At 36.1% G+C, this 276714-nt stretch overlaps 1 long non-coding RNA gene across 1 annotated transcript; it reads left to right on the top strand.

Moving 5' to 3' along the window:
• Nucleotides 1–45852: 45852 nt before the first annotated feature.
• On the top strand, nt 45853–237712 carry LOC136794443 (uncharacterized). Its single transcript, XR_010841205.1, has 3 exons — nt 45853–45921; nt 152094–152233; nt 237664–237712. It is a non-coding gene; the product is annotated as an uncharacterized lncRNA (long non-coding RNA).
• Nucleotides 237713–276714: the final 39002 nt, after the last annotated feature.

The following is a 276714-nucleotide window of genomic DNA, read 5'->3' as shown; positions in this document are numbered from 1 at the left end:
ACATCCTCTGCCTCATAATGTACCAAAATTCTGGACCCCCAAAGGGAGAGTATGTATGTAGAATAAACCATATGCTTGTCCAAAGAGTTTAAGCATGATAAGCTACATTTATCAGTTCTGGGAATGGTAAGAAATCTAAATTCCTGGATGCCGGGCAAAGGCCAACCCTGCAAGGAAGCCTTTCTAGGGACAGCAATATTGGGCCTGCTCAGTTACTTTCTGCATAACAATGAAAAAACGAATATTGACAGTGAAGACACAAGTGCATATAACAGCAAAGCCACAATGAAGGTAGAAATGTTTGCCATGGGAGTAGTGATATATGACATGTAATATTTACATTTATAATAAAGTTATACCCCCCAAACTTCTATTCCACTGCCAGGTGGTAACCTCCACATTGGGGAATTAACACTCAGGCCAAACATTACTGCTCTCAGTTTTGAGAATTTTAAAACCCCGTAGCAACAGTTATATCATGGATGTTGGCAGTTGCATCTTTCCTACCTTTTTCTTTTTTCTTTTTGGCCTCTGGGACTGACAGTTTCAGTCTAGGAATCATCAATAGAGATGGCAAATTGGTACAAATGTAGTGGTGCCTTTGATAAGTATTTACTCTGACAAAGTCACAACTGGACAGAATAAGAAAGAAGGAAAATTATGGGGACTATTGAACAGGCAAGAATTGATTGGGGATTAACATGAACCAACTCACTGGCAACTCTAGGACTAGGTGAGAGATGCCTAAGGAGAACTGGAGTTCCTGCAGAACTGAGAAACTAATTTTTTGCATATTCCCTTTTCCCTGGCTTTGTGCATTATTCAACAAAATTATATTGAGCATGTTTGTCAGGAAAACACATGTTGAAAATAAAGCAGTGAAGCAGACAGCAGAACTCCCTGCCTTCATGGAGTTTACATGCTGGTAAATACAGACCTTAAACACAGCCTGAATTTGCTAAATAGATCTTTTACACCTACATTCAAATCATATAAAATTCTCAAGGGAACAAAGCTAAGGATTATGACTAAATTCTTTCCCTAGAAAACTCTTGCCTACTTATGATTAAAGGATTGTCAAATCACCTTCAAATAAAATGAAGATAATACTCTGCTTTCATTTCACCATGTTAACTTCATGATAAAATATTTACTTTCTGTATCCAAACAAGGCACTAGAGTTTGGCAAGACTTGCTCTTAAATGATCCATTCAGTCCTTCAGTGAACACTAAAGCCATTCAATCTGAGTCTATTCAATTATTAGATATTTCTCAGGTACCTAATTAGAGGCATTCCATATTCTAAGCATCCAAATACAGCATTTATTTAATCACCTACTCTAGGTAGTGCCAAAAATCTGTATTTTCTGATATGAATTATGTTCTTCCCTTTAAAAATTTGGGACAGTTTCTCACCTTTATAGCTCTTGACACTTCTTTCTTTTAAAATTTCTCAATATGCAATGACAGCTGCTCAGATATCACATTGGCAGTTTCCTTCAGCATCCAGAGATATGACTCCTGACTGCTGTATAAATTAATGTGTAAATGAAGACTTCCTATAAATGTGGCATTCAGAACCATCACACATAATGACACTCCCATCATTGGCTACCAACATAGTTAATCAGCAATATCTCCATGATAACTTTGATTCATCCAAGAGTGATCTATCACTCATGATAGATCCTCTTAAGTCTTTAATTCACCATCATGGCCATGTAGTTTGTTTTGGCTTAATATCTGTTGCTGGGGAGGGAGGACCAGGCAAGAAAAGTATAATTCACATTGTTGACAAGCTGAAACAGGTTGTCAACAGATTTTTACAAGGACACTGTCAAACATAATTGGAAGCAATGTGGCAGAGCTGTTGATTCTTGGCAATTGACATCTGCAAAGAGTCTAGTTGTCAATCTCAAGGTATGTGGCTCTGCTAGAGAAGAAAAGACAAAACTTCCTATGAGGGAAAAAAAAACTGCTTTGGGGGGAAGAGGGCTGGGAAGCCATAATTATTTTGAGGTGACTCGCTGTAGGTGCACACAAAAAAGATCTTAATGTCACATAGCTGTTATATCTATACACACATTGATGTTACCATAACTGCCATCATTGCCATTTATGAATGGGTAAGATGCATATTTAGCAACTGACCTTCAAATGACATACAACAATGCACACACACACACACACACACACACGCATGCACACACACACATACATTTTTGGTGTATGATTTTGGACTATAGTTGGAAATACCCTAAACTATACAAAAAATTCCTGAACAGAAGACCTGAGTGTTTTTACTGCCTTTTCTACTTACAGTGGGATCATGTATAAGTTGATTCACCTCTTTGCATCTCCATTTCTTCACCTGTAAAATGACAAAATTGAACACAATACATAGTTTTCCCCAACATTTTTTTCTAGCCCAAATATTTATTTAGTAGATACTTCTAGGCTAAATGTATAGACAAATACAGATTTATAGGTAGACATAGATATCTGAATTATGAGATGTCACATAAGACTTACCCGTGTTTATAGTACATTTTCAAATAAGACATAATCATGAAAGCTTGTGTGATTCAAAAATAAAAAGACAGAAATGAACAAACAAAAGAGAGGGAATAATGGAACAGGCAAAAACAAACAAACAAACAAAAAGAAGTGAAAGTTTGAAAATTATTACTATGAAATTACCTTGTTCCCAGTAAGAACTTTATAAATATTTAATACATATTTGCTGATTTTAGATGATCTTGAGACTAATAGGGAGTGTTAAATGTTAGAATAAAACTACATGCTTAAAAGTTCATGAACATGGGTTGTGTTAAAAACAGACTATAACTTGCTTTAGTGGAGGATTTATTATTACTGTTGAAAGAATTTTGAGGCTCCTATAAGTACAATTAGGAAATAATGCCATCAAACCCATGGAACTCTCAGTGAATGAATTATCATTAATGACATGATAATGGGAAGACTGAACCCATTTCTTGACCTCACTTCTCAACAAAAAGCAGTCAAAATTTAAGCATGTAATGGCATTTTTCAATTTTTAATAATAATAGTAATAACATAGGAATACCTTGTTATATTTTGCTTCACGTGTTGTGTTTCACAGATATGCCATTTTTTACACATTGAAAATTTGTGACAACCCTGCACTGAGTAAGCCTGTCAGCACCATTTTTCCATCAGCATTTGCTCACTTCATGTCTCTGTGTCACATTTTAATAATTCTCCCAATATTTCAAAATTTTTTACTATTGTTGTGAGTGTTATGGTGATCTTTGATGTTACAATTGTGATTGTTTGGGGGGACCATGAATCATGTCCACGTAAGACAGAAAACTTAATAAATGTTGTGTGTGTTCTGACTACTTTACCAATCAGACATCCTTCCATGTTTTTCCCTAGCCTAAGGCCTCCCTATTCCCTGAGATACAACATATTGAAGTTAGGCCAATTAATAACCTGACAATGACCTCTAAGTGTTCAATTGAAAGGAAGAGTCACATATCTCTCACTTTAAATCAAAAGCTAGAAATGGTTAAGCTTAGTGAAGAAGGTGTGTTGAAAGAAATACAGGTCAAAAGCTAGACCTCTTTCACCAAACAGTTAGCCAAGTTTTGAATGCAAAGGAAAAGTTATTGAAGGAAATTAGAAGTGCTACTGCAGTAACACAAAAATGATAAAAAGCAAGACAGCTTTATTGCTGATATGGAGAAAGTTTTATTGGTCTGGACAGAAGATGAGACCAGCCAGAGCATCCCCTTAAGCCAAAGCCTAATACACAGCAAGGTGCTAACTCTCTTCAATTCCATGAAAGCTGAGACAAGTGAGGAGGCTGCAGAAGAAAAGTTTGAAGCTGGCAGAGCTTGGTTCATGAGGTGTAAGGAGAGAAGCCATTTACATTACATGAAAGTGCAAGGTGAAGCAGCACGTGCTAATGTAGGAGCTGCAGCAAGTAAATCAGAATATCTATCTAATACGTGAAAGTGACTACATTAAACGACAGATTTTCAATGTAGACAAAACAGCCTCATATTGGAAGAAGATTCCATCCAGGACTTTAATACCTACAGAGGAGAGGTCAATGGCGGGTTTCAAAGCTTCAAAGGACAGACAGACTGTCTTGTTAGGGGCTAATGCAACTGGTGATATTAAGCTGAAGCCAATGCTCATTCACTGTAGTGAAAATCCTAGGGCCCTTAAAAATTATGTTAATTCTTCTCTGCCTGTGCTCTATAAATGGAACAACAAGGCATGGGTGGCAACAATCTGTCCACAACATGGCTTACTGAATATTTTAAGCCCACTATTGAGACCTACTACTCAGAAGGAAAAGAAGAGAAGAGAAAGGAAAAAGAAAAGAAAAGAAAAGGGGAAATATTATTTTCAAAGTATTATTGCTCATGGATAATTTACCTGGTCACCCAAGAACTCTGATGGAGATGTACAATGAGATTAATGTTTTCATGAGTGCTAACACAACATCCGTTCTGCAGCCCATGGATCGAGAAGTAATTTTTACTTTCAATTCTGATTATTTAAGAATATATTTTGTGAAGCTATAGCCACCATAGATAGAGATTCTTCTCATGGAGCTGGGCAAAATAAAATGAAAACTTTGTGGGAAGAGTTCCCTTTGTAGATGGCATTAAGATCATTCTTGATTCATAAGAAGACTTCAAAATATCAACAATAACAGGAGTTTAGAAGTTAATTCCAATCCTTATGGATGACTTTGAAGGGTGCAAAACATCAGTGGAAGAAGTTATTGCATATGTGGTAGAAATAGAAACAGAACTAGAATTAGAAGTGGAACTTGAAGATGTGACTGAATTGCTACAATCTCAGGATAAAACTTTAACGTATGAGGAGTTGCTTCTTACAGACAAAAAAAGAAAATATATTTTTTTGAGATGGAATCTACTCCTGGTGAAGATGCTGTGAAGATTGTTGAAATAACACAATGTAATTTAATTTTATCTGTTTTATATATTTCAAAACACACACACAAATCTATGGTTTCTTGGTTATTGCCCTTTAGTGGACATCTGTCAATTTATACAATGTCCATCTTTTTAATAAATGGCTATTAGATTTGTCAATTGCCCAATTTGTAAAGGGCACCTGAAAACATTCTTTCTGGTGTGTGAATCAACAGAAAGTGCAGGCTCACATACTCCAAGCAGCTTCCTAATCAGTTTTTGGAAAGGCTATTTGCCCTAAATGCTATCTTTTAGAGGAACAGAATTATTGATTTATAAAGTTATTGATTTCAAACTTGAGTGCATCCTTCAAGTCTAAACAGGCACACAAGAAGCATGCTATTCATTCCTTGAAGAAAGAAACATACATCACCAGACATTTCAGGAAACCTCAGCATAAAAGTTTGAATCCAAATGAAAAATACATTAAAACAAAAAGAAATGAATAATTTATGGGCAAAACGAAAATTGAGACACGTACCCATTATTTTTCTTAGAAATGAAACCATGATATGCCTGGTTTGCAACTTTTTGTTTGTTTGCTTTTACTTAACACTTATGAATGAAGAGCTAGAGCATGCTGCAGGCTCCAAGAATTGACTACTAAGTTTATTTTTGTTTTTGTTGTTTTTAATGTGGTATAAAGTTATAGATATTCCATCTTTTTCTTTCTCAGCTATTAATTTAAATTTCATGTTTCTCTGGACAGCCTAGATATTGAATGCTTTGAATTCATGTGGCCAACTCTGATTCACCAATGGTCATCTCTTGATTAAGAATCAGAATTAGACTGCTTCCTTCACTAGAGGTCTGGATATACATCATAAAGAGAAAGAGATCAGTATTTTTGCTTATAAGATAATATATTATATTTTCTGTTTGAAAATATTCATTTATTTGAATAATTTTTTAAATTCTTGATTTTTAAATTTGTTTTCTTGTCCTCTTTCCATCATCATCATGCCCAGGTAACCAATATTAAACAGCCTGTGTCTATCATTCTATGTGTTTTCTTAGACTTATGTAATAATAGACAAACACACACATGCACACATTCACTGAGGTTTTTTGTTAGCAGTTTTGCAAAAATATTTTATTATGTATAAGCAACTGATACTAACAAATATATATAATGTAAGGGAAATGGCCCTGCATTGTTGAAAATATTGTAAATTACTACAGTCTTTTGAGAAAGTAATTTGGAGACATTTATCAAATCTTTGAAAATGGATATATCCATCAAGGTAGCAATTCTAAGTCTAGGTATGTGTTCTAAAAAAATATATCCATGGGCCTAAAGAGGAGAGAGTACAATCATGACCATTGCAGCATCATCTCAATAGTGAAAATTGTTTGCACTGTAGAAGCATCTTAGAATTTCTTCAATTGAAAAATGGTTAAATAAATTGTGAATATTCATAATGTGAGACTGTGTTCCAGCCAGAACCAAGTTCTTCACTAGGCTCAGTAGACAAAGTGACCAGGGCCCATACAAATACTTTAATTTTAATTTCTTTTAAAATCAGATAAAATGAATATAATAGTAATATAATTATCATTCTATCCTAGATTATATTAATTTTTATACCAAAATAGTCATAAAAGATCACTTATGATATTACTTTTTTAATATAATAGAAGGGGCCCATTAGGGCAAATTTTGGTAGAACCCATGAACATTATACTTCAGTTCTGCTTTCAGCTGTTAAAAGTAATGATGTATATTTATATATGATGCAATGTTAATATTTCCAAGATAACTTAAAAAGCTCAACCAGCAATATTTTGGACAATATGAATATTATTCCACAAAATATTTTAAAAGACAGCATAATTTTATATATAAAGTATATAAATACAAAAGCCAATTGGAAGAATGCTCAATTTAGCTTAAAAATAAGAGATACAATGCAAGTGGCTTGAGGGTATGTGTATGAAGGGACTTTTTAATTTTGTCTTTATATTCTTAGAAATTTCTTGAATTATTTTACAACAAGATTGTGGATTTGAGTTATAATAAGTCTCTAAAATATCCTGTTCTAGTTACTTTTTTGCATAGCAAATTGAATCAAAACTTACTGCTTAAAGCAATATTTCTTATTTTGTTCTCAAATTCTGAATGTCAGCAATTTGGACAGAGTACAGCAGAGATATCTTGTCTCTGCTCCATCACGTCTGGGGCCTCAGCTAGAGCAGATTAAAGACTGGCTATAATATAATGGCTGGAGGCTGCAATTATCTGACATGTCTGGTGCCTGTGCTGGGATGAATTGAAGACTAGTTCTGTTGACTGTAGTGCATGCATGCAATCTCAACATGTCACTTGGCTTTCTCACAGAAGGCAACCTTGGGGCAGCTGGACTGTCTAAATAACAGCTGGGGCTTCAAGCATGAATATTCCAATGGATAAAGCAAAACCTCCAACATCTTTTAGAATCAAGCATTGGAAATTGTAATGTCACTTCTGCCATATTCAAAGCAGTTGTAAACTTCTGCCTCCATCACCAAATCTGTATGTTCACACTATAAAAGAGCATGTGTGATGATATCATGGCCATCTTTTGTAGATACAACTAGCCACAGTCTGCCCTCTTATCATGAAAATGTACATCCCTCCAACATAAAAAATATACTCATGCCCTCTGCTAAGACTCCTAAAATTGTGCCCCATTATGGGAGAAAATACTTGCAAATGATGTATCTGATGAGTGATTTATTTCCAAAATATATAAGAAACTTCTACAATTTAGTCACAAAATACAAATAATTCAATTAAAAATGGATAAAGAACTTAAATAGCATTTCTCCAAAGAAAACATACAAATGGGCAATAAGCATATGTAAAGATGTTAATATTGTTCATCATCAGGGAAATGCAAGTCAAAACCACAAGGAAATATCACTTCATGTCTGTTAGGATGTCTGTTATCAAAAAAAATAAAAATAAAAAAAGAGATGGTAAGTTTTGGTGAGAAGAAAGTGGAACACATGTGCACAGTTGGTGGGAATGTAAAATGGTGCCACCATTACGAATAATATATAAAGGTTCCTTTAAAAATTAAATATAAAACTACCATATAACAATCACACTCTTAGGTATATATCCAAAAGAATTGAAAATAGGGGAGACCTTCAAGATGGCGGAGGAGTAAGACATGGAGATCACCTTCTTCCCCACAAATACATCAGAAATACATCTACATGTGGAACAACTCCTACAGAACACCTACTGAACTATGGCAGAAGACCACAGACTTCCCGAAGGGCAAGAAACTCCCCATGTACCTGGGTAGGACAAAAGAAAAAAGAAAAAAGAGAGACAAAAGAATAGGGACGGGACCTGTACCTTTGGGAGGGAGCTGTGAAGGAGGGAAACTTTCCACACACTAGGAAACCCCTTCACTGAGGAGACAAGGTGGCGGGGGGGGAAGATTCGGAGCCATGGAAGAGACCACAGCAACAGGGGTGCAGAGGGCAAAGAGGAGATTCCCACACAGAGGATCGGTGCCAACCAGCACTCACCAGACTAAGGGGCTTGTCTGCTCACCCTCCAGGGCAAGTGGGGGCTGAGAGCTGAGACTTGGGCTTCAGAGTTCAGATCCCAGGGAGACTGGGAGTGGCTGCGTGACCACAGCCTGAAGGGAGCTAGTGCACCACAGCTAGCCAGGAGGGAGTCCAAGAAAAAGTCTGGACCTTCCAAAGAGGCAAAAGACCATTGTTTCGAGGTGCGCGAGGAGAGGGGATCCAGAGCACCACCTAAACAAGCTCCAGAGATAAGCATGAGCCACGGCTATCAGTGTGTACACCAGAGACAGGCATGAAACGCTAAGGCTGCTGCTGCAGCCACCAAGAAGCCTGCATGCAAGCACAGGTCACTATCCACACCTCCCCTCCCAGGAGCCTGTGCAGCCCACCACTTCCAGGGTCCTGTAATCCAGGGACAACTTCCCTGGAGAACACAGGGCACACCTCAGGCTGTTGCAACATCTTGCTGGCCTCTGCTGCTGCAGTTTTGCCCCTCATTCCGTACCCCTCTCTCCTCCTGGCTGGAGTAGGCCAGAGACCCCTAATCAGCTGCTACTTTAAACTCGTACTGTCTGAGCTATGATCACATGCCCTCAGGCAACCTACACACAGAGGCAGGGCCAAATCCAAAACTGAACACCAGAAGCTGTGCGAACAAAGAAAAGAAAGAGAAATCTCTCCCAGCAGCCTCAAGAGCAGTGGCTTAAATCTCCACAATCAACTTGATGTACCCTGCATCTCTGGAATACCTGAATAGACAATGAATCATCCCAAAACTGAGGTGGTGGAATTTGGGAGCAACAATATACATATTTTTTTCCATTTTCTCTTTTTGTGAGTGTATATGTGTTTGCTTCTTTGTGTGATTTTGTCTGTGTAGCTTTGCTTTTTCCATTTGTCCTAGGGTTCTGTCTGTACTTTTGTTGTTGTTGTTTAGTATAGATTTTAGAGCTTGTAATCATTGGTGGATTTGTTTTTTGGTTTGGTTGCTTTCTTCTTTTTAAAAATTATTATTTTTAAAAAATTATTAAAAAATTTTTTTACTCTTAATCATTTATTTTATTTTATTTTTCTCTTTCTTCCTTATTTTTGCTCCTTTTTCTTCTGAGCCTGACAGAGTCTGAAAGGGTGTGGCTGACAGGGTCTGGTTGATCCAGCCAGATGTCAGGCCTGTGCCTCTGAGGTGGGAGAACTGAGTTCAAGATATTGGTCAACAGAGACCTCCTGGCTCCACGTAGTATTAAACAGTGAAAGCTCTCCTAGAGATCTCTGTCTCAATGCTAGGACCCAGCTCCACTCAACAACCAGCAAGCTACAGTGCTGGACACCCTACACCAAACAACTAGCAAGACAGGAACACAACCCCACACATTAGCAGAGAGACTGCCTAAAATCATAATAAGGTCACAGACACCCCAAAGCACATGACTGGACACGGACCTGTGCACCAGAAGGACAAGATACAGCCTCATTGACCAGAACACAGGCACTAGTCCCTCCACCAGGAAGCCTACACAACACACTGAACCAGCCTTAGCCACCAGGGGCAGACACCACAAACAACGGGAACTACAAACCAGAAGCCTGTGAAAAGGAGACCACAAACACAGTAAGTTAAGCAAAATGAGAAGACAGAGAAACACACAGCAGATGAAGGAGCCAGGTTAAAACCTATCAGAACAAACAAATGAAGAGGAAATAGGTAGTCTACCTGAAAAAGAATTCAGAGTAGTGATAGTAAAGATGATTCAAAATCTTGGAAATAGAATGTAGAAAATAAAAGAAACATTTGACAAGGACCTAGAAGAACTAAAGAGCAAATAAACAATGATGAACAACACAATAAACTACATTAAAAATTCTCTAGAAGGAATCAATAAGAGAATAACTGAGACAGAAAAATGCATAAGTGCCCTGGAAGGTAAAATAATAGAAATAACTACTGCAGAACAGAATAAAGAACAAAGAATGAAAAGAATTGAGGGAAGTCTCAGAGACGTCTGGGACAACATTAAGCACACCAACATTCGAATTATAGGGGTCCCAGAGGATGAAGAGAAAAAGAAAGGGACTAAGAAAATGTTTGAACAGGTTATAGTTGAAAAATTCTCTAATATGGGAAAGGAAAAGTCACTCAAGTACAGGAAGTACAAAGAGTCCAATACAGGATAAATCCAAAGAGTAATATGCCAAGACACATATTAATCAAACTATCAAAAATTAAATACAAAGAAAAAATATTAAAAGCAGCAAGGGAAAAACAACAAATAACATACAAGGGAATCCACATAAGGTTAATGGCTGATCTTTCAGCAGAAACTCTGAAGGCCATAAAGGAGTGGCAGGACATATTTAAAGTGATGAAAGGGAAAAAACTACACTCAAGATTACTCTACCCAGCAAGGGTCTCATTCAGATTAGACAGAGAAATTAATTCCTTTACAGAGAAGCAAAATTTAAGAGAATTCAGCACCATGACACCAGCATTACAACAAATGCTGAAGGAACTTCTCTAGTCAGGAAACACAAGAGAAGGAAAAGACCTACAATAACAAACCCAAAACAATCAAGAAAATGGTAATAGCAATATACATATCAATAATTATTTTAAATGTACATGGATTAAATTCTCCAATCAGAAGACATAGAATGGCTGAATGGATACAAAAACAAGACCAGTATATATGCTGTCTACAAGAGGCCCACTTCAGACCTAGGGACACATACAGACTGAAGTGAAGCGATGGAAAAAGATATTCCATGCAAATGGAAATCAAAAGAAAGCTGGAGTAGCAAGTCTCATATCAGAAAAAATAGATTTTAAACTAAAGACTATTCCAAGAGACAAAGAAGGACACTACATAATGATCAAGGGATCAATCCAAGAAGAAGATATAACAATTGTTAAAATATTTATACACCCAACATAGGAGCACCTCAATACATAAGGCAAATGCTAAGAGCCATAAAAGGGGAAATCAGCAGTAACACAATCATAGTAGGGGACTTTAGCACCCCACTTTCACCAATGGACAGATCATCCAAAATGAAAATAAATAAGAAAACAAAAGCTTTAAATGATACATTAAGCAAGATCGACTTAATTGATATTTATAGGGCATTCCATCCAAAAACAACAGAATACGCTTTCTTCTCAAGTGCTCATGGTACATTCTCCAGGATAGATCATATCTTGGGTCACAAATCAAGCCTTGGTAAATTTAAGAAAATTGAAATTGTATCAAATATCTTTTTTGACCACAACGCTATGAGACTAGATATCAATTAGAGGCAAAATCTATAAAAATACAAACAGATGGAGGCTAAACAATACAATACTTAATAACCAAGAGATTGCTGAAGAAATCAAACAGGAAATCAAAAAACAAATGACATTTAAAACATGATGACCAAAAACCTATGGGATGCAGCAAAAGCAATTCTAAGAGGAAAGTTTATAGCACTAAAATTCTACTTCAAGAAACAAGAACAACTCAAATAAACAATTTAACCTTACACCTAAAGTAATTAGAGAAAGAAGAACAACAACAAAAAAAACCAAAGTTAGCAGACAGAAGAAATTATAAAGATCAGATCAGAAATAAATGAAAAGAAATGAAGAAAACAATAACAAAGATCAATAAAACTAAAAGCTGGTGCTTTGAGAAAATAAACAAAATTGATAAACCATTAACCAGACACATCAAGAAAAAAAGGGAGAAGATCAATCAATAGAATTAGAAATGAAAAAGGAGAAGTAACAATTGACAATGCAGAAATACAAAGGGTCATGAGAGATTACTATAAGCAACTATATGCCTATAAAATGGGCAAACTAGAAGAAATGGACAAACCCTTAGAAAAGCACAAGCTTCTGAGACTGAACCAGGAAGAAATAGAAAATATGAACAGACCAAACAAAAGCACTGAAATTGAGACTGTGTTTAACAATCTTCTAACAAACAAAAGCCGAGGACCAGATGGCTTCACAGGTTAATTCTATCAAACATTTAGAGAAGAGCTAACACCTATACCTCTCAAACTCTTCCAAAATATAGCAGAGGGAGGAACACTCCCAAACTCATTCTACATGGCCACCTTCACCTTAATACCAAAACCAGGCAAAGATGTCACAAAGTAATAAAACCACAGGCCTATAACACTGATGAACATAGATGGACAAAACCTCAACAAAACACTAGTAAACAGAATCCAACAGCATATTAAAAGGGTCATACACCATGATCAATTTGGGTTTATTTCAGGAATGCAAGGATTCTTCAATATATAGAAGTCAATCAATGTGATACACCATATAAACAAATTGAAGGACAAAAACCATGTGATAATTTCAACAGATGCAGAAAAAGCTTTCAACAAATTTCAGGATCCATTTATGATAAAACCCCTCCAGAAAGTAGGCATAAAGGGAACTTTCCAAAACATAATAAAGGCCACATATGACAAACCCACAATCAACATCATTCTCAATGGTGAAAAACTGAAACCATTTCCACTAAGATCAGGAAAAAGACAAGCTTGCCCACTCTCACCACTATTATTCAACATAGTTTTGGAAGTTTTAGCCACAGAAATCAGAGAAGAAAAAGAAGTAAAAGAAATCCAAATCAGATAAGAAGAAGTAAAGCTGTCACTGTTTGCAAATGACATGATACAATACGTAGAGAATCCTAACAATGCTACCAGAAAAGTACTAGAGTTAATCAGTGAATTTGGTAAAGTAGCAGGATACAAAATTAATGCACAGAAATCTCTTGCATTCCTATACACTAATGATGAAATATCTGAAAGAGAAATTAAGGAAACACTCCCATTTACCATCGCAATGAAAAGAATAAAAAACCTAAGTATAAACCTACCTAAGGAGAGAAAAGACCTATATGCAGAAAACTTTAAGACACTGGTGAAAGAAATTAAAGATGATACAAACAGATGGAGAGATATACCATGTTCTTGGATTGAAAGAATTAACATTGTGAAAATGACTCTACTACCCAAAGCAATCTACAGATTCAATGGAATCCCTGTCAAAATACCAATGGCACTTTTCACAGAACTAGAACAAAAAATTTCACAATTTGTATGGAAACACAAAAGACCCCGAATAACCAAAGTAATCCTGAGAAAGAAAAATGGATTTGGAGGAATCAAGCTCCCTGACTTCAGACTATACTACAAGGCTACAATAATCATGACAGTATGGTACTGGCACAAAAACAGAAATATAGATCAATGGAACAGGATAGAAAGCCCAGAGATAAACCCACACACATATGGTCACCTTATCTTTGGTAAAAGAGGCAAGAATATACAATGGAGAAAAGACAGCCTCTTCAATAAGTGGTGCTGGGAAAACTGGACAGCTACATGTAAAAGAATGAAATTAGAACACTCCCTAACACAATACACAAAAATAAACTCAAAATGGTTTAAAGACCTAAATGTAAGGCCAGACACTATCAAACTCTTAGAGGAAAACATAGGCAGAACACTCTATGACATAAATCGCATCTAGATCCTTTTTGACCAACTTCCTTGAGAAATGGAAATAAAATGAAAAATAAACAAATGGGACCTAAGGAAACTTAAAAGCTTTTGCACAGAAAAGGAAAACATAAACAAGATGAAAAAACAACCCTCAGAATGGGAGAAAATATTTGCAAATGAAGCAACTGAGAAAGGATTAATCTCCAAAATTTGCAAGCAGCTCATGTAGCTCAATATCAAAAAAAAAAAAAACAAAAAACAACCCAATCCAAAAATGGGAAGAAGACCTAAATAGACATTTCTCCTAAGAAGATATACAGATTGCCAACAAGCACATGAAAGAATGCTCAACATCACGGATCATTAGAAAAATGCAAATCAAAAGTACAATGAGGTATCACCTCATGTCAGTCAGAATGGCCATCATCAAAAAATCTATAAACAGGGCTTCACTGGTGGCGCAGTGGTTGAGAATCCGCCTGCCGATGCAGGGGACGTGGGTTCGTACCCGGTCCGGGAAGATCCCACATGAGGTGGAGCGGCTGGGCCCGTGAGCCATGGCCGCTGAGCCTGCACGTCCGGAGCCTGTGCTCCACAACGGGAGAGGCCACAACAGTGAGAGGCCCACGTACCGCAAAAAAAAAAAAAAAAAAAAAAAAAAAAAAAAATCTACAAACAATAAATGCTGGAGAGCGTGTGGAGCAAAGGGAACCCTCTTACACTGTTGGTGGTAATGTAAATTGATATAGGCACTATGGAGAACAGTACAGAGGTTGCTTAAATAGCTAAAAATAGAACTACTATATGACCCAGCAATCCCAGTACCCTGAAAAAGCCATAATTCAGAAAGAGTCGTGTACCACAATATTCATTGCAGCCCTATTTACAATAGCCAGGCATGGAAGCAACCTAAGTGTCCATCAACAGATGAATGGATAAAGAAGATATGCCAAATATATGCAATGGAATATTACTCAGCCATAAAAAGAAATGAAATTGAGTTATTTGTAGTGAGGTGGATGGACCCATAGTCTGTCATACAGAGTGAAGTAAGTCAGAAAGATAAAAACAAATACTTTATGCTAACACATATGTACGGAATCTCAAAATAAAAAAATGGTTCTGATGAACCTAGGGGCAGGACGAGAATATAAACATAACAAAAGGACTCGAGGACATGGGGAGGGTGAAGGGTAAGCTGGGACAAAGTGAGAGTGGTATGGATTTATATATACTACCAAATGTAAAATAGATAGCTAGTGGGAAGCAACTGCACAGCACAGGGAGATCAGCTCAGTGCTTTTTGTCCACCTAGAGGGGTGGGATAGGCAGGGTGGGAAGGAGACATGAGAGGGACGAGATATGGGGATATATGTAAATGTATAGCTGATTCACTATGTTATAAAGCAGAAACTAACAAACCATTTTAAAGCAATTATACTCCAATAAAGATGTTAAAAATAATAAAGAATTGAAAATAAGATTTAGAAGTAATATCTGAGCTCCATGTTTATTGAAGCATTATTCACAATTGCCAAGATAGCTAAACAATCCAAATAACCATCAACAGATGAATAGGTAAATAATATACATATCTATGCAATGCAATATTATTCCACCTTTAAAAAAAGGAAATTCTACTATTTGCATTTGTGAATTTGAAGAAATTACCTTAAGTGAAAAAATCACCCACAGAAGGACAAGTACTACATAGTCCCATTATGTGACATATCTAAGATAGACTTATAAAGCAGAAAGTGATTTTGACAGCAGTCAGGGATTGGGGAAGGGGGAAAATGGGGAGTTGCTAATTAATGGGTATAAAGTTACAATTATATGAGATGACTAAGTTTAGAGATCTGTCCAAAATATAGTCTGTAGTTAATTTGGACTTATGAAATTAACAACAGGGTAGATCTCCTGTTAAGTGTTCTAAACACACAGACACACACACACATACAGAGCAAAGGAACACAGGGAAGCTTTTAGAGTTGATAGACATATCTATTACCTTGATGGTATTATGGTTTGTATGTATATGTCCAAATTCATTATATTGTCTATATCAAACATATGCAGTTTTTGTACATCAATTATACCTCAATAAGGCTGTAAAAATTAATCAGCCTAACTGCTGAAATGCAAAAAAAAAAAAAAAAAAAAAAAGAAATTCTGTAAACTAGACTGTTATCTGCAACACACACAGATATACATAATTCAGTGGTGGGATAAGCAGCAGATAACTTGCCAAATCTTGACTAAGATCTGTGTTGCTCCTTGTTGTTATCTTTGATTCTTAGCTCTATTCTCTGGGGTTTTGGTTCAGTCTTCTTACTCAATTTTCCAATTCTTTAAGATACTACTCATTTTTGTAACTGAGTCTCCTGTTTAGTGTACTTTCTGCCTATAAAAATTGGGGTTTTCAATGGACTCTTTTGTCTTTATATGGTCTGGCCCTTTCAATCCCATTGTCAAAGAAATTTTTTGGATTGTCTGTGTAACCATTTATAATTAACTCTATTAGAAAAAAAGGGAAAAAAAACACATCTACAAATCTCTTTGACATGAGCCCTTCATTTCTTTTGAGGTTGCTGGGGAATATTTTAAGATTCTTAGAAGCCCTATAGTTTAACAGAGACCATCTGTGAGGCACACAATTCAGATCCTCAGGAGGCCTTTGTTTATTGTTATAAAGGGTCTAGGACGCTCCCCATCTTACATATTTCTGATGTCTTAAAATCTTTTCTTTACAATAACAGTTTTGGCTTCATAGTTATCCTGAGAGTAGCCTGCATTTTATTTTTGCCCAGTGGTCCTTTATCACATGATTTTTTGTTTTGATTTGTTTTGTTTTGCCTTGTTGTTTTTGTTTATTTAGAGCCCAGCAAATTTTGGTGCCTTTAGAATTCCTATATATTTTGCTTGAAAACTGAGCATTTTCTTGTTATTGCATTTCTATCTAAATGTCAGCCAGCATGGATCAGATAAGTTAGCTCTTTCCATATTCTTCCTGGAAGTTACCTAATCAAATCTGTCAGTTAATTAAAGAATGTTTCTATTCCCACATCACCACAGGGACAGTGTTACCAAATTTTATGTTACTACACAGTAAGAATTATATTGTTTTCAGCCTCCCATAATAAATCCCTCCCTGAATCCCAGCTTCTCTAACATTCTCCTCAAGGCCTGTCCAGATTCTGCCCACACTCTGGTCCATAGTAAGACCATGCATTTTAGGTTTCTGTTATGGCAGCAACCCACTTTAAGTAGCAAATTCTATTTTGATCTTTGCTCCATAAGAAAATTGACCCAGAACTTAACAGCTTACAGCAACCATTTAGTTATGTGGGGTCCAGAATTCAGAGAGCATACAGGGCAGGGTGGTGGCGTTTGTCCACACTAAAGTATATGATGTTGAGACCACAGCTGAAAGACTGAAATGGTTGGAAGGGATGACAAGAGGCAGAAGTTTTGTTCATTCACCTGTTTGGTGCTTGGCTCCAGGGAGATGCGAGACCAACACTGCTGCCCAGAGCACCTATGCTTGCCCTTAGTGTGGCTCGGCCTCCTCTTAGCATGATACCTCCAGGATAGGTGGGCTGCTTCCACTCCACGCACAATTATCCAATGAGCAAGGCAAAGCTGAATCACCTTTCATGGTCTAGTCTCAGAATTTAATTAAACATCATCACTTCTGGCATCCTCTATCTGTTGAAGCACTGGTAAGCTCACCCTGATTTAAGGGAAGGGGCAAAGACCCCATCCTTGGATGAAAGGAGTGGCAAAGCCACTTTGCAGAAGAGCATTCAAGATGAGATGCACTGTTGTGACAGTCTTTGGAAAGAACTCCGTGCCACACTTATCATAGTAGAAGTATCAAAACTGACCTATAAAAGACTGAAAGTTTCAGAAAATACATAAAAATCCTTGTAGAAGTCAACCTTTAATTTATTCTTAAAAAATCACCAATTATATCAAAGCACAATTGAATCTCCCATCATCTTATGTGTGTAGAATTTAATTGGTTATAATATAATGGCTCATAGAATGGATTATGTATTTTTTTAAAAAGTATTCTATTGAATTGGCTGTGTCCTGCCCATACTCATCAATTCAGTTCTACTGTCATCACTAGGAACCTTTTTCTGGTTCCCTCTGCATTCACTGCTCACCCCAGCAGGGTTTGGCTCCCTTCATTTTACTCCCAGAGCACACCACACTGGTATATATTATAATATATGTCATTTGGAATTTGTGGTCATAAACTACCCTGTCTCTTCTTCACTCTGTTGCTAACTTCCTGATTCCTAAGGACTGGATTATACTTATTTCTTATTGAATTCCCAAGGTTTACCAAGTTCTAAGAAGACAACACAGTCTTACGTTCACACATTCTCGGAATTTATATACACTTTATCTAATTTGATACTTATACATTAAGGATTGATATCCTCTCTTCACAGATGAGTAAACTGAAGTCTGGATAAGTTTGTAACTTGTCCAATATTACTAGACACAATGGTAGCTGAGGAGGAAATGAAATGCAGGATTCCTCAATTTTAGCCTAGCTATCTTCCAATCCCCTCTTTCTTCTACTATGAATGATTTAGAAATTATGATTTGTCATGAATCTACCAAACAGACTCTGATATAATTTTGATTGTGCTGTATTATGATTTGGACAAAGCAATATTGATATATTTACTTTGAAGGAACTGCATATAGAATGTCAAGGTAAAAGGACAGCAACTTTAATTCCTTCCAATTTACAGTAGCTGGATCCTATATGAAAATAAGGATACTGCCTTAAGATTCCATAAAAATTGGACCTGTATTCAAAAGGCTCCAATATTATAAAATTGAAAATTAGATTAAGTATACATTCCAAATGACTATACTTATTCTTATGCCATTCTTCAAATATCGTAAAGTTTCATATTAAACTATGCATGGGGAAAATACTCACTGATACATAAAGTATCCAAATATTTTATCCAAATATGTGTCTACTTATTTCTAAGTTCAGTTGCTTATGCAATTTCATAAGAAATCAAATGAATGCTTTCTCAGTATTTCACTATGAATATGAAAATTCAGAAATTAGAGGAACAACATTATGGATTTATGTTTTATTTTTCCTTCCCATTTCTAGGTTCATCCTCCCTAAATGTTAATCAATGAAGCAAAGGGTACCTTAGAGAGAAGGAGAAACTGTATATTGCTTTCCCTGATTCAATCTCTCTCTCTTTTTTCAGCTGTTTCAATATGATAGATTTTTCATCTTTCAGAACTTTCATTTTCTCTTCTGGAAAATAGGCTAAGATGACCTACCATTTAAATTTTGCATGAATGAGTATTATGAGTTGAATTTTGACCCCCCCATCCCACACACAAAAAATCACATGTTGATTACTAGTCCCTCAGTACCTTGGGATGTGACATTATTTAGAGATAGGGTATATAAAGAGGGGATTAAGGTTAAATGAAGTCACTAGGGTGGACCCTTATCCAAGATGACTGGCACCCTTATTAGAAGAGGAGATTAGGTTAAAGAAGCACTCAGAGAAAAGACCATGTGAGGACACAGGGAGGAGACAGACATCAACAAGCCAAGGAGAGAGACCTCAGAAGGAACCAACCATGCAGACACTTTGATCTCAAGACTTCTAGCCTCCAGGACTGTGAAATAATAAATTTCTGTTGTTTAATCCTCCTAGTCTGTGGTATTTTATCAGGAAGCTTTAGCAAACTAATACAAGAAGGTATGACTTCTCCTAAATTTAGGTTTAGATAGATAATGGCACATCTGGTGATGTGGAAGGGAAGTTTTCTTCCATTCTTTCTCATCTTGGAATCCCATGAACAGAAAAGCCATAGACATTTTGTTTAGATTTGCAATGCCAAGTTTTCTTCATATTTTCAAAATCATAACTGGTTTTTTAAAAATTATTTTCTTATAATGTTTCTTAAATTAAAACCTATCAATTTTAGGTCCCACTAGGGTCTTTTCAGGCTAACAATGTTCACGGTTGCCTGTGTGAGATTGCCAATGAAATTGATACATGCTTCCTACTCTAATAGGCATATTTACCTCTTGGTGAGTGTGTATTTATCCTCTAAATGTTAATGGGCCTTATGCATCTCACTTTCTGTGGAGACTATAATCTCACACACTGTAAACAGATGCACAAGGAAGGAAAACCACCTTTCATGCTGGTCACTGCACTTAATTTTCTCATTTCTAGTGCATCTGAACAGGCATTTCCAAAAGCCAGGTGGCTTGTGCTGCCTCACAACAGAAGTGATTGCCTTCCCACTGTCTCACTTGAGTAATGTGCTAATAGAAAACCAAGTTATGGATCTCCAGATCCAGGACAATAATAAAATCATAATGATACTGTTAGTAATCTGGCCCCAGTGTTGGTTCCTTCTCCCAGAGAAACACTGTCACGGAAATAGAAAAACTCATCAATCACAAAAATCACACAGGAGGCAAGCCAACCAGCTTAAATTCACAAGCAGCATTGCAGAGGAGACTGAATTTCACTGCTGGGGAGCAGCTTCTCTCAGAAAAATCCAATTAGCACACTAATTGATGTGTCTGCCCCTTTCTGAGCAGGTCCTGGGAAGGATGAACTTAGGTGATTCTACAAGGTCACACAGATGATAAGAAGTAGGACCAGGATCAGAGCTGAGTTTTAACATCAAGCCCATATTGCCTCTCTGGGGTTTATATCCCAGGCTTCAGTGTTCAGTGCAGGGCTCAATCCAAGGTTTTGCACCTCAGAAACTGTAAACAAACAAGAAAAACAAATAAATAAAGTGCATATATAGAGCAGTAAAATAACCCAGTTAGCCAGCTAAAATTAACTGGCAAGTCCTCGAGTCTTAAACATCATCTCATCATTTAAAACTATGAAATCGATCCCTATAGACAACAATGATTTTGCAGTTTGAAGAACAAGAGAAAGCCAGAACTGCAAGTTTCCAAATAATAGGTGCTACCTACCATACTAACTTTCTATGGGGCATGCACTTTCAGAAGATGCAAACCCTATCTCTAATAATGGTATTATTGTTGTTTTTCCAAACCCTTATATACACTCCCTTAGATTAGTAGCTTAGAATTCCTTAGACAGGAGACTCATAACTGAACCACATCCAAAATGAATAAGTCAAGTGGAACCTCTTTTAACATGACTACCAATAAAAACAAATCATTCTGAGAGTGTTTGGCTGTCTCAAAACAAGGCCAATTTTAGAAAACAAATACTGATACACTTGTAGTATGTAATTTTTAAAAACAATTTATAGCTCATGCTATAAATGCTTTCAAATATGAAAATTTTAGTCAACAGATATTTGTTGAATGCCTGCTCCATGCCAGACCATGTTATACCTGCTGAGGACACAGCTATGAGCAAAAATCCTATGTTCTTATGGTCTACTAGAAAAAGTTAGACAATAATAAAAAAGAGAAAAAATGTAGCATGTTGTAGTTAAAAATGAGTCAGAGTAGGGGAATAGGGACAGCCATGCTGTTGGTAAAGGGACCTTGTTCTTGCTCCTTTAATTAGGTGGACAGGGAAAACCTAACCACTAAAGTGATATTTGGGCAGAGACCTGAAAAAGTAAGAAATCAAGCTATACTGATATCTGAGCCAAGAGTGTTCCAGATAAAGGACACATCAAGTGCTAAAGCCTTGAAGTGATGTGCTTTTTGTGCTCAAGAAATTAAAAGGAAGTTGATGGGGTTGGAGGGTAGAGAAAAGGAGAGAATAAGAGAAGATGAATTGGAGTTGGACAGGGGATGTTATGAGGTTATTTAAGTCCTTGTAAGCTGATTGTTAGGATTCTGAATGTCACGTTGGGCAGAAAAGTAACACGATTTACTTGTTAAAATGATCACTCTGCTTCTGTGTTAAAAATAGACTACATGAGAAAAAATTGGCAGGAAGGAGACAGTTAAAACAACACTGTCACCCAGGCAAGGGGTGTTGGTGGCTTAAGGAAGGACAACAGTGATGTTGGCAAGAAGTGGTTGGCTTTTGAATATATTCTGAAGGCAGGAGCAACAAGCTTTCTTGACAGATTGAATATGAGGTATAAAACAAAGAGAGGAGATAAGAATGATGCCAAGTATGTGATCAGCTAGAAGAATGAAGTTGCCATTTATTGAGAAGAGAAAGACTGGGAGAGGTGAATATATTGAGGGGGGAGAGAGATAAGGAAATACATGTTTTCGCAAAGTATTTTGAGTCAATGGGTCTAGGTTTGGGAACAGTTTGGGTGAAAATAAGAGGAGATTAGTTTTAAAAAAAGTTTACTTGGCATATGTTGAAGTTCTGAAAGAAGCTTCTTGGAATAAATTATGCTTAAGCTAAGGTATAAAGGATCAGTAGGAATTATGGAAGTGAAGAGGAAGGCAGGGTGAGGGACATATAGAGAAGCCTAACAGGTACATGCTCAGAGCAGGATGAACCACAGCACATCAAACACAGCCTGCTATAGCCCTTGCTTTGAAAAGCTGAATTTGTTCCAATGCAATTGATATATCAGGGGACAGTTTGAGCATGAGTGAGTGAATTTTGCATTTGCTTAAGTGCGATTTCTACTTGAGAAACACTGGTGATTGCAGAAAACCCACACCTCACTACACTGAGCTATGTAGGTATACACGACATGCATCGCCTCAAACATCTACCAGCTACATAGGTCCAACCTGAGTGCTCGGGGCCACAGTCACCCTTCCATATCCTGTGTGACAACTTTCCTTTCAATTCTAGGTAACTCTCCTTCCTCCATTTTGCTATTGTTCACAATCTGCACCCTTCTGACCCTCACGTCCATAAACATACTTCAGATCACTTTTAAGGTTAAGTTCACTTTTTTGGTACTTTTATGCATTTCTTAACCATTTGGTAGGTTCCCACTTTTACTAGGTTTCTGTCTTCTTTTTATGTGTGTCCCAAATGAAATGTTCGAGTTTGCTCTGCCCCAGGCCTTGTCAACCTTGTGGTTTTTATTGTGTCATTTTGCATAGTGCTGTGATGTTTAGGAATGCACATATCAATGTTATAGCTGAAGTGACTGTAACTGAAGGCAAGGCAGGTGATTTGGGAACATGGGATGATGCAGAGGAAGGATGGGAAGTAGGGGAAGAGGAAGAGTTGGAGGATGAGGTGGAGAGGTGGAATTGTCCAGGTCATCAGAGGTCTTGTAAGACAGCATACATTGTTTAAACTTTGCCATAAGGTCAATTATAAACCATGAAGGACAGCATGCTTATAATTTAGAAGATCACATGCAGTGGGGAGATTAGCCAGGAGAGTGAGATTGTAGTCAAGAAGCTCAGTGAGGAGTTTGTTTCTTGAAAACAGACTGGATGAGATGGTGGCTGGGTCAGTGATGGCACAGATGGACAGAAGTGGACGCAACTGAATCATCTACTTATTTCTACACTTGTAGACTGTGTGTCTGGAGTCTATTCACAACAGGGTATCCCAGAACAAGCAAAACAGTCAAATCGAAGAGTAAGAGCCCTAATAGTATCCACTTACATCTATACATTTAACTCTCTCCCCTTTGTCCCATCCTAGTTTTGCACTTAATGCTGCTGAGAAATAATGTGATTATTAATGGGAAAAATAATCATAATAATAACATACTCACACTGTCTAAGTTTACAGTTTTCAAACCTAAACATTTTGGTGCCAATTAATTCATCCACATAATAGGGATGATAATAATACTCAGGTATTTGTTTGTTATGTGCTAAAACACCTTTAAATGCTTATATAAGACTGTCATGTGGTAAATATTATTAGGGGTATACTTACTATTTCCAACTGTTTCATATTCATTATATCATTCTATCCTCATAATAACCTCTGAACGGGGGTACTATAATTTCAGTTCTTTGTATGAGGAAGTGGAGGGTCAAGGAGGTTAATCCTTTTGCTCAAAGCCATTACCAAGTAGCAATCTAGGTCCTCAAACTGAGCGTTCAGCCTTCGGTTGCACCCACAACTCTACTCTATGCCCCAGGTATAGAGGGATTAACACCTGAGACTTTTTGGGAAGGCAAAGAACATCCCTCATGTGGCTCTGACAACGGCTCTGCTTCTCGCCTTAAATCCTTCCCAGGCTTCCATTTCCCTGAGCAACCCTACTGCAAGCATCCGATGAGATCCATGGCTCCCATTATACCATTTTTAGGTTTTATAAAATTAGATTTTGTGAAGTTCTTTCAGGAAAGTTCCTTAATCCTTCAGTCAGCATCACTCTGCCATGTTAATTAGCACAGAGTGGATTTAGCCATGGAATTAAGATGCCTGAATGGTTTGATTTCAGCCCATACTTTGTAAAACCCAAATCACATTCCCTGCAATCTAACCCCACCTATTTCAGAGAATCAAAGATAATCTTTTTAGTTTTCTTTCACATTCAAGGCAGGAATAAATGGGAAACACTGACAATCCCATCACCTTTTTAGGCTCTGATTCAAACGTGTCCCTAAATCTTAGAGAAAGGCCTGAAAGCAGCTATTTAGTATTCAGTGCTTCAATACTAATGGTCTCATTCCAGAAGAAATTACTTTTTGGGAATCTCTTAAGTGCCCTTGCTTGTATCATATTCCAAACAGTTTGCTCTCCCTTCATCCTAGAGTGCAACAAAATATTTTGATTCTGTAGACCTGTTCCATAGCAAGTCTGCGCGTAGAAAGTAGTTTTATAGGAGCCCAGAGATTGAACTCTGGAAAAAATCACTCCAAGCAGAAAAGCCACTTGATGGCTGAAGGTAAGGTGGGTTCTCTAGAGAGAGGGCTCCGCCTTGAACATATTCTCTTATTCTCTCAGTAATTCTAGGGAAGGCTTAGAGACTAATTTCTTCTACGACTGCATTTTATTATTTGTTGATTATGGTCAGGTAAGTTAATTTCTAGTAAGAAGATAATGAAGAATTTGAAGCTCACAGTTAAATGGAGAGGAGAAGTTCAAGCATAATGGGGATTTTAAGGGTTTTCAATTTCCTTCCATTTTTGAAGACGGCGAAGAACCATCTCCTTCCCCTCCACATAATGCCGTTAAAATCAGGAATTAATGCAAAGAAAACTCATCAGGCTAAAATCTGCTTTTTGCCAGCGTGCCAAAGGACACTTTTTGTAATGGTTCAGGAATGAAGCTCAGCAAAGTTTTCTTTCTTTGATGTGTTGGCTTGATGTATTACTGAAGCTTATGATACTTGGCCTAAGGGGATTTAAGCAGAACTTAACATATACAAATAACAATCTTTCTAGCCAGATAAATCCTAAAATCATAGAAAAATAAGTCTGCTGTACCCTGCATGACAATTGGATGACAGATGATCAGGAAAATGAGGGCTGACACTTCGTGGCATTCAAGTCTAGTTCAGGGAATGGCATTCAGACCCAAGTCTGTCCAGTGGGATCAGGAGAGGGGACAAGAGGATCTCGGAAGTGTCCTGTGTTTCTGGAGCTTAAAAAGTAAAGAGAGTAGGTGACATGCACTGGGGAGAGAGAGTGGGGCTGGGACACAGCACCCTGTGAACCTCACTGCAGGGTGACATGGAGTTATGAGGGTATTTTAAGACATGGGGAGGAGGAGAGGAGGAAGTGGTTATATTTAGTACTTTAGAGATCACTTTGGCTCTTATAAAGATAAATGTTTGAAGAGAGAAGTGAGTCAATAAGGGGAAACCAGTTTAAAAGAGTAGTCTAGAAAGATAAACTTATAAAGTGTGTTTTTAGTAGTCTAGAAAGATAAACTTATAAAGTGTAAATTTCCTAGGGCTGTGGTAACAAAGTACCATAAGCTGCTTGGCTTAAACAACAGAAATTTATAGTCTCACAGTTACAGAGTCTAGAAGTCTGAGTTCAAGGTGTCAGCAGGGCCCTGCTCTCTGAAGGTGTTGGGGAAGGGTCTGTTCCAGGCCTCTTTCCTGGTTTCTGGTGGTTGCTGGCAATCTTGGACGTTCTTTAGCTTATAGATGCATCACCCTGATCTCTGCCTTCATGCTGTCTCCTGTGTGTGAGTGTATGTGTGTCCATCCAAATTTCCCCCTTATATAAGGACCCCAGCCTTATTAGATAAAGGGTCCAACCTCCTCCATTAAGATGAGGTCCAACCTCATCTTAACTAATTACATTTGTAATGACCCTATTTCCAAATAAGCCTGCATTCTAAGTCCTGGGGGTTGGAACTTCAAAATTCACATTTTTGTTCAGGTACACAATTCAGCCCATAACATAATGTGTTCCATAAAAAAAGCAACAAGACTATTAGCCAGTGAAAAAGGAAATTGCAGAGACAAATTGATCTTTTAGAGAAAGAAAAAGAAATGAAGGAGCAGAGGAAGAAAGGAAGTAAGGGAGGGAGGGAGGAAGAGAGGAAAGAAGGGAGAGAGAGAGGGAGGGAGGGAGGGAGAGAGGAAAAAATGAGAGGAAATGAAGAATGTAAGATAGCTCTGTTTTTGTGGTTGTTGTTTTACTTTGAACATTTTGGTAATTGAGAAACTCAGCATAAGGGTGTATATGATGGATCACAAACATTGTGTGATGAATCACAACCACCTGTGAGATATAAAGAGAGGAAGTAAAGTAAAATGTTCAGTGTTGGTCCACATCACATCTCCTTATTACATCAACACCATTGTTAGGCATCTAAGACCAAGGATGTGCCAAGCTAGAGTGATGTAAACATACAAAACTATGAAATATATGCATTTAAGAGGGATTAATTAGAAGAAAATTCTGGTTACATCCTCATTGGAGTAGGAAGGGAAGAGAAAGCGACTAGGAAATGACATTAATTAAAGGGTTTACTGAGACACAGCCACTTTACAGACACAGTCCTTATACTTTTCTCTATTTCAACCCCTCCAACTCCTACCCTCCCACTCCTACTTTCTTTCTTTTATTAAGTGGTTATCTTCCTTTGCCAGGCCCTATCCTGGAGGTAAACAGTACAAAGCCTTGTCCTCATGAACTTGACAAGTGGAGTATTTACTTACCTCATTTCAGTGGAGAGAAACAGAGGGTCAGAAAATGCCTCCAAATTCTTAGCTTTACAAGATGTGGAATTTCACTACATTGTTGTTCTCCTAAAGACTCTACTCATTTCACTACAAATACACAGATAGATACTTCCTCAGTGCCTCTCCTGGGAGAGAGAACAGAGATTAAAGCAGGAAGTTTGGTAGAGAAAGGGAATGGGGTATCGTTTTAGGTTGGCAGGCCAGAGACAAAGATCCCTTTAAATAGCTCTTTCTATTTTCTATTTTCCTTTCAATTACAGAAGAAAAATCTTTGATTCTAGGTATGTCAGGAGATTGGAGTGCTTTTCTGAGGGGAAGAATGTGAAGCTGGGTGTCTAGGGTTGGTTCTACCACATATAAGAAAGAATAAATTCGTGGTTTTTTTTTTTCCCCTTCCTGGTAATCAGTCCAATTTACCCTTGTATCAAAGAAGCAGGAATTCACAGATTTAACTCTCCAAAGGACTGGAAAGATATACTGAAAACTTTGGGGAGACTGGGAATGGGAATGGGGGGTAATCCAGGGTAATTTGCAATTTTTAATCTATATACATTTATAAAATTTTATAAAGAACATGGTAAGTAGATGTAAAATAATAAGGAATTCCTATAAATTTGCCACTATTTTTGTACAACAAAGACTGTCCTGTAAACTGAAATGGTGAATAAAGATGGGATCTAGAACCAAGGACTGTAACCACAGGAAATATTATATATAATATGTGTACATATATGTGTATATACTCTTGTGTATATGTATGCATATGCATATATAGGTGTGTATGTTTGTGTTTATATACAATTCTGTCACTGATGATCCTGAGGGAACCTGGTTTCATAGCAAATTTCTATTGGACAGTTCTGGATCGGTTTCTTCTTTTTTATTTCAGCTACCTGTGTAATATTCACTCTTCCTTAGAAAATAGAAAGTGGCAAATTCTAATGAGCATCTTTAGAAAGTGCACCTGCTATTGTCCACAAGGTCACAGCACCTCTTATGAGTGTGAACATTGATATTGAGCCAACTATTAAGGGTACTGCTGTCTGTACCCAGGATATGTCCTCAACATGCTTCAGGCAGGACACAGGCTAAGGGCTCCTGTGGATCTGGAAGGCTGACCACCTATGCTGTTGAGTCTCCAAAGTCTTTGCTTCTTTAGAATTTATCTTTTATTGCATTTTAGCTCTCACCACCCCCTGTCCCAACTCCCAAAGTGAGATGTAGGAGCAGAGGATGGTAATCAGCAAGAGGACTATGTGAGTAGAATGTTCTCAAGGTCATCTCATCCCTCTGATTCTGCTTCATTGTATTTGAACTATATTCCAGCCTCTGGTCTCTCCCTTAAGATGAGTTCTTCCTGAGGAAGGTTTTTCGATTCTCATATGAATACAGCCCAAGTTATCTCAGTGGCTCTCCGGGATGGTTCTAGACTATTGAAAACTAAATTTAGATTCAAACTGAAGAAGAAAAGAGAGAAAGAAGGAACACTGTATAATTTGAGGAAGGAGCAGGTGTTTTAAAGTCAGACTAACATGGGATTGCATCCTGGTCCATCTGCTTTTTCACTGCGAGCCTGTTTTAAAATGGAGAAAATATCAAACAGGGCATTTGTGCAATAAAAAGTGCAATAATCTATATTAGGTACAAGGAATATGGCTTGGTCAATCAATAAATTTGAATACAATGTTTTTTTTTAAAATTATTTAGCCAAATGAATTAGCTTAATGTTTCATTCTTGAAGTTAACACATTTTGGCATTTGCTAGTGCTGGTTTATAATTTACCTCCATCTGGCAGGGAGAGGTCAAGGAGGAGGAGTGAGTGTGATAGTAACTGCAGTACAAATGGTATCCTCAAGAAATCTATTTCCCTCTAATGCACATAGTGACGTTGGTTCTCAATTAATATGCCAATTTTAATACAAAAGGGCCTATGCCTATAAAGAAATTTAGTTCCAAATTTTACTAAAATAAAGAAATAAATTTGCACTTAGTAAGTAAAGTAACATTATTAAGGTTAAAAAATGCCTTCACTCAATAACATGGTATGTGTTACAAACCTATAGTTTGTGGATAACATTTTACATGAATGAACACTTTTATGCTCTGTAAATGCCTTTTAAGGCAGGTACATGTATCATGTATATAGCTATACTGTATAGAAGTCTGTAAAAGACGATTGAGAAAGATAAAACTCATAAAACTTAAAGAATTGGACCAAAGTCATCCAGGGGGTAAATTAAGGAAAAACCATGTCTTTCTGGTTCATTCTCCTGTATTTTTAGAACTACATTAGTAAACCTGATTGGTGTGATATTGAAATGTTAAATCAATTACTCTGGACAATTTAACATTTCCAGAGTATGAAGGTATGGACTGTACCTGGTTTGCCCACTATTTTGTCCTTAGCTCTAAGCACAATACCAAGTATATAAGAGCTTAATAACTATTTCTTGAATTGATGAAACAATGAGGTTGTTAGTAGGTCAGCTTGTCAGGGACACAGCCTACACTTCAGAAATTATCAAAATTGCCTGTAAGTGATGAGCACATTTAGAAAACTGATTTTCAGGTGGCAACAGTTTGAGGGTAGGTCATTTTGAATTTGTGGGGGAAATGTGTATGTACATGTCTGTGCACACGTGTGTGGAGGCTGTGTGTGCACGCATGCGTGTGTGTGCCCATGCAAAATGAAGGGGTAGTAGTATGGAGGAACTAGGATAAGGGTCTAGTGATCATAGAAAACATCACAAAAGACAACTTTAATGTAAATAAAACATCATTACTCTAATCTCATTTTTAAATTATGTGGGGAATTGTGCTCCAACAGATATCTTATATGTGTTTGGGATCAGGTAAAATTAGAGCAGACATGCAGGACATTTAGAGATCATTTAGTCAAGGGCCCATGAATTACACTGGTCTACCAGCTGTTTTGTACCTAAAGTTTTATTGGAACACAGCAGTGTTCATTAACTTAAATATTGTCTATGACTGTTTTCACACTAAAATGCTGAACTGAGTAGTTGCAACAGAGAATATATGGCCCATGAAGCCTAAAATATTTATATTAAAATATGTTTGCTGACACCTGATTTAATCCACACCCCTCATTTAGCAGATCTAGAGCCTGAGCACCTGATGGATAGCAGGACCGGCTCAAGGTGACAGTCTTAGAGGCAGATGGGAACCGGAACCCAAGTCTCTTCACTGCCATCCCTTAGCACCTTCCTTTGCCACAATGCATCCCATCATCCTAAAGAGTCTGACTGATTCACAAACAATTAATTTAACTTTGTTATAAAATACAGTAAAATCCACTTATTTTATTTCATATATATGTGGTTTTTATTGTCTATGCAAATCCCTTCATCTTCCAGCTGTTTTGGAACATCTGCCACACAAGAGCACCTGGGACTAGTAAACCCCCAGGGGATGTTGCAGCGTCATTAACTGGGCTTATAAAAGCCGAGTTGAAAACTGTCACAAAACCATACAAAATTTCGTAGAAAATCGATCTAAAAAAGATGAGGTTTCAGCAGTAACTCAAAGGCCAATTGTATTAAGATGCCAACTGGAAAATTTCCTTTGGTGGATCTTCTATAAACATGAATAATAGATATATATTGCTCAGTGGTATACTTTAGAGAGTGACAAGGGAATGGGTTTGGATCACCCACCATAATAGAAGATACAGTGGAGATTTCAGTAGTAATAAGGACACCAGTATGGTACAGGAGACGTCTGAGTCATCCTCCCCTTATGGGGTGGAGAGTGTAAATCGCCAGAGGCAATAAATCCAAATGAAGCCAAAATGACAGGCCACTTACTGAACCTCTGTGTGAAACGCACAAATCACAGAAGTATGCAGAATTGCAAACAAATTATGAAAGATCCCAAAAAGCCAAAGAAGGAAGTAGGTCCCCTAAAAGTGGAAGAGAATCAAGGAAAGCAATTAAATATTGATAAAAAGGAACTAGTATTCAAGAGCCAAGGTTGGGAGATAAAGGGGAGAGAGGAATTAAATGAGTGTGGTCCTGGTTATTGGGGCAGTTTCAGGCACCTGCCACAGCAATATTTGCACTGGTTAGCTGCACCTAAAGGGCCAGAGGAGGGCCAGCCAAGAAGATGAAAGTACAGAAATGCTACTTTCACCAGAGGATTTCCAGAGAGTTTCTCATTAATTAACAAATCAACGAATCACTTCATAACTGAATACTTCTGGTATATTGTGTCAGATTTATGTGGGTATCTGAGACTTCTTGACAGTCCAGCATTGCTTTCATTGGAGAATTGACCATTTCCCAATCCATGTCAATGCACTATGGATATCAAACTGAACCTCCACTTCTGATCAGCAGGGTGAACACCAATCCAGGTTAGCTCTAACAGTCAGAGGAGTTAATTGCAAACATCTGAATCAACTCTTTCTAATGTAGCCAAAAAAAATGAATTTCTTATTATTAGGTGGCACAAAGAATATCTGAGAGTGTCACAGGGTCATTCATTTTTAAGGATGAATGGCCAGAAATGAACCCTAAGACACTGGCTAAACAACTCTAAATCCTATGATGGCAACAGCTATCCATGTTACGGATACATTCCAAATGGCACCTCCCATTGTTCTAGTCTGAATTAATTTCATGTGGATGAATCTGACAGGTTGAATGTAGTACTCAGCCTCATCCCTGGATGCAAAAGAGGCTAGAAAAGGGCATTCCAGGGTACTATCTTGGAGAGGCTGGATTCATAATATAGGGAACTCTCTAAACAAAGAAAGACTCCTCAAACAAATGGAATATCTGTAAGACATGGTAATCATTCACCACCCTGTCCAATGAGAGGGCCCCATCACTCCAGATCAAATATTAGATGAAGAAGGAAATATATGGGTTAGACAGGATAAATGACACTTGAGCATTTAGTACAGATGTTGAAAGATAATGGTTCACTCTTCTTACATGAGGAACTATAAGTACCATATACGGTTGGACGTGCTGACTGCATCAATTTGACACGTGGCAGGAATATCAAAGAATGGGGCTCATAGAGAGGAAAGTAGAGATAAAAGATACAGTAAAAGACAAGAATTGATTGTATCACAAACACCTGGATCTACTTATTCCTGAAGCCACACAATCCCTGGATTTTACAATTTCCTGAACTGGCCCTCTCATGTTCTTACTTGAGCGAGTTGTTTGTAAAAAGCTTAATATAATGTCCATTCTCTAAATTGGTGAGATTACAGATACGCTTACTGAGTAAAATCCTAGGGTAAGTGGTACCTAGATAAGAAGTGTATATTCTTTTAAGGAATTGAAAGCATAACGTTTCAAGGAGAAGATAATCGAGATACATAAGAGTCTCACTTGTGCCCTTTCTAACAGGCTTTACATCACCTTCTCCTTGCCAATAATTCAGGAGTTTTAAAGTAGATGGGTCAGCACCCTTTGATTGGGACATTTTCTAGCGAGTGTGGTTATTAAACAAACATACACCACCCCCCACTTCCAGCATATGATGGTTTTCTTCCTCTGTGTACTTAAGACACATTGGACCTAATAAGACAGGGTCTCATGTAGGCCAAAATGCAGTATATGTATGCCAGCTGTTTTGATCTCTCTCAACCTTTGATCTATTCTACCCTCTGGTACTTTCATATCCTCCATTCCACTGTCTTATAACTAATTAATCTAATGCTACTGTTTGTGCCTATGGAGGGAGGGAGATAGAGAGAGAGCGAGCTGCAACTTAAGGCACGTCCTCCAGCTTAATTAATCAGAGAACTCTACTCTGGAATTTTAGGCAAAAGCTCTGCTAAATATAAAGTGCAATTTGCTTTGGTTTTCCTCTTCTCCCTTTGTGAATGTTGTCAAAGTAAACCAGATCCAGATGGCAGTTAAAGTGGTGAAGGCAAATTTTATTTAGGGCTGTTGCAAAGGGAAAAAGAACTGGGCTCCCTTCTGAACAAGACAGAGACAGTGGGAATTTGCAGCAATGAATGGAAAATTACTAAGAAATTCTGGCTAAACTAACCTAACAGGAGTCCTGATGAAGACAGGCCAGGGTGAGCAGATACCAAGGAGAAGGGATTCTTGATAAACTGGCTTAAGGTTCTTGCCAAAACTGGATTTTACAAGGAAGGGCATCGATAGGCCTAGGAGAAGGTTCAGGAGCCTGACTAAAGTTTGATCAAGCAAAGAATCTTTGCCGGTGTCTTTCTCAGAAACTAGCAGAATAGTAACGCCCATGTTGACTAAGCAGAGTTTGGGGAATCCTCACTCTTCTTTTTATAAGGGAATGTTCATAACCTCAAAAATTCAGTAATAACTCGTAACCATGCTCTAGACACTGTAAGACATTATTACCTAATTTAATTCTCATGAAAGCTCTGTTAGGTAGATTGTTATTATTTCAAATCTACAACAGAGGAAATAAGTAAATCAGAAAGATTCTAACTTACTTACAGATTATATACGGAAAGTATGTAAGTCAGAGAGATTCTACACCTTAATGCCAAAGAATATACAAATGGGAGCACCTGTGTTTTGAAATCAGGTTTGTCTAAATCAAAGTCTGCATTTGGTGCCTTATGCCTCATGCCTGGGCTGTGACTCAGATGCAAAGTGAATCAATTTTAGCCAAAGAAGCAAAAGGTTAAAAGTTCTCTGTTTAGTCTGGAAGCAGATAAATGTATTTGAGGATCAAAACTGACAAAAATAAGTATATTTGAGTATATATATATATAAGTATAATTAAGTTGAGTGGAAGAAAGATTAAACTGGATCTGTGTCCCTCTAGGAGTTGGGAAGATGCTCATTCCCCTCTTCTCATGCTTCCATATTTCCCCTTATCTGGGAGAAAAACATGGGAAAACCACCACTGGCCTATTTCTCCATCCCATTCCCTGATTGGTGAGGGAGGTAGAAAGATTCATCAAGCTGTGAGATGATGAGTTTGAAAGAAAAAAAAAAACAACAGAAAATGTACAGTAACATTCCCTTCTAGGGCTCCTGTAATATTCAGTGTTCTCCAGAGAAAGGGAACCAATGGGATGTGGTTATACAGAGAAGAGATTTTTTTTTTTTAAGGAATTGGTTCATGTACTTGTGGAGGCTTGGTGAGTCCAAAATCTGATGGGGGAGACTGACATGCTGGAGACTCATGGAAAAGTTGCAGTATTAGTTCAAAAACAGTTTGCTGGCTAACTGGGAAGAGCCCATGTTGCAGATGAAGTCTGAAGGCAGTCTGCTGGCAAAATAAGTCCTGTTTGCTCAGAGGAAGTGAACCTTTTTGTTCTATGAAAGTCTTCAACTGATTGGATGAGGTCCATTCACATTATGGAGAATAATCTGTTTTACTCAAACCCATTAATTTTGTTGGAAGTCTCATCCAAAAATACCCTCACAGAAACATCAGAATAATGTTGGACCAAATATCTGGGCACTGTGACCCAGCCAAGGACACACATAGAATTAGAGCCAAGAACACAGGCTCTTTTTAAAGGCAGTCTCTGAAGCATGTAAGGTTCTGAATTTTCCAGCACTCCCAGGGACTGGGTGGGTGAGTTTAAGTAACAGATAGAGGGAGAATTCAAAGTCTGTTGGCAGTAGATCTAAGACTGTGTTCCTGTCAGCTTATTAGCAATAAGGATTACACGCTAGTTCTCTTTCTGATTCCTCACAAATGGGTCCTACTTTGAGTAGAAGAACATAGGATGCTATTATAAAAGGGTGCAAAGACTCAGAATCTTAGAAATTAGGGACAGAATTACATACATAAACTTCAGACAGACTGAGGTTTTTGGCTTAGCCAGGATGAGATGCTTTCAAATCTAAGCTTTAGTAAGTTCAGATCACTAAAGTCTTTTTGAATGTGGATCACAGCTCCCCTTAGTTTCTGTTATTTACAGACATGAAGCTATGTTTTAAAAGATGAGGGCCTGATTGATGCCCCCTGGGCTCTTAATAAGCACATCCAGGGGCCTTATCATAAAGGTCATGGTAGCGAACATTGATCTGACTTACATAGTAGGGTTTGAGTCAGGGAGCAGGTAACAGGGGAAAGATTTGGGCCCAATTAAGACTCATCAATGAATGTTTTGGGCTTTAGTAAATGAGATGATTTTTGCTTCCAGCCTGAGTTTTTTTTCAAGAGCCTCGGGCAGTGACTTAACATTACCATTGCAGTTAAGTTCAACATAAGCTCAAGAGCCTTTACAATCATAGAAAGTCAGGACGCATACTCTGAGTAATGGCTTTAGATAAAGACACAGCTGCCTGAACCAAAGGGCAGTAGATTTTACTAATGAATATATAAAAAGGGATGGGTCTTTATAGGTAAAGGTAGAGAGGAACTCCATGAAACAAATGACTTCTCAGAAATTAAGAAAAAACAAAACAAAATGAAACAAGGCCTGTTTCTATAACATTCACTCCATTTCTAGGAATTGAATTTTCTCAGAAATGAATTGGCTTAAACATTATGTTCCTGTCTTTCTATCACAATGGGAGCAGTGGAGAATGACAGACGCTTTAGAGAAAGCAACATGCTTGGGCCGGAAGAGGGGCAGTTTCGTGGGTAAAATTTGGATCATAGAGTCCAGACTGGACAAATGTGAAAAGGGAAAGAGGATTCACTTGGACTGAATGCCCTTGAAGGGAGTTGAGGAAAGAGACAGGCATCTTTGTAGATACTAGATCAGAGAGGATGATGTTTCCGCCCCCCCAATCATACATAACAAAAAGGTTTCATTCCAGAGAGCAGAGTGCAGACACCCCCAGAGGGAAACCAGATATAGGACATATCTAAGGCCTTTAAGAGCTGTGTCACCATAAAAGAGAAAACATCCATAATAGATCAGAACAGCTGTATGAAGTGATGACAGACAATTTGTACTGATTTGAGAAGGAAAGATCAAGAAGGATACTGGCTACACAAAGCCATTTGGAGCATTTTATAAGCCGCTCAGATGTTGTAGTTAGGTATACAGATATTGCATTGCCTTGAGTGAGCAGGAAAGGGATGGACACTATAAGGAAGGCAGGATCAAGCACCACCCCAAGAAGTACTTTCTCTCACTACTTGGAAGATGTTTGAAAAGGAGGGAGCTGCTTCAAAGGGCACTGAGATTCCATATACCTAGAAGCTAAGTTGCTACCTATCCAGACATTGGTGAGTGAATCTTTTCCCTAAGAAAACATTTGACTTATTATAAGATTAATAACTCTTCCTACACTGGTATAGAACTTTAGAGTTTACAAAGGGTTTTAAGATGCATCATTTCCCTTAATATGAAATCATTATGTACTTATATTTATATTTATATATTTGATTCATTTGAGATGATGTATTATTATAAGTTAGATTTTCAAATGACTCATCTTCAAAGTAGACCCTTGAGAGTTTACTTGATTTTGTGAAGCAAAAACATTTTAAACACTGTAAATTAAAAGTAGACATTAGTTATTATTATCCACAGCAGTAACAGTACAAGGTTAAATAGGCTATCATTACTCAAAACTTTGTAGTATCCTCATAGGGTGTACAGCATGCTTTGAAATATTTCTTACAATGAGAAATTGTTAACTTTGGGGGACTTATTCTATTTTAATTTTAATTTTAATTTCAGAACTTCACCAAAAGTAATCTCTGGACAAATTTTATAAATCAGGTGAGGGGTCAAAGACGTTACTATGATTTCTAGTGCACCAAGAAGTGTAATGTTTTTATTTGCCTGATTTTGTTATTTTGGGGGACCAGTACTCTGTCTCACCTGGCTTTGTGAGAAGTATGGTAAAATAAATTTGAACCATGAAAACTGTTTTGTAATGCATAATAGTGATAAAAAGCAAGACCTACTTTGAATATTGGCTTCACCATTTATTATTTCTAGACCATTGCAAGTGGCTTAAGCTGCCTCTAGGCCTTAGATTCCATATCGGTAAAAATGAGTCTAATAATATCTAGTATCTAGATTCTGCAGTAAGAATTGCATGAAATCAAGTATGGAAAGTACTTGGAACAGAGTAGGTGCTCAATAAATGCCACAAATTAATTGTACAGCCTAACCAAGCACTCTGCCTCGTAGGGGATTTCATAACAGAGCACATCTTATTTTGATGAATATATTGTAGTCTCTTGATTATAGTATCAAAATCATTAAAACAGTATCACACCATAATATGGAAACAAATAACTTACAGTCAGGTAGGTGGTTTAGAGTACTACCTCCTTAAAACTAAGTGGAGAACTACCTTGGTGATAAGTATCTAAATTTTCAAAAGAGTCTGAGCTCTAGCATGGTAATGTAGATCAAATTTCCCCAGAGCTATACTTTGTGCTTAATGCTTGCAGCCCTTTCCTTTCGGATTCTGATTTAGTTTGCCTCCCAGCTTGAATTTAATACTGGCCAGACTCCAGACAGGAGGCTAATAGCCCCTGGAACTTTGCCAAGGCCCTTCTCACTGGAGGATGTTGATTATCCCTTACCTTGGGCTTCACTGCTATTCCTTCAGGAATGACAGCTCAGAGATGGGGTTTCCTTTGTAGTACAAGTTTCTACATATGGTACTAGGAGATATCGAGAGGAATATAGTACTTTGGTCTTTGACCTTACTGTCCTAGAGTCTTTAGCAGCACTAAATGTCTAACTGTACCTCACCATTTAGAACTGATGCCAATATTTGAGAATGCTTCTAAGAAGAAAATATCAAAGAAAGGGGGATAGAACAGATGAATGGTTAGCGAAATATTGATTATCATAGCCCTGAAGTAGAAGGCCCCCAGTGAGACAGATAATTTCTGCATCCAAGAACCCAGGGCTAAAAAGGACTATTCCAATGAGTAGGATAGTCATAGTAATCATCACAAGAGGGAGCAAGTCTATTACATTTTTACACAATAATAAATCAAAAAACAATCACCTAAATATTACATCTTTCTTTAAAACTTCCTTCCAAGAGGACATGCATGTTTTGTCACATCCTGGTACAAATCTGTTAATGGAAGAGAATTATTGATAACGTAAGTGATAAGTTCCTTACTGACTTTTTGTTGAACTGAAATATTTATGTGATTATTATTATTATTATTTTAATGTGATTACTAATTACAAGGGAAACATTTCATTGCTAATAACAGTAGTAGTAATACTGGTCTGCATTCCATCCTGAATATTCTAGTAATTTCCTGGAAACAGCTTAATAGCAAACTATAAAATAATTTCTAATTTTTCAGTTTTCTATGTTAGGCTATGGGTTATTTAAGGACAATTACCCATAGAGAAAATGCGTTTAACAATATTGTTTGGATGGTTAGTCTATATGTTGTGTAGATGAATGGATGAGTAGTTGGACAGATGAAAGGCAGAAGAATATGGTGTAGGTGTCAGAAGAAGAATGCCTTTATTGTTAGATAAATCAGGGTTAGCATCCTGACTGATCCATTTCTTAGCTTCTCTGGATTTCAGTGTTCTCTTCTGTAAAATGTAGGTAAAAATTGACTTACCAATAGCAATGTTGTGAATATAAGATAATACATATAAAAATTTATTATAGTCTGTCACATAATAATAATTCAAGGAATATGATGGAGCTATCTATCTATCTGTCTATCATCATCATCATCCTCTTTCAGGTGCTCTTTCAGAATTAGCAATAATATAGTAAAAAATAATTATAATGGATCTGAGCTGTAGTGCTAATTTGCTACATGACTGCAGTCAGGTCAACTATTTTGGACATTAGTATTTTTGTCTTTGTCCATTCAGGATGCTATGATAAAAATACCATAAACTAAGTGGCTTAAACAATAAAGATGTATTTCTCACAGTTCTAGATTCTAGGAAGTCCAAGATTGAGACACTGGCAAATTTGGTGTCTGGTGAGGACTTACTTCATGGTTCATAGATGGCTATTTTCTTGCTGTAGTCTCACATGGCAGAAAGGCTGAGGAAGCTCTCTCTTTTTTTTGAATTTTATTTTATTTATTTTTTATACAGTAGGTTCTTATTAGTTATCTATTTTATACATATTAGTGTATATATGTCAATCCAAATCTCCCAATTCATCCCACCACCACCAACCCCCCCCCACCACTTCCCTCCCTGATGTCCATATGTTTGTTCTCTACATCTGTGTCTCTACTTCTGCACTGCAAACCAGTTCATCTGTACCATTTTTCTAGGTTCCACATATATGCGTTAACATACGATACTTGTTTTTCTCTTTCTGACTTACTTCACTCTGTATGACAGTCTCTAGATCCATCCACATCTCTACAAATGACCCAATTTTGTTCCTTTGTATGGCTGAGTAATATTCCATTGTACCACATCTTCTTTATCCACTCATCTGTCGATGGGCATTTAGGTTGCTTCCATGACCTAGCTATTGTAAATAGTGCTGAATGAATATTGGGGTGCATGTGTCTTTTTGAATTATGGTTTTCTCTGGGTATATGCCCATAAGTGGGATTGCTGGGTCATATGGTAATTCTATTTTAGTTTTTTAAGGAACATCTATACTGTTCTCCATAGTGGCTGCATCAATTTACATTCCCACCAACAGTGCAAGAGGGTTCCCTTTTCTCCACACCCATTACAGCATTTGTTGTTTGTAAATTTTCTGATGATGCCCATTCTAACTGGTGTGAGGTGGTACCTCATTGTAGGTCTGAATTGCATTTCTCTAATAATTAGTGATGTGGAGCAGCTTTTCATGTGCTTCTTGGCCATCTGTATGTCTTCTTTGGAGAAATGTCTATTTAGGACTTCTGCCCATTTTTTGATTCGGTTGTTTGCTTTTTTAATATTGAGCTGCATGAGCTGTTTATATATTTTGGAGATAAATCCTTTGTCTGTTGATTCATTTGCAAATATTGGTGTCTCTTTTATAAGGACACTAATCCCATTCATGAGGATCTACCTTCATGAGCTAATCATCTCCTGAAGGCAGGCACATCTTGAAAAGCCATCACATAGAAGATTAGGTTTCGACTCACAAATTTTGTAAGGGACACAAACTTCATTCCATTTTAGTCCTCATTTGAAATAACAGGACTAATGATAATGGTTTACACTTCACATACTTTTCTTAAACCACTCTTTGGCAGAATTGGTAACTAAATGCAGATGAAGTCTACTAATTCATCTACAACTTTGATTTTCTCTTTGAGATTTAGACTTTTCTAAATATAACTCTCTCTTTAATAGAACTATTTAAATGACTCTCTAATAACTCAAATTTAACATATTTAAAATGGCTTATACTCTCCCTAAATCATGCCCCATCCCCACGTTGTTTCCTTTATTCCCTACTTTAGGTAATAGTATCCGCGTTTACCAAGGAGATTAAGACAAAACTCCTCCAGATAGTGTATATCTCTCCATCTCCTTCATACTCCACACCCTATCAGTCATGAAATTATGCTGATACTACTTTTGGATTTTCTGCATTTATACTATCAGTGCCCAAGACTCTAGTTTAGAATTTAACTTGTTATGATTATTTAAATAACATAATATCTCTTTTTTCTAAGACAAGCTTTGGCATACAAGTGCCAGAAAAATGAACTGTCACCACCACCATAACTCTAGGTAAATAAATCATATACTCTGGCCATGTCATTCCATGATGAGACTCTAATTCCAGGAAGATTAAACTTCTGTCTGTGTTATTCACCATTCATCTCTACTGCCAACCTCAGTGCTCAGAAATATAGACTATACCTTGATTAGGAAATGAGCAAAACTGGTATATTAAGTAGACAGACCAAAATCTGGGAAATACAACAGGTACAAATAATTTCAAGCCAACAGAGGAAACCATAGACCTGAAGAAATCTCAGGACCTGACGAAATTTCATGATCTGAAGATGTTTGCTGCAGAATCTTTCCTGTGATCCTTGACACATACACCTTAGTGAAGAAGAAGCCATAAAAGTCATTTATCCGTCTAAATACAATAGATTGTGTGTTTCTTAGGGCAAAGGACTGTTTGGCAAAGGACTCTTCTTCCTCATTGTCTCCCACAGAAAACGAAGTGTTGGGTGCAGGGTAAATACTCAGCAAATTCATTGAACTGAACAGAAATTATAAGTTACTTTATAAACAGAAAGCACACTGTAACTATAATTTATCTGAAACACCGTGATTAAATTTCTTAAGGCATTCAACACTTCAAACTGGTAATTTATTTGTCATGCAAATCAGTGAATTTATATTGTTTCAGCAATACACTTTAAAAAGTCAAATCACCAAGGTAACTTGAATGAATATGATTATCTGCAGAGACTTGGTACATGATTTCTTTTAGCACTTTCAGAAAAGTCATGGACTAGAATCTATCATATCAGATGAGAAGATAATACATATAAACAGGCACACACACACACACACACACACACACACACACACAGAACAAGTCCTTGTGTATTTAGGCAAAGTAAAAGAAAATAAAATGTAAAAATGTATTCTTAGAGTTGGCATTCTCCATTGGAGTAAATTCTTCATATAACAAGCGAATTCATTGTACATTTAAAATACAGTAACTCCCTTACATATGAACATTCAAATTGTGAACTTTCAAAGATGCAAACGTGTGTTCACATGTCCAATCACGTAAGTTAGTTCACACGTCTGGTGTACATTGTCACTTGGGTGTATCCTCTACAAATGGTTGTACTTTTGTGTACTTTACTGTACAATACTGTATAGAAAACAGTTGTACAGTGTCTTTATTTCAAGCGCAGGATGTCCAGAAGCAAGTGTAAAAGCAGTGGTGATGTACCTGGTACTACTGTACTTTTCAAGGTACTGTACTGTAAGATTAAAAATGTTCATTTTTTGTGTTTGTTTTTTATGTATTATTTGTGTGAAAAGTATTATAAACCTATTACAGTACAGTACTATATAGCCGACTGTATTAGTTGGGTACCTAGGCTAACTTTGTTAGACTTATGAATAAATTGGACTTATGACATGCTCTCAGAACAGAACTCGTATGTAGCAAACTTACTGTATATGTGTTTGGTTATGGAAAAAGTTAAACAAAAGAGAACGAAGTTTGGAATCTCTTCATTTTAATTTATTATTTTTATGATGAGCTAAAAGAACCAAAGTTACTCACAAAAAGCAACATCGTTGTAGAGACTGAGAAATGACATTCTTCATTGTTCCTGAGTGTGCTGGGACTTGGATTGTCCCATTCCATTGTGCTACCTAAGACTTGGAACAGTGGAAGGTAGAGCCTCAGGTTAAAAGCCTGAGAAAAAAGGAAGAGCAGATATATAAATTGAAAACTCTTTCCTGAAACTAAATTAACAGACCAGGTAAGCAAAACCCTCCTGAATGACTGAAAGCATGAAACGGCACCCCTCTTATTTTCAGTCTGGAAATTCATTCATGGAGACACTAAGTAGAAAGTCTAAAGCTTCTTTCAACACAGCTTTTCATTTATTGGAAGGACACTGAATTGTATGAGAAACTCCCAGTAGGGTTGGACACTTCTATGAGCTGTAGTATGTATAGGAATGATGCAGAAGACAGAATATATGTTCCTGTAAAAAGACTAAGATGAACAGAAATCCACAAGTAGACTCATGACCTCGTGTGTTGACATTGTCTTGACAGCAACAATGATGATAAATTGAAATAGACTCTACTGAGAGAAGTCCAGCTCCCTGCTGGACCTGACCATTGCGTGGTCTCCCTCTCATGTCCTGCCAGATCATGGAAGGTCTAAGTTAAGAAAAGATTCACCCTGCAAATTCCCTTAGATCTAAAACAAGATTCATAGGCCATCCAGATAAACATGAAGGGAACCCAAATAAAAATACTCACATTATATTTTCATAACTGTTCAAAGTAAACATGACTTCATTAAAGTGTAGATGGAAAATAAGGTACAAACTGGACCACACTAAAAACAACATGAAAAGTTAAAGGAGATGAATGAGAAATGGATTCATTAATTGATTTATTCAACAACTGGCAAATATTTATTACATTTCTACTATGCAGCTGGTACTTTTCTAGATCCTGAGGATACAGTGATGACCCAAATAGGCAAATATCTCTCTCCTAGTAGGGTGCCTGGTCTACTGGAGAGAGACCAACAAATTAATCATATATATGACTTGCCAGTAGGTGATGAGTGATGGGAATGGAAATAAATCAGAGGAGAGGAAAGTGGAGTGTTGGCAAAGTTATTTGCCCCACTCACCAATAAGCCATCAGACGCTTGGGTTAAGGGAATATCAGGGCATCTTGGGCTGTTTTTGGAGATTGACTTGATCTGGAAAAGAGCAAAAAGAGATAAGCCAAGGTGATTCCAAGTTAGAAAGTGGAGGTGAGGCTTCAATGCGTGGTAGTCTTGTCAGGAGGATGTAAACTTGAAGGACCATATCTTTCCTCATAGTTATGATGTGGAAGTGAGAAAAAGAATGCTTTTTTGTTTTGTTTTTCCTATAGCATGTGGAGGGCTGAACTACTCTCTTGATCTCTGGGCAAGCCAAACCCTGATATTATTCCTGACTCTTTTAATGAAGACCTGGAAAGTGGGTGAAGGGTGGTCAGAACAGAAGAACCAGAAATACCTGTTCTGCCTTTTGTCTGCATGAGGTAGAGGCAGAGAGACCAGTAGAGGGAGAGGTTCTTCCTCCTGCAACTATCTTCAAATAGATTCAAATAAATTTATTTTAATCTTAGTATAGAAAACAGATATAACATTGGAAAAAATAAACTTTGTGCTTTTAAGGAAATCAAAGAATGAATTTATTTATAAGTCAAAACAATGACTATTTAAGAGGGACACAGATAGACATAAAGGACAGGTGTCAGAGAAAAAGTTTTCAAAATACAAGGATTTGGTGAAACAAAGCTATAGAAGATTTAAAATGACATTGCAAGTAGTTATATTATCCTGGAAATTATTTTAGGAAAAAGAAAAGTAGAGTAAAGTAGTATAAATGTACAGGCAAAATTATAATTTACTATCTTATAGATGTTATGATTCTTACCTAGGAAAACAGATAATTAACTTTCAAAAAATTAAGAATAACAAGTGTTCACTCAGATGTTCAGGTGAAAGAATCATGGCATATAAATATTTGCTTTCTTATATGCTGACAATAAAAATAGAGAACAAAATGAAAAATACCTTATCGAAACATCATAAACATATTAATATACTTAGAATAAAACTTTAGAAAGGCTGTACAGTACTTATGTGAATAAAATGACAAAAAATTACCATTATGTGAGAGCAGTTGAATACATAGACATCCCTGGATGTAAAAATCTCAATTTTATATACATATAAAATTGAATTAAGCAGAAAAATTTTATATATATAAATATAAACATAAGTAATTAAATATTATGTATAATATAAAATTAAACTGATTAAATATATGTAATACTGTGTGACATATTACATATTTATATATCATATACAATATACTATATATAATACATAAAATAATACTACAATATGTTTATATATAATATATTCATATTATATATTTATATAGGAGGTTTATTGTATTTAAGAAACTTACCAAATATTGTACAGTGTCCATGTAAGGATTCAAACTTAGGTGGTCTGACTTCAGGGTCTTCATTCTCAACAGTCATGTTATAGAGAGAAGAAGGTAAAAAATACCTAAAGAACATGAAAAATTACACTTCTGAAAGCAAAACACAAATGTCTTTCAAAGATAATATTCCAACTTAATAATCATCAAAGACATGAAAATTAATCAAAAATAACAGTGAGACATCATGATTTGCCTATTGGATTGGAAATCACATAATTACTGGACAAGAGTAAAGAGGAGGCATTCACTAAAATTGCTTTTTGGAGCATAAATTGATACAACTGTTTATGAAGCTGATTTGCTAGTATATCAAAAGTCTTGCTTAGTTCTCAGGACTGTATGTAAATTCTTCAGTCTTTCCTCTCTTTCCAGACACCTGAAAGACTTGTTCTCTCCTGCACTTTTTGAAGTTAGAAGTAGCCATATGACCTGCTTCTGCCAAACTTGAGTAGAAATGCATCATTAGAAGGTAAGATTGCTTATGCTTTTATTACTATGAATATTATCATGATTATTATTTAATTAAAATAAACTAAAATGCCAATTACAAAGGAAAAAGATGGCTTGAATCTTACCAATAATCATCAAAAAGATCTGAAATAGAAAATACAGAATGCATAGCATGTGTGCAAATTAGAAATCGCACATATGTTGTGTAAAGACCATAGTTTTGTTAACACTGAGACAGAGACTTGCTTTTTATTCATACTACTCATATACTATTTGATCTTGAGCACATTGTTCAGCCTTTCTTTTTCTCTATAGTTTTACTCTATATAATGGCAGAATTAATATATACATCACTGTGTTATTGTAAGAATGAATATTATGAAGATTAAAATAAAAATATATAAATATATATAATATATAGTTATACACTCTATAACTATGTATTTTATATAAGTATGTATATCTTATTGCTCTGCCTAAAACAAACCTTAGCTCAGTAAATACATAGTAGCTTTTGATACTTAGGATTTACTTTATCTCCATATAAGAGAATGGAACACTGAAATAGCAGTATCTTCTGAAGACACCCTTTCTCTTCCATAAAATAAATCTGAGAGATGGTAGGCTTAAGGCTTGTATGGTAGCTTTTATCCTTTTCTTTTCTTTATCCTCAGGTTTCCACACTCAAAGTTGCTTCACAGTACAAAATTCATGTTAGAACCCCTGCTACCATGTCTCCATTTCATGTAGCAAGAGGTAGAGGGAAAGAAAAAAGGGACCTCTTCTCAGGTAAATCATCTTCCTGTTAACATAGCTTTAATGCGAATTCCACACAATGTATTTGCATACATATGATTGGCCAGAAATGAGTCCCATCTATAACTCTTTTCTCCCCATCCACATGCCTTTCTTCTCAGCCTTTCCCAGTGGGAGAAGACTCTAAGTAGCCAAAGTATGCAGGTACCTTAGAGAGAAGCATCCATAGTGTGTATTACAAAGGAAGCTATCTCTCATCCCCTGTCCTCCTTCAATTAAACGTTCTACTTCCCCTTAAGGTAGCCTATTTGTGTTCTTAACCCATACCCAAACTTTTCCTACTGTGACACACCTTCTCCAGCTGTCATCGAGACTAATACTTCCTGAGAATGCTTTCCATAAATGAATCCATCCTGTTTTCCCTGAATGTAGCCCCAACACCTTTCCTGGGACTTCACCTGTGAAATACTTCCCTCCAGAACTGACTTTCCCAAGTCACGCAGTGGAACCAGTACCCCTCATACAAATGCTATCTCAAACTTCACAACTATCTACATTCCTCAGTCCGCTTCTTAGAACTACCATTTTCTTTCCTTGTGACCTCAAAGAACTTAGTTTGCATTTATCTTGTGGACTCCTTCAGAAATGAAATCATTTTATATTTAATCAGGTCCACGTTTGAGTCCCACTCTTGACATTGAGTCGTTGAGGACAGGGAGGCTCTCTCTAACATGTCTGCTTTCCCTACATATTTAGCAGAGTGCCTGGTACATTCCTTGTTTGTTCATAGCATGATATATAAATATGGGTTAACTAAAAGTCATTGGCTTCCAAAATTTCCAAAATGACTTCCTCCAAAACTATGCTTATTTTTATTTCATTATAAAAATCAATTCAGAGTCATGAAATATAATTTGTAAAACAGAAATATATGGGAAGGGGAAGAACTCTCCCAGAACCTAAATTCTGCAATGGAAATATATTTATTTAGAGTCATTTTTATGAACAATTTAAACATGATTATAATTAAACTTTATATACAGTCTTTATCCAGCTGTTTCCCTTAATAAGGGAATGACATAATTATAATTTATGACATCCTCTTCGTGAGCATTCAGTTTAAATCTTGTATAAAATTCCATTGAGTATATATACTATATTTATATTATATATATATATATATATATATACTATAATTTGTTTAAGCATTCCAATTTTGTTGGTCATTTAATTGTTTCAAGTTGATTGGTATTATAAATAACTATGTTAATTTTTTTAACATAATGATATTTTTATATTTAGGATCATTTCTTTAGATAGAGTTTCAGAAATATAGTTGCTGGGTCTAAATGTACTAAGCTTTTATTATTCTATTAATATATACCATCAAAAGGCTTTTCATAAAAGTTGTACCAATTTTCTTACCCCGTTTATTTTACATCACCCTTGCCAGCATCAGGGATAATGATGGTAAAGATGATGATGATGATAATGCATTTTGTTTTATTAATCTTTTAGTGATTTCTGCACCAAATGTAAGATTGTTAGCACCAAAATATGAGACAGAATTGACACAGAACATTTCTTTCATTTTCCAATGTTTGGTCTATTTTAGCACTAGTAAGATAAAGTTGATTTATGAGAGAAAAGAAGTAGGAGGAAGAGGAGAAATAAAAGTAACAGATGAAAGGGAAGAGTAAATAAAAATGAGCATGTCTTTCCTTCTTTCATCTTTTAGAATTTTGATTATTGTAAGCATCATTATGTTTACATTTTATCTATTATTTTTATTGAGAAATAATTGCTACTAAGCAATCTCTTATATATTTTATTATGACCATGACATTCAGAAAGTTATTATAATATAATCCATTACCTTTCCAGAGAATAAAAGGAATTCTTTAATGATAACTTTTGTCTTTAAGATGCCATTAAATAGAGCTTAAGAAAGCAATTTCATTGTTAAATAACACCTCTCATTCTCAAAGTATCTAAATTATTTGCTTAACAATTAGTTGGATTATAGCAGTTTGATAATCAGAAGATAAATGAAATAAATGTTACAGACTCTATTTCCTTTAATATCCAAGTCTAGCTACTAAAACTCTTCTAATCTGGGGACATACAAAATCTTGCACCCATACTCCTTTACATCTCAGCTCAGAGACTCAGTGAATATTACACATCAGAGGAGCTCCTGTAAATCATCTGATTATGCCGTTCACCATTTCCTGCCCTGGCCCTGAGCAGTAAAATAACTTGTCCAAATTTGAGTATTCTTGCTTTCCACGCTGTACTTCTTTCATTTATACTCTATTGTCTTTGAAAATTAGTATTTTCTTATCTTTGTTTTGATCTTACTAATCTCCCTTTCTCCTCTTTAATTTAAATGATAAATATCCTAGTGAGGTTCTAACTATCCTTTGAAAAGTTCCAAGAAATGCCCAACAAAAGATTTGAGAAGTGCAGAAAAAGGAGAAATGGAGTGGGAAATATTAAAAATGAGTCATAATGTATATGACTTTGAATGCCTGGCAAGTTTGGCCCTGAGTAACACTGGCCAAAAGGGAACTGGAAAATAAATACCAGGTCTAGGGAAACAGACATGAATGGAGGCTGAAATTTGGAGGAGATTATCCAAAAGGTGGATTGTGGATACTGGGAGGTGGAATGCAAGCTTTTTTGCTTTGGCTGGTTACTGATTTGATTGTACAGCAGTGATCAAGCTTTCGTTTGTAACAGGGCTCCAGTCTGTGGCTGGAGGTTATAAAAGCATGGTCTTAGGTGAGAGAATTGGCAAGACTTATGCAGAATTAAGTCATCTCCTCAAGTTGTCAGAAACTCAGGGTAGAATTATAATTCCAGAAGGCAGCTTGTTTACTAACAAAACTGTGAGATAGGGTTGGTTAGGAAGTGGGTGACATGGCTTATTAAAATCTTATATTAGGATGGGTGAGTTTTAGAATCTACAACAAAGACAATACGTGGATACTTTCTGTGTAGGCATATGGCATGAGGAGAAAGATTAATTTTGACACCAAAGCCTTGAAAATAGGGTATGAAGAGGAGAAGTATTGGAATAATATAAAGTTGTCTTTTTTAATGTGTTCTAAGGATTAAAAACCTGGGTATTTTGGGGGTGGTGAGCAGGAGAGTTCATGGGACTAAAGTTTATAGTTTTGCTTTGTTTTGTTCTGTTTTTATTTTTTAAACATCTTTCTTGGAGTATAACTGCTTTACAATGTTGTATTAGATTCTGCTGTATAACAGTGAATCAGCTATATGCATACATAGATCCCCGAATGCCCTCCCTCTTGCACCTCCCTGCCACCCTCCCTATCCCACCCCTCTAGGTGGTCACAAAGCAGCGAGCTGATCTCCCTGTGCTATATGGCTGCTTCCCACTTGCTATCTATTTTACATTTGGTAGTGTATATGTCAATACTACCCTCTCACTTAGTACCAGCTTACCTTTCCCCATTCCTGTGTCCTCAAGTCCATTCTCTATGTCTGCATCCTTATTCCTGTCCTACCTCTAGGTTCGTCAGAACCATTTTTTTTTTTTTTTTTTTTTAGATTTCACACATAAATGTTAACATACTGTATTTGTTTTTCTCTTTCTGACTTCCTTCATTCTGTATGACAGACACTAGGTCCATTCACGTCATTACAAATAGTTCAATATTGTTTCTTTTAATGGCTGAGTAATATTCCATTGCATATATGTGCCACATCTTCTTTATCCATTCGTCTGTCAGTGGACACTTAGGTTGCTTCCATGTCCTGGCTATTGTAAATAGTGATGCAACGAACATTGTGGTGCATGACTCTTTGAATTATGGTTTTCTCAGGATATATGCCCAGATGTGGGATTGCTGGGTCATATGGTAGTTCTATTTTTAGTTTTTTAAGGAATTTCCATACTGTTCTCCACAGTGGCTGTATCAATTTACATTCCAACCAACAGTTCAAGAGCGTTCCCTTTAGTCCACACCCTTGCCAAGATTTATTGTTTGTAGATATTATGATGATGGCCATTCTGACTGGTGTGAGGTAATACCTCATTGTGGTTTTGATTTGCATTTCTCTAATGATAAGTGATGTTGAGCATCCTTTGATGTGTTTATGGCAATCTGTATATCTTCTTAAGAGAAATGTCTATTTAGGTATTCTGCCCATTTTTGCATTGGGTTGTTTGTTTTTCTGATATTGAGCTGCATGAGCTGCTTGTATTTTTTGGAGATTAATCCTTTGTCATTTGCTTCATTTGCAACTATTTCTCCCATTCTCAGGGTTGTCTTTTGTCTGGTTTTTGGTTTCCTTTGTTGTGCAAAACCTTTTAAGTTTCATTAGGTCCTATTTGTTTATTTTTGTTTTCATTTTTATTTTTCTAGGAGGTGGGTGAAAAAGGATCTTGCTGTGATTTAAGTTACAGAGTGTTCTGCCTATGTTTACCTAAAGAGTTTTATAGTGACTGGCCTTACATTTAGGTCTTTAATCCATTTTGAGTTTATTTTTGTGTATGGTGTTAGGAAGTGTTCTAATTTCATTTTTACATGTAGCTGTACACTTTTCCTAGCACCACTTATTGAAGAGGATCTCTTTTCTCCATTGCATACTCTTGCCACCTTTATCAAAGATAAGGTGACCATATGTGTATGGATTTATCTCTGGGCTTTCTACCCTGTTCCATTGATCTATATTTCTGTTTTTGTGCCAGTGCCATACTGTCTTGATTATTGTAGCTTTGTAGTATAATCTGAAATCAGGGTCCTTATAGCTCCAGCTCCGTTTTTCTTTCTCAAGATGACTTTGAGTATTCAGTGTCTTTTGTGTTTCCATAAAAATTGGGAATTTTTTTGTTCTAGTTCTGTGAAAAGTGCCATAGGTAGTTTGATAGGGATTGCATTGAATCTGTAGATTGCTCTGGGTAGTATAGTCATTTTCACAATGTTGATTCTTCAAATCCAAGAACATGGTATATCTCTCCATCTGTTTGTATCATCTTTAATTTCCTTCATCAGTGTCTTATAGCTTTCTGCATAGAGGTCTTTTGTCTCCTTAGGTAGGTTTATTCCTAGATATTTTATAATTATTGTTGCAGTATTAAATGGGAGTGTTTCCTTAATTTCTCTTTAAGACTTTTCATCATTAGTGTATAGGAATGCAAGAGATTTCTGTGCATTAATTTTGTATCCTGCTACTTTACCAAATTCATTGATTAGCTCTAGTAGTTTTCTGGTAGCATCTTTAGGATTCCCTATGTATAGTATCCTGTCATCTGCAAACAGTGACAGATATAATTCTCTTCTGATTTGGATTCCTTTCATTTTTTTTTCTTCTCTGATTGCTGTGGCTAAAACTTCTAAAACTACATTGAATAATAGTGGTGAAAGTGGACATCCTTGTCTTGTTCCTGATCTTAGAGGAAATGGTTTCAGTTTTTCACCACTGAGAATGATGTTGGCTATGGGTTTGTCATATATGACCTTTGTTATGTTGTGGTAGGTTCCCTCTGTGCCCATTTTCTGGAGAGTTTTTTTTTTTTTTTTATCGTAAATGTGTGTTGAATTTGATTGAAAGCTTTTTCTGTATCTATTGAGATTATCATATGGTTTTTATCCTCAATTTTGGAATATGGTGTATCACATTGATTGATTGATTTGCATTCTTGATATTGAAGAATCCTTTCATTCCTGGGATAAAGCCCACTTGTTTATGGTGTATGATAATTGTAATGTCCTGCTGGATTCTGTTTGCTAGTATTTTGTTAAGGATTTTTACACCTATGTTCATCAGTGATACTGGCCTTGTAGTTTTCTTTTTTTGTGACATCTTTGTCTGATTTAGGTATCAGGGTGATGGTGGCCTTGTAGAATGAGTTTGGGAGAGTTCCTCCCTCTGCTATATTTTGGAAGAGTTTGAGAAGGATAGGTGTTAACTCTTCTCTAAATGTTTGATAGAATTCACCTGTGAAGCCATCTGGTCCTGAGCTTTTGTTTGTTGGAATATTTTTAATCACAGTTTCAATTTCATTACTTGTGATTCGTCTGTTCATATTTTCTATTTCTTCCTTGTTCAGTCTTGGAAAGTTATACCTTTCTAAGAATTTGTCCATTTCTTCCAGGTTACCCATTTTATTAGTATGTAGCTGCTTGTAGTAATCTCTCATGATCCTTTAATTTCTGCAGTGTCTGTTTTTACTTCTCCATTTTCATTTCTAATTCTGTTGATTTGTGTCTTCTCCTTTTATTTTCTTGATGACTCTGGCTAATGATTTATCAATTTTGTTTATCTTCTCAAAGAACCAGCATTTAGTTTTATTGATCTTTGCTATTGTTTCCTTCATTTCTTTTTCATTTATTTCTGGTAGGATCTTTATAATTTCTTTCCTTCTGCTAATTTTGTTTTTTTTTTTTTTGTTGTTGTTCTTCTTCTTTCTCTAATTTCTTTAGTTTTAAGGTTAGGTTATTTTATTTGAGATTTTTCTTGTTTCTTGAGGTAGGATTGTATTGCTATAAACTTCCCTCTGAGAACTGCTTTTGCTGCATCCCATAGGTTTTGGGTCATCGTGTTTTCATTGTCATTTGTTTCTAAGTATTTTTTGATTTCCTCTTTGATTTCTTCTATGATCTCTTGGTTATTTAGTAACATATTGTTTAGCCTCCATATGTTTGTATCTTTTACATTTTTTTCCCTGTAATTGATATCTAGTCTCATAGCATTGTGGTCCGAAAAGATACTTGAAATGATTTCCATTTTCTTAAATTTACCAAAGCTTCATTTGTGACCCAAGATATGATCTATCCTGGAGAATGCTCCATGACCACTTGAGAAGAAAGTGTATTCTGTTGTTTTTGAATGGAATGTCCTATAAATATCAATAATGTCCATCTGCCCTAAAGTTTCATTTAAAGCTTGTGTTTCCTTATTTATTTTCATTTTGGATGATCTGTCCATTGGTGAAAGTGGGTTGTTGAAGTCCCCTACTATTATTGTGTTAATGTCAATTTCACCTTTTATGGCTGTTAACACTTGCCTTCTATATTGAGTTGCTCCCAAGTTGGATGCATAAATATTTACAATTGTTATATCTTCTGCTTGGATTGATCCCTTGATCATTATGTAGTGTTCTTTTTGTCTCTTGTAATAGTCTTTATTTTAAAGTATATTTTGTCTGATATGAGAATTGCTTCTTCAGGTTTCTTTTGATTTCCATTTGCATGGTATACATTTTTCATCCCCTCACTTTCAGTCTGTCTGTGTCCCTAGGTCTGAAGTGGGTCTCTTGTTCACAGCATATATATGGGCCTTGTTTTTGTATCCATTCAGCCAGTCTATGTCTTTTGGTTAGAGCATTCAGTCCATTTACATTTAAGGTAATTATCGATATGTATGTTCCCATTACCATTTTCTTAATTGTTTTCGGTTTGTTATTATAGGTCTTTTCCTTCTCTTGTGTTTCCTCCTTAAAGTAGTTCTTTTAGCATTTGTTGTAAAACTGGTTTTGTGTTGTGCAATTCTCTTAACTTTTGTTTGTCTGTAAAGCTTTTAATTTCTTTGTTGAATCTAAACAAGATCCTTGCTGGGTAGAGTAATCTTGGTTGTAGGCTTTTCCCTTTCATCACTTTAAGTATGTCCTTACACTCCCTTCTGGCTTGCAAAGTTTCTGCTGAAATATCAGCTGTTAACCTTATGGGGATTCCCTTGTATATTATTTGTTGCTTTTCCCTTGCTCCTTTTAATGTTTTATCTCTGTATTTAATTTTTGATAGTTTGATTAATATGTGTCTTGGCATGTTTCTCCTTGGATTTATCCTGTACTGGACTCTCTGCACTTCCTGGACTTGACTGATTCTTTCCTTTCCTATGTTAGTGAAGCTTTTGAGTATAATCTCTTCAAATATTTTCTCAGACCCTTTCTTCTCCTCTTCTCCTTCTGGGACCCCTATAATGCAAATGTTTTTGCATTTAATGTTGTCCCAGAGGTCTCTGAGACTATCCTTTTCATTCTTTTTTGTTTATTCTGCTCTGTGGCATTTATTTCCACTATTTTATCTTCCAGGCCACTTATCCATTATTCTGCCTCAATTATTCTGCTATTGATTCCTACTAGAGTATTTTTAATTTCATTTATTGTGCTGTTCCTCGTTGTTGGTTTCCTCCTTAGTTCTTCTAAGTTCTTATGAAATGTTTCTTGTATTTTCTCCATTCATTTTCTGAGATTTTGGATTATCTTTAGTATCATTATTCTGAATTCTTTTTCAGGTAGACAGGGTATTTCCTCTTCATTTGTTTGGTCTTGTTGGTTTTTACCTTGTTCCTTCATCTGCTGCATATTTCTTTGTCTTCTCATTTTGTTTAACTTACTGTATTTGGGGTCCTTTGCACAGGCTGCAGGTTTGTAGTTCCCATTTTTTTTTTTGGTGTCTGCCCCCAGTGGGTGATGTTGGTTCAGTTGCTTGTGTAGGCTTCCTGGTGGAGGGAACTGGTGTATGCATTCTGGTGGACAGGGCTACATCCGGTGGTGTGTTTTGTGGTGTCTCTGAACTTAGTATGACTTTATGCAGCCTTCTGCTAATTGGTGGGGTTTTGTTCCTGTTTTGTTATTTGTTTGGCATGGGATATCCAGAACTGTATCTTGCTGGCCGTTGGATGGAGTTGGGTCTTAGTGTTGAGATGGAGATCTCTCAGAGAGTTCTTGCCAATTGATATTACGTGGGACCAGGAGGTCTCTGGTGGTTCAATGTCCTGGACTTGGCTCTCCCACCTCAGAGGTTCAGGCCTGACACCCAGCTGGAGCACCAAAACCCTGCTATACCACCCGGCTCAGAAAAAATGGAAGAAAAAAAAATACAAACAGAGAGAACCTCAAACCAAATGGTGAAAGAAAAGCTAAACAGACTACATCATACAAAGAAACAAGCACATACACTCCTAAAGAGAAAACAAAGAAACAAACAAAACAACCAAACAAAAACGGACAGACAGAACCCTAGGAGAAATTGTAAAAGCAAACCTAAACGGACAAATTCACACAAAGAAACATACACATACACACTCATAAAAACAGAAAAAAGAAAAAAATGTAATAAAAAATTTTCAAAATGAAGAGAGCATCCAAATGAATAAACAAATCCACCAATGATAACAAGCACTAAAAACTAAACTAAGATAGACATAAAAGCTAAAACAAATCATATGCAGAAAGCAAACGTCAAGTCTACAGGTGCTCCCAAAGTCCACTGCCTCAATTTTGGGAACATTCATTGTTTTATTAGGTATTCCATAGATGCAGGTTTATCAAGTTGTTTGTGTAGCTTCTGAGGTTGCCCAGAGAAATTTCCCTTTCTCTTGTTTGTTTGCACAACTCCTGGGGTTCAGTTTTCGCTTTGGCCCTTCCTCTGTGTGTAGGCTGCCCTCAGGAGTCTCTTCTCCTTCCAGACAGAGGGGGTTAAAAAACAAATGATTAGGGCTTTCTTGTTCTTTCAGGCCAGGGAGAGGGAGGGGTGTGGTAGTCATAATTAGAATGCAGGGCAAGACTACTGAGGCAGAGGCCAGTGTGACATTGCAACAGCCTGAGGCATGCTGTGTGTTCTCCCAGGGAAGTTGTCCCTGGATCATGGGACCCTGGCAGTGGTGTGTTGTTCTGGCTCCCCAGGGGGTGTGGGTAGTTACCCGCACTTGCACACAGGATTCTTGGTGGCAGCAGTGGCAGCGTTAGCGTTTCACACCCATCTCTGAGGTCTGAGCTGATAACCGTGGCTCATGCCCATCCCTGGAGCTTGCTTAGGCAGTGCTCTGCCTTCTGTGAGCACACAGAGCAGGAATCCCCTCTCCTCACACACCCCAAAATGATGGTCTCTTGCCTCTCTGGGCAGGTGCAGACTTTTTGGGGGCTCCCTCCTGGCTAGCTGTGATTCACTAGCCCCCTTCAGGCTGTCTTCATGCAGCCAACCCCAGTCCTCTCCCTGGGATCTGATCCCTGAAGCCTGAGCCTCAGCTCTCAGCCCCCACCCACCCTGGCAGATGAGTAGACAAGCGTCTCAGGCTGATGAGTGCTGGTCGGCACCAATCCTCTGTGGGAATCTCTCCCCTTTGTCCTCTGCACACCTGTTACTACACTCTCCTCCATGGCTCTATAGCTTCCTTCTACATTATGCTCATATAAGGAGCAATATATCAATATGGATGAATCAAAAAGACAGGAAGATAAAATCACATTGGAAAGTGATCAATGTAATAGTCCAGCTGTTCCATTAAAAATCAGTTTTCTTTCTAAGGGACATTTTAATTCAGTTTGTTGTTGTTGTTTTTCTGATAGTTAAAAGGCCCAGTTATTTTTGCCAGAATCTTCAGAAGGTCAAATTTATTTCTTGCTATCTACTAATAAGGTTTGTCAGTTACACCTGCAGCTTCAGATAAAAGTTAAAATGTAAGTCAAGTATTTCATGCAATTCCCAAAAGGTGAAAAATCAAGGGCTGATGTGGTCTATATCAGAAAAATGAAGCTTCCACATCCCTCAGTACTGTTTGGATAGAAATTCATAAACCCCAAAGATTGAACCTGATCATAGTGCTTCACTTATTCAAATAGCTTTCCTTCTTATATTTCCAATAACCTAATGAGGTTATTGGGCATATATAATTTTCCCATTTTGAAAATGAGAAAATTGAATCTCAGATAATTTAAAATACTTATCGCTCACTATAGTATAATTGATGATGGAAGATGTATATCCATCCTTGCTTTATTCTTTGTCATTAAATTTGCTTTCATTCATCATTGGTGTCTTGTGTTCTTGGGGAGATCTGTGCACTCTAGAATCCTGAAGGTAGCAGGGTTTCCTATGTCTAGGAATAGTGGTACATTTCCTAGAACTAAGGCAATAGAGTAGATGTTGGTAAGGGAAAAAAAAAAAATTGTAAGCTATGGGAAGATCTGAATTTTAATCCAGGCTCCACTTCCATGTGACTTTATCTAAAATGCAGGAAACTATGGCTTTGGTAACCTGAATAATGGCTTCCAAAATATCTGAGTCTTAATCTTGGGAAGCTGTGAATATTATATGGCAAAAGAAAATTTGCAGATGTGATTAAGTGAAGAATCTTGAGAAGGGGAAGTTATCATCCAGAAGCTTTGATTCTAATTGCAATTTTCTTTACAAGAAGGAAATAGAAGATTCTGTTATGGAATTGGTCTACTAGACCTGTGCTGGGGTCCTAGTCCAGTCTGAGATCCCTTGTCTCTGCCAGGAAGCTTCCTTTTCCAATTGGATTTGAATATCCAATAAAGAAACCAATGCTGAGACTGGAACAGCACAAGCTTAATTCAGTGGTCAAAGAATTGAGGAACAGTAAAGTAGTTTGCAAATCTACTTCTCAAACCAATTTGGGTGGAGACACCAAATGTACATGTGGGTCAAAGTAAAAGGGAGGGATTTGGAAAGTGTGGTAGGAATATTTATGTGTTTTCTGAGAACAGGTGTGGTTTGGACTTGGAACTGATGAAACTTTCCTTTTTAGTTCTTATACTGGCTTTTCCTATTGTCTTGGCAATCGTCAACTGTCATGGCATAGGTGGTTTTGTCATTTAGCATGTTAATGCATTACAATGAGTATACACTGAGGTTCAAGGTCTACTGGAAGTCAAATCTTCCCCATCTTGGGCCTAGTTGTTTCTAAACAGGTCTTGTTATTTTTCTTTCTCTTTACCACATCCTCCTAAAATTTAGATAAGAGTAATTGATTTATACTTGAGGGAGGGGCAGGGGCATGATTATGGGGCAACAGCCTTGGTTACAATTCTATTACAAGAGAAGAAAAAGGCATTGTGATCACTGAAGCAAGATGGAGGAATGGCCCAAGAACCAAGGAATACAAAACATGCAGTTCTAGAATCTGGAAAAGACAAAGAAACACATTACCTCTTAAAGCCTTGGGAGGGAGAATGACCCTACTAATATCTTCATTTCAACCAGAGAAACTGATTTGAGACTTCTGATCTCTGTTAGGGAATGATTAACCAAAACTGCCTGCCTTAGCCAGGCATGCAGATAACCACTTGCATGAGGTGTCTCCCAACAAGAAGTCCCAATAAGGAGCATGGTGCTGCCACTGAACCAGGAGAATTTGGGATGGGCCAAAAGGAGGGAGGAAACCCACCACCCCATAAAATGTCCTGCCAACCTCCCAGGATCCTTCACACTGGAATCCATTTTGGTTGAGAGATGCATGTGCCACTAGAAAGGACCTTGAGTCAGACCAAATATGGGCACAAGCAAGATGATTGGCCAGAGACAACCTGGAAACTAACCCCATTATCATGAAACCTGAGACTGCGAGACACATGTCAGAGCAGTTCTCCTGGGTCCCCTTACCCTGTTGCTTTCTGCCTGTGGATGCCTTCCCAATAAAGTCTTTTGCTTTGTCAGTACATGTGTTGTACAATATATCCTATAGCTTATACATAACAGTTTGTCCCTCTTAATCCCTTACTCCCATATTGTGGGGAGGGGCAAGAAACACTCTTTGAGACTCAGAAAAATACTGTGAAGTTCAATTAACCTGAATTGGACATTTTATATTCCTAAATTATGTCCTTCTCACACTTATGAAACTGAATCTTAATCTCATAACCTCAAAAATGTCCTTTGATGAATGGACACGTTTCTTGGCATTCCCATCCTAATGCATGCCAATCTTCGAACATAACTTGTCAACCACACTAACCCTGCTACTGGAACCCACCAAATAGAATGAGCCATGCTATTAAGAGTCTTTGCCAACTAAATTATGTGTGATCTTGACAGGCTCTTTGGATACTGTGCATTGAACAACTGCCTTCCCTTGTCAGAATTAATCTCCCCAGTGAGACCAAGTTTCTTAGCTCCTTTCTTCTTGCCATAAGCTTCCTCTACTTTCTATTTAACTGGAACCACCTCATAATATACCTGCTTCAATTTACCAATTCAAGTTCAGATCTTCTGTCCTAATTTGAAATTCAAAATTTCTTTAACAAAACTTGCCTTCTCATGGGATTTGAGGGAAAATTGATTTAAACTTCAGTCTCTCTACTTTCTAGTTGTGCAATACTGAGTATATCCTCTAATATCACAAAATCAAAATTTACCCTTAGTATAATATAAATAATAATGGCAGTACCAATTTTTTTGGTGGATATTGTTAGAAACTTATAGGCCATTGTTCATGCTAGTGTTTTGAAAAGTCTTACAAACTTTAATGAGTAAGAACATTTTTTTCCCTCTATTGACAGAGAAATCCTAATAGGAAGTTCTTCCCCTGTTGGATATTATTTCTAGAATAACAACATTGTATGACACAGTCAAGTACACCTCCTCTGTGTTTTCCTTTGCCTTACAAAGTCTCATATTTCTCAAGTGTTACCTATTATTAATCATCACTACAACTTGAAGATGATTCATCTTATGAGCAGGGTTGGGAATCTCACAATGGCAAGTCTTAATGATGATGAGTTTCGTATGATAGTATTAAAAAAAAGTGACCCCAAAACTCTTTGACATTCTTCTCATTGAGGTGTATGTTTTATGCCCCCTTCCTTTGAGTCTGGTCTCTCTGACTTGATCAATAGATAATTGGCAATGGAAATGGCCGGTTTCCAGGCCCAGGCCTTAAGAAACGGCTAGCTACCATATCCTGTCTTTTGGGAAAATGACTCATAGAACACAGCTGCCATGCTGTGAAGAAACCACATGCAGAGATGTTCTGTCCAACAGTTCCATTTTAACTGCTGCATCAACCACTAGACATGGGGCTGAATGGGTCTTTATATGATTGCAGCCTCCAGCCTTGTGAGTAGTCCTTAGCCTTGAACTGTCCAAGCTGATGGTGCAAGGAACAGAGGTGAACTGTTGTTTCCAATCCCTTCCTAAATTGCAAATACATGAGAAAAATGAGCAATTGTAATTACTATGTCATTGCATTTGGGATATTTCTTTACATAGCAATAAAAATTTGGTGGAAAAGATCTTATGAGAGAAGACCTCTGGTAACATACCTAAGGAAGGAAAAGTTTTCTGTTATCATAATGCCTTTTGGGGCTCTGGGAGTCAGTGTAGTCACTAACAATTTTGTGTATCTATGTGTATAGATAGGGGAAGTAACCACTTCATGTTAAAAAATATAGTTTTGAGGTCAAAGATTAGGAAGGAAAAACTTAAGAAGAGATACAGAGTCAAGATTCAGAGACAAGGGGTTAGCAAGTCAAAGAAAACCAGAAGACAAAGGCTAAAATAGGCTGGTTGAAGTGTCACTTGAGCAAATAATCAGAAACTTTTTTTCTTTTTACCCATAGTTTCTCTTTTACATGTTCCTAATGCCTAATACTTCATGTTGGCAAGGCAGGTTAGATTCATAACAATATCTTACCAAGATAATTTTATTGTTCAATGTATGCTATAGCATGCATAACCTGAGAATATCCATCATACTGGGCCCAAATTTGTGACTTTGCAGGAAACAATTGCTCTTTACAATCCAACCTACATTTCTCAATAACGCAGCAAGGATCCTGACCTATAAAAGTGTGCCCCTGAGCAAAATAGATTTACATTAAAAGGACAAGATGTTGCCCTCAGCAAAACAATAGTTACAGTTCCCATAGTTATGGGCTGGACTGAAGTGCCAGATCAGTCAACAGACTATGGTGATAAAAATGAACTTACAAAAAAAAATTCATTGAGTGCATGAGGGATCTGCAGGCAGAATTTAAAATGTTTTCAATGACTTGATTTACATGTTAAAAATGCAGGTTCCTGGGACCCATTCTGAGGGGTTCCAGTTCTAGATTTATGGTGTGCATATATATTTTCGCCAAACACCCAGGGTGATGTTGACAGATAATGATATATGAGAATCAGTAATCTCAATTCTGAATTTTTATGGGTTTCAGGATTGAGTTCTATGTGTTAATATTGACATTTAACACATATCTAAAGTTAATAGAAATCTCTTCCCTTCCTCTCCCCTTATCCTGTCTGTGGCAGATGCAGAAATGTATCTCTCACACTCTTCAAGACAGAACTTGTTGACAGGCTATGTTGATTATGGTTTTCTGGAACTTGCCAGTTATAACTCCTTCAGTTGTGCCATAGAGTTTGAGTTTAGGCCACACTTTTCATGATGGAGCAAGCTCGTCATAGATGGGTCAAGACCAATGCAGTATTCATTTGAAGGGCAATCTTTGCTCCAGAGCTCTCCACTGGTCTGCAGAGGTTCTGATATATATATATATATATATATATATATATATATATATATATATATACCTCGTAATTTCACATTTGCCCCATCTGACTTTACCTGCCAGATGGGCTGGGAACAAGTCTGCTTCTGTCCTACTCAGGTGCTACTCCACAATAAATCCTTTACACTCCTAACTTAATTTCAGCATGTGCTTTCCAAAGGACTCAACTGATAGACCTTTCCCTTCAACTTCCTAAACAATTTAGTCCTAAAACAATTAGGTAAGGTCAAGCATGGTAGTCATCCACCTGAAATAACCACTTTGTATGGGGTGTCCAAACTCAAGCTGAAGGCGGTATCTATATGAGATGGGCTGTCATGGGAAATCAAGCCAATTGAGTGAGGAAGGCAGTCATATCTGTGTGTGGCTCAGTTTAGGGTTTCAGAACCCAAGCAGGGTAATGTGACATTACCTCCACTTAGGTAATGTCTATGTGGAGGAGTGCCATCGTTGGACATTGGGGTATAAGTAGGATAAGGAGAGTGTCCATGTTGGGTGAGAAGGTGGGGAGTTAAAAGCTTGGTATGGACAGTCAGAGCCCAACAGAGTGAGAAGGGCACCTACCTGTATGGACACACCAACTCAGGAGTAAGAGCCCAAGGAGAGAGAACAAAACTGTAGCCAAGGAAGGTGGTATGGGAATCCAGAGCTTGAGGGTGCCAACGGCATGCAGATTAATGAGGTAAGGAGTTTATCTGCAAACGGGAAGCCTTGAGGGAGGGGAAGAAGCTAGCAGGTTAAATCAAGAGTCCCTGCAGGCAATTCAGTAGCAATGGCAATAAGAGATTAGTTGCCTAGAGGAAAATTGATTAAATAAATTAGTATATTAGGGAAAGGGGGAGCTTTACAGTAAGAGAAAGGAGTTACAAATATGGAAAGAAAAATTAGAATGAACCCTGTGATGCTGGATAGGAAGCATCAGATTGGAAATATTAGTGTTAACTCATGAATTCAAGGATTTCAATAATAGAGATAATAGATATCAATGTATTTGTAAATCTCTCCCTCTTCACACATCTATGTATTTGTGTCTATGTATATGTGCAGGCATCTCAAAGATCTATATAGGCATCTATCATACAGGTATATTTCAAATATATATATATATATATATATATATATATATATATATATATACACTCATATATAAATCTCATTTGTGTCATGTCCACACAAATATTTATCTATGTATATAAATAGGGAAATAGCAATAGAGATAGATACATACACACATACAACTTAGCTCTGTCCACTGAAAGGGTCACAGTGATACTTCTAGTTCTACATGTTCTTCTAGAATGATAGCATTCTCTCCCTTCAAAAACTGAAGTCTGTTTTTCCTTCCTTTGAAATTATGCATGGATTTATGTTTGTCTCAGCAGATAGAATATCTGAGTTTAAAGGCTAGAGCATGAATGGGAGAATAGCTTGTCCTTAGTACTCTTTTTCTTGAGACATTCACCCTTAGAACCCAGCTACCATGTTGTGAGGAAGCTCAGTCTTCATGGAGAAGTCACTTATAGGTGTTTTGCCTGACAGCTAAAGCGAATGTCTCAGTTCACATCCATCAACCACTCCACATGTGAGTGAGTAAATGTCAGAGGACTTTGTGCCCGCTCAGCTGATACCCAGTGGAGTAGAGACAAGCTGAACCTGGCAAACCCTGTCCAAGTGTGTATTTGTGAGCAAAATAAATGTTGTGATTGTTTTAAGCCATTGACTTTTGATATGGTTTATTATGGAGAATTAAATGATTGGAATATTTGTCAAGAGTCCTGTTTTGGCCATCTTTTTCTTTGAGATGCCAATGAAAGGACACAGGAGAATGGCTTCTGGTAAGGTTAGAAAGTTAAGAAAGGATTTGGGGGGAGAACATATTAAATATTCCTTGATTCATTCATTGATTCATTTGTCAATGAAATGATTGGAATGCCATTTTCAGAAGAGAATTGGAGGAGTCAGAAAAGCAGAAATGGGCAGCCTCATTAGAAAGCTAGTGAAGTGGGCTCAACAAGGGATAGCTGTGCCTTGAACCAGAGTGCTGAAAATACATAACAAGAGTTCTGAAAGAATCTAAGGGCTATTTATGAGATATGATAACCAGGATCATAATTAAACTCCTTATTCTTACTTATCTTTCACATACAGATATGTGCTGCTCATCTATTGACCCATGGACAAAAATTCACCTTTGATATATGATTATAATAGACTTTAAAATGGCATGATTATCAGTACAGAGATCATAGCTATTAATTGGTACTAATCACCTTTGGCCTAGTAGAAAGACCAATAGAATAAATGTCCTGAAAACTGAATTATACTGTTTTGGCCACTTAATTCTCTGAATTCTAACTTCTGCATCTATAAAATAGAAACAATAGTATTTGTGTTTCAGGTAAAGATGAAATAAACTATCTAGACAGCCAAAGATTGTACATGAAATAGAGTTGATACTCAATATATGTTAACTGGATCTGAATTTTAGGAGCTATGACTATGCTTCAGAATATATGATTGACAGGTACAGACCTTGGCTTCATATGTTTATCTAATATAATTACCACCCCTCTCTGCTAACCTTCCTTTCGATAACCTATTAGGAACTCAGTAGGACTGCAGTAAGCTAATTGACCAGATGTCACTGGGAAGTTGGAGGCCATCCAGGGATAACAATGGAACTAGAACTCTTGTTAACAGAAGAAACACAGACCCTGTTTTCTTAATCCTTTGTCCAGGCACAAAATGATTTTATTTCAACACTGAGACTTGGACTGCTTATTTAGTGTGTCTCTCTCACACATTCTGGACCATCAGACAATCAGTTAAAGGTTAATCCACCACCATATTGGCTGCCTCCAGCAAAGATCCTCCTGAAGACCCTTGTCTGGTTGCTTGGCTGATATGTGAACACACACAGAGATAAACTGCAGTATCTCCAAAATAAATAAATAAATATAGAGACTAGCTCATTGAAGGACAAACAAGACTGTATACAACCCATGTATCCTTTTCAACCCTATAATACGCTATTTTGAAACTCTGGGAAAGAGGCAGTTACTTCTCTACCTTACTATGCTGAAAATTTTACCATACATCACAACACCCAAAATATACTTCAGAACTTACCTGGAAGATGAATGATGCTAAATTGGCCTTTTCATCTGGGGCAAGTGAAAGGCTGAATAATTTTATCTCGAGAAATTGAAACAAGTGTCCAAGCCATAACTCTATTGCAAAGGTTGGCAAAAGCATCTGAAGTATTGTTTGCTGGATTACTTCCAGCTTAAGTTATTAATTTATGTAGTCATTCACTTATTAACTACTTTTCAGGCTTTTTACTAGAGATGGAAGATGTAAAATAGAATTCACTGCATTTCCTGAGGTAGTTTTCTAGTTGGAGATGAGGGAGAGGTATGCAGATAAATATGTCTACTAATAATTTTTGTACCATGGGATAAATGTTAAAATATTTCAAAGCACTCTGAGTAGAAGAGCATAGATAGATAGGTAGTTAGATAGATGACATATATAGAGATGTTCACAATTATGCTTTATGGTCTTGGGAAGGCATTTGATTGTGCAGTCAATCTGGCCAATTAGTATGACCAGGATAATCTCCCCGCCCCCGCCGCCCCTGCCCAACACCTGAAGAGATATGTATGGTTTCTTTCTCACATGGATAATGTTTCTGTCCGTTCAAGGGGCAGGCTTCCTAGGTTAAAATCCTGGTTCTGCTGCTATCTATCAATGATGCCTTGGGCAAACTCCCTGCTCCTTAGCCTCAGTTTCCCAGCAATAATTAGCACGGCTAAAGCTTTGTGTGAGGACAGGAAAAATAAGTATTTCTCTTGTTCTCACACCTTCACAACAACTCTCAGATGGGACATGTTTCTGTGAAGGGGTAGAATCTTCTTTCACATCATCTCTGCAGCTTTTTCTCACCACCCTGACCCATATTTGAACCTCTTAAAAACAACCACAGAAAAGGAATCATTTGTCTTTCTTAAAATTCTCCCAGAGGTAAGAACGCAAAAAACATTTCACTTGTCAATACTGTTTAATACTTGGTAGAGTAAATGTAAATCTGATGTTTTCCTAGGCAGTTGCTGATGGCTTTTCTTGGACAATGACATATCCCCGGACTCTTTGACATTTCATTTTATACTCTTGAGGCTGCCAGCTCTTTTCTGTAACTGCATGTCAGAATAACAAAATCTTGCCTGCTTATTTAGAACAACCTGCTTAATAACTGACAGCCTAAACCTGCCACAACCTATGAGTCACACAAGTTGTTTTTTGCAGTGAGATTGGAATATTTTGTCCCTAAAACGTAAGGTACACACTGAAAATACCCTGAAAAGTGGCGACCCAGAATGATAACTCTAAAGGTGAGGATTCTTTGTGAAATCATGACACTGGGATTCTTGGAGTCCCAGAGATATAAAGAATGAGCTGTATACCTTTAAGAATCATTACCATCCACAGTGAGAGTAGAACACACAGAAGAAACATTTGGTGGGCAAAATAAACTTCTGTCTAATTCATTCAACTAAAAAACATTGCTGAATAATAAAGGTACATAGTGTTTTGTCACAGAATTTTCTCTTGGAAGGCAGCTGGGGCTAGCAATTGTGGTAAAGGTATCACATAGATTGAACCATTTCTCTAGCATTCATTTAGCCGTGTTTTCTTGGGACAGTTAGCTAATATTTCTGAGCCTTGGTTTCTCTTGTGTAAAATGGAGATGATTTTCATTACACCATTTTTTTTAAGAATGGCAAATGAGAACAATGTATATCAAATATTAGCAAAATGCTGGCACATATCAGGTGTATATACATTGATCTTGTTTCTTTTTGGTAGCGTTATCATCGTTATCAACATCATCATCATCAAGATCGCTGTCATCAATATCATCATGACTGTCATTTCTTTCCTCTCCCAAACCATTATTCAGGTCTACAAAGCCTTCTGTCATTTGGTCCCTGCCTGGATCTCAGACCTTAAATCCTGCCATTCCACCTGTATCATTATATTCTAGGAATATTTTCTTTCTTCCTGTCCAAGCACATTCTTGCCTAAAGTCTTCTGTAGTAGCTGTTCCCAATGCATGAGATTCTCTTCCTCTATGCTTTTGTTGAGCTGGTTTATTTCATTATTCAGGTCTTAACTTACAGATCACTTTCTCCTCTGACTACTTAATCTCTCTTTATCATGTTCCCTTTATCTATCTATCTATCTATCTATCTATCTATCTATCTATCTATCTATCTATCTATCTATCTATAATTTTCCTATCTATCTATATATTTATTTTCTCAGAGTTTTCACCATAATTAATTTGCTTCCTGGTTGTTTACCCAGCCCCACATAAACGCTATCTCTATGAAAGCATTGATTTTTTCCTGATATTTTACTGTTGTTAAAATTAACCCATGGTTGATTGGGATTGACATATATACACTAATATGTATAAAATGGATAACTAATAAGAACCTGCTGTATAAAAAATAAATAAAATAAAATTCATGTCAGCCTCAACAGAGAAAAAAAGTTAACCTATGGTAGAAACTAAGAAAAATACTTATTGAGTAGATGATATAATTTATTAATCAATTAATTGATCTATTAATTAATAAAAGGTTATACTTCAGTGAAATACTATCGACTTTGGAGTCAGACATATCTCAATCCAAATCTGGTTACACCTTAATAAGTTTGGACTAATGTTTCAATCACTAAAGCTTTGGTTTGTCCATTTATAACATCATAGGTTTCATAAACCCTCACAGAATTGTATGAGGATTTAGATGAAAACATGCTGATAATACTACTTAAGAATCATCCTGGAACATAGATAGCAACCAATATTCATTACTGTGAAGACCAAATGCCAGCTAACACCACATTTAGCCCAATATCAGCATTTTACCCATGATGCAGGCAGGATATCTGCATCTTTGCATATTTTGTGTACATGCTTTCCAAAAACTTAGATTTTGGAGATGAGTTATTCAGCATTGTAAGCTCCAAGCATTTTAAAAATTCAAATATGTTTTACTTTTTAAAAGTTGTAATATTCATCCTTTTAAGTGTACAATTCACTGGATTTTATTATATTCACAAAGTTTTTCAACCATTACCACTATATGATTACAGATCATTTTTATAACCTCAAAAGACACCCCACATCATCAGCAGTCAGGCTCAAATCCTCTCTCCCTACACCTTGTGTTGACCACTAATGTACGATCGGTATCTATAGATTTGTCTATTCTGGACACTTCCTGTGAATGGAATCACAATATGTGGCTTTATGTGTTTGGCTTCTCTAATTTACTGTTTTCAAGGTTCATCCATGTTGTACCATGAATCAACATTTCATTCCTTTCTATGGCCAAATAATATTCAATTGTGTAGATATGTTATGTGTTGCTTACCTGTTAAAAAGTTGATAAGCATTTCGAGTTCATCAAATAACTGGAGTTTCCACATTTTATCTATCATGAGTAATGCTGCTATGAACATTAATGTGTGTTTGTGTGTAGATATACATTTTCATTCCTCTTGGGTACATACCTAGGAGTGGAGATGGCAAGTCATGTTGCAATTTTATATTTAACATTTTGAAGAACTGTGAAACTGTTTTCCAAGTTGCTGCACTATTTCATATTCTAATCCACAGTGTATGAAGGTTCCAATTTATCCACATCTCCACCAAGACTTGTTATTGTCTAACTTTTTGATTATAGCCATCCGAATGGGTATGAAATGGTATCTCTTTGTGGTTTTGATTTGCATTTTTTAGTGACTAATGGTGACTAGCATATCTTCTTGTACTTCTTGGCCTTTTGCATATGTACTTCTTGGCCTTTTGCATATCTTCTTTGAGAAATGTCTACCCAAATCCATCATTTAATTGAATAGTTTATTATCGGACTGTAAGAATATTAAAAAAATGTTCTGGATATAAATTCCTTTTCAGGTGTATGATTTCCAAATATTTTCTCCCATTCTGTGGGTTTCATTTTTCAAACAAAAGTTTTCTTGCTTTGGTGAAGTTCAATTTATACAATTTTTTCTTTTGTCACTTTGTTTTAGGTTTTATACATTTAGAAATTTCCTAATCCAAGATCACAAGATTTACCCCTATATTTTCTTCCAAATATATATATTTTTAATTTGAGCTCTTACATTCTTAACATTTAGATCTTTGATTCATTTGAGTTGTTTTTTGTATATGATGTGTTGTAGAGGTAGAATTATATTATTTTGCATATGAATATTTGCTGAAAATACTATTCTTTCCACATTGCATTTTCTTGGTACCCTGAAAAAGAATGACCTGACCATAGATATTTGGGTTTATTTACAGACTCTTAATTCAAGTCCATTGATCTCTATCTTTATCCTCATGCCAGTACCACATGGTCTTAATTACTGTACCTTTGTAGTAAGTTTTGAAATCAAGAAGTGTGAGTTCTCCAACTTTGCTCTTCTTTAAACATGTTTTGAGTATTCTGGTCCCTTGCATTTCACATCAGTTTTATGATCAGCTTGTCAACTTCTGCAAATAAAATGCATATGGGATTTTAATAGGGGTTTTGTTGAATTTATAGATCTATTTGGTGAATATTACTATCTTAACAATACTGAGTCTTCCAATCCAAGAGTATGGAATGTCTCTCCATTTATTTAGGTCTTTAATTTTTCTCAAATTTTTTTTGTGATTTTCAGTGTCCAAATCTTATTAAATTTCTTTCTAAATATTTTATTATTTTTTTAACATCTTTATTGGAGTATAATTGCTTTACAATGGTGTGTTAGTTTCTGCTTTATAACAAAGTGAATCAGTTATACATATACATATGTTTCCATATCTCTTCCCTCTGGCGTCTCCCTCCCCCCCATCCTCCCTATCCCACCCCTCTAGGTGGTCACAAAGCACCTAGCTGATCTCCCTGTGTTATGCGGCTGCTTCCCACTAGCTATCTATTTTACGTTCGGTAGTGTATATATGTCCATGCCACTCTCTCATTTTGTCACAGCTTACCCATCCCCCTCCCCATATCCTCAAGTCCATTCTCTAGCAAGACTGTGTCTTTATTCCCATCTTGCCCCTAGGTTCTTCATGACCTTTTTTTTTTTTTTTTTTCCTTAGTTTCCATATATATGTGTTAGCATATGGTATTTCTTTTTCTGATTCACTTCACTCTGTATGACAGACGCTAGGTCCATCCACCTCACTACAAATAACTCAATTTCATTTCTTTTTACGGTAGAGTAATATTCCATTGTGTATATGTGCCACATCTTCTTTATTCATTCATCTGTTGATGGACACTTAGGTTGCTTCCATGTCCTGGCTATTAAATATTTTATTATTTTTGATGCTATTTTAAATAGCATCTGAATTCATTCCCATGCTACTCATTGTTAGTGTAGAGAAATACAATTGATTTTTATGTATTGTCCTTGAATTCTGCAAACTTGCTGAACTTGTGGACTTGAGCACTAGTGGAGTTTTTGGTGTATTCTTCAGTAGTTTCTATTTATAAGCTAATGACATCTTCAAATAGAGATAGTTTTGCTTCTTCTCTTGCAATCTGGATGTCTTTTATTTATTTTTCTTGCATATGAACTAAAGCTAGATTGTCCAATACAGTGCTGAATAAAAGTGCTGAGACTAGCCAACCTTGTCTTGTTCATGATCATACAGTATTACAATCATGTTCATAATACAGTATTGGAAACATTGTTACATTAAAAAAAATTACCTGTAATGTAGGCTGATAGGATGATATGCAGTTTCTCCAATTATGAGAGAGAGCAAAATACTATTCAATAATGTAATTCTTTGAAAGTAAAGTTATAAGACAGTAAGACAACTAACACATTAATTTTAAATTAAATATCATTCACCTTATGCCAATGAAAGGATAGACTATCCACTTCAGTACAATTCTTCACACAATGTCCTACACAATGAATACTTAGGCAATGATAATTATGATAACAAAAAATGACTCAGTTTTGTTGTACAGTTATTAGATTTTCACATGAAGACACACACATACACAACAGATATGTTTCTTTACTGTACATCATAATGATTACTTACTATTCATTAAGTGGAAGTTGATCACCATCATTCATCCTTGTCTTCATGTTGAGTAGACTAAAGAGGTGGAGGAAGATGAGTAGTTAGACTTGTTCCTTCAGGAGTGGCAGAGGCAGAAGAAATGGAGGAGGTGGAAGGGGATGCAGGAGAGGCAGCACACTTGGTGAAATTTTATGGACATACAGTATAATTTCTGTCTGACATTTTTTGGTTTTTGCATTTTCATTTATCTGAAAATGTTTCTATATAGTACAAATTCTTCTTCCACCATTTGATTTAGTTTCAGTGCCTGTATCATAGAAGGGGTCAGGTAGTAAAAGAAGTCAAATGCTATCTTGAATAATCAGAAACTGTCTGCCAGATTGTCTAATGTTAATTTGTTTTCTAGCACTGCTTCTTCTACATCTTCTTCCTCATCATCTGGCACTGGTCCAGAAGCACTCATCTCCCTCAAGTCATCTTCTGTTAATTCCTCTGGTGTGGTGTCTATTAGCTCTTGAATTTCTTCAAAATCTATATCTTGAAATCTTTTACCCACAACCTTCTTTACCATATTTACAATCTCTTTCATGTTTTCCTTGATTGGCTTGGTCACAAATCCTGTGAAGTCATGCACAACATCTGGACATAGTTTTCTCTAGCAGGGATTTGTTTCCAGCCTAATAGCTTTCATGGCTTTTTCTATAACAACAATGATATCTTCAATGATGTAATCCTTCTAGATTTTCATGATGTTCTCTCTATCAGGGTTCTCTTCCATAGCATCGACAATTCTTTCCATAGAGTACTGTGTATAATAAAACTTAAATGTTCTTATGATCCCCTGATCTGGAGGCTGAATTAGAGATGTTGTGTTTAGGGGCAAGAAGACCACTTTGACAGCTTCACTGTTGAACTCATGAGGCTGTGGGTAACCAAGGACATGGTCCAATGTTAAAAGAACTTTAAAAGGTAGTCACTTATTGGCAAGGTACTTCTTGACTTCAGGGACAAAGTATCAATGGAACCTATCCAGAGAACAAGTTTTCCTTGTCTAGCTCTTCCTGTTGTACAAACAAAAGACTGGCAGCTGGTGTTTATTTCTTCCTTCAAGGCTGAGTGTTATCAGCTTTATGGATAAGGGAAGTACTGATCATAAACCCAAATTCATCTGCACAAAACAATAGAGTAAGCCTATCCCTGCCTGCCTTAAATCCTGGTGCTCACCTCTCTTCCTTACTAATAAATTTCCTTGGTGGCATTTTTTTCCCAAACTAATACACTTTCATCTGCATTTAAAAGCTGTTTGGGCAGATATCTTTTCTCCTCAATAATTCCTTAATGGCATCTGGGAATTTGCTGCCTCTCCGTAGGCAGAATCTGCTTCTCCTCTTATTGAGACATTTTTAAAGCCAAACCTCTTTCTAAAATTATCAAACCATCCTTTGCTGGCATTCAATTCTCCAACTTTAGATCCTACATCTTCCTTTTGCTTTAGGTTGTTATATAATGACTTTGCTTTTTGTCAAACCATATTAGAGTCTATAGATTTGTCTTCTTATAGCAATCCTGCACCCACATAAAAGTTGTGTTTCCAATAAGAGATAAAAAGGTATTTCACAAAAAGTGCAAGGTTCTCATGCCTGCTGATGTAGCTGCAACGACAACTTCACAAATTTTCCTTTCTTTTTTCCAATGGTCTCTATGTTGGATTCATTTAACTTTAAATGGCGGGCAACAGCAGCTGCAGACCTCAATCTACTGATCAAGCAATTCAATTGTTTTCTTGTAATGTCATGAGTTTTCTCTGCTTCTGGGAAAAATTCCAACATAAATAGCAGCACTTCATATGGGGCCCATGGTGTTATTCGAAGTTTACCATATATTACACGAAACACAAAATGTATGTGAGAACAACGAGAGATCACTTTTTACTGTGATACGCAATTTACTGGAGAGACAAACTGCTCATACAGAGATGATTAGCATCATACAGCATTTTAAGTGGATACTTGCAGCTCTTCAGCTCACTGCAATAACAACAGAAATCGGCTATAGAATTATTACAGTAGTACAGTATGTACTACTGTTAATTTTATGCAGTTATAATTTACTACAGCATCTTTACATTTGTTTACATTTCTCTCAACTGCAAATGGTGTCAAGTAGGGTCTATAGTGTTTGAGTGTGTAAATTTTTATAAAATTTAACTTTTTATAATAGATTTGTATATATTTGATGGTAGTAAATTATTAAGTAGACTAGTACCTAAATATATTTTATGTGCTTATGACTGACTTAACTTTATCTTATTTTAAAAATATTTCTAGGCTGCATGGTTCATCTGTGAGGTTTTTTTTTTTTCAAATTGTAACAAATCTTCAAAAATGTTTCCAATGCATTTATTGAAAAAAAAAATTTGTGTATAAGTGGACTCTCACTCTTCAAACTCGTGTTGTTCAAGGGTCAATTGTATCATTCTCTGTCTTTAGTAATAATTTTTGGCTTAAAGTATATTTTATCTGATATTAGTACAGCCACCTAAATTCTCTTTATTGTTTAGTTGATTTATCATTTTTTTTCACATTTTTATTTCAACCTATTTGTATCATTGAATGTAAAGTATAGCTTTTGTAGATAGTGTATAGTTTTATATATTTTTTCTATTCTTGCAATTTATAACTTTTAACTAGATAATTGGAGTATTTACTTAATTTTCATTTAATGTAATTCCTATATGTTAGGATGTCTGCCATTTTTCCATTTGTTTCCAACGTGCTATATGATTTTGTTTCTCTTACTCCAGTTTGTTTCTTCATTATTGTCTTATGTTGAATAGATATTTTATATTATCACATTTTAATTGTCTTGTATTTTTATTTCATATATATATGAAATGAAAATATATATACACATATATTTTTATTTTCTCAGTGGTTTCCCTGGGTGTTATCATTTATTATCTTAATTTATAACACTATTTTGGATTAATTACAACTTAATTATAATAATGTATAAAAATTTGTCCTTGTCTATCTGTAGCCTTCCTTTTTAAAAAAATTTTATTGGAGTACAGTTGCTTTACAATGTTGTGTTAGTTTCTACTGTACAGCAAAGTGAATCAGCTATATGTATACATATATCTCCTCTTTTTTGGATATCCTTCCCATTTAGGTCACCACAGAGCATTGAGTAGAGTTCCCTGTGCTATACAGTAGGTTCTCATTAGTTGTCTATTTTACAAATAGTATCAATAGTGTATATATGTTAATCCCAATCTTCCAATTCATCCCATTCCCCATTTCCCCCTTGGTATCCATACATTTGTTCTCTATGTCTGTGGCTCTATTTCTGCTTTGTATTCATTGCAGCACTATTTACAATAGCCAGGATATAGAAACAACCTAAATGTCCATCAACAGAGAAATGGTTAAAGAAGATGTGGTACATATATACAATGAAATATTCCTCAGTAATAAAAAAGGAACAAAATTGGGGCATTTGTAGAGACGTGGATGAACCTAGAGACTCATGAAGGGTGAAGTAAGTCAGAAAGAGAAACACAAATATCGTATATTAACGCATACATCCTTCCTTTTTTATACTATTATTGTCATACAAATTATGCCTTTTTTCATTGTGTGCCCATCAACACACATTTATAACTGTTGCCTTATGCATATATCTTTAAATACAGACAGGGAAAAAAGAGACATGAAAAAAAATTTACATTACATTTAACATTTATCTATATAGTTAAGATTAATGGCATCTTTTATTTCTTCTCATGAATTGAAGTTACTCTCTAGTATTATTTCATTTCAGCCTGCAGGACTCACTTCGTATTTCTTGTAGGGCAGCAGTCTACTAGTGATAAATTCTTTCAGTTTTTGTTTATCTGGAATGTCTTGATTTCCTCTTAATTTTTAAAGGATAGTTTTGTTACAGTGCAAATTATTGGTTGATAGTCTATTTTATATTTCAGCAGTTTGAATGTGTCCTCCCATACCTTCTGGCCCCCATGTCTTGTTATATAAAGTCAGTCTTAACATTATAAAGGATTTCTTCATGCCTCGTCTTTCTCTCTCTCTCTCATATGTTGCCTTTGGCTTTTTTACTGATTATGATGTGCTCAGGTGTGAATCTCTTTGAGCTTATCCAACTTGGGGTTTGTTATGTTTCTTGGATGTGTAAACTGATTTCCTTCATATTAGGACATTTTTTGGACATTTTCTTTTCAAATATTCTTACTGACCCTTTCATTCTCTATTTTCTTTCTTGGACTGCCATTACGCTGAGAATTCATATGCAAGTGTATATTGATACTCTTAAATATGTCCAACAAGTATCTGAAGCTCTGTTCATTTCTTTCTTTCTTTATTATTTTCTTTCTCTTCCTCAGACTGTATAATCTCAATTAACCTTTTTTCAGGAATGTTCATCTTTTTCTGCTTGCTCAAATATGTTGAATCTCTCCAGTGAATTTTTATTTTCTTTTCAATTAATGTACTTTTCAGCTACAGAATTTCTATGTAGTTCTTTTTAAAATTGTGTACCTTTTTTTGCTATTCTTCATTTTGTAAGACATCATTTTTATACTTTTCTTTAGTTCTATAGACATAGTTTTCCTTAGTTTTTTGACCATATTTAAAATATCTGGAAGTATTTTTCTAGTAAGTCTAATATTAGAGGTTTCCAAGATATGGTTTCTGTTGACATGTCCCCTTTGTGTATGGTCCTTCCCTCTAAGATTGGGACCAAGACAAGGTTATCTATTGTCACTACTTTTATTCAACATAGTTCTGGAAGTCCTAGCCACAATAATAAGGGAAGAAAAAGAAATAAAAGCAATCCAAATTGTAAAAGAAATAAAGCCGTCACTGTTTGCAGATGACATGATACTATACATAGGAAATCCTAAAGATGCTACCAGAAAACTACTAGAGCTTATCAACAGATTCAGCAAAGTTGCAGGATACAAAATTAATACACATAAATCTCCTGCATTTCTATACAGTAACAACAAAAGATCAGAAAGATAAATTAAGTAAACAATTCCATTTACCATTGCATCAAAAAGAATAAAATACCTGCTCCATACACTCTTGTTTCTTTCTATGCCTCATAGTTTCTGTGTTGAAATCTTAGCATTTTAAATAATATAATCTGGAAATTCTGGAAATCAGATGATCCACTCTTCTAGGATTTTCCATTATTGTTGTTTGTAGTTGTTTTTAGTTTGTTTAGTGACTTTTCTGAAATATTTCTATAAAGTATGTATTCTTTTTTGTTTGTGACCACTGAAGTATCTACCCATTTAGTTTAATGGTCAGCTTATGATATGATGGAGATTGCCTTAAATGTCTGGAACCAATACATTTCCCAGTCTTTCAAAATGAGTTCAGTATGCATGTTAGGGCAAGAATTTAACACTAAGTCATAGATTTAATAATTCCACCTTAGCTTTAACTTTCTGTTGCACAGCCTCAAAATTAGGCAAAACTGAGAACTTATTGTTTACTTTCGTCTTTCCTGAGCACGAATAAAACCTCATACCCATATTCCTATACACACAAGTGCCCTTTTCGAGTCTCAGGAATGTAACAGAGCTTTTCAAAGCCCTCTATAAATTTCTCATTTCCACGACATTCCTCTTAAACTTCTTGATTAACCTATCAGTCCCAATTGTTGTCTATTGTGCAGGCAGCTATGATGTTCAACAATTGCCTCTGATTATTTTAGACAAATGCCCCTTTGGAAAAGGTTGTTTGCATTTGGTAAACTCTCAGTAATGTCAAATAAAGACAGCCTTGCAAGTGGGGCCTTCCAGGGAACTACCAGATCAGTTTAATAATGTCAGTTCTATGGGAATGGGACTTTGAAGGAGCTCTAACCATTTTTCCCCCTTTTTTGGCTTCACACTGGTGGTTTTCACAGTGATTGCAGTCTCTTGATTTTTAAAACTATCCTGGAGCTGGGAAAGGAGGAAAGGGACTGGGAAAATTAAGGTGTCACAAGCTCACTGTTTTTACTGAGATTCAGCTGTTTGTCTTGAATACATATTTCCTGAATAACTGCAAGTCTTTAGTTAATTTCCTGTGTTCTGAGAAGATGTTTCTTATAACTTTAGGCCTGTGTTCTCTCTCATTTTACAGAGAAGACAATTTTTGGAGGTCCTTACACCACCATTTTTATTCACGTTCTGCTCCACATAATTTTACACAGTACATATATATATATATATATATATATATATATATATATATATAAATCTCTAATAAACATCTTTTAGAAAACAAATATAAATTGAATACATATAACATAGAAATATTTGACATAAAAGGACAATCATTTCCATCATTTTGTGGATTTCTATATATGATGGTCAAGACATTTGGCATGCAAATCTAGAAGTATCTGTGATAGCTATTTCATTTGAAGAACACCTCATTAGTCTATCACCAGCTAATTTATCCCAACAGGAAGTGAAGTAAAAAAAATAGTAATGGAGAACACATCTTTGAATCTCGCTGCTTTTGCCAATTCATTTGTTCACTTATTCATCCCATGGACATTAACTATGCTTGGCACTGGGGATAAAATTCCCAAGAATATGTTGACCCACATATATCTTATATTCTGTTGAAGAAGACATGTGCATAAAGTGCAATTGTAGTATTTTACTACAAATAGAGACATGTACAAATTGCTTTGAGAATGAAGAGAGCTTGACTGAATCTATCTTGGTTGGGAAGAATATTTCCATGTTGGTAATGGCATTTTAGGTGAAAATGTTAAGATTAAATAGGTCTCTGCCAGAAGAAGCTATGAGCTTAAGAGAGGACAACATTAAACATTTTATTGTAAGTTAAGAAGATTCATTTAAAATACATTTTTGAAAAATATTAGTTAAATCAGTCAAATCAAAGATCTGGTTTCTAGATAAGGAAATGGAGAGCTTGCAAAGACTATATATATTATCAGTTTTTCTTTGTTCCCACCCCCTCTTCTCTTGTACTAGTCCTTCTAAGCATCACACGTTTCACATTATAAAAGTAACAATCTGCTTTCTTGTGTATTATGTATGTGTACATCTCTGTTCTCTATTATATTACAACTCCAACCTCTACATCCCCACAGAATGAGTACTGTGTCATGCATGTTGTTTGTACACACCAAGCATTTGATAATAGAAAAGAAAACCATGGGACAACTCTATAAAATCCCACAGCAGATTCTGGAGTATATTATAAAATTATTGAGTCTGGAATGGGTTTCTCATGCGACCCTTTCAGCAGCCTCAATTCTAATCACAGACAAGAATGTTTTGAAAATGATGGTCTGCAAAATCATCTTCAGGAGTGAAGGTCAATCAAAGTAACCTCTATCCCTGAAATAAGTCATTTACAGATTTTGTTTGTCTAATCTTTCTCCACAATTTACAATAAGCATAGTCCATACATCTTAAATTGAAACCCTACATGAAAAATTAGTTTGATCTGAAAAATGTAACCATCATTTCTTTTTATCCAAACATTTACATAGTCCTTCAAATAATGTTCCATGTAATGAGTCATTGGATATTTGTATTAAACAGCAAAATTTGAGAGTCAAATGAAAACTTTGATGTGTCCCATAATTATTCATAATGGAAGTCACAATCTAATTACAAAACAGGTGTTTAGTTTTACAAGAACAAAGTTAAAATGATTAATTTTCCAACCCTCACAAATTTGAGATCATATGTAAGAATCGGGCCTACTATCTTACTTTAAAAGTTCAGGTTACCTGTGAAGTGGCAGCAGTCTCCTGGAGCCAACATTCATTTTCTCCCTTCCAATCCCAGTCACAATCCCCACTGTTCTCCTTTGTATTTCAAACACCGAGCACTATGTCAGTTGCAATTCATCATTATACTACTTCTGTTTTTAAAGAACATTCAAGAGGAAAATGAAATACTTTTTTACCTGTATCCTTATCTAAAGAGGGAACATTACAATAGGACGAATAAAAACTCATGTTTCAAGAAAAATATGGAAAAATACATTTATCCTCTGCAAGTGAAAATAATTTCTACATACTTAATATGCAAAAAAAAGTCTCTATGTCAGCGTATACAAATCAAAGTGTCGAACTTATAAGAAAAACATACTAAGTACTATGACTGGTACATGCAGTAGTTGCATCAAAACCAATTTTAAAACATAAACGAAATAGGCTTTCCTGCGGGCTTCCCTGGTGGCGCAGTGGTTGAGAGTCTGCCTGCCGATGCAGGGGACACGGGTTCGTGCCCAGGTCCGGGAAGATCCCACATGCCACGGAGCGGCTGGGCCCGTGAGCCGTGGCCGCTGAGCCTGCGTGAGAGGCCCCCCCAAAAAAGTAAAAGACTAAAACTTTAGCCAGTCTTATTTTTGAATGACAACAGATTAAACAATGCTGCTGTGAAATGTGTTAGGTGAAAAAATGACCTGAGTTTTAAAATTATTTACCAAAGGTAAGCTTATAAAATTTCTTCTGAGTACAGCAGAAATTAAATGTCCTAGACTGAAACAAGCATTTGTAAATTTAAAAAAGCATTCAGAAATGCAATTTTTCAGCATGCTGAAGAAAAAGGAAAATCCATAGAGCATTAGCTATTTTATTAAGATCAATGTATATATGACCAAGAAATGTATATATGATGCCCACGATAAGTACATATCCTAAAAATGTCTTCTTGGGTGTTGCAAACTTGAAGACAGACAAGTCTGAATTGGTTTGGAATCTGAAGATTGATGATACCTTTGTACTAAACAAACAAACCAATTTTGACAAATTTGAAAAGAGCCCCTATTTAAATCTAACCATTGCATCATTTACCAATAATCACCTGTGGTGAAGAGTTTTATATGGTCCCTGTCAGGTACACAACAATGAATACTGTGAACTAGAAAAGTCTCCATGGTTTTAGCCCTTGATGGTTAAAGTTTTGCTTGATGAATAGGATATGTATTTCATCTGTCATACACCTTATAGCTGAGCAACTAAGTAAGGGAAGGTGCTGGGGCAAGTTTTGATCTATTGAAAGAAATTCATCTGCTCATATCAAGCCTGAAAAAGTTCTAACTTTGGCTCGCCAATGAAAATCAAATCACCAATCAAGCATTTTTTGTTTGACATTATAACCATACAAACTTTTTGAAAAGGGAATTTGGAAATAATTAAATAAGTGCACTTTTTATTCTTTTCTAGTGAAAAATGAGTTCTTTATAAACTCACCAGAGAAAATATCTCCTGACACAATTTTGTGTGCTTAAATCATTTCAAAATGTCAAAGTAGTAGCCTGAGTATATACTCAAAATTGTGAAGCTGAACATTGATTTCCAAAAATGTTCTCTGAATTTCAGTTTCATGACAATGAACTAATATTACCATTTGCTTTTCTTGGGTAGTGATGTTCAAAGAATCAGTTCTAAAAAAACTGGTAAACTGCAGTGTAAGATGGTTAGAAACAAAAATTATGACTACTTGGGGTACCAAAAACCTTAAATATATCTGAAAGTGTTACCCCAACTAGTAAATAAACTATTGATCAAATATCACCTTACACAGTCTCTATATTCAGAAACACCTATATTATACGTGAACAGCATTTTTCCATTACACAAATAAGTAGATATATGTCATTTCCAGATAAATAATTCAAGGCTAAATTTTGTACTGAACATCTCAACAAAACATACAAGAACTGACGATGACATCTTGATGCAAAAGAAAACATGTCACACATTTAGTTCCAAATCAAAGGAGGAATAAACTATTTAGGAAAAAAATACAAAGTAAGTATTTCTACTTGTATTTTTCTAAAGTCAAAATTTAACAATAATCTAAAATGTTATACTTGTTTATATTATGTTAGATATCTATGTCATAATTAGGCAAAGTAAGGACAGTTTAGTTATATTTTTGAGACTTAATTTTACTGATTTTTGACCAATTGTTATGTATACAGTTTTTTTTGTCACTAAATGTGAAAACTATCTAGGCTTTCAAACAATTGCTAGAATAGTAAACCTAGAATTAAGACTTATTAAATATGTTAATAGACAAAAAACTCTAGAAGATTTTGAAGATTTTTAAAGGAAGGATTTGTGGTAAGATTGGGGTGCCATCAGAAAGGACTAAATGACAGAAATCCTAAGAAGACACTGAAATTAGTCATTTGCTGAAGTATAAGGTCAAGTCCCTGTTTTTAAAATATTTTCAGTTGCTTATTAACAGAATAATGATAAGTGTTAACTGTTTAGGTTATATCACATAATTAATCTCATTAAGATTATTTAATTAAATTTAAATTAAATTAATTAAAATAAAATAAGCCAATATAGAAAATTCTGAAAAAAGTAATATGTTAATGGTGAACAGCTAAGTGTCAGATCAGTGGAAGGTTCACAGACTACAAGGAAGAAAGGAGCACCCACAGAGGTGCCCCAGGACTGAAAAGGGAATACAAATGAAACCAAGAAGATTGAAGACTTCATCACCTCTACTTACAATTTTCTAGAAGAAACAATTTGCTCTCACCCATATGCTGCTGCAGGAGGTATTCCAGGGCAAAGACCAACAATTTTAGAAACTATTGTTGAGAATAAGTGAGATGGACATAAGCCTGGTAAATAATAGGTACCAGGGACAACATTCCTGCCTTCTAAAATGCTTCCTGTGCCCAGAATTAGCATGTTCTTTGTCCTCAGGCAAAATAAAAACTCCTGAGTTATTATAAAACAGATGCACTAAGTGTAGCTCGGTAATCCAATAATATTTGATATTGAATTATACTGCTTTATCCTCCTCTAATGATAATAAAATGACTAAGAATAATTACATAGGCAATTATCTTCTAACATGTCAATTACAGCATTATGAGATTTGCTTAACTGTCTTCACTGGGGGTAACAAATGTCAAACTTGCAAGTGGAAGCCCACCACTTTTAAAGTGAATCTACCATTAGCCATTCAATCTCAGGTCAGTGCGTACAAGTAAGAAGACTAAAAATGTGGTGCTTCCAGGTGACATTCAATTTTAAAGTAAACCAGGGCTTTAGAAGCACATTTGTTATAGATCTATGGAAGGGAGCAAACAGGGGCCAGAGGGTAGCTTAGCCTCTTGAGTATTCTCCGTGGGAAACCTTAGAGCTCCTGGATTTATATAGTTGAGAATAAATGAGCTACATGAACATTTGAGCTTCTTTATTTTTTAAAAAAATTGTTTTTACTTTTAGAATAAAATTTTGGTAAACATAATGGCAACTGCCCTTTGAAAAGCACCTATTTTCCCCTTAACCCAGTACTTAAGGCTATCTTTAAGAAAACCTATCCCTTAGATCTCTCACACCATGTGAAAAGTTTGTGAAGTCGCAAGTAATTCTCAAAACACTCTTAGAATTAGAAGGTCACTAACATACCCAGAGTTTAGCATATGGTACAAACCTTGCAATCCATATGGAGCCCCTCTTAGTTGGGTGTTCAGAATCTCTTCTCTCTTACCTCTTATACTATTCTCCTCCCCAGATACTCTTCATTCCTTGTATCTGCTCTATTCTGGTGAGGAAGACTCTAGTCTGTAGTTTTCATGTTTTAATGGGAAAGACTCTAGATCCTACCATGTCTTCATTGAAACATCAACAAGAAAGGATTTTTCTCTTTTATGTTAATACTATTTTAATATATATGCATATATATTCTTTATCTATATTTATATTGTATTCATATATATTATATATATTTCTTTCCTCATGTCCCATAATTGTCTCCTACCAAGACAAGACCTCTGGAAACATGGGGATTATTAAAAGATAAAGTGATACTGCACTTGTTGAAATTATACTCACACATTTTCTATATTCTACCACAAACTTTAACCTACAAAATATTCAGATAATTAAGATTTTTTCATGATATTTATCAGGACCCTATAAGTATTTAAATAACCTGAGTTAGTAAGTGAGAGTAGGTTTTCATGAGTTTATGCAAGGACATTTAAAAAATTATAAAAAGGAAATATAGGAAACAAGAAATATACTTCACAATTATTGATTACTTCTATGTACCAGGTTCCAGATGGAAAATTATAAAATTTATTTAATTTAAATTAAAGTTTACTATTAAACAGTAAGAGGAGAAGTAGAAGAATGGTCGTCTATATTTGAGCAATGTTTTATGAGAAATCACACAGCACAAAAGTGTGAAAAAGAAGAGGGTCCAGAGTCTGACAGCCAAGGTGATAGCTAACTTCAATACTTACAAGCTGTGCAAACTTGAGTCAGATACTTAACTTCTCTGTGCATCAACTTCTTCAGAAATGAGAATAATATTATCTGATTCCTGAGGTTATTTTAAGGAATAAATATGAGTCAATATATGTAAAGGATTTGAATCAATGTCTGGCCCAGTGCAGACTCTTTATAAAAATGTTAATTAAATAAGTTAAATTAATAATTCCAACCCCAACTAGCTTTATTGCTGGACACAAAGTATACAACAATATGTGAAGGCACTGGGAGGTCTTTGTGATCTGTCTTTTTTTTTTTTTTTTTTTTTTTTGGCTTTTTTGTCTCATTTGGATTTTGGTTTGCCAGGTTTTTCTTTTGTTCATTTTGTTGTTGAATTCTCAGCATATGGGGAAACTGAAACTCAGAATAAGTAAAACCAATCAAAACCAAGTTTCTTAATGCTTTGGTGATTCCAAATTAAGAGTATGGTGAAGAGGCAGAAGATGTCAATAACTATTATATATCATATCTACCTTTTACTCTTGGAAATATGTAATTATTTATGTTTCCAAAGGGAACAAAAAGCCCTTGACAATGTTTGAAAATATTTCAAAGTGCACTTATGAGTGAGGCTCTGTCTTCATTTTCTAGAGTATTTTTAATTCTAAATGTTAGAAGTCTATAAAATATTTATAAATTGACTAATATTTTTCTTTTACATTTTCTCTCATTATATATGTATATTTCTTTAATTGTTTAGAATTTGTTTTTCATTTGAAAAGGAGCAGCTGAGTTTATCCCATAGATTTGCTGTTTACCTCCTCAACTCTCCTAAATGCCAGAATTCTTATGTCTAATTTGACTATGATTTTCAGCTTTTGAGGGATCTGAATAAGTTCTTGAGATTCTTGAGGTGTCAAGTGCATTTGTGGAATATCCAACGATGCTAACAGATTTAACCAACCTAAGCTTTCCACCAAACCTCATGTTTATACGTAAGGAAGAAATAGAATTGCACATTTCCTCCTCACCCTCACTCAATCAGATAATGGGTAGGTCAAAATGATGATATCAGCTTGGATGAGATACTATTCCACCTTTCTAAGATCGAGGTAATCATAAAAGCAACCATTCTTTTTCTCTGTCATTTCCTTCTTCTTCCCAAACAAAATTAAATGGAGTCAACAAGAGCTGTCCAACACACAGTTAACAAGTAGAGTAGTTATGGGCTAGATTAGACATAGGTTGACAAATTAGATTTAAACAACACAACCTACATTTAAGTTTCTCTTTAAGAAAAGGGAGATAAACACTGACTTAAAAGGAAAATCGATAATATAATTAAACAGGATCTCATTATCTTGCTTTGTTAACTAGTCTAATGCTTCTCAATTATTCTCTGATTTAGCTTCCTGTTCCCCTATTTTGACATTTGTAGAAAACATGATTTGGTACAATTCATTTATGTACACTGATAAATCATATTCAATGCTTTTTATTATCGAATATATCTGCTCCCATTACAGGACCTTAAACACATTCAGTCATTGAGAAAGTAGTGATTTTCAGTAGTGTGACTTCCTCTCAATGACATTTTGTTTAAATAAGAAAATCTGTGTGAAGTGGCTTTGTGCCTATGGGTAATTTGTTTGAAGTTTAAAATATCAAATATTGGCAAAAACTATGGTAATTCTGTAAGTTGGGAAAGTAAAGTAAAATAGGTGTTGACTTTTCATTTCCCAGGGAGGATCTAATGTTATTTAGTAATCCCCAATCCCCTGTTCCCATTTCTTAAATGACACATATGCCAGCTGGTTGTGTAAATCACAAAGAATGTGACTATCACAGCACAGGAGGTCTTTTCATCATAGTCAAGACTAAAAATAGAAGTCCTATCTATTTTCTCATCTAGTCCTTTATTTAAAGAAAAACCTCGAAGAAAACACAGAATTCATCCATTCCTCTGAAACAACAAGGAAGCAATATTCTGTTTCATTTGGTGCACCTTCAAGTGACTGATCAAATGGCTGGATGTTGTTACAGAAATATGGTAATTAGAAGTAGCTAAAAGTTGGAGATATGAATTTTAGTGGTAAACTAGCGTATGCTCATGTGAGGAAGACATTTTAGAAGGATTCTGTGAAACATGACAACTGTGAAATATTAAAATTATTTATGTTTAGTCTGGAGACAAGAAGTCTCAGGTAGGGTAAGTTGGTTGTCCTCAATTGCCTGAGGGGGATGGGACATTATTTTAAAATAATAATAATAAAAAATAATTTTTGATGTTGCACCAGAAGGCCAATCTGGGATAGGTATATAGAAATTATAATGAAGATAATTTATAATAATTAGAATAGGCTAACAGTGAAATTGTCTGCCTTATGAAACGCAGGTTCTTTATTCCCTGGAGACATTCATGACAAGGCTAGAGGGCCAACCTGGTCCCTTTTCATTAAATTCCCTTTAACTAGGGCTGTTCTCTCCTGGAGCACAGGGAAGATATGATGTATGATAACTGCCTTTTTATTCATTTTTATGCCCTCTACCTATATGCAAAATAAAGTTAACCTAAATATCTGAAATGGTAGTTCTATTTGTAGTTTTTTAAGGAACCTCCATACTGTTCTCCATAGTGGCTGTATCAGTTCACATTCCCACTAACAGTGCAAGAGTGTTCCTTTTTCTCCACACGCTCTCCAGCATTTATTGTTTCTAGATTGTTTGATGACGGCCATTCTGACTGGTGTGAGATGATATCTCATTGTAGTTTTGATTTGCATTTCTCTAATGATTAATGATGTTGAGAATTCTTTCATGTGTTTGTTGGCGATCTGTATATCTTCTTTGGAGAAATGTCTATTTAGGTCTTCTGCCCATCACTACTGGTCATATACCCTGAGAAAACCATAATTCAAAAAGAGTCATGTACCACAATGTTCATTGCAGCTCTATTTGCAATAGCCAGGACATGGAAGCAACCTAAGTGTCCATCAATAGATGAAAGGATAAAGAAGATGTGGCACATATATACAATGGAATATTACTCAGCCATAAAAAGAAATGAAATTGAGCTATTTGTAGTGAGGTGGATGGACCTAGAGTCTGTCATACAGAGTGAAGTGAATCAGAAATAGAAAAACAAATACCATATGCTAACACATATATATGGAATCTAAGAAAAAAAAAAGTCATGAAGTACCTAGGGGTAAGATGGGAATAAAGACACAGACCTACTAGAGCATGGACTTGAGGATATGGGGAGGAGGAAGGGTAAGCTCTGACAAAATGAGAGAGTGACATGGATATATACACTACCAAATGTAAAATAGATAGCTAGTGGGAAGCAGCCTCATAGCACAGGGAGATCAGCTAGGTGGTTTGTGACCACCTAGAGGGGTGGGATAGGGTGAGTAGGAGGGAGGGAGATGCAAGAGGGAAAAGATATGGGAACATATGTATATGTATAACTGATTCACTTTGTTATAAAGCAGAAACTAACACACCTTTGTAAAGCAATTATACTCCAATAAAGATGTTAAAAATAAATAAATAAACATCTGAAATGAAAATCAAAAGTCAAGTGAAATACAAATGTAATAAATCTCTCCCATGTTAGAGAATCACTATAGAAAGGGATCCTAAACTGGGTCAGAGGCTAAACTAGATTTGTGTTCCCTCAAGCTTGTTCCAAGTAAAACTATAAATATGTGAAAGGTTGCTAGATACAGTACAAGACAGAGAAACAAAAAACATCCTATGGTCAACCCAGATTTGGGAAATAGGTGAAGATAAACATAAAGGATTTCTTGATTGCAGAATTTTTGAGATCCTTTAACATGTAAAAATATGTGAATCTTTAAAAGGGGGTTTAGAAAGGCAATTTTACTAAAAGACTTTTTTTTTTGCGGTATGCGGGCCTCTCACTGTTGTGGCCTCTCCCGTTGCGGAGCACAGGCTCCGGACGCGCAGGCCTAGCGGCCATGGCTCACGGGCTTAGTTGCTCCGCGGCATGTGGGATCTTCCCGCCAGGGCACGAACCCGTGTCTCCTGCATCGGCAGGCGGATTCTCAACCACTGCGCCACCAGGGAAGCCTTAAAAGACTTTTTAAAAGTCTTTTTTTCTTTGTGAAACATATTTAACAAATAAAATTGCTTTTCTAAACCCCATTTTAAAGATAGGCAGGAATAGAGAAGCAGATGCAGAGAACAGAGGAGGTGTGGACGTGGTGGGGGAGGGGAGGGTGGGATGAACTGGGAGATTAGGTTTGACATATATATGCTACTACGTGTAAAATAGATAGCTAGTGGGACTCTGTTGTATAGCACAGGAAGCTCAGCTCGGTGCTCTGTGATGACCTAGACAGGTGGGATGTGGGGTGGAGGGAGGTCCAAGAGTGAGGGGATATATGTATACATATAGCTGATTCACTTCATTGTACAGCAGAAACTAACACAACATTGTAAAGCAATTATTCCAAAAAAAAAAAAAAGTGACCAGATTCTAGTTCCATACAACAAAATTTTGGGAGTGATGAATGAGTTCAAAAGAGTAAAGTTTATCTGATGTATGAGGATATACACAGTCAAATGGTGACTGAATTCATCTCTAACTGGGTATAGGTGTTGAACTTGTAATTTCAAGTGGAAACAAAGTGAACAGAGCTCACCTATAACTACATAAGTTATTTGTCTCTGGAAAGGTGTACACAACCAGAAATCAAGTACAGCATGCAAGATTCAAATGCTAAGAACACTGGAAATGGTGCCATATATGACAGAGGTCAGAGATGGAGATTCAACTAATGGAATGAAGCCATGACACCAGACTCAAAGATAAGGAACAGAGACACATTGCCAAAAATAATTGAAAAGAACAGTGTTTTGTTGTCATGGATCAGTGATGCCACCTAACAAGGCTGAAGGTATTGAAAGGTCGTGGTGTAATAGGCAATGGTCAGAATCAGAGGGCCCTAATCACAGTCAGTGTAACCCCAACCAAGTCTAGGAATTATTGAAATATTTTAGTGTCAGATCACTTTAATGCAAGAAACAAAGCAGGTCTCCATTCTCCAAAACCTGGGTGTTTTCAGTCAAGTTCTTCAGGAAACATACTCTGACTTAGAGATCTGTGTGCAGGGATTTTACTGAGGAGTATTCTCTGGATTCAGGTCTGTGGGGGAATGAAAGGCATAGTATTGAGAAGAGGGAAAAGTTGTACCCTAGACCCTATTCCTTCTCAGAGATAAGCAGAGGCCTCAGCTAATTCTAGAACCCACCAAGAACTCAAGAGTTGGTATATCACTTCAGAGTTTCCCCATCTTCAGACACAGGGTTAATCTTTTATACCCTTTCACTGACCAGTTTTTGGAGTGGGCTGCCTGCAGGAAGAGGTGTGACATCAGGTAAAGTGGATCTTTTGGCTGAGGATAATTTTTGGAAATCAGTTCAACTATAGCTGTGAGCCACAACACACCTAGAAGCTGGTTAAATGAGTGTCTCCTTTTTTTCTTTTCTTTTTTTTTTGTGGTACGTGGGTCTCTCACTGCTGTGGCCTCTCCCGTTGCGGAGCACAGGCTCCGGACGTGCAGGCTCAGTGGCCATGGCTCACGGGCCTAGCCGCTTTGCGGCATGTGGGATCTTCCTGGACCGGGACATGAACCCGTGTTCCCCGCATTAGCAGGCGAACTCTCAACCACTGCGCCACCAGGGAAGCCCGAGTGTATCATTCTTGAAGGAAGTTTCTGTGTGGTGCATCAGTGTACTCACTAGACTTGGTCAATGTGCCCATTATGGAAGCTGAGTTTCAGGGAGGAGACTATGCTTTTAGCTATTTTATGGCATGTAGGTAATCAGCAAATACAGAGAAATCATCACGTTAAAGCCATTCCAAGAACAAAGAAAAACATTCCTATTCTAGGGAAGAAACTCAAGTTTTCTGTGCTCAGTTGTCTTCCCTTCCTTGTTCTAATAAAAATAAAAAGATTTTTCTCCCACCTAGTTTATATAATATGCATACAATTTTTCAAAATAAAAAAAAAAACGAGTGTTGATGTCAGAAAATTATTAATACATTTTCATAAAAGTACTACCTTTAGCTATAACTATAATTATATATACCTTAGGCTATAACTATAAAGTTATTAACTGAATATAGCAATGACATTTGATGTATAAGAAACTAAAAATTAATCATATAGTTATAATGTAAAACTGAATTGGTAATAGTAAGATAAAATTATAAATTAATTATAAACATTTCCAGTGAAATATAATGAAGGAGTGAATATCGAGAAAAGCAATGGATTAAAAGTCAAAAGTTGTAGGTTCCAGGATGTTTTGATGTGTCATTTTGGACAAACCAATCTAATTTTGTAAGGTTCAGTTTTTCTTCTGAAATCAGACCGATAACACTTCCACAACAAGGATCATTGTTGTAGGTTTTGTAAAAAAGTGGCTAATAAAGTATCATAAATATTAATATTAATAAGAAATTTATTGAACATACCATGTCCCAGGGTTTATTATGTTTATCCTCATTAAATACCATTTTAACATTGAGGAAATAGAGATTACAGATTAAATCTAGCATAATTGTTAAGAGTGTGAGGCTTAAAGTTAGACTGTCAGGTTCAAATCCTGGCTCTGCTCTCTAGTTTTATGATCTTGAGTAAGTGATGTAGACTCCCTGCGTTTAAGTTTCCACTTCTGCAGAATAAAAATCATAATGCCATCTACCAGGATAGTTATGCGTATTAAAGGGGGTAATGTGAGCAAAGGCCTGGAACAGTGGCTGCTAACTATGGGATGAACAAATACTAGCTAACTCTCAGTTAAAGAAAATGGACTTGTCTAATGTTAGAGGCCATATAGCTAAAAGTTTAAGAGGCTGGAAGCCAAATTACAGAATCTGCATGCCTAAAACATTCTAAACATCTTGTGACTATGCATTATTATTAAATGTGAAGGGCTTGTAAAGGAGGCTAAAGCAAGGAAAGTCTACCTATAACATTGCAAGCAGGCTCCTGACCTCTCAGGAAATGTGTTGGTTATGACCATGGATTCTCCAGTTTACCCCTTCTGAGACCTTAATATATGATCTCAGTTTGTGAATCCATAATTCACAATAACAATTATAAGACCTATCACATACTTAAGAATTAATTAAATGAAATACTGCATGCAAGGTTTTCTCCACAGTTATTGATTAATAAGAGCAATCACACTTATCATTATGAGATGCTTTCTTATTCTTGGCAAGGAATTGTTGCCAGGGCAGCATCTGGAAGGCTTTGAGGATTGATTATCTAAGAGGAAAGGGAAATGATTGTTGTACCTCTTTGTGAGGTTGTGGGGGAGTGTGTTTTGTTTTGTTTTGTTTTGTTTTGTTTTCTTTTGTTCATTGATAATCACAGCAACGCTGTGAACTATTTGCCATTTTGGTTGGTCAAAAATGGTCAAACAGTTTCATAGGGTCCAAACTAATCTATAACTCCACTGCAGGTAAGGCAATAGTCTGAAGGGATTTAAATAGCCTGTGTACACTCACTTTAGTAGAGAGTGTCAGAGTCATGAGTAACTCAGTTTTGCCTGCTCCAAAATGCATATTCTTTATATTTTTTTTCTCAAAAGCACAAGTAATACCGTCACTTCTGGAAGCATAACTGTCATGAGCTTTCTTTGTTCCAGATACATCTGATAGAAAAATGCTAATCCTCAACAAAGAATAATTACTGAAAAACAGTTTTTCTTCCAGTTTAAATGTAATAGCCTACAATTATTCCATTCCTGTTTTTCTAGCCTCAATGCCCTTGAGATTGGCACTTTACACTCTCGAGTTTAACTATCGTTTGACAGCCTATTGAACATTCAGAGAAAGGCTGAGGCAAAGTCTGAACTTTGCCTTCCCACACACCTCTCAGTGCAGTAAGAAATGGAAGCTTTGTTATTTGTTTCTGCTACATCACAAAATTGCCATCCTTGAGTTCAGTTGGAATTCCTAAGCCTAAATTGTGCAAGCTACTGTACTGAGCATAATATTTTTTGTGGGAAAATCTCTCACCTTTATGATTTTCATTTCTTCCTAATCGTCTAAGACAAGAATAGCATGCTGTGCCTAAGGGAGAAATTTTCCATTGCTACTGAAATGATAAATGGTAGGAAGCAAAATGAACCAGGCTCATTACAACCTTCAAAAAAATAACCACCAAAAAATGGCAAATTGGTCTTCAGAAATATGAGCATTGACAGTTTTAATACTTTCTCATTCAATCATGGCATTTTATATCAAGGTTTTTATAACGTGCAATACAAACACTTACAGATGTTTGAAATAATGTATGATGCCTAATATTTTTAGCTACGTCTCCCCTGGAATCTGTACCCTTCAAGAAAGACAGCTATTTTTTTTACCAATGATGATTAAAAGTGAACAGAATGATCATATTTAAAAAAGCATCAATCTGTATAATAATGGTCCTAATGTCACTTGATAAACTGTGAAAATGCCCCATTTTCTAAGAATTGGTAAAGGCAGGCAGCTTATGTGATGCTTTAAATAGCTGACAAGCTGCTAGATGACAGGGCTGAAGGGAAGATTGATTTTTTTCAGAACCAAATACAGTCTACAATAATAAGCCAATTTCTTTCTAGTGACTCATTTAGAGAAGCGATTTCTAAACATATTTTCATTAGCCGCAGTGAGCATTCTCAAGGTTTCACATCTTTGGCATCAACCTGATGGTCTGCTAATTCACTAATTGAGATGGGTATTTTATGAGTGGCAAAGCACGGTAGTTACAGATCATCAAGTGTGAGTTCTACATAGATAAAATCTACTATTCACAGGAGGCCTATGCAATTAAAGTATGCATTTGCAGGAGAGGCTGAGCTTAAAATGGAGCAGAGAAAAAGAATCCACATCTAAGTCTCTAATTTCATAAAGAATGCACATAGGCTGTTAGCTCAGGGCATGACCTAACTGTGATGGTTATATGCACCGAGGTTGACCCAGATATTGAGGGGCACTCACCTTCTCTTTTGAGAGTTCAGCAAAGTAATAAAATGTACTGAAGCCACTAGGAGCTAATGGTAGGTTTCATATCACTCAAAGATATCTTGAGAACTCGTTTATTAATATAAAGATAGATAAATAAATATATGTATTAATGCATATATTGTAGAAAATCTCACTTTAAAAGACTGGGCAGAATCTGAGACTCTAAAAGATGGGCAAAACTATAAAGATAAGTTAGTCTTAATAGTTTTTGTTAATGCATTCAGAAAAATGAGTTGAACACTCTGTCCACCTCCTACTGTCACCTTTCTTCATTTGCAAAGGCAACAGAGAATGGATACTCTAAGAAAATGTACACTTACAATAGCAAAGTCTTTTGGCTCTAATTCCAACCTGGGCCATCATCCTGGTGATTGGGCCTGGAAAAGAGTTGGCACCAATGTTTCTGTAAAATCCCTGATCCTTTATATTTCATGTGGCCAAGAGAAAAAGAGAGATCTCTCAAGCAAGTGGTAGTATGTACATAGTGAAAAAGAAGAGGAAATCAAAAGGAAATATTTGAAACCCCTTAGGAAGTCACCCTCACTGTGTCCTTGATCTCAGTATTGATGCTTCACTGAAGTCTAGTGATAGGGAGTTCATTACCTCACAAGACAGTCCATTCCAACTTTTGGTAGCTCTTTAATTTCAAACTCTCTCTCAGTAACAATCATCTATTGGTCATAGATCTTCTCTATAGAGACTCTATCAAAAAAGTCAAATACTTCTTGTTAGGATGACTTTCTGAAGCCAGTTTTCTTGTCCAGGTTTAAATATCTCCAGTTCTCTCAACTATTTGTCACACAACTTTCTGATGATTTATGCCTCTTTTGTCTCTATTTCTTCCATATTTTCAAAGTTCAATTCTGATTTTATAGGACTTTGTTTGCCAAATATTCCATTGTTGATCATAAAGGCTTGTCTTTAGGATACAAAATTCATAGCCAAGATCTACTGACCCTATGCTGCAAAGCTACTGCAGTAATACAGAGAAGATGTGTGTTCTCAAAGAACTTTACACAGCTCTGATCTGTAGTTTGAAAAGGTAGTATATGGTAATAATAATAATACCAACAAAAATAATAGTATAAACAATAATGTTTATTGCGCATTTATTTTGAGTCTGCACTAGGCAGATTGGAGTCAGAGTTAAGTAATTTAACTTGCATTATAATTATCCTTTTCCCCATTTTAGGAATGAAGAGACTAGGGTTTAGAAAGGTTAAATATCTTTCAAAAGGTCACCAAATTGTAACTGTCAGAGCTGAGATCAGAACACAAGTCTACCTGAATCTCAAATTACTCAAATGTTTGTCCACTACACACACACTCACTATACACACATACACACTCCTCCCCAGACACAAACACATATTTATCCCCAAACCAAACATACCTTTCTTGACCATTTTAACCCTTGTGAAGGCAGCCTGGCTTCATGAGCACTGCTTCTGTCATTGGATAGAGTTGCAATGCCTCCAGGTTAGCTGTGCTGTTAGCAGTTTCCACATGGTACACAACAAAAGTGAGAGCCGTGTTCCTGTCTTTGCAACTCTGTGATTCTAGATACAGTATGAACTGGATTTGCCAAATTGGAGATTTTGAATCCTAACTCTGCAGCCTACTAACTGTGTGCTTTTAGGTAAGTTACTTAAAATCCACTGAGCCTCAGTGGCTTTGACTTTAAACTAGGTTATCACAGGTTCATTGACAGACAAAAAATAAGAGAACACTGATACAGGGTCAAAATGAGAATTGGTCAGGTAATAACCCTGAACTCTGATCCATGTTGCTGGTAGACTCTCTCACTTGGCATATTAGAAAAAAGTGTGCTTCTTTTCTTATTTGTCTACATAACTCAGTGTTGAGGAATCCAATGTTTCCCTTTCTCTGGCCTTCTACATCTCCTTGCAGAGCCTACCAAGGTTCCACAGGTTGTAGAACCTCACCTCATCTTTCTCCTGGCCACACCAGCTGTCCCAGCTTCATTCAACATGAGCTCAGCTTCTCACCAGCAAGGCTTGTGGTATCTAAACCACTACCAAGCAGTTAATGTATTATTAAGCTAATTTCAATATCTGTCACCCAAATATAGTCAGAGTCCATCCTGACATGGAAGAAAGAGAGTAATCTAGATTGGCTGAAGGGAATAAATGAGGAAATAATGGAGATGAATATAGGTGGGCTGAGAAAGTTGGGAGAAGTACATGAGACATTCTGGAAAGTATGAGAAAAAAAATAGGGACACCTACACTGTGATTTTATTAAAGCGATAGTAAGTGTTAGTCAAATAGATTAAAATAATAAAGTGTATTTTTGTCTGTTCAACATCTCAAGGTCACTAAATTTGAATAAGGGCAGCTTTACAAAGTGTCAGAGATAAAAGAAGAGGCCAAATACACACTTTTATTTTTTTTCCCTCATTGTCTCGCTGTCCTTATCAAACACAATCAACACTGTGGCACCAGCTCAGTCTTTTATCCAGCCTCCAGATGGTAGCTGACCCTTTCTTAAGTTATCATGGACTGCTTGAACGTTCTTGAGGAAATCTAGGTCATTTAGATGTGTGGCCTTCTTTTTATGAAAAAAAAAATAACAATTTTATAATTTTAAAGATTACAAAATGACTGCTTATACTCTCAACAAACTCCCAGAACATGGGTCTTTTGAAGTAAAACACAAACAGAAGACTAAGGAAGATATTGCTTCATTTTATCTCAGCCATTGGTCATGTGTATTCAGTATTTACTATTTTTCAGGAATTGGGGTAAGTATCCTAATAAGACCTAGGTGATTGCAAGTATTTCAGGGAGAGAAAGAAAATTGTGTCGTGATCAGTTCTATGATTTTGGTGTTCTCAGGCTGGTTTGAAGGAAAGAAGATCACTAAAAATTCTGGAAACGAGCAAACGGGGAAGGTTCATAGACAACTGGCTATGTGAACTAGAATACAAAACTAAGAATAAATTTGACTTACAGGGTATGGTAGGTAGGTTGGATAATTGTCCCCACACCCCAAGTATGTCCATGTCTTAATCCTTGGAACCTGGGAATGTTACCTTATATGGAAAGGGACTTTGTAGATGAGGAGATCATCCTGGGTGATCTGAGTTGATGTGATAAAATCATAACTGTCTTTAAAAGAGCGACCGAGGAAGAGTTAGCATCAGAAGAGAAGGTAAGGTGATGATGGAAGCAGAGAAGAAAGTGATGCCTTTTGAAGATGGAGGAAAGAACCACAAGCCAAGACATGCTTGCAGCCACTATAAGGTGAAAAAGGCATGTAAACAAGTCCTCCCCTCAGAATCCAGCCTTGATGACACTTTGCCTTTATATAGGTAAAACTGATTTCAGACTTCTGACTTCCAGAATCATAAAAGAATAAAGTTTTGTTGTTTTAAGTCACTAAATGTGTGGCACTTTGTTACAGCGGCAAGAAAAAACTCATATAGAGTGGGAAATGACAACTCATTCTAATGAGATGCTTTCAAGTAGTTAAATACAGATTATAATGGAACAGTTTTGGAGCTAGCATTATTTCTTGTAATCATTGATAAAATGTCTATTTTCCTATTAGTGTATTTAAATTGCATACCAAGTTGTTTAAAGATATCTAAGCTTAACAATTCCCTTCTTATCAATACAAAATTTTCCATCCAAAAGGCCACTGAAAATATAAACAGTTTGCATTTATCACACCATTTCATTTCTTTAAGGCAAAAAATTATTGTAAGCTTGGGAAGATGACAGTAGACAGAGTGTATAAGAAATTTCCATATATTTTTTTCTATTGCTTCAACTCTACTTCTCAAGTATTAATTAACTCCACCTTTCCAGGGAAGAATTTAAGACTTAAAGGATGACTTAAATTTAAACTTTCCCAGCAGTGCAAAAATCACATAAACAGAGTGTTATTTCTGATCAACGCTAAAAAACAATAAGTTGTCATCTCACTCTACAAACCATGTCTATTCATGAGTCTCTCATACAAATCCAAAAGCATATTCTGCCATCATGTTAAATTCAACTCTTAAAAAGGAATGTGTTGAACAGCTAAGGGGAAAGTCAGCTGCTTTCAAAACGGACAGTGCATAGTGTTCTACTTTACGTTACAAGATGGATTTCAAAAGTGTAGACTCCAGTTGGAACACCCTTTTTTTTTTAATTGAGGTCCCTGAAGGTCCACATCTGCATTTAGAAATTATGTTGATCTCTCCTGTTTACATGTTCTTTTATTATCATGTGTGATCTCTCACTGTACCAAAGCTAAAATATGAATTCCTTAGCTTGTTAAATAAAGCCTTTGTAGTCTTGACTATACCCATCACACCAGCTTCATCTCATCTTGCTCTCTCCATCATTCCCAAAGCTTGGGACACCTGGGCAGGGTCCTAGGATATGTCAAACTGTCTTTCACCTAATGAAAGAGAGTCACCTAGTGACTTGTGTGTATTATTTCATATGCTTGAAATGCTCTTCCTTTGGACCTCACATAGTTGATGCTCATCTTTATTTCTTCATGTTAATTTCACATCCTCTGAAAAAACCTTCCCTTAAGCTTTCTGAAGTAGGACCTGGCTCTTTTCTCTGTCATATCACCCTGGTTCATCATAGCAATAACATTTGAGATGATGATTCCACATGATTATTGGGGTAAAACAAATATCTCCATGACAATTAACTCCATCCACTATTCCATTCACCTGATTTTGAAATTGTAGTTTCTTTAAACATCCTTGTTAGGAACATAATGTACACTTTTGGTTATAGAGTTGTAGAAGAAAGTCTACAAGTCCTTATTATTTTGTCCTGGATGTTTTGGTTTTGATTTTCCTGTCAATATGAAATAACAACATCATTCTCCTTTTGTCTCTTACTTACAGTGTACTTATTGGGTCATTGCCTTTATCCTTAACTCGAGCTCACAAAAAGGAAAGCAAATCATGAAAAACTAACCATCAGTAGGTGATTCACTTTCTCAGCATTTCTTAGGGAGATATTTATGAAAACACCAAAAAGAAAAAAAAAAAAGCACTACTGTTTCTGCTATTGGATTTAAAAATATACCAGTGGCATACTGATAACTTTATGGGAAAATATAAATTTCTTTGTAAATATGTAGTGAAAACCCTGAAGAGGACAAAGTTTTGGAAAAAAATAATCAGGTATCGATATTCAAACAGTTCTTCTCAAAAAGATTCTGACTATAGGTAGTTAAATAGGTTAGCTGTTACACATTTTCTAGAAATATATAATGAGATATGTGTAGGTTCAGGCTATATAAATTGTTTTAGAGCACAGAAAGTCATTTTCCAATTCATTTTACTAAATTAGGATATCCCTGATATCAAAAGTTAGTAAAGAGATCACGAATACACAGCTACAAGCCAGCCTCAAAGATAAGTAGATGTAGAAACACAATCATATAAGGTCACCTGAAAGCCAGCAGTATGTTGGATAATTATCTTTTATGGGTTTGTTTCTTCATCTGTAAACTCCATATTATATTAATTACCTCTAAGAAGTAGCTATGAAGAAAAAAATACCAGCAATAAAATCGGTACTCAATAATTGAAAAGAATTTAACCTGCATTAACCTATGACCTATGCTTAGTGTTGTGTGTGTAGCAATGTCCACTCCTTCTAGAAGGTCAGGGTTACCTTCAAACAAAGCAGCTGACCTCTTCCATCAAACCACAGCCTATCCAGATGGGTTGAGAGTGAGAGTTACTTGACATGAATTTTTATTCTGTTGTTCCTGTGCTTAAAGAATAAAGGAAGGTAAATACCTTTGGTGCATGAAAGTGCATCTGTCAGGAAGGGGAGGACATTAGATTTGCACCAGGACTTATCTTTTTCTAGTTTTGCACCTAAAAGTTCTTTGCCCACAAATGTGCTTTTGCTGGCACTATCCATAGCATGGCATTCAAAATTATGTTCTTCTTAACCTGACTTAGTAGTTCATTTCTAAATCAAGCCCAAGCTCATTTTGAAAGGAAAAACAGCCAAGGTGAAAGGTTCTGAAAACAAATGTGAAGGTTTTCTCTTTTTGTTTTCTAGCCTTTCCTAAAGTGGACATGGTAGTTTCAGGGGTTTTATTATACCACTCATCATCAGGAAGTTCTGGATGCTAAATTATTTTATGAAAGCCCCTGGGTCATACTCCTATGTAATATGTCATTTAATAGCCTTTCCTAGCTTTTACCAAAGTAGTTTTTAGCATTTGCCTCTTCATTTATCTATTTTTGTGGGAGGGAAGGGAGTGGGTGTAGATTGCATAATAGATGATACATGAAAATTATCAAGTACAATTTAAAGCCAAAGAAAGGTATCTTTTACAAAGAAAACAATACATGCACATGTTTACCGAGAATATTTCTGGAATAGAAATGAATGCTACAAATTCCCCTCAACATTCTGTTATTTTCTTTTGTGTACAGCTGGGAGAACAGAGGGTAAAAGACAGTGTTATAATGTATCAACCATGTTACATACCAATCAGCTCTCTAGCATTTTAAAGATGTGATTTGTATTTAAGCCTTTCAAAAACTCTGTGAAGTCTGTTGTATCATTATCTTTAAATACAGATTTCTGTATTGTGTCTAAGAAAGAATAAACAATGCACCCGCTTTTTGGAGGAGGTCGTTGAGGGGATGTGATGGCTGTCACCCGAAAGCTGGACTTGGGCAATAAAAGGATCCTCACCTCCTCCTCATCCTTGGAATGGATATCCCACTCACAGCTCCCATTGCCAGAGACTTTTCAAGGATGCAATCTTGGAAGAGGGATGAGTAAGGTGTTGGTGAGACTATCTGGATTGAATATGTGATTGAAACCAGTTAAGGCCTGTATATAAATTTTACGATTCTCTCGGGCCATGCGGAGATCTACTCGTCTTCCTGCCACCTAAGACAAGCCTCGTATATAAGTTCCCTTCTTTGTTAAAATTGCCACCGATCAGACTGGAGCAGTCTGCCTCATTCTTCAGTTTCTCCTTGCCCTCTGTGTATGGGCCCAGTTTCAAATTTTACTCAGGGAATTCCTGAGGTTGCAAGAGCCACTCCAAGATCTGTACAGTCTTATAATATACTAAGTCTCCTTGCCTGGGGACAAGGTTCTGAGGTTCCATCCCACCCAGAATCCCTAAGACAATTCTGACAGTTTACAGAATCCACATGGACTTGTCTTTCCAATTATCTTCCCTTACTGGTACCCAGGAAGAAAGCTTCATTATTGAAATTCCATGGGACCCACATATTTCTAGATGGAGACCACAAGAGACACCAAAACCAGTATGATGAGCATTGACAAAAGCTCAACTGGAATCCAAAGTTAAAAAAATCCAACAAGGGGATCAAGGGTCACTCTCAAACCAGTGTTTCTAGAAGCAGATTTTAAATCTAAGATCAGAAGTAAAATAAATAAATAAATAACCAAAGAAAAGTGAATAAAAGAAAGTAAGAGTGATTGCATAAACCCCTTGGACTATAATTTGGATCTTACTTTTGTCCTTCATTAAGAGGATGCAGCCCTCTCAGTTTTTAAGGCTTAAAAACTGGAAAAGGTCATTTAGCCTTGACAAATATGGTAAATATGGGGGCACCAGCTTGCCCACAGGACTCCAGATTATTCCTTACTCTTGCAGCGTTACTCCAGCCCTGATTACTATAATGATGCCTCGGTTTTCTGATTCATACTTAGATTCCTGAATGGCACAGTTGCCCTTCTCTGAGGCTATACCCTCTACATTAGGATCCTGCCAAAATTTTATCTCAGAGTTGCAAAGCAGAAGCTTATAAGCGACATTCTATTTTCAGATTCATGTTAATTGGCCCAGCCAGGTTTTAAAATTTTATTTAGTTCCAACATTTAAATATCTGAAATTGATATAAATTTAAATAAATAGCCCCAAAATATCTTTAAAAATGTCTGAGATTTTGCCATATTGGCCCACTTCCCACAAAGGCACAATTGGCTGAGGCTGAGTTCTAGCTGACCCCATCACAAAGGGTATGCATGTTCCTTCCACGTCATCACTGTCCTTCCCACTCCCTTTGTATCAACTTCCTTGCATCACGCATCCGCCCTATCTGCCTAGTCTACGTGGGCATTAATTTATTGATCCCTCTTTCAAGAGCATACCTTGCCTTTAGCTTTCACACACAGACCACCTGGAACCATACTGCTGCCGCTCTCTGAATTTGAGTACTATTTGCAGTATGCACATATCTGCTGCTGTATTCCACCTAGTGGATTGGGAATTACTTTGATAAAATATGATCTTCAATATGCCAGGTTCACTGCACCAACTAAGCTTCCTGACACCCTTTAGGATGCTCACTGTGTTTCTCATCCAGGTCATTAACTCCTCTGAATGCTTTTCTTGTCCTTGATCACCCTCTTTTATTAACACCCTCACTGGCTAGTGTAAAGTCTCACTACATTCTGAGGGTCCTCCTCTAACCTCTTCTTAACCACACTATCAGGAGATTAATCTGCTGTCTACTTTACAGAAAAAAATGTCTCACTAATACACAGACAAATTTATAAAGGTGAACCAGGCATTGCAATTACCACTTCACTCATTCCAGGTTTTATTAAATTATTTGACTGGCAGACAGGTAATCCCTTACTCTGATTATCTCCCCTAAGTATATCCCTTTTAAAATCTGGACCTTCAAAGAGGCAGATCCTCAAATGCAGAAAAAGCATTCATTTGTCAAAGGTATTGGGATAGCTGTTCTTCCCTGTTAATATTCTAAATATAAACTGGACAATTCAACAAACATTAACTAGCATAAACAAAGTACTATTTAAGCCAAATTCATAGTGATATCCTATCCAACCCTCAAAAAAGCTCACATTAATACTTTCTGACATCTTTCCTAGCACTTTTTTCAGAAAATGACATTTTCTCTAGCTTCCCACTTAATGATGAACTCAGATATCACAGAGTAGGTCCTCAGTAAATACTTGTCCAGTAAGTTAATGACTGTCAACAGTATTACCATGTAATCATGCTATATTCAATATCAAGGAGGCTGAATCAATAACCACTTGAGGATTCTGTGTCTTTTCTTCAGATCTGACACATCTATTTCCCAGTTCCTGGAAGCATTGGCTGCCAATAACTCACAGATGCATTTCTGACTACTCCTATTACATATGCCGCCACCTCAAAGTTCCTGGACAAATACAGTTGCGGTTCGACTTCTTACATGTGTAGTTGAGGTGCTGGGTTGGAGATGGGTTATCATTCATGAAGCTAGAACATACACCCTAAATCAATAATTATATGTTTCTTTTATAGGAAGAATATGTGTTCTGCTCAGTAACTAAAAGTGGAAGTAGAAGTGACCTCACTCACCATCACTCACTATCACCTAATCAGATAATGTACACTCCCCATAATAACAGATTTAGGGTCTGTGGATTTTAGAGATCTTGGTTCTTATAGGGGAAATGTTTACACCTGGTAACACTGTAGAAGCCCCATTGAACTTTAAGCTATAACCGTCACTTGATTACTTCAGACTTCTCAGGCCAAGAGACTAATATGCAATGAAAGGTGTCATCTTACTACCAGGACCCCAATTATGAAGATGTTGACTTTCTCTTACATCATGAGAAAGGAAAGAATATGTTTGGCACTCAAGTAATAAACTGGAGTGTCTGGTGATGTTCTCATGTTCAGTTTTAGTGATAAATGGACAAATATATCAGCCAAGCTATGGGATAGGTATGATAGCCAAGAGTTCAGCCCCCTCAAGGATGAAGGTCTGGGTTGCCCCACCAGGCAAGTCACCTAGAGCAACAGAGGTTCTCATTGAGTTGGCAGAATATGTGGCAGAGGAAATAAAGGGTGGCATATCAGTTACAGCCTTGAAATCAACATCAGCATCAAGAGCTGTGGTTTGTCCTGCTACCCCACTCTTATAATTTCCCAGGAAAGAATAGCAATCAGAATCCTGGAGAAGCTATTTACATACGAGGTGAATTTACTATAAGAAGCAAATGAATATGAGTGCTACAATGCCTATGTATGCCTAGTTTCTAGAAAAACAAACAAACAAACATTTTTGAGGGGTTGGGGACTGAGGGCTGAAATCATCGTGGTAATATCCGAGTTTTGTTTAACATTGTGTAGAAAACAAAGGAGCAGCATAATAATCCTCTTACAGGTCTCCAGGTTTCTTGGTGTCCTGAAATTCCAAATTGAGCTCTTATTGAAAAAGAAATAAATGATGAGTCTTGCCTAGCCTACAAAATTGGCATGAATCTTGGCATTTGCCAAATGAGCTCTTCCTTAATTTCCTCATCAATAAAATGATAAACTGGATTTAGAAAATCTCTAAGAATCTTACCAGTGCTAGATTTCTTTAATTCTAATAAAATCACCAAGAGCTGGAAGTTGCTCTAAGATGTGAAGGAAAAAAAAATAGATTATGCATGTCTCTGTATGCCTCATCAAAACCCTTAAGACCTGCAGTTATTGCAGGTAGGTTATTTTTTATAGTCTTACCACCTTTCCCTCAGCCACTGTCATTTGTAAATCAGTCACTGTCTATTTTTCTCAATTGTATTTTTGGATAAATTAAAGTTGTAAACAATCAATCTTATATTATGAGTGAAGAATGTCAACACATTTTCTTCCTGTGGATCTCTAACATCTGTGACACGGAGTGTGATGAATTTTGCCATCAAAATAACAGATAGTTGGCAATGAATGACATTACTATCATGTCATTTAAAGAAGAAATGGTCCATTTTGTAAAATTGGAAGAAGATGATGGTGACCCCTTGATGCTCACTACATGGGTATCATTTTCTGTTCAAACTGCCATTTATTTCAGACCTTTGTTCCCAAAGGAGCAAAGGTCTGAAATATGAGAGTTCCAGGAAGTCAAGAACATGAAAAAAGTTAAAATTGAGCATAATCCCCCACATAGTAGGAATACACTGGATTGGGTAGGGAGAAACCTGACTTCAGATGTCTCTCCTGCTCTGGTAGAATCTACCCAGGTACTGTGGAAATATCATCCAATAGAAAGTTGGGCATCCCAACCCTGCCAAGACAAAGGCTCCAAATTTAGGTTTTACCTCCTTATAACACCAATTGTTGTCTGCAGTTTTTCGGTCTCTGAATATTTTTGACCTCACATGTTTGGCTTCATCTACACTAGCACAATGTACTTGGTGGCAGAATTGCCATTTCTACTTCCAACCATGACCTTCTTCTCAGGCATGCTTTTAAGCTCCAATACCTCTGGGCCATTGCCACCTCCTAAATGTTCTTACTTCCTTGCTCAGTCTCCATCTCCAGTTATTTTGAAGGTTGTACCTCAGGACTATACCCTTAGCTGCACTATCTATATGGAGTTATGTATGAAGCACACTGTCATTTCCTTTCATTTGCTGAAGACCTTGACTGCTGTCTCCATAATATTTCTCCCCACCACTAATCTTTTCATAATTCAGCCTTGTCAATATACAAATAGGTAACTCATACATCACCAGGCTCCTCAATTTCTTTACCTCTAACAAAAACATTTTTCTTCATGCTTCTTCAGCCTCCCACTTCTACCATCTCACACGGATCCATCTCATATCTGGATCTACTCTAGCACCATAATTTACAGCTCCCACTCTACCACCCCAGTTCACCTGTATCAGAATGCCCATCATAGCAATTTTTCACCTCTTCGAATACATAAACTCTAATCCTTTCTTTTCTGTGAATCAATTCCTCCTCTTTTCACTTCCCTCTGTAACCAGTATACATTCTATCGTAATTAACCCTTTACAAATATTCTCTATTTCTTTTCCCTCTCCTTCTTTTATAAATTAAAGGAGCTAATTTCCTCATCCAAGACTTCTTGCCAGATCAAACTTTACTCTTCTTTAGATTATCTTTAGATGGTACATTTTTAAGGCTTTTTGCTAAGTGTGATCATGGATACATTTTTTAACCTATATGAGCTTGAGTTCCTTGCATTGATAAACTGGCAATCCTACAATTCTTCAACATTTCTATGAACATTAAAGAAATTCAGTGAGAAAGAAATGGCATGCAAATAGACATGTTAGTTCCTGACAAATTTTAAGTATAAAAAGTGTTAATTAGGATAATTAAAGTATTAGGTTTCTATGTTTGTGTGACTGTGTTTCCAGACTTTGTTTTTCTTTCCTTTTGTTTTGGCTTCTCATTCTTTTTCTTTAGCTCTGAAATAATGTCTTGAGTCATATTGCAGAGTGTGATGTTTAATTATGTTTGTCAACTTGGCTAGGCTATGGTGCCCAGTTTTTTGGTCAAGCAGCAGTCTAAATGTTGCTATGAAGATTCTTTTTCAAATGAGTCTAACATTTAATTCAATAGACTTTGAGTAAAGCAGATTATCCTTCAAAATTTGGGTGGGCCTCTTCTAATCAATTAAAGGCCTTAAAAAAAAAGACTGAGACTTCCTAAAGAAGAATTTCTGTCTCAGTAAAACTGAAATTTAGACACCCTACTTGAGTTTTTAATCTTCTGGCCTGCCCTATGAATTGGGATTTGCCTACCACACAATTAAATGAGTCAATATATTAAAATCTCTCTCTCTCTTTCTATCTCTATCCTAATTTCTAGCTTTACATTCTATGTTCTGTGGAGAAACTGGACTAATTCACAAAGGCAAAAATTACAACAAGACCTGAAGTCAGTGAGAGCTGAGCCTGTCTTGTCTGGTTACTAGCCCTGGTACAAGAAGAATAGAATATTCCAAGTTTGTTCTGATGGGGGAGCAGAGGTTTCTGATAATCCTAGAATGGCAGTGAGACAGAATACATTAAGTGAACTGAACTATGAAAATCTTCAAAACACATGGATAAGAAAAAGGAAGAATGGACTAACAAAGAAGTGAGTACTAAGATGCATTTATTGCATCTTATAATTTATAATTTGCATTTATAATTCAGCAAAAAAATTAAAAGATATGATGATTACAAAATTTTATAGTAGTGGAGATGTCTAGAATTATTGACAAAAATATCCCTGGACAGGTGAGACTTGATGTGACCATATTTGTATATTCCATCAGGCTTTCAATCAGTCTTTATTTAAGACCACACCAAACTTTCCAAAAGTCTAATTAGTTTCAAAGTTAATGACAGTGCCATAAATTATATTTTGCAATTGTCACATCTAGTTTATTGGTTTCCTATAATAGCTCATTAAAAATTGCATTACACTACTTGATCTGTTAATTTCAGGGTCAAGTTTATATGTATATTTTATCTAAGAAAATTTTATTTCTGTTGCAGCAAGAAAATAATAAAAATTTAATTAAAGTCTCAAGAGGTTTTAGATAAGTGTTAGACATGATATTATACTATTTTAAGCAATAACAAGGCAAATGATTTCAGGTTCTAAATTTAGGGAACTTCAAAGACAAGTAATAACATACACACACACACACACACACACATACACACACACACACACACACACAAAGTAAAAGAAGATAATTTTCTCAGAGGGAAAGCTGCGCAATATTTAAAATGAAGAAACATTTTCAACTGTCCTTGAATTAAGATATTTTTCTATGGATGATACAGCCAAGTTTGGAAATAATAAATGTTGTTTATAGGAAATAGCAAAACAAAATGTTAAAATATTAAATATACATAAATACTGCAGAATTTTACTTCTGAATGCATTTACATATTATCATATTGTAGCTGAACATTTATATTGAAATTTTTTCTCTCAAACTTCATTAACAAAAATTGCTGCTCTGCCTACTTTATAGAACTGTTGTGAGGATAAAATGAGATTATAGATGTGAAGTCATTATGTATGCTGTAAAATTTGGATGATGGCAGTGAAACAAAAGAGGGAAAATAAAATATTGACAGGTAAATGGATCCCAATAAACATTTTAAAGAAGACATTAGCTGTAAATTTACAGTATAAAAGTGGCAAAATGCACTTGAACACATCCAGTGTGGGAGAGTATACATGGAACGTGTTACTCATATTCACTGCTGACCAGTCTAAATTTGTACAACCAGGCTAGAGTACACATGATAACAGCAAATCTTTTATCTTGATCCAGCAACTCTAACTCTTAGTACCTATCTAAGGATACAGTTACATCTCTGCAGAAGATGTCATATGCAAAGGTATTCATTTTGGTATGTTGAAATGTAAAAACTGGAAACAGTGTATGATTCTGTCATTGAAGAAACAGCTAAATAAACTCTCTTCTATCAAGAGTATATATATATGGAATAAAGCAACACTTAAAATGATGAGGTAGGTATACATACACAGACATGAATAAATCTCTAAAAATACTTTCTAGAAAAAAAATGATAAAGGTGCCCAGTGATAAATACAGAACATATAATTTATGTAAAAATTATAATAACAATCCTTTTTCAATCAGTTCTGGCTGCTGTAACAAATTATCATAAACCAGATGGCTTAAACAACAAATACTTATTTCTCACAATTATGGAGGCTGGAAGTCCAGGATTAAGATTTGCATCTGATTCTTCCTGGTTCATAGACAGCAGTCTTCTCATGGTGTCCTCACATGGCAGAAGGGGCGAGAGAGCTCTTTGGGGTCTCTTTTATACAGGCACTAATCCTATTAGGTCATGAGGGCCCCACTCTCAGGACCTAATCACCTCTTAATGCCATCACGTCACGGAGTTAAGATTTCAACATATGAATTTTAAGGGGAGAGAATACACAAACATTTAGTCCATAACAAATACCATGTACTTCAGGTGTGTGTGTATGCATATGTGTTTGCCTGCAATAACAATGTACTGTGATTACTAACAGTGGTTACCTCTAGGGTTAGGGATTGCATTTTGTATGTGCATCCTTGTGCCTGTGAAGGAAGTCAAGATCAAGGTGATTGTGTCAGGTTGGGTCCTTTGGAAGTAGACTCTGAAATTGAATTTGGGTTCCAAAGTATATAGGAAGCCTCAACCAACACAGCAAGGTGCTCTGTAATGAGGTCGGCACCTCTGAATGGTCCTGTGTTGGGACATATGCCTGGGGTCATGCTTAGTCACTAGACATGGGTGATAGAAAGTGTGGGACCTCAGCTGAGGCAGCTCTTAATACAGAATTTAGCCTTAATGTTTGTATTTTTTAAAGGGGAATATTTTCTTGTGGTTTAAGCAATAAACAAATACAATAACATTCTCAAATCCAACATATGGAGAATGATATGTATAACCTTATAAAAATTTCAAGCCATTTTGATAGCAATAGCTATCTTTTCATTGTATACTTTAGTGCTTTTAAAACAATATTCAACATATATGCATTAATATTATTAACAGGAAAACAATGTTTTCTGGATTCCTTGTCTGATTGTATGAAAAACATCTGGACAAAGTGAGCAGCAATCTTAGATGAAGTATAATGGGTACAGTGTGGAGGTCCTGGTGAGTGGGAAGCCTCTGAAAAAGTTCCGTCTGGAGAGGCCTTAGCAAGCAGGTGGTCAATACAAAGTGGGTGTGTGGCAGCCACCAAGTCTCAGAATGGTACTTAGGGACAGGACTCAATATTGAAAGGGAAAGCATGTATCTAATTAGAGCCAGGGATTTCCTAGTCCCATGGTCACTGTGATAAAGTGAAGTAGACAAAGAGTTTGGTCCTAGGAACAAAGCAGAAGGAAAAGCTGATGCTCACCTAACTGTAGGGAGGATCAATGCTTTATTCCATTGCCCTCTCATCCTTCACTCTGTGCCACCCAAAGGACGAACTTGTAAAGTTAAAGATCAGATAGACTCTGGCATAACAGATTAAAAGAAAACATTTCTACATGGAAGAAAAACAATATTTTTATATTTTGGGAGGCCCACATTTTCATTGACCTTATCTTTAAATGGCTCAGTCTACTCTTTCCTTTTGACCTAGAACTTCAAAACCCTGGTAACTAAAATCTGTGCAAAACAGTGCTGAGCCAAATGAAGACTGCCTGTACTCAATTCATGAATTGGAATATAGTATTTTAAGATGTATTTTTCAAAATTGATTCATAGATTCTATGAAATCCCTATCAAAACTAAATCAGCCTCTTTTGAAGGAATAGACAAGCTAATTCTCAAATTTACATGGAAGTGCAAAGGGCTGAGCATAGCCAAAACAATCTCAAAAAAGAATAAAAAATGTTGGTGGACTTTTACTTCCTGATTTTAACACTTACTATGAAACCTTACTAAGACAATGTGGTATCACCTTAAGGACAACTAATAGATCAATGAAATAACACAGGGAGTTCTGGTCAACCCACACATATGCAGTCCACTGATTTTGACCAACCTACCAAGTTATTTCAATGAGAAAGAGAAAACTATTGTTAAGCAAATGGTTCTGGAACAAGAGCATATCTGCATAGAAAAACAATAACAGAAAACCCAAATCCTACCTAATATGATTCAGAAATTAATAATTCAAAATGGATTATTAGCCTGACCTAAAACCATAGTCAAAAACTTCTAGAAGAAAATATCTTTATGATATTGCAATGGGCAAAGATTTGGGGACAGATCACAAAGAGTACTAAATGTAAAAGTAACAAAAATAATGCTGTGCTAAACTTCATCAAAATTATAAATTTCTTTTTTTGAAATTTAAAAAATGATAGACAAACTAGACTTGGAAAATGTTCACATTACATATATCTTCCCTAAAATCATCATTAAAAATGTAAATAATTATAACAAAAAGTCTGACCACCTTTTTGATGTTTGACTGCTGAAAGTTTTAAAGCCTCTTCCACTCTCTTCCTTGGCTGCTACTCTGCTACTAGACATGCTGATGAGAAAGCCCAGGTACTGCTGCCTTGGTACTTGCAGGTAGTTAATATTGTGAAAGGAAACCATCACTTCAGTCCTACCCTCCCACCGCCATTAAAAACCCCAAGCCGGCCTCCCTGTCTTGCCCTCTCAAGCCATTTTGGACCCTTCCCTGTCCTTGCTAGAGAGCCTCCTTTTGTCATAAACCTTTTCATACCCTCCTAGTGCATGTGTAGCATCATTGGTCTGAAAATCCAAACCAAATATGGTGTCTGGGGACCCATCCTCAACTATACTGTATGACTACAATAAACTGATGGGAAAAAAGGCAAAATATTTGAAACAGGCACTTCTCAAAAGAGTAACACATGTGAAGGTTTTAAATATCTTGAGTCATCAGGGAAATATCAATTTAAAGCTACTATAAAAGAACTCTACATACTCACCTGAATGGCTGAAATTTAAAAAGATCAATAATAGCAAATGTTAATAAGGAGGTAAAAAACTGGAATACTAATGCATTGCTTGTCAGAGTTAAAATGTTACAACCACTTTGGGAATCTGTTTGGCAATTTCTTAGAAAATTTTCCAAATGTCTGTCCTATCACCCAGAAATATAATATTAGGTATTTACACGAAAGAATATAAAACCTAAGATCAAAAAATATATTTATACAAGAGTATTTTACAGCTGCCTTATTTATAACAGTCCCAATTTGAAAACAACCCAATTGTTCATCTATAGAAAAATAAACAAATTTTTGTTTATTCATACAATTAAATATTATTCACCAATAGATAGGAACAACTCTTGATACATGCAACAACATAGAAGAATCTCAAAAACATTGCATTAGGAAACTAAGTTAGACAAAAGTAAGATATACTGTGGAATTTATGGTAAGTCTCTGTGGGAGAATTACAATGGAGATTCCTACATTTCTGGAGCAAAACTATGCTCTATGCTTTGAAGAAAGGCAAACCTTTTGATAAACAGTCCCTGGCATGCTAGTGGGTCCTGGTAGAGATGGAAAATATGATTATAGAATACTAAGTGATCATGCATTCAGAACTGCCCATCAGTTTTGTCCTATCACACCCACCAAGTCAAAATGTGATGTGGCTCAGCAGCCATCAATAATAGGATGGAAATGATATATAAGGTTGGAGCTCAAAAATGGCCAGAGGACACAAGCAAGCTTCATCTACATGCTCTCTCGTTCAGTAGATCCCCCTACTACCCAACATGGTTTTACCAGCATCCTTTTCTCTACTCACAGCTGTAGAGGGTTACATAGGAGAGCTGATAAAGGAGAAGAAGTCCAAGATGGGTCAGTTCATTAAGTACGTGCCTGCAGTGGACAGAATTCTATTACCTGCTTACCTAGAGTTGGACTTTTAAAAGGGTGGGGAGAGGAAAATCAAGTATTCCATTCAACTAGAAGCTATAGCTGCCAATGTATACTTTGGATTCCTTGTGTTCAGGGTCCAAAAGGTAAGAATAGGGGCTATCATCTGTGAATGGACATGTGCAGTAAGCCTGGACTAAGATGAGTATTATAATGAAGTACTTAGTCACCTTCAGGAATGACAGTTTGTATGACACTACTGAATAATCACTGGGATTATCAAAGCAGAGAAGTTAAGGCAAGCAGAATTTATAATGGCAGTGGAAGAAATTGACGAATATCACTTGAAGCCCAAAATCAACTGAAGAAAATGTAAAGGTCTATAATGTGTCCGGCCAACCTTCCGAGTCTAAGTCTCTTCTCAGAAAGCAAGACCAACAGGAAACACTGAAGGAACTTCTCCCCAAATGTTTATAAAGCTGTGGTGGATACACACAGCACAAGGAGTGGGCTGTGACAGACTTGGTGCAGGCTGTACCTGTAAGCTTGTACAGCCTTCAGGGAATTGCAATTTAAAACTGCAATAACATATCACTGGGTATCCACTGGAAGGGCTAAAATTAAAAATACAAAAACACAGTAAATGTGATGAGGATGCAGAGTAACTGGAACATACATTGCTGATAGGAGTTAAAATGGCATAACCATTTTGGGAGATGGTTTGGTAGTTTCTGATTACATCTGGTCTCTAATCCATCATTTTCATCCCAAGCTACTTATGCCCCTACCCCCCCCCCCAAAAAATGCAAACATATAACCTAGAAAAGACTTAAAAAAGGATGTTCATGGAAGCATTATGCATAAGTGGCCCAAACTGAAAACAACACAAATGTATATCAACAAGAGAATGCGTAAATAAATTATAATATATTCATATAATTATGTCTTACTTAGCAATTATAGAATAAAATGTTGATAAAAGCAACAAAACTAATTACCTGAAAAACATTGTATTTAGTTTTAAAAAGCCAGGCACAAAAGAATATATACTACATGATTACATTTGTATGTAATTCAAGAGTAGGCTAAACCTATTTATGGTGATAGACATCAAGACCATAATTGCTTTGGGGCACAGGATCATCTGAAAAGGAATGTGAGGGAACTTTCTTGGGGTGATAAATATATCTTAACCTTAATTGAGGTGGTTGTTACATGGACATACACAGTTGTCAGCATTCATCAAGCTCAGATACTGCCTCCAAATTAAAGTAGAAGCTAGAGAATTACATTCTGCAATTAAATTAATAGAAGAAAGAAAATGGAAAGAAAAAGAAATAGTAATGATTTAAGATAAAGGAGAAAAAAAAAGAAAACCAAGAGTCTGATGGAAAGCCAGGGAAAATATGGAGTAAGAATGACATTATAATGAATTTGAAAAGGATATTAGAAAAGAGGAATGGAAAAGCGAAGTTAGGATGGCAAAAGATAAATGAAAGTTTCAACACAAAGGGCTGGAAAAATGTTGATTTTATTTACTCTCCAGAGAGGACCATGAATGTTTAGAGAAAATTAGTGCCCTGTAGATGACCATTTTATCCCATCTATCGATCACAGCATGTATATTATTTTTTTGCTCCATTTTATCCCATCTATCGATCACAGCATGTATATTATTTTTTGCTCCTGGGACTTTAAAAAACCTTTTGCCTTCTATTTCTTATATATTCTGACTCCTCGAGCACAAATACAAATGCTTTATCGTGTCATTTAAACCAAGGTCTATAAAACATCAATACAGATAGAAAAAAATTCCAGCCTTTAACCCTCACATAGATCTTAAATTTATTAAACAGAGGCAGACGATATCTTAAGAAGACCCGTGGAATAAAAAGGCATTGGTGTTTACAGAAATTTGTGCTGTTAAAAAAAAAAAAAAAAAAAACCAAACATAATCTACACTAGGCAATTTATATGAGATGTTTATAGAAGTGTCTTGGTAGGAAAACCCTCCTTACCAGACACTCAGTGTGGGTAGGAATCTGCTTCTACTGGATCATAAGGACAGATTACAGAACATTCAGGAAGTTTGTGGGCAACTTGGTAGCTTGAAAATAGCCATGGTGGGAGTATATATACCACATGCTACAGCAGACATTATAAGTTGTATTTTTCTGTCCATAGAGCCAGTTTACCAGCACAGCACTGCTTGTTCTTGTTTTTTGCAACAATACAATTTTACTTAATTATTACATATCATCTTCATTATTCTCTCCATGAAAGCTACAACCTTTATTTTACTTTATTTTTTTTAAATCTTTTTTTGGACTCCAGGGCCCAACAGTGAAGTCACATGAGTTAGAATAGTAAACTTTCCATTTTAACGATGTTGAAGTGGGTTACATAATTTAACAAAGTTTGTACTGCGAGTAAGTGATAGGGCCATGAGACAAGTTTATCTTACTCCAAAACTCTACTCTGCCCACTGATTACACTGTTCCTCCAAATAGTCAACAAATAATTTAAACAAATAAACAAAAGTATCAAGCACACCTTTTAATAAAGGCATTTGGAGCAAATAATATACTATGTGTGTGATTACAAATCAATCCAGATGATATGGTATTATTTTTGTCATGGAGATATGAAATTACCATTTTACATATCAACCCATAAAGGACTCTCAGATATATTATCAAACGATATTGAGATTTTATTTTCTAAAATACCATAATGGCTAAAAAGTTGGATTATGCTCATCCTGGACTCAAATTTCATCTCTGACAACTTCCTGGTTTACTAGCTGTCTAACCTTGAAAAAAGTATTCACTTCTCTAAGCTTCAGTTTTAAATCTCTAAAAACTAAAGAAGAAAATTCCATATAATACCTAACGTGGAACGGAGTAAGTCGAGTATATAATTGGAGGAATAATAAAAATAGTAAACACATTTTTGTTATGAATGCTTATTTGCTTAAAAGTGGTATGTCTCCATAATTTGAACTAAAATTAGCTTTTACTTCCTAAATTAATGATAATGTGAATCATCTATGTAGAATTAATTCACAAGATTGCTGAAGCAGAGATGACTTTGGAGAACACATCGTTTTAATTAGCCTAACACAAAAACAGAAAGGCATTTTCTGAGGAAATGATCTGAATGAAAGAGGAAAGCGTAGAGATTATAAAAGCCAGAGGCAGAGAACAGGAATGTGCATACATGTCTTTAGTACATTGTTTTAGATCGAATTGGCTAGACCCAAACATCCTGCAATCTGAGAGGGGTGTGGTTGCAACAGTTCATCAGGATGAACTATCCCTGGAGACCATCACTAATTCTGTAATCAATAAGCTGCCCTCTGATTATTTATGTGGCTTCCAGGACATACCACAGTGGAGAACCCTAGATAATAGCTATCTCTGAAAGGCCAACATTTATTATAAATTTAAGTTTTTTCATGTCTGTTTATTCATCAGTCTCTTCTGAACATGAGTAGTTCCTGACTGAGCAGCAAATGTTTAGACCTGCAAAGCAGGAGAGCATATTTTCAGAATGTGGATTTGCTCTAGGAAGTGGTCATTTGATGAGCCCTTGCCCCAGGGACCAGACAGTCTCCCTCCTAGAAATTTCTGTGTAGCTTTCTCTAAATGCACAAAGACTAAAAATGTGAAAGCTTTAGGCATGAATAAATGATGACCAGGCTTATCTCTTTTGGTTTCTGCATTAAAAATATTAGGGAAAGAGGAGAATAAAGGCTTAATACTCCAAATTATACTTGAAGAAACTGGAGGCCATAAAAATGCAACAAATTAGTCAAGGTAACACATCCAATGGGAGTCAAATCCTTGACAATAAGTTCTTTTCTCTCCTGAGTCAAACTTAAGCCCACAGCACACTTTGCCTGTACTGTTATTAATAAGGAGTGAAATAAAATAATGAGTCTTTAATTCCTGATGATGTTTTCTGAAATGAGTCTTAGAAGTATAAGTGAGTTAATGACTGCTTTCCCAATAGAGTGTGATATACCCAATAGGGAAAAAGGCAAACATTCATTTTCCCCTCTTTCTTAGCATATCATTTTTGTTTCACTTTTAACTTGCATCATATATTTGCAAAATACTTAACTATCATTAAATAGTTAATCATTATCTACGTGGTTATTTACTACTTCAAGTGCATTTGCTTTTTTATATTGTATCACTTAATTAATATGATTAATTGATCCTAAAGTGAGCCTTCCTAGACTAGAAAAATAAATAAAAAAGGATATTTTTTAAAGCTTACACCCTAAACAGAGTACATTAAAATAATATTTTCAGACTAAATTAGATGATGCTGGTGTTCATTTATTGACTTATTTTTAAATCACGGATGGTTGTATTCTCTAGTACATAAAAAAGTATTTAAACAGAAGCATATGAGAACAATAAACTAGAAGTCCCCAACATTTATTTACTGCCAAATGCAGTGTTTTTATTGAATCCATTTCTTTCACAATAACTTAAATATTTATAGTCACTGATGGTATTAAAAACAATTTAAAATTAATTATCTCTGTACATCTACTAAATCTTCATATTTTTAATAAAAATTATTTTGGCTAATACTTTGAATAGTCTTTGAAAAGTGAATTTGACTCCACTCTAAGAGCACCAAAGAAGAAATGGCCCAGCCAGTAAAATCGTGATGGCTATACAGTAAATATTAATGCTGATCAGTGCCTGATGGATTTTGACTTGACATCAGGGCAGCCAACATGCCTCCACAGGCCTTTCTTTATGCAGTTGATTTTGTATAAACAAAATGACCTTAAGATAATTGCATAATTTTAAGAGATGTAGAAACATATTTAAAAATTTTGGTATAAGCATTTTTTGATTATTTTAATTAAACGTACACACACACATGTGTACACCTACAGAAATGGATACAGAATCATTAAACTCTAGAATTTTAGCAAATTTAAACTGCAAGTGAGCTTATCATTTTACTAATAAAATGAAGATAGAAATGGAAACACATGTCAGAGCATTTTAGGATGATTAAAGGGAACTGCAGAGACACCATGCTTAGCACTGTGCCTAGCACAGTCATTCGTTTGTACATAATCCACAGTGCTAATGTCAGGGGGACACCAAAGAGTAAATCTAAATCTAACCCCCATTTTCAAAGAACATGCAATAGTGTTTACTCTTTCCCTGCACTATTCCTCTTTTCTCTCTCCAAAAACTTTTGTTAACTCTGATGGCTCACATATTATGACTATGCTAATGTTTCCCAAATCTACACTCCAGCTCAGACATTGTTTTGAGCTCCAAAGTCATCATTTCTGCCTTTTTATGGCTTACACCCATACCTTCCTCTACATGTACTTCAAATTCTACAAAGACCCAGAAATACTCACTTTTAAACTTTTAAACAAACCCTTTTCTCATCTGTCTTCACCTTCTCAGTCTTACCAGAGGTGTGGCATGGTCACATATGAATGGTCAAAAACCATTCAGTTTTTAAGCAAGATGTTTCTGTTTTTCTAAACATCCTGATAGTCTTTATGTTAAACAGAGCACTAGTTCCCCCCAAAATGCCTCAAATTTGTCCTTTTGGCATTATAATTTTTATTGCCATAATTATAGCTTCCTGGTTTCTTACCAGGATTATTTACATAACCAGCTAATGTTCCCAGTTTTTCCCACTGCAGTCTAGTAGACAGGATCCAAATATACTCAAGGATAAAAGGGATTTACCCATTCATTTAACTGTGATGTCTAGGTGAGAAAAATGTTCCAGGAATGACTAGATCCAGAATTATGCCTCAGAATTCTGTCTCTGCAGGCTTCTTTCAGACAACTTGGGATCCAACCATGGTACTTTTATCTTCTTGTAGTCCCAACTTAGAGCTCCAGTGAAAAGAGGGCTTCATCATGTTGGTAGCTATGTAATATATAAGAAAAGGACATGAATTTCTGCCCATGTGATGAGAGGGCCAAGTGGGTTGGTATACTACAAACATCTCAATCTGAATCCATTATTCGTCCCTCTGGACAAAGTAAGGGTAGGTTTGATGATCAATAGTTCCATCAGAACCATTTAACTGTGGAGCAAGGCTTTCCCTCAAAGTAAGGATGCTGAACTAACAAAAATAACTTATTTACTCTAGGAGTCAAAATTGTGTTCCTCACAGATAACTCTAAAACACTACTCTGGTTGATAAGCCTTCAATTTCCCTATTGTGCTTACAGATTAAAGTGCAAACTCATTTGTGTGATAACAAATAAAATTATAAAATCTGATCTAATTTTTCATTCATGTCTTTTCAAGGAACTGCCTTGCTGCTCCTATACTTTATATGCTGCAGTTAATGAGTCATTCTCCAGGGAAAAGACGCGCGTGCGCGCGCTCGCACACACACACACTCCTTAATTCAAAGCACTTCTTCCCATGGTGGCTTTGCTCATTACATTTCTACTGATTTCTCTGTCTAGAATGCTTGCCACTTCTCCCTTGCATTTCTGTCACTCTGAGGAACTCGTTAGTATTTGTCAGTTCCAAGGAAAATATTACCCCTTTTGTATTAGTTTAGGGAAAGAAATTAATGTTAAATTCCCTCTTTAGCCTGCAAATGCTTTGTATATACCTTGATTAAAGTACTAATACTATTTGTGGAGTTTATATGAAGTGTATATATATATCTATCTATATAATATATATAAAAGCATAGTCTAAAATGTAGATCATATCCCCATTACATGTGACACTGAGCAGGTTTGGTCTTAAATTTTCTTTTTTTCTATCTATATTTTCTCATACTTTCTCACTATAAGAATTTACTTGATCTCATATATTTAAAGACCACTATATAACGTTAGATTCCAATTTCTATCACTACCATGAACTTTTCACTAAGCTCCAGATTTGTGTATCTAAGAGGATTTTAGGTACACATGTCAAACTTACCAAATGCAAAACAAAACTCTTGTTCCCTATACCACTCCACTCACTTTTCTACCACAAATCACAGCAACACCTCTGCAGTTGCTCAAGACAAAAACACAGGATTCATTCTTGGCGGCTCTCTTCTCTTTACCTTGAACCCATTAGCAAGCTCTATAGGCTAAACATCCATATGGATCTCACACCAACACATTCTCACCGTCTCCAACATCATTAATATGTCCAAGCTCTCATCGTTTTTCCAGGATAACTTCTAAAACCAAACTGTAACTCTTTTTCATAGTTCTCCCTGAATCTTTCCTCCTACATAACCATTAGATTGAATTTATACAACCTAAACTGTTTTCATCACTCTCTTGATTAAAACCTAATAGCCTCCCATTACATTTTGAATAGCATCCAATTGCTTGCCATGAATGAGCAGCTGTCTCTTTTCCTACCTCTTTGTGCAGCCAAACACTCAAGCTAAATTTCTATGTGTCTAAAGAAACAACAGCAAAAGACAGTGTTTGAAAAACAATCTGCCTAGATTTGATCCCAGCTCTGCCACATACTGATTCTGTAACTTATTTAATACATTTCTGACTCAATTTCCTCAAATGTAAATTGAGAATGAAAATAAGAGTGTCTTCTGCAAAAGGTAGTTTATATGATTAAATGAGTCAACGTGCATTAAATGTCTAGATCAGTCCCCGGCACATGGCAAGCACCACAAAAATGTGTGCTAATATTATTTATCAGTTCATCAAGTCATTGTCTTTCACACTAGAATGTGAACTCCATGAAATTGGGGATGTTTTCTTGTTTGGTGCTATTTTCTCAGTATCACGAATGCATTTGTATAAGTCTATCATATAGAAAAGTTTCAATAAATCTTTGTTGGATAGATTAGTAAATGATCAATGCATGCAATATACATGAAATGTGGTCCATATCAGAAAGTTTACCAATTTTTGAAAATTTCAATTATTTTCACCAGTGTGATCTTATTGCAGCCAAGAGAGAGGAAGTGGGCTACCTTATAGAGCACATATATCATGATCCAGGATCTGTGATGAGCACTTTTTCTGGATTTTCCTACTTAATTCTCATAATAGCCACATGAGACAAATTGTCCATTTTCACAGATTAAGAAGTTTATATTGAATAAATGTATCAGACATTTCTAAGGTCACAGAATTAGTACAACCAAGACTTTAGAACTTCAAACTTATTATCCCCTTTCCTCACTATGCTAAAATGTCTTATTCATCTTTCTGAAGCGCAACACATACTATTGGCTACACTCACAATAAATGCTTATGGAGTGACTTCCATGTAGATGACCATGAACAGAAAGATATGTTGAAAGAACATTCCAAAATTAAACTAGCAAAGGTAGTTTTCTACACAAAATAAAATAATTTCACAAGACTGATTATTATTTTGATCTATGCAAGTGTTAAAACTTCTACTGGACATTCAAAGATAAATACCAGACATATTTTCACACTATAAAGATATAAACTCATCAAAATTATTCTAATACTGCATTGCCTTGCTTCTACTTTCATGGTTCAATTTTAGAAATTATTATTGTAAATTCAAGACAATTCCAGTTTAACTGATCAGGGAATTTGTGGGCTTCTTTTATAATATCAAAATGCCTAAATCTTAGTCATTGGAATTCATTCTCTCTGGACAAATGCATTCAATTGCCTAATGTGATTAAAGCATAGTCAAAGGTAATTCATTTCTGATACACTTTTCCTCTGATTATACTTATCTTTGCAGATCTTCTATTATAAGGATTTAAGTATCAAAGATTTCTTTTTACTTACCAGAAAGAGTTTGCAAAAAGAATAATGAAACTGATATGAATCCCACAAATTAGACCTTATTTTTAAAATTTACATTTTTTTTTGGAAAATCCTCCTTTAGTATTCATTCTCTGCAGTGTTTTTCTAATCTAAGAAATCAAAATAACCATTTAATAGGCAATTTGACAAATAGTGGAATAACTACTACCTAAATTGGAAAATATCTTAATTGTCTTTTCTTCCAGAAATTTCAGACAATATGATGACTCTTTTAATGCATGTACTGTAATTGCTGCTATATAAGGCATAATTGCAGTGTTACAATAAAAGCACTGTTAATATTTCTGGTGATGGGAATTTTCATGCATAGTTGAAAAAAGACAATTTATATCTAAGACTTCAAACTGAAAAGCAAAGATAACTTAAACATCAAAATTGAGCAATGAGGAAGTAGAAGGACATGAGTTTGGGAACAAATGCACTTCTTAATTTAGTGCTAAGAAAGAAAACTTCTCTCCCAGCTCTGATTTAGAGTATCTTTCAACTTTTGTCTCAGAATATCTCTGGGTCTCAGTTTCTACATGTGGAAACAATTCCTAACACACTGAGGTGCTTGTGAGGATTTAATGAGGACCCTTCTCCATCTTAAATGCATTCCTTGATTATTTTCCTCTTTCAAATTTATTTCTCCATTCTAACTACAAAGGTTGTTTTTTCTATATTTTAAAAATTTTAGTAAAACATATATAACATAAAATTTTCCATTTTAATCATTTTTAAGTGTACAATTCAGTGTCTTTGATTGCATTCATGATGTTAGGCAACCATCACTACTATGTATTTCCAAAACTTCTTCAAAACATAAATCAGGACATTTCATACTATGCTTGATCCTCTTCAATATATGTCAGGAGTCAATGATGTCATTGGTTGGGATCCCAGGTGGGACAGAGCAGGGCAGTGCTAGATTTCATCATGCTACTCAGAACAGCCTGCTGTTTAAAACTTATGAATTGTTTATTTCTGGAATTTTCCAAGTAATAGCTTCTGACAGCAGCTGACTGCAAGTAAGTAAAACCATAGAAAGTGAAACTGTGGTTAAGGGGAACTACTATACTTACCAGTAACACCTCAAATACTTTCCTCACCTCAGTACCATCACATCAATAGACATAAATACCACATAGAAAGTCAAGAATTATAAACACTGTTGACCTGCAATTTGACTCTGGGTTCCCAGAGGCAAAAACAATGTTTTATGTGTTTTGTTGTTTCATCTGTATTGTTGTTTAATTTGTACTGCTTTCCTTGCTTTTAGTTAGTTTTGTATTTTTTATTTGAATTGAAATGCCTTTAGGGAAGGTTTGCCCTCTGAGGTCACTTCTGGTTTACACCACTCCTTACAATTTTTAAGTGTAATTTTTTTAGATTTGTTTGTTAGCTGCTTGACCTCTGAAGATATTTGAGTAAGTTTATTGGGGACAGTGATTAATCAAAACCAGATAAAGACATCACAAAAAATAGAACTACAACCCAATATTATGTATTAATATTGGTGGAAAATTCTCAGTGGTATATTAGGTAACCCAAATCCATAAACATATAAAACAAATTGTATACATAGCCAAATGAGATTTATCCCAGAAATGCAAGGTTGCTTTAACACTCTAAAATCACTTCACGTAATAACAACATTTTCATAAAGGACATGATCGTCTCAATAGTCCTGAAAAAATATTTGACAATATCCAAATTCTTTTTTTATAAAAACACTTAAAATACTAGAAAAAACCTTTCTGAACTTGATAAAAGACATCTATGAAAAATCTACAGTAACATCATAATTAATGGTGAAAGACTAATGTATAGATATATGTTATATGCTATATAAAGACTATATGTCCTTAAAGATCCAGAACAAGCATCTTTCTTATACAGGTTCTCTGATCACTAAAAATTGTTAATCATTTCCTCTTCTCTGCCAGTACTAAAGCTCAAACTCAAACTTTTTTAAAGGCTCTTCACTTCCCCTTCACTTACTAGCTGTGTGAGCTTAGGTAAATGACTTGACCTCATAAAGTTCAGTTTCATTACCTATAAACTAATAAGAATGACAATGTGTTATGATGGTGTACTGATATGATGCAGTTAAATTTCTTAGCACTCACTGTGCCAAGAACATGAAGAACTGAATAAATGTGGATGTTATTATCATTACTACTATTATCACTGTTCTACTCCCATATCCTCCCCGCACTCCCAGAAGATCTTAATACTAGGTCAGGGGAAAAAAAATCTAAGTAGGCAGCTGCTAGTTTCTTCTGATCATCTCTTGCACAGATAACTGAGAGACTAAGCTTTTGCAGTTGTTCAGTCCCAGGATATTTCCAGATCACTTTGCCATCAAACAGCACAGGCAAAACAGTGAGCTTGACAGTGGTGTTACTTAATACTGACATGGACTTTAATCAAAATCAATAGAAGGTACAATCAATCTATGCAGGGATATTTAGACTCACTTTTACCATTTTATTCTAAGCTCAAATTATGTTCCTTAAGACTTCTTCTTTTCTGTGACACAAACATTTTTTGATGCCTTCCTCCAATGTGGAGCCCTTGAGATCACTTGATGTTCCTCCTCTAATTACTATTTATTTTATTTCCATGCATTTCTTTTCTTCTTAATAAAATTTTTACTATAAAGTGGCATTCTCATACTAAGACATTGGGGCAGTACATGTGCAGTTCAGCCTTTACCTAAAACCTCACTTGATGTAGTGAAATCCCCATGATATCCTTGGCTCATCTCTCTTTTGTGGCCACAAGAAAGGACATTGTTTCACAACCTTGGAACATTTTTATTCCAGTCTAGTTTTGTTTTCCATTGCATAAGGTTTCATAACAATTGACATTTGAAATAATAATGCTGCATAAGAAAAAGCCACAATGCATCTGTAGCATAACAAAAAATAAGTGCTTATTTGCTCAAGCATCTGGATGGTCAGACAGGTAATGTCTCTGATCTTAGCTCAGCTGTTCACATGTCTGAGAGTTGTTGCCTGTTGGTAAAGCCATATGGCAAAGAGTATGACTATAGACAAAAGCGAAGAAATTGAGCCACTAATGAGATTAATCTATCATGGGGCTCATTTACATGTAAAATTTTTTTTAATTTAACACTTTAACCATTTAGTTACAACTGAGTCATGTTGATATCTTTTTTCTTTGTGCTATAGATTCTCCATATGAATAAACAAACACTATGATTAATATTACATATCCATATCATCATATCTGTTCTAGTTGTCCAGTATCCCTGCCTGAAAGGAAGTTCCAAAAATCAGAAACCTGGTCTAGGAAATTGTAAATGTTATCTCTCCTGATGTCCCATGTAATGGTTCATGCTACTCTAGAACAGTATTTGGCAAGATTTGGCCCACGGACCAAATGATTACTGCTGCCAGTAATTAGATGGCCTATGAACTAAAAATATTTTTGTAATTTTTAAGGGTCTAGATAGGATCAAAACAAGAATAACATTTAGAAACACATGAAAATAATATGACATTATTCACATTCAAATTTTAATGTCCATAAATCAAATTTTACTGGAACACACTACACACATTTATGTATTATCTATGGCTATTTTCCCATTACTTCAGAGCTGAGTAATTTACACAGATCATATTACTCACAAAGCCTTAAATATTTACTATGTGACTCTTTACAGAAAAAATAAAACCAAAAACCAACCCCTGCTCTAGGCATTTTGCTGCTTGGATTTCTCTTTTTGCCTTTATCAACACCTTTCTCTGTTTGTTCCATCTAGACAGGGACTTCATAACTGAAAAGCACAGTAATAGAGCTGGTTTCAGGTGCTCAACTAATAACATGAGGGTTTTGTCTTGCTTCTTCCATCCTTGGCTTTTCATTCTTCTATGAAGTTTCAATTCTCATGGGGACAACATGTCTGCCAGAAGTGCCAGGTTTACAGTCAGTCTTCACTGCAATCCCCTCACCATGAGTAAATTTTACTTTCTTAGCATTTCAACAAAAGAATTACACAGAATTGGTTCTTATCTACTCTAGATGGATCACATGTTGATTCTTAAATCAATCATAGGAAGGAGTATGATATGATCTTATTGGACATACTTGGGTTACATATAACCCCTGAACATGGGGAAGATTTCAATTCCATAGAAACTAAAAAGACTAGTAAGAGAAATGTATACTTATCCAGTGTTTATTTCTACCTGAAAGAAACAGAATGTATGCTGCTTTGGAATAAAAAACAATTGTCACTAGATCATCTGAAAGTAGAATCTTAAAAAATTATGGGGCTTCCCTGGTGGCACGGTGGTTGAGAGTCTGTCTGCTGATGGGGGGGACGTGGGTTCGTGCCCCGGTCCGGGAGGATCCCACGTGCCACGGAGCAGCTGGGCTCATGAGCCGTGGCCACTGGGCCTGTGCGTCCGGAGCCTGTGCTCCGCAATGGGAGAGGCCACGGCAGTGAGAGGCCCGCGTACCGCAAAAAAAAAAAAAAAAAAAAAAAAAAAAACCACAAAAAACCACCACCACCACAACAAAATTATGCCATCCATTTGAAAGAAAAATGCAATTAAATTAATATTGTAAAATAAATCTGTGCTGGAAAACAAATAGAACCCTAGGTTTTCTTGGTATTTAAAACATAGAATGAGTTTTATAGTAAGAATGAATTTCTACAGCTTTTTTATAGAAAATAGACAGAGATTTATAAAAAGTTACTTCACATCTAAATTTAAGAATCTCTATTATTGACTTTTATCACTAAAATGTACTTATTTTGATTTGTATTGAATTCAATATATAATTCACTGGCCACCTAAAAATATCAGATATTATTTAATCTCTTCGATATTCATAAGAGGACTATGACTTGGACTCTGCTTTAAAGATGATTACTCATAAGAGAGAAAATTAAAATACAAAATGACAAAAATATGTAAAAGTTACAATTATAGAATCAAGAAGAATAAACCTCATTTGTTCTTTGGGAAAGAGTACATTTGTTACACAAGAGGTGACATTTACCTGTGTTAAATGCCTAGAGGATTTTTCCAATCAGATCCCTCACTAATCAGTGAAGAACCAATCTGTGAAAATTCACTAGTCATCAAAGAAATTGATGTGTTTGGAAAACTGTTTTATACTGTTGTTCACTGTGACTTTAGTTTAGGCTGTGTGCAAGGAATATTTGAGGACTGAAATTATGAATTAGAGTGGCAAACGATGAGGCCATAAAATGAGTCAGAACTTACAGAGTCTTTTATGTCAAGCCAATAAGTCTGTATTTTGTGTGTCAGAAAGACTATAAAGTTTTTTAGAAAGTAGATAAGTAATTTCAATGAACATCTTGGGAAAATACAACTTTAACATTAAATTTAATTTAACAGAGACTGTGGACCTATTAGAGGTAAGAGATTGTCCAAAAACAATTATACACATTTCTTCATAAATCATTTTTATGACCGCTCAAATAACTTCTAATATTTCAAAGGATTCTTTCAAGAATTAAGTAAAACAATGTGTCTAGAGCAAAAGTATAGCTATATTATGTTCTCATTTATGTAAAAAATGAGCATAAGAAAATATACATGTATCTGCACATTTGTGTGAAAAGAAACGCTGGAAGAATAAATCAGAAATCACAAAGATTACTTACCTACAGAGGTGAATTAAAACAGAGTGAGATGTATGGGAGGATGGAACTGGGGTAGAAGGGTTGGGTGTGGAGAGTGACACTTCTCTGAATACAGTGTTTTTTGTATAATTCGAACTTTTAATATTTTTACAATTAAACATGTCTAAAATTAGCAATAATGAAGAGGAAGCCCAAAATAAAATGTCACAGGAAGAAAATAGACATAATTGTATTACAAATAAATAGCATAAAATACTAAATGAGAAAAGGGAAATAATTAAGGTAACTTTGGAACTTTTAAAATTATATACTCAAAGACTAAAGATCAAGAAAACTATACACAAATATTTTATGTTGATTAGTAGGTGTGTGTTCACAGTGATATGTGTTAGAATTGCTAAAACTATTTTATTTCTACTTGATGATGGACCTAATAAATAAATATATTGTAAATAATAAAATCCACCTTTCTCACTGTCTGGCAGAAAATGACAAATAAGGAAAGAGGAAAGGGTAGAATCTTTTGGTGTTGTGTTGAAATTAGAGGTATGTGTATTAATTGTCTGTTTTAAGATAGATAGATAGATAGATGATACATAGTAGATTTAGAAATATAAATGTGTTTATGCATATCTTAATTCTTTGTACTGAAAGAAACTAGAAGCAATGATACCCAATACCATTGAGCACATACACTGCTAAATCTTGGTTTTTAAATACCATTCTCAAATGAAAAACTAGAACTCCTTGGAGAAATGGCTGATTCCAGGGTCAGGGCAGAGAAAGTACAAGATTAGCCTGTAATATCTCATAGTACCAGAAAGGAAGGAAGTCCCCAAACTTTGTGAAGGCATTTCAAAAATGCATACAAGGCAACTTAAAAGGGCTCTCAATGGCCAAATATGGTACACATTGAGAAAAAATAGCAGTAATAACAATAATGATAATAATAATGGTGATGATGGTGATGAGAAGAAGAAGGAGGAGGAGGAGGAGAAGAAGAAAAAGGAGAAGAAGCAAATATAACCTTAGGAAAAAAATAGAATGTTTTGGGTTTATGTTGAAATCAATGAATAATTGAATAAACAAATACATAGAAGATGACAGAAAGCTCTTTTTTACAAGAGAATTCCAACTGATAACTATTTTTTTAAAATTGATGGAAATGGAAAACAGCATTGCTCAAACTCTAAAGTAACCAATTTTTGTTTTTCAGTCAAGAATCTTTAATGACTACTACAATGAATGGATAAATGTATGATGAAATATATTTACATAATCTAAAAGTAACTTTCACAGGATGCTTAATTACAAAGGGAAAAAATAGTAGCATTACAGTGAAGAAACCTGCAGACACCATCTTAGTCAAGTGATAAAAGTTAACATCCTCACTAATGGAAAAACCAATATTGTCTGCCTCTTTCTATGATTCACTAAGATGGACACATCCTTTCTGTGGTATTTCTATCAAAAATGCATAAACTTAATTTTAAAAATATATTCTACAAAATTAAGATAAATTTCATCAAATCTCTGGCCAATGGTTTTCAAAAGTGTCAGGTCATGAAGAAAATATATTATATATAATTTATATATATATGATTATATTATATAATCTGTGTACTGTGACTATATAAGAAGTTAGCATTTGAGGAATGTGGATGAAGGACAAATGGTAGTGTTTCCCAAGCTCAGAACTGTTGATATTTGGGGCTGAATAACACTTCATTATGGCGTGCTGCCCTGTGCATTCTAGGATGTTTAGCAGCATCCGTGGCATCTACCCACTAGATGTCAGTAGTAACACCCTCTTAGTTGTGATAACCAAAAATTTATCCAGACATTACCAAACATCCTCAGAGAAGAAGGTATAAAGTCTCTGCCAATTGACAACCAGTGGTGTATGGGAATTTTTTGTACTGTTTTCACAACTCTTTCATAAGACTGAAATTATCTTAAAATTGAAAGTTTAAAAAATGTGTGAAAATGCCTAGCAGAGAAAAAAGGAGAAGTAACATATGGAGTTATGTTGTAATTGCCAGTAACTGAAGTAAATGCCAGTAACATATGGAGCACTAAACAGGTAATACTTCTTCATAGAGGGGACCTTCAAGATGGTGGAGGAGTAAGATGTGGAGATCAGCTTCCTCTCCACAAATACATCAAATATACATCTACATGTGGAAGAACTCCTACAGAACACCTACTGAACACTGGCAGAAGACCTCAGACTTTCCAAAAGGCAAGAAAATCCCCATGTACTTGAGTAGGGCAAAAGAAAAAACAAAACAAAACAAAACAAAAAAACAGAGACAAAAGAATAGGGACGAGACCTACACCACTGGGAGGGAGCTGTGAAGGAGGAAAAGTTTCCACAAACTAGAAAGCCCCTTCACTGACGGAGACAGGGGGTGGGTGGATGGGAAACTTTGGAGCCAAGGAGGAGAATGCAGAGGGGTGCAGAGGGCAAAGTGGAGAGATTCCTGCACAAAGGGTTGGTGCTAATCAGCACTCACCAGACTGAGATGCTTGTCTGCTACCCACCGGGGTGGGTAGAGTCTGGGAGCTGAGGTTCAGGCTTTAAAGGTCAGATCCCAGGGAGAGGACTGGGGTCGGCTGTGTGAACACAGCCTGAAGGGCACTAGTTCATCACAGCTAGCTGGTAGGGAGTCCAGGAAAATGTCTGCACCTGCCTAAGAGGCAAAAGCCCATTGTTTTGTGGTGTGTGATTCCTTCCCTGTCTGTCCAAAGAAGGCAGAGCACCACTTGAATGAGCTCCAGAGACAGATGCAAGCCTTGGCTACCAGGTCGGACACCAGAGGCAGACATGAAACGCTAATGTTGCTGCTGCAGCCACCAAGAACACTGTGTGCAAGCACAGGTCACTATCCACAACCCCACCTCCCCAGAAACCTCTGCAGCCCACCACTGCCAGAGTCCCATGAGCCAGGGACAACTGTGCCTCAGGCTGTTGCAACATCACCCCAGCTTCTGCTGCTGCAGGTTGCCCCACATTCCATTTATAACCACCATACCCCTCCCTCCCCTGGAATGAATGAGCAAGAGCCCCTTAATCAGCTGCTGTTTTAATCCCCTTCTGTCTGGGTGAGGAACAGATGCCTGAGGGTGACATACATGCAGAGGTGGGGAAAAACCAAAGCTGAACACCAGGGCCTGTGTGAACAGAGAAGAAAAAGGGAAATTTCTCCATGCAGGCTCCGGAGCAGTGGATTAAATCCCCAAAATCAACTTGATGTACCCTGCATCTGTGGAATACCTGAATTGAGGTATCCCAGATTTGAGGTGGTGGAATTTGGGAGCAAATGTAGACTTGGGATTTGCTGTCTGTGACTGATTTCTTTCTGTTTTTTAAATTTATCTGAGTATAGTTTTTAGTGCTAGTTATCATTGGTGGATTTGTTTATTGGTTCAGTTTCTCTCTTCTTTTTTTTTATTAACAATTCTTTTAAAATATTTTTATTATTTTTTTACTTTAATAATTTATTTTAAAATTTTATTTATTATTTTTTTCTTTCTTTTTTCTCCCATTTGCTCTGAGCTCTGGGTCTGAGAGGGTCTTGGTGTTCTGGCCTGGTGTCAGGACTGAGCCTCTGAGGTGGGAGAGCCAAGTTCAGGACATTGGACCACCAGAGACTTCCTGGTCCCAGGTAATATCAATCGGTGAGAGCTCTCCCAAAGATCTCCATCTCAATGCTAAGACCCAGATCTACCCAACAGCCAACAAGCTCCAGTGCTTGACATCCCTTGCCAAACAACTAGTAGGAAAGAAACACAACACCCCCCGTTATCAGAGAGGCTGCCTAAAATCATACAGAGTTCATAAACACCCTAAAGCACACCACCAGACGCAGCCCTGCCCACCAGAGAGAAAAGATACAGCCCCACCCACCACAACAAAGACACAAGTCTCCTCCACCAGTAACCTACAAAAGCCAGTGAATCAACCACACCCGTCAGGGGCAGACACCAAAAACAATGGGAACTACAAATGAGAAAACAGAGAATATGCAGCAGGTGAAGGAGCAAGGTAAAAACGCACCAGACCAAACAAATGAAGAAGAAATAGGCAGTCTACCTGAAAAAAGAATTCAGAGTCATGTGAATAAAGATGATACAGAATCTTGGAAATAGAATGGAGAAAATACAAGAAACATTTAATAAAGATCTAGAAAAACTAAAGAGCAAGCAAACAATGATGAACAGCACAATAAATGGAATTAAAAATTCTCTAGGAGGAAACAATAGCAGAATAACTGAGGCAGAAGAATGGAAAAATGACCAGGAGATAAAATAGTGGAAATAACTATTGCAGAGCAGAATAAAGAGAAAAGAATGAAAAGAATTGAGGACAGTCTCAGAGACCTGTGGGACAACATTAAATGCACCAACATTCAAATTATAGGTGCCCCAGTAAAAGAAGAGAAAAATAAACGGTCTGAGAAAATATTTGAAGAGATTATAGTTGAAAACTTCCCTACCATGGGAAAAGAAATAGTCAATCAAGTCCAGGAAGTGCAGAGAGTCCCATACAGGATAAATCCAAGGAGAAACACGCCAAGACACACATTAATCAGACTATAAAAAATTAAATACAAAGAAAAAATATTAAATTCAGTAAGGAAAAAGCAAGAAATAACATACAGGGGAATCCCCATAAGGTTAACAGCTGATCTTTCAGCAGAAATTCTGCAAGCCAGAAGGGAGTATGAGGACATATTTAAAGTGAGAAAGGGAAAAACCTAAACGAAGATTACTCTATCCAGCAAGGATCTTGTTTAGATTTGAGGAAGAAATTAAAATCTTTATGGACAAACAAAAGTTAAGAGAATTGCGCACCAAAAACCAGCTTTACAACAAATGCTAAAGGAACTTCTCTAGTCAGGAAGCACAAGAGAAGGAAAATACCTACAATAAAAAACACAAAACAGTTAAGAAAATGGTAACAGGAACATACATTTACCTTAATTGTAAATGGTAATTGATTATTACCTTAAATGTAAATGGATTAAATGCTCCAACCAAAAGACATAGACTGACTGAATGGATACAAAAACAAGGCCCATCTATATGCTGTCTACAAGAGAAACACTTCAGACCTAGGGACACAGACAGAGTGAAAATGAGGGATGGAAAAAGATATTCCATGCACATGGAAATCAAAAGAAACATAGAATAGCAATTCTCATAACAGACAAAATAGACTTTAAAATAAAAACTATTACAAGAGACAAAGAAGGATACTACATAATGATCAAGGGATCAATCCAAGAAGAAGATATAACAATTGTAAATATTTATGCATCAAACACAGGAGCACCTCAGTACAGAAGGCAAATGTTAACAGCCATAAAAGGAGAAATTGACAGTAACACAATAATATTAGGGGACTTTAACACTCCACTTTCACCAATGTACAGATCATCCAAAATGAAAATAAGTAAGGAAACACAAGCTTTAAATAACACTTTAGAGCAGATGGACTTAATTGATATTTATAGGACATTCCATTCAAAAACAACAGAATATGCTTTCTTCTCAAGTGATCATGGAACATTCTCCAGGATAGATCATACCTTGCATCACAAATCAAGCCTTGATAAATTTACAAAAACTGAAATTGTATAAAGTATCTTTTCTGACCACAATGCTATGAGACTAGATATAAATTACAGGAAAAAACACTGTAAAAAATACAAACAGAAAGAGCCTACACAATATGCTACTAAATAACCAAGAGATCACTGAAGAAATCAAAGAGGAAATCAAAAAACACCTAGAAACAAATGACAATGAAAACACGATGGGCCAAAACCTATAGGATGCAGCAAAACAGTTCTAAGAGGGAAGTTTATAGCAATACAATCCTACCTCAAGAAACAAGAAACAAATCAAACAAAAAACATAACCTTACACCTAAAGCAATTAGAGAAAGAAGAACAAAAAACACCCAAAGTTAGCAGAAGGAAAGAAATCATAAAGTTCAGATCAGAAATAACTGAAAAAGAAATGAAAGAAACAATAGCAAAGATCAATAAATCTAAAGACTGCTTTCTTGAGAAGATAAACAAAATTGATAAAACGTTAGCCAGAGTCATCACGAAAAAAAGGAGAAGACTCAAATCAACAGAATTAGAAATGAAAAAGGAGAAGTAACAACTGACACTGCAGAAATACAAAGGATTATGAGAGTTTACTACAAGCAACTATATGCCAATAAAATGGACAACCTGGAAGACATGGACACAGTCTTAGAAAAGCACAAGCTTCCAAGACTGAACCTAGAAGAAATAGAAAATATAAACAGAACAATCACAAGCACTGAAATTGAAACTGGACTTAAAAATCTTCCAGCAAACAAAAGCCAAGGACCAGATGGCTTCTAACCATATAGAGAAGAGCTAAAACCTCTCCTTCTCAAACTCTTCCAAAATATAACAGAGTGGGGAACACTCCCAAACTCATTCTACAAGGCCACCATCACTCTGATACCAAAACCAGACAAAGACGTCAAAAAAATGAAAACTACAGACCAACATCACTGATTAACATAGATGCAGAAATCGTCAACAAAACAGGCAAACAGAATCCAACAGCACACTAAAAGGATCATATACCATGAACAAGTGGGGTTTATCCAGGAATGCAAGGTTTTCAGTATGTGCAAATCAATCAATGTGATGATACACCATATTAACAAATTAAAGGATAAAAACCATACCATAATCTCAATACATGCAGAAAAAGCTTTTGACAAAATTCTACACCGATTTACGATAAAAAGTCTCCAGAAAGTAGGCATAGAGGGAAACTAATTCAACATAATAAAGGCCATATGTGACAAACTCAGAGCCAACATCGTTCTCAGTGGTGAAAAATTGAAACCATTTCCTCTAAGATCAGGAACAAGACAAAGTTGCCCACTCTCAACAGTATTATTCAACATAGTTTAGGAAGTTTTAGCCACAGCAATCCAGGAAGAAAATGAAATAAAAAGAATCAAAATCAGAGAAGAAGAAATAAACCTGTCACTGTTTGCAGATGACATGATACTATACATAGAGAATCCTTAAGATGCTACCAGAAAACTGCTATAGCTAATCAATGAATTTGGTAAAGTTGTAGGATACAAAATCAATGCACAGAAATCTCTTACATTCCCATACACTAATAATAAAAAATGTGAATGAGAAATTAAGGAAACACTTCCATTTAACATTGCAACAAAGAGAATAAAAAGCTAAGAATAAACCTGCCTAAGGATACAAAAGACCTGTATGCAGAAAACAATATGACACTGATGAAAGAAATTAAATATGTTACAAGCACATGGAGGGATACACCATGTTCCTGGATTGGAAGAATAAACATTTTGAAAATGACTACACTACCCAAAGCAATCTACAGATTCAGTGCAATCCCTATCAAACTACCAATGGCATTTTTCACAGAACTGGAACAAAAACTCTCACAATTTGTATGGAAACACAAAAGATCCCGAATAGCCAAAGTAGTCTTGAGAAAAGGAAATCAGAGCTGGAGGAATCACGCCCCCTGACCTCAGACTATACTATTAAGCTACAGTAATCAAGACAATATGGTACTGGCAGAAAAACAGAAATATAGATCAATGGAACAGCATAGAAAATCCAGAGAAAAAACCCCACACATATCATCACCTTATCTTTGATAAAGCAGGCAAGAATAAACAATGTAAAAAAGACAGCCTCTTTGACAAGTGGTGCTAGGAAAACTGGACAGCTATATCTAAAAGACTAAAATTAGAACACTTCCTAACACTATAAACTCAAAATTGATTAAAGATCTAAATGTAAGGCCAGACACTATAAAACTCTTAAAGGAAAGCATACGCAGAACCCTCTATGACATAAATAACAGCAAGATCTTTTTGACCCCACTCCTAGAGAAAGGGAAATAAAAACAAAGAATAAACAAATGGGACCTAATGTAACTTAAAACGTTTTGCACAGCAAAGGAAACCATAAACAAGACAAAAAGACAACCCTCAGAATGGGGGAAAATATTTGCAAATGCAGCAACTGACAACGGATTAATCTCCAAAATATACAAGTAGCTCATGTTGTTCAATATCAAACAACAAAAACCCAATCCAAGAATGGGCAGAAGACCTAAATAGACATTTCTCCAAAGAGGACATACAGATTGCCAACAAACACATGAAAGGATGCTCAACAACACTAATCATTAGAGAAATGCAAATCAAAACTACAATGAGGTATCACCTCACACTGGTCAGAATGGCCATCATCCACAAATCAGCAAACAATAAATGCTGTGGTGTGTGTGGAGAAAAGGGAAACCTCTTGTACTGTGGGTAGTCAGGTAAATTGATGCAGTCACTGTGGAGAACAGTATGGAGATTCCTTAAAAACTAAAAGTAGAACTACCATAGGACCCAGCAATCCCACTTCTGGGCATATACCCTGAGACAACCATAATTCTGAAAGAGTCATGTACCACAGTGTTCATTGCAGCACTTTTTACAATAGCCATGACACGGACGGAACCTAAGTGTCCATCAACAGATGAAAGGATAAGGAAGATTTGGCACATATATTCAATGGAATATCACTCAGCCATAAAAAGAAATGAAACTGAGTTATTTGCAGTGAGGTGGATGGACCTAGAGTCTATCATACAGAGTGAAGTAAGTGAGAAAGAAAATAAAACAAATACTGTATGCTAACACATATATATGGAATCTAAAAAAAAATGGTTCTGATGAACCTAAGGATAGGACAGGAATAAAGATGCAGACTTAGAGAATGGACTTGAGACACAGGGAGGGGGTGGGTAAGGTGGAACAAAGTGAGAGGGTAGCATTGACATATCTACAGTACCACATGTAAATAGATAGCTAGTGGGAAACAGCTGCATAGCACAGGGAGATTAGCTCGGTGCTTTGTGACCATTTAGAGGGGTGGGTAGGGAGGCTTGGAGGGAGACACAAGAGGGAAGGGATACAGAGATATATGTTTACATATAACTGTTTCATTTTGTTATACAGCAGAAACTAACACAACATTTTAAAGGAATTATACTCCAATAAAGATGTTTAAAAAAATGGAAACGAAAAGGAGGAGGATAAAGAAAAAGAAAAGGAAAGGAAGTGGATTAGCAACACCCAAGAGCTGGTATTTTAAATAAGAATTCTATGTCTTGGTCAAATTAGTCCACTGTAGTAAGATTGAATACCATACCACAGATCTGCTTAATATCTGAAAAGAAATGCTGCTTCCATACCTTATTAATGCCTGTGCTACCTATTTCCTTTAAGTAAATGCTACTTTTAATTAAATGCCAAAATAAAATAGTTCTTATAAAATCTAGTAAATACACTCCTGTGGAAGTTCATACATAGTTCTAAATTGTATGTTTCAATGAGAAATTCAACAGGTCTATTCAAATAACCATAAATTTAATGAGGGACGTTTTAAGTGCATAAACTACTGTGTTTTGATATCTCTAACTCTAGATTTATCCACTCAGCTTCCAAACAATGTCCATCTATGTGGCAGGTCAATCCTGTTTTTGCGATTTAATTCTCCTTATCCCTCTCGGCTTCTTCAGAATGCAAACCTTTTCTATTTGAGTTAATTTCACACCTTGAATCTCACCAAAATCTCATTACTCATTTTTTTTCCCCAGGAATCAGCTCTGTTGTGTGCTAGGTGTGATGATAACAAGAAAATCTGTAATATTACTACACAGAACTTTAAAACACAATGTGATCTGCAAGAAAATGGAAGCAGAATATGGATAAAAATAGGTCCATTTACCCTTAGGTTTGACAGTTTGGACTCCAGTTTTTGACAGCCTGACCCTGCTATTCATATTGCTCACAACTGGCAGTAATTCAGCAACAAAGGAGAAGTGTGGTACTGTATTAATAACAGGCTCATGCTTAGTGATACCCACTTGGTGATATAGGAGAAAGAGGAAGAGAAGAAAGAGGAATCAGAAGATAGAAACAGTGATTGAAAATGTAAGCAGAGGAAGGGACAGAGAGATAGGACAAGAGAAATGAAATGATAGCAGTGGTAAAGTTCAAGAACATGACAGACTGAAAGAGCAGGCACAGGGAGTTGGCTAACCCTTGCTCATGAATGGGAGAGAAACAAAGGGAGAAAGAAATTAAACAAGAAAAAACAAAATGTGAAATGTATAATGAAAGAGAGAAAAGATACTGTGAGATTCTGAGGTGTAATTGGTGATTTAGGGTTCATCCAGGGGAGTGTGCTCAGTATAATGAGAAATCTGGAAATGACAAACTATGAAAAAATTAATGTAATTAGGAACTTCTTGTGCAAACATTAGAAGACTGAATGGAAATATATAGTGGCCTTCAAATATTCACAGGAATTCTAGTTAGAGAGAAAGAAAAGTAAAAATAAGATCAGTCTGTGTTTGCTCTTACGGTTCTGTAGAATAATGCGTGGGAGAAGGAGGATTATAAAGATATATACTTCCCAGGGTGTGAGTTCAAGAATGGATTGAGACATATAATGATTTCCTGAGCCCCCCATCATGTGGCAATACTAAGGAAGGGCTTTGTTTCTTCTTTAACAGGCAATAGGTTTAGTGTCTCATCTAATTTATTTTGTAAGCTCAGACACCCTTGAAAGTAAAAAAGGGTTTATTTATAATTACTTCTGGATAGCAAGTTTAAATAAGAATGTTTCCTGGAAAATTGGAATATATGGGAATCCTGAAGAGGTCTAGATAATTTCTGAGAATATTGCTAATTTTAATGCTCTTACCCTAATTATTTTTTCTTTTATGACTTGTCATTTCACCGGTGCATTTCTCAGCCATTTGGAGAGGGGGCCAAGTATCCCTATGTATTACTGTGAATAAAATTAATACAATAATTAGAGAACACTGCAGATTAATTTTTAAATGTCAAGGTATTAATTAATTAATTAATCCAATGAGTGATAGTTGAATATTCCTTACATGACTTACATGTCAGTCTTTGTGCATTGTGTTGTACTCCTACTTATAGAAGGACATTTCTGGAGCAGTATAAACAAATATCACACTAACTAAGTAGCAAAACTCACACTAAGTAAGTAGAAAAACTCAGATTTGAACCAGCATCTGTCTACACCTATTGTTACCTACAGAAATAGATGAGAGAAAAAGGGAGGGAGAGAGAGAGATTTGGCTTAACAAGTAGAAATTTACTTTCACCCAGTAGTGGAGGCTGGAAGTCCAAGATCAAGGTGTAGGCAGAGTTGGTTTCCTCTGGGATCTATGAAAGAGGAATCTGTTCTAGGCCTCTCTCCTTGACTTATAAACAAATATCTTCCCCCTGCTTTGTCCTCATATAGCCATCCTCTGGTGTTTCTGTCTCTTCTTATTCAAAGGCATATCTGGTGTCTCTTCCTCTTCTTATAAGGACTCCAATCATATTGGATTAGAGCCCCATCCTAATGGGGTCATTTTACTTTATCACCTTTTTAAAGAACTTATCTCCAGATACAGTTATACTCTGAGGTACTAGGGGTTGAAACTTCAACATATAAATTTTGTGGGGACACAATCCAGCCCATACAACTTGTCATTTCATTTAGATAAAGAACAAATTTCATTCCATGATAAACAAGCCTAGCCCTTATTCTTTTCTTTGGTCACTTTTCATATGAGAACCTCCTTGCTACCTGCATTATAGCCACATTTACCATCTCTCTGCTGCTCCTAGACATTATGTTCTCTCCTGCTTTAGAGCTTTTGCATTTGCTAAAAGTCTCTCCTTCTCTACCTTTGTCTAATAATTTTGCTACATAAAAGAAAATCACTGGCAGTGATCCTCAACATTAAGCTTTGAGAAGATTTGGATTTTGTCATCTGTTTCTTCTTCCCCTACTTACCAACCTCTGGGAACCATCAATTTATGCTCTGTTTTTAGAACTACAATGTGATCCAGCAATTCCATTTCTGGGTATATATCCAAAGGAATGAAAAAAGGATATGGAAGAGATATCTGTACTCCTGTTAATAATAATAATAACTTCATTGTTATTCACAATAGCTAAGACATGGAAACAATCTAAGTATCCATCAAGGGATGAATGGATAAAAATTTGGATTATAATTCAACCATGAGAAAGGAGGAAATCCTGCCACATGTAACATTATGGATAGATCTTGAAGATATTATGTTAAGTGAGGTAAGTCAGAGAATGATGAGTACTGTATGATATCACTTATATGTGGAATCTGAAAAAGCTGAACCTGCAGATGTATTTATAACCACTCATGGAAGAGAGTTGCAATGACTTACATATTAGAGTTGATGGGTTCCAGAGTTTGAGAAACAAAAGATGTGACACAAGGAATGACATAGTTGAAGAGTGTCAAAGGAGAGGACACTCCCTTATGTCGATTAATTATAAATGACGGAAAGCATCCCCAAACGAACATCATTTAAAATAAGTTTTTAGCTGTCTATAAAATTCAAGGGTGGGCCTGGTTTCCCCCTTTGTTACATCTAAGAGCTTAAAGGAAGTTGAATCATTGACATCATATTTTTCTCTCTTCAAGGTCTGATCTTCTTTAAGATAATTGTTTGGTATAATTACATAATTCTGTCTCATAGCTCCACCATATGAGATCTCTAGCAGTTCTAGGCTTATGTCTTCATAACACTGAATCCAGTAAGCAAGGTTTCTTTTGTGGTGGGAATAACTATGTTTTAGTCTTTTAGCAAGTTTGATGTTTATAATACAGTTTTGTTGTCTATAACCACTATACTGTGCATTAGATCTCTAGGACTTGTTTATCTACTAGTTGCAAGTTTGTACCCTTATGCTTCCTCTTCCCCCATTATCCAACCATATATTTTAAAAAGAAGAAAAAAGAGAAGGAGGAAAGGAAAAATAAAGGAAGGAAGGAAGAAAAGAAGGAAGGAAAGGAGGAAGGAAGGAAGGAAAGAAAGAAAAAAATTGAGGGAAGGAAGGAAAGATGCTCTCAATTTGACAATGATTGCCCAAACCTAGATACCAAAACCATTCTTGTGACCCATGTGATGACATAGCCATAGGGATGTGCAAATGGAATCCATTGCCTAAAGTTACAGCCACTCATGCAACAGCAAGAAATCTGAACCATCCAACCTACATAGGCTGCAACTGAGGGAAAGAAGGATTACCAAGGAAAATTGTAGAGGCTGGTATCAGAAGAAAAGGAAAGAGAAACTGGACAGTAAAACCTAACAAATGTTTACCTCATCCTTTATCTTCAGACATCAAAATATAAAGTGTTTAGTAAAATGGGGAAACAAAAAATATATTTGGTAGCTTGGTATCTATACTGGGGTCTTTGACTCTTTGGGAAAGTCAAAGTTTCTTGAACTTTTTAATGCAACATTGATTAGAAGGTAAATGCATACTGAGTGAAGTAGAATGTCTATCAAATTCTCAACTCAGAACCTCTGAGTAAATTACTAGAAGCATGCTGATTACATGTTTAAATTGCTTAGTGCACAGGAGGTGCTTACTAGAAATGAATTTTCCCTTCTGTTCCTCCTCTTCATTCTCTCTACTTTCTCATCCTTTTACTTTCCTTTAATCTATGATCCTAGTGCTGTCTTTAGGATATCACAAAGAATGAATCACTCTCTATACATCATTCAGCCTTACCGATATCCTCTTCTCCAATTTAAATGTCTAAAACTTCTTCAAGTGTTGTTTACATAGCTAGTTTCTAAAGCTCTTAAAAGCATGATTGCCCACTTCTGGATGCATACTGATTCATCAATAATGTAAGAGGACACAGTGTTATAGATGATATTTAATTATAAATACTATTCAATATTTTTGTATCCATTCCTGAACATATGTCTTCAGATCATCCTAACTCCTGAACTTATAAGTCTTCAGATCATCCTAACCAGACCATTTCTAACACCTTAAGAGATAGAAATGTGTCCTTTCTCTTTATTTTATTTTTCTCTTTTATTTTATAACAAATGTATTGAATTTTAATTAACATACAAAGAACTGCAAATATTTAGCATATACAATTTGATAAGTTTGGGCATATGTATACACCAGTGTTACCATCAGCACAATCAAGGTAATAGTCATATCCGACAACTTTCCATTTGACCATTTGTCCCTCTGTTGTTGTTATTGTTTTGCTTTGTTTTTGTGATAAGAACACTTGAGAGACACTTAACAATTTTAAGTGCACCAGCTATAGCTCAGCTGGTAGAGTGGAAAACTTGACACTTCTCTTTTTAAATCTGTTTAAGATTTCCCTAATGTTCTTTATATCACAACCTTGTATAATTTCCTTGAAAATGACTCACCATTTTTGAATAAAGCCTATGAAATCAGAAGGACAGATTGGTACAATGGAGAAAGAATAAGATTTGAGACTGGAAACCCTGTATTCAGTTAGTTCCTTCATTCACAGGGGGAAGTACCTTTGGTAAATCATTTAGTCATCCTGAGCTTCTGTTTCACTATCTGTAGTGATTGTGATAACAATATTGAATGCTTTACAATATAGTTGGTTGTAGATATCAGTATTATTAAATAATCAAAATATAATTAAATTTATTTTAGGATCATTCTTAAAATCATGGAGGTCATGGACCTTAACATCATTAGGCTGGTGTATGGAGAAGTTTCTTACCTTCTGTAAACCAGTTTTTTAGAATGGAGCCTAAAACCTATATATGAATCATATGTTATTGTGCCTCAAATATGAAGTTCACTTGAGAATAAAAATAGGGGGAAATAATTTTGATGTTTGGTAGGCACCTATAGCATTCAGAACTGTAATGTATCAAATACGTTCAAGTGGATCAATATCTCCTCAGCGTGACTTGAGTATAAATAAAAATTTATGATCCAAATATAACATGCTGTGACCAAAGTGAATGAATAAGAGAAAGTGGTACTACAGAAATAAACATTTCTATATCAGGATGGCTGGCTATTAATTTTTATAAAAGCATGGAAAAATGCAGAGCCAGGACACTTTTGTGTGCAAAGGACAATTTGTTCTTCCCTAAAATTTCAATATGGCAACAAACTCTGTGAAATTACAATAAATTTTGTTCATAGTAGATAATGGTACAAAAATAATAAGTAAATATATTCAAGAAAGTGTATTCATAGTTATATATTATCTTAAAACAGAAAAGGCTAAAGAAAATCAGTTAACAGAGTCTCCACATTATGTAAATGTGAGGTGAAGTTAACTTGGCCAGGGTCAGAAATCTAGTTAGCAACAGAGCTTACATTATCAGCTATATGTAGGTCATTACAAAATTTATATTTCATATCCATGTCTCTCTCTCCTAATTACAAACTACATCAAATATACTCTTGGGTTTACCAGATTTAGCAAATAAAAATCCAGGATACCCAGTTAAATGAAATTTCAGATTAAAACAACAACAACAACAACAAGTAATTGGTTTAGATTGTTCCAATATTTTGTGCATATTTATATTAAAATTATTTATTGTTTATTTAAAATTCAAATTTACCTAGGTGACCTGTATTTTATCTGGCAAACTTACTACACTAGGAATTCCCATTTGGATGAAACATGGGCACTCCTAGCTCAACATATTCAAAACCAAACTTGTTATCTTCACCTTCAAACTCAGCCTCTCTCCATGTCTCTGTTCTTAGTGAAAGACCTCACACCATCTGGTTTCCCAAGCCAGAATCCTGGCATCATTTTGATTTTCATCTTTCTCGTTGCCTTCCTTTCTACTCATACTCAGTCATTTCTTAAACATTTCCTAAATAACCTCATCTCTCAGTCCTCACTGTTGTTGCTTAGTTCAGTTCATTCTTACTTGCTTTAGTTACTTTGGTGCCTGCCTAATTGGTTTATCTGCCCCATTTTCACCTCCTTAATCTACATGACTGTGTAACTAGAAAAAGGAAAATACAATTACAGATCTGATGATCTTTTTACCTTGATTGTAGACTTCAGTGAACACTCAATAATGACAAAGGAGGAACTAAAACATTCCCATTCAGAATGATTCATAGTCTGACCCTTGATTGTTTCAGTGGTCCCAAGTTTCTCAAAACCCCCTTGCCCTCTGCAGTCTAGATCAGGGGTTTTCAACCCCTGAATAACACTGCCCACTGACTTCTTTGTAAATAAAGTTGTATTAGGGCTTAGCCATGCCAATTTGCCTGAATATTGTCTATGCCTATCTCCTTGCTATGACTCTGGTAGTTGTAACAGAGACTGATAGTTCACAAAACCTAAAATATTTACTATCTGGCCCTTAATAGAAAATGTTTGACAGCCTCTGCTCTAGATAAAATGAACTGTTTGTAATGCTTTTGAACTTATTATGCTCTATCTCACCACTAGGACAAAATTAACAATCTCTATGTAAAATATTCTTTCTTTCCATATAAGCCACTATAATTCTCCTCAAAAACCCCACTTCTCCTTTATATTTAAACAAACAAACAAACAAACAAAAAACACTTCTACCACCAGAAAAGCTCCTGGTATACCAGAACTGATATGAGGCCTCCAACTCTGAGTTCCATTGGACATTTCCTCTCTACTACTTTTCTCCACTTATCATACTTGATATTTACAAAACTTTCTCTTTCGAGACCATAAAATTAGTGTCCCATTCCCTATTCTGGTCTCAGCAATTAGGAAAGAAATAGCATGAACTTGGTGCTCAGTTTTTTTAAGATTAATTTTAATCAGTGAAGTAACAGTAACACAATAATAGTAAGGGACTTTAACACCTCATTTTTACCAATGAACAGATCATCCAAAATGAAAAAATAAATTAGGAAACACAAGCTTTAAATGAAATATTAAACAAGATGGATTTAATTGATATTTATAGGACATTCCATCCAAAAACAACAGAATACACTTTCTTCTCAAGTGTTCATGGAATATTCTCCAAGATAAATCATGTCTTCAGTCTCAAATTAAGCCTTGATAAAATTAAGAAAATTGAAATTGTATCAAATATCATTTCCAACCACAATGCTATAAGACTAGATATCAATTACAGGAAAAAAAAATTAAAATATACAAACACATGGAGGCTAAACAATACACCACTAAAAAACCAAGAAATCACTGAAGAAATCAAAGAGGAAATAAAAAAATACTTAGAAACAAATGACAATGAAAACATGAGGACCCAAAACCTATGGGATGCAGCAAAAGAATTTCTAAGAGGGACGTTTATAGCAATACAATCCTACCTCAAGAAACATCTCAAATAAACAACCTAACCTTACACCTAAAGAAATTAGAGAAAGAAGAACAAAAAAACCCCAAAAGTTAGCCGAAGAAAAGAAATAATAAAGTTCAGATCAGAAATAAATTAAAAATAAATGAAGGGAAAAATAGCAAAAATCAATAAAACTAAAAGATGGTCCTTTGAGAAGATAAACAAAATGAATAATCCATTAGCCAGACTCATCATGAAAAAAGGGGAGAAGACACAAATCAACAGAATTAGAAATGAAAACGGAGAAGTAACAATGGACACTGCAGAAATACAAAGGATCATGAGAGATTACTACACGCAACTATATGCCAATAAAATGGACAACATGGAAGAAATGGACACAGTCTTAGAAAAGCACAATCTTCTGAGACTGAACCAGGAAGAAAATATACACAGACCAATCACAAGCACTGAAATTGAAACTGGGATTAAAAATCTTCCAACAAACAAAAACCCAGTACCAGATGGCTTCACAAGCAAATTCCATAAACATATAGAGAAGTGCTAACAGCTATCCTTAGCAAATTCCTCCAAAATATAGCAGAGTGGAGAACACTCCCAAACTCATTCTAAGAGGCCACCATCACCCTGATATCAACACCAGACAAAGACATTACAAAATAAGAAAACTACAGGCCATTATCATTGATTAACATAGATGTAAAGTCCTCAAAAAAATACTGGCAAACAGAATCCAACAGCACATTAAAAGAATCATACACTATGTCCAAGTGGAGTTTATCCCAGGAATGCAAGGATTCTTCAGTAACACAAATCAATCAATGTGATATACCATATCAACAAATTGAAGGATAAAGCCCTATGATAATCTCATTAGATGCAGAAAAAGCTTTTGACAATATTCAACACACATTTATGATAAAAACTCTACAAAAAGTAGGCATAGAGGTAACCTACTTCAACATAATAAAGGCCATATATGACAAATCCACAGCCAACATTGTTCTCAATGGTGAAAAACTGAAACCATTTCCTCTATGATCAGGAACAAGACAAGGTTGTCCACTCTTACCACTATTATTCAACATAGTTTTGGAAGTTGTAGCCACATCAATCTGAGATGAAAAAGAAATAAAAGGAATCCACATCAGAAAAGGATAAGTAAATCTGTCACTGATTGCAGATGACATGATAAAATACTTAGAGAATCTGAAGATGCTACCAGAAAACTACTAGAGCTAATCAATGAATTTGGTAAAGTAACAGGATACAAAATTAATGCACAGAAATCTCTTTCATTCCTATACACTAATGATGAAAAATCTGAAAGAGAAATTAAGGAAACACTCCCATTTAACACTGCAACAAAAAGAATACAATACCTAGGAATAAACCTACGTAAAGAGGCAAATTACTGATATGCAGAAAACTATGACACTGATGAATGAAATTAAAGATGATACAAACAGACGGAAAGATATACCATGTTCTTGGATTAGAAGAATCTACATTGTGAAAATGATTATACTACCCAAAGCAATCTACAGATTCAATGCAATCCCTATCAACTACCAATGACATTTTTTATAGAACTAGAACAATAAAATTCACAAATTGTATGGAAATATAAAAGACTCCAAATAGCCAAAGCAATCTTGAGAAAGAAAAATGGAGCTGGGGGAACCAGGCTCCCTGACTTCAGACGAAACTACAAAACTAATCAAGACAGCATGGTACTGGCACTAAAACAGACATTTAGATCAATGGAACAGGATAGGAAGCTCAGAGAAAAACCCACACATATATGGTCATCTTATCTTTGATAAAGGAGGCAACAATATACAATGGAGAAAGGACAGCATCTTCAAAATGTGGTGCTGGAAAAACTGGACAGCTACAAGTAAAAGAATGAAATTAGAACACTCCCTAACAACATGCACAAAAATGAATTGAAAATGGATTAAAGACCACATGTAAGGCCAGACACTATAAAACTCTTAGAGGAAAACATAAGCAGAACATGCTGTGACATAAATAACATAAAGATCCTTTTTAACCCACCTCCTAGAGAAATAGAAATAAAAACAAAAATAAACAAATGAGACCTAATGAAATTTAAAAGCTTTTTCACAGCAAAGTAAACCATAAACAAGACAAAAAGACAACACTCAGCATGGGAGAAAATATTTGCAAATAAAACAACTGACAAAGGATTAATCTCCAAAATATACAAGTAGCTCTTGCAGCTCAATATCAAAAACAACCCAATCTAAAAATGGACAGAAGACCTAAATAGACATTTTTCCAAAGAAGACATACAGATTGCCAACAAACACATTAATGGATGTTCAATATCAATAATCATTAGAGAAATGCAAATCAAAACTACAATGAGGTATCACCTCACACAGGTCAGAATGGCCATCATCAAAAATCTACAAACAATAAATGTTGGAGAGGTTGTGGATAAAGGGAACCCTATTGCACTGTTGGTGGACATATAAATTGATACAGCCACTATGGAAAACAATATGGAGGTTCCTTAAAAAACTAAAAATAGAGCTATTATATGATCCAGGAATCCCACTACTCAGCTTATACCCTGAGAAAACCATAATTCAAAAAAAGTCATGTACCACAATGTTCATTGCAGCACTATTTACAATAGCCAGGACATGGAAGCAACCTAAGTGTCCGTCAACAGATGAATGGATAAAGAAGATGTGGCACATGTATACAATGGAATATTACTTAGCCATTAAAAGAAATGATACTGATTTATTTGTAGTGAGGTGCTGGACCTACAGTCTGTCATACAGAGTGAAATAAGTCAGAAAGAGAAAAACAAATACCGTATGCTAACACATATATACGGAATCTAAAAAAAAAAAAAAGGTTCTGAAGAACCTAGGGGCAGGACAGGAATAAAGATGGCTGATGCACTTGGGGACACGGGGAGGGGAAAGGGTAAGCTGGGACGAAGTGAGAGAGACGCATGGACATATATACACTACCAAAGATAAAGCTAGTGGGAAGCAGCTGCATAGCACAGGGAGATCAGTTTGATGCTTTGTGAATATCTAGAGGGGTGGGGTAGAGAGGGTGGGAAGGAGACACAAGAGGGAGGGTATATTTATACATATAGCTGATTCACTTTGTTATACAGTAGAAACTAACACAACATTGTAAAACAACTCTACTCTAAAAAAGATGTTAAAAAAACAATATTTGTAAAGACAATGTACAGTTATGTAATAACTCCCATAAGAACTACATACATCTGTTAATAGTAGATGATCCTGGAAAGTAAGATTAGTAGTGGGGAAGTGTAAAGTAGGAAACATTTTTTAATCGTAAGGACTTTTATATGATTTGGGGGTGTTTTTTTTAAATGTCATGCACTATTTGATATTTAAAAGTGGATTTTAAATGTATTTTTTTCCGTAGATCTTATATCTGTAACAGCATTTGTGTGTATTTTAATCCTTTATTCATGGACTCTCATTTCAGTTATCCTTATTTAACTCTAAGTCCCAGAATGCTCTCTGAAGTATTCAACATATATTTCCTGTTTTCTCTACATTCTGCTCAATATTTGCCAGGTAGCATGTATCTAACTCTGAAGCATTTTCATGCAGGGTCCCAGAGGCCTTCAGTAGGACTGAGACCCAGTTGGCCCCATAACTGTTCATTAGCATACACTGCATTGATATCCTTCTTTTTTCTGCTTCAGTTTCCCATTTCCTACTGGTGCAACCTGTGACCCCTCTCAAAACAGACTATTGCACTCAAAGCCTTTTATCAGGATCTACTTCAAAAGAAACATAAGCTATGATAATTGGAGCCAAAATAGAATCATAGACAGTAGGAACATGGATCTGGGAGCAGGCTGCTAAATGACCAAATGGCAACATGACACCATAATGGGTGGTAAGTGAGCTTAATAGAAGTGTCAACCATGGTGGATTGTGATGGCATATATATACAGGTGTGAGATTATGTACAGGGTTATGGTACAAAGGAAAATTTAAGAATTCTGGTTGTTAACAAATGTCTTAAAGCTCTGAAAGAAAAAAATACTAGTCTCAGTTTAGGCAACTATTAAACCAGGGAACATTGAAAAGGAAAGTAAGACTCAATGGACATGTTTTAAAAGACCATTCATTTCACCTGGAGGATAGACTTTGCTAATTGGCCTGGGACTTGAGTATAAGTGTTTCAGAGTTAAGATAAAACCTGAACTGATAGCTCCAGCAAGCTTTCTACAGTAAAGTTTGGTCTGTAATAAGACAAGAATAGAACTCTGAAATCCAGGATGGGAATATTGGGCAGATGTGTTTTGAGTCTCAAGATTTCCTTAAACCTTCTAGGCTGAAGAGTAGCCTTCTATTAAAAAAGAATGACTTCTCATTGCACAAAGTCCATGCAAGGGCTTCACCCAATATTAATACTAACCAACAGGATATTGCCCTTCTAAGATCTGCTCTTCCCTTCCCTGTTCTCAGTCAATATTTAGTGTCAGCAGCGTCCAAAGATGAAAGGACATATGGTAGTACACATAATCAGGGACAAGTAGAACATACCTAAGGATAGACCTGGAGGGTCCAGTGCAATAAATGGCTGATGGAAGAGAGTTTATTGATATGAGGACACTCTTCAGTTATTTAGGATTTACTACCCCTGAAAGGATACCTAGTATACTTTTGAATTTGGTCCCTGCATAGGAACAATATTGGTCTACAAATAAATGAAGGAGAGATGCCAGAATGACTTTAACAGATAGGAATGGAAGGATTTCAGAATAGCTGAGGCTCATAATTTTAGAGGTAATGTGGATACAAATTATTAGAGGTAATAAGAGGGCAATTCCAGAAAGGCAACCAGGGATCTTGTTGATGGCATTTCAAAGAACAGCCAATGAGAATAAAATTTTATTTATATAATTAAACAATAGAAAAGATTAAGAAACAGTCTTGAAGAAAGCTGATGTCAACTACCCTAATGAAGAATCACTCTCCCTTAACCAGTTTCCAAACCTAAACCAGTTATTAAACTCCAGAGTCTACTGAATGAAAGATCATATCTATTTAAGAAAGGACCCTTTAATGCTACAATAAAAATATACAATAGCTATTTCTTCCCAAAACAGCATACAGCAGCCTATAAAAGTAAGTTTTATTGAGAAAAAAAAATCTGAATGTTGATAGGGCCATTGGATACAGAATCTGAATTACTACTGGTAAAATACGAATGAGGATAGCCCCCTTTCAGAGTGTGGATGTACAAAAGGCACATAATAATTAGACTCTTGACCCAAATATGCCCCATCTCAGTTTCTGACTACATAATGACTGGGTCATTTCCCCATCCTCATAGAGCATAATCCACATGGATATATTTAGCAGCTGGCAGAACCATCGTTATGTTCCCTCACCTGTGGATGAAGAGCTATTATGCTATAAAGGGCCAAGTAGAAGCTTGTAAAACTGTCTGCATCCCTCATTTATAGGAAATCAAAAGTAGTAGTTCATCCTAGATAAAGTAGTACAGCTGATGCCACCTTCAAAATCTTAAAGGATATAGCAGTGGTGGTCCTTATTACACCCCTACTTAATTCATTGATATGGTATATATGAGTAAAAAAAAGGTGTATTTTGACAGAGGATGATAATTTTTCATAAATATAACAAAGTGGCAGCCCTAATAATAGTTTCTGTGTTGGAGTTGTATCTTTTCCAGAAGAAATCACCATTCCTTACTTGCCCTTGGTATGTAGCTGTAGATCTGGGAAAACTATATTTTTCAACACTTATCAGGAAGAGGGATCAGATATTAGCATTCACTTGGAAGGACAGCAGTATACTTTTACAGTCTTGTCTCAGGGTTATGTTAATCTCCTGCTCTCTGTCTCAATGTATGTTGATGGGACCTTGACCATCTGGACACATTGCCATGTATAACAATATTCTACTATACCAGAGTTCAGGAAACTTTTACTGTAAAAAGGAGAGTAAGAAATATTTTAGGCTTTGAAGACCATATAGTCTTTGTCACAACTACTAAACTCTGCCACTGAGCAGTCATAGACATTATGTAAATTAATGTGTGATAGAGTTCCAATAAAACTTTATAAATGAAAGCAGATGACAGTCTGCATTTGGCTTGGAGGTTGTAGTTTTTATACTTCTGCACTACACTGATAGCATCATGTTAATCTGACCTGGAGATCATGAAATGGCAAGCACTCTGGAAATGCTGGAAAGGCACTTATGTATCAGAAGACTATTAAACCCCAAAAAGTTTTGGTTAACATCTGTGAAGTTTTTAGAGGTCTGAGAGCTTGGGTAGTGCTGAGACATCAGGATATTTCACCTAGTATTTCCTACCACTAGGAAACTGAGACAGTGCTTGGATGGGCATTTTGAGTTTTGAAGATACGATGTACCATTTTAGCAATGTAGCTCTGAATCATTTCTTAGATGACTCATTAAAATGCCAGTTTTAAGTGTAGTAGAACAATAGAGACTTCCACAGTAAGCTCAAGAAGTGGTTCAAATGGGTGCATTCGAGAAGACGAAGGTATTTATGTGTTATCCCTGGTGGTCTACAACATGTTGACAGCTCTGTCAAGCTTCTGAAGACGTGCTGGGTTTTTTTTTATACCAGAGCACTATTCATTTTTGAACAGCAAATGTTGACCTGCCACTGGACTTTAGTATAAAATCTGTAATAGACCATGAGACATGCATAGTGAGTATACAATGGGTATACACATATGTCAGCTCATATAAAGTATCCTTTATTCCATACAGTGAGTCCATTATGGGCTAATTATTTTCAGGAGATCACAGCATTAATTTATCATATTATGGAAGTGGTACTGTGGAAATTGGGCATGAGCAGAGCAGGAGAGTACAAATAATTTGTATAAATGGGTGGCCTATATCCTTATGTCACTAGACTCTCATGACCAATCCTCTCCTCAGCTTATACATGTGACCCTATTGGGTGTTCCCTGGGACCAGCTGACATTTAGAAGAATAACCTGAAATTGGTTCATAAATGGGTCTATACCATATGTTGTTATGACAATTTTAGCAGTACAATCCCAACCATGGATATCCATGAAATATAGTGTTGGTGGATATTCCTCCCTAGCGGGCAGGTCTTTAGCAGTGCAAATGTTCATCAATTTGGTGGGAAAATGGTCACAGGTAAGAATGCACACAGAGATGCCTGAGCAGTGGTAAATGACTTAGCCTGGAATAGACTGGACATTGGGGATAATTAAATAAGAAAATCATCAAGAAGATGTTTGGGACTTAATCTATGGGCCCAAAAGATGTAGATCTTTTTGCCTCAGGTCAATGCCCACCAGAAAGAGTATCCATCTCAGCAGAAAACCTGAACAACTAGATGAACAGGATAAACTCATCCAGTTGAGGGTGGCCAGGCTCTTTTATTGTTCATCCCAGCACCTGCACAATATGCCCATAGTGAGCATCCATGATGGTAGGAATGGCGGTTATTCATGGGTGCAACATTATCAAGTCTATTATGATTATCATGCTGATGTCAAATCTACCATTAAAGTTAGAAACCAAGCCCTTGCTATGTTAATATATAATAAGAAGACAAATCAGCCACTCAGAGACAAATTACACAAGAACTCTATCATCTGAACAGGGTTGGCAACTTGTCCTTACAAGAATTGGTATATTTTCTGAATGTGGGTTGGCCATCCCTGAAGATATTGTCCAGATATTATACTCATTCCTTTTGCACTCAATGTTCTTGTGTATTACTGACTTGGTGACTTCCTATTACGAGTACCTGAGAATTTTTCCCAAGGGCTTGATCTGGCCACTGGAATAGACTTGGCTCCCACAGGAACAGGCTGAAAGTACCAATGAATTAGCAATGTAGAAGCAGCATTCAACTAATTATTAACAGAAGTTGGGTTCTTAAAAACATCAGCATCAACACATATATATGGAATCTTAAAAAAAAAAAAAAGGTTCTGAAGAACCTAGGGATAGGATGGGAATAAAGACACAGACATAGAGAATGGACTTGAGGACATGGGGAGGAGGAAGGGTAAGCTGGGATGAAGTGAAAGAGTGGCATGGACATATATACATTACCAGGTGTAAAATAGATAGCTAGTGGGAAGAAGCTGCATTGCACAGGGAGATCAGCTCAGTGCTCTGTGACCACCTAGAGGGGTGGGATAGGGAGGGTGGGAGGGAGACTCAAGAGGGAGGAGATATGTATATGTATAGCTGATTCACTTTGTTATACAGCAGAAACTAACACATGATTGTAAAGTGATTATACTCCAATAGGATGTTAAACAAACAAACAAACAGCAGCCTTGCTTGTTGGGTGAGAGAGCCCTGAAGTTTGCTGTTTGCAGTTTTCCAGAGGTCTCTAGCAAGATTGAGAGCCAGTATGCAAAATGGTACACGGTTAATTAGCACTACTTTTATTGACTTTCATCCCTTTCCTATCTTACTTTCCTACTCCTCCCTTGATTTCTGGCATCATAAGACAAACCACTGGAATTCAATTCCCTTTCTCAATTTTTTTCTTCTCAAGAATTCCAACCTTAATACATTTGGGTTTAGAAAATTGTGCATAAAACCAAACTAGTTAATTGCATTTTTTTAATTTCTTTTTTTTTTATGAGAACACATTGGGAAAAAAATTTTAATTTCTCGCTGTTATTCATGAAATATTGACATTGTAAAGATAACATAATTCATAATATGCCACCATGATGCAGACACTGATGACAAGCTAGTTAATGAATGTAGTCAATTTAAAGATTTTTAAAGACTAGTCATTACACAAGACACCTTGAAATGCCCTGGAATTTATGATGAAATAAATGTAATAGAAGCCTCCCTAAATTTGGCAGCAATCTTTTTTTTAACTGTTTATTTTATATTGGAGTATAGAGTCAATTAACAATGTTGTAATAGTGTCAGGTGCACAGAAAAGCAACCTAGCCATACATACACAGGTATCCACTCTCCGCCAAACTCCCCTCTTACCCAGGCGGCCACATAACATTGAGCAGAGTTCCCTGTGCTATACAGTAGGTACTTGTTCGTTACCCATTTTAAATATAGCAGTGTGTACATGTCAATCCCAAACTCCCTAACTATCTCTCCCCCCTACACTTCTCCCCTGGTAACCATAACTTCATTCTCTAAATCTGTGAGTCTGTTTCTGTTTTGTAAATAAGTTCATTTGTATCACTTCTTTTTAGATTCCACATATGAGTGATATGTGATATCTCTCTTTCTCTGTCTGACATAATTCACTAAGTATGACTATCTCTAGGTCCATTCATGTTGCTGCAAATAGCATTATTTCATTCTTTTTAAAGGCTGAGTAATATTCCATTGTATATATGTACCACATCTTCTTTATCCATTCCTCTGTTGATAGATATTTAGGTTGCTGTCATGTCTTGGCTATTGTAAACAGTGCTGCAGTGAACATTGGGGTGCATGTATCCTTTCGGGCCATGTTTTTCTCCAGATATATGTTTCCCCAGATATATTTAAAACATCTATTATTTATTCATTAGACAAAGAATCATCAATTATTTACTCATTGGACAAAGATTTATTGGAAACCTCTTATGTATATATCTCTGATCTTAAGCAAAACACAGACTAGTGACTTGAGAGACAAATGAAACAAAATTAGAATGTGACATGATAAATCCTTAAACAGAGAATTACAGGAGACACAACAATGGAGAGGGATAGGGAGAGGGAGAAGAAGAGAGAGAGAGAGAGAGACTACTTTATACTTTTAGAAGTGAGGGAAGACATCCTAGTTGAACCTGTGAGAAATTTGGGGCCTCTTAATGAGTAAGGAGGTTGAGAAGGCTACTTTAGCTTTGAGGACTTATAGGTTAAGGAAAAACATTATAGGTCAGAGGAGCAGCATATGAAAAAATGCATAAATGTGGTGTCTGGAGGAGTAAAGGGAGGCTATACTCCTGTTCTTTTCATTTATTTATTTGTTTAGAGACAGGGAAGGAGCATTGAAGGACTTATTATTGTAATACCTTATTTTTCTGCCTTTGAATCAAGTTCAGTAAACATTTCTACCAGAAAATGTATGTTTCAAAACTGAACTAATGAATATATTTTGAACCTGCTAGAATTTTTAATAATAAATATTTTATAAGCTGGATATGAAACCAGAAAGATAAATGCTCCAAATGGCAAATGCATGTCTGCCACTCTTATACCTCAATGGCATCTTTCAATTCTAGGACCTAAAGAACAACAAACTTTTGATCATTTCTGTTAAAAGCAACCTTATCACATGCATTCTATTGAACAGACTATGTGTGTGTGTTTGTATGTGTGTTGGTGATGATGTTGATGGAAGGCATTCTTCTCTGTCTAGAAATAAAAATTCCCTTCAATCCTTCCACCTCTCCAGGAAATGCTGAGACAGATTTTTCCTCTCTTCTTGCTACCCATCACTAGCTACTCCCTGAAGCATGGAAGGAGTTGCTGGCATGTGTGGAAGCTGGATAATTGTTGGTTACTGATGTTTGTTGATTACTGATGAAATTTAAAGGTAATGTATGTTTCTGCTCTTTGTCTTTCTTTAAAGAGACCTACGCACAACCTGAGAACATTTCCCCATCTACTTCTGCTGTGGTGTTTAAGCTTCCTACCATCCTCTTGAATATCCAACTATACCAGAGCTCAACTCACGGAAGAGGTGACAAGAATCCCTATTCTGACTTCAAGGTCAGGCTTCTAATTCTTATCTATTAGAAATCAAGTGGATTATATGTTTTAATGTTTACCCAGATCCTGTGCGTCAGCTGGTCTATAATCTGGGAGGTAGGAAGGTGGAATTATTAGGTTCCTCCAAACTTCAACAGTTTTTCTTTCTTCTAATGGTCACAAGAACACTTCATTTGCATTGCACAATTCACATTATAGCATGCTAGAGCTGAAACCAATCAGCTAGAGTTGAAAGGAATTGTAGGGAGCAAGCGAACAATGGCTCAGTTCATAGCTAGGAAACTCAGGTCCACACATTTTAAATGATTGTCTAAGGTCATAGATCCACTTGGAGGAAGAACTAGGGCCAGAATTTAGTTCTATTGATATTCACTTCAGACTACTTTTCATATAATCTGACTTCCTCTCAATAAATAGGTACTTAATAAATGAATGAACATAACATTAAACAAAGCATAGGCTTATTTAAAGGATACCATAGTATGAATGCATTAGACCTTAAGGTGATAGAGCACCTTAGTAGTAATTTCAAATTACACTTTCTGGAATTCAGTGTTAGCAGTATTATACCTCATAACTAAAAGACTGTGTCTGTTAGTAATAAAGGGAATTAAAGTGGACTTACAAAAAAGAAGGGAAAAAATGAGCCATTTCATCCAGAGGCTCATGTTTATTTGGGGAAACCATCATGCAAACAAAGCAGTACATCTATATTACGGCACTGGCTACAGTGGAACTTCAGGGACAGAGTCAGGCAAACACAAGTGAGGAAGCAGTGGAATCTCTCTAGAGGAACTGAAAAGACATTGCAGAGCACTGAGTAGATCTGTAAATGTTGTGAGATGGCTAACAACATCTTAGTGAATGGGATAGAAAGAAGCCAAAGAATAGGGGTGGGAAGGTTTGTGGGAACTGGGAAAGGAGAGGAATCTTGTGTGTAGATGAATGCTGGGGAAGAAAAGGAGTGGTAGGGTCTTTGGGCTGCCTGATTAAGGTGAGAAAAAGACATTCATACATGAGCAACAGCTCCAAAATTTATGCTAGAACTTGGACTAAAATAGGACATCTTGTTAAAACACAGTTCTGATAACATTTACCCTGGTTTTAAAATTTATGTTAGCTCTACCATATCTTCTGGATAAAGTCCAACTTCTTGGGGCTGCCAATTTTTAGGCCTACTCCATTTCCCATCAGTACACAAGATTTTAATCAAAACAAGATTTCTCTTTATCCTGTATATTTCCCCTTCTCCTCCCAATCACCTCCCTTTAATACGTACATCAGAGTTTTCTTATGAATGATGCTTTTCTCTCCTTCGTTTCCCACAAGACTCAGTCCAGTTGATATTTAGCAAACAGTTCAAATGTCACCTCATTCATAAGCTTTTTTCTACCATATAGTGGTGTTTTCTCCTCCTCTGAGCTCCTTTAACATGTAGCTATAACTTGTGTGTGTGTGCTTGTGTGTACGTGTTTAGACTTATTTTTCCCAGTAAACTCTTCAGTACTCAAAGGAAAGATCCATGGAAGTCTTAACTGTATTCATCAGAGCAGCTAATGGACAGACTGTCAAAGACTTGTGACTCCTGTATGATGACTTTTCTTCCTCTAAGCAATAGCTTTGAGGCTTTGAATGCAACTCATTATGGTGAGGCACCATTTTGAATTCAGTGCATGGGAGAAAAACATGATGTCTTCACTTTTTTGCTAGAAACAGATAAAAGAGGGAGAGATGACAATCCATTTGTTTCTCATATGATATTAACATAATTGTGATATCAGCAACTAATTGTGATAAGTGATATCAACAACTAACATTAATATAGCCTTTTCCATTTTTAAGAGTTATACAATTGCATACACTACCTTATATGGAATTTCACAGTGACCTACATATATGAGTTATTATAATTTTCAAAGATAGAAACAGCATCTCAAATGTGCCAAATAGTTTGTTCACAGATAGAATCATTCTTCATCAGGACTCTAACCCAAATCCTCTGACTCCAATATGCTAAAACAAAGTGTCTCCCCTGAAAAGATAATTCAAACCATTTTACCAAAGCATTTCAGATCCCTTTACCTTTTTTATCAGATGCAAAACAACTAAGTAAATGCAAATTTGTATATTTCTTTCCAATTTTATAAAGGAATCTCTCACTTAGAAGATTAAAAACTTGATAATAAGTTACTCTTAATGAGGATCTGTTCTGCATCATCTCCTAAGCATTGCTCTTAGAAACTATTATTTACATTTTATAGATGAAAAAACTGAAGAACCAGGATGCTAAGTAACTTGTCCATCTCTTCAAAGCTAATAGATACCAGATCTGAAACTCCAATCAAATTTTCTGACTTTAAACCTATACTAATTTCAAAATATCCAACTGCCTGAAGAGAAGATAAAGAACAGAAAGAAAACAAGCAAGAGAGAAATGAGAAAAGTGTGTAGAAGGCACTTATTACAAACATCAATTTCTTCTCAAGTTTCTAAGATCTGAAGATTCTCAATGACTAAATTCTTTCCTGGAGGTAATATATGAACTGAGAGAGCCTTAAAAAAATGATTTTAGGACACAGGAGGACTATTTAGAACAACACTCAGTAGACAGAACATTTATGACTTGCCTAGCAGGAACAAAAATCATTCTTCAGGAAACACTAACTGAAACAGTGATGTCAACACCAAGCTTATGGAAATTCTCCCCTGAGTAGATCCTTGTATTATTTTTATTTCATTCTTCTTCTTGGGACATCTAGAATTTGGGACATTATTCCCCAAATTCCTTACCTTTCGATAACAAACTATATTCTTATACAAATACTTTAGTAAATGTCTTTCAGGATCATGTAATTCCTTTAGGGGTTGTATGGGGAAACCCTCTGTCCACTTGATTTACGAAAGGCAGATGGTTAGTAATACTTGAACTGTTATTGATGCCTCCTGACATCTTTCTCAGCACCCTTAAAGAGAGTGGCATAATTCTTTAAGACACTATATTACACTTAGGAATTGCTCTAAAAGATCATCAATCTTTTGTGCACGACTCTGAGCATGCAGCTAGTGTTAAATAAACCATAACCAGAAATGAAATTCAAACTACTTTGAGTGACTTCAAAATGCTCTCCATTTGCCAATTATGTCCTACCATATTTCATTTTATCAGTTATTCACTATTCTTGGCTAAAAATACAGTTATGACAAATAGTATATCTCAGAGGAAGTTTCATGATTTTCCAAAGACATACGATCAATATGACTCAGCCAAGCCGTCCTTTATATTTTGCACTTGGTGAAACTAATATTGTGAGTGATGATGATTGGTGAGTTTATTTGCAGTTGCTGATGAATTTGGCTTTTAAGAATGTAAATATAACTAAAAGGAATATCAAAACAAAATGGCAGGGCTTCCCTGGTGGCACAGTGGTTAAGAATCTGCCTGCCAATGCAGGGGACATGGGTTCGAGCCCTGGTCTGGGAAGATCCCACATGCTGTGGAGCAACTAAGCACATGTGCCACAACTACGGAGCCTGTGTACTACAACTACTGAAGCCTGAGAGCCTAAAGCCTCGGCTCCACAACAAAGAGAAGCCACCACAATGAGAAGCCTGCACACTGCAAAGAAGAGTAACCCCCGCTCTCTGCAACTAGAGAAAGCCTACATGCAGCAACAAACACCCAACACAGCCAAAAAAATAAATAAATGAAAAAATATATATAAATACATAAATTTTTAAAATATAGCATAGTTATAAAAAAGATGTCTGCTAAACACAGAATGGACTTTCACCAGAGGAAGGGCAATCAGTGATGGATTCTCTCCTTTTTATATAATTTGGAATAGAGAAAATAAATTCAAAATTCAATCAGCAAGGGGCTTCCCTGGTGGCGCAGTGGTTGGGAGTCCACCTGCCAATGCAGGGGACACGGGTTCGTGCCCCGGTCCAGGAAGATACCACATGCTGCGGAGTGGCTGGGCCTGTGAGCCATGGCCGCTGAGCCTGCGCGTCCGGAGCCTGTGCTCCGCAACGGGAGAGGCCACGACAGTGAGAGGCCCGTGTACCAAAAAAACAAACAAACAAAAAACAAAAAGAATCAAATAACACACAAACCTAAAAATATTTTAAAATATAAGGAGCTCTTCAAATATAAATAATCACTCATTATATTCCCTAGAGAAAAAGAGTTTTCACAGTACTAAAATAAAGTTAAAATTAAAATCATTATTCATGTATATAAGCTATAAAACTATATAAACACAAATGCATTAATATAGTTCATAGAGTAAAAAACCTACATATAAATTACTAGATTTATGAAATTAATTAACAGCAATTGTATATTTTCTCGTATCACCATTATAAGCAATATGCTGTAACTAACAACTGCAATTTGAGGTATTCAATAACAGCATAAAATTCATCCTCACATTTTCCATCCTGCTATGTTTCTGTGATGCTTCCAGCAGCTTTTCTGGCATTCAAACCTACAAGACACTTTAAGTTGAAGATTCTCTATCTCCCCCAGATATGGCCACATCAATCTTAAAGTGATCCCAGTACCTTTTTCAACAGAGAAGAACAATAACTTTTTGAGTAGAATCTAAGCCTTCCAAGCTTACAGAAGGGCATGTGTTCCAGGGAGGTGGATGGGGGTGATGCCATATTAAAAACCTTATGAAAGGGAAAATACAGTCATAGGTCATAATGTGCAAATGGGGAATGTTGGAGGACCAGCCAGACTAGAGTTGATGGTTGATATAAGTATCATGGGAGACAATGCTGGGACATGTATGAGGTCAGACCAGAGCAAGAGGATACTGAACACTATTCTGAGGAACCTACACTATCCTCTTAGTAGTGGGGACATTTTAGAGCAAGGTAGTAAGCTCACACTTTTGCTTGAGGAAGTTGACTCAGGCCTGAGGGGCAAGTTAGAATGAAGCAGGGAGAAACACAAAGGGAAAACAGGGAAAAAAAAAAAAAAAAAAAAAGCTATGTAAGAAAGCGTGTTGTTTTGTAATATCTTCTTGGCTTACTTGCTGGTTCCCTTTACCTATATCCTTTAGCTGAGTAATATAACCTCTTCTTTCCTGCTTCCTGTGCTGAGAGTCTCATATGAAGTCCCAAGGTCTAAAAGAAGAAGGTTGATTTTTAGGACCTCATAAAATCATGTGCAAATCCCAGCTCTACAGAATAGTATCTGTGCAAACCTAGAAAAATTCCTATTTTTTTCTGAGCCTGTCTCTTGTCTTATAAAAAAGGAATAATAATAGCTATTCTGCACGGGTTGTTGTGAGAATTAAAGGCAAAATACGAAACTTACATGGAACTTAGCAGGCTCTCAGAAAATGTTAGCTCCTATCGTTTTTATTTCTTTACCTTAATTTAGTGTGGTCTTTTGCTACAGATGTGGAAATAAATCCATTGAAGGAAAGTGGCTTGCCCTAAATGCCTTAATGAGTTAAGGAAGTAGAATCCATAGTTTCCAAATTAGGCTGAGGCTGCCATCTTTATGCTCCATTACCTCTTTCCTTTCTTCTCAATATGTTACACTATCGTGCTGATATGAAAATGTCCAGGTAAGCCACTCTCTGGTGCTTCTCTTCTGCCAGCACTGCCAACAAAACCTTCAGGCCATATGTCTTTACCCTAAACATCATCATGACTTGTATCAACCATGTTTATACGTGTGGATAATTTATTTATATGTCACTAACTTCATATTACATATTAAATCTTATTTTCTGTTTCAATTACTTAACTTTGAAGCAAAACTACATTTAAATTCTATTTCAAAGTATTTATGAGCATCATTTTATTATTATTTTTTTAACAGTATTTATTTATGGCTGTGTTGGGTCTCCGTTTCTGTGCGCGGGCTTTCTCTAGTTGTGGCAAGCGGGGACCACTCTTCATCGCGGTGCGCGGGCCTCTCCCTATCCTGGCCTCTCTTGTTGCGGAGCACAGGCTCCAGACGCGCAGGCTCAGTAATTGTGGCTCACGGGCCTAGTTGCTCCGCGGCATGTGGGATCTTCCTGGACCAGGGCTCGAACCCGTGTCCCCTGCATTGGCAGGCAGACTCTCAACCACTGCGCCACCAGGGAAGCCCTATGAGCATCATTTTAATACTGAAATGTGTCTCATCATATATATGATTCATTCTAATGTTGCTCATTTGGATTGTTATTTACTATGTAATTTTATAAATAACACAGTGATAAATAATATTTGGGTATAGACATTTTAATAGGTATAGTAAGATTTTCTTAGTGTAGATTTTCTAAATGATAATGGCAATAATTAAAAAAAAGCCAGTATTAATTTTTTTTTTTCCTTTTGCGGTACGCGGGCCTCTCACTGCTGTGGCTTCTCCCGTTGCGGAGCACAGGCTCCGGACGCGCAGGCTCAGCGGCCATGGCTCACGGGCCCAGCCGCTCCGCGGCATGTGGGATCTTCCCGGACAGGGGTACGAACCCATGTCCCTTGCATCGGCAGGTGGATTCTCAACCACTACGCCACCAGGGAAGCCCTTAATTGGGCTTTTATTCTAAGTCTGTACTGAGTACTTCACATGCATTATTTCACTGAATACATGTGGCAATCCTGTGTGATTATATTAATATTTTCATTTTTTTAATTGAAGTATAGTTGCTTTACCATGTTGTGTTAGTTTCAAGTGTACAGCAAAGTGATTCAGTTATAACACACACACGTATATAATACATATATATTCTTTTTCAAATTCTTTTCCCATATAGATTATTTCAAAATATTGAGTATAGTTCCCTGTGCTATACAGTAGATCCTTGTTGTTTATTTTATATATAGTAGCATGGATATGTCACTCCCAAACTCCTAACTTATCCCTCCCCCAGCCTTTCCCATTTAGTAACCATCTTTGTTTTCTATGTCTGTGAGTCTGTTTCTGTTTTGTAAATAATTTCATTTGTATCATTTTTTCAGATTCCATATACAAGTGATATCATATGATATTTGCCTTTCCCTGTTTGACTTACTTCACTTAGTATGATTATCTCTAGGTCCATCCATGTTGCTGCAAATGGCATTATTTCATTCCTTTTTATGGCTGAATAACATTCCATTCATCTTCTTTATCCATTCATCAGTCAATGGACATTTAGGTTGCTTCCATGTCTTGGCTATTGTAAATAGTGCTACAATGAACATTGGAGTGCATGTATCTTTTCGAGTTATGGTTTTCTCCAGATATATGCCCAGGAGTGGGATTGCAGGATCATACGGTGGCTCTAATTTTAGTGTTTTAGGGAACCTCCATATTCTCTATAGTGGCTGTACCCATTTACATTCCCACCAACAGTGTGGGAGGGTTCCCTTTTGTCCACACCCTCTCCAGCATTTATTATTTGTAGACATGTTAATGATGGCCATTCTGATTGATGAGGTGATACCTCATTATACCTCTGATTTGCATTTCTCTAATAATTAATTATGTTGAGCATCTTTTCATGTGTCTTTTAGCCATCTGTATGTCTTCTTTGGAGAAATGTCGTTTTAGGTTTTCTGCCCATTTTTTGATTGGGTTGTTTGTTTGTTTTTTTTGATATCGAGCTGTATGTGCTGTTTGTATATTTTAGAGATTAATCTCTTGTCGTTTGCATTGTATGCAAATATTTTCCCCCACTCTGTAGGTTGTGTTTTTGTTTTGTTTATGGTTTCTTTTAAGCTTTTCAGATTAGAAAAATGATGCTCAGAGAGGCCAACTGTCCTGTTAGGCAGTAAATGGAAGAGCCAGAATTGAGCTCAGCTCTGCCAGAGTTCAGAGTGCATGTATAAAGAGTATCACAAACGTGCCTCCTGCATGCATATCAAAAGCAAGAAAATACAACCATCCTCAGAAAAATAGAAAAAAGGTTTAAAGTTTATATGAAACTTGCCCTTGTTGTTATCATGATAATCTCAATGGAATTCCCTCCAAGAACTCTTGCTATGTGGAAGGGACCTCCTAGGTCTAATTTTTAACTGGAAGTATATAATAATGAGGATACAAAGCTCTGTGACAAAACACTAGGGTGAAATTCTTAGAAATATAAAAATTTTTCCACCTCCTTAGCAGTGATTAGATGTTTAAATAAACCACGGTATGGGTGTCACCAGCTGGAAGAGAGTTCTAGTGAGACCTGTAAGTACTCTGGGGACAAAAAGAGATTTCAAAAAAAATCACAAGTTAACAGATGACAGAAAAATTGAACAATGCAGCTGGAACCATTTATCCAAGTGCTGCTGACAAAGACAGTTGGCTTAATAGGAGACTAATAACATTTTTGCTTGAAAATTCACTTTATAAAAGGAAGGCATATACAAGTGCTTATATTTGGTCAGTGAAGATAATATCTAGGGCTTAAAAAGACAAAATCCCTTGCCATACAGAGGAAGAGACAGGAATCACACCTATAAAGCAACAATGAATGATTGAATAGAATATAGAATTAAGTATGTAGAGTAATAACCCATGTGCTGAACCATCAGTGAAGGCTCACTAGAGGGGAAATTTTATAGAAGAAGCAGAAATTAGTCACAGTATTTTGCAGAATGGAAATGCAAGAAGTGTGAATTGGATTCACCTAGTCTAGTCCACTCCCTGGACCTGTGGCATCAGTAGTTGCTTCCGTGCTTAGAGAATAGTGGATAGGCAATTGATATACACATAGCCTGACAAGGCAAAGCACCCAAAGATTCAGGGATTCAGCAATGAGGGTCTGGCTTACTCTACCTGGCAAGCGACCCAGACCACCTGAAGTGCTGAGCAAGGGGAGACAATTCAATAAATGGATAGTGGAGGAATATGAAAATTTATTTTTAAGGAAATTATAGAAAATAATACAGAATAGAAAGAACATAATATATCACTTTACCTGTGAATAAATTGACTAGAGGAGAGTAGAACAGTTGGCATTAGAGAGAAGGGAAAGTCCATATATTTGAACAGGATAGGAGAATGAGAATATAAGTACCGATGCAAGCAGGCCAGAATCTTAGTGATGGGAAGATAAAATCATACTTAAATGACTGGCTTCATGCAATATTAGCTATGGTCATTGGTTACACTTGCATGTGGGCACAGTGAATGCTGACATTTTTAGGAGAGAGACAAATATGTGAAATAGTTTTCTGAGAGAGGAGAAAATAAGCTTATTTAGAAAGTGTGGGTCTTACTTAGAAAAAAAAAAAGTTGTTACAGATTGGGACACTTAAAATAGATATCTTAGAGGTTGAGCAGTCATGGATGGGACAAGATCTAGAGTAAGTCTATGGGAGTGGGAACCAGAAATGGGAGCAGGGAATAACAAGGTCATTGGAGCTGGAATGTCAAGAACATGGCAGTCCAAGCTATTGGATATTATCATCACAGTAGCCGTGAAGACCATCAATGATGTTAACAGGAGTTAGTGGTAAAGAAAAAGACTGTAAGCCAGATGGTAAAGACATCAATGTACGAGGGTTACTAACTGGTGAGTAGTTGATGACAGCAATAAAGAAGGGAGTAGTGGGTGATAAAATTTAATGACACATACTTAAAAGAAGATTTTTTATGTAGCTAGTGGAATAAATAGTTTGGAAATTGTAATGAGGAACAAGCAGAAAACTTGTCCCACTACAAGAGCTAACTAAAGCTGATGGCAAATAAAAGAGTATTTTTTTCTGTCTCTCACAAACCACACACACATGCATGTGTTGGTTTATGTGTATGTTCTAATATACATTACAGATATTTACTCTAATACACAATTAAACAAATACATATACCCTCACACAAGTAAATAGATTTATATAATTTCAACAGTTCTTTTTAAAGTATTTCTTCTATAATATGAGATGTTCATTTACCATATCCAGTATGTAAAAGTATATGATTTCAATATTTATAATGAATAAGTAAATTGTGTATACATGTTTAATTTACACATGCATCTATACACATCTATATGCATTGGATGTGTGCATCTGTTCAAATATATGTTGAATTTGCTCTGCTGACTTATGCTTTTTCAAAACTATGTTTGGACAGTTCAAGCAGATGTGTTGTGACTCTATTAAAACTTTGCTTTTAGCGATGGACTGGCAATGACCTGGAGAAGATGGGTAGAAAGATGGACTGGGAGACCAGGGGGCATGAGAGAGTACTGCTGACACTATTGACTACCTTCTCCACACACCTCCTTTCCTTATACCTAGTACCAGTGTTCAAATATCAGAAAGGTTTGGCTTCAGTGGAGTTTGGTCTGCTAGCCATACTGATCTTGTGTGAATCCTGACTGGGTTAGAGCAATCTTGATATTTCCCCACCAAAACCATTGACTAGTGTCACATGACTTTGGCATGCAAAAACACAAGAGAAATGCTGCTGAGAACACTTTTGAGAAGCATTTTTTTCTCTTGAAAATAGTAACCCATTTGAGAGGATGCAGATGGGACTACGCTGTCCAGTTTTTGCTTTTGGATGTGATGACCGGAAGCATGATGGCCACATTGGAACCATGGATGGATTCTGCCTGGGGAAATAAGCAACAATATAAAGATTAAAGACAGAGGATTGAGTTATGACTTCAAAATGAGGTTCAAACATGGAATAATAACAACCAAAAAAAAAAAAAAGAAACTTTTAAGTACTTTATTTATCACAATTACTTCAAATTGGTTGGACTTTCTCTTCTCTCAAATGCCAAAAGGTAATGTCTATTATCTATTAGTACTGGACACAATAAGTTGTCCATAATTAAGAGATAATATTTTTTGTAGCAAACAGATATCTTTAGGCTGGATATCAGATTGGTGGTAGTATTTAATTAAAACCCATCATTTTCCAAAAGAGTAAACTTAGGGGTGAAATGGCAATCTCAAACATTTACACTAGTTATGGCAAATAAAATCACAAACAAACAAAATCAAACCACTCAGAATAATAAGGATGCCTGAAGTGTAGATAGCATTTTCCACTCACGAAGCACTTGTCCTTAAATCATTTCCTTTAACCTAGAAACCAGTCTTCTATCTTCTTATCTAGTGTTCCTTCTACTACTGCCTTCTGTCCTCGCAAATCTCACCATCTCAGGAAACAGAAGGATTGCTAGAGCATGCAAATTTTTGTTATCCTTCTGTTTGACTACAAACCATTTTCTTTTTTCAGAAGCAGGTGGGAAGAAAGTAAATGTAAATAATAGCAATGCTCTCATTCTGTGAAACCATTGAGGATTGTTAATCTGTCTCCAGGAGATGATGAAGCATGAAACAGTGATATAGAGTACAGGGTCTTGGCAAAGAATCTCATCTGTTGTCTTTTAGACAGGTAACACATCATCTCTGGATTTAGGACAATGGCTGATGTGCCAGATCAAATTTACATTGACAGTGACTGCAGAGTAGTGCAAAAAAAGAGAAGGAGGGAGGGAGGGTGGGAGAAAGAAAGGATTTTTTTTAAATTAAAGCTTACCACATGCCAGGCAATACACTGTTAAATATAAACACTAACATATTAATTACATATATAATTCCAATGAATATCTTTCATATTATATCTTAAATTCAACATCATTAGTGTTGGTCCAGAAGACTAACAGAGAGATCCAGAGAGATATTTCTTGAAATAATGAGTGAACATTAGACTTGCAAAGTGCTTTAAAGACCATTAAACCACCTACTTCACAGATGAAAATTTAAGAGCTGTGTATATATTGTCACTTGCCCAGAGTGACATAGTAGCAGAGTCGGGGCTAGAATCACACAGAGTTCAGAACATAAGCTAAAAATATAAACCTTCGTTCAGTTTGTTCATATTACTAAGGTTCTTCTATACTCAGATGTGCCAGATCTCTAACAATGGTCACATGTAAACATAGTGCAGAATGTAAGAGACTCAGGAGTCCGAAGGAAACAAAAAATTGACAGATGAAATTTAAGTTATAAGGTCATAAAATTTTCATGAAACTTTAGCTCCTCGTGTTGGTTTTTTGGAAGGTTTCAGGTAGGCAGAGAGAATGGAGAGTCTTCCTATATATGGGAAATGATATGGACAAATGAATGCCAGTTTAAGTAGAAGGCGGCCAATTTCCCAAATATCTGATGAACATCTTATTCTCCTTTCCCCCTTCCTCATCTGTTCTCTGAATCTTTACCACATTCAGTTAAAAATGTTCTTTGGAGTCTCAAAGACTTGAATTTAAGTCTTGGTTCCTGTTCTCTTGTCAAATGTGGGAAAATGCTATCAAATTTCTGGCCCTCAATTTCCTCCTCAAAATTGTCAATTGCACAGATCATGAGATAGCTGTGTGTTAAGTGGGATCAACTATAAAGACACTAAAACCTTAGTCTAGTTCGTGGAACATAATAAATATTCAAAAATGTCACTTTCCTCACTTTCTTTTCCCCTACTCCTCATTTTTGTGTCATTTATTATTGCTGTCTTTATCTTGTAGTTGCTTTGGCGACATTATGTTACCATCTTACATTAGAGACTCCTTAAAGGTAGGAATCAAATTGTGTAGACCATTGTGTCATTGGCCATTTTAAGAAAAAAATCAAATCCTGTGTTTGGGGACAGTTCAAGTCTGAAATCCATAGGGCAAGCCATTAGGGAATTCTCCAGTGTTAGCTGAAACTATAGTCCATAGGTGGAATTTCTTAATAAGGCCTTTCAGCTGATTGAATCAGGCACACAGAATCTCAAGAATAATACTTACTTAGTGTTTACTGATTGTAGATTTTAATCACATCTACAAAATGTCTTCACAGCACATCTAGATAAGTGTTTGAATAACTGGGGACTATAGCCTAGCCATGTTGACTCATAAAAATGACCATCACAACAACCTTATCTTAATAGAGGATATCTTGATCACCTAATAATAATTCATTTTTGTGTTGCACTATAAAATGTTCAAAAAGCTTTCAATGCATTATCTCATTGAATGCAAAACAAATATAGCTGTTCCCATTTACTAAAGAGAATACTGGAGCTAATGACACCCAAATTGTGCTCAAATCCCATTATTGTTAAGTGGGATCTGAGTACATAACCCAGTTCCTTAAACTCTGATCAATAAAAGGATGCTACCAAGCTTCATACAAAGCACCTTTCATCTGCGGTAGCATTCTATTTCTAATGGAAAAAGTTGTTCTGACTCTCTTCTTTATGTCCAGAATAGAGTCCACATGTTGAGATAATAGAGTTATAATACAGAAAGAGTCTGGGTCAATGAGTCACCTGGAATTTCAATGAGTAAGAAGTTGTGTCCTCAAGAAATTAATTTATTTTGTTAAGCCACTGACTTTTGGAGGTTGTTGGTTAGCAGAGCATAACATAGTTTATGTTAACTAATTAACTTCATTAACTTCTTAGGGAGTTGATTTAAGGATTTTATTGGATAAAAGATGTGAAAATGTTGGAAAAGGTTAAGCATTACTGTGTTTTTAATCCTGCAGCTATGTTTCAGTTAAGTCACTGTCTGATGTAAACAAGCCTAGACATCATGGCTGACTTCTCTCAGTCGATAGTATTTATTCCTCCAAGACGTTTTACCAGCTGAATATGTCAAATTGCTCTCTCAATTCTTATTAGTCAGAAAAGTCAAGATCTCACACCAGAGAAACACAGCTGGGATGGGATTTTCAGGCAGTAAATTAAGCTTTTAAACATTTTTTGTCCTCTCTACCCCATTGTCCAGCCCAGGGTCAGACACAAGGTGATCATCAATGTATTTTTGTTTCTAAGATACCAAACTGTTCTTTGTTCATGTCCTAAACATCATATTAAAATTAGTCATACATACCAATGTGTCCTAAACTGCATACAGTGGGCTTAAAACAGTTTAAAAACTTTTCCAGCTCAGGTAGAAAGTTATAAAAAAAAAACTTTTTTAGCCAAGGCTACCCATATTCAACAAGGTAATCTGAACTAGTTGAACTAATGATGTCCATTGGGGTGGTGTGTAGTGTCTTCAAAAAGTACTTAGTTTGTCTAAAGCTCAAAAGGACTATATGTTTTTCTACATCCACCACTATAGAAAGTATTCTGTTCAGAGCACATGGATATCAGAATAATCCAAATTGAGTCTGTACAACTTTGAAGAGAACAAAATTGATCAAAAGTTCATGTTAAAAATTGATAACTAAAATTAAAAGAAACAGATAACTCAGACTAGATCAGAATAGATAAAATCTAAGAACTATTATGTGCAGTTCTTATCAATAAATGATGAGATAATCTTGGCATTTAACATCAAAATTATTGTATTTTTTACCAATATATTTTTGTAAATAATTGAATAATAATAATAATGATATAAAACTTCATTTTTTGAGATCCTACCATAATTCAGAAAATGTGCAGGGAAAGTTTCATATATTGTTCCACTTAATTTTCACAATAACTATGTGAGATAAGCAAATATCTTTATGCCTATTTTATAAACAGGGACACTGAGATTCCCAATAGCTGTATGACTAGCTTAAGGTCTCCTAACTACTAAGGCTTTGTAAAGGAAAATATATTTCCAGTTCTTTCCATTTTCTATGAGAAGTCAGAAGTCCAAAATTTATATGCCATCACAAATTCTAACTTTCAGAAGCTAATTTAAAACAAATGTTTAAAATATATATGCAGGTCAGTTTTTTCCCAGAGGCTGTCAGATTGTGGTCTTTATTCTGCATGAGGATAGGTAACTGTTGTCTAAGGCCACTTTAGAAGTGGTTGGGAAGATTTTATAACCTGCGCCCTACCTCCTTGTTCACTGATGATTCTAAATCTATCACCATTGTGTATTTCCTTACTCGACCCAGGAAGAATTAAAGTTTCAAAATGCCTATCCATTTGGTGGTACTCCTCTATCTAACTCCCAAACAGAGAAATAGTCTATTCGAGGTTAGATAAGATGTAAATGACTACTCTTGGGCCCCATGACAAGAGTATGAAGAAAGGAACAGTGAGTGTGGAAGAAGGTCCAGAAGTGCTGGAGGAATAATGCTGGGAGGGGCAACAGAATTCTAGCTTCTTCCTATTTATAACTCTAATTGACCCTTATTATCAGGTAGAAGAACTAAAGAATATTTTTATTTCAGTGTTTGTCCACCACACTGGACTCTGTCCGAGTCCAGGCTTATGATTTTTCTGTAATACCACATGGGATTTCAGATATGACCTAATGGTTTGTTGACATTTAAAAGGAGCAAAATAAAATACTGGTTTTCATTCCTATGTGTCCAGAAGTAATTAAAATATAACAGTGAAATCATTAAGATAAAAATCAAAATATTGATTTTATTGCTGGTATATATAAATTTGGATTTGTAACTTAGATCTGTGTCTAAAATAGACTTTTAAATATTTTGCTCCTGGACTTTAACATAGAGCCATTCAATCCTTGCTTCACATTCATGTAAGGAGTTTCTGAAAATACTAATGCTCAGGTCCCACCCAACAGATTCTGGTTTAATTGGTCTTGGATGGAACCTGGGCTTTAGTTTACTTTGTAAAAGTTCCTCATATGATTTTATCATACAGCCAGGATGGAGAAAGATACACTGGCCTGCATGAGTGCTTCTCAAAAACTTTAATGTGCATGTGTATCACATGAGAAATTTGTGAAAATGAACATTCTGATTCACCGGTCCTGGGGGTGGGTCCCAAAGAATCTGCATTTCTGGTCTCTGGTTGAAATTTTTAGCGGCAGAGCCTAAACAACCAAGATGCTCTGCCTTAGGGAGAGAATGACTAAGAGACCATATTCTGCTCAGCTGCTCCAAGGGAATTTGCTACCTCCTAGCTGAGGCCAGTGAGATACAGACCTCCATACATGTTTTTAAAGATATAACTTGACCTTGACACTAGTATGCTTTTGTTGTGGAACCAGAGACAAAACATAACCACTTTGTTCTATGAGCAGAAAGATCCATAAGAGGCTAAGAAAGACTTACACTACAGAGGAGCAGCAATTCTTTCTTCCAATTGTGCTAATCCTCTAAGTCACAACTTAGTGACATGGTTAAGGAAGCAGGGGGAGGGGTAGAAGCCATGTCACCAATGTTTCAAGAGGTTTGGCCTGGGGAAGAGTGTGGAGAGGAGATAAGAATGTCTCCTCCTAACCGAGCTCATTTTAAATTGTTTGATGTTAACCTTGTCTTTGATGAAAAGATGGTATCCTGGTCCTTCAATCTCTGAATCCCAAAATTAGCTTTCAGTACTGCAAGTCCCCAAAGAAGACTTGTGGAGGTGTCATTCTAGGTTAATGTATAAATTATATTATAATAAGCTTTATAATATGACTAAACTATTTTGTCTTCTGCCATTCTGTTGTAGGTTAATCCACACTGAGTCTCAATGTGGATTCCATCTAGCCTAAGACCTCAGCTAACTTCAGATCAAATAGCAGAATCTTTGGGGTTCCTGGGCCTTGAGGTTTTAAGAAAACTCCCCTAGATGACCTTAATGTAACACCATAGTTGAGAGCCATGGATCTTTAAGACTATGCAAGTAAAATGTTAAATCACTTATTTGGCCACAGATCTAAGTGATATGTCTTAATTCAGGTAGAGTAGCCTTCTTAGCTTATTTTTAGTTCTGACTGTGAGTGTAGATGTCAGTGTTCTGAAGACAGAGGGAAGGACAATGCTCCTTACTCAGTGCACAAATGGTCTAAACTCTTTCACCTGGGCTGCCCCTTCAGGATGCCCCATGTAGTAGGCAAATTTGGGCTTGACTTGATTCACCAGTTCCATGGGGCATCAATGAAATATTGAGAAATCTCCAAAGCACCATAGACCAAGAGAGACAATTCAAGGAGGAAAAAAACACACAGTCACCAAAAGAGGTCCTAACATATTTCATAGATTTGCTAACCAAACTGGAACTTTATTATCTGATGACATGGAATAGTAATGTCATCAGGAGAGAGGAGGGTGTTTTGATCTTCTTGTAGAAGTTTAAACATCCCATTAGCACTATGATTATAGATAGTGAGATGTCTCTTCCAAGTAATGTTCCTATTCAAAGCCGTACCTTTATTTTTGGGATAAACAGTTTCACCCCTTCTAAAGGTACTTGCATTTTTGGTTTGCCATATGCAGATTTGGTCATTTTGGGAAATACATGCTTAAAATCATTTTTAACTATTCACCTTAACTGTATCACTAGCTCTAAATCTGTTTCTTTATATAGAGAGTAAGTATTAGTATATTACTAATATATATATTAGTAATTTGTGTATACCACACAAGTATTTTTGCAAACTATAAAATATAGTTTACATTGTCGTATATGTTATAAATTTGCACTTGCACCCTTATCATGAATGGCACAGATATAAACATATATCAAATGAATTTACTTATAGCATTAATTGATAAAAATAATGTTCAGTTAAATTCTGCATTATGGGTAAGAAGAGAATTAAAATTATCTTCTGGTAGAAAAGTATTTTATATGCTATACCAATATTTCATATTACCAGTGGAGAGAGAAGAGTATTTGTGTGAAATGATGGGTCATGAATCTTGTCCTATAAGCATTCTTCCTTGCCTTCCCTGATGAAACCAGCAGTTGCCAATCCCCCAGTTTGTTTGAATATATATATATTTTTAATACACACTAATGGATAGCAAAAAATAAAGTAAAAAAATATTAGAAGGAAATAAAAACCTGAATTCTATAAACAGTTCTCACAGTTCATTGATTTGTGTTATAATCTGAAGTCTGCCTCTTACATCCGAGGAGTAATCTTTCCACAAGGAGAAGCTGTGACTGCTGGAGCTTAGCTGGCAGCCCTCTTACACAATTCTGTCTCCCCTCCAATCCCATCCTCACCTTGTTAACTTAACCCAGATGAGTTGCAGATAGACCTGTCAAACTGGCCTCTACGTGAAGTACCACCAAAAATGTAATCCTTTTTTTTTTCCCTAAAAATATCTGTTTTCAATCACCTTGCAAACTCAGGACAGCTTCTGGGTGTCTGGACTTGTTTGGAAATTTCACTTTAACACTTAAGTGCCAGACCCAACAGACACAGCTTTGACATCAATTAACAGCACGACAAATTGACAGCAGCCATTTCTGGAAACAGCTTCTACACTGACAGTGAAGCATGACGGTTGAGAAACAGTCCCTCCAGTAACACTTTGTCACTCTCCAACATTGCCACCAGATCCCATACCTTCCCCCACACTTACACAACACAAACATGCACGCACATGTTCTTACAAATATGAATATACAGCTGGGCTTGCACATGCAGGATTACATAGGAATCAAGGAGCTTGCACATAAGAATACTCATGTTCCTCTCCACACAGGTGTTCACACATACACACACCCTTAAGCATTTAAATTTGCTCACACATGCAACCCTTCACAATTGTATGCACATAGACACACACATCCACAAACAAACACACAGGATCAGTCACTTATGCATGTACCCAAATCCAAGTGTGCCCCTCTGATTATCCACAGGCTCATACACGTGCCTGCAAGCCCAGCACTCACAAAGACATGCACACAGGGTACAGAGAGATATAATTTCTCAGATGCTGTATTATTCGAATACATGAACTCACGCAAATACAGGCACATATAAATACCCACCCAGTGCAAGAGACTGAAAACCAGTTTCTGAAGTAAAGTTGCAAAATGCAGCTGTTTTGGCTCTGAACAAAGACTATAAAATCCAGAGTAAACAAAGGTATGTTCTTCATACATTCTTGTTTTAATATATTTAGCTATAAACAGCTTTATCTGCCACATGTCTCTCTCTCTCTCTCTCTCTCTCTCTCTCTCTCTCTCTCTCTCTTTTTTGCCATTCAGGGTGTTGGAATTATGTTTACATAACAAGGTCTTGGAACGTTTGGTCAAATTAATATTTCTTTTATGTGAAAAGATACTGCCTTCAATGGCTGGTTTTAGCTGTTGTTTAGCACCATTTACTCGATGGAGAAACTCTTCATGGTTGTTCAATCTTGACATGTTTTGCCACAAATTGCTTCTATTTACATCTTCCAGCACCTACAATCACCTTTAAGAGTTTTCAGATCACTGGCTAAGAAAGAAGAAAGGCTGTTCTTCCAAGTCTTCATATTTTTTAATGTCTTTCAGATGTTTGGAAAACTAAACAGCTTTATTAATTAACACTTACTTTGGGACATGTGAAAAGAAAAAAAAAGGGAAGAAGTGTGCTGTTGTCCTCACCATAAGTGTGAATAGCTGGAGCTGGAGAACAGAATCAGAACAACAAAGTGTCTTTATTAATGGAGGATAAAGCCACAGTCTTGGAATCTCGATGGGCAATAATTTAGCAGGCAATTGAGTGAGGTGCAGTAGGTTACAGAAGCCTGGGCCAGAGCTTAGGTCCCTCCACTGGGAACCTGTGTGACTCAGGGCAAAATATTTTAAGCTCCTGGATTTGGGTACCTTCAATGTACAATGACGATGATAGCCCCTCATTGAATTTTTGTGACAGAGAGTGGTCAGTATAGTCTTTTTGGTACTCAAAAATCATGATATGCTTTTATCTTTCCTTCAATTATTGTCTGCAACATCATCTATTTAGTCTTTGTGCTAAACCCTAGACCAGTGATTCTTAACCTATAAAAGATTTGTATGGTTTGCTATCTCAAAAAAGGATCATCTTATATTTGTAAGTGCTTTTATTTCCCCCTAGAGGAGTTTTGTGGGTTCCTGGACTCAATGCCAGCATGTGTGAGGAAGGCTCCCCAACACCCATAAGCAATTCTCTGACACCAACTGGGTGCCTACAATTCAACTCTATTCTGACACTATCTACTCAGAGACAGCATCAGATTTCACAAGATTAAAGTTCAGTCTTCCAAGGCTGCCCACCTCCCATTTTAGATGCCAGTTGTAAGACCTGGTGATCAGCTGTGCTTCTCACCAACCAGCTATGGATTAGAGGTTCCAAAAATCCCATCCTTGGACTTCAGACTCCAGGTTGTTACCTGTTCTTCTCACTCAGTGGCTGCAAATCAGAGGTTCCCACAACCTCCACATCAGGTTCAATTAATTTGCTAGAGATGCTCATGGAAGTCAGAGAAACATTTTACTTACTAGATCACTGGTTTATTTAAAAAGTTATAACTCGGGAGCTGCGAGATGGAAGAGGTGCATAGGACAAGTTGTTTGGGAAGGGGCACAAGCTCCCATGCCCTCTCCAGGCTCTTCACTCTCCCCAAATTACCATGTGCTTACCAACTCAAAAGCTTTCTGAACCCTGTCTTTTCGAGTTTTATAGAGGCTCCATTACATAGACATAGTTGATTAAATCATTTGACCATTGGCAACTGATTCAACTTGCCTCCTCTCACTTCTCCTCAGAGGTTGGGGGCAGTGGGACTGAAAGTTTCAACCCTCCATGGTTGGCTCCACTGGAAACCAGTCCCCATGCTTAGGTGTTTTACAGAAGTAACCTCATTAACATAAGAGACATCTTTAAACTTTTATCACTTAGGAAATTCCATTGAGAGCTGTGATTCAGGAATTATGGAGGAAAACCAAATATATATGTGAAATATGAGTCTGATCATCTGAATGACCAAATTCACTGTTGTATCTCTAGTACCCAAATAAGTGTCTGGTACCTAATAGATTCTCAATAGTATTTGCTGAAATGACAAATAAGGTTCTCAGATATTCCCATTTGGGTCCCCTATTCCAAGCCAAAAAAAAAAAGATTCACTCTGTGCTTTCCATGAAGAATCGTAATTGCCATGGGCTGAATGTGTCTCCCCAAATTTTAAGTGTTGAACTCCTAGCCCCCAATGAGATGGTATCAGAAGATGGGTCCTTTGGAAGATGACTAGGTCATGGAGGGTGGAGCCCTCATGAATGAGATTAGTGTCCTTATAAAAGATACCTCAGAGAATTATCTTGGCCTCCTACTGCCATGTGAGGGGACAGAAAGAACCAGGAAGCATAACATCAAATCTGTCACACACAAAAGATACCAAATCTGCCAGCACCTTGAACTTGGACATGCCAACCTCCAGAGCTGTGAGAAATAAATGTTTGTTTATTTAAGTCATGCAGTCTATGGGATTTTTGTTATAGCATTATGAACTGATTAAGGCAATAATCAAAGACTACGGCTCCCCATCACCCTGTCCCCAGGACCTGGAATGGCATATAAAAGAGGCTTAATAAGTGTGTGTTACATGAATCAATAAAATAACAGTAAGAATTTTTTGTAGGAACAACAATGGAAATATAATGCCATTAAAATATCATCATTAAAATAATCCAGTTCCACATTTCTTGCAGAAAAGCAAAGTTCTTCTTGTTCTTCACTTACTCTTACTTATCTGCTTCCAAGTGAGGCTCCTCTCCTTAGACTCAGAGCATACAAATTATGCTGACATACCACCCTCTGCTTTTCTGATAATACATAATTTATCTCAATAATTTCATTTATACTTTTTTCTAATTGCCGTATGCATTAGAAAATTCCCATCTCAAACTCATCCTCTTTATAAACTTTATCTTTCAATATTCAGTGAGCTGGAGCACTCTATCAGGAGAGTCTGCAAATGCCTTAAACTAAAATGATCACCAGCATTCACCCAGTAGACATCCTGAGTCTCCCTGTACCTGTCTGCACCCTGTTGGGTCTCCTTTTCATCCTTTCAACACTTTTTCTCCTCCTGCATTAACTATTGTTTCAGTTTAAGTACCCATGTCTTGCTCCCTTTTTTTCTTCCTGCACAAATCTATGCACAAAATGTATCTGAGAGGCAGTGTGATTCAGCAAAAGTTTACAGGACTTAAATTTACCTTTAAAAGATTTAAAGATACCTATGACCTTGAATAACAGTAGACGAGAAAGAACTGCCAAATGCGCTGAAGAGCAGAGACACTTGTTGAACAAGGCAAATCTATAAAATAAAGTTAGCAAAAATAGCTCACAAAAGGAAGTGCAATACATAAGGGCAAACAAACACTCATTTCTTTGAGCAACTAGAATAAGGTATGCAGACTAGCATCCTTCACACCCATTCCACAACCCTGAAATGTAGGCAAAGTAAATGGTTTCAGGAAAGCTTGAAGCAGTTTCCCAGGAAGGAGGAACCTTGACTTCAGACCAACCTGGCTGCAGTTGATCTCTGCTTTCTGGGAAGAAGCAAAGGCACAAAAAATTCACAGTCATATAACCCTGCCAAATAAGTAACCCCATGCTGTTATGTGGGAAAACTTGTTGATACAGAAACCCATTCTGGCCCCAGCTTAACCCAAATTCTCCTGAAAATAGTTGTCCTGTAAGAATCCACCCCACTCAAAGATGAGAAACCATTAAAAAGGAAGCAGTACAGGATCTCTACAAAGATACTACAAGAAATAAGAATAAAAGGAACAGCAAAATGTGAAAGATGACTAAGCCTCACCAGAAAAATATTGCCATAGAACAGATGTAATATATGAGCAAACACAGAATCATAAATAAAATTTTAAAAATACCTTTTAAAAAACTGTACTAGTAAGATTCAACAAGTTAACCAAAAGAGATGAAACATGAGCTGACAGAATGTGGGAGATAAGTGGAAAGGAAATGGGAAAAATATCATTTGCAAAACATGTCTGCATTGGAAAGAGCACAGAGGAAAATAGAAACTCCTTAAAGTGCAGTAAGGCCATGAAAGACAGAAAGACAAAAAATGAGAGAAAAATGAACAAAGAATTTTAAAAGATTGCAGATGGAAGATATGAAACAAAGGAAAGAAAAAATGACTTCACACACACACTGTGAAAGGTAACTTCAACAATTGAATATATGTTTTTAAAGCTATGATTTAGTAAATATTTTCAGATGTAAAAGACCTAACTATATATGTTGAAAGGGTACCCTATAATGTCAGACTTTTTGAAAAGAGAAAAGTTCAAGTTACTGGTCTTCTAAGATAGAGAAAGAATACTTTGGACATAATGATTAGATCATCTACACGAGAAAATAATCAGGCTAGATTCAAAATGATTCCTAGCAACATTTACTGTTAGAAGACTGAGGAACACGTAGTTCCAACATCCTCAGGGAAACAAGAATTTTAGCCTGAAGAAATTTTGGCCTAATTATAAAGTCAACATTCATTCATTTGTTCTGAAATATTTATTGAGCACCTATTATTGTCAAGCATTCTAGGTACAAGGAATATAAATCAGCAATAACAATAACAACTAGAAGATAAAATTCCCTCTCTTATAAAGCTTACATTCTAATTGGAGGTAAAAATTGAGCAATATATGTATAATGGGAGGAGATGATAAGTGATAAATGTTCAATAAATAAATAAATAAATAAGCATAGGAAGTACATAGAGTTTATCAAAAACACTGCATTTAAGTGATAAATGCTCAATAAATAAAATCAATAAATAAATAATAAGCATAGAAAGTAAATAGAGATTATCAAAAGCACTGCTGTTTTAGAGAGGGTGCCCAGGAAAGCCTTAATGAGACATGACATGTGAGCAAAAATAGGAATGAGTAAAGGAGTAAGCCTTGCATATATCCAGGGAAAGAACATTCTAAACAAAGAGAATAGCTACTACCAAGGCGCTAACGCATAAATGTGCCTGGAATGTTTAGGAAACAAGAAGAGGGTCAGTATGGATGGAACAGAGTGAGGAGGAGGCAATAAGAAGATGAGGTCAGGAAGGTAATGTGGAAAGGCTATTTTTATGTTGGCTATTTTATGGCTTTGAGATTTTACTCTGAGATGGGAAGTCATTAGAGAGTTTTCAGATGAGTGACATGATCTCTTGCATATTTTAATTCCCTTGTTCTATCTTCTGTATTACAAAATGACCAAAGGAAAATATCGGGAGTCTATTTAGGAGGCTATTAAATAATATAAGTTAAAGTTGATGGTGGCTTGACCTAAGTGGTAGTCATGTAAGCAGTGACAACCAAAAATATTTGTTTATGAATTGACTGTAGGATTCAAAAATAAGAGAGAAGCTCTAATTCATTGTTGGTGGAATACAAAATGATACACCCACTTTAGAAGCTGTTTGTTAATTTCTTACAAAACTAAATATACTTTTACCATAAGATGCAGCAATTGTGCTCTGATATTTGCCTAAAGGTATTAAAAACTTATGTCCACACAAAAACTTGCAGATGGGTGTTTAGAACAGTTTTATTCATAATTACCCAAACCTGGAAGAAACCAAGATGTCCTTCAATAGGTGAATGGATAAATAAACTGTGGTGTATACAGACAATGGAATATTATTTAGAGCCAAAAAAATGAGCTTCCAAGCCGTGAAAAGACATGGAGAAACCTTAAATGTATATTATATAGTGAAAGAAGCCAATCTGAATAGGCTACATACTGTGTGATTTCAACTATATGACATTCTGTAAAAGGCAAAACTATTGAATAGTTAAAAAAATGAATGGCTGTCAAGGATTAAGGGAGAGAAAGGGATGAATAGTCAGAGCATAGAGGAGTTTTAGGGCAGACGAGCCACTCTGTATGATGTTATAATGGTGGATACATGGCAATATACATTTACCCAAACTCACTGAATGTATAGCACCAATAGTGAGCCCTAATGTAAACTACAGGCTTTGAGTGATAATGTTGTGTCAATGTAGGTTCATCAGTTATAACAAATATACCATTCTGGCGGGGGATGTTGATATTGGGGGATGCTATGCAAGACTGGAGGCAGGGATATCTATGTACATTCTGCTAAATTATGCTTTGAATCTAAAACTACTCTAAAAAATAAATTCTATTAAAAAAGTAAATAAAAAGAGAGGAGTTAGAAATGACTCCATGTGTTTTTGTTCTAAACCACTGGGGTAAAAACTGGACTTGCCATTTACTGGGAAAATTGTGGGAGGAATAGATTTGGGATTTGGTAGGGGGAAGATTAGAAGCCCACTTTTGAAACTGTAACATTGGCAGTCCAAGTAGGGCAGCTGAATAGGTAGTTAGATTTATAATAAAAATTTTTTTTTTTTTTTTTTTGGCGGTACGCGGGCCTCTCACTGTTGTGGCCTCTCCCGTTGCGGAGCACAGGCTCCGGACGCGCAGGCTCAGTGGCCATGGCTCACAGGCCCAGCCGCTTCGCGGCATGTGGGATCTTCCCAGACTGGGGCACGAACCCGTATCCCCTGCATCGGCAGGCGGACTCCCAACCACTGCGCCACCAGGGAAGCCCTATAATAAAATATTTTTGAGCATACAAGAAATCACAAATTTTGAAGAAGCCTTTTTTAAGTATTAGAGGACAAACTTTAGCAAAACTTACGATCAATAGAAAATCATTGGGAAAGGAGCCCATGGTGGACTTTGAATTCATACATCTATAGGGCTAAGATTAAGAAACCAGTATTACTAAATATTTAATGAAAAGAATAAAAATGTTATAAACCTAGAAAGAGAGAAATGGCAAATAGCAAATAAAAAGTAAAGGTAAAAAGAGTGTGAGAGAGCGTTTAAGAAGACATGTCCTCATCTCTTATAATGAAGCTCTCAAAATTTTATAATTAAAGTGGGTAAATCAAGTTACAAGGATTCAAGTACATTTAAATATATAAAGTTAAATAGGAGAATAATAAGAAAAAGCAATCATTTTATTAAGAAAAAATAATTAATTACAGCAGACACTTCAACCTCCCACCTACTTCCCTTCTTTCTTACTACTTCAATGGTCAGCACAAATTACAATTACCAGCATCTGTTTTTTGTTTTCTTTTGCTTTTGCTTGAGGACTTGGCTTTCAGTTGCAAGGAAAACATTTTGCCCATCCAAGTGGCATCAAGAAGTGCCAAGAAATTAACAAACCTTTAGATCAGCCCTCAACCAAGACTCTTCACATCAGGTGAATAACCCTGAAATACAAATGCATGTTCTACCCTGGCTGCTCAAGATTTTTCAGTCACTCATAGCAATAGTAGGCCCTTTTGAGGTCTGCCTTCCCTTCCTAGCTATATCCCTACTTTTTCTTCTCAGAAAAATCCTTGAATCTGGTCCTGATTCTGATGGAAAACAAACTAAGACAGTTGGTATGAGAAATGGTCCTACGAAGCAGATACTCAGGATGGATTCTGAAATCGGATCACTAACCAACCAGAAGACAATAATAATGCTACTTTGGGGGTAAGAGATGCTAATACTTACTGTGTTTTAACTAACAAGGGTCTCACGATTTCACTCACCTGTGGTGCATTGGGATATGATACAAATAGAGGGGGATGCCCCAACTAATGCAGTATTTCTATAATTTGAGAGATAAAATACGGTAGTCCCTACAAGTACCATGGAATTGGTTACTTTTAAGAGCAATTGAAACACTGAGGAAGAAATAATAGCACACGTCAGCTAATTAACAAATGAGGGCATGATTTAAAAGCCAATATATATATGTAGAAATATCAGCTCCTCCTCAAGGTTACCTACTTTCCCTTTCAGTCAATGGTTTATTTTCTGGATATTCCAGAACATCATGCTGATCCATAGTATTGATGAATCGTGGTAAACAGAATTGAAGAGCAGGAAATGGAAAGTGCACTGGATGTTCTGGTTGAATATATGCATACTAGACGGTATGTGATAAATCCTATAATGAATGAGTTATGCACTAGCTCCACTGATAAAATTTGTAGGTGTCCATTGATCTGGGGAATGCTAGAACATCATTTTCAAGAAAAAAGGACAGCGATTATATACCTCCTACCACTAAAAAGGAGAAACAGTACTTGATAGGTTCTTCACATTTTGAAGACAGGATACCATGCTTGGGAATCCTTGTGTGGCTTGTATATTGGGTGACAGAGAAAGCTGTCAGATCGTGGTACAAAAGTCTTCCCAAGTGGCCTATATAGCAGGTACGAGTGTCTGTGCTAGATATAAAAACTGTGTGAAGTCTGGCAAATCTTAATAGAGTCAGAGCACAGATCTCTAAGGTTCTGAAACAAAGGCATACTCTCTGCAACACAGAACTTTACTATTTTTAAAGCAATGTCTGACATGTTGTCGGGCCCTGGTGAAACTGAGTTCATGATTATAGGACACCAAGTTATTATACAAAATTGGCCAGAGCTACTATTGTCAGACAGCAACAATTCATTGTGACCCATTTATATCCAGAGGGCACAGGCCATTTATATAAACAGGTGGCATAGACTTATATACCACCTATTTTTGTCATAATTACCTCTTCCACTAAGCTCACTCTTATGGCCTTGCGGTAGTCACCAGCTTACTTTATGAATGAGCTATCTTGATATGTACATATAAGCTCAGAATAGACTTCTGTTGCACTACAGCTTCATTCAAAAGTGGCTTTGAAAGATATCGATGAGTAAAATCCTCCTACAGGGCAGAGCTATAAACATTAAACCTCTATTCATCAACTTGATGTATAGAGAGAAGTGGCCTGGGTGAAGAATATATATGGACTTATAGACAGTGATAAAAGTCTTGTTTTGTTGGCCAGTGTCCTTAAAGGAGCAAGATTAAAAGATGGAAGAAAAAGATTTTAGAGCAAGAGGCATATGGATGGTACTTCAGGAGCGAATGCTAAGTATGCAGATCTTTATGCCTCCAAATCTGAGAGGTCATAGCAATGGAGGCACTGAATAACCAGGGAGACAGCTGGCCTCATCTGTCATCTGTGAGGATTAGCCAGCCTCTCTCCTCAGCTACCCCTTGCACGGAGAAGCTATGGTGGCATGGGTGGAGATAGTGCATGAATTTAACAACTGATTTAGTTACTGCCACTACTAAATGCCCAACCCATCAGCAGCAGAGACAAACATTGATGCTGTGATATGGTATCACCTTTTCCAGAAGACTAACCAGCCACTGAGCAGCAAGTTGATTTCACTGGATGCTTTTTGCCTGTAGGGAGTCTATTTCATAATTACTGAGATTGACAACTATTCTGCTAATGGATTTTTACTCCTGATTCTGAATGCCTTGACCAGCACCAGTATGTGAAAGTCACTAGGTTATTGTCATGGGATTTTGCATAATACTATCTCAGACCAAGGGACTGACTTACAGCAACAAGGTAGTGTGACACTTGGCACAAGAGCACAGGATCCACCGGCCGTGTGGTAGGGCTGTAGTAGATGCTATGAGCGTTTCATCATTATCTCTAATCCCTTTCAATTTTAGGGCAGAAAATTCCAACTTTGAGTACCTGCACTTCTTTGTCCTAGGTTTTCTCAGTTATTGATGTTACTTCCTCTGTGAGAAAAGCCAGAAGTGCAGGGAAATTATCAACCCTCGGAGCAGCCCTCAAAAAATCACCAGTGTGGATTGGCTTATAATCACCACTGTTCTCTCACCTACAGATGAGATGATTCTGAGAAGTGTTTTGCGCTGGTCCTAGGAATTTCACAGCAAGATTTCACTCCAGTCACCCATGGTGGGAGCTGGTTTGATAATACCACCTTAGTGCCTTTCTTCCTTCCCCACTTTCCTACCATTACCTTCCAAATTATTGACCTTACACTTGAAATCTTTGCTTCAAGATCTGCTTCTGAGAAAAACTAAATGAAGACACTAGTGTTGTAATCTTATAATTGCTCATTGTGAAGATTCAATAGTTGCTGCATAAATCAGTGAAATAGCAAGAATTTATATAAAGTTGTAGTTATAAAAGTAACATTAAGAAGATCAATTAACAGAACATAATTCTAAATTATCAAGGGACACACACACAAGTAACAAAAAAATACACTTCATGTTGTAAAGCATTATAAAAAGGAGCAGTAAAAGCAGAAAGTGTCACATAAATTATGAGATAAAATTAAGACTAATTGCCTATTTATATACAAAGAATATCACATCGGATTACAAAGGAAAAGGATATGACTATAACTTGACTTAGAGAAGTTGAAAAATAAAAGGATGGGCAATTTTATACTGAGAAAATATAGATGAAAGGGTGGACTAAAATCTAAATATCATTCAAAAATGAGCTAAACAAGAAATAAAGAAAAGCTAGGGTCATTTATGGATAAAGTTTACAGTTCTAATACAGATCAAGACATTATAAATATATATTTAATGAATAGTTTAAGATATGTCATCATTAACATAGGAAAACAATAGGAAATGACAGGAAAGTAAATAGAAATATATTATTCACTTAATTCACTTTCTTCAGTGCTTGACATAGGAACAATATATTTTTAAAAACACCTATGTAGTTATTTTGATGTAGTTAAATTCTAATCCCTGAAAGGAGAGACTATGCCTTCCTTTCTCAAGCTTCTGGTGTAAAGTTAAATGGATAAGATGTTTTATATAGAAGTAAAAAGGAAAAATATCCAGAATGAGTTAGGAATTTAAGTGATCTAAAAAAGATAAGAACTTATGGAAGATTTTTTTCATAAGTATTTTTTGGAAATATATTTTTTTTATAATGATGAAAGCTAGAAGCCATAACATTTTAAAAATGACAATATACATAATATAAGCATTGTGCAAGGCAAAAATAAAGGAAAAATGCAAACATGACTTGGATAAAAAGTTTACAGCACATATTATAAGTGAAGGTCTTGTTCTCTTAATGTACAGTTAATAAAAATTAATAAGAAAATCCCAACAGTTCATTAGAATAATCAGCAAAACAAAATTTCACACAAGAGCAAACACAGCTAGGCATAAGACATAAAAAGATTTAAAAATTAATAAAAAATAAAGCTACAAGGGTACATAATTTTTCACTTCTCAGATTGCAAAGAAGCAAAAACACTTGATAACAGTATAATGGCAAGGAGTTGAACACTCCCCTTTATTGCTAGTGAGAGTTTATTACAATCTCCATTGGATAGCAAAATGACAATTATCAAATACCCATACTTTTTTACCCAGAAATTCCTTTTTCAAACATTTTTTCTACAAATAGACTCACATGTAATTACAAAATGCTTAAAAATGAGATTCATTGCAACTCTCTTTTTCCTAATGATAAAAGATTAGAGGATCTACCTAGGGCTTCTCTGGTGTCACAGTGGTTAAGAATCCACCCACCAATGCAGGGGACACAGATTCGAGCCCTTGTGTTGCAAGATCCCACATGCCACAGAACAACTAAGCCTGTGCGCCACAGCTACTGAACTTGTGCACCACAACTACTGAAGCCCGTGCACCTAGAGCCCATGCTTCTCAACAAGAGAAGCCACAGCAATGAGAAGCCCACACACCACAGCGAAGAGTAGCCCCCGCTCATCACTAGAGAAAGCCTGCACGCAGCAATGAAAACCCAACTCAGCCAAAAATAAATAAATAAATTTATATTTTTTAAAAAAAGATCTACCCAAAGGAAAGTTGTTAAATATATTGTTACATTTATGTAATGGAATACTCTTCATTGCAATGAATGAGAAATCCCTATCAAAGTTAATCATAAGAAATCTCCAATTATTATCAGGAGAAAACACATGTAGCAGATCAGAACAAAATACTCTACCATTTAAAAGTTAATGCTAATTCATTGTTATCCAAAAATATTTATTGACATATACTAATTTTAGGTTCTGGAGATATAGTGGTAAATAAGACTACTGAGTTCTGAGTTCATATTCTAGGCGTGGGAGTGATCAACGTATGTTAAAGGAAAAGAACAGATTGATGATATTATTTAAGTTTAAGCAGAGGTAAGTGTTCTGAAGTATAATACCAAAGGGTAAATAAAAAGAAAGTCACAGAGATGGGGATTAGAGAGTGCTATTTTTTCCCTCTTCCCAAGCCATTCTTTTTTTTAAAATTAAAGTATGAGTGATTTACAATATTATATTAGTTTTAGGTGTACAACATAGTGACTAAATTTTTTCATAGATTATATTCCATTTAAACTTACTGTAAAATAATGGCTATATTTCTCTGTGCTCTACAGTAGTATATCCTTTCACTTATTTATTTTATACATAGTGGTTTGTATCTTTTAATTCCTTATTTTGCCCTTCTCCCTTCCGCCTGGTAACTGTTAGTTTGCTCTCTATATTTGTGAGTCCTTTTCTGTTTTGTTATATACATTCCTTTGTGTGCTATTTGAAATAAGGATGACCAGTGATGTCTACTCTGAAGAGCTGACATTTCAGCAGATTTTTCAATAAAGTAAAGGAGCTGACCATGTGAGCAGCTGAGGTGGTACCTAAAAATATAGAAAAAATGGAAAAGGTGTGACTTTTCAATGTTATACTGTACTTATAAGTACACTTCACTTATAACTGAAGTAAGTTGTGATCAGTAAGACCTGTTTCATATCTTTACATTAGATGACTATGTGTTCCTCCTGTGTGTTGCTTTACATGTTTATTTATTTACTTTTTTTTTTTCTGAGGCATGGACTAGATAATATGATGCTTTGTAATGTCAGGACATCCTGAAGAACACTAGTATATAGAAAATAGTAATATGCTTTTATTAACAACATTTTACTTCTCCCTTCATGTATCTTATCTATTTTCCCAGCTGTTTCCACCCTAAGATTGTCATGAACTCATCTGCTAAGGCTAAGAGTGAACCACAGTCTTCTCTCCCTTGTTAGGCCCTTTTGCATCAGTTCTTCTTTAGGAAGCACTATTAAGTAGAATTTACCCCTCATTGGCTTTCCTAATAAAACCCCAGATTCCCATGACACCCACTATCTTCAGCCATTTACCTAAACAATTGTAATTTTCTCTACCTTCTTAACACTAATATAGAGGAGATATGGATTCCACCTTAATTGCCCTTTTGCCTTAATTAAATTTTCCAGACTTTCTTCTTAAGTGCCATTCAAGCACTCTTTCTGCAGTACCTCAAATGTCAAACTGTCTGTTTTTTTAAATTTATTTTCATTTGTTTGTTTGTTCTGTCATCAGTATCACATGGAGTTGAAATAATCTTGAAGTTTGGGTGCAAACCAAATACCAAGAATTGAAAACCAAGTACAGTTTCTCCTTTGCTGTTTAAATCCTCTCCCTATGACTCTGAGCATGCTATTCCCTTCTCTAAGGTGAAGTTTCCTCATAAAAGGATCAGAAAAATAATTATGAAAGTCCCATCCAATTGCAGACTCTTAAGAAGTTAGTTTTTCATCTCTTTTATTCTGCTATTTTCTCCCACAGTAGAATAAGAAAAAGGTGTGGCCCTGGGACATACTTGGTTTCATGCATTAGCTGTGTAAGTTTGGGCATTTAGTCATTCACTAAAAAATAAGTCTTAGTTTTCTAATCTGGACCAATGCAGTGATAATAATGCCTACTGGCTCAGGTAAAAACCTCACATAAAATCTGACTTGAACTGGTTTAAGCCAAAAAGGGAACTTATTAGCTTAGGTAAATGAAATGGCCAGATCTAGGGGAGGCTGATTCAAGACTTGATGACAAGAAGGCTCTGCATCTCTCTACCTCCTGACTCTATGACAGATCCACTTGGTGGCCTCTGTCACATCCAGGATCTACCCAGGCAAGCATAAGATCACTATATAACTAGATATCACAAACACCACCAAAGACTCACTTCAGCAGTAGAATAACATTTCTCCTTCTGTAGGTAATCCCAAAATGGGAACCTAACTCTCACTGGTTTGCTCCCTAATCATTGGACTGAAAAACTGAAATATATTGATTAGCTTAACCACTGCTCTCCAGTGCTTTTGGTAAATTGACCCTGCTTGCATCTACATCAGCAAGAGACAAAAGAGAACAAGGGAGTTTCAAGTGTAAATTCTAGATAAGGCCACCCTGCTTTACTCTCTAGGGTAAAGCTTCCCCTTTTCCAGGGTTGGCCATTTTAGGGTATAGCTTTGAATATATAGTATCAAACTCTGAATATACCTGGAAAAGCCCCACAGCTTTCTCCTTAATTAATAGGCTCACTCTAAAATCGGCCCTGATATCACTTCTCCCCTATTATCTCTCTGGGACCAACTAAGAATCTTCCTTACCCTCCATCCATTGAAATGATTCTTGTAAATATTAACAACAACTGCCACATTGCTAGATCCATTGTTCAGTTCTTAGACCTTATTCTACCTGATCTCCGAGATCCATTTTAAATAATTGGTCCCCCTTATGCCTTGACAGACTTGATTTCCAGGATCTTCCACTTTCCTGTTTTTTATCCTACCTCGCTGATCATTGTTTTTCAGTCTTTCGAGCAGAATCCTCTACTTAGCCCTTATTCATTTAGTAATCCTCTCCAGATACTTGGCTTTTTAATCATCTATATACAGAATACCCCCAATATTTATCTTTAACCCAGGCCTCTCTCCCAAACTCCAGACTCATATATCCACTGCTTACTTTATATCACCATGGGTGCTAAAAACATCTCAAATTCGACATGTCTAAAACTGATGTCCTGGTCCTGCCCCATTGCCCACCCCCACACTTTGCCACCACAAAATTTTCTCCATCCCTTTTGATGACAATTGCGTATTTCCTTTTACTCAGGCCAAAAACCTTAGAACCATTATTATCCTCACTTTTTCCTTCACAGGATACTTTTAACCTATCAGGAAACCCTGTTGGCTCTCCTGTCTACAGGTATTCTGAATCCAGCTACTACTTATCACCACCTCCACCGTTACCATCCTGGTCTGAACCACTTGAATGAATTCTGTTTTTTTTTGCCTTTACTTTATTCTCAGCCTAGCAACAAGAATGATTCTTTAAGAGTCATGACAGACCATGACTTTTAAGCACTCTCTGCACAAAACTTTTAAATGGCTCCCAGTTTAACTGAGAATAAGATCTAACATCCGTTTCTGTGGTCAATAAGACTACATATGATCTGAATCCCTGCCTCATCTAATATCTCCCCTTCACTCATTCTATTCCAGGCATAATGACTTGCAGGCTGTCCCTCAACACAAGCCAAATGTATGCCCATTATAGAACCTGTACTCTAGGTGTCCTCATGCCTGGAAAACTCTTGCCCCTTACATCTGATTGTCCATGTCTCTAACCTTCTTAAAATCTTTGCTGAAATGGCATCTTATAAGTGAGATCAATCTCAGCCTTCTTATTTACCACTGTACTCTCCTCCCGCTCCATTCAGCTTTCTGATTTCCTTTTATACTGCTATGCTTTCTTTTATTTACCAGCACATGTCATCATCTAATGCATGTATTAACTTACCATTTAGTACATTTACAGTTGCATGATTGAATATAAGATACATGCAATGGTATACTCGAGTCTGTTCTTACTTTCATTCAAGATCTAACTGTGTACATTTCTTTCCTACTCTGTATGTAAGTGGTAGCTTGCAATTTGTCATGGCAGCTTGGCTAAATCAGAGAAGTTCACAAAGCTCCAAATTAGGTCTTCCTTTAATTTTTTTGAAGAGCCAGTTCTCAAACATTTTCCAACACAACACTCTATCCATGAGATCAGAGATCTTTGTTTTGTTAATTACCACATCAGCAACATCTAAACTGTACTTGGCATATGGTAGCCACTCAATAAATGTTTATTGAATAGATACCTCAGAACCAATCTTATTATTTTAACTCTATTTATTTCGGGTACCACAAGAAGCTTAGAACTCTGATTATCCCTTTTCCTCTCCATAAATTACTATGGGTAATGAAGCAACATGTCCAACTTCTACCATTCAATTCCTACACCCCTGCTTTATTTTGTCTCTGTTTCATTTGTCACCATTTGATCTTTTCTATATTTCACTTCTACATTTGTTTGTCTGTACATTTTATCACTGCAATGTTTTTGTCTATTTTGTTTGAAGCTGTATCTCAAGCACCTTATTCAATCACATATGTCCTGCCCCTGAAGTTAATGTTGGCAGTAGGGAGGAGTGTTTCTTTTTTTTTTACCCCCAAAGGAAATTCAATGTATTATTTGCTAGTAAAAAGGTTTTGCTTAGCAAAAATAACAGCTATCCCCTACAGTAACTCATGGATATGTTTTAAGAGTAAATTAGAAATTTTATACAAAGTGTCTAATTTAACATTTCTAAAAGTAGGAACAGTAGAATACTCCTTCTGCAAGAACATAATGTGGTTACGCATGCCCATGGAAAAATAGCTCTGAGTCAAAAAATTTTGAATAATTCCCACTTCAGATTAAATAACACTAAAAGACTTTCTTTACTGCAGGATACCTCAGAGTATTTGATACACTAATGTAAATATAAATTCCCTAGGCATGTTAAAGCAAGAAAAAATTCACAAATATTTATGTACATACATATTAATACATATATACATATGTATTATAATACAAATTATATATGCATATAATATATATGATACATATATAGAGAGATATACATATACATGCAATATAATATATATACCTTTGTATACATACACACACTATGTATATGCATATTACATGTGTGTATATATATATATACACACACTCTATATATGTATGTATACATATATATATATATCTTTCATGTAATTTTTCTGTACTAAGAATATTTTGAGATTGCTTAACCATGCAGACATTCATTTTCTTACATCTTTGTACTTGTAAATTCTATCAGACATGGTGATAATTAGATGTAAAATGCAAAGAAGCCAAGCTTTCAAGTTAGGAGTCTTAAATAAATTATATTCTTCCTAAGAACTTTATACATGCACACATATGTAAAAGCATACACACCTACACAAATGTATATGGATAAAAGATTATAATACTGTTAACACATACATGGGGGAGAATACTGAAACATTAAATAATGATTGAAATAGCTCAATATTCACAGTGATTTTGTTTTTCAAAACATACTTGAAAATTATTTTATTTAATGGAGTTTTTAAAAAGGAAAATACACTTTTATTTGGGGATCCAGTTATTTATCTATAGTCATTAAGCCAGATTCATGTCAGAGCTCTTTATATTTTTGCATTTAACTCTTTATCTCAAAGAGCCTATCAAAATCTCAATAATATGAGGTGATTTCTAGTTGATTCTGACATAAATACTGTCATAGGAAAGCTCTAAGATTCCTCAGGTAGGGCCTTAAAGCTGGTGTTCCTGGCTGTTTTATGGATGACTGATGTTCCTCTGCACAGTCCCTGGGGTAGGGACTGGTCACAGTGCATTGAGAAGTGGTATGTGAACAGGGGATATGATATGGTGGTGATTCTCAGTGGGTACACTGTCTTATTAAAAGCAATCACTTAAGAGAAAGGAATTCCATGTGATAAAGTTATTTGAGATGGTTCATTTAGAATGAAAGTAGCAGTATGATTACTGGACCATTTACTGAAGTCTCCAACACAGTTCAAATAATTTCCTTCACTAGCCAAGCATACTTTAGAGTGATAGCAATCCACTGGAGTGACAGCTCAGAAACTAAACAGTGTAAATTGATCTTTGGCATAGGCATTCCATGCAAGCCAATTGTAATACTAACCCATTTTCCCTAACCATCACAAGCCCTTCAACTTGCCAAAAACTGTGAAGAGTCAATAAAAAATGCAAATGTTGAAAATAAATGTGTGCATGCTCGCATACATACAGACACATAATGAGGAGGGCACTAAGGCATCTGTGCAAAATCCTGCCAAATTGCAGATTATTTATAGAGAGAGTAATTTTATTTCAGGGATAGTAGATCATCCGTGTAATTGCTATATATATTAAGGTGTGATATATCTGAAAATGTGTGCTTCCATATCAAACCCCAGTATGGAACATTTATCTCATCAGTGAAATCTCTATACTGTGTCAAATATATAGGTCTCCCTGTCAAAGATACTGTGAGGATGTTGTAAGATAATGAGTTTGAGGAAACTCTCAAATGAACTCTCAAATATGATGTAAAAGTAACTAAGTATTGCCTTTTTGTACCACCTTCCTCTCTGCTTTATCTCTCCTGGCTCTCTTTCCCAAATGTCAAAATATTCTGATCTTGCACAACAAAATTTTAAAAAGTAACACTAATTAGAAGCAAAGAGTTGAAAAATGCTTCAGAGTTTATCTAATTTCCCTGTATACACACGTACTCTCAGCAGTTCTTGAATTTCATTTATGGTACCTATTCATTCATTAGAGAAACATACCTTGAGCTTGAACTGTAAGTCTGGCACTGTGTTCCTACAAAGTAAGCATTGTAATTCTCATTTTATACATGAGTCTGGTGAGGCTTAAAGACATTAAGTAAAATGCATACCATACACAATGCAGTTGTGAAATGTTTCACACAAAACCCAAGCATAAGTCTTCTTACCACTATAATTTGTTAGCATGAGATAGGAGAGCATTTCAGAAGTTAGCTGACTAATATAAAGGCAAGGACGATAGCATTTGGGCAAGAAACCATCATACACTGCCAAGTATCTTCTTCAGCACAAGTGGATTTGGGCCAACATGATTTTGCACTCCCTTCCCCTTCAAACATTCAACCTCACAGTATTCCATCATATAATATAACCTTTTCATAAAACTGTTTTTGACTCATCTTTTCCTTCAAAAAATTTATAACTTTTTTGAATTTTTATTCATATTAATCCACATTTCCCTCAAGACTCATCTGTATTTATATTTTGGATTATATATTTTTCTGTGCTAGGGATTATATTTTTTGATCAAGACCCGTGTCACATACATCATTTCATCTATCATGATGGCTATCCTGAGCTGAGCAATCAACACTTTCTAATGAAGGAAGGAAGGAAGGAAGGAAGGAAGGAAGGAAGGAAGGAAGGATAGAAGGAAGGAAGGAAAGGAGAAAGGGAGGAAGGGAGGAACCATGGACTCAGCTTCTGTGTATGAACCACTCCTAATGTCATCCAATCAGCCAGACATACATTCTTTGAACGTTCTAGCCACTTATACATATCTATATTAATTAGTTCAAAACTTGAGAATCAACAATAGGCCAGAGAAATTCTAGTAACTGGAGTACAAACCACAACCAATCACTCAGACTTAGCGGTATTTCAGTCAGATTTGTGTTTAAAAATTACCTTCTGAAACCAGAAATGAAAGATAACTCTATGGACAAGTGGAACTGGAAGGAATAGCTCAGAGGGAGCAAGGTTTCTCCTTGGTTTTAATATTGTCATATCACAACAGAGAACACTGTTTCCTCTTTTTGGAAAAGCTAATATAATGTAAACAATGAGGTAATTCCATATCACTTACGAATCAGTTCTGAATTGTTAATCATATCAAATCATTATCAACAGTACAAGATCAGATATCAATTACAGAAAAAAAACTGTAAAAAATATAAACACATGGAGGCTAAACAATACACTACTAAATAACCAAGAGATCACTGAAGAAATCAAAGAGGAAATCAAAAAAACCTAGAAACAAATGACAATGAAAACATGAGGATTCAAAACCTATGGGATGCAGCCAAAGCAGTTCTAAGAGAGAAGTTTATAGCAATACAATTCTACCTCAAGAAACAAGAAAAATCTCAAATAAACAATCTAACCTTACACCTAAAGAAACTAGAGAAAGAAGAACAAACAAAACCCAAAATTAGTAGAAGGAAAGAAATCATAAAATCAGAGCAGAAATAAATGAAATAGAAACAAAGAAAACAATAGCAAAAAGTCAATAAAACTAAAAGCTGCTTCTTAGGGAAGATAAACAAAATTGATAGACCTTTAGCCAGACTCATCAAGAAAAAGAGGAAGAGGACTCAATTCAATAAAATTAGAAATGAAAAAGGAGAAGTTACAACAGACATCTCAGAAATACAAAGCATCCTAAGGGACTACAAACAACTCTATGCCAATAAAATAGACAACTTGGAAGAAATGGACAAATTCTTAGAAACGTATAACCTTCCAAGACAGAACCAGGAAGAAATAGAAAATGTGAACAGACAAATCACAAGCACTGAGATTGAAAGCATGATTAAAAAATCTTCCAACAAACAAACGTCCAGGACCAGATGGCTTCAAAGGTGAAATCTATCAAGCATTTAGAGAAGAGCTAACACCCATCCTTGTAAGACTCTTCAAAAAAATTGCAGGGGAAGGAACACTCCCAATCTCATTCTATGAGGTCACAATCACCCTGATACCAAAACCAGACAAATATATGAGAAAAAAAGAAAATTACAACCAATATCACTGATGAATAAATATGCAAAACTCCTCAACAAACTACTAGCAAACAGAATCCAACAACACATTAAAAGGATCATACACCATGATCAAGTGGGGTTTATTTCAAGGATGCAAGAATTCTTCAATATATGCAAATCAATCAATGCGATACACCATATTAACAAACTGAAGAATAAAAACCAAATGATCATTTCAATAGATGCAGAAAAAGCTTTTGACAAAATTCAACACAATTCATGATAAAAACTCTCCAGAAAGTGAGAATAGAGGGAACATACCTCAACATAACACAGGTCCTATACGACAAACCCACAGGAAACATCATTCTCAGTGGTGAAAAAGTGAAAGCATTTCCTCTAAGACCAGGAAAAGACAAGGATGTCCACTCTTGCCACTATTACTCAACAATGTTTTGGAAGTCCTAGCCATGGCAATCAGAGAGAAAAAGAAATAAAAGGAATACAAATCTGAAAAGAAGAATTAAAACTGTCACTGTTTGCAGATGACATGATATTATACATAAAAATTCCTAAAGATGCACCAGAAAACTATTAGAGCTAATCAATGAATTTGGTAAAGTTGCAGGATACAAAATTAATGCATAGAAAACTCTTGCATTCGTAGAAACTAATGATGAAATATCTGAAAGAGAAATGAAGGAAACACTCCCTTTATGATTGCAACAAAAAGAATAAAATACCTAGGAATAAACCTACCTAAGGAGACAAAAGACTGGTATGCATAAAACTATAGGACACTGTAAGACACTGATGAAAGAAATTAAAGATGATACAGACAGATGGAGAGATATACCATATTCTTGGGTTAGAAGAATGAACATTGTGAAAATGACTATACTACCCAAAGCAATATACAGATTCAATGCAATCCTTATCAAAATAACAATGGCATTTTTCACAGAACTAGAACAAAAAATCTTAAAATTTGTATGGAAACAAAAAAGAACCTGAATAGCCAAGAGTCTTGAGAAAGAAAAACGGAGCTGGAGGCATCAGGCTCCCTGACTTCAGATGATACTACAAAGCTACAGTAATCAAGAAAAAATGGTACTGGCACAAAAACAGAAATATAGGTCAATGGTACAAGATAGAAAGCCCAGAGATAAACCCACACACATATGGTCACCTTCTCTTTGATAAAGGAGGCAAGAATACACAATGGAGAATAGAAATCCTCTTCAAAAAGTGGTGCTGGGAAAACTGTACAGCTACATGTAAAAGAATGAAATTAGAACACTTCCTAACACCATACAAAAAAATAAACTCAAAATGGATTAAAGACCACATGTAAGTCCAGACACTATAAAACTCTTAGAGAAAAACATAGGCAGAACACTCTATGACATAAATCACAACAAGATCCTTTTTGCCACACCTCCTAGAGAAATGGGAATAAAACCAAAAATACACAAATGGGACCTAAGGAAACTTAAAAGCTTTTGCACAGCTAAGGAAACCTTAAACAAGATGAAAAGACAACCCTCAGAATAGGAGACAATATTTGCAAATGAGGCAACTGACAAAGGATTAATCTCCAAAATATACAAGCAGCTCATGCAGATCAATATCACAAAAACAAAAAACCCAATCCAAAAATGGGTAGAAGACCTAAACAGACATTTCTCCAAAAAAGATATACAGATTGTGAACAAACACATGATAGTATGTTCAACATCAGTAATCATTAGAGAAATGTAAATCAAAACCACAATGCGGTATTACCTTACACAGGTTAGAATGGCTATCATCAAAAAATCTACAAACAATAAATTCGGGAGAGTGTGTAGAAAAAAGGGAACCATCTTGCACTGTTGGTGGGAATTTAAATTGATAGAGCCATTGTGGAGAACAGTATGGAACTTCCTTAAAAATCTAAAAATAGAACTACCATATGACCCAGCAATCCCACTACTGGGCATATACCATGAGAAAACCATAATTCAAAAAGAGACATGTACTGCACTGTTCATTGCAGCACTATTTGCAATAGCCAGGACATGGAAGGAACTTAAATGTCTATTGACAGATGAATGGCTAAAGAAGATGTGGCATATATATTCAATGGAATATTACTCAGCTATAAAAAGAAACAAAATTGAGTTGTTTATAATGAGGTGGATGGACCTAGAGTCTTTCATACAGAGTGAAGTGAGAAACAGAAAAACAAATACCATAAGCTAACACATATATATGGAATCTAAAAAAATTTTTTTCTGATGAACTTAGGAGCAGGACAGGAATAAAGACGCAGATGTAGAGAATGGACTTGAGGACATGGGGAAAGGAGAAGTGTAAGCTGGGACAAAGTGATAGAATAGCACTGTCATGTATACACTACCAAATGTGAAATAGATAGCTTATGGGAACCAGCTGCATAGCAGAGGGAGATCAGCTCAGTTTTTTGTGACCACCTGGAGTGATGGGATAGGGAGGGTGGGAGGGAGACACAAGAGGGTGGGGAGATGGGGATATATGTATACATATAGCTGACTCAGTTTTGTATACAGCAGAAACTAACACAACATTCAAAGCAATTATACTTCCATAAAGATGTTTAAAAAATCATTATCAGGTCAATTGTTAATACTTAACAATCAAATTCTTAAGACTCTGCACTGCAGTTTAAGCATTTCCAGTTTTCACATCTCTTATCTCGTCAAGTCTGTGTAATAGATAGAGTGAACAATATTACTTCTGGTTTACAAACAAGGATGCACAAGCTCAGATAACATAAAAAGCTTGCATAAGGTTGAACAACAGATAAATGAGAAGAGAAAAAAAAGAAAAAATGAATTTTTCTGGACCTAGCATAGTCGCAGTATAGTTGTCTGATTCACCTCAGTGATGGGACCACTTATGGTAAGATTAAGAAAATCCTCATAAAGTCTGTACAGCAAATTGCAAATCATTGTGATCTCTCTGATCTCTTTGGACATACGAAAAAACAATATCATTTACTATTTTTAATATATGCTTGTCAATTACAAACAGGATTGTGATGCCTCCAGTATCATTGAATTAAATTATTCTTTAATATTTCACTTTTTAATCTTAATGTATGAATGCCTGTTCTTAGGTCTGAAATATCAGTCCCCAAGCTTTGATCTTTACATAGAATCTGGATTTCAAAACTGATTTCCAGCCTCTGCCATGTAATATGTGATATGGAGCAAATTTCTTTAGCAATCCAAACGAATCCTCATAGGTTAAAAAAAAAAGAGAGAGAGAGGGTTATATATTCTTATCAGTCACTGTGAAGGTTAATTGACACAGAGAATAAAATTGTTTAATATCATTTGGAATAAATAATAGCTGCCTGAAAATAGCACCTGTGTTTAATATTATAACTAATCCCATTATATACTTGATTTATCCAAAAGACCAAGGGATACCTGTTTGCACTTACACTCTTCTCAGGGACTAGCCAGTGTATACACAGAGCAGGTATCCAACACGTATGTGTAGATTGATTTAAGATAATGTCCAGTAAGTTATGAGAGGTGGACTACTTGTATATATTTACAAGATAAGTTGTGAATCAAAAAGAACCTGTCACAAAGCTGTAACAGAAAAAATACAGTAAAGATTATAGGGGTTGCCTAAAAATTGTGGTCATTTGCAAAGAGAAAACAAAATGAAATGTGGAGAAAGCTACTCAGGCTAGCCCCAAAAAGTACAAATCTGGTTAATGGAAATAGCAGGCAACAGAAGAATGACATATGGGCCAGCTGCATGAGAATGCAGATTACAACTAGAGAATTTCAAAGAATTTTTTGTCTCTCTCTCTCTCTCTCTGTTTCTCTCTCTTGCTCCTAACTTTTAAACTTAGACTTCTGGAAAATCTAATTCATAACCTGGGGTGTTTCAGTGTGGTAATACCATATCTCTTTAAGAACAGCATACTTGCCTACTACTCAACTGAGGAAGTGAAATTCAAATGGCTTTTGAATTTGCTCAGCATCTTGTACCATTTATAACCACAAGAAAATCAACTATTACAAAGTCTTAACCTCTGTTTGTTACTTGTTCCTCATTTTCTATGTGAGCTTCAAATTAACATATGTGAGAAAATGTATACAAGTAGAAAGTAAAAATTGCAAAGTGAAACAAATGATAAAATGCCAGCTGTTATAGTCAACATTATACAACTCTCATGATGGAACAATTAATAGGAAAATGTAGTCACAGTTGTTGGTCCTAATTAATCAGAAGGATGGGAATATGAACATGAGTTACTATTAAGTGCACAAAGTGGGAAAGAAAGTTTATAGGTATCACAATAAAAATATAAGACCACAAGTATACAAGGTACATTGTTAATAACATTTTTTTTTCAGCCCACAAGATATTCCAACTTTTCAGTAAATGAAATCTAATCCATAGTCCCACATTTTTCTAATTTTTTAATAATTATATTTATTATATCATTACTATATCTTATGTGTATATAATAGTTTATAATTTGCAAAATATTTTCATATAGTTATCTCCTCTGAACCTCACAATGTCCAGTGAAGATGGTAGAGCAGGGGTGACAGTTAAGAGGGTTCCTCATAAGTAATTCTCTCTCTTTCCTTCTGGACATGTGATAGTATTGCATTACCTTGCCTACTTGAAATTTGGTGAGGACCTTGGATTAGTTTTTGGTCAATAAACCAAGGAGAGAAGTAACATATGTCATTTTCGTGTCATGTCATGCTTCTCTGTAGTCTTCTTTCCTTCTGGCAAGTGACTACTAATGTTCAGGATAGTTGCTCTTTCATCAGTGTGGGGCTCTGAGAAACTGCAATGATTAGCCCCATAACTACATGTCCTGGGATCAAAATGCAAAGCAAGCAAGACATACATATTTGTCATTACAAGTCACTAAGACTTTAGGGTCATTTGTTGCCATAACACAACCAGTCTTTTCTGACTAATAGAGCAAGTATAATTTTCCCTTCCTTTAAAATGATTGTCTAATGCTTAGAGAAGCTAAGTGGCTTACTAGAGCTAGAATCATTTAAATTAAAAGTATTATTTTTCTTTTAGAACAAGCACAATATGGAGAAAACAGAAAAAAATAATTAAATAATAATATTTTTACCAAAATAACATGAAATTTCATTTAATGCTATCATCTTGTGTGTGAGCATGTGTGTGTGTATGTGTGTGTGTGTTTTAATGTTTTGCATTAAAAGTAGTTTTAGGTGGAGAAGGAATTGGTGCAGCATGGAAATCCTTGTGTTTATATTTAATTTTCTTCTTTATGGTCAGAGTGTAAATATTTCTGTGACTGTGTTAATTCTGCTATCTTTGTACAGAAGCTGGAAGCAGGCTTCTTACTTTCTGACTGCAAGTTGATAATACATACATTGAGTCAGCATATAGGCTGGAGGTCCTAACACTGCTTTGTAGAATGTCTCCAATTTTGCCTTCTTAAGTTTCTTTAGAACACAATTTCAAGATAATCAAAATTAGTCCCCTGTATCAACTTATTACATTAATCAATACAAGAAATCTACTCCAACCATCAAGACAGTAGAGGAATAAGATGTGGAAATCACCTTCCCCCCATAAATACATAAAAAATACATCTACATGTGGAACAGCTCCTACAGAACACCTACTGAATGCTGGCAGAAGACCTCAGACATGCCCAAAGGGGGGAAAAAAAAAATCCCCATGTACCTGGATAGGGTCAAAGAAAAAAGAAAAAACAGAAACAAAAGAATAGGGATGGGACCTGCACCTTTGGGAGGGAGCTGTGAAGGAGGAAGTTTCCACACACTAAGAAGCCCCTTCACTGGTGGAGATGGGGGTAGGAGTGGGGGAAACTTCAGAGCCACAGAGGGGAGCACAGCAACAGGGGTGCAGAAGGTAAAGTGGAGAGCTTCCTGCACAGAGGATTGGTGCTGACCATCACTCACCAGCCTGAGATGCTTGTCTGCTACTGATACAACCGTGGCAGCCTGGGCAGCCTGCCACTGCCAAGGTCCCATTATCCAGGGACAACTTCCCTGGGAGAATACATGGTGAGCCTCAGGCTATTGCAATGTCATGTCAGCCTCTGCTGCCCCAGGCTTGCCCTGCATTCCAATTATGACTACTGTACCCTTCCCTCTCTCCAGCCTAAGTGAGCAAGGGAGCCCTAATCAGCTGTTGCTTTAACCGCCTCCTGTTTGGGCAGGGAACAGATGCCTGAAGGCAGCTTCCAGGCAGAGGTGGGGCCAAAATCAAAGCTGAAGCCCAGGGGCTGTGAAAACAAAGACAAGAAAGGGAAATTTCTCCTTGCCGCCTCAGGAACAGTGGATTAAATCCCCACATCAACTTCATAAACACTACATCTGTGGAATACCTGAATAGACAATTATATATACATATATAATGTTTTCTTTTTTTTTTTCTTATCAGAACTCTAGAAGAATATCATCACTTGGATCTTTAAATGTATAATTCAGGGAGATCGATATGTCAAGGATGTAGATATAGGTTTTTTCAATTTATTTTTTACTTTTTATTTTTTTAACATCTTTATTGGAGTATAATTGCTTTACAATGGTGTGTTAGTTTCTGCTTTATAACAAAATGAATCAGCTGTACATATACATATATCCCCATATCTCCTCCCTCTTGCATCTCCCTCCCACCCTCCCTATCCCACCCCTCTAGGTGGACACAAAGCACCAAGCTGAAGATATTTCTTATCTCAACATTATCTGTTCTAAAAATGTAATATTATATTCAGGGAAACATCAGTGTAGGTGTTCAAACTAATTTAGTCCAAGTGTGTTACTGTCTGCCAAGGTCAAACTCACAAAACCAAGAAACAGAAGTTCTTATATTCCTTAGATTGTTTCTCTCAACCCATTTTCCTTTGAATCTATTTCAACAGGTATTTATTGAGCTTCCCTGATATCCTAGATCCCACACTGGCCACTGGGAATTGAGAAGGGAAGAAAAACAAGGCCTTCGCCTCCTAACCCTTTCAGGGTCTTGCAGACAGCTTGTCACAAGCAAATAATCAAAAGGCAATGTGATCCTGCCTGAGCTACAGTCATGTTGGGAAATCCTTGAGAGGAGTGAACTATCACCCTCCCGTGGAGTCATGGATGGTTTCTTAGAGATAATACTTGATCCGGGTCTTAAATGGTAAGCTGGCATTTCCTAGGTAGAAACAACAGAAAGTTTTCCAGAGAGAAATAATTGATTCAAAAAAGGACTCAGGTTCTGTGTGGTCATAGAGGTGAGAAATGAAACTAGAAAGATACTATTTTAATCAGGTGATGAAGGAGTTCTGACTCACCACTACTTTCAATCATGTGGAAAATATTTACACAACTTCAAAAACTTTCTGTCCCTGCTTTATTTTTTTATCCTTAGTAATTATTCCCAACTAACGAACTATGTATTTTACTGTTTTTTTTTTTTTTTTTTTTTTAATCTCACTTGCTGTCTTTTCTTCTCCAATGATATTAAAATTCCTTGAGAGGAGGGATTTTTGTTAGTATTGCCCATCGTTACATTTCTACCGTCTAGAACGGATCCTGCTTCGTGGCAGGTTCTTAATACATATATATTGTGTCCAAATGAGCTTACTGAGGCCCTTTTATGCATCAAGCATGGTGCTAGTTGCTGGCGATATATGTATGCTTACGATCCTGTGGCATCCTTCCAGGAAGACAAAGTTTAGTCAGTAGACAGTCACATAAATAGAAAATTCCTGATAAATATGATAGGGGCTGTAAATGGTGAATAAATAAAATGCTATGTGATACAACCTCGCTGAGAATTTTAAAACACCTTTTAAACCTATTTAACCTATTAGGGAAAGGGAGCCAATGGATATATCTTAGCAGGTGAGTAGAGGCTTGAGTTTTAATTCCAATGTGGTTCACAGGCCGACATCTGTCCACAAGGAGTTAAGTATAGAAATTGAGAGGTATAGAAACTACCATGGCAATTTAGCATTATGAAGACCACCAGACTTGACCAGTAAACCTAGGAATGACCAACAGATTTGCTTATAGCGAAGGCATGGAACTCACTTGTGGTATTAGCTACGTACTGGTTATACACCATAGGACTGGGTATTAAAGAATTTCTTTAAATGACAATTCACCACAGCTAGTTTGAGGTGGACTGTTCTAAAAGTGATGAGCTTGGCAGCCTTTTGGCATTGCTTGATTAGAGTCTTCTCATGGCTGAATTCTTGGACACATGCTTGAAGTTCTATGCTGTGTAGTTGATTAAAGATAGATCCATATGTTTCCACTGCAGATGTGCTGGTGTTAGAACTGACATTCTGCTGCAAAGGCACTTCTAATTTGGGACTTTACAGTACTTACCCCAGTATGCACTGTGAGTCATTGACAGTGCAAGAGGCAGACCAAGGGGAACTCTGAGCACATGAAGCTGAGAGATAAAAATCTAAGAGTGGGTAGCCCCTGCTGTGCTCACTGTCTACGTACTCTGCCAATATGTGGAAGCTAAAGTCACTGGACTCAGCAGCCCTCTGTGTACAGAAAGAGCCACCTCTGTACAAGGCACATATTGAAACTTCAGCAAGTACTGCTTTGTGGGTGCTGAAATAAACATATGATCCACAAGATTAAAAAGATGTTTTGAATTTATTTATTACACGGATAAAAAGTTACCAGATGTCAAGCTTTTTACAGAAATAATCTCTATGCATTCACACACAAACATTAGTAATATTATATTTCTACAGAAAAAAAAATCATTGAGCTTCAGAGAAATGAGTAGATTTCCCGAAGTCAAAGACCTGGAACTTTATGTATCTGTGTATCGAACCAGACCTTCCAGAACTCCCTGCCTTGACTGTTATTGCTTGTGCTGGTAAAAGTGAAAACTGGGGCTTTTCCTTTTTGTGTTAACAAAGATAATCCTTGTTTTCTTCCTAGCAAACAAATCTAATTTCTTACTGTCAAGTCCAAAATAACCAAGATGGCAAAGAGAGAGAGGGAGAGAGAGAGAGAGAGAGATGGAATAAATACCTTCCATAATAAATGCCTACATTTACTTAAATGAACCAACAAAAAATCAATTTGGTCCTGGTCTCAGACCCTCAACATCAATGATGTTTTGGGAATTAATTCCTTTTTTTTGGCTTTTCTTTTGGCTTTCAGAATGTCACAACTTGCCAGTTTTATCTATCCCATTGATAGGTTCTTCTCAGTTTCCTTTGCTTCCTTCTCTTGCTCTACTGAATCTCTACATGTCACTGCACCCTGGGATTTCATTTGGGGTTATGATTGCTAGATTTAGAAAATAATTTGAGTTTTTAAATTTTGTAAATTATGTAAATTTAATGATCATTTGGCACATATTTATACTGAAAAGAAAACTTATTCTGAGTTCTCTTCCCTTTCCACATGCTTTCTTTAGTCAATCTCATTGAGTTTTGTGGCTTGATTCATTTTTTGAGCAGATAATTCTCAATTTTCCCTTTACAACTCTTCTATTCTCTGTGTTCAACTGTCTTCTTTATATCTTCACTTGGATATCTCACACTTCATATATCCAAAATAAAACTCTTACAATCAAATCCTTTCCATGTATGAACCTAGTTTTTAAAAATCAATCTTTTAACCAACCAATAAATAGTTCCATCATTCACTTGGATTTTAAGGTAAAAACCAATCGATCATTCTTGAGTCTTCTCTTCCTATCATCTTCCAATACCTAACTCATAATTAAGACTTGTAATTTAGCATCAAATTCTGTTCTAAATATTTCCATTTCTCTGACCCTAGCTTCAGTCATCATTCTCTCTTGCCCACATGACTGCAATGACTTACTAACTAGCCTTCTTCATTCCACACTTGTCCTAAAATAACCCATTCTCCACAAGGTAGTGAGAGTGATTTTCTAAAATTTTTACCAGCAAAGTTCTAATATCAAAAGTGTACCACTCAATCTTTAAAAACTAAATACACTTATTGCTATATGCCATGGCAGAGATATAGTTTATTCAGCTTTGTATTTTCACAATGTACCTTAGAATCATTTAGGAATATAAGTGGTGGGAATATTTTTATTAAGCTATACCCATAAAAATATGTATATACTACTATATTTATTGAAGAATGTTAATTTTTAGTGTGATGCCATGTATTCACACCATGATAAATTATAACATGTTTTCACTCACCCTTTCTCTCTTACATATTCTCAAACTATCAACCATGGCTGTAAGTATAGTAGAGAAGATTAGATGCCTATAAATAAACATCAGTGTGAAAATTAAGAAAAGTAAAAACAAGGACCTTTCCATTTCCCAATGTTTGTCAGCAAGAAAAATCATGTTATAAGTATTTATAAAAAAGTATTGTAGATACCCTTTCCTGGCATGGAAGTCTGTTCTCGTTAATTGAGTTCATGAATGTTCTCAGTGAATGTTCTCATTCATTCATTTGAACACATGCACATCAATGTTTCTTTATGTGAGAAAGTTACCAGTATTGAAAACCCGTATTTATCATACTTGAAACACACAAACTACTCAACCATTCACCACATGATTGCACAAGTTTGGTATATTCAAGCTTGTATTGATACAACAATAGAAATAATTTAAGAAAGATTCAAGGGTGGAAGACAGGAAGATCAGAAATCTCTCCTCTACCAAATAGAACTACTATTGAAGATTATAGTTATGCAAGATAAACAGGAGTGTCACATAATAGGTCTTTGCCTCCATCTCAAACAGAAAAGAGTCATTGCATTTACACACAAACGTCTCATGACATATAAATTGGAGTTTGGAAGTCATCAAAAAATAATCCACAATTAACTTTAAATTATTTTATATAAATATTCATTCTTCTCTTATTTTTTTGCTTAACTTCAATAGTCCAGAAGTCTCTTTTGACATATACATTACTTGTGACAGAATTCATATCAAATAAAGCTATTAGTTCTTTCTCTTTTTAAAATATTAATCCTTTAAAAACTGAGGTGACCATGTTGACTCTTACCAAACTTTGTTCATTTGGTCTTGAATTAAGGTGACCTAGAAGCTCTGGTTGCTTGCAAAATTTTAAAATACTTGTGTGTTCCTGGACAGCATTACCCACACCTGGGGCCAGTTTGAGAAAGCACATGTTAAAGGGCTCTGTGAGAAGTCATTCTTGAAGCTCAGCAGGTGGTTTGCTAATGTGACCAAGGGAAGCATAAGTCCTGACCCCTTTGCTCCGCTACTGCCCTTCATTCATGGCTTCCTCGGATTGTAGAGTTGAGTGAGCTAAGAAAGAACCCACTATTAAAGAGGCACTAAACTGTTGCTAGTTTCTCCTTAATAATGTCAGAAATTGTCCTCACTCAGGGGTTTTACTATGTAAGTTATGTTGAATAAGTTTAGAACACCTGCCTTCATTATAGGAAAGGAAAGCAACTCAAAGTATAGTGTCCAAAAGTCCAGGAGAGCTCATAATTCCTCTGATTTTGTCCTTATATCAGAGTGTAGGCTCTAGGGAATAGGAGCAAGGCAATGGGAGTACACAGGTGGTGACAACACTTGTAGCCAAATGGTGAAGTTTGGGAGAATTTTCCACTGGAACTCCACTCAACCAATCCTTAGAAATTCTGATCAGAGTTCAATCCTCTGAGAAATTAGAGATCTAGCACAGGCCAAGTGAGTGAGATGATCTCCAGGAATCAGACTAAATTTTAGTCAGGTAGGCTTCCAGTCCCAGTTGAACAGTAAAGTAAAGCTGTAATTCTGTTGGGCAGCAAAGCACGGTGAGGTACATAGTAAAGATTATTCCATAGATAGATCATGTTCTAGGATTCAAACAGCAAGAAAGAATATTTCCAGATATCTCTTACTTGATGTCTGGGAAAACCTACTATAATTTCTGTTCTGTTCAATATTTGTTATAAAACAGAATGGATGTTATAACTTTTGGGGATAAGTTTTATTTTGTATGGCAACTGGGAACAAAGATGCAGCAGGAATTCCTATGGTTATAGGGCACTGATGCTAATTGCAATTTTCCAATAGAAAAGATTGGCCTTTCTGAAATCCAAATCTGACTTAAGGAGTGGCTGAAAGAATAAAAATGATGCCAAGCATAGTGTATAGTAGGAAAATTGATCTGAAAGGGGCAGATAGGAGACATTTACTGAAATGATAAAATAGAGAATGGAAATATGATAAGTCTTGGAAAGAGAGGAGAGAAATAACAGTACCCATAGACATCTCATCAGACCAGAATGTCGTTGTTTGGTGATGGCCAGACATTGTAACTATGCAGGCATGATACCTCCCAACATACATTCTGCAATCTCCTGACTGCATTCTGGACAAACTCAGATGGTGCAACTATTATTTAAACAAAAACTAAATAATTATAAAAGTAAAATATACAGCTATGTTTTACTTGGGACGGATTTGTCAGTGTCTCATTATAACAAACCAAATTGGAATGCATGCTCTTAAATTCATTTCCTGCTTTTTGTGGTTCCCATAAGTCTGAGAACATGAGGAGTGCTTCTGACTTATTAAGTGGCTAGACCAAGTAAATGCATACATACAGGTATAAGCTAAAGTGCCTCTAATCATGTCTAGGCTGGGAAAATCCTGATTAAAGAATGCTTTCCAAACTTTTGTTAGTAGCAAAGTTCAAAGGTATCTCATGAATCCGACAGGTGAAAACTTGATCATGTTTGCTTTATACTTCCTTAACAATCACTGAGGTGAAACTCAAAATCTTCTTTGCTTGGCTTTAATGACCTGGGCACAATTTACGTCACAGCTAGAATTTCAGGACTTCATAATGTGTAGAAATCATGTTAATCTTCTTTTACTGCCTGGCAAGATGCTGTCATCCCTTGCCTTCTCTACCTCTCTGGCATCCCTTCAAATGTCTATCTAGGAGCAGGCTTAGTCTCTCTGCGTTATGAGTTAGTCTTCCCCAGAGCAGAAAGCATATTGTTATCTTCAGACCTCAGTTGGATGGATCTGAAATAAATTTTGCTGCCCTATACATAATACCTCCTGTATCCAAAAGTCATTTCCTACCTCTTGACCCCCAATCTTATTCCAGATACCACATGGAAGTTCTGAATAAGTTGTACATATTTTCCTCTAACTTTATTTTCCACATTTCTCTTAATTATTTTGGTCTATGACCTCATTGCATTTTCATATGTTTTGCATATTACTTTCTCATTAGGAGAATCCTAACTCCCTGTAGACCAAAACTTAGGCTTCTCATTTGATAATTCAGTACTAGGATCTCTTGGAACCTTCTATCTTTACACAATCTCCAGGTCTTCTATCTTGGGAAAGTCCTTCTGGGGGCACTTTTACTCACTTCTATTTGGGGCTAAATAGTGAATGAGATCTGCGCTGAGCCTTGCAGCCAAAAAGTGCTGGCCACCTACATACCCACTAAACAGTACCTAGTCCCTGTCTGAACTGGGTAAGATCAAGCTCCTAGCTATCACTGGGATCATCTTCAGTTTCCAAGGCTAGCATTTTATCTATTAGAACTAGAGACCTACTACAAAATCACATTTTAACTGTTTAGGACGCTGACATCTTATATATGCCTTATTCTCTTCTGTCAGGAGATTAAATCTGGGTACTGATTAAATCACCCATTGACTTCTGGAATATTAGAAAACTGTTACATGGTTCCTTAGACAACATGCCTTAATATTACCCACTTTATACAAATATATGCCACAAGTCCATCTAAAAATACCATCACTTTTGTATTGTCTGTTTTGAGTGAAAAATTGGCTGCAGTTTAGCACAAGACTGAAGTAACATTGTGTCCTTTATAGTAAAATTGAGTCTTCTTTCTCACAACTACTCTGAATTTGTGAACCTGATTTCACATGAAAGAATTCAACGTGCCCATGTGGACAGTGCCTAGAACAACTGAGGAATCCATGAGTCCATCTTGAAGAAATTTTTCCAGGATCTCTCATTCAACCTGCCTTGTCCTCTTTTTCACTAATTTATAGCAGGATCACTAGTAGGAATCATTGAGAATTGCATCACTATTCCCTTATACTAGGGGCCATCTCATTTAGGCAGGGAAGTCTTTCCAAAGTGTTAAGCAATGAAATTTTGTCCCCATGAGTAGATAGGAGAAGGGAAAGACACAGCCAAAGAGTGTATTCTGCCAGAGAAAGGGGCAAGTTAGGATACGTGGGTTGAAGCTTTCCTCTTCTATTTTCAAGTGCTGTGACATTGTGTCAGAAACTCAACTCTCTCTGAAATTAGCTTATTCAACACTAAAGCAGGGAAATTTATAAAAGAGATAATGGGTTGAAATGCTTTTATAACTACAGAACACTAGATAAAGAGGAAATTATTACTGTCACATAGTCATTGTAAAGGTGCTGTGATAGATTCAAAGGTTAAGATATATCCCTTGAGAGAGCACTTTATATCTAATAGGAAAAAGTGTAAGTTTAGGACACACAGAGTACTGGGTTAAAAGCCTGGCTTTAGCCCTTCAAGCTAATGTCATCTAACTCCAAGTATTCTGTGAAAATGAAATAATATATGTAACAAAATTAATGCAGTAACATAGAACACATTAGGAAAGCTCAACAGGTTATAAATAAATTAAAGAGATATAAAGTATGAAATTTTTTACCATCAAATTTAAAAAAGTCAAATAATAAAAAGTATATTTAACCCCTTAAAAGAATATATGACATGGTCTTTTTCCATGTATAGGTAGGGTTTTTTTTTAACATTATTATTGGAGTATACATGCTTTAAATTGGTGTGTTAGTTTCTGCTGTATACATATACATAAATCCCCATATCTCCTCCCTCTTGTGTCTCGCTCCCACCCTCCCTATCCCACCTGTCTAGTTGAACACAAAGCACCGAGCTGATCTCCCTGTGCTATGTGGCTGCTTCCCACTAGCCATCTATTTTGCAATTGATAGTGTATATATGTCCATGCCATTCTCTCACTTCATCCCAGCTTACCCTTCCCCCTCCCCATGTTCTTAAGTCCATTCTCTATGTCTGCATCTTTATTCCTGTCCTGCCCTTAGGTTCTTCAGAGTCCTTTTTTTTTTCTTTCTTTCTGCTTTTTTTTTTTTTTTTTTTACATTCCATACACAGGTGTTAGTATACAGTATTTTTTTCTCTTTCTGACTTACTTCACTCTGTATGACAGACTCTAGGTCCATCCACTTCACTACAGATAACTCAATTTTGTTTCTTTTTATGGCTGAGTAATATTCCATTGTATATAGGTGCCACATCTTCTGTATCCATTCATCTGTAGATGGACACTTAGGTTATTTCCATGTCCTGCCTAAAGTAAATACAGCTGTAATGAACATTGTGCTACATGACTCTTTTTGAATTATGGTTTTCTCAGGGTATATGCCCAGTAGTGGGATTGCTGGGTCATATGGTAGCTCTATTTTTAGTTTTTTAAGGAAACTCCATACTGTTCTCCATAGTGGCTGTATCAATTTATATTCCCACAAACAGTGAAAGATGGTTCCCTTTTCTACACACCCACTCCAGCACTTATTTTTTGTAGATTTTTTGACAATGGCCATTCTGACCAGTGTGAAGTAATACCTCATTGTAGTTTTGATTTGTGTTTCTCTAATAATTAGTGATATTGATCATCCTTTCATGTGTTTGCTGGCAATCTGTATATCTCTTTGGAGAAATGTCTGTTTAGGTCTTCTCATTTTTGGATTGGGTTTCTTCTTTTTGTGATATTGACCTGCATAAGCTGCTTGTATATTTTGGAGATTAATCCTTTGTCACTTGCTTCGTTTGCAAATATTTTCACCATTCGGAGGGCTGTCTTTTCATCTTGTTTAAGGTTTCCTTAGCTGTGCAAAAGCTTTTAAGCTCCATTAGGTCCCATTTGTTTATTTTTGTTTTTATTTCCATTTCTCTATGAGTGGTTCAAAAAGGATACTGTTGTGATTTACGTCATAGAGTGTTCTGCCAATGTTTTCCTCTAAGAGTTATAGTGTCTGGCTTTACATTTAGATCTTTAATCCATTTTGAATTCATTTTTGTGCATGGTGTTCGGGAGTGTTCTAATTTCATTATTTTACATGTAGCTGTCCAGTTTTCCCAGCACCACTTATTGAAGAGGCTGTCTTTTCTCCACTGTATATTCTTGCCTTCTTTATCAAAGATAAGGTGACCATATGTGTGTGGGTTTATCTCTGGGCTTTCTATCCTATTCCATTGATCTATATTTCTGTTTTTGTGCCAGTACCACACTGTCTTGATTACTGTAGCTTTGTAGTATAGTCTGAAATCAGGGACCCTGATTCCTCCAGCTCCATTTTTCTTTCTCAAGATTGTTTTGGCTGTTCAGGGACTTTTGTGTTTTCATACAAATTGTGCAATTTTTTGGTTCCAGTTCTGTGAAAAATTCCATTTGTAGTTTGACAGGGATTGAATTGAATCTGATGATTGCATTGGGTATTATAGTCATTTTCACAATGTTGATTCTTCCTAAGAATGTGGTATATCTCTCCATCTGTTTGTATCATCTTTAATTTCTTTCATCGGTGTCTTATAGTTTTCTGCATGCAAGTCTTTTGTCTCCTTAAGAAGGTTTATTCCTAGGTATTTTATTCTTTTTGTTTCAATGGTAAATGGGTGTGTTTTCTAAATTTCTCTTTCATATTTTTCATCCTTAGTGTATAGAAATGCAAGAGATTTCTGTGCATTAATTTTGTATACTGCTACTTTACCAAATTCATTGATTAGCTTTAGTAGTGTTCTGGTAGCATCTTTAGGATTCTCTGTGTATAGTATTATGTCATCTGCAAACAGTGACAGTTTTACATCTTTTCCAATTTGGATTCCTTTTATTTTTTTTCTTCTCTGATTGCCATGACTAGGAGTTCCAAAACTATGTTGAATAATAGTGGTGAGAATGGGCAACCTTGTCTTTTTCCTGATCTTAGTGGAAATGGTTTCAGTTTTTCATCATTGAGAACAATGTTGTCTGTGGATTTGTCATATATGGTCTTTATTATGTTGAGGGAAGTTCCCTCTATGCCCAATTTCTGGAGAGTTTTTATCACAAATCAGTGTTGAATTTTGTCAAAAGCTTTTTCTGCATCTATTGAGTTTATCATATGGTTTTTTTACTTCAACTTGTTAATATGGTATATTACATTGATTGACTTGCATATATTGAATAATCTTTGCTTTCCTGGGATAAACACCACTTGATCAAGGTGCAAGATCCTTTTAATGTGCTCTTGGTTTCTGTTGGCTAATATTTAATTGAGGATATTTGCATCTATGTTCATCAGTGATATTGGCCTCTAGTTTTCTTTTTTTGGTGACATTTTTGCCTGGTTTTGGTATCAGGGTGATGGTGGCCTCTTAGCATGAGTTTGTGAGTATTCCTCCCTCTGCTATATTTTGGAAGAGTTTTAGAAGGATAGGTGGTAAGTCTTCTCTAAGTGTTTGACAGAGTTCACCTCTGAAGCCATCTGGTCCTGGGCATTAGTTTCTTGGAAGATTTTTAACTGCAGCTTCAGTGTCAGTGCTTGTGGTTAGTCTGTTTATATTTATACTTCTTCCTGGTTCAGTCTCAGAAGGTTGTGCTTTTCTAAGAATTTGTCCATTTCTTCCAGGTTGTCAGTTTTATTGGCATATAGTTGCTTGTAGTAATCTCTCATGATCCTTTGTATTTCTACAGTGTCAGCTGTTACTTCTCCTTTTTCATTTCTAGTTCTATTGATTTGAGTCTTCTCCCTTTTTTCTTGATGAGTCTGGCTAATGCTTTACCAATTTTGTTTATCTTCTCAAAGAATCAGCTTTTAGTTTTATTGCTTTGCTATCATTTCCTTCACTTCTTTCTAATTTAATTCTGATCTGATCTTTATGATTTCTTTCCTTCTACTAAATTTGAGGGGTTTTGTTCTTCTTTCTCTAATTGCTTTAGATGTAAGGTTAGGTTGTTTATTTCAGATTTTTCTTGTTTCTTGAGGTAAGATTTATTGCTATATACTTCCCTCTTAGAACAGCTGTTGCTGTATCCCATAGGTTTTGGGTTATTTTTATTTGTTTCTAGATATTTTTAAAATTTCCTCTTTGATTTCTTCAGTGAACTCTTGGTTATTTCATAGCGCACTGTTTAGCCTCCATGTGTTGGTGTTTTTCTACAGCTTTTTTCCAGCTTTTTTTCCTGTAATTGATATCTAGTCTCATAGCATTATGGTCAGAAAAGATACTTGATATGATTTCAATTTTCTTAAATTTCCCAAGGCTTGATTTTTGACCCAAAATATTTTCTCTCCTGGAGAATATTCCATGAACACTGGAGAACAAATTGTATTATGTTGTTTTTGAATGGAATATCCTATAAGTATTAATTAAGTCCATGTTGTTTAATGTGTCATTTAAAGCTTGTGTTTTCTTATTTGTTTTCATTTTGGATGATCTTTCTATTGGTGAAAGTGGGGTGTTAAAGTCCCCTAGTATTATTGTGCTGCTGTCAATTTCCCCTTTTATGGTTATTAACATTTGCTTTATGTATGAGGTGCTCCTATGTTGGGTGCATAAATATTTACAATTGTTACATCTTCTTGGATTGATCCCTTGATCATTATGTAGTGTCCTTCTTTATCTCTTGTAGTAATCTTTATTTTAAAGTCTATTTTGTCTGATATGAGAATTACTACTCCAGTTTTCTTTTGATTTACATTTTCATGGATATCTTTTTCCATCCCCTCACTTTCAGTCTGTATGTGTCCCTAGGTCTGAAGTGAGTCTCTTGTAGACAGCATATGTATGGGTCTTATTTTTGTAGCCATTCAGCGAGTCTTTTGGTTGGAGCATTTAATCCATTTACCTTGAAGGTAATTATTGATATGTATGTTCCTGTTACCATTTTCTGTATTGTTTTGGGTTTGTTATTGTCAGTCTTTTCCTTTTCTTGTGTTTCCTGACTAGAGAAGTTCCTTTAACATTTTTTGTAAAGCTGGTTTTGTGGTGCTGAATTCTCTTAAATTTTGCTTCTCTTTAAAGGTTTTAATTTCTCTGTTGAATCTGAATGAGATCCTTGCTGGGTAGAGTAATGTTGGTTTTAGGTTTTTCCCTTTCATCACTTTAAATATGTCCTCACACTCCTTTATAGCTTGCAGAGTTTCTGCTGAGAATTCAGCTGTTAACTTTATGGAGATTCCTTTGTATGTTATTTGTTGCTTTTCCCTTGATGCTTTTAATGTCTTTTCTTTGTATTTGATTTTTATAGTTTGATTAATATGTGTTTTTGCCTATTTCTCCTTGGATTTATCCTATATGGGACTCTCTGCACTTCCTGGACTTGATTGACTAATTCCTTTCCCATATTAGGGACATTTTCAACTATAATCTCTTCAAATATTTCTCAGTCCCTTTCTTTTTCTCTTCTTCTTCTGGGATCCCTATAATTTGAATGCTGGTGTGTTTAATGTTGTCCCAAAGGTCTCTGAGACTGTCCTCAATTCTTTTCATCCTTTTTTCTTTATTCTGCTCTGCAGTAGTTATTTCCACTATTTTATCTTCCAGGTCACTTATCCATTCTTTACCTCAGTTATTCTGCTATTAATTCCTTCTAGAGAATGTTAAATTTCATTTATTGTGTTGTTTATCATTGCTTGTTTGATCTTTAGTTCTTCTAGGTCCTTGTTAAACATTTCTTGTATTTTCTCCATTGTATTTCCAAGATTTTGGATCATCTTTACTATCATTACTCTGAATTCTTTTTCAGGTAGGCTGCTTATTTCTTCTTAATTTGTTTGGTCTGTTGGGTTTTACCTTGCTCCTTCATCTGCTGTGTATTTCTCTGTCTTCTCACTTTGCTTAACTTACTGAGTTTGGGATCTCCTTTTTGCAGGTTGTAGGATCTTAGTTCCTTTTGTTTTTGGTGTCTGGCCCCTAATTGATGAGTTTGGTTCAGTGGGTTGTGTAGGCTTCATGGTGGATGGGACTATATCTTGGGTGCCTGCTTCCAATCACCCTGTGTTCTGGTGAATGAGGCTGTATCATGTCTTTCTGGTGAGCAGGATTGTGTTCAGTGGTGTGTTTTGGGGTGTGCTGTGAACTTATTATGATTTTAGACAGTCTCTCTGCTAGTGGGTGGGGTTGTGTTCCTGTCTTGCTAGTTGTTTGGCATGGGGTGTGCAGTACTGGAGCTTGCTGGTCATAGAGTGGAGCTAGGTCTTATCATTGAGATGGAGATCTCTGGGTGAGTTCTCGCCACTGATATTACACATGGCCAGATGTTTCTCGTGGACCAATGTTCTGAATTCGGGTCTCCCAACTAAGTGGCTTAGGCCTGACTCCTGGCCAGAGCACCAAAACCCTGTCAGCCACATGTATTACTGTATGGAGCCTGTCAGCTCCCAAATACCAATTCCTTGCTCCAGCTACCAAGCTCTGTCGTAGGTGGTATCTCTTCGAGGAATTCTGAGGGGCAGCTCCTCAGGACAAGTAGTCCCATGAACCACTGAGGCCTTACCTATAAATTCTTCAACAAAAAAGGGGAGACTCTGCAGTTCTTAAGTAATGCTTTAAAGTAAGAAAAGTAAATAAATTATTTATAATATAATTTATCTACAATAAGTAATATATCTTTAGTGCTTACAGTGTATACACAATTCTAAAGTTTTTTCATGTATTAATTGATTTAATCTTCACAGTAACTCTATGATAGGGAATATTACTATCCCCATTACAGATGAGGAAACTTAGGGAATTGTGAGTAGTAAATTGCCTAAGACTCTAAAGTAACTAACAGGTAGTTTGCCCTCATAGCTCAATGGTAGTGTCTCTCTGGGAGAGAGTCATTATCTAGCTGTTTCTGCAAGACCTGCAAGTAAGGCATTAATGGTCCTTTTTTCCAGACTATCTTTTTAAGGATGTTAATATAGTGAACATCTTGGAAGATAGAAATAGTGTTTCTCTCCAGAGCAAAGGACTTGTCTGCATGCAGTTTTGAAAAGTAGGCGTAGTGTCTCCATCTGTAACAACGGGAATGCATGCTTTCTCTAACCTCAGGATTTCCCACCTGTAATGCAACTTACTGTACACGCAGGTGTCATCTGGCCCCTTCACATCACCTTATAGGAATTGGGCCTCAGGGAAGAGGTACAAAATCGCTGATGCTCAGACTACTGTTATTACCATCTGTAATTAATACTTCTTCACCTTTGAAACGGGAGTCTTATGTCTTCTACTTGCATCCGTGAAATGCTGGCTGGTGACTCAGATGCTTCACGCTTCTTAACATTCTCATGGTGATAATAATTACAATATTACTACTATTAAATATCTTTATTTTACATGTCTCTATTTTGCAGTATATGTTGGTACATATTTTTCAAAAGGGGTTTTAAATGTTAGGAGTTTGTTTGAAACATCATCCAGTAATTGCTCGGTATGTCGTCTTCAAAAAATATATATATATATATATATATATGTTAGGTTAACTAAGACACTTTTAGAGTTACTTTGCAATTATTTTGTCACAGGCTACTGTAGCTTTTATGCCTTGTCTTAATTAATCATCTAGTTGTATTTAACTGAAGGTCACCACAGTTATTTTAGATTGGGAGAGATGTCAGAAGTTCCTTACAAAGGATGTGAAGGAAGCATATTTTAACACTATGTCAAAAAATAACATCAAGAACACTTTATTGTAAGTCCTCCCTGTCTTTCTCCAGGCATATTTAAAGAGTATTGCCTGCCCTCTACCCAATCAAGCAAGGGTTGGGTGCAGGCTAAAGTTTACCTTGATTTGACAAGGCTATTGACTTTGGTACACTGTAGAATAAATAGCCAAAAGTAACATGAAGAAATGTCTCCAACGATTTGATTTTTTACTGAAATTTTAAAAGATGTAAACATACTTCCTTCAAATACAAACACATTCCCTGCTTATGTTAAAAAAAAGTACTTTGTAACAAATCAGGTTACTAAGTTTAGGCAAATATTGTTGAAGTTTGAGTAATATCCTAGAAACCTCAATCAGATTAAATAAATGCAATCTCCATATAAGTAGTACATTCCCTAGAAGTAAGACAAAATTAAACTTATTATGTAGAAACCTGTTACAATACTCTGATAATAAGAAAAGTGATACCTCCCATTTGTAGAGCTTCTTATAATTTTCAGAATGGATTTGCACATGTTCATCATTTGCATCTTATGATAGCAATTATACAGACTCATATGGTAGTTAAGAGACCAAAGAATCACACAACTAATAAACTTGACATTAGAGCAGACAGCCAGGAATTCTGCCTCACCTCTTTTCAATAGCTTATGCTACAATTTATATATATGATTTACACTTTCAAAGTCATCACTGAAATTATGCCATTCATATATGGTCTAAATATTTCACATATATAGCGATCAGCATATGTGGACCTATGGATCAAGGAAGAAGCAGAAGGAGGAGGAAAAAGTTGGAGTTAGAAGAAAATTGACAACAGCACAAAACCAAGTTCTCCTTCTTTATACCCAAGTGAAAGCATTATCTTTGACATAGCTCTCAGCCTCCATTACCCATGATATAATTTTAGTTCAACCTCTAAATTCTGTTGGAAATGACTGTTTCATTACCATTGTCTTTATTGTCTTTCTTATGATTAATCTCCTGACAAGTTACCCTGCATCTAGCTTCTCCCTTTCCATTCATACATTTCTCCTCCTGCAAGTGTTACCTTTTTTTTTTTTTTTTTTTTTCATTCATGATCATGTCACTCTTCTCTCAGCCTTGTGTTTGCTGCTGGGAAACAAAGCAGAATAAAATCTAAGTTCAGTTCTGGAGGAAGTTTGATGTGATTTGTTGACACTTAACAGAATTTACAATGCAGTGTTATAAATACAGTCTCAACAAACTGTTCTAGGAAAGCTGAGAAGGAAACTATTGATCTTGTATGGGGTAACAAGGAAGAAATCAGGGCATAAAGGATATTGGCACTGAGTTACTCAAGAATAAGAAAAGTTTGCCAGATAGAAAAGGATAAAGACACTTCAGAGAATGAGTATTGTATGCCTGGGCTCTGCTGTATCCTTAGCAAGTAGATTTGTGACTGGGTTAAAATAATTGATAATGATTGCAAACACTTAGTAGTAATTGTTGGCACTAATCTAAGCCTTCACATGTATTAACTCATTTAATCCATACTACAATTCTATTAGATATATACCATTATCATCTTTTCAGATGTGAGAAAACAGACACTAAGAGGTTACATGAATTGTCCAAGGTTATACAGCTAAAGTGTCAGAGCCATGAGTGAAGCACCTGCACACCTGCAACCTGATTGTGGAATCCCGACCCTTCACTGTCATGCTATAAGGTAACCAGGGAACAAGTAGCAAAGGATTTTGCATGAAGTAATTAATAAAAATTCAATGATTTAACCACAAAGGTAATAATCACGTTTCTTTTAACAAGACAACTTTGGCAGGGGTGTAGCTGACAAACAAGAGGAAGAAATGTAAATGGGCAGAAGTCTTATTATAAGGACTTTGTAGACAAGTAAATTATGGGCTTGATGGGCTCACTTTGGTGGGAATGAAGCAGAGGGGGCTGATTTCAATACGTATTTAGGAAATAAAATCAATACCATTTGGGCAGAAAGTCGATGTGGGTAATGTGTGAAGGGAAAATTCAAGAACGTCTTCCAGGTTTTGGTGTCTGTAACAACAAGGATGATGGCACCCTTTAAGTATTACGAAGAAGGATTCAGTCAGTTAAGTTTGAGGAGTATAAATGTTGAAGGATCAGCAGGACATTCACATGGAAATTCTCAGTGTGAATCAAGCTTTTTTCTTCCCTTCCTTCCTTCCTTCCTTCCTTCCTTCCTTCCTTCCTTCCTTCCTTCCTTCCTTCCTTCCTTCCTTTCTTCCTTGTTCTCTCTCTCTTTCTGTCCCTCTCTCCCTCTCTTTCTTTCTTGTAGGTTGTGAATTTTGAAAATTATTCCTATACAGATATTTTCCTGCCTTAGGAGCTGTACTTTCCAGCTAAAAACTGTATCTCCCTATGTCTTACCAACATTGTAGGGTCCTACTGTAAGGAGGAAAGACCAGATTCTTTGCAACTAGACTGTCTTTGGGTGGGAATCTGTCCTCTCTCACTTACTCATTTCCTCATTTAGATAGTAGAGTTACTCTCAGGAGAGCACAGTCTTCAAATAAGCGGGACTAAGCCTGAAAACCAGACATGTTACTTTTAGATGTCATTTAATATTTTTGAGCCTCAGTTTCCTCTATTGTAAATTGGCATAATAGCACACACCTCGTAGTCTCCAGTTAGGAATGAAAAAAATATAAGGTATACAGAATTCTTAGTTGATATCATATAGTAATCACTCAATAAATATTAGCCAGTAACCATGGCCATGTTAATAAGTAATAGTGTACGCAAAATGTGTGCTGCAATGTGGTTATTAAATTGCTTTTACCAATTAACAATCATAATTTGGATTAAAATGCAATAAAATAATATTTGTATAGAGATTCCCTTTGTCTCTATTACTCTGATATTATGTAACCTTCAAAGAGAAGTCCCAGTGGAACATTTGCAAGTCTTTTTTCCAGTCTTTCTAGTTAGAATGACTTGCTTTCTCTCCTGCAGTCCCAGAGCAATTTTATAACACTTCTGTTACCATAATAGACTAATTTATAATTATGCATGTGCTTAAAAGAGTCTTCTAATCAATTCTAAGCTCCAAAAATATAACGGTTATGCTTTATTCATCTTTTAATTCTCCAACAGCACTGAGGATAGGGCTCAGTAAATGTTAACTTGATCTTACTGAAAAAACTGCTCACAACATATTAAAAAAACAATAGGAATATTGCAGTGGCTTGATTGAGGTCACTGTAACAGATGTGTGAGTGAGTCTCATGATCTCTTAACTATGTGCATGGGAGGGGGGTTTTATTTTTCTCAATGCATGCATTTGCATAGAGAATATTTGATTTCCTTTTGTTTATTTCCATCTGAAACAAATAGCTTTTGTTTTGCTAAACTGGAAATATGTTGATGTTTTTCAAGCCTGCGTTTATCATTAAACTGTCCTAAGGAAATTAAAGGTCAATGCCAGCTCTTGGATATAAGCACTTATAAAATCTGTAATGTTAAATAGCTACTGTGTTGGGAATTTTTGTCATACACCTATAGGAAGAAAAATGCTGTTATATACTGTTGTTCAGGCTTTTATTCATAGCTTGTGTGTGTAAGAGTACTTATTTAAGAAGGTACGTTGAATACATGTTGTATAATATTAGTCATCCAGTGTTTATATTCCACCATGTTTGCTTTTTAAAATTTTTTTAAAGATAAACTAAAACATTAGAGTTTGCATTACAGTCTCTTTAGAAGAACAGTTCCAGTCCAATTTTCCTTTCTTAACCAAAGTTGCCATTAACATTTCATAATTTACATGTGCATCTGCACATGTGTACACACACACACACACACACACACACACACACACTTATGACCAGCTTGCTGTTGTTTGCAGAATATTGGAAGAGTGCAAAACAGGACTCATTTTTATTCCAGCTGTGGGAACTTGGAAATATTTTTTATCCTAGGAACTTGTTTTTCTCATCTATGAAGTGGGAAAATCATGCTACCTACTCAAAGGATATAAGGATATCATAAGAATTATGAACATCTGAAGTCCTGTGAAGAGTGCATGCATTAAGCACTCAGTATATATAGGTTCTCCTTAGTATAGTTTTATGTATATTTAAATTCATAAACACATCATTAATCAATTGATTTTTTAAAATTCAACTTTAGTTATGGAATCCTTTTAATGTTAACATCAAGGGGAGAAAATAATAAATGTGTTGTTTTTAATGTATATAGTATTCTCCTACATGAATACATTGCATTTTACTTATTCATACTCTTTAATGGATGTTTAGAATTTTTTATTTAAAAAATCATTTTAGAAACAATGTTGCAATGAGCATACATTTATAGATTTCCTTGAGCAAATATGTAAGTTTCTCTCAGCTATTTATAAAGATGAGAAATCATCAGGACATAGGGAATGCACATTTTACTTTTAAAATTAATTTTTATTAGAGTATAGTTGATTTACAATGTTGATAGTTTCTTCTGTACAGCAAAGTGAACCAGTTATACATATACATATATCCACTCTGTTTTAGATTTTTTTCTGATATAGTTCATTACAGAGTATTGAGTAGAGTTCCCTGTGCTATACAGTAGTCCTTATTAGTTATCTATTTTATATACAGTAGTGTGTATATGTCAATCCCAATCTCCTAATTTATCCTTCCCTAACCCTTCCCCCCTTGGTAACCATAATTTTGTTTTCTACAACTCTGACTCTACTTCTGTTTTGTAAATAAGTTAATCTGTACCATTTTTTAGATTTCACATATAAGCGATATTATATATTTGTCTTTCTCTGTCTGACTTACTTCACTCAGTATGACAATCTCTAGGTCCATCCATGTTGCTGCAAATGGCATTATTTTTTTCTTTTTTATGGATGAGTAATATTCCATTGTATACATGTACCACATCTTTATCCATTCATCCAGACATTTAGGTGGGCCAAATTGCCCCCCAAAGTAGCTCTAATTAGACTTCTCCCAATCGTGAATGAAAGTTTCTGTTTCCCTACATATTGTCATTGTATGATATTATCAGACTTCTTAACTTTTGCCAGTCTGAAGGTGTATCAATATACCAATAGGTATATCAGTATATAAATAGTATTTAATTGTTTTAATTTGAATGCAACATGTGGGGTTTGCAAGATCCCCCCAACCTTTGGCCTAGATGAAGAGAAATCTGCACACACTTCTGAGACAGTGCTGAGTTTGGATACTTTGTAAGACCATGAAAGGATTGTTTAGAAAGATTATCACCAAAAGAGTCTTTGGGAACCACCACCCCATAATGTTACTCTCATACTTGTGCAGTATAACTGTTATGGATCCAGCAACTTTGCCTGGTTTTCAGAAAACTAGGAAGCTGGGGTGGGAACATCTAATAAACTAAAAACAATAAAAATTTTGACAATTCTGACATTTCCTTACCTTCTCTGAGCCCCATTATACTCATCCCCATTTATTCTTCTAAAAAATGAAGGGAATAATCTTTGTGAAGAGTAAATGAAGTCAAGTGAAAGTGTTTTGAAGCAGTAACCTTCAATATATGTGTCGGGTGGCAAATTGAATTCTCCTGAATTCCTCTGAATGATCAAGGCATCAGATCAGTTTTGATATTCCAGACCTCTTGAAAGAACATATTCTTTGAAATAATTTAATATGATTTTATAGCCTACATGATAACCCACCAAAGGCTTATGGAGTTAGTTGGTTTTATCACCCATCAACATTTCAGTGTAATTACCTTCCAGAGGGAAAGCTCATATTTCTATAAAAATATACAATGAAGTTAAAAGAGACTTGAATTAAAAAAGGAGAGGGTAAATGAGCAACATTCTCTGCTGTTTCTATTAAAGTCCAATTTAACTTAAGTTCATTTTTTAAGTGAAAACAAACCCTTTTCAACACCATTTAAAGCTATAACTTCCTGAATGCCTCTGGTTTATTTGGGAATGTCTGACTTGTGAGTCTAACTGATATTGAGATTGTTCATATCCAGCCAATAGACCACCCAACTAGTCTTTAACAGTCTTGTCCAGGATATTAATTTGGCCTCTAATTACTCTGTCAGCTGGGAACTTAGTTCATTCAAACAGATGGGATGGCCATCAGGTTAACCCGGCCATCTGCTCCATGGCCCAAAAGAGCTATTAGAAGAAACTGGACCAGATCACAGGGTAGTTCAAGTGTTCTTGAACACCTAAACTCATAGCTCTTGGAGATTATGTCTAAATTCCCAAACACAGTGGGGAAAAATGTATTTAAAACTACTCTTTTAATTCAGCTTAAAATAGTAGTCATTCTCAAGTGGACTTCAAGATTTTAGAATATATATGCTTTAAAAATAAGAAGAAATATAAAGGAGAGAATATTTCTAAATAGGTGAGTTAAACTTTTAGAAGGCCTCAATTTAGCCTCTTTGGCTATAAACTGTCTTCACTGAGATACGTTTTTATGTCACCGCTACATACTAAAAATCTGCTCTGATACGAGTTCTCTGTGGTATGACCCAGTAGTGCCGCTACTTAGTTAAGAAATTAGGAGACTGGGTCCAGTTATGCCTAAATTAGCTGTGAAAGCATTTAGGTCACTCAAAGACTGCATTTCTTGTTATCTGAATGAGGGGTAATTGGTATATTAACTCTATGCACTGGTTTTCTTTTACTTAATTTGATAATTATAAATGATGATACAGCACCTTCAAAGCATGTTTATGATATAATAATTCAAACCATTTGTATAATAAATGATGAAGGGAAAAATACAAAATTGGTAATGCTTTAATTTCAAATGTGCAAAACTACCTATTCCCCTGCTAATGAAACTATTTACATAACATGTCAACAGTTATATATCAATCAATTTCAGCTAGATGCTGGAACTAGTTAGCACACTGAGTAAGCAAGGGAATTGCTTAAAAAGCTGTTAGTATTTGTAGTGGCAGAAGTAGTAATCAGAAATCCATATCTAAGGGTATTACAAAAGCATGTTTATAAATGTGTAAACTAAATAACAAAGATGAGCTATGATTATTAATATTTAGAGTGAAAAGAAGACTATAATATTTTAATGTATAGTTTTCAGGAAGAAAGGAAAAAGAAAAAGCAAATCCACTGTACTGATTTACTTATAACTTTACATCTTTGCCAATCAAATTAGACTGATTACATTACAACCTTGATGATTTAATATTATGGAATAAAATGCATTATTGCATCTAATATTTCTCTCCCTGTAAATAACACTCTGAAACATATAGACACAACATTAATCACACTTGATATTGAAGGCAATTTGTATTCAGATATGCCTGAGTACACCACAAATAATTTATCTTTCATCTGGTAACATGGAACAAACTGCAGCCCTGGTCCACAACCTTGAAGGTCTAAAAGTAATCAATCAGATACTAGGATATGCAGAAGTCACAGAAGCATTTTACTGAACTTGTCTCAGTAAGAAATCACTTCTCACCACCTGTATCCCTACTACCTTGGTCCAGATTATTTCCTGCATTAATTTAAAAAGTTTATGCTGTCTTCCTACTCTCATCCTTGGTCTCCACTCATCCTCACACAGCTTCCAAAAATGATCTTATAAAAACATAGTCCAAAAGGCTGTGAGTGAGGCTGTACATATAACCCCATTGACTCGTCCACTAAATACATATCAATATTATCAGGTAAAACATTTGTTAATCACCATAAAGGCTTGGAAGAGCTGAAACAGTAGTGCAAAAAATGTCAGGCAGAATTTTGGAGAATTGATTGAACCCAGGGAACTAATCAGACTATTGTAACATCAAACATACATAATGGGTATTTACACATACCACACACTTGAACTGAAGGTTATATGATTTACTGGAGTGATGAGGACAGAATTTCAGTCACAATGACTACTCCACAAAAATAATCTTGGAGCCATTTTTCCCATATTAAACTGAGAACAAGCCCATCAGGTACCACTGTGCAGGTTGTACACTGCAAAACTCCAAGATGGGAGGGAGCATCCCCCTACACTACAGTGTAAATTGTGTACCCTGAAATGGTGCAGTATACAATCTGCAAAAAATGTAAGAAACAGCTTTATTGGGAATCCAAAACTCTTCACCCACAAGATAAAGATAAACCTGAGATAAACAGTCCTATTGTAAATTCAGGCTACTGTAGATATGGCTGCCATGATGTTGAACCAAGGGAAAGAAAAGAAATGAAGAGAAGAGTTGTTGTTCCTGAGAAATTGAGTCCACAGACTCAACTTTATGTGTATTGCATCAGTATCCCATGTGCATCATCTGGGTGGGTCCAGAAACATGTCATGACCCTGGTTTGCAGTAGTCTCCAAATGGTGGCATCCCCAGGCACATAATAGAGCAAACATAGAGCCTCTGGAGGAGGGCAAGTTTACCCCTGCTTCATGAAAACCCCACAAATATTTTTTCAAGAGAAATGCTCAATAATTAGTCAGTGGTAGCCAGGCATATGAAGAAGAAAACAACACTTAAGCAAGAAAAGTGGGCTGGAAGAGAACAATTAGACTTCAGATACTAGAATTTATATATATGCACAATAAAGCAATAATGATGTGGTAGATTAATTGGATCAATGGCCCAAATCTTCCTCTGTGTTTTTTCCCCTTTACAGTTCCTGACATAAAAGGCAGAGTCTATTTCCCTCTTCCTTGAATCTGGGTTGGTCTTGTGAACTTACTTTGGCTAATAGAATGCATTAGAAATAATGGTGTGCCAATTTCAAAACTAAACTCAAAACTCGGTGTCTATCTGCTTTCTTTCTTTTTCTCTATGATAACTTCTAGAATAGACATTCGTGAGTCTGCTGGAAAATGAGTCACATGGAGAGAACCTAACAACCATAGTCAGGGCCATCTTAGATCATCCAAAAACTAGCTAAACCACAAATACGAGAGCAAGCCCACATTTGACCAGAAAAGCCACCAAACTGAGCCCAGCCTAAAACACCAAGACACAGACATGAGAGCTAAATAAATACTATTCTAGTTATATATTTCTTGTCTCTCAGTTCTGAATGTACTCCTTTAAAACTGCACAGAATTCTTTTAAGTATTTTAAATGTTTCTCCTTTATGTTGAAAGTTCTGACTGTAAAGGGTTCTCTACCGTGAAAAGTGTAGCTCACGATGTTAAGCTTTTCCAGGAGAGGCACTAGAGGGACATTTCAGGAGGAAGAGGCCATTCTTCTGCTTCTGGTGGCTGCATGATGGGTCAAGAGTGCAAGTGCAGGTGTGAGGATGTGTCCAGAACACAGCCCCTCTGCACCTACACAGCTCTGGGCTGGCTCTCCCAACCAGGACAGGAGGTACTCCTGGCCTTCCACACTCAATGGTGTCTCCACTCTCTGTCTTAGGAAGTCCTTCCCTTTTCTGTTATCTTAAAGATGTTCTATAATTTTTCATATATGTGTACAGAGGTGTGTGTGTGTGTGTGTGTGTGTGTGTGTGTTTAATCCATATATAATTTACTTTAGTGTGTAACATGAGTTGATTATGTTATTATTCCATATGGAAAAGAACGTTTATCAAAATACTATATATTAAATAAATGACAGTCTGTCCTTTCCCCACAGGTGTTTCTAGCAGATTTCAAATTACCATAAATACTTGAGTTCCCATTTCTAGGCTCTGTATCTCTCCATGTACCTTGCTTTGCAAATATCACACCGCCTTGAACAATGCAGCTTTTTTTTTTTTTTTTTTTTGCGGTATGCGGGCCTCTCACTGTTGTGGCCTCTCCCGTTGCGGAGCACAGGCTCCGGACGCGCAGGCCTAGCGGCCATGGCTCACGGGCTTAGTTGCTCCGCGGCATGTGGGATCTTCCCGGACCAGGGCACGAACCCGTGTCTCCTGCATCGGCAGGCGGATTCTCAACCACTGCGCCACCAGGGAAGCCCCGAACAATGCAGCTTTAAAACTCTGTGTTTGGTAATGTAAGTCTACTTCTCCTGTATTCTCTCCTCTCCTCTAGAAATATCATAGCTAATTTGAACCTTGATTTTTAATACAAATTTTAAACTCACTTGATAAATCAGGCATCAAAGTATATTGAGACTATTATTGAAACTGTTTAAATGTATTGATTAATAGAGGGAGATGTCATATCTTGGTAAAATTGAGTATTTCAACAACATTCTGTGTCACTTCCTTCAAGGGTTAAGTTCCCACAAGTGTGTGTGTGCTTGGTGTGATTCAGATCCTGTGCCCATCTCTGGGGTACAGCAGGCAAAACATGTGGTTTGTGTAGTCCACTGAATGTGGATTGCCTGGACAATTGAAACTTAAATCAGGCACTTGCATTACAAACAAACAAACAAAAAACAAAACAACAACAAAAATCCTGTTGGGGTTTACACTACACTTCATTTTATGAATGAGAAAATTCAAGTTTAGAAAAATAAATGGTACACTTAGAGTCATGCAACTTTTAGTTGTCAGACATAGAATTCAACCCAACTCTATAGAACGAAATACCACAGATCATTAGATTAAAAATTGCAATCAGTTTCTACAAGCAAGTTTGGCAGTCTCACTGTCCTTTGAAAAAAAAAATGCCCCCTCACCTCAGGCCACAAACATTGGGAAAGATCTTAGATTATTGGTTCTGGAGTTTCAAGCATTTATTTCTTAGACCCTCTATTTTTCAATGTGTTTAGATACAGACATAAAATGTATTATACAATCAAATTATTCATATATTTCAGCAGCTTTCAGATCCATGTTTACTGATATCCTTTAACTCTATAAATCATTTTGTCCAAGCTAGGGAAAACAGGATTCATCAGCTCTGTGTCAAAATTTCTTTATGTTGCCATATTTTCTTCCCTGGATGAAATATATCACCTTCAAAGTCAAAGCTGGCTACATGGAGATGAGGAAACATTGTCACAGCATCTCAGAACACCACTGTCGAATAATAGAAAATTTTTATTAAACAAAAAAAGTCAGACAAAGACAAATATCATATGATATCACATATGTGAAATCTATATTCCACAGAATAGCCTGTTGACTCTTTTCCGGTGGAAGCTCCACCCCCACCCCAAGGAAGGGTTGGATTCCCTTTTTTTACCATTAAAATATAAAGGAGTATGGACTTCCCTGGTGGCGCAGTGGTTAAGAATCCGTCCACCAGTGCAGGGGACACGGGTTCCATCCTTGGTCCAGGAAGATCTCACATGCGGTGGAGCAACTAAGCCCGTGCACCACAATTACGGAGACTTCGTGCCTGCAGCCCATGCTCCTCCACAAGAGAAGCCACTGCAATGAGAAGCTCGCGCACTGCAAGGAAGAGTAGCTCCCACTTGGAAGGTGGCGAGGGCGGGTTGGTGGTGATGGGATGAATTGGGAGATTGAAATTCACATATATACACTAATATGTATAAGATAGATAACTAATAAGAACCTGCTGTATAAAAAAAATAAATAGGGCTTCCCTGGTGCTGCAGTGGTTGAGAATCTGCCTGCCAATGCAGGGGACACGGATTCGAGCCCTGGTCTGGGAAGGTCCCACATGCCGCGGAGCAACTGGGCCCTTGAGCCACAGCTACTGAGCCTGTGCGTCTGGAGGCTCTACTCTGCAACAAGAGAGGCCGCGATAGTGAGAGGCCCGCGCGCCACGATGCAGAGTGGCTCCCGCCCGCCACACTAGAGAAAGCCCTCGCACAGACACGAAGACCCAGCACAGCCAAAAATAAATAAATAAATTTATTAAAAAAGAATTATAAAAATATAAAAAATAAAATAAATAAAATTCAAAAATTCAAAAAAAATAAAAGAGTAAAGAGATGGATCATATCTTCTATGTTTGTCTCATCTGAACGTACATTATATAGACTTGATGGTGGACATCATGAGTCACCCTATGAAGTTATATTCATTAACTTCAAATCACAGCTGGAGTCAGACTACGTATGAATAGACATTTTCAGGGGAAAGAGAAAAGTAAAATCATTTGAGTACTTACTTCATTTGTCCTGTCCTTACATCTCATATCAGTAATGTGAAATGAGAAGTAGCTTTCCTTTTTTACATATGAGGAAATAGAGGTGCAAAACTGTAAAGCAAATTGCCCCAAATCACACATTTAGAAAGTTATAAAATTAGGTTAAAATGTAATATCTCTAAAATCTCTTAAGTTCTGCTATATATTTTGATATATTTATATTTGTTCATAAATCGCTTTTTATTTCAAACTGGTAATGAATAGTTTCATTCGATGCTATTGTATTATATATATTATGTAAGTAGAGAATGGTTAAAGGGGGTTGGCAGCTGGTGAGCTTTAGGTATTATACTCTGCTTCGTATAAGTATTTTATCAATGTATTCATTCATCATGATAATTTTATTATTGCCATCATATTTTACAAACTATGTTATAGACATAGAGATTGTTTGGAATCCTTGTTTACCGAAAGTCAGAAACAAAACTGAAATAATTTAAATAAAAAGATAATTTCCTGGCTTATGTAATTAAATAAAAAAATAGGGCTTCCCTGGTGGCGCAGTGGTTGAGAGTCCGCCTGCTGATGCAGGAGACACGGGTTCGTGCCCCGGTCCGGGAAGATCCCACGTGCCGTGGAGCGGCTGGGCCCGTGAGCCATGGCCGCTGAGCCTGCGCGTCCGGAGCCTGTGCTCTGCAATGGGAGAGGCCACAACAGTGAGAGGCCCACGTACCACAAAAATTAAAAAAAAAAAAAAAAAAAAATAGATGACATAGGTAGATAAAGCAGCAAATAATGTAAGGAGCAGACATTTAGCTAGGCTTTAGGAACGACTGGACCCATTAGAACTAATTTTCTCTCTTTCATCCTTATACATTGTTATACATAGGCATTATTCTTTTAAACAAAGCAGCAATTCCTTAATCTAACAACAAGTTGGCTTTGCCATCAGAGAGACCAATTTTTTTCTCTCATTATAGTTCAAAAATATTTGGAAAGGAATTCTAATTATGTGTCTGAGTCACTTGTTCACCTTTTGGTGAATCAGTTGTGTGCAATTACCAGACTGCCTTGATTACTGTAGCTTTGTAGTATAGTCTGAAATCATGGAGCCTGCTTCCTCCAGCTCAGTTTTTCTTTCTCAAGATTGCTTTGGCTCTTCAGGGTCTTCTGTGTTTCCATACAAACTGTGAATTTTTTTGTTCTAGATCTGTGAAAAATGCCATTGTAGTTTGATAGGGATTGCACTGAATCTGTAGGTTGCTTTGGGTAGTAGAGTCATTTTCACAATGCTAATTTTTCCAATCCAAGAACATGGTTTATCTCTCCATCTGTTTGTATCATCTTTATTTCTTTAATCAGTGTCATACTTTTCTGCATACAGGTCTTTTGTCTCCTTAGGTAGGTTAATTCCTAGGTATTTTGTTGTTGTTTTTGCAGTGGTAAATGGGACTGTTTCCTTAATTTTCCTTTCAGATTTTTCATCATTAGTGTATAAAAATGCAGGAGATGTCTGTGCATTAATTTTGTATCCTGCTACTTTACTAAATTCATTGATTAGCTCCAGTAGCTTTCTTTTAGCATCTGTAGAATTCTCTATGTATTGTATCATGTCATCTGCAAACAGGGACAGTTTTACTTCTTCTTTTCTGATTTGGATTATTTTTATTCCTTTTTCTTCTCTGATTGCTGTGACTACAACTTCCAAAACTATGTTGAATAGTAGTGGTGATAGTGGGCAACCTTATCTTATTCCTCATCTTAGAGGAAATGTTTTCAGTTTTTCACCATTGAGAATGATGTTGGTTGTGGATTTGCCATATATGGTCTTTATTTTGTTGAGGTAAGTTCCCTCTATGCCTACCTTCTGGAGGGTTTTTCTCTTTAATGGGTGTTGAATTTTGTCAGAAGATTTTTCTGCATCTATTGAGTTTATCATATTGTTTTTATCCCTCAGTTTGTTAATATAGTGGATCATAATGTTTGATTTGTGTATATTGAAGAATCCTTGCATTCCTGGGATAAACCCCACTTGATCATGGTGTATGATCCCTTTACTGTGCAACTGGATTCTGTTTGCTAATATTTTGTTGAGGATTTTTGCATCTATGTTCATCAGTGATATTGGCCTGTAGTTTTCTTTATTTGTGACAACTTTGTCTGGTTTTGGTATCTCGGTGATGGTGGCCTTGTAGAATCAGTTTGTGAGTGTTCCTCCCTCTGCTATATTTTGGAAGAGTTTGAGAAGGATAGGTGTTAGCTCTTCTCTAAAAGTTTGATAGAATTTGCCTGTGAAGCCATCTGGTTTTGGGGTCTTGTTTATTGGAAAGTTTTTAATCACAGTTTCAATTTCAGTGCTTGTGATTGGTCTGTTTATATTTTCTATTTCTTCCTGGTTCAGTCTTGGAAGGTAGTGCTTTTCTAAGACTGTGTCCATGTCTTCCAGGTTGTCCATTATATTGGCATATCGTTGCTTGTAGTAATCTCTCATGATCCTTCGTATTTCTGCAGCATCGGTTCTTACTTCTTTTTCATTTCTAATTCTGTTGATTTCAGTCTTCTCCCTTTTTTTTCTTGATGAGTCTGACTAATAGTTTATCAGTTTTGTTTATCTTCTCAAAGAACCAGCTTTCAGTTTTATTTATCTTTGTGAGGAATTCCATCCATTAGTGAAAGTGAGATGTTAAAATCTCCTACTGTTATTGTGTTACTGTTGATTTCCCCTTTTATGGCTCTTAGCATTTGCCTTATGTATTCAGGTGCTGCTTTTTTGGGTGCATAAATATTTACAATTGCTATATCTTCTTTCTGGATTGATCCCTTGATCATTATGTAATGTCCTTCTTTGTCTCTTGTAATAGACTTTATTTTAAAGTCTATTTTGTCAGATATGAGAATTGGTACTCCAGTTTTCTTTTGATTTCTATTTGCACAGAATATCTTTTTCCATCCCCTACCTTCTGCCTGTATGTGTCCCTAGGTCTGAAGTGGGTTTTTTGTAGACATATGTATGGGCCTTGTTTTTGTATCCATTCAGCTAGTCTATGTATTTTGGCTGCAGCATTTAGTCCATTTACATTTAAGGTAGTTATCAATATGTATGTTCTCACTACCATTTTCTTGCTTTTTTATTTTTTTTGGTAAGTCTTTTCCTTCCCTTGTGTTTCCTGCCTAGAGAAGTTCCTATAGCATTTGTTTTAAAGCCGGTTTGGTGGTTCTGAATTCTCTTAGCTTTTGCTTGTCTGTAGAGTTTTTAATTTCACCATCAAATCTGAATGAGATCCTTGCTGGGTAGAGTAATCTTAGTTGTAGGTTTTTCCCTTACATCACTTTAAATATGTCCTGCCACTTCCTTCTGGTTTGCAGAGTTTCTGCTGAAAATCAGCTGATAACCTTATGGGGATTCCCTTGTATGTTATTTGTTGCTTTTCCCCTGCTGCTTTTAATATTTTTGGTTTGTATTTAATTTTTAATTGGTTGATTAATATGTGTTTTGGCATGTTTCTCCTTGGATTTATCCTTTATGGGACTCTCTGTGCTTCCTGGACTTGATTAACTATTGCCCTTCCCATATTAGGGAAGTTTTAAACTATAATCTCTTTAATATTTTCTCAGTCCCTTTCTTTTTCTCTTCTTCTTCTGGGCCCCTTATAATTCGAATGTTTGTGTGTTTAATGCTGTCTGTCCCACAGGTCTCTGAGACTGTCTTCAATCCTTTTCATTCTTTTTTCTTTATTCTACTCTGTGGTAATTATTTCCACTCTTTTGTCTACCAGGTCACTTATGCATTCTTCTGCCTCAGTTATTCTGCAATTGCTTCCTTCTAGAGAATTGTTAATTTAATTTTTTTGTGTTGTTCATCATTGTTCGTTTGCTCTTTAGTTCTACTAGGTCCTTGTTAAATGTTTCTTGTATTTTCTCCATTCTATTTCCAAGATTTTGGATCATCTTTACTATCATTACTCAATTATTTTTTGGGTAGATTGCCTATTTCCTCTTCATTTGTTTGGTCCTGTGGGTTTTTACTTTGCTCCTTCATCTGCTGTGTATTTCTCTGTCTTCTCATTTTGCTTAACTTACTGTGTTTGGTATCTCTGTTCTCAGGTTGCAATTTCGTAGTTCTCGTTGTTTTTTGTGTCTGCCCCCAGTGAGTAAGGTTGGTTCAGTGGCTTGTGTAGGCTTCCTGGTGGATGGGACTATGCCTGTGTTCTGGTGGATGAGGCTTATCCTTTCTTTCTGCTGGGCAGGACTCTCTCCAGTGGTGTTTTTTGTGGTGTCTGTGACTTTATTGTGATTTTATGCTGCCTCTCTGCTAATGTGTGAGGTTGTGTTCCTGTCTTGCTAGTCGTTTGTCATGGTGTGTCCATCACTGGAGCTTGCTCGTCATTGAGGGGAGCTGGGTCTTAGTGTTGAGATGGAGATCTCTGGGCGAGCTCTTGCCAATTGATATTACATGTGGCTGGGAAGTCTCTGGTGGTCCAATATCCTGAACTCGGCTCTCTTACCTCAGAGTCTAAGGCCTGACACCTAAGCACCAAGACCCTTTCAGCCACACGGCTAGGTACATGGGGAGTTTCTTGCCTTTTGGTAAGTGAGGTCTTCTTCCATCATTCAGTAGGTGTTCTGTAGGAGTTGTTCCACATGTAAATGTATTTTTGATGTATTTGTGGGGAGGAAGGCAATATCCATGTCTTACTCCTCTACCATCTTGAAGTATAATCACAACCACACATTAATCAGTGATTAGATGCATGCTGCCACCAGAAAGAGACATGAACTCCAGTGAAACTAGTTGCTCCTGTTAGGCTGAGTGCAACTACTAGAGAAGGGCTCAGTTGTGAGCCTTCTGCATGATAGGCAGCACTCCTGAGAGCTGGAATAAAAATGAGCATCTAGGTCCCCATTATAATGATTCAGTAGACAAGAGTTGTGAACAATATTTTAAAAACTGATGGATATATAGTAGCTGACTTAGAAGAGTAGAATGGTCAATGCTGAGTCCTAACTGCCTTCTAATTTAAGTACAACAGGCAAAGTGGAGGGTACTGTAAGGCAAGGGGCTAAAAATGAGGTCTTAAAAAAAGTCTCCACATAGATAAGACCACTGTGCAAATTTGACACCTGTGAAAGGAAGATGGGAAGAAGTAGAGATGAGTAGGAAGAGGCTCATATCGCAATATAGGTCTGACAATGTCTCAGGGAACCCAAAGTGGAACTCCCCAGAAAAGACTGCCCATCCAAGGACCCATTCTCTTGGGGAGAAATGGACAGTCCCTATCATTTTACCAAGCTCACTCATTGGCTGTAGATGACCAGGGAAATGTTGTCTCTCCCTAATGTCACAGTGATCACAGTGTCACTGCAATCCCAGGCAAATCCAAGTTCCTTCTTTCAGGAAGATCAGAGTTGTACATCTCCATGGCACCACATGTCAGAAACTTGATTATAAGGGAGAAATGCTTTCATATTCTGAGTGGAAGGGTTTCCAAACCAGAATTCTACTATTTGTTAAGCTATCAAACAAGAATGAGGGTAAGAATAAAGAAATTCTTAAGTCCTGGATACCTTAACAACATAATAATTTTTTGTATATCCTAGGAAAGTAATCTGGGAAGAAAATTCCCCAAACAAGGGAGTGAACCAAGGAAGAGGAAGTCATATAATCCAGGAAACAAGACATTCCACATAAGATTACTTAGAAGGAAATTTCCATTTAAAGTAGGGCTAAAAAGAAATCAATGAAAACGAGAATAAGAAGCCGTATCCCCTCCAAACCCCACAAAAGACAAAGAAAAAACAAAAGGTCTTATGTGTTTGTTCTTATTTAAAACAGTTTCACACTTCCATTATCTATTTGTGGAGATGATAATTAAGGATATATAAATAGAAACCCAACTTAAATAATCAAGACAATTTGTAAGATAAGCAAATTAATAGTATCATACAAGGAAGGAAATGATTTGTCATAATACACAACAGTACACAGCAAGGCTCACCTTTGAACAATATTTATGTAGTGATAATTTATATACACTATATAATGACTTAGGAGATAACTGTTACATAATCACTGTTGGTGCATAGGAGTGGCAAAATGTATTCGGGAGTGATGGAGAAAGAGGGTTAAAGTTGTATCTTTCATAACAAGAAGTCGATAGGTAAGATCTCAGAGCAAAAAAGAAACAAGCTCAGTCTAGATATATTATTTACAAATACCAAAGAGAATAGCTATAATAACTGGAAGCGATTTGGGAGGAATAGGAGTTGGGAGTAGAGTGTTTTCAGACTTTTAGTGCTATTTGAATTTTTCAAATTCGGTGCATATATGAACTTTCATAAGTAAAGAATTTAACAGAACCACACAAGAAGAGAAGTCATGAATAACAGACCGGTAACTATGCCATGGGCATGGGAGGAAAGAGAGATGAGTTTTGCTCTCAAAGAACTTCAGTGTGGCTTTGATAATAATGCCACCTTATACTTGTATACCACTTGGCAGAGCACTTGCATGCATGTCATGATATGCACACATTTTCCTCACATACCTCTCCTCTGTGCAGTTTCTTTATTGACTACTCTTTGCTCTGTGCAATGTCCTTCAACTCTTCTCTACCTGGCAAACCCCTACTCATTTCTCCATATGATACTACAAAATCATCCTTTATTTAAAGACTTTCCTCATACTCCTTGTTTCACAGCAGAATTAATTATTCCCTCATTTAAGCCTCCCATAGCATATATCCTGTAGCTTCATCATGGCATCCCCACCCTCTAGCACCATTAGCTAGCTTTTTTTCTCTCCTGATGAACTGTGAGCTACTTCTCTTAGAGTAGGGGCCGGTTTTATTCATGCTGTGTCCTTGCTTCTTCTTACTGAATCTGGCACACACAAAGCCAAACCTCGATTCATAATTTCTAAATTAATTACATAGAGTGTCGCTGCACATCGGAGAAGGTAGGGCATCTATCATTAGCTTCCTTTAGCTGGTGAGGAAATTGAATCGCAGGTTGACTGAGCACCTTGCCCGAGGTCACAGAGTTAGCAGCTGTGAGGTACTTTTGGTCTTTGACAAAGTACATCTCTCATGCCCACATAATACAGAAGAGGGTTATTTATTACAAAGATAACTATGGTCTTCCCTCCAAGTCCCTTGGTACATCCATTAGGCACAGTATCAAAGTTCAGTTAAGCAAAGGGACTGGCCCAGAGTGGCCTTTGGTTTATTCCTGGTTGTTAAGTAGCATAGTTCTCCACTGTAGAATTGGCCCCAAGGAGCCTTGGGGCTCCTCAAAGTTAATGATTCTTACTTCCTAATACCAGGTCCCAGTGGGCTCCCAGCCTAGAACAAACTCTACCTACTTTCGGAGGTCGCGGGCTCAAGGCTGACAAGTGAATGGTAATGTAATTCTCTGGTGCTGAGTTTTCCTGGGAAGGGAAAACCACAAGGGCATAGAGTACAGAAATGCTAAGGAAATAAATTACAGGTGTTAATATGGAACACATTATACATCATTACATGGCAACAACAACTCCACTCACAGACTATCTCGGTTTTGCATGCTCTCTCTTCAAGTTCATAAAGCTTATTTATAAAATTCAGAGCCTTAAGCAGAGCAAATACTTTGAAAAATAAAGTTTTTTCAGAGCAGGTGTGATTGCAGCTGCTCAAGTGCTGGCACTAAATAAATGTTAATGGAATGATTAGAGGCTTAATAAAAATACAAATAAAAAGATTTTTCCAAATACCCATTTATGTCTTAAACTAGGTAAAATGTCCATGCCAAATATTTCATATCAATTAATTCCAAATGGCTTTGACTTGATTTTTATCAATAGCGCTTTTTCTCTTCAACAACAGAAAATCAAGCAATGTATTCTCAGAACAATACTGTCCAAAGAGAAATTGATTTTGAGGCATTTTCTTCATTATCTGTCATCCTGACAAGACTGAAAAATCCTTAAGATTCCATTCATGTTGTTTTCGCCTTTTCCATTAGCAGTAAAAGTGCTCAGTACCATTTTCTTCATACATTAACCACCCAGGGTGTTCCCGGGATGTTTTAATTGCAGAATAGAGTATTGATATAGTGAGCAATATGCAAAAAGAGCCTTATTAGGTTACTTGCAAAATAAACCTAATTTAAGAGATCTGTCCCTAGATTATTTTGCAAGGGTGTATGTGTATATGTGTGTGCGCATGTGTGTGCAGGTATTATATGGCAATTTGTCTATAAATTATTTAAAATAATTTATTATTTAAATCTGAATAACAGTTACATCTTTTCATGAAGTGTGCATAAATCTGGAACTCATGGAGATGTAAAGACTAGAGATAGTAATGTGGAAGTCCTCAGCATATACCAAAGTATTAGCATATTATGGATATTATGTACAAATATATTCATATTGTTAAGTAGCTAAACATATATATATATATATATATATATATATATATATATATATATATATATATATATATAGTGAAACATCAAAGTCCACCTTCCAAATATCCTCTCCTATTCCTCCCAATGTTCAGTCCCCTCCTTTGATTTAAGAGCATCATGCATGTTTGTCATTTATCCTTCCAGTCCCATCTTTAAGCATTAATGGACCTAACTAACTTTTTATAGTATACCATGTTTTCCTTTATTTTTTAGTACATATTTTTTATACTGCAAGTAATTATTCCATATTCCAATTATTCCATAAATTATTCCATTTATATTTATCCACCTTTTCCACTGACCATATATAACCATACAATTTCTCATATTATTCAACATTCTGCAAAAATATTATTTTAAGCGTTTTGGCATAAGTTGCATCCAATTTTGGACATTTATGTTTTAATAAAATCCTTGCTATTATAAAAATGTTGAGAAGATGTTGGAATCAATAGGTATCTACATTTCAGATTAGCTTTTAGGCAACTATTTGAAAAAATAATAATTAGGGCTTTACATAGAGACAAATTGTTCTTCAGACAGAATGCAACAATTTATATATTTATCGATAATTATGTGAGTGTCCATCTCCTTTATTCTTGTTACCATGGAGTATCATTATTTTTAATCTTTGATCAATTGACTAAAAATATTCCTTATGATAAAACACTTCATTTTAATTTATTAGTGCCAAGGCCGAACATTTTGGTTAATTAGGCATCTGAATTTTAAAAATTTTCCAAATTAAAATTGCTCATGTAATTTACCCATTTTTCTTTAGTACTCTGCAATCCCTCTGACCAGCTCCTTCCTACCACACATCCTCCCCCGACCAGGGAACTGGTGCTCAGCTTTCTGTCACTCTAGATTGGCTTCAATTTTCTTTGAATTGTCTAAATGGAATCATACAATATATTTTCATTTTTTTTATGGCATCTGTTACCCAGAATTGTTTTGAGATTCGTTCATGTTATAGTATATATCAATGTCATTCCTATTTGTTACTGAATAATTTTCTATTATATGGATACTAAGGAATATTGTTCACTCATTCACCTCTTAACAGACATTTTGGGTTGTTTCCAGTTTGGGGTTATTATGAATAAAGTTGCTAAAAACACTCATAAGTTTCCTTGGCATGCTCAATCATTTTTTAAAAATTTTAACCATTCTGATATGTGTGTAATGGTATCCCATTGTAAGTTTAAATTTGCGTTTCCTAATGACTGGTGACATTGGGCATCTTTTCATATGCTTAATTGTCATCTGTATGTCTTTTTAGTGAAAAATAATGTTCAAATCTTTTGCCCATTTTTAATGGATTGTTCACAAAGTTTTGAGAATTATCTCTTATGAATATAAGTCCTTTAACAGACATATGATTAACAAATATTTTCTCCCAATCTGTTGCTTGTCATCTTATTCTCTTCAGTGTGTTCTGAAGAGCAGAACTTCATGGTGTTTTTTTTTAACATCTTTATTGGAGTATAACTGTTTTACAATGGTGTGCCAGTTTCTGCTTTACAACAAAGTGAATCAGTTATACATATATATATGTTCCCATATCTCTTCCCTCTTGTGTCTCCCTCCCTCCCACCCTCCCTATCCCACCCCACTAGGTGGTCACAAAGCACCAAGCTGATCTCCCTGTGTTATGCGGCTGCTTCCCACTAGCCATCTATTTTACATTTGGTAGTGTATATATGTCCATGCCACTCTCTCACTTCGTCACAGCTTCCCCTTCCCCTTCCCCATATCCTCAAGTCCATGCTCTAGTAGGTCTGTGTTTTATTCCCATCCTACCACTAATCCCTTCATGACACTTTTTTTTTCTTAAATTCCATATATATGTGTTAGCATACGGTATTTGTTTTTCTCCTTCTGACTTACTTCACTCCTTCACTCTGTATGACAGACTCCAGGTCTATCCACCTCATTACAAATGACTCAGTTTCATTTCCTTTTAGGGATGAGTAATATTCCATTGTATATATGTGCCACATCCTCCTTATCCATTCATCTGTTGATGGGCACTTAAGTTACTTCCATGTCCTGGCTATTGTAAATAGAGCTGCAATGAACATGACTCTTTTTGAATTATGGTTTTCTCAGGGTGTATGCCCAGTAGTGGGATTGCTGGGTTGTATGGTAGTTCTATTTGTAGTTTTTTTAAGGAACCTCCATTCTGTTCTCCATAGTGGCTGTATCAATTTACATTCCCACCAACAGTGCAAGAGGGTTCCCTTTTCTCCACATACACAAAAATAAACTCAAAATGGGTTAAAGACCTACATGTAAGGCCAGACACTATCAAACTCTTAGAGGAAAACATAGGCAGAACACTCTACGACATAAATCACAGCAAGATCCTTTTTGACCCACCTCCTAGAGAAATGGAAATAAAAACAAAAATAAACAAATGGGACCTAATTAAACTTAAAAGTTTTGCACAGCAAAGGATACCATAGATAAGACCTAAAGACAACACTCAGAATGGGAGAAAATATTTGCAAATGAAGCAACTGACAAAGGATTAATATCCAAAATTTATAAGCAACTCATGCAGCTCAATAACAAAAACACAAACAACCCAATCATGGTTTTTATTAAGTCTAATTTATTAATTTGTTCATTTATGGATCATGCTTTTGATGTTGTAGCTAAGAAATGTTTGCTTAACTCAAGATCACAATAGTTTTCTCCTAGAATATTTATAGCTCAAGGTTTTGCACTTAGGCATGTGATACATTATATTTAATTTTTGTACATAATATAAAGTACATATTGACATTCATTTTGTTGCATATGAATATACTACTATTCTAGCACTATTTGATGAAAAGCTACCCTTTCTCCACTGAATTACATTTTTATTTTATCAAAAATCAGTAGTCCATATATTTATATTCTATTTCTAGACTCTTTAACCTGCTCCACTGAAAATACCATGTTGACAATACCACATTATCTTGATTGCTATAATTTCATAATACTATGTGAAATAGTGTAGTCAAACTCCCAACTGTGATCTTTCTCAAAACTGTTTTGATCCTTCTAGAACTTTTGTATTTCCATCTATATTTTAGCATTGACTTTATCAGTTCAATGAAAAACCAATTCTGCTGGTTGCAGTGAATCTATAGATCTATTTAGGGAAAATTGATATTTTAACAACATTGAGTTATTGACTAATGAGCAGGGCATACCTTTCCATTTATTTAAATCTTCTTTAGTTTATCTTAATAATAGTCTGCTGTCATTGTGTGTTCTATAAATATTATGTCAAGTTGGTTGATCATACTCTTCAAATCTTTGATATAATTACTGATTTCCTGTCTAATTATTCCATCAATTATTGAGAAAGAGATGTTGAAATATCCAACTTTAACTATGGATTTAACTATTTCTTCTTCAATTTCATTACTGTTAATTTCATGTGTATTATGTTTCTATTATTAGGTACATAAACATTTAGGATTGTTATGTTCTCTCATTGAACTAATCCCATTATCATTATGAAATGACTTTGTTTAACTCAGCATTATTCTTTGCTCTGAAATACCTCTCCAGCAAAGAATATAATTTTTCATCCTCTTATTTTTAACTTGTTTGATCCTTTATATTTAAAAAGTGTTTCCTTAGGTAGCATGTAGTTGGGCTGTCCATTTTTATTCAAACTGAGATAAGTTGACTTAAATTGAGATAACTGTGTATCCCATCATTTCTCTGTTCATTTTCCCCTATTTTTCTACTTTATTTTTATTAATTCAATAACTTGTATAATTCAATTTACCTATGTTGATTTATTAACTATAATCTTTTTAAAAATTTTAGTGGTTTACTTAGTTTTGCATCTTTTACTTATTACTCTCTACCTTCAAGTGATATTATATGACTTCACAAATAGTTCAAGAACCTTACAATACAATACTTGAATTCTCCCCAATGTTTGTGTCACAGCTGTTATATAGTTTACTTTTATATATGGTGTCAAACCTGCATTACAGGATTATTTAAACAATTATTTTTAGATTGATTTAAATAAAAATAACACTATATTATGTATTTGTCTATGTAGCTATTATTTTCTTTGCTCTCTATTCTTTTATGTACATCTGAATTTCCTTCTGATGTCATTGTCTTTCATCCTGAAGAGCTTTAAAATATTCCTTGCAGTGTGGTTCTGCTGGTGATTTTTTAGCCATCATTTGTCTAAAACTAATTTATTTTTATTTTTAAAGATAACTTATCTGGATATAAAATTCTAAGTTGACAGATTTTTTTTTTTCTTTCAGAACTTAAAAGATTGCTCCACTGTCTTCTGACTTGCATTGTTTTGAGCAAGAAATATTCTATCACCTTTATCAAGATTCCTCTGTAAGTTCCTTCTTTACTTTCCTTTTATGGTTTTGAGATTTGTTTATTATTAATTTTGAGCAATTTGATTATGTTGTGCATGCTGCAGTTTTATTCATAGTGTGTGTCCATGTACATGCATGCAGCACACACACTTAGATTCATTAAACTCATTGGATCTTTGAGTTTATAGAGGTCATCAAATTTAGAAATTTTCCATCATTATTTTTTCAAAAAAAATGTTTTCTCTTTTGCTTTTGAGACTCCAAAAACATCATTTTAAGTTGTTTCCATTTTTCTCACAGTTAACTAATGCTCAGCTGACTTTTTTTACTGTTGTTTTCACTTTTATCTCTGCATTTTATTTGAGTTTCTACTGTTCTATCTTCAAGTCCACTAATCTTTTCCTCTGCAATGTTTATTATAGCAATAATCTCATCTAATATATTGTTTATCTCAAATTTTTACTTCTAGAAGTTCAGTTTGTGTTTTTAATATATCTTCTCTACCTGTACTTATATTTTTAAACACATAGAATACGTTTATAATAATTATTTGCATGCTCTTGTCTGCTAATAACTGGTTTTCATCTATGTCACAACTGGATCAGTTTTTGATTGATTTTTCTTCTCATTATGGTTTGTATTTTCCTACTTATTGTTATGTCTGGTAATCTTTGAATAGATGCCAAACATTATAAATTTTACCTTGTGTCATTCTATTTTTGATAAAAACACTTGAGCATTCTTGTTGCACACAGCAGTTTCTTGAAAATAGTTGGATCCTTTCCAATTATCTTCAAATTTGTTAAGTATGGTCAGAATAGTTGTTAATCTAGGGCTAATTATTACCAACTACTGAGGCAAGACCTTTTTGTGTAAAATTCTTCTTGGAGATAAGACCCAATGCCCCAAGAATCATGAGGATTTTCTGGTTTGGCTTGTGGAAATAGGTACTAGTTCTGGCCTTCAAACCCTGTTTTATGTTCTTCTTTGCCCCAGCCTCAAATAGTTTCTTCTCCTTCATGTGCTGGTCTGCTGAATACTCAGAGATAACTATGTTCAGATGTTCAGAGATTTTTGTCTGTGCTCTCCTCTCCTCTAGGTATTCCAGAATTTGAACTCTAGATGTCTGTCTCTGAAGCTCTCAACCCTATTTCCTTAATTCACAGATACTACAAGAATTCTTGGGGTCCTTCATCCCTGCACTACATCCAGGAAACACTCAAGGCAATGAGACTGGGAAATAGTAGGACTCACCTCCCTTATTTCCCAACTCTCTGGATCACTGTCCCTTGTTGCCTGATATTCAGTATCTTGTAAACCATACTTGAATGGAATTTAGAAAACACATACATGCATACACTGGTACTTAAAATTCATTATGAATGTTGATAAGTCAATATGTTAGGAAGTTATTTTAAAAAACCTCCATTTTCCTCAAGTTACTTATGATAGTCATTCACTACCTTGTAACTTGGAGGTAGAAGTAACCTAGACATCATTCAATTCAATGACCTATCAAAATTGACCTCAATGAATCTCAGAACATGAATTGTTTTGCCTTAAGTCACATCATTTATGGAATGCTGAAAACAAACTATTATCTTGTATTTGACTCCAGGGCCTCACAGTGTTCTTTGCAAGGAATAAATATTCTGTAACACTTTGACCAACCTTCAGTACCTTCTAAACTGAATCCAACAGAAGGAAATTAAATTGTGTGTGAGTCAAGACATAGGTTATGACTTTTCCCTCCTTCTGAGAGATTTTCTCTCAAGTATTCCTTTTATTTCTATGTTCTTTCTCTTTGGTTAAGTGCAGACTTTCAACAACCAGAGGTTATTTCAACAGGAAAAAATACAGGAAAAGTGCCAAATATTATTTTATTATATCTGCCAATTTCTGTGATTATTTCAGTTTTGACTTATGCCTTGGCAAGTCTGAATTGAAAATAAAATGATAGATATTCTTTCTGAATGAGAATCAACATCCACTCAGGAGATTAAGTGAGATGAAGGTTCTTATGTATTGTTTCCACTGCTTTATGACTTACAGTGATATTTTCAGATTGGAAACTCTCTTCCCAAAATAAACTGAGATTTCAACACTTTCGCTGCAGTAAATAGATAGTATAACCTGAAGGCTTATGTTTTTAGCACTGATTTGGAAATGTTTGGTCTTAAAAGGAATGGAAGAGGACTGAAGGAACAGCCTCAGTGATAAGTTTTAGAGAAGATAATAACTGATAAAAGTAAAAGAATACTGAGGAAGTAAATAATCAGTGAAATAATAACAGCAGGAAGAGTAACAGTAATAGCATGCCTGTATCAATGGATGTTTCACAAAACATCTATATATACCACATTTAATTTGATTCTCATGTCCACTCTAAAATTAAATATCATTATCACCTACATTTTGTGGACAAGGAACTTGGGTGAGATTGAGGGAAATACATGAAACTCACTGTTGAATTACCACACATATCCTAGCCAAGTTACTTTCACTAACTACTTTTAGAAGCCTCAATTTCTTCATTGAAAAATGACAATAACATGTGATTTACAATTTGTTTTCCAAACAATGATACTACATATATGAAACTTCCAAGCAACATATTTTATCCATAATATATTATCAAAACATGGTTTAAAGGTAGTTTTCCTATTATCACTGACCTAGTAAACACTGTTAATCAAAAATTTAGGATTTAAGAAATTATGCAATTTTTATTTAGCCACATTATCTCATACAAAATAATATCATTATAATCAATTTCAACTTCCATTACATTTGTATGGTATTTTTCAGTTAACAAAATAGTAAATAAATAACAGAAGGCATAAAATAAAGTTAAAAGGTATACATGGGTCTAGCAAGGAATAAGCATCACTCTACAAATTCCAGAAAGCAAATATCTTAGTATGGTTCACTAAATAGAAGATAGAGGCTCACCTTCCTTAAAAGCATGAGTTAATAAAACAAAAATCAACATTTTTTTGAGTGCTGTTTATAACCAGGCACTATTTTAAGCCATTTGTTTTCCTTGTGCCATTTATTATTTACCATAAATTTGTGCAGTTAAATATTATTACTATTTTGCAGATGAGATCATTGAGACTTGGTGTACTGAGTAGAGAATTTATGGCTTGCATACAAATTTGGAGGACTGAAACAAGCACTGAACATTATTATCATGTTGAGTGCACACTCATTTTATGTTTTCTGTAAATATTTTATATCTGCATGGACACAAAGCCTTAAAACCATCAGAATTATGGACCATGTTTCTCTGGTATGCTTTGAGATCAACTTCCAAATTGAACATTTATTAAAAATAATGTATACATTCTTCCAATAGGGAAAATTGAACTCAATGACATGTTGAATTGTGCTCATATCATGAACTGAGGAGCTTCCTAGGTGTAGTTCTGTTAAACCTTTTTCTAATATCTCCCCTTCTTCTCTGAGTATGAACACAAAGAATCACAGGAGTGAAAACAGAGGAGTGGTTTATACTTTTAAGACGAATCATTGAAGGCATCATAGAAGGACTTACTGTTGAGATGGGCCTTAAAATAAGACTAATGTTTTCCAAATCAAGTGAAAGAAATATCTTATTCATTGCTATGAATAAGGCTGGTACAATGCAGGGTCGAGTTATCGGCTTTTTGCACAAAAGATGAAATGAAAGGAGACACTAAATATATTGCACAATGTATGCAAAAGAGCCTATTATAAACTATAACATATTATTGAACAGTTTTGGTAAAATTTGAGTCTGAATAATATAAATTACATTCAGGTATGGTATTAAATTTGGGACATAATTTGCAATTTGAGGTCACAATGAGTTGTGATGAAATCTAATTACTTTTTTTAACACCAGACCAAAGATTTTATCTAGGAAGTTAAGTTATTATTGCCACCTAGAGCCAGCATTCATAGAGGATTTTGCTGTCAAGTAGGTTTTGTTTTCGGCGTCTGTTAATTTCAAGGCATTTGGAGATGTGAGTCCCTTGGGAGCAAATATCATGCTTTAGACAACACAGTATACTCAGTGCCTAGCAGTTTTCTTGGCATAAAGTAAGAATTCAGTACATGTTCCATGAATACATGAATGTATCTGAGCTTGAATCCCACAATGCACGTATGATTTGCTTTCAAGTCATTAATTTAGTCTTAGGAATAAAAATAAATAAAGTTCTATGGAAAGGGTGCTATGCTAGGTATTGGAATCCACCAAAAAAATGTGAAGGGTATATGAAAGACCTAGGTGTAAGAAAAACAATCACAAGTAAAAGGAAAAAGAATTTAAGGTACAATAAATGAGATTCCATACAGATATTGGCTAAATTTCCTCTCCCACTTGATTTGCATTATTCTAGAATTTACTGTAACTTTTTGTATTTAGAGATAAAAATAATATGTAATTGAATTCCAAAATAATATTCTATATAATATACGTAATATAATTGCCTATTGACAGTTTAACAGCAATGATTGAATATCCTTAGAAATTCAACAGTTAGTGATTTATGGCATGAACACTCCATAAATAAAATTGTATTTCATCACAGATCATGACAGAAAACAGCAAAAGAGAACACAAAACTCCAAATTTTTCTGTTGATACTTCCAGGGCTGGTATGTACTATTCTCTTACAAATCTCAGTAAACATATAATTAGTGCAGCAATTTAGAACTGAAGATGAAAATCAAAATGTGTTTCTTCTTTACCATCTAAAATTGTCATAACCATACTGAGTGAAAATCAGCACCTATATCTCAGTTTCGTTAACTATAAAAGTCAATTAATCTTTTTTTTCACCTAGCAGACTCATCACTTCCCAGGTCAAGTTTTATAATGAGTTGATCTAAATCATTGGTCTGATGGCCAGGTAAGAAAGTAGGGGGAAATCCTGAAGAAGTTGCATGCTGTTCTATAAAGTAGATGTCTCTACATTGTCTGTAAGCAAGTAGAGAGCACTAGCCATTAACGGAAGTGGGCTACTTCTGCAGCTCAGAGGCTTCAGAAGAATATTGGGTTTAAACATTCTTCAGTGTATTGACTCAGAATTGTCCACTCTGGATCTCAATCTGTCCCTGATCTTTCAGTGGTTACCCTTATAATTAAGCTCAGTTATTGTCCATTTGTGTTTTTTCTTTTGGAAATTCTATATTTGATTATTATATTGATATGTTTGATTTGTCTGTTTTACTGGTTTTATATATTAAGAATTTTTATATACTATACATACTTACATATATTCTATTATTATGTAATAGAATCTTAATATATATAACATGACATATGAGTAAATATTCTTAATATAAATAATGTTATATAATATATTAAGAATACTTACTTTTTATTAATTTAAAATGTTTCTAATATTAAAAATATTAACAAAATTAATATCTATGTTCCTTGTCCCACCTCCAGTTTGAACTTTGACTTTTAGTTTTATTTATAATGTTTTTTAAAATAAGAAATTGTCCTTATCAATGTTTAGAAAATAAATGTATTAGCCTTTTCTTGTACAGTTTCTTTCCTTGATTTTACTATTGTAGGAAGTCAAGTTATTAAGTCAGAGATTTTATTTTAATAATAATGCTACTCATATTGATAATAAATTTGGAAAATACATAGTGATAAGAAAGTCCTCATATTCCTAAAACCTTTCAACCATTACTGGACATATTTTAGCATATTTATGTCCTACATTCATGCTATGTATATTTTTCTGCATGTTTGAAATAATACCAAGGGTCCAATTTTCTCTTTCACTTTTTTCTCTTAGCATTTTCTCAGGGCATTAATACTGGCTGTGAACTACCCAAATCAGGATATTCACCATGGCTATTGCTGGAAAGTTAGCTTGCTTTTATTTTTCCCTATTATAAATAATGCTGCAATCAACATCTTTGTATATAGTTTTCCGTTTCCTCTGACAATGGGTTATTTCCATAGGATAGATTCAAGCAAAATGGAATTCTGATTCAAAGGACATGAAGTACTTAAGAAACATAATACATCTTTTCATATTTTTCTAGCAGTATGTCCTCCCTCCATAATTATAAGTCCTCACACAGTTCCCAGCAGAAAAACCTACTGCTTTTAGTTTGTCCTTTGGGCCATGCACACACATATAGGCACACACACACAATCAACTCTTACCCATGTTTTAAGTGGAAATTATAGTGATGTTTGCCTCCTTTTGGTTATAGTTCAAGGTAAAGAAAAAGTAAATTGTGGCTTATGAGTTATTGATTGGAAGCAGGGTATCATTTGTCAAAGAAGTCATTGGCCTGAAATATCAGCAACTGTATTAACACATATGCCCCCATCACAGATTTTCTACTCATGTTCTGTTATGGAAACACAAAGCCTTATTGATTGCATTCTGGAATTAAAGCTCAGCTCCATGGTTGAAAATATACCATTGCCTATAATACATTTATTTTTGAGGCTTGTTTTACTGTAGTAGCTCAAAAAATCAATTTGTGGAGCCCAGCTAGACTGACTTTTAAGAAACAAAATAACCTTTTATTTTTTTTCTCCCCTCTGGTGCTCATGTAATTTTAGTCCTACTCTTCTATGGTCTTATGACCTCATGGTACTTAGAAAATTCCATAAAACTGGTATTAGATAGTTTGTGGTGAAGATGACCTGATTGAGATAGAGAAAGTAAGGGGCATTTGTACAGGTCTTGATTTGTTCCATTTCTTTTCTTTTTCAACAGTTTTGTTGACACCACATTATGGTGGTAATAGTATGAAGGGTGTTTGTGTATGTCTAAATTCAATTTGCACAGGTCAAAATTAATGGTTCAGTGCAGAGCACCTCTGTGAGCTATCAGCTGATGCATCTTGATTCATATTTATTTTTCTCCATTTTACTCTGCTCCCTTATTCTGGGACTTTGTGTTGATGGAATTAAATATGGCACATCAGGATCTAAGGTCAAATAAAAATGTGAGAAGACTCTCAGGTGACATAGAAATAGATGTATATAGAGTTCATCAAAGATGCTCACATTTCTTCTAAAGAAACACATTCTGTATTGGTAGTGTAAACAGCTTTTTCAAATTTAATGTCTATAAAAATTATCTCATTGGCTGAGTCTCCCTAGTCAAGGCTATTGAGAAGGAAGGTAGATGAAAACAAAGGAGAGGGAGCCTAGAGAAGCATGCCATTTTGAGGTTTAAGAACATCAGTGTCATGGGGTTTGGGAGCATGATGGCTGAAAATACCTAAATACCTCTCAGAGTTTCCTCTGTCCTTCTGTTTTTTTCATTTGTACATATTTGTGTGTGTGTGTGTGTGTGTGTGTGTGTGTGTGTGGTAATAGCACTTAACATGAGATCTACCCTCTCAAATTTTGAAGTGAACAATAGCATATTGTAAATTGTAGGAACCATGTTGTACAGATATTTCTAGAACCTATTCATCCATTCTTTCTTTTAATTATTTAGTCATTTATTTACTGCCCATACAGTGAGCACAGTCTCCAAGCTGGGGACTGGTTGTCTACATGCTCAGAGTCCAGCTGCAGAAGCAGACACATGAATGGATAAGAACAATTCACTGAGCCAAGTCTTGGGTTGAGGCATGCCCACAATGCTGCCATATCCCTAGAGAAAAGGGACCAAGCTAACACAGCTGAAAAAGGTATTCTAGCAACTGAGTCCAAATTCATTGAGTTGGATCTTGAAAACTACATAGACTTTTTTTTTTTTTTTGCTGAGAAGGGAGAAATAAGAACAGGCAGAAAGAGCATCATTTTGCCAGCAGGATCTTGGGCAAGTTTGAAGGTAATCTGACTGGAGGAAAGGTCACAAGGAGTGAGTGTATCAATAGAATGAGATTATGGAAAGTCTTTTATGCCAGGTAGGAACTTTGAACTTCTTTTCTTTTCCTGTAGCAGAACAACATGTTTTATATTTTTCTCTTTAAATCTATTCTCAAACAGCAGCCAATTTTAGACCACTTAACACTTCTGCAAACCTTTAATGACTTCCATTTCACTCAAAATTAAGTCTAACTAAAAATGGCTTATAGAACAATGCAGACTTCCCCGTTCACTCTTCTCCACTTTTCTTGGGCTGCCCTCTCATTCACTTGAATCCAGCTACTAGGCCCTCTCTCTGATGCTCCTATAGCCTGGAAATCTCATTCCCCAAAGTCCACACCACCTGCTGACTCCCTCCCCCTAGTCCTTTGCTGAAGCATCTCCCAGCTTTAGTGAACCATTCTACTTAATGGTGACTGATATCTTTAACCCAGCAACCCCTTCCCCTTCTCATCTTTACGTATTATCATGGAACTTATCACCGTTAGAGTATTGTACATCTTATTCATTTACAGTCCTCCTTCGGTATCCATAGGGGATTGGTTCCAGGAGCTGCTGTGGAAATCTGCAGGTGCTCAAGTCCCATAGTTGGCCCTCCTTAACAGCAGGCTCCGCATTTGCGCATTCAACCAACCTAAGATGGTAAACATAGTATGTTCATAGTATGTAACCCATGGATATGGAAAGCCAACTGTCTAATTTTCTGGCTCCTCTCTTCAAAATTTAAGTTCCATAAGGCAGATACTCTCATCTGCTTTATTTATTCTTGTATCTCTGGCACCTGGTTATCGGTCAATAAATATCTCTGGCATGAATAAACATCATTCTACTCTAAACATTGGTGTCTAAAAAATAATTTTAAGACCTTATTGGATACTATTTTATTCATAAAAAATTTACCCCAAATGCAGCGTATTTATGAACTTTTATATAAAACATAGTATGATGATATATTTTCTAACCATTTGTAAAGAAGGCAACTTGAGATTTGTAGGGTACCTGACACCTCTGCATTCCCCAAGGCATGGCTTAAGGCAAACTGGTGACTCACTGGACTTCAGTTTCCAAATCTGTGGCATAAAGGGGGTTAGATTTCTACATCTGAAGGCTTTTTCCTCAGCTCTTATTTGCTGTGTACTTCCTCAGTGTTAGCTCTCAGATAGATCAAGTTCACCCTATCTCAGAATTCCATCATTGGGTAGGAGAAAGTATGGGCCAAGAACATGCTGGAGTCTTAGAGAATACTCAGTGGTGTCTTCAAGTAAATGACTGGCAATTTTGATACATGAAGTAATGGAAAGAGGTGAAAGAGATAGAAAATTTAAAAAATTGTCAAACATTTCTTCCTTCTTGTGCTTCTCACTTAATATTTTCTTATCCTGATACAGTCAAGCTACTAATATTTGAAGAAAAATACTAATACGTGGCAAGAAGATTGGGACACGAAGCTTCCTCTTAGGTTTTACTCATTCTAATACATTAGTAAGAATCACACCCACTTTTGGCTTCACCATAGAGCAGGCATAGTACCATACTGCCTAAGAGTGCTATCTTTTGGGGAGATGCTTAGAGTTTAGGAAGCCTGAGGAGAACCAGAGTGAGACCCTTGAGAAATGAGGTATAGAGTGCATGATTCTTGCTCTAATTGATCAGAAGAGAAATGCCAATTCTTCCTTTTCCTTTGAACACAGCTGGAGAGAAAAGTTCTAAAGAACAAGGTAAGAAATAGAAAAAAGGCTTTTTTTAAAAAAACTGACCTCAAATCTAGACTTTGTGCTGAAGGAAGAAATGCTATTCTTTTTTTTTTTTTTTTTTTGCGGTACGCGGGCCTCTCACTGTTGTGGCCTCTCCCATTGCGGAGCACAGGCTCCGGACGCACAGGCCCAGCCGCTCCGCGACATGTAGGATTTTCCCTGACGGGGGCACGAACCCGTGTCCCCTGCATCGGCAGGCGGACTCTCAACCACTGCACCACCAGGGAAGCCCAGAAATGCTCTTCTTAATGACAACACATAGTTTAGAACTGCTCCTCATGGTGGGAAACTAATAAACACTTGCAGTTGCATGTTAGATTGTCATAAAGAACATTATTATTCCATATTCTTAAGCTGTGCATGAATTAAGCACAAAGGTAGAAAGCTAGTCAAGTTTTCTGAGATTGTGGATTTCGAATTTAAGTCACAGTTAACACAATTACATTTGCTTTCATCAGCTGGGCAGAATATTCATGGATAATAACAGTAATAACAAAATTAACACTAGTTGCTCAAAAGTGTTTACTACTTTTGTGCCCAGATCATGGGTGTTTTACTTAATTTAGTTTCATTTTCATAGTTTAGCTCAAGCGAAAGCAATTTTTTCTGTAAAGGGTCAGATAGTAAATATTTTAGTATTTGTAGGCAAATTGGGTCAGTGTCCATCACAACTACCCAACTCTGCAGTTGTAGCCATGTAAAAAAGTGGGCCTGGCAGTGTTCCAATACAACTTTATTTATAAAAGAAGGCAGTGGCAAGATTTGGCCATGGGTTGCAGTTCAAGGCCTCTGGTTTAGTTCATTTGACAGCTATGACAACTCTAAGGTATTATTCTTAACCCCAATTTATTGGTTAGGAAAATGGTGCTCAACTAGGACCAATAAGTTACCTGGGATGTGGAAGGAGTAGTGTTCTAATATTTGTCTATCTGATCCCAGCGTCAATGGCCTTTTCCCTGCATTTCATTTTTTACTCGTTTGTGACAGGTAAAGGTGTCCTTCCTGCCTTCAATGTACCCTTCCATTCCAGGAACCACTGGATTTAGAAGATATGTTGGTTCCATCAGTTCTTGTTCAGCTCCAAACATCAGTGGGGAATCTGTGTTTTCTGTTTCTCAAGAACAGGTGCTGCTCCGGTCCTCAAGGATGTTTGCTGACTTTACCTCTTCATCCTGTCTCTCTTGTTCTGTCTATACTGAAAACCTGATATATGAGCTTTATTTTAGTGCCAAACTCAATTTGTCAGTGCTACCATCTTTCCTTGTGCAATTCTGAAAAACAAGGGAGTTGGTTTGAAACCAAGGGCTTACACATTGAACACTACTCAACTCTCATGAAATTCCTTTTTGTTGGGAAGAAAAAAATCAGGCTGGAAAGTTGAACTCTGACCAAGTGGAGCAAAGGAAATAATAAGAAAGGCACTATTGTTTGGAGGGAATAGTGCTGGGCCAAGAAATCAAGATTCACTGATTCAGTAGATTTCAGCTAAGCTGCATGGGCTTGGATTTGTCACTTGGTGTAATTATGATGGGATATAAATGACATAATTTGAAAGAATGACCTTTTCAAGTTGCCAGAGTTAACTTGTACCCATTGATAGAGATATCATAGGCATCATGAACCCTGATTGGCACACATATTGAAGGGCCGATTCTCAATCCCCCTGCCTTTCCACATCATTAGTTCTATCCCAAAACCTATCCTCATTGTCCTCCTGGTCATCAGGACCCCTCCTCTTCAAGACCAAGAATGTTACCCCCACCTAGAGTTCTTTCTTCATTCTGGTTTCCTGTATGAGAAGGAAAAATCTCCTCAACAGGAGATGAGGATGAGGAGAAGAACAACTTACCCTTCTTGGAAAATCTGTTTCCAACCTAGAGGAAAGTAGCATTCTCCCTTCTGCAAGCCCAGTGGCATATAATATAGTATTCATAGCATCTTATAGCCATAATCATATATAAGTAGCAACTGTTCCCTCAGAGAATATCAGGCTCTACTATCAACTTACACTTATAAAACAATGTTCTGAAAAACTACAGGAAACGCTCACACCAGGTACTGCCTTAAATAGAAGAGCAATTTTCTAATATTAATCTCAAAGAATTACATTAACATGCAAGCTTCAATTCACCCAATTTTAACATCTTGTTTTCTTTAAAACCAAGCAATCAGAGCACATTCTCAGGTTGGCACTAATACAAAACAAGCAAATCCACAGCTCCACCGCGATTAATGTGTTTATTTGTACAACTAAAGGTGTGTGGTTTAATGTCAACCTTCAGCTTGGAATGCCATGGTTTTAAAAATAAAATATACATTTCATTTTTAATGGCAGCAGTTAAAAGAAAGCAAACACTTTGCTTTCCTCCCCACCAAGGGTTCTTTTGTAAATTTGGGGAATGAATTGTTCCACTGTCTCTTTCCACTTTGCTGTTTTAGTTTCCTGGAACTGCCTTGAGCCTGTTTTTCCACTGGTAGTCAGAACTGCTCAGGCTTGGTGCTTCCTGGAGCATGTAAAAGTTTCAGCTTTGCAGGAGGCTTAGAATGTTGGCTCAGGCAATGTGACCGCCTACACAAGACCTTGATTCTTTTTTTTTTTTTTTAACATCTTTATTTGAGTATAACTGTTTTACAATAGTGTGTTAGTTTCTCCTTTACAACAAAGTGAATCAGTTATACATATGCATATGTTCCCAAATCTCTTCCCTCTTGCGTCACCCTCCCTCCCACCCTCCCTATCCCACCCCTCTAGGTGGTCACAAAGCACAGAGGCGAACTCCCTGTGCTATGCTGCAGCTTCCCACTAGCTATCTAATTTACATTTGGTAGTGTGTATATGTCCCTGCCACTCTCTCACTTCGTCACAGCTTACCCTTCCTCCTCCCCATATCCTCAAGTCCATGCTCTAGTAGGTCTGTGTTTTATTCCCGTTCTACCACTAATCTCTTCATGACATTTTTTTTTTCTTAGATTCCATATATATATGTTAGCATACGATATTTGTTTTTCTCCTTCTGACTTACTTCACTCTGTATGACAGACTCCCGGTTAGTGTAAAATGCTTTATAAAGAACGTCATTAACTGCCTCTAATGAAGGACGTTCACCTTCTGGAGAAAGTCCTTCAGAGCACTCAGAGATTTTTTTAAATGGTTCATTTTTTACATTCCTCTTACATGTATCATCAGGTCCTTCAGATGTAGAGGGAAGAAGAAAGAAGCACGAGGCTATCCTAACTGAAATTTCAATTTACATAATATTGGAAGCTATACTGCGTAACAACATGCATTTTCCAATTACAAAGAGTTAATTTATCCTTTTTAATGAGGAAACTGACATTTGTTCTGTACCTACCATGTGTTCAGTGCTTTACATTTGTTATCTTTCACAGTCTCTGTAAGATACATACTGCTATCCTGTCCCTCTTGATGAAAAATCAGAGAAACTAAGCTAGTTGCCTAGAGTCACACAGTACTATAACATGGGAAACAAGATTGAAAATTCCAGAACCAAAACACTTGGGTTGATATTTCACCTCCATCACTTGCTGATAGGACTTAAATCTGTCTTAGAAGCTACACAATGGGGTTGAGTTTTATATTTTCAACATAAAAATATTGATGTTATGATAAGTTATCATAAAATGAAAATGTGCAAAAAATGATTTAAAATATTTTAACATATGATAGAAAAAGTTTGATAAATAAGATACAGGACAGCTTAAAATCTAAAACAAAAATATAAAACAGTGTAAAATCTTAATATAAAATAGGCAAAGTGTATGATTCATAAATGGAGCAATAATAATAACCAATAAGCATAATCATTTTTATTCCATTAGTTACTAATGAGAACTTTATAAATGAAGCAAGAAGTTATCATGTTATTTTAATATATTAGCAAAAAATAGTAAATGATATTTACATTGGAGAAACAGGCACTTTCATAAGCAAATATAACAGAGCCACAGTGAAATTTTCTCAGAGGGTAGGTTTCTAATATTTAAAAAAATATTTTCTTATATATTCAAACTACATCAAAATATGTAATATCTGAGTTTTTATCCTGAAGAAATAATTGATGCTGTGGGCTGAACTGCACCTCCCCACCAAATTCATAGTTGGAAGCACTAACTACGAATGTGGTTGTATTTGGAGATGGGGCCTTTGGAAGATAATCAGGTTAAGATAAATTCATGATGGTAGGACTCTCACAATGGAATTAGTGTCCTTATAAGAAAAGGAAGAGATGCCACAGCTCTCTCTGACACCTGACAACACAGTGAGATGGTGGCCATCTGCCAAAAAGAGGGTCCTCACTTTATATTGTGCTACAGGTCACAATGTTTTATATATATATATATATATATATATATATATATATATATATATATAAACAGACACACTGGAGTATATTTAAAATCAACTCAATATACATATAGTATTAGTGTATTAGTTTATGCAGGGTTCGCCAGAGAGCTAGATATATATATGGACAGAGAGAGAGAGAAAGAGAGGGTGAGATTAATTATAAGGAAGTGACTCAAGTAACTACAGAGGCTAAGAAGTCCCAAGATCTGGAGTCAACAAACTGGGATGCAGAAGAACCGATGAGGTAAGTTCCAAAGTGAAAGCTGGCAGGCTGGGGACCCAAGAAGAGCTGATGTTTTGGTTTGTATACAAAGGCAGAAAAAACTGATATTCCAGGTCAAGCAGTCAGGCAGAAGCAGTTGTCTCTTACTCAAGGAAGGATCAGCTGTTCTGTTCTATTCAGACTTTCAACTGATTGGATGAGGGTCACCTACATTAGGGAGGATAATCTGCTTTACTCAGTCTACTGATTCAAGGGCTGACATCAAGAAACATCTTCACAGATGCACCTGGAATAATGTGTGACCAAATATCTGGGCCCCCATGGACCATTTAAGTGAACTAATAAAATTAACAATCTTATATATAGTATATAGGCTAAGCTAAATTCACTATACATGGTGTTTTTTTTCTCAGTCTAATTTGGATAATTCTTATTGCTGTGTCTTCAAGTTTGTTGATTTTTTTTCATGTGTGTCCAAATTGCTATTAATCCTATTCCATGTATTTTTCATTCCAGTGTTGTATTTTTCATCTCTACAGGTTACCTTGGATCTTTTTATATATTCCATTCTAAAATTGTTATTGTATTTTCTGATACTTATTTAAATATCTGGAGCAGAGTATACTATCTGTTTTAATGTCCTTTTCTATTAATTCTATCATCTCTGTTATTTCAAGTTCTGTTTCTACTGAGAATGTTTTCTTCGATAGGTCACACTTCTCTGCTTTTTTATAATCTAGTGATTTTTATTTGAATAATGAAGTTTGTGAATGTTATGTTCTTACTTGCTAGATTTTACTTCACTATTTTAAAGAACAATGGCTTTATCTGGCAGGTAGTTTTGATACTTTTGTGTTAGCTTAATAATTTTGAGGATTTTTTTAAGTGAAAGGCAAATGATTACTCTTCATTTTACAGAAAGGTTTCCAAGTTTTAAAAAATACAAGCTTCTTTAATTTATCTGATTCTCTTGTTTTTAAATCGACTTGATTTATTGCATTTATTTTTCTAAAGGGAGGTATCACTGTGATTTACTGAAAAATGGCTTATTATTACATCCAATTGAAGATAATTTTATCATAGTCCTTGCCAGAATTTCATAGAATAATGTAAATGAAGATTTAATACTTAGTAAACTGTCTTGTTATGCAAGCAGACCTTTTAATATGTCATACTGTTCCTAGAAAATGAAAATTACTGTTATGCCTCTGCCATAGAGGGTGAGTCTATGATAAAATAAACTTTGAACATAATACTAAGTAAAAATAAGCATTGGGTTTTAAAAACCATGAAGATTGTTTGTTTTGTTTTTTGCAGTACGCAGGCCTCTCTGTGTTGTGGCCTCTCCCACTGCAGAGCACAGGCTCCAGACGCACCAGCTCAGTGGCCATGGCTCACAGGCCCAGCCGCTCCGTGGCATGTAGGATCTCCCCGGACCGCGGCACGAACCCCTGTCCCCTGCATCGGCAGGCAGACTCTCAACCACTGTGCCACCAGGGAAGCCAAGATTGTTTTTTTAAAGGTTTATTTTTGAGGAGGAACAGAATTTAATATGAAAAAATTATCTTTTATGGCATAGCTCCTCTCTTATCTCTACTGATTGTTCTGTGTATTCAACAAGGTGTCTCCCATAGGGGTCTATAATCATATCCAACTCTGTGTGATCTCTGAGAATTATTTGGCTTACAGTTCCACAGTAATGCTTCTTTCCTTGAGTTTTTATTATCTGCTTTGTGGGATTTCACTCTATACATGAACAGGTTGGTATTCAGCTAAAGACTCAAGAAGACCGCTTATAAAAACATTTCAGGGCTTCCCTGGGCTTCCCTGGTAGCGCAGTGGTTGAGAGTCTGCCTACCGATGCAGGGGACACGGGTTCGTGCCCTGGTCCGGGAAGATCCCACATGCCGCGAAGCGGCTGGGCCCGTGAGCCATGGCCGCTGAGCCTGCGCATCCCGAGCCTGTGCTCCGCAACGGGAGAGGCCACAACAGTGAGAGCCTCGCGTACTGCAAAAAAAAAAGAAAGCTGGGACAATCATAGGGCTCCCCTTGTTTGTTTTGTTTTTTTCAGGCATCAATAAAAATGCTGAATGTTGTCCAACATGTTAAAGTAGTTACTTTCTATATTTTGTCCATTTCTTTTTCGTTTATATTACAGGAGGGTAATTCTGCACTATTTCATTTAATCACGGTCAGAACCTAAAGTTTAAAATGCATTCTATATTTACTTTCCATCTCAAGTTATGTCTAGCCATGTTGTACAGTGTATCTTATTAGTGATGCTACAATAAGATTAAATGCAGTTAAGACACTCAAAATGTCAACAGTATGAAAATGGTCCCAAATTTAATTTAAACTGTGCCCCGTAATTTCAGGAAGTATTTAAATCCAAAAATTAAAAACTGAATAATTTTACAAGGTAAAGTCTACAATGAATTAATGCCTAAAATGAAATTCTTCTTCCTTGTGATTTAAAGTTCAAGAAAATTCAAATTTAAAATTCATCCTTCCCCATTTCTTATTCGGCTCAGTTTCAGCAAGACACTTTTGATGCTTGGTTGGGTCAAAATTCCTTTTGTAGTAGCCAGAAGCCTCTCATTCTGTCTCTGTCTCTGTCTATCTTTGTCTCTGTCTGTCTTTCTCTTTCTCCATCTCTGTCTCTCTACTTCCCCTTATGTTTTAGTTCCATGGTAAATTCTATCTTTATCTTATTTCTCAAGGAGTCTAAATAGAATTCATATCATAAGCACTGACCATCAGAGAATGTCATGCGTGTTATTACTAACTTCTTGCAAGTTTTAGAAATGTTCAGTAGTGGTAGCCCAGGTCACCAGGTATTTTAAATAACTTTTTCTCCCATGTAGTATATATTTATAAATATATCTATATCCATATTTATAACTGTGTCAATATATGTCTCTCTTATTTCCCATTTCTCCTTTTATCCTTGAAAATAATTGCTAATGCAGGAATTCTTTCTAGTGACATAATGTTCACTCTTCCCTGTTCAGTCCTTTGCCCCAGCGCCTGCTTCTACTACTCACTGTGACATTTGTCGTAGCTATTTTTTTTTGCCTCACAGGGAATTATTTAATCTAGAGCTAACTTGAGACCTTCTGGAAGAGGTGAACCTGTGGACAAGGTCAGATTCAGGTTTTGTGGGGTCTGAAGTTTACAATTTGCAATATCCTCTTATTAACAAAAAATAACATGGAATTTCAATTACTAAACCAACTATGACCTCTGATACTGCTCCTGTGTGTAATGTCTTTGGGTGGGTTAGCACAGAGATGGAAGGGATATTCTTGGAATCGTGGCCTGTATCTGGATGCCTAAAAATACTATGACCCTTCATGAAAGTGATTGTGATCCACATGCATATATCCCACTCAGCCCAAACTACGTGTCTCTGTTTTAACTTCCTTTTAGTTGGATCTCCAAAAATGTCCATGGCAACTCCCATCTCATCCATAAACTGGGGAAGACAGATGAGGAAAATTCAGAGTCTAAATAACTAATGGTCATAACTGATTATGGCTCAGAGAGCTTAATTTTGCCAATTTTATAAAACATATGGCCTTATGAACACATTGCTAGGAAATTTCAGAGAGCTTTGGAGGGAAACTACATAAGAGAGACCCTGAAGCCTATGATTCGTTACTTTCACCATAAAGCAACTTATGCAGGAGTGTTTCCATGCATCCAAAGTTAGCCTCTGGTCCTAAAAGAAGAATACAATTTGGATCGCCTAGTCTACCACTACATGACTATTCCTGGGACTAACAATTAGGAATTGGAGCCCTAGTACCTTTGTGTGGTTCATGGGCAACTCATGTGCCTAACATTTGGAAGGAAAAAAATACTCCTCTCCTTTACTATCTAAAAGGCTAAGAAGATTCTTTCTCTTATGATGAAATGTTTGCCTTGCCCAGTCCTGCTCAGGAAAAGATGCATTTTCATAGCTCAACATCAAGGCACAGAAAATTGGCCCACTCCTCTGCTGAGGCCAGTTGTAGCTTCACCTAAGTTTGTGGCTAGGATCCACAGAGCTAGCATGTGCTGTGGCCACTCTAGAGGGTGATGCATGACTTTAGCTTCCACAGCAACCTATGTGCTAAGGCCAAAGCTTTTGTAAGTGTAAGGTCAAGATTTAACAGCTACCCCATGCCTTCTATCATTGAGCCTGCAATCCATAACTATGGAAATCTTCTCCTTGCAGAAGCTAGTGTGTCCAATATTTGCTTGCCAGACCAGTCTCCATGGTTTTGCTGAAGAGTCAGAACGTCTATGCTATTACTACATCCAGGGGCTGCCATACCAAACTCCATGGTCCACATCTTTCCTGAGGCTCACTTTTGCAAAAAACAAACAAAGCCTAAGCCCTACTGCATGGGGATTTATATATCTGGTGATGCTTCTATAAAGCATACTGTCTGACTTTACAAAAGATTGTCTTAAATGGTAGAGATCGATTAAGTTCAAAAGCCCATGTGCTCTAAGGCCTAAATCAGGTAGTCAGGTGACAGTGATTAAAATTCAACAAAAAAAATGGTCTTGTATCCCAGCATATGCTTGTAAAAATCATGAAGATTAACATGTCATATCCACATAGTAGGCTCAACGCTAGGTTGGTTGAACACAACAAAAATATTTCCAAGTATTGTTTTTTCACCTAGTATCTGTTGTATAGACAAAGTTTAGTGTGAAGAATATTAATATTGGGGACATAATGCCAGGATTGGAATCCTTGCTCTGCCATTTACTAAGTATGTAACTTTGGGAAATTTACTTCCCTTCTCTGTGCTTTAATGATGCTTTCCTCATCACTTAAATTAGGATAACACTATGATACAGTAACACTCTATGATAATGTACAATAATGCTATGATACAGTATTGTTACAAAGATTAAATGACTTCATATTTGTAAAACACATAACAAGCACTTTATAAGTATTTATTAAGCACACATACATACACACATTAATTAATCAATTACATCCTGTTTCTCAAAGTTCACAGCCTAATGCACCCAAATGAAATGAACTTGACCAAACTCCAGCTCCTCACTGCCAACACCACCACCTTGAAGGAAGAGCCTTTTCCACCAAGCTTACTGCATAGAACATCTATCCCAATCCTTCAGGCCCAACCTTCATATCTTGGGGTTTGAAGAGACTCAAAGATTGGCATTCTCCTTTCTTTCCTTAGTTCTGAACAAATTGAGAAATAAGATAACATAAGGCAGATGAGGCTAAAACACAAATTTTATTACTGATAAAGCTAATGTTAATGAATATGGCTTATATTTGTAGTCCTGTAAGCTTTCTGATACTGAACCTCAAAATTAAGCAACTTACCCACTCAGTCTGACTGTCCCAAATGGAACTGTCCCAAATGGAACATATACATGAGACATGTATATGTCTCATATGTATTTGTGTGTGTGTGTGTGTGTGTGTTTGTATTCCACTCTGTAAAACTTAGATGACAAGTGGAGTAAAATACATATCCCTGCAGGTACCATGTACAGTAGTTAGTTCATAACCTCAGGAGCCTCCTGGGTGTAATCTGAAACCAGTCCCCATATGTGGAGGGCAAGAAGAGACCAAAGAAAGAGGCAGAGGCAGACAGTTCCAGATTGATCAGTGGCAAGTTTAATAAAAAAGGGAACTTACCTACAAGGCTTGCCTTGGGTGGCCAATAGGCTTCGAACTTGCCCACCAAAATCTTAAAATTTATATACAGGCGTTAAGTGGGCTCAGTTGTGTATACATCCAGATGGTTCCAACAACATATTGTTATTTCAAGACATTGTCCATAGATAGCTTTTAGTGAGGGGAAGGCAAGCAAAGTGCACATTCTAAGGTCAGGGGAGAGGGTGGGGAGCCTCCCTTTGGCCGGGTCCAGCTTGAGGGTCAACCAGTAATCACATTCTCTCAAAGACTTCCTACAACATGTGAACCCATAATAATGGAATAAAGGGAGAAGAAATTACTTGACTATATGTCTCCAAATTATTTTTCCAAACTCACCAATCAGGAAATTGGAGAAGTGAGAGGATAGGAAGAGGTCAGCAGAATTGAGCTACAGATGGGAAATCAGCCATTGCCATTAAAACATTTGATCACAAAACACATCCAAACGCAGTGGCTAAAAGCATCATTTGCTCTTAACCATCTGAAGCTCAGATGAGTATTGGATGATCTAGGTTGGGCTCAGCTGGGTGGCTCTGTCTTAGCCTACACTTTTGCTTGCTGACTGGGGTGGCTCTAATCTTTGTGCATTTATTCTGGGGCCCAGGCTGAAGGGGCAGCAGAGACATATTCTTTTCAAGGTGATGGCAAAAGCACAAATAAGAAAGAGAATGGAAATACACAAGATGTCTTAAGACCGAGGCTCAGATCTGACACACTGTCACCTCCAGCCACATGCCATTTGACAAAGCAAGTCACATGGCTAAGCCCAGAATCAAGAGGTGGGAATACATTCTACCCACAATGAGGGGACAGAACTGGAGAGAGGCAGAGAGAAGTGAAGAATTGGGGTCTGTTATTCAATCCACTTCAAGTCCCTAATCTAACTGTCTGGAATGCTAAGCAAGATTCCTGGTGTTAATCTCTATACTAAATACTGCTTATGGCACACACACTCATTTGGAGACCCTTGCTCTAAACAAGCAAAAGAAGAAAAAGTAAACACCACATCCTTGCCTGAATTAATGATGCTTAGCATTTGGTACATTCTCAAAAATTTTTTTAATGAATGAATGATGAATAATTATATTCCTTGAATGTTACCTACACTCACTGAGTCCCATAATTATAATACAATTGTGAATAATTTAGCTATTAAAATGGTCATGAATTATCTTTTGTTCTTATTAATTCATAGATTTGTGTATTGATTTTCATAGATGCTTTTGAAAATATGTTTTTGTTTTTGTTTTTATTTCTCTATTATCTCAAACTTTGCCTTTGTTTTCAAGGTTTTTTATGCTAAATTTATCCAATTTGTCAATTTAAAAAATATCTCCAGCCTTCTGTATCTTTAAAGCTTTCTCCTTACTCCTTAATCTTTTGTTTTGCACTCTGACATTGAATGATGGCTTTGAAATGAGAATAAATGACCAAAAACAGAAGGCCATAGAGCTATAGGGCCTGCTTTCAGACAGATGGAAATTATATCTTGATTTCATGTTATTGCAGTCTATTTTTAAAATAAAAAATTAAAAAATCTACTGTAACTTAAAAGAACAAGATAAATATTGTGACAACATAAATGTCAACTGTGACTGAAGATTGACTTAGAAGCCCCACATTTTTAATAAATTTGCATATATGTGATAAGACTACAAAGCAATTTTGAGCAAACCTCAGAATATATGAATGCATTTGAATGTAAATGTAAATGACATTGAAATACTTTAGAAGATCAGCATAGTTTTAAATAGTTGGATTTCCTAAGCATTTATTGAGCACATACTACACTCACGACATAGGGTGAATCCTTGTGGTTATATAAAGATCAAAATGTCATAATGCAAAGGATTTTGTAGTGCTCTACCACTTACTCACTGGACTGCATCATTCAATTCAATCTGTTGAGCTTCAGTTACCTCATGTGTATAAGAGTAGGCATTAGTTTTGTTTGTTTGCTTTAATCTAGAGCCAAATCACTAACAAGCTTCTTTAATTTGCACAAACTTTCTCATTTCCCCAGTTTACATTTGAGGAAACTGAGAAATTAAGTATAAAACATCAGGGTAACATAAAAGTAAAACCTTAGAAGAAGGAAACCAGATATGTAAACAAAAGCTCTAGAGTTGGCACAGTTTTAAATCAAGTCTCTGTCACTTATCTGAGCTCAAAAATAATTATTTGTTGTGCTTCTGAATCTTCTCAGGAAAATGGTGCAATGACATTTTTCTACCTCATGGAAATGATGTGAGGAATGAAAAGGAAACCCAAGTAAAGTGCTAAGAGCAGTGACCAGCATATGTTAGGTGTTCAGTACATTTCACCAGATTAGGGATGAAATTCCCACTTGGTTTCCCAGATCCCATAGTCCATGCTGTTTCCAGACATGATCAGGACTTGTAGGATGATTAAGTAGAATTACCCTTGGCATTTACCTTCAGTGCCTGACAAGAAGTAAGTACTCAACAAACTTTTATTTATTTATTAAATAAATAGATGCATCTCTTACACTTTGGGAACTTAGTGGAAAAGTACAAACACCTATTTGCATCCACTCTAAATTTTAATTCCTTCAAGTCACAGTGACAATCAGATTCAGCTTGTGAGCAAAACAGGAAGTGCTGCCCTACTGTTTTAGTTCATCATTATCTACTTCCAACCAGTATTTCCTAACCAGATTGGAAGTATTTCCTAACCAGATCACAATTTTTTTTTTTTTTTTTGGCGTTACGTGGGCCTCTCACTGTTGTGGCCTCTCCCGTTGCGGGGCACAGGCTCTGGACGCGCAGGCTCAGCGGCCATGGCTCACGGGCCTAGCCACTCTGCGGCATGTGGGATCCTCCTGGACTGGGGCACGAACGCGCGCCCCTCGCATCGGCAGGTGGACTCTCAACCACTGCGCCACCAGGGAAGGGAAGCCCCACATCACAACTCTTGTTCACTAGCCTTGGCTCTGACTTTAACCATTTTTAAATTGACTGAAAGAAAGATCAGGAAGCCTTCTCTGGAAAAAAAAAAAAAAATTCTAATAACAAGTAGGAAATGATTGACTTAAACCGGAAGGCCAATGCCCAAATCAGTTTAAAGCAATAACTCTTATCAGACCTTACTTTGCACTACGCAGTATGGTAAGTGTTGGACTGTTGTAAAATTAAAGCAGATTGTTTTCTTTTTCTTTTTCTTTTTCTTTTTCTTTTTCTTTTTCTTTTTCTTTTGAGGCAGACTGGGATGGTGTGTTGGGTGAGAAAGAGACATGGGAAAAAAAGGGTGATACATTTCAAAATGAAAAACTCGAGGTGTTCATAACCCAAGAATTTGTCAGTACTGATAAAGACAAGCCTTCTTAATCTGATAAGAACCAGTATTTGGTAAATTCATAAAACATGTTTTATTAATGTATAAAATATTAATTTTTATTAATGATATAAATGATACACACATAACTTGCACATGAATTTTATTTTAACCTGAAACTACTAATGTATATAGATTCACTAGTCTTATGTCATAGACTGAACACTTTTCCCTAGATTCCAGATTCCTGCTGGAGTCCTGCCTCCCGTTTCCTTTATAAGCCACGCTCACAGTGAATCATCTATGATTTCCAGCCTGAGTGTCTTTAAAGTGGGTCAGAATGTAAAGATACTTTCAAAGCAATACGTGATTAGAATCTAATTAAACTTTAAAAATATTTTTCTGTAGTTTACAGTTGTCTCATTAATACACAATTTGACATTTATATTTTTAATCAACTCTCTTTTTATAAGTTATTCTAAGATATTCAGGTTAGTTTGCAAAAAAATGATGACTCTCAAGAGTCTGTTGTTATAGTTCTCTGTTTGTTTTCTATTTTGTTAGTTAGCAGTTTGGTTAGTTGGTTTATTGATTAGTTCATTCATTTTCTAGAATTCTGTACAATAAACCCAAAGACTAAGACCTTGTTAGCTTTACTTTTAGAAGCTCTGGGGAATCTAACATAAAAGCTTCAGAGAAACTGCCCCAAAGAATGTAAAGGTGCCCCTGATCCAAATGATAGAAACCTGATGCACATCTAGCCCCTATCATAAGCAGAATTGCTGTCAGTTTATGTGTATGAGATTGGATCTAGGAGAAGGTCACTATTTTTCTCAGATAACCTGCTCATTTATTCTTAAGCTATAATCAACAACTATCTGTCTCCTTGTGGGAATCTTGAAGCCCCAAATCTTGAGCCTCCATCTGTCATTTGTTGACCTCTTCTTTATTGCTCTACTCTTCTCCTGATTACACTGGCCTCCTTCTTTTATCCCTTCAGAAAACCCAGTGTGATTTGCCCTCATGATGTTTTTGTATGAGTTTTAAGTATATTTGTAACTCTGCTCATCCTCTTATACAAGTAGTTATGCATATTTATACCCAATTAATTTACATAATGCTGAATTGTATCATTAAATAATTGTATAAACAAGTAGAACTCGTATAAACAGGTTGGAGATAAACACAACTGTCCCTTGGTATGCATCCCTTTCAAATGCTCTTGGGATCCCTAGCTGCTTGAAGTCAGCAAAGAGAAGCCAGTGGTAAAACAAAGTTAAGGTTAATCTTCACGGTGAGTTATATGAAGGTTTCATGGAAGTTGTACTAGCTTCCTGAGGCTGCTATAACAAATTACCCCAAACTGGGTGGCATAAAATACCAGAAATGTTCTCACAGTTCTGGAGGCCAGAAGTCTAAAATCAAGGTTTCAGTAGCGTCATGATTCCTCTGGAGTATCTTGAGGAGGATCATTCCTTCCTTGCTTCCTCCAGCTTCTGATGGCTGTGGGCAAACCTTGGCTTCCATGTCTTGTGGCAGGCACATCATTCCAATCTCGACTTCCATCTTTACATCCTCCTTCTCCTCTATATGTCTCAGATCTCCCTCTGTCTTTCTCTTACAAAGACACTTGTCATTGGATTTAGGGCACACCTGGATAATCTAGGAAAATCTCATCTGAGATCTTTAACGTAATTACATCTGCAAAGATTCTTTTTCCAAGTTACCAAAAGGTAATATTCACAGGTTTCAGGGGATCAATGTGGACATGTTTTGGGGAGGTCCTCACACTCAGCCCACTACAGAGCTCTTCTACTATAAAAAGAATCATTCATATTGCTCTACTCCTCGGTTTGAAACACTTCAGAGGCTTTAATCTTGTTTACTCCAGCCAATGTATATGTCACTACCTACTATTCTGATCTCTACCCACATTCTCTTTGTCACTCAACACACCAGCCACATTGACCTTTTTCCTATCTTCAGACATCATATCTGTCTCTATCTCCAGGACCTCTGTTCTTGCTCTTCTTTCTACCTGGAATATTCTTCCAAATATTTTCACACAGGTAGCTGCTTCTCAGCATGGTGGCCTCAGCTTAAGATCATCTTCCATGAGACCTTCTGTGATGTATATCTGTCAGATACCCACAGGACACAGACAACACATACAAAACAGGATAATTTGAGGATTTACTTTTAAGGAGACTATTTATAAACACGAGTATGGAGAAACCCAAGTGGTAGTGCAGAGTAGTAATAGTTACCAGAAGCCAGAATGAAGGACAGCTGTGTAGAGTCCTAGGAACAGTAACCTATAGACAAAGGACAAAGCCAACCCAAGCTCACCTTATAGGAAAGGAGCAAAAATAAATAAATATTCAGACTTCATTTTCTTCCAATCTCTATAGAAAGCCAAATCCTCGAGAAGCTTTAGTTTACCAATCAATGTAGTCTTCCTGAATCAGTCTCCTTCCAAAGCAGAGAGAAGTGTAGGGACAGGGGGAGAGTAGATGTGGAGGGGCAGACAAAAGATATCAGTTGCAGTCTGTTTTAGTGTTCCATCACTAGGCACTCTTGGTCATTCCTCCCTGCTTCCTTTCTTTCATAACACTTATTACTACATGAAATTATGCTGTCTTGCTCTTTGTCTGTCTATCCCACACCAATATGTAAGCTGCATGGGGTCAAGAATTTCTCTATATCATTCATCACTCTATCCCTATTGCTTAGAACTGTGTATGGTATACATTAAATATTTGATAAATATTGCATGGGAGTTTAAATAAATCAATCCATATAGGTATTAGTCAGTATTCTCCAGTGAAGCAGAACCAATAAGATGTATATACAGAGAGATTTATTTTAAGGAATTAGTTCACATGATTATGGAACCTAGCAAGTCCAAAATCTGTAGTTCAAGTTCAAAGGTTCTCTACTAGCAGAATTCTCTCTTGCTGGGGGGTGGGGAAAAGGGAGATCCATCTTTTGTTTTATTCAAGCTTTCAGCTAATTGGATGAGAACCACACACATTATGGAGGGCAATCTGTTTTACTCAAAGTCCACTGATTAAAATGTTAATCTCATTAAAAACACTCTCACCAGAACATCCTGAATAATGTTTGACCACATATCTTAACACTGTGCTCAGCCAAGTTGACATATATAGTTAACCATCAGAATACCACATGACATTAACAAAGAGCTAGGTTACTTTATTTTCAGATCCCTGAGAAATATGTATATCATATCTTCTAACCCCAATTTTACACATACTGACTGAAACTCAGATAAATAAATGGTATATCCAGTGGTAACCAATTTACTAATTTCAGAACCAGAATTCTTTGTACATTATCAGTATTAAAAGGAACATTTTTGAGTATTTACTATGTTTACTATATGCATTATCTCATATATTGCTTCATCTCTTCCCAAAGTATTATAAGTACCTTTGCTTTCCAGATGTGGAAAATTAAGCTTAGCATGATTAAGTAACCTGTGCAAGATATACTGGTTATTTACCTCTTCTGCCTAAAAATCTGCATTGTATCCACCCACCAGTTATGGAAAGAGTTTTCTCAAGAAGTAGACCTCCTAAATTTTTTTTTTAAATTTCATATTTAAAAATGCATTGAAGAAATGACAGACAAAATTTATGGAAACTTACTTTTTCCTCTGTTACCATACCACTGGTTGAACTTGTTACTGAACTGAACTTGCTTCTGCTCACCCACCACACAGCAAAGCCAATTTATAGACACCAGGTTGTGGTGAAGGAAAGTATAGCATTTATTGAAAGACCCAGAAAGGAGTACAGGCATCTCATGCTCAACAGACCCAAACTTCCCAATGGCTTTCAGGAGAGCATTTTTAAAGGCAACATTTGGAGGTGAAGGCTGCAGGATTCATGATTTTTTTCTCATTGGTAGGTGGTGGGCTAGCAGGGTGATGTCTCATGAATCTCAGTCATCAACATTCTGATTCCAACCCGCCAGGGGTCTCTGTGCTTGTGTTCAGCACGTGGTCACCTTCCTCCACCTAGGGAGGGAAGAGTCTTAGTTCCTGAAGAACAACTCAGATATTCATCAGATTGCCATGTATATCCCTTCAGGAGGAACTAGGACTCTGTTTTATTGCTGAACTATTGTCATTACTTTTCTTGTTTAACTGTTTGTCCCTAATTAGTAAGTGTTTGAGTCTGCTCTTTGGAACTCAGGGAAGGCCTAGGACACTAAAGCCTTTTTCTGTAAACAAGAAATGGGGGACATGGAGGGTGTTTTGTACCTGGGAGGGCTCTCCCTCCTTTGTCTCACCCCCCCCTTTTCTTTGATACCACTGGATTTTGAGGGGACAAGAAAGAGAGTGAAGTTTTGGATAGAGAAGTTAACTATAAACTCAGCTGAGGAACTCAATTTTAGGGGGACTTGGTTTCAAACTAAATTTCTGACCAGATGAGACATTTTCAGCTTTCCCTATGTAAGTGACTTTTACCAGAAAAATTTCTCAATACAATGATGTTTTTGAAGCACACACTGAGGAATATTGCCCTTTTACCTACTGATTATGCCACTGAAAAGGAGACTTCTCAACTCTCACTTGGGAAATCTGGCACCGTCTGATAAACCTCTGGGTATTCGTGAACTATAATTTAGATTTAGAAGCCAAACAATGCTAATAGCAATTGTTAAGCAGCCATAAAGAAGAGGTGTACTACAAAGAGGTGAATTAGTCACAACCTCAGCTGCACTGCTCTTACAATTAAAATAAATTTGCATTATAGCATGTCTAGAGACATAGGTTTAATATTGCCAGATGAAGGAAGAAAGCTAAAATCAAAAAGCAACAATTAATGAATAATCCTCTCCTTTGACTCAGAATGCTTACTAAATAAATAAATAAATAAATAAATAAATAAATTGCTGACTATTAGTGTTTAGGGTGAGGGAAACTTTACCATTATTTGCTTATTGATAAATCACCTTATTGTTTCCCAATGACATTTGAGGCAAGTTATAGTGCAAGGATATATGTGAAAGATGATTAAAATCTCAGGAGTGAGGAATAAAGAGAGAGAAAGTTAAAAGAAGTGGATGAAAAGGAATCTTGTTCAGGCTCAGCATAGATTAAGAAATTTTAATGTAGAAATTTTAATTAAGAAATCTCTTCTGCTTATACTTGTCCTAGTCAGCTTGGACTGCCATATCAAAATGCCACAGGCTGGGTGGCTTAAACAACAGAAATTTATTTCTCACAGTTCTGGAAGGTGGAAGTCCCAGATCAAGGTCTGAGAGGGTTGGTTGACAGTGAGGGCTCTCTTCCTGATTTGCAGACAGTACCTTGTCCTCACATGGCCTTTCCTCTGAGCTAGCAGAGAGACATCTCTCTCCTCTTTTTCTTCTAAGGTAACCAATTCTATGGGAATAAGGTCCACCCTTATACCCTCATTTAACCTTAATTACCTCCTAAAGGCCTTCATTTCAAATACCAACACATTGGAGGTTAGGACTTTAACTTATGAATTTTGAGGGGACACAATTCAGTATGTAGCAATGTATTTAACATTTAACTGTAAAATATATCATTATCCCTTAGTCCTGCACTTCTTGAAAATTCAGGATTAGGCTTTTCAGCTCAGCTTTGCATTCTTAGCCCTAACTTCCTACCTCTGGGTTCTGGTACCCTCCACTGGGCATCCATGAATCTTTGGCTTATACCTTATAGCTTATTTCATTGTGTCTCCTTTTCTAGGACTTTAGTCAGCAATAAATTATAAGATTCTGATAGTAGGGGCTGTCTTACTTGTCTTGAATTCATTCACTCAGGTAGTCACTTCATTATCAAATATGCATTGACTTCCACTATGTGCCAGAGACTATCTTCAAATAAATTTCTCACCAAGTCTTATATTCCTGCCCTCATGTAGGTTACATTTTGCGGAATAGGGATGGTGAAAGTGAATGACAGTCAAAAACAATTAAACTGACAGATAAGGAAATATTTTTGCTCAGTAAGTTCAAAAAAGTTATTAAATTAGTGACTGTGATAAAGAATAATGGGAATTCTCGACAATATTCACGGAAGAACTCTTTGATGTTAAATTACATTTAAGCTGAAGCCAAAAATGACAAAGCAACCACCCCTGCAAAGAGCTGTTTGTTTATGTTCCAAGAAGAAGAAACAGCACGTACAACATCTTAACATGGGAAATAATTTGGTATATTGGAAAACGTGACCAAAGGTCTGGGTGGCCAATTAAGTTTAAATAGGATAAAATGACAGAGTAAATTTGGAGAAGTAATCAAGGGCCAGGTCACAAAAAACACGTAACACTGTTTGGTATACAACAGGAGCTTATAAACATAGAGTAAATGAACAAAAATATCCAAAGTGAGTGGTCAGTGTGACCAAAAAAGGGTGATTTGGAGATGTAATAAAGCAACAGGCCCCTAGCAAATATCCTAGATCAGATCTCAATGTCTACACAAGGAAGGATGGAGACATAGTACTAAACCCAGCATCATCCAGAGTCCATGACATTGGAGGCACTCAACAGTGTCAATCATTCTTCCTTCCTTCCATACTCCATCCATATATACTCTACTCTGCCCATTTTTACCCTTCACAGTTAGATGGTATATTTCTCTATAGACATACTTCTTAGTGGAAGACAAAAAACAATTTTTATTTTCCTACGAAAGCACACTATCCTTAAAGAAAAAGACTAAACTAACATTTAAGCCTTATCAGATCCTCCCTGTTAATTTAAACTAATAAGCACTGAATCCCTATTAGGTGGAAAAGATTTTGCTGTCTGCTACAGGAGTTGTAAAGGTGCACAAGCCACTGTCTCTGTTTTCAAGGAATTGATCATATAACCCACCTCCCTAGCAGGCCAAAATTCTACTGCCAATAAATATACAAGTGCATGGGGGTCCAATAAAGACTTGTCAAATGGCAACTGAATGGATGTGTGTATAAGGCAATAATGAATAATGAAACCACAGGCCCCTGCCAAATATCTCAGAACAGACCTCAATGTCTGACCAAAGGAAGGTTTCTACTAAATGTTAGATGAGAGAATAATATATAAACTATGCCTGCCCTCCCCAAACACACACACCATTCATAGGGTAATGTTAGTATAGTACGTGTGCTCATAACTTCTGACAATTTAATTTTCAAATTATGTGTCCTAGTCAATTTTCTTTTTAAAAAATTGCATATAAGAAGAATTTAGGTGGAGTAATGGTACTAATTATTGAATGATAGCTCTATGAGGCTAATAACAAATGATGTCATTTAATTTATCAAACAAGCAATAAATCAAAACACACTGACCAGAAGCACAGTGTATCTGATTTCTTCACTGAGACTCAATAATTCTGTTTACATGTGAAAAATAATACATAAAGAAAATTGGAATTTTAAGATTTCCCTCTACAAGGTCTCTTTAAAAGACAATTCTGTTCAAGTAGCTGTAATGTTGCCAATATCAACAGTTCCAATAGCATTTTTGGGGAGGGTGATTTTGGCACAGCTTGGTTTAGACTAAGTAAGTACTGTATGACGTTTATACATTATAAACATGCCTATTATAAAATAAGCATGTTTCTCAGGGATGTAAACATGGGCTGCGAGATGCCATTATGTATTTGTTGATAGAGAAATCAACACTGTAATTAATTAGATCTGGTAGAGCCATCAGCTGGCTCACCTGCCCCCACAAAACTGGTTCCAAGAATCTCTCTTTTAGTCAAATCCTGTTCTTGTTCATTATTTCCTTTCAGCTGAGCAGAATAGAAGTCAGGAGCCCTTAACCTTAAACCAGTGTACATTATCAACATGCTGGCTATGCTTTGGGGGGATAGTTTAAAACTAAAAAATCTATCCCCTTCCTTTTGAAGCCCGTAAGAGATGGCAGCTTTGCATTAAATGCTTTATCTTCTTCCATCCTCACAACAGCCATGAGACTTAGACTGAACACAAAATCATGTGCTATTTTTCAGATAGGATGAAGGTCTGAGTGGCCTGGTAGCTAGTAACTAGCAGATTGGTCTAGAGGGCTTACAGAATAGATTTTGAGAAACTTTATTTTCACACATTTCACCCTTGACGTCATCAGCTCTTTATTTTCCCAATTGCACAGCTTCAAGCAGAGATCTGTTTTTATTCCTTCTGAGGGAGGACCTCTCTGCCATCACTTAATTATACATCCTGCACGTGATCCCATTTCAAAAGACTGGCAAACTGCGGTCATTTTTAAACCCAGTGGCAGACATTATCATAGAAATCTTTATGAGTGATGAAGAAAGAAACTATTAAAAAGAGAAAGTGGAGAGAAAAACTAAAGTGAAAAAAGGCTCTTATATCATCCCCAAGAAAAATGCTTCAGTTATTACATAAAAAAGAGGCGGTTTGCTGCTGACACTAAAGAATATGGGAGGGATACTGAGGTAATTAGTGAAAAGAAATATTAGAATTTCCAGGACAGGTAGCTACACATATCTTTAAAATAGTAAGGGAAAAATTCTTGTTTCACTTTTGTAAGAGGGAATATCACTGAAATATCTTTATAGCATGTAGATATATTTTATTTGTTAATTTTTCAATTTTAAAAACAGTATCCCAAAATGATTTAAATTACTTGAAATAAAGGGAAGAAAGTCACTTATATTTTCATCTCCTAAACATAGGTGTTTTCATGTCCATATGTCTTTCTTGTCTTTATATATAAACATATATTGTTTAATATAACACTCTTCAAAAAAATCATAGAATACTTGTATGGTCTATGCTTCAGAAAGTTCAGTTAAATAATGAATTAAGTTGTTCATCTTGTCTCCATTAGATTCACTTACTTTACAACTCACCCAGTATTTTATCCATGGTGGAAAAAAAGTGAAGTTCCTTATATTGAATAGGAGGGAGGGGGGAATGAGTACCAACTGGCATTCTATCAGGGTGGCTGTTGGGTGATTGTCCACTGAACCTAGGAAGAAGCTAACTAATTCTGAGTACTTACCATGAGTCAGGAATTGAGCTAAGAAAAGTGTTCAAGTAAGTATACATGTATGCATAATTTCACATACTTCTGGACAGCTATGTACTATTAATCCTATTTGGTCATAGTAAACTATTTTTCAATGATACATGATAATGATAAATATTTCCTTTATGAAAGTAAAGTCTCAAAGCTAACTTATTTTAGGACAAATAATTTGATTTGAGGAAGCGTGAGACTCTGTCTTGGGAGGATATCTCCTCTACTAAAACAAACCCAATTAAAAAAAAAAAGAAACACCAATAATAACCTCATCATTGATGTTCTGTCTTGTACATGATTCTTAACCTCTCTATAGTTCTGTCCTTAAACAGAACAAGTCTTGCCTCTTAAGACATTATCTGCCCCATACAGTGCCAATGGCTTCCTCAAAATTTTCTGAGTCCCCTTTGACATTATAGCGATGGGAGCGCCTTGCCTGCCATAAGCCTACATCAGATCTGTGTGATTTCTCCCACTTGGGAGCTCTTTGACCTTCTATTTTTCCCAAGGATATAACCAATGCACATGGGAACACCAGTACTTTGCCTCCAGGTTTGCTTGAGGTTGGGATTCTTGTTCTAGGAGGACGGCTGGTGGGAGTCCTTTAAGGGAACACCAGTACTTTGCCTCCAGGTTTGCTTGAGGTTGGGATTCTTGTTCTAGGAGGATGGCTGGTGAGGGTCCTTTCAGGTACAAATGCTGAATTTGTCTCATGGAATCACAAGACATTGGACCATCATAAGAGTACTAACCTGCTGATAATCTTCTCACAATATACCTGTAAATAAATCCCAAAGAATTCAATAAAAAGAAAAAAATCACACACAAAGTACCTGGAAGATTAAATAACTTAATGTCTATCAGATGTTTGGATCTGAATACAAGCTAAGAATAAGTGTAATGAAATAAGCAGAAGTTTTCTAAAAAGTTAAGTACAAAAAGAAAAATGCTTTTAAAAAGCTAAATGAATGAAATTCAAAGAAAAAAATAGCAAATAAGTGTAATAGCTATGTTAAAGAGTTATTTTTCATAATGAAGAAATAGCTATGTAGATCAAATTTTAAGGGGAAAATCAGCAAGTTCAGTAGACAAATGGTAAGGATCACAGAGACTTCATAAAATAGGAAATATCAATATAATAATATTGAGCACTACACATTGATTTAAGCATGCCAAGGTAAAAGTAATAGAAGTTTGTCTCTCAAATTGCATCTATTGGAAAAATGATAATTCTCAGTACTGGCAAGTATGAAGTAACAAGGGCATTTTAATACACTATAGGTAGACTAAGAGTCAACAGAGTTGATAAATAGAGTTTTATGTGGGAAATATATATGTTTAAAGAGATCCACCAATATTTTTTATAGAACAAAAACCTGGAATGTTGAAAAAACATGAAAATAACTAGAGTACTTTCACATATTAATATCATGCAGCCTTAAAAATGGTGTTTACAGTGACCTGTCAGTCACTTGGTTTTACTTTTTTATGCAATGTTAGGTGATAGACACAGAATATAGTTGTGAATAACATGCATAAAATTTAGACAGAAATGCCTTAGAATATATTTTGAAATGGATATATTTTTACATCATGTGTTCTTAAACTTGAGTGTAACTAAGAAACTTGTCTAAAGTGCCTATTCCTGGTCTACAGTCCTAAAATTTCTGATTCAATGAATCTGAAGAGGAGGCACAGAAAGAATTTGCAATTTTTTTCTTTTGGCACTGAGATATCATTTCTCCAGTTTTATTGGCATATCATTGACATACAACACTGTGTAAGTTTATGGTGTACAGCATAATGACTTATATATATTGTGAAATAATTACCAAAATAACTAGTTTACATCCATCATCTCATATAGACACATAAAAAGTTAAAAATAAATTTTTCCTTATGATAACTGTTAGGATCTACTCTCTTAACAATTTTCAAATATTTCATACAGCAGTGCTAGCTATATTTCATCATGTTGTACAGTAAATCTCTAGTACTTATCTATCTTATAACTGGAAGTTTGTGCCTTCTGACCACATTCATGCAATTTCACCTCCCCCCATTCTCTGCCTATTGTAACCACAAATCTGATTACTTTTTCTAGGAATTTTGTTTGTTTTTTGGTTTTCACATATAAATGAGAGTATACAGTATTGTCTTTCTCTATGTGATTTATTTCACTTAGCATAATGCCCTCAAGTTTCACCCATGTTGTTGCAAGTAGTAGGATTTCCTTCTTTTTATGTTTTAATAATATTCCATTCTGTATATATTCACTACAACTTTATCCTTTCATCTGCTGATGGACACTTAGGTTGTTTTCATGTCTCAGTTATTGTAAATAATGCTGCTAATGAACATGGCGGTGCAGATATCTCTTTGACATGGTGTTTATATCTCCTTTGGATATATTCCCTGAAGTAGAATTGCTAAATCATATGGCAGTTCTTTTTTTATTTTTTAATTTTTTGAGGAACCTCCATACTGTTTTCCATAGTGGCTATACCAATTTACAATTCCACCAACAGTTCTCAAGAGTTTCCTTTTTTCCTTATCCCCACCAGCATTTGTATAGCTTGTCTTTTTGATAAAGGGCATTGTAACAAGCATGAGGTTATATCTCATGGTTTTAATTTGCATTTTCCTAATGATTTGCTGTGTTGAGCATTTTTTCATGTATCTTTTGGCCATCCCTGTGTCTTCTTTGGAAAAATGTCTATTCAGCTCCTTTGCCCATTTTAAATTATTATTATTTATTTATTTAATTTTATGTTTTGCCTATTGAATTGTATGAGTTCTCTGTATATTTTGGATATTAACTCCTTATCTGATATATGGTTTGCAAATATATTTTTTCTCATTTGGTAGGTTGTCTTTTCATTTTGTTGATTGTTTCTTTTGCTGTGAAGGATCTTTCAATTTGATGTAGTCCCACTTATTTATTTTTAATTTTGCTGCTTGTGCTTTATGTGTGATATCCAAAAAATCATTGCCAAGACCCATGTCAAGGAGCGTTTTTTTCTATATTTTCTTCTAAGAGTTTTATGGTTTCTGGTCTTACATTTAAGTCTTTAATCCATTTTGAGTTAATTTTTGTGAGTGACATAAAATGGAACTCTAGTTTCATCTTTTAATATGTGAATATTCAATTTTTCAACACTATTTACTAAAAGACTATCTTTTCTCCATGGAGTATTCTTGGCTCCCATGTCAATTATAAGTTGCCTGTATATGCATGGGTTTACTACTGGGCTCTCAATTCTGTTCCATTGGTTTACAGTGATTTGTCAGTCATGTGATAATGTTTTTTATACAATCTTAGAAGATAGACACAGGATTTAGTTTTGAAAAAGCATGCCTAAAAGAGCTTTGGAAATGCTCCAAAACATTTTTAAATGGATAATTTAACATCATATGTTCTTAAACTTGAGTTCAGCTAAGGAACTTGTCTCAAGTGTAGATTCCTGGTCTATAGTCCTAAAGTATCTGAATCAATGGATTTGAAGCAGGGCCCAAGATGAATCTACATTTTTAAGCAAGACCCCAGTTGCCTGGGATGCAGGTGATCTGCCAACTATGCATTGAGAACACTTTTCTAGTTAGTAAGATTATGGATGCAAATATACACAAATACATACAAAAACATGTATTATATATATATGCATAATTAGGACTATTAATAAATAATGCCTATATTATATGTATATAATATATATATAATTACATATATACAGTCCTGATACGACTTGCTTTTATTTTAAACTCTAATTTCTAATATGCATGAGCAGTTTTTATAATCTTTATTTCTTTAATTTTGAAAGCATTTATAGGACACAGTAGTCACTAAAGGTAATTTTTGGTATCTTCAGTTTACTTTTTCCTGAAGTTTCCTCTTTAACTAGGAAAACAAATTCTCCTTTGCTCATTTCAAATCTTTGTCCTCAAAAGAAATGAAATGCCATCTGAGGGACAGATTCTTGTTCTGTTATCTTCACATTAAATGGATAAGAAAACAGAATGGCACTGACATTTGTAAAGTGGCCTGAAACTCCATTCCACAGACGTTGAGGGTCTGACTTGGAAGAATATGAGGAAGGGTATAAAGTTAAGAGCCCTTAAGGACAGGAGCTATTGTCTTTCAACTCCATGGGAAGGTTTGTACAGAGGCATCACCCAGCACAGAAACCAAAAATCACCCAATGACCCTGGTTCTGCTGAGAAAGGCAAGGATCAATGTGATTTAAGGGATCAGCTCAACCTCAAGATGGGCTTAAATATCACATCTAAACTAATTTCTTCTGCTCCACAGACCAACCAGGAAGTCACCAGTCCTACAAGGCAATGCAATTGAGAGAGCATGCTTTAGATTAACAAAGCCTAATTGCAATTCCCTGCCTTGCTATTACACTTGTCTGCCGTTGAGCAGTTAATGTGCACTCTGACCCTTGATTTCCCTAACTGTAAAATAGTTGAGCAGGGACTGAAACTTCTTAGGTACGGAATTGCCTCATGTAGTATTTGGCACAAGACTGTTGGTGGTTCTAACAAGTAAAATGATATTTCTCTTACTACTGAAGACTTAGACTTTGGCTGAGATGAATGAGGAAAGCATATCATGGGCAGAGCAAGCACACAGTGGAAGCAAATCACAATAGAAGTAAAAAAGCAGCCTTCCAGGAAGCGATCATGGACATTACAGTCTGCAAAGGGAGAGCATCATGGAGGCAAAACTGGGGAGTTTAAAATACAAGTCAGGGCTTCCCTGGTGGCGCAGTGGTTGAGAATCCGCCTGCCGATGCAGGGGACACGGGTTCGTGCCCTGGTCCGGGAAGATCCCACATGCCGCGGAGCGGCTGGGCCCGTGAGCCATGGCCGCTGAGCCTGCGCGTCCGGAGCCTGTGCTTCGCAACGGGAGAGGCCACAACAGTGAGAGGCCCGCATATCACAAAAAAAATAAAATAAAATACAAGTCAGGAAGGATAGCAGCCATGTTGCAGAACTGAAAACCACCTTGGCAAAGTTGCTGATGAAAAAACTGGGCATGTTTACCTTGGAGAAAATATGAAGAGGGAATAGCCTAGTGACTTTTTATTTCCAAATCGAATCTCGAAGTCAAATATGTGGAAGTATTTAAACTGATTACTTCAGTGGTTCTGAGTTTTGGAATTGTGATTCATTAATATGAGACAAACTTCAGAGACTGAAAAAGTGCTGAAATTGTTCAGTTTTGCCATAACTATGTACACACACGCACACACACACACAACCCTGGCGTTGTGTTATAAATTAAAAGTTATTTTAATATGAGAATAATAGCAATTACCTAATTACCAATTACATACCCTTGGAATAAAAGGCAGTCCTTTAACTTTAACACATTTTGCTTCATAAGAAACACTTAAAGGGCCTTAACTTTTCAATTTTTTAGTGACCAATGACTTTATCACAGACCTGCACCAGAACTTTAATGACAGTTGGGAACGTATTTATAAGTACTGAAGACATGTAGAAGTCATGGAAACAGGTGAAAGGTAGATAAAATAAGGCTAAATTTGACTCTAAAGGATAAAAATATATTTTTAAAAATAATTGATGTTTCTCATTGGGAAGATTGCTGATTATTAAAAAAAGTGCTGCTTTGTCAGAAAGTAGTCTCCATTTCAATGGAAGTTTCCACAAAAGGCTGTATAATGGACTCTGAGGGGTGTGAGAGAAAAGCAACATTTACTAACTGCCCATTAGATCAGACACAGTACTAGGTCCTATATATTTATAATCTCTATTAATGCTAAGAGAAGCTGATGAACTTGCCGGAGGTAACACAACATGTATGAGGAAGACATGGCCATTTTAAACCCAGGCCCACCTGCCTTTGTCATTGCTTTATTTGCCTCCATTTGTTATGGTGGAAATATGGCTGGGAAGTTGAACATGATCCTCACAAAGGTGCTAAATAATAGTGATTAACTAATTAATTAATTAATTAATCTTTAATAGAGTAAAGATACATATGGAAGTATTTCTTCTCCTGGATAGCATATTTTTTGTCTTAACAGTTCATCTCTACTTATAGTTCAATACAATACCTTGAACCCAGTAGATGTCCTTATGTGCAAATGTAACTGAATTGTTCCTTTATCTAAATAATACACCCTAATTAGCTAACACATTTACATAAAGTACCCATGTAGGCTCAAAAGGGTTTTGTTGTTGTTAGATTGGTATGATGCTGAGAATTTTGTCAATCTCTCTAGTGCTGAAAATTCTAATTGTATCTAAATTTTACTAAATTTTTCTGAGGTAAAATCAAATCTTACACCAAAATAGGAATTAAAGAATCTAACAGAAGGAGGCAAAATCAAGTTTCCTGAGTTATCACATTCTCCAAATCACCTAAAGGTGAGGAGACCTAACATTTCATACAGGTGAGATTATTTGAAGTAATCTTTGGGAAAGTACTCAAAAGGAGCCTTTTACCTCTCACCATATAATAATTATACCTTTTCAGATAGTCATATAGGACATACAGATTATGCACGTTGGTCTTTGGAATGAATGGCAGAGTTGCAGAAACTTTTCCAAACATATATTGAAGTAGAAAATTTGTGATTTGAAAATTTCTGGTCTAATGTTCATTTATTTTGCAATATTGCTTATTCCTTTATATGTACATGAACTATGGAATAATGCATTCCTTCATATCCCAAGTAAGATAAAATAAATGTATGCATTCATCAAAGACTCAAAG

The sequence above is a fragment of the Kogia breviceps genome, chromosome 6, assembly GCF_026419965.1.
Source record: "Kogia breviceps isolate mKogBre1 chromosome 6, mKogBre1 haplotype 1, whole genome shotgun sequence".
Taxonomy (NCBI): domain Eukaryota; kingdom Metazoa; phylum Chordata; class Mammalia; order Artiodactyla; family Physeteridae; genus Kogia; species Kogia breviceps.
This window is presented reverse-complemented; position numbering and strand designations above follow the sequence as displayed.